Source organism: Bombus fervidus, chromosome 17 (assembly GCF_041682495.2).
Source record: "Bombus fervidus isolate BK054 chromosome 17, iyBomFerv1, whole genome shotgun sequence".
Lineage (NCBI taxonomy): Eukaryota > Metazoa > Arthropoda > Insecta > Hymenoptera > Apidae > Bombus > Bombus fervidus.
In genome coordinates, this window is record NC_091533.1 from 4,192,122 (window position 1) to 4,470,290 (window position 278,169).

Below are 278,169 nucleotides of genomic sequence, written 5' to 3' on the forward strand. Positions count from 1 at the left end.
TAATAATTCTATTTGGTACGGAGATACGATCGATAAACAGAGAATGTTTTTATTAATATTATTATTTCATATCCGTATAAATACAAGATGTATTACGTTAATATACATTGGAAAGATATTTCATTCGAAAAGATTATTAGGAATATTTTTCGACATTTATCACTTAATTGCTATATACAACAAAATAATGTAACGACCTAATAATTTTCTGGATATTCGTGCCTTTTTATCGATTTAATTTGTATATGTACATGCGTGTAATGCTTTGCTTTTTGATTAAGATAAAAGATTAAGAAGAAGAACGTAAAAAGTTTGACGAAACAAAATAAAAAAGCATAAAGTGAAGAACAAATGACTTAAAAATAAATTACGCTACTTTAATCATATATACAAAGTCGAGTATTACGACAAGGACTTACATTTTTCTTGCAAGTGTGTATATACTTAATTTCTTTATTTTTAATATTTTTGTTTTTCTTAAAACTATGATTAAACAATTTGAATAGTTTACAATGTTCGATTTTAAAGATATTGTTCTCTATTAATAATATTAAGAAATTATGCAAAGAAGATAAATATATTAATTCTAAAAATAAATATATTATTTAACATTTATGAGTTAGTGAGGATTTTCTTATTAATAATAACTAAAAACGCATATATATAATTAAAATTAATCAGCCAACCAACGAATTGGACAAATGTACGCGTACTTTGATTGGTTTAGCTCTGCAAGACTTGTCCAAGACACGTGTCCTCTTTTACCAACAGAGGTCCCCGTGTAACAGATGCTGTGTTTGCGAAAAAGAATTCACAGTGAGATCCGAACAACACCGAGGACGGTTGCAAATCCATAGGTTTTCTGAACACGCACCCTAATAGAATCGCTTTCACCCTTGTGTAACTAAGTATTTGATGAAATTTCGGCGCAGAAAGTGCCCAGAATTCAAAGTTGTGGGTTGCTATCGATAAGTATAGTGGTAATTTCACAATTCGTGTTCGCGCACCACGTCTCGATTATATTTCGCGCCGAAATACGTTACGCTAATATAACGTAAAATTGTTGCAGATTAATGTCAGGCATTGCGATTGCTAGGCTCGCCGAAGAGCGAAAAGCATGGAGGAAAGATCATCCTTTTGTAAGATATCCTTCTGATATATTATTTTTTACAACTGCAATCATTAATGTGTATGCTCCTTCTGGACGGTCTGAACATTGAATTATTCGTTTAAACAAAATCGCGTTAGTAAATAAACATCTCTTTATAATATTATTTGTTCGTGAACAACTGTTTCTTATCGAGGTTGAAAATCGTTTTCGATAAAGTAGTTCAACAGTTAAAAATCCTAACCTTACATACAGAAACGCGTGCGTTATTCTGGACGTATATAGTATACATATATATGTGTTGTGGATAAACGTCAATCTTTTTGTATGTAATGTGTTAATTGAGACATAATTTAATTTTTGTATAGGGATTTGTAGCACGACCTGTCAAAAATCAAGATGGGACGCTTAACTTGATGAATTGGGAATGTGCAATACCAGGGAAAAAATCTGTAAGTTGTAACACATAGTATCGGGGTTAACATTCATTTTAATGATATTATTTGAACGTTCAATTTCGTAGACACCATGGGAGGGTGGATTGTACAAATTACGCATGATCTTCAAGGATGACTATCCTTCTAGTCCACCAAAATGTAAATTCGAACCTCCTTTATTTCACCCAAATGTCTACCCTTCTGGAACAGTATGTTTGTCTCTCTTGGACGAAGAAAAAGATTGGAGGCCTGCTATTACAATTAAACAAATTCTCCTTGGTATACAAGATTTATTAAACGAACCAAATGTCAAAGATCCAGCTCAAGCAGAGGCATATACAATATATTGGTATTATATTTATTTTATATAACGTAAGATTCGTGTGTGTGTATGAAATTATGGAAAATGCGAAGTACTTTCTTTTTTATTACAGTCAAAATCGCTTGGAGTATGAAAAACGTGTAAGAGCTCAAGCGAGAGCAATGGCTCCACAGGAATAAAACATTATATTAAGTCTCATTAAATTCAAATATTCCAACTACATAAAGAGGTTATCATATATCTATAAACATATTCTAGTAATCTACATTTCTTATCTTTTTTATAAGTAACACTAGCGTATGATGTAGTTAATTTACAATTATCTGCATTTTTTCCTGTGACAAAATTCCTATATGTTCTCACGTACTCTATAGGCAGTACTAATTAAGACATAGACAAACAAGATACTATCCTACACTGGAAGGATTTTACATATTGTCACGCTAAATTTTTTGTTACCACTTATTTATAAAATCTGGATGGAAGAAGCATTTTTTTTAAGTAAAAAATTTAATTGATAAGGATTAATGACAATTATATTCGTAAGTCTAAAAACTTTGTATGAGATATGTAAAGGAATGAAACAAACGCGACGCAAATTAGAAATATTCGTTCATTCTGCAGGTTATAAGCTGTCAGTATCTCTTAAAAAAAAAGAAAAAAAAAAAAAAAAAAAAAAAATGAATTTAGAATCTTGTAAGGATTGTACAAATCTTAAGAAATAAAGTATTCCAATTGATTCAAATTTTGTTGTTTTCAACCAAAAGTAATCTTAACTGTACAAAAAATCCAATATAATTACATATTCGATTGTATGAATGCGATAATTCGTTGTTTGGATGACTTGACTCGGATCAGATTGTTGCTTTTATCTAAGGATAATTTTGTGGTGGGAGGGAAATTAATCTCATTCGACATTCAGTATACTGAAGAGGATCATCGCCAATCAACGTTCCATATTACATTTCGTTTCACAGTATGATTATCGATCGTCGTATTTGTATTATTTCCTTCCACGAAGAACATTAATTTCTATTCATAGTGCTTAAAAAATTGTCAAGTGTGAATAAATAACTCGATCAGACAATTTTCTTTAAAAATAGTGTATTCAAATTTAATTCAAAATTTTTGTTCGTTATTCATATAATCGTATCATGACTGCAATCAAGAAATCTATACGAAAATTAAACACTGGAATTATCACAACGTGTATCGTAGGTTTTGCTGTTTCTTACTATGCATATTACGTGGAATTAGCAAAGGAAGAAGATGATTTGTACGAAGCAGTGTGCGATATTAGCGAGCATGTTAGTTGCACCAAAGCATTTTCCTCCGAGTGAGTATAGGTTGTTTAGTTTTAAAACATGTATTATACAATTTTGTTGATATAAAACTCATGCGATTTTGTGTACGAAGAAAATCTAGAAAACTTGTCCACAATGTAACTCGTGTTTTAATTGATGCAACTATTTTTTAATATTATAAATAAACGAATCTATTTGCATGTAAACGCATGCATTGTACGTTGTTTTTATATGTTTATTTGTCGGACAGTGTTCTACATAGAAATCAGCCTTCTTTATTCTTGCGCATGCGTTCATATCGAATTTTGAATTAACCTTCTTGCGATACGCAACGAAGATAATTCTTTCTCGTCTACATTTTTCAACTTAAAAATACTTGGTGAATCATCATTCGTTTTTAAAGAGCTGTATATAGCTAATAACTAATTGATTTTATTACAGATATGGGAAAGGTTTTGGAATAATTCCAGAAACATCTCTTTTATATGCGCCGAATTCTATATATGGATTAACGTTTTATCTTTTGGTCGCAATACTAAGTACGTATCGTATTTGCGATTCAATAAATTTTCATCCATTGTAACAATGTCATAACCCTGGGCGGAAAAAAATATCGTTTTTTCTTTTCTAACAACATTTTAATAAATTTTTTAGGTATATCAAATAAGTATGTTACATCAGCCCTTGTCGTAACATTAGGAATCTGTGCGAACCTTGGTACGCTTTACTTGGCTTACATTTTGTACAAATTAAGCAATATTTGTGTAGTTTGTGTTAGTCTGTATGTCGTAAATGCTATTCTTTTAATACTTGCTGTTAAAAAGCAGCGAATACTATATCGAAATAATGGCACAAATAAGAAGAAAAAATCGAAATAAATATGAATCTTTAAAAATCTAATTTTACTAAAATCTTCCGAATATCGTCGCAAAGTCGTTAAGAATGGATTAATCGTGATATTAATACATAGGTATTATTTACTTAATGTCTATATCCTGTGATTTATTAAAAACTTTTCACATTGTATCGAAGGAATCCGTATGTACTACATTTTAATACATTTCATTCGATGATCGTGGAATAAATGCTATAAATGCAACAACAAATCTGGAAAATTGTGATTTCACCTTGTATTAATATGATATAGTAATAAAATATCCCGAAATTGAACGTAACATTCAATCGCATATTCTTAAACACGAATCGCTATCGCTATCGCTATCTCATTCTCCTCCTCTACCAACCTGATATGTAATCTTGGATTGTAATTGAATACGTAAGTGAAAAAAATTAAATAAATCTCGCACGAACTGTGCCGTAATAAGAACCTGTCTGAAAATATCAAAAGAAAACACGCTCTCGTTGATTCATACAAAACGTGTCTATCTCTCGCGATATACATGGACAATATTAATAATATCGCTATACTACACTTTACACTATACAAAAAAAAAAAAAAAAAAAAATCTTAAACAATCATATATGATAATTAATAATCGCATAATAGATTCCACTTCAATTATATCGAAGAAAGCAGTTCGTTACAAAATTATTAAAAAGTTTCCAACTGAACAACTTAAATCGACTTAATGAAAATTATTCAATACTCGTGTCTACTGCTTTTCAACAAATCCCTGTTGCTACGACTGATACTGGCCAAAATGCCGGGACTCTTCAACGGAGGCGTCTCGTCCAATCTATTTAATTGCAAGTTAGATGTGTACGGTATTTTGGGGGGTGCCGTGTCAATGCCGTTTCTGTCAGCTTCGACGTTAAAGCTCTTGCTACGTGACAAGGACGATCTGTAGCTTCGTTCCGGCTTGGCCGGCGGTTGAACGTTGGTCGGTACCGCCACCTTTGGCGACGTAACCGTGTTCTTGATGGAGATATTGATCATGCTTCCGTAGTGACGCGACTGATTCGCCGATGACGGAACGACGGCGTGTGACGTTGCCAATTTGATCGCGTTAGAAACCGGTTGCTGGCGTCTTGCTAGAGTCTGCGACCGTACGTATTGTCCTCCGGTATGCAGGTTCCTCGGCAAGGTTTGAGTGCTCCTAAAATGTTCCTCTCGCTCGTGATCGTTGACTAGCCGACTGGTTGACTTGCTAAACCTGCCAAGTGAACTGGATGCGACGCTGAAACGCGTCGATTCGACAATTGACTGTGGAGCAATCGTTCTCCGAGATGGCTGACGAGCCCATACGAAACTACATAGCGGCATAGAGACATGCTCCCTTTCATGCAGCCTTCACCCAGCATCCGAAGCGATCGACCTTTCGTCGCGAAATATCTTACTTATACGTCTATTCTATTCTATATACATACGTAATTGAACAAGCAACGAAGCACACCGTACTACGGATTCGATCACGCAAATCTCTATCAGCTTACTGAAATGTCTTTCGACGCTCATACGATTACGCCTTTCTTTCGCAGCCAGGCAATACGATACCGCTGCTCTTACTTTTAACGATTAACTTGCAGACATAGCTAACCCATATATGCAACGATTAGCCGTTTTATTTTAGCCGTTTATTCTTTCTTTCTTATAACTTAGTTTAGTTACCTGTACTCGGTTTCAGCGGTAGCTCTACCACGTGGTTTCCCAGATTTTCTCCCATCTCGATATCCTTTTTCGCGGCCGTAGATGCTTCCTCCGAAGGGATCCTCTCCGAGGTAATACCTGTGCAACGGGGGAGTCGATTCGCTGCGTTGCCATTGTTCTTGAACCACTTGGGCGCTAGTTTTCGCTGTTTTCGAGATCTTATTCGAATTATTGTTCACGGTAGCATGGTTCCTAGGTGGTCTTTCAGGAGGCTTCTCCTCCGTATCCCTTTCGTTTATCAGAGGAATGTTTTTGTCGATCACATTGTACTGCATGTAGGTCGGCCCACTGTCGTCGGTCTGAGTCAATTGAGAAATAGAGCTGCCATTAGACCGTTTATTCTTTCTTTCGCTGCTAGCAGAGCGCAATTTTCCTACTAGTTTCCTGAAAGACTCGCCGATCTTATATTTCGAATGTCCCGAACCTTGAACATTTCAAATGTATATAAATATCGTCGTCTTGAAAAAGAACATTCGTTTCAAATGCCTTTGATATTTACTTTTTGCGGGACGAGCAGGAGTCGAAGTGGAAAATTCAGTTGATTTTTTACTGTCGCGTAAATTCAATTCTGGCATGGGCGACGTTGATCGAGATCTCGACGTTGATTTCTTCCAATGATCTCGCTCCACTGCCTGCTCTTGGACATTTCGATTGCGACTTTCCCAGGTTCTTTGTACCACGTGAACTGGGCTGGTAGTGCGACCTGCTATCGAGTCGTTTAAACCGGTTTTTTCTTCGGACTTTGTTATCCACTAAAATTAACAATGTCCTTATAACATATTGCAACTGAATATAATCGATAGACAAACAAAAGATACGGTAGCGGCACTCGACAGTAAACTTTCCAACGGTTTCCGTTTCGTGGCTCGCTACACAAAGAAGACCCTATTCTTCGGATAAGATAATTGTCAGATGTCGATACATACTCGCGGAATATTTTCAGCTAGCCTAAGGACCTGCAATAAATCTTAGGATTTATTTAGTCAAGGTCCTCCAAAGTGACAAACAGTCTTTCTCTTAGCAGTCCCTAAACCTATCACCTCCTACGGAAGATACGAGAAATCTGTTTTTTTCACGCAGGATGCTAGCGATTTTCTTTCAAAGGTAGTTAGCCTCCTTTTCCAACCACCACGACACAAGAATTGGCCAACTAACAACGACGTCCATTTCCCTCGCTTTCCGAACTAAGGCTTTTCTTAACGAATCCGACGATCTCGCATCCTAAGCACAACCCAACATAGTTTTCCTTCGCGGCATCATCGTGGCGGAAAGTCAGTAGTAGTTACATATCGGTCCGAAGCAATCATACGCAGGCAATCATCATCCGAACTTATAGCGCGAATCAAAAACGCATCGACCAGAAGTCGAACTTGTAATCGCGAATCGCGAACCGCTAATTTAATAACCGCGAGTCCTACGTTAAGTGTACACCTCGAATATATTATAATAAATTTCTTTTGTTAAGTATACTCGAGCGTTTCTTCCTCTCGCTATCACGATCCATCACCTCAAATTGGTGAGCCCGACGCGATCGACAGCAAAATACCACCACTCGACACTAACTAGCGTCGGACGACGGTAGCTCAGTGATTAGCGCCTCGGGTTGCGAACGTTCGGAACCCGGGTTGAAATCCCGGCGCCTGTAGTCCGATTTTTCTTATACACGATACATAAACAGCGACGTTCTACACCAGCAACAACAGCACTATATCACGACGACTACTATTGCACCTCAGATATAAAAGATACATACCTGTTCTTTCGACCTTCGTCGAACAGGTGGAGATGGTGGAGTACGTGGTCGATCAAACGATTCTTGGTGTTCGCGACGAAGAACAGATTCGTAAGTTTTTGAGTACGTCGATTCACCTTGGTTCCTTGAGTGATCCTGAGCATATCCGTTTGTATGAACTGCTTCGACGTATTGCGGAGAACTTGTCCTTGCTTGACTTTGTCTCTCTAGATGATATACATAAACGTTTAATAATGCCGAGGTATGTTACAAATTATATAAAATATCGCAAAATTGTAAATGATTCCCCGACGAGATATATTTTTATCCTGTAATACCTTTCCCCTGATATCTCTCAGACCACTCGCTTATCCCGTGAAAATATCCCGAAGGTGACGCTGAATCACGACCAGTACTGCGTCGTTGATGTCGATTAGAGTTCACATTCTGATAATCCCGTTCCTTAGGAGCACAAGACTTCATAGTAATGTTAATGTAACTGGTATTCGCGCTAGTTGGAAGAGGAGAGTCATCGGCATCGATGGATCCATGAGAAGAACGCGACTCGCTACCAAAATGGCTCTCCAACCATTTAGACGTTTCAAATTTTCTCGCTTCATCTTCCTCTTCAAAATCCAGTGGTTTCTTTGTTAAAACATCCTTCCGCGTTGGAAAGCTCTCTCCGGGAAAGCCTGTAATAACGATCGTTGAATTTCTATCGTTTATAAGTAAGTGCATCTTTAAAAGTAAAGTCCATCTCGAAAAGATTAATGGGCCGATTCTCACGGCATGTTAGCGCACATTAACGATAGTTAAATGGCAGAAAATTTTGTAAAGGGCATTTTTTGAACTCGATGCAAATTTATATAAAATTAGAAAAGAAAAGAAGTACCAGAATGTTTATGGAAACGAGTAGTTCGCATGGCTGTAGGCGATGACGTCCAATCTCCGATTCGTTCTCCCTCGGTGGTCTCTGCGACGTAGCGCATTTCACGGGCGACCCTCTCGCCACCCGAGATATAGTCGACCACGTCCTCGTCCCTCTTTTTAACGAACCTATGCGAGCTTTCCTTTTTTTTCTCCGACGCGTCGTCACCATTTACGTCGCTTCCGTCATCGGGAACCTCGTTGTCTTTAATCTACGATTAACATCAATATCGATTATAATTATTATATAATTCAATCATCGTAACTTGTGATTGACAAAGTTTAGGAAAAAATCAAAGAACAACAGGAAAATGTTAGTAATACGAAATTGATTGATAATATTGATTGATAATTTAAAAACTCGTGTAAGAAACGGATGTAACGAATGTAACTGGAGGGTCGGGTGCTCTTCCATCGTACTCTTCGATTATAAAACCATCGAAGATCACAGAAAAAAAAAAAAGCACGATAGCTAGGAACAAGAGAATATTCGAAGAAACAAACCTCCTCATGCTCAACCGTTCGTTTCCTCTCGGTAACGATCAATCCATCGGCCTTAAGCTCCTTCTTTTCCAAGGTTTTCTCAGTGTCGATCACCTTGTTCGACTTGGTCGTGTGCTGAACGACCCTGGGACCCGTTTGAGACGCCAACTGCTTGGAAGATTCGGCAAGGGCCACTCTCAGATCGCCCCGGTTACTTCTTACAGCCTTCTGGTACGCCTGAAACCAGACGAGTCACCGTTTAGCCAGTTAGGTCCGGCCAGTTATTATCCGCTGGAAATCACCTCGCGTTCCGAAATCTCGTCCGCGATAAACCGGATCGTCCGGCTCTCGCACGCGGTCCCTTCGCGAACAAGTGGAAAGAAAGGTGTTTCTAACAGCGAAGGTCACAACACTCGACATCCACGACAATAAATGTAAAGCTACGATCTTGGATCAAATCGAGAAGAAATATATATCAACGTAAAATTTAATCGCTCTTAGGTTCACTAATCGGCCACGGATATCGCTACACCAATTCGTTGTATTTCTTGAAATACTTGAAATACTTCGCTTCATTTTATAACAAAATAGTTAGAAATTAAAAGCAGTGACAAGTGTTCAATTTGTATCGAATATCAGCGAATGCCCCAGTACTTCCATATGACCTGAATGACTAAATATAAAGTTCTGATACAGAGAATTATGTTATGAAAGATGATATTCAAAATAAGAAAGAAAATATTTTAAATATAGATATTACGCAACGAGAGAAACTCGTTTGTTGGTGAAGATATTCGCAACGTTCGAAGGTTGCCATCGATTTAAGCAAAGCAAACAGAATGGCCTGCATTGGTCGAGGTCATTAAAGGTCATTTAAGTAATTAATGTTTTACATATGGAATAGGCTGTTTTTAAGCTCGACGCTTAACCGACATTTATCGCTCGAAAAGCTCTAATTGAAATTAAATGTACGTGATTAACATAGATCGTCGAGTTTATTTTTTGACAGAAATTACACGAATTCAGTTTACACGCGGATCACCTGACGACTCATAAGGATGTCCTTTATCTTTCATATCCAAATAAAGAAGAAGAAAAAAGAAAAAAAAAAAAAAGAGAAAAAGAAAGGCTAAAACAACCTTCGCGCGTTCCACACGCTTATAATAATAAGTATTTATCATAAGAAAGTTATCCTCGTTTTACAACATTTTTATTGAAACGCCTGAAACTTCATGAGGTATCTTTCTATGTTAGAAATAATTAAAAATAAGTGAGAAAAAGATAACCTGTAGTAGTCCCTTGAAATACGATTAGTGTCCTATACGATCCATTTTATAGACACGAATTACCGTTTGTACCACTGTAACACCCAAACGACACCAAACATTTAACAGTTTTAGAAAATACCGGCGAAAGATCCACAAGGAATCATATCTGATCTCGGGTGTTGGTCATCGTATCGGCGCTCTGTCAAAGAAGAAGATAGGGGGATTATCACCGTGTAGAATCACGTAATATCCTGTAATCGCCGGTAAACGGATCAGAAGAAGGAAAGTAATCTGTGAAACGTATGTCGGTCGCGACCAGATAGGAACGTCGAAGATAGTCGAGCACGGAACAGCTGCTGTGACTGCGATCGTGGCATCTCGGCTCGTTCGTCGCCATTCGGTGAAGGGAGAGCAAAGTCGAGGAGAGATCATCGACTTCCACTTCTCGATGAGTCGTGCCTCTTTGTCGCTCTTTCTCCTGTGACCTCTCCTTCCTTGCTTCTCCTTTCTCTTCCTCTCTGCTTCTTCACCCTAGGTATCCCTACTTCGCGTATCAGCCGATACAGCCGATCGGCCTCTCTTTCCTTTCGTTCTTCTTCATCCAGAACAATTCGACCTCTTCGTTTCTGAATCGTTCATGCGCGAACGCGAATACCTGTTGCCTGGCTTTTGCAACGCAGAAGTCAGTCCCCACCAACGAGAGATATTTCCTCTTCTATCGTAACCGCTAGTAACCGGTAAGCCTCGTTGCACGCTCCATCGACTCTAGAGACGATCTCACACTTTCGTCCTAAAGTTCCAACTAGCTTCCATCTTCTTCTCGTGCTGTTCTTTCAAGCTCGCCGCCTTTTAACCATGTTTCCAGTTTTTCATTTTCAAGCGTCAGTACCGTCTCCGTAGAAAAACAATATGCTTTACCTATTATCGATTCGTGTGATTATTTGCACGTTCGTTGAAATTCCACGAGGAAAAGGTTCATCGATCTACTCGATTTGTTAGATAGATCACGATACATTACATAGATTTACGATAAGCAACGTGACAAATACGATTGGCTACACGATACACCTGTTGCACGCCTTCTCTCGATGCACAGCCGCTGCCTTCCGTGTTCGTCTCGTTCCGTTCAGGCTTCATTAATCATCCGCCGACAAGCGTTCACGGATGCCTTTTGACGATGTTTGACAGACCGCCGGAAAGATTACAAATTTCTGGCTTTGTCGATCGCTAGAGGGATTCGCTCTTGAGCGAAGGGTAACGTGGACATTGTTGCGAATAATCGTACGCAAGTGTTAACAAAGGTGTGAAATGAAAATATACAAAGGAATTAGAATCGATACTTACAGAGCATTTGCACGGTATACGAACGAACGTGCGAAGAGAAAAAGAGGATACAACCAGTCTAAGTGTATGTGTATACTTTAAGATAAAGAGTTAGCATTGTCAAATTCAACAAGCTATGAGAAACCTCAGACTTACATGATCTTACTGTATATTTCATTTGAAAAGTGTCCGCGTGTACACGCCTAATCTTCGCATCTCTGTTTGTTTCGTTCGTCACCCGTAAAATTTCTCAATTATGATGTTAAGCAGCACTTCGAATACATTTCTCCTCTCCAGGAGAAAGCTTGTACGGTACACTTTAAAGAAATCGTCATTCGCAAATTTACTAGACCAAATAGAAACGAACGCGTCCCCGGAGTTCCATAATGTACCGTTTTGTCCACGTTGGCCTTGGCCAAGTCAGAAATCGGTGTACTGGATAAATTGGGAACTCGAAATTTTTCCAGACCGGGAAAGGAAGTTGATGAAAAGAGGGCACCGTATTTGTGTTTCACGGGTACCTACCGTAGCGGATACACGTGGGACGAGCCTCGACGAGAGGCGAGCTGACCTTTACGCGGCAAGAAAGAGAAAGAACGTGTACTATACACCAGCGTATCGCGGCACGCGCAGGTGGAATTCAGATGTGGGTGTGTCGCATCGATATATGTACCTCGTCCGAGATATCTCCCAGTTGTTGACGATCTTCTGTCTCCAGCCTCTCCTCGATTTCCTCGCGACTCCTCACTACCGTCTCGTTTAATTCCTTCTGGACGATGCTACCGGCGTCGGCAGAGTTTCTTCCACCTGTTGGCCATTCAACTTCGTGTGGTTGATCACCGGTTGTTCGTCTCTGAAAAGAAAGATCGGTAAAACGGCAGTAATACGAAGGTTTTATTATTATATTTCGGTTATTCGAAATAGCCTTACTTCTTGCGTGGTATGCTCCTGTTGCTCGACGTCTTCGGTAGTATTCGTGGTAACCAGAGGTCCTGAATCGACCACGATCTCGCCATCCTCGAGTACAACCTGTCGCTTCACTCTCGTCTCGATCTGCCTGGTGGTCGTTATTTCTTTTTTCTTTCGAGTCTCCCATTCCTCTGAAAGCGGAAGCGAGTACTCTTACCACTTGGACTATACAATGCCGGCGTTATTGCGAAAAGCCAATCTTTCTAACTGAACGAATAAGAATAGGAGGCGGAGAAAGAGAGAGAGAGAGAGAGAGAGAGAGAGAGAAGGGAGGTAAAAGAAAAAAAAAGAGAAAAGACGAAGAAGAGCTGAGAAGGAGAGAGGCAAAGTGGTGCGAGTAGACGTCGATGATCGCAGTGATCCGTTTGTGCGACGTCGAACAAGAATAAGAGGAACTTGGCCGATGTTAATACGCTTCACGGTAAATGTTTGCCAGACCTCGGTTCGCGCGCGACACGCCTTCCTTCTTATCTTGTATCTAGTTATTTGAATCACGACTCGAACGTCCGCATCACGAACAAACAATGCATGACAATCACGTTCGAGGAATTACCTTCTTTGACCAAAGCCACGGAATTCTCAGGGTCGATCTGAAAAGTAAAAAAAGTAGCCGCGTGGTTAAACTCGTTTCTCCGACTGTACATGTAAAGGGTCGTAGCAATATCTGTTCGTCTGACTGTGAGCACAGGAATAAATGATTTATACCTTTATAAGGTAGGTACAAAGACGAGAAGATCTACTCACGAGAATCGGTGGAACGCTCGCTGACGGTGGACGAGCCTCGTATCGCCGTGTTGAAATCACCTCCATCATTCGATCATGCCTGCTGGTGAATCCTAGTGCTGTTAGAGGCTGTCGTGACAGGAAGCGAAATTATTGGTTCACGGATTCCTCCAACAAAAGTCTGTCTTCTTATCCGATTACTTGACTTTTCTGGAATAATCCAATATAAGAATATGCATATTTCTCTTCCACGGATCATAAATTCATTAAATTACACGAGTTTGTACAGAAGAGATTAGGTGAAAAGAGAAATTATTGTAGTATGGAGGAAACACCGTTGGGGAAAATCCGGGGAATTATAGGTAGAAAGCAATAAAAGTGCTGACAGGCAGGGAATGATGGGGAATCCTGACGGACCAGATGCTCGTGGCCCTTTAGGATATTGGGTAATTAAGAAAGACGTATATGACCATCTTGGGACGATAGCTGTAAAATCCGTGTACATTGTAATAGTACCGAAAACTCTGCTATCAAAAGGATGTCTTGGTGAAGAGAGTGGTCAATAGTCAATATTCAACAGTAAATAGTAAATAGTAAATAGTAAATAGTAAATAGTCAATAGACAATAGTTGGAGTTGCAACTAGTAGGAATTGCGAGGAAGCTGCGAATAATTGCAGGTTAATCGTTACTCGTGAATTGTGAGTTGTAAGTTGTAAGTTGAGTTGTGAACTACCAATTTAGTTGTTCTAATTAAATAGTTATAGTTTTCTGTTTCAGTCACAATAAATAAATAAATCTATATAATAAATAAAGATCACTATGATCCTGATCTCTATATTACGTATAAGATTTTCTTATGGATTCTTGAACCTTGATACATGAATATGTATAATAATTTGTTTAATATTTAGTAGCGTCGATCCCTCTATTAACGTTCGCTCATAGTTTTCCCTTCAATTCGCTTTTCCTCTGAACTTCTCGTACAAAAAGTACATATATTTATTGAAAAATAGAATAGAACAATGAAATAGTTGAAACGAGCTGCAATTTGCCAGTCTCGGGAATCATTGGGGCAATCAGGATGTAAGAAACAACGGGGTCATCTCGATCTGATCGAAGTCATCGAAGATGCAGCCTATTTAACGCTTCTAGCGTAATCGTGACCACGTATGTCTAGTAAGCGTGTATATGTGTATAGGCGGGGCATAATAATTCATCAGGACGCTCTTTCTGCATGGAAGTCGAAGGCCGCTGTGGCGCGCGGGTCTGTGGTCGCGACCACCTCGATATGGGCTGCGATACGATATCGAGATGGTTAAAAGACACGCGTGTGCCACGTACGACCAGTTTCCGACGACAGTGGCGTATTTCTTGTATCGTTTAACCCTTTGCCCCAACAACGTACTAACGAAGATATAGGTAAATATATGCCTATTACAAAATTAGAATCTTCAGAGAAATTCCGTAAATTATTCAAAATATATTGAAAATATACTTGTCGAATTTGTTTTGTTAAGTTGCAGGTGATTTAAGAAATAAAAGCAGATGACGAATTGCAATTCGGATGCTCGATTCTAACTCGTGCAATTCTCCGTATAACTATCTAAAATACGATCGATATAATATTATCGGCGATGAATACCGAAATCATTCATTATATTAATAGAATTATAATTAATGGAGGAAGATTGAACGAAAGCATCGGCCTACGCCATTGAACACTTGCGTCCTTGCGGTTGGAATTACGCACGAGCTCTCCCTGTCCTGGCTGGAACAGGTACGTAAGTATCACGATTTTTTTTCTCCTAGAATCTAGGCTTATAATGTGCCGTCTTAAAGCAAATGACGGCTACCAGAGAAAATAATCGTCGGCCACTTCGAACCGGCACGCATCGACGTTCCGGTCAGCGATAATTAATGTACTTTACAAAGTAGTGAGAAAGAGAGAGAGAGAGAGAGAGAGAACGAAAAGAGATCTCGTAAATGAAGAGACGACGTCGATCGAGACTAAGTAAAAAAGCAGGAGCGATTCGTATTGACATCACGCACCAACGACGATTCTATATACGACCGTGTCGGCCTTTTCTCATTGGATATGCACGTGACGTCAGGCATGTGTCACACTGGTGTGCGGCTGAACAAGTGAAAACTGTCCATCGCGGAGGACGTTTTTCTGCTCTATTGTCACAGCGAACGGAACCAAGTTTCTCGACTTCCATCATGGATGAAGATACTAGTTAATAATATTTTTTAAATATTATTCCAATATCGTTTCTCTTTTACATCCTTTCAAGTGGGACAACTCCGAACTACGTGAACCACGAACCTTCTGAAATTATAATAGCTTTTATCGAAGATCTTTCTCTATCTGTTTTACTAAATTTTTAAGCGAACAATTGGAGATGTCATAATGAGAGTCGAAAGCACAACGGTACACGACGATACAAATGGTAGAAGATCGTGAATTTTAAATTACGTGGATCGTAAATCGAGCAGCGAACGCGATTGTTCGGTGATTGCGTTTAAATCACCGTTCGACGTGTCGCCGGTGATTTAAATGCGTGGCCGAAGAACGAAAAGCGGCGGATAAATAGAACGATTGGAGAACAGGTGGACACTCGTGGGTGGTATGCCTGTAATGCGATGAACACGTGACCTCGACAAGGACGTCGCCATTTTGAGGAAAAATAAGCGCGGCAAGTTTATACGTGACATCTCTCGTATCTCTCAATCGTCCAATTTTCTTCTAAAAAGAAAAAAAAACTATCACTTGTATTGTACATTGTGTAAAAGTTATAAAAGAAAAATAAACGTATTGCTTAAATCAAAATATACTGTTGCAATTCATTTAACCGTAAATAACTTTAATCCAAACGAATAAGCGGTGGAGTAGAGAATTAAATAACTCGATGCGTTTAGAATTTCAAGGAAGAGAATATCTGACCGCTCTTCCGCGAAGTTGAAAAAAGAAAATAAATCGCATTTCTGCTTTCGCGTTAACCGTACTCAAACCGTGACAACTAATCATTGACCAAATCTCGTTATGAAATTAATTCAATCTAACGATCGTATAAAACTGTCGGTTCTAAACATCGGTAATCTAATTGCGAATTAACATGCGAGTGTAAACAAAATCGAATAACGTCGATCTGGTATGGAGAACACGTAATGAGAGGAAAAGGGAGGCGTAGACTAGAAACGTGTCTTTACAGCCGATGCACTGGGAAGATTCCCATCGGTACTCGTGCACGGCAAATTACGTAAGAAGCTGACAATGCTAGTCTCGTAACATCCTCGAGCAAAAAGCGATTCGATGGAGCGGCCAGCCTTCTCTAAGAAAGTACACGCGTTTCAGAATTGCGGCAAGCAACGCGAGAGAATAACGTAGAATAAGATTCGTTTGAATTTAGCGAAGAGCAAGAGTCAGCGGGTGAAAAAGGAAAAAAAGAGCGGTGTTTACATTCACCTGATTCCTATCGATACTCCAATGACCGCTGCTTTTAAAACCGTAGATAGATGGATCAAGCGTAACAATTCTTCGATATCTTGTTCTTTCGATTATAAGTACGAATGCACACGTGACAAGAAGAAGAGAAGTCGTTTAAATCGTCGTTGAACGTCGTCGTCAAGTGACGAGTAAAATGCCACAGCGTGGATAATCGAAAAACGAACGACAAACCAAATTCCCGCGCATGCTGCCGTGGCCAGCGTTCACGATACTGTTCGTCCGTAGAGCGCTTTCTGACGGATCTCCCAGCCGCGGAGTGCTTCCAGTGGGAGACGAAGATCGCCGGAGCAGCACGAAGCACACCCGAACTATCGGTACCGATCGGATCGAGTTGAATCCAATCTGGGGCCAGTAGCCTGTTCCATAGACAAATCGATTGTCCGAATTGATATACCATTACCAAGTTTTGTTTAAAGAAATGGGAAACGATACAAAGTATGAAGAGATATTCGGAAATGTCAAGTTGAAATCTACTTTTTTAATTTACTAATGAACTGTAACGAATCTGTTAATCGATATATTTTTCTAGGCGTGTATCTTAAAAATTATAGGCAAGTATTTATATTTCTAATTTCTTTATCGTAGTAATGAACTATTCCTGTAACGAAACTAATCGTCGCGAAACATGTTAAAAGTAAATTCTGAATAGAACAAGAAGGAGATAGCTTGACTGTATATGGCTAAAGGATCCCTTTGTCGGAGCAAGGACAAAGATCGAATCAGGGACAATACCTGTAAGGGATATTGTAACGAGAGACAAGGACATCCGCGTTTCGACAAAATCGGTCAGCGGGTCACAGATAATTCTCCATGAAGTCTGTAAAACTGACTATAAGAAATCTATCACAGTATCATAAATGTATTCTATTTAGTAATTATCTAACTAAGAGCAATATTATATAACGAAATAATACATAAATAATCCCAATGACTGTATTTCTTTAAGATTTGAACAAAGTACAACTTCCAGTTCAACCTCTGATCAATAATAAATATTAATGGAATAATTGGCATGTACGACATTAATATGTAACACTAGCTTCCAACAATCAACAGAATGTTATGAGATTTTAATTACAAACAAATTGCTGATTTAAATATGAAATTCTCTATTAGACGATCTTTTTTAATCTACGAATATGTAACCGAGATGACTCTCGGTCATTTAAAATTTAACGTCGATTAAGCTGAACAAATTGAAAGGAAAATATAACGTTCCTCCTACACGGGTTATCGAAAAATATATCTGAACAGAAACGCCAAATACATTTTCAGAAGCCTATTCTTAGCACCGGGGGTTAATATGCAAATGCAACGTTCCAAGTGAATACCTTATATTGCGTGCGCGTAAAGTGATTCATCCGTGAACATAATCAAAATATTGTATCTTAATATCTGTGTTCGCGCCTACTTCGTCCGATACCAAAAATGGTTGCTTAACGAAATAATGGAAAGGGAAGAGAACAATATTTACATGTTCCACGAATGTGAAAATGTTGATCGATTCTCCTTCGATGTACTTAAGTAACACTTTCGTCATCGTAGACCAGTTGCGAGAGTGTCGCTATTATAATTATCGTTAACGTTGCCGTCGATCGTTATACCATGACTCAATACCGCATTGATGCGCTCTGTTTACACTCAACAGTGAAACCGTAATAGGTACTACTGGCACGACTGCATAGCTCAAAAGTACTGGCGTTCAGAGAATTTTGCATTTCTTTTACGTAAAACGTAACGAACCGAAAAAAGAGAACAGTTTAAAGAAATGAATACACGCTTAGAAGTACTACGTATATTCATTTTTATCATTTAGTCATAAAATCATTAACGTAGTTTTAAATAGTCGAAAATTTAGCGACTACGACAATGAGGCTAATTCATAAAAGTTAATTCCTTCGAGGATAAAGTATCTCATTTGTATCTACCAATTAAAAAGGCAAACAAAGGTCTATTAAAATTTCACCGTAGAGTCTGAGCCGTATCATTCTCGCTTTGAAGGAAACCTTAAAAGCAACGAATGATTTTGTACTAAAGCTTCCCACGCGCAATTTCATTATTCTAGTTTTCCTTGGCGCTAATCTTATTCTCTATATACAGCTCGCAATCGTAGTATCCTTGGACAGAAGTAGGTACGCGTCACTGGTCTCCGGTATTACAATCGTATCGAGTAATCATGCCAATGTCAATAACAGAAATTGCGAGAATGACAGTGGAACATTAGCGTGTCAAATGGTATAAGCAGTTAGCCAGATGCCGAACATATAAACATGATACATTGTAACTTCGCACGACACGCTAAGTACATAAATCGTCGACCGAAAGTCTGAAACAGAACCATGATAGTATGGAAATCCACCTGATCGACCTCGAATTATTCTTCCGGGAGGACGAGCCGTACGCAACACGACGTACGATGTATGTTTCATGTATGTAGGTAAGCAAGAAGGCGGTCCACGTCGGTTGCGAGTCGGGGCAAGCTTACCTATATGGATTTGGAAACGTGGCCATCGCCAAAAGCGGCCCAACAAAATCAACAGGACATGTTTGTGGAGCGGGCGTAATTGGTCCCGCGAACTGGTTCAAAAGAGGCGCGCCTTTGCAGGCGCGGCCTAATGCGTTGATCCAGCGGTGACTTTTTCCACGAACGGCAATTTCTATCGTTTCCTTCGTTGGATATAATTGTGATATTACTACAAAATACAAATTTTCATTCGACAAAGCTCGTACGAGGATGAAGATGATTATTGATTAAATTAGAGATAAGATGGTTTATTGATTTCAAATATATATCACAGTGAGATAGCGAAAGTCAATGAAAGAATATGAGCAAACTAACTTTTCTCGGTAAGGTGTTAATCGTCCATCGATGATAATTGTCCATCTAAAGAAATCGCATAAAAGCGAGTATCGAATGCTCCAAGATCAGTAATATCTGTTCCAATTTCTTCGTTGTTAAAAACATTCCGAAACGACGTCGTCGTCAACATCTTGACACCGAAGGAAAACAAAGACGGACTACCGATCGTTACTTTTATTACCTCATATTTGTTAGTTTATTCTCTGCTTTCTCGAATATACGATACATTTACAAACAACATGTAAATTGCCATGTTCGATATAAAAACTTCGGAATCGATTCCTTTACCCGCCAACGAAGGTAATACGCAGCGTGTGGCGCCAACGAACGACACATAGATGTACTATCAAATAAAGGATCGTCTTCAATCCGTATAGACGGCGCTACTTGTTGCGGTCTAGTGACAAACCAAAAGTATCTAGAAACAAAGAAGCCAAAGAGGGGGGAATATAATGGTGTAAGAGGCACGACCCCAGGCAACAGAACACATCGAGCGTATTTCTGTTCATATGTTCGTCTTGGAAGCATAGGTACGCCATGTTCTCGGTCGTTGTATTCAGAGAGAAATAGTAGTTAAAGCAGGAAGAAGATAGAGGGAGCAAAAGGTGGTAGAAGTGGAAGGGTGAAAGAAGGAAAGGGGAAGAGTGGGAAAGAAACAGATAGACGAATGACAGAAATGCATAGTCGTGGTGGGTAGCAGCAGCAAGAACAGGCAGCAGCAGCGCACAGAGGATAGATCGCATCGTCCACGCGTAATTCGGGGCGTGTGCTAGGTTGGTCGTTTTCCCTAGCTCTTGTCCGTGGCTGCGTATCGAAGATGTATCTACAGTGGCAGTGCGGGATACGCGTCATCGTCCCGTGACGGCGACGTTAAAGAGTTGCGAGACCGTAGAGCACGGTGTGGGCAGGTCGCGGCCATTTTTACCACACGATGCGGCAACCGTGCGTGCCCGTTCGATCCGCCATTCCAAACAATCGGTGTACTTCGTGCCCTCGCAGGGTACTTCCAGTCACGGCGACTCGTGGAGGCACCATCGGGAACCGATAATACGTGCCATTGAGACGTGAACGTTTCCTTCGGTCGGGCACGACCAGAGACGAAAGCTCGTGAAAGCCGGCAGTGTTACTGGTGGTGTTGGTGCTGGTGTTGGTGGACGTCGTCGACGACGACGTGGAGGAAGAGGAGAAACGAAAGGAAGAAGAATGATACGATGATACGATGATCGTGTGATGATCATGGCGAAAAAGAAACGACTTGAATGGAACGACTCGATACATTGGAATATATATATTAACAAATACATTGGAGCTATTGGAGCATGTCTGTGATTCGTGTTTAATAATTGCACTGTGTTGTTCGTCGATGATAGTGCTCCGTTTAGTGGCCAGTGTGTCTGTCCGTTTCCTTCGGTGTTTCACCTACGGTTTCCGTCGTCGTTGTCCGCCCTGTGCGTGCGTGTTTCGCGTGTACCTCCTCGCCACGCACATCGGAGTCTCTCCTCTTCCTCGGCAACGCGATCGATGTGACACCGTGTGACCGCCTGTGTGAACGTCTTTTACTAACGAAAATTCTCTCTCTCTCTCTCTCTCACTCTCTTCCTTTCTCTCTCTGTCTCTCTCTCTCTTTCTCTCTCTCACTCTCTCTCTCTCTCTCTCTGTCTCTCTCTCTCTCTCTCTTTCTCTCACTGGTTAACTCTCATTCTATAGAACTCTCGCATCTATAGAACTGATTCCTGGAATACGCGAAGAAACGGGGAATCGAACCGAGAGTGTTATAGATGCGTGTGTCCCGTCGGTAAACGTCCTGTCTTGTCTTCTTGGGAGAGTGTGTATCCAAAAGGCAGTGTGTGTTCTCTTACTCGCGCTCTCTCCACTGCCTCTCCGTTTCCCCTCCTTACCCTCTTTCACCATCGTTCCATCAGTGTTCCTCTTACTCGTTTATTCTTGTTTTCTCTGTTTTTCCATCTCTTTACCGTTCCCTTATTATTCTATACTTTCGCCGTCTTTCCTAGTGATCTCTCTTCCTCTCATGGTAAAAGTGCATTAAAGACGACCGTAGATAGAATGCTCGACGACACCACGATAATACAACGGTTGTCATCGTTCACGTCGTCGTCGTCGTCGTCGTCGTCGTCGTTCTCGTCCAGTTCTACTTGTTCATCGTGGTCGTTCACGGATCGTCTCCACTTATATCCCGGCTTGTTCCTCTGTCGAGGAGTCATCGAGCAAGCTGAATCGTCGTCGCCGTCGTGGTTCTGTTCGTTGTCGTTATTAAGGGCACCTCGATCGTGAGGTGTCTTGGTGGACGTGCCGATATTCTCGTATAGCGGGGCGCGACAACGGCCTCTCGTACGAGAACAGGACGTCTGCCTCGAGATGGAGATCGAGGCGAAACAACGGAACCAGAGGAATCGGAGACGAGAACGAGCCCAGCGTATGTTGGCGCAAAGGGAGAGTTTGGCGAGCGCGAAGCAGCAACAGCAACAACAGCAACAACAAACGAGACAACGGCCGAACGACGAGGAGGATAGCCACAGCGGCGAGGACGAGGACCCCGCTGCCGGTCTTGGCCTCGGACTCGCCAGGACCGGTCATCCTCGTGATAGCCATTCGCGACCGCCCAGGCCACCGCGACCCCCGAGGCCTCGTAAGAAGTCTTCCCTCGCGGCTGCCAACCAGAAGGAGCCTCCCTTCGAAGAGGACATTATCGACGGCTTTGCCATACTCGCCTTCCGCACCTACGAAGAACTCGAGGTGAGTTCAACAACATTCCTCTTTTTTTCTTTTTCCTCTTTTCTCTCTCTCTCTCTCTCTCTCTCTCTTTACTTCTTTCTCCATTTATATACTCTCCTTTATATTCGAATTTCTACCTACAGCTTTTAAGTTTATTCATTAAGTCTTTATTAAGTCTTATTGATTACATTGTACCATAATATCTTCGATTAATTTTTCATTTAATATGTAGTAGTTAAAGGTGTTACTGTTCAAACCATTGGGTATTCGAGTTCTTGGAAAATACCTGGAAGAATGAAAAATGTCGGGATTTTACTTGGTTATCTATTTTTTCTCAGTTGTTTATAATGTTGCGAGTAATTTTTATCATTGTGTGAGATAATAAGAGCAGATGACAACTATATACCGTGTAATCTGAAAATTATGATATACATAGGTAGTGATATATACTAGACGAAAATTAAGATAAAGAAAATTGTATTAAAGATTTTGTTTTTCAAGTAAAGGATTTGATTGATCGATATAATGATTTTTTGTACAACATCAGGAAGTACTTGTTACCAATAACTGTAAATACTAATAATGTAACCGATTAATTACCAATAATGTAATTACTAATTAGTTTTTTGAGTTTGGGAATGAACACAGTGGATATCAGTACATGATAGTAGTAAGCTATTTTGATTCCAGTTTAGTTTATTCACTGCATTTATTGTATTTATTACTGCAACGAGCTAACAAGTATCGATAGCAAATATGCCTTGATATTGTACTTTGTACAAAAGGTCATCTATGATAAACGTCAACTATCAATTAGATTCATACGTATTTAATTAATTTTCAAATGCATTTTTTTTCCAAAATGAAGCACAATGTTACTTTAATTCTTAATGGATTTAGATTAAAGCAGGAAGATGACAAATACTTACTCGTATTATAAAATACTCCAAGCACTCGAGTACCTACATCTTTAATAACAACGTTAGTTTCTAATGTATTGGCTTTTACGCTATCTTTTAATAATAAAATACTTTCTTATTTAATGTGTAATATTCACGATCAGTGGGTATACTCTAGTCTCACCTGTGTCACTGATTCACTAGCAATGTTGTCCGCTGATGGATTGTCGTGTTTCTTGCGTGCGCGCGTGCAGACATACGTAAACTTTGCTCGACCTATCGTGCGCAGTATCGTTTTCATTTCTTTCTGTTTTTTCTACATTCTGCATTGCTTATAGCAAGCAATGTTTTTACGCGTGTATGCTATACAACATACGATATACATACATATATGCGGTATCAACGACATTAAACGTTTACATATTCTTAATATTGGAATCGCCAGGATCATCAAATGGACCAAGTCATAATTTTTCATAGCAATATCGTAAACCCAAAGTCGTTGATTTTCATGTATTTGAGTAGTTGTTCGTAAGCTTGTCTATAGCTTGTTTAAAACGATAAAAACTTGTTTTTCTTATATAATTATATTATTTCATCGTTGTATTTTATAATTATAGTATTTCATCATGCGTTTTAATTTCTTTGCTATAAGTCTTATAATACGTTACTTACTTTACATACGTACCTATAATACGTTAATATATTAGTCATCGAGCACATGGTTCTTGCGTCCAATTGTCCAATTTTACTTTATCTTGTTTCCCTTTGGTTTTTGAATGTGATCGTAAGATTATTTTTGTTTACACACTAGCGATGTCTAAGAACGGTTAGGGCAATTTGTAGTTTGTTCGTTTCCACTTATTTGCACAGTTTTATGGCTTCCATTCATTGTGCTTCGCTCGGACAACAACTGTTCTTTTCACTATAACGGTTATGTATGTTGTATAGCCGAAAGTTGTAGGATCACCTTCTTTAATGTGCATAACAAACATGTTCCTTGAAATATTCGTGGGAAAAAGGGAAAGAAAAACATATAAATATGCCATATATACATCGAAATATATAAGGGCAAAATTTTCCTCGCGATATCGAAGCTAAAGAGTTCTCTAAAAATTTCATTATTCCCATTCATCTAGCAGTCGGGGCAATATTGTTCGACGAGCCAAAAAATATTGCTCGAAAAGAGTAATAAAAACCAATTAGAGCAAATTGCCAACTCGTGCAATTAAAGGGTTGAGCGTTTAACTTTGCTACGTTGATTCGACGGGATTAATTTATGAACGTTTTACGTTCCGTACTATGTTGCTTATTTTACCGCTCTGAAGAAAAAAATACTAGATACGTAACAACATATTGTAAGGAACTATTTTACTTATTAGATTGTACCAACAAATTTTACTATCTCTGATACACTTTCTGTTCTATTACACAAGTAAAATAGTATTTAAGCATTCCATCATATCTCTAACGATATAGTATTCAGTAATAAGTTTGACCATCTACCGATATTTACTGCAAATCGAACGAATGCTTCCATTTTCTAGTTATTTTATTACAAAATGTGTGCGTCACCTTTTAAAGTATCTAGTTTATGCTTTAAAATGATAAATTCTTTTGAAAGCTGACAATGATATATAGTTAGAACGTTAGTAAAATCATAGTTGTATTACTTCCTTTTTCGGACAGAATTTGCATCGGACGAATAGGAGACCTTGATGAAAGTAATGCGAAACCCGATGTTGTGGTTTAATATCCGACATCGCGGGAGACACTTCTCTAACTCTTTCCACGGTGCAATTTTCGTTTGAACAACTGCGTGCCGGGCAAAATAATTAGAGGATCGTGTTTCCAATCGATTCAGGAGCGCTAAACAAGCATCGACGACGAAAGAGATACCACGTATACACGATACAAAATAATTACAAGTTCATGGATTATAAATATACACTTGGGAAGACGGTCAGAATAATATTATGATAAAAATATTTTATAATATTCCTTTGTCTTTTTCTTTTTCTTATAGATATTTATATCTATGTGTAATCTGATGTTTGGCTCAATTTTTTAGATCGCGTCCTTAGTTTGAGCAGCGCGCGTTTCTTTGGAATCTTGCAGTGTGCTACTTCGCGAGCAGTTCAAATAAGTACAAGGACCAATTCTCGATTATCAACGCTGTGCAAACTGAAATTTATCTTTGAAAAAAGGAGATTTTTGAAAACAAATTTTCAATTGCAAATCTTATCGCTATGTGGAGTAAATGGATAAGATTCACCCAGTGCCAAATACGTCTAAACAATTCAGAAAACCATTTTCATAATATATTACTCAAATATATATTGTACATAATTAACCCAGAAATATTATACATACAGAGAATCTTTGTTACATTATACTGAGAAATTGAGTATTTCAGTTTAGATTGTTGAACAATATTATTTTATTAACCTATTAAGGGCCAAACTGCGAAACAATGCATAACAATTGTGTAACCATAGTATTACTGAAAATTATAAATAAGATAGTCAACATATATAGTTTTGTTAAAATACAAGGTATTATACTGTTATTAGAATAATAGATGTTTACAGAATCCCGCTGTATAAATTAAAGAGCGCAATAAAATTTCATTATATAAGAAAGTGTAATTTATCATAATGCTATGAGTATTTCAATTTCTTTAAACTTTGTAAAAGGATAGATGTAGATGAAGGAAGAAACTGTGTTAGTTATTTAATTAATATTACGCTAAATAATATTGAACAAATCCTTGGAATTCCTTTTTATAACCGCAATGTTAAAAAATTCAATTCAATGATTTAAATTGGTTGGAAAAGAGATTGCATATGAAATGTAGTCTTAATGCACCACTGGTCTTTAATGGGTTAATGTAATATCCATTTCAAACAAGCTGAAACCTGCTTTGTCCATGTTAGGGGATTATCAAAAAGCACGAATAACGAAGCGCTTACCATCTCTTAGAAGCGATTAGAATAAAAATAAAAGGGGCACGGTATTTCACGATTAAGTAAGAAGTATACAAATATTTTGGCCGAAAATACGATTTGTTTCGCACAATTAGGCGAATATTTGGAACAAGATATATAATGTGGAAAATACGATTGAAATTACTGAAGCATAAACGCCGTTTGAAAACGAGTTCGAGTACGGCGGAAAAGGCTGGTGTACGCCAATCAAGATCATTTCGAAATAGAAGGCTTTAATTACGCAGAGCCTTATCGACGATACATCGAAGTGAACATAAATCGAACTTATTATCTGTAGTCGGCGTGAGCCAAAAAAAGAAGCAACGCTCTAGTGGTGTTACATCGCGTCTACGAGGCAGCGAAAGCTCTTTCACGCCACTACATAGCACCTTTTATCATGATTTATCGCGGGCGCAATCGCTAATCGCTATTTTTACCGTGCACCGCGATACCAACTCGACTGACACGCTCGTCTTCGTTAACGAGCTATAATTTTCATTGATAAATAAAAGCAGCAATGTCAACCGGTCGACTAGTCTATCGCGTTTTGACCATTTTCCTTCGCGCAAATTTGCAAAGCATAACACTGTTTTCCAATGCGAAACAAACAGATATCGTCGATCATTTGCGATGCAGATTGTTCGGAAAAAAAAACTATTATCTCCGCTTCTCTACCGTATCAGTAGATGACCTCCGATTGCTTTCATCGTGAAATCATAATGATGCGATGGTTCTTCCTAAATACGTATTATTCGTTTCATTTTTGAACAGATAATACATGTATGTATAAAAAACCCGTGAAATTGTCGATAAACAATCATGAAATCTGCGTATAAACGAACGAACGTTTGCCATCGTATCAATGAGAATTGGAACGCTGATAAATTAAACCCGATGGTTCTATAAAATGAAACATTATGCCAGTCGCTTTTATAAAAATAATCGTGAAACAATCAAACACAGTCACCGGAAAATAACAGGGTCGTCACATGCAATGTTTCGAAATCGAAGCATAATGTACATTATGATTCGTTGTGTTCTATCCGTCACTTTTAAATGAAAACAACTATTCGTTCAGAAATCGCAGCGAGAGAATTGTATGCAGAGGTCAAATTGTATGCCGCGGTGTCACGTACGAATCGTAGAGACAATAGCGATGGAATATTGTATTCTCTTAGCGAGTTCGTCATGCAAACTACCGTCGAATTATCTAAGTCTATTTTTTACGTTATTAAGGGTATTATTATCGCGTAAAGAAACTCCGACTGGGAGTTGAAAAAGAGATTCCGAAGACGGCCTGTTGATCGTTCTTGGACGAAATACAGATCGCGTAATACGGAGGAAAACTGTTGAAATAGCTTGGATCTTTCGTCTCTCGCTTTCTTCCTACCCGACGACGAGTAAATTTCTTTTCCGCCTGAAAAATAAAAGAAAATGAGACAAAACGAAAAAATATTACTTAACGGTTCTTTATTGCTTGTAAACACGAATCACTAATATTTACCATTTGCTCGGCTGCTCTCACCGTTTACTCGTTTATTACTCATTCGCTTGTTTCATAATAACACGTATCCCAATGTAGTTTGTACGCTGCGTTAGGATCACGAAACGAAGACAACTGGTGGCTCGAACTGAAACATCAACGACACGGGTATAAATCGCCGCAATCGCGAAACGGAAAGGCACGCACAAAGAAGAAAATAAAGAAAAACACGGAAAAAGAAACTCGACGCGTGACGAATGCAAATTTTCTACGCTTGTTATCGTTTCTTACTATAAGCGATTTTAGGCAAAATATGCAATTATTCTTAGCAGAAATAGCACTCGCTTCGCCCATAACAGCTGATAATATTATTATTAACGGGTTGAATGTCACGCAAATTTTACAAGGTTTGGCCTTGGCGCCACGGTGAATTTTTTATTACGCGATACATATAACGTTGAAATATTACCTACAAGAGCTATGTTACGGTATACAATCATCATTAATGAATTTATCTCACCGAGGTCACCGTATTTTTTTGCCATTATTAATTATCTCATATTGCCTCTTCGCAGTTTGGCAGAGGCAGTTTGCCTCTTTGCCAAATAATTGTTCGATGTTGTTTTAAGTCCCGGGACTTACCATAATCCATCCCTCGGTCATACTTATTCGAACCCGCGATAATTCTTAAGAATCGTCGCAAGATTTAGCATTGTCTACTTTACCGTCAAGAACCTTGATTGCTATCGTATATCTTTCAAGTCGAAACGTTCCTTATGGTTATCGTTCGTTAAGGTAAAAGCGGGTTTTTCCATGTTCGACAGGCACTGAGAGCGCACATAATAGATTTATATTTCCTGAATAAATAAAACTAATTTTATGCTTTATACCGCATTTATTTCGACATACCATTGTAGTAACGATGGTAACAATGGACATTTATTCAAATTATGTATTTCTACTAATCTTGGTACGTATTATAGAAAATCCAACTGAGTGCCGGTCACCGACGACCCCCATGGCATTCAACGTGTTAATTTACAGATATGATAATGCTCGAGAAATTTCTAGTAGGATCCGCCGCTATGTCAATTCCTGCCTCGCTTTATCTACTGGAACTACGCTACTGAAAATAAAAGATTTATAGAAAAAATGACATAGTTGTACGCATGACTATAGGTGATATAATCACCTCGTTTGATCGAGTAATTGCTTGATTCGCGTATTTAATAAATTACTTCCTATCTTCGTATTAGAAATCAAACAACGATAAAAAGAAGTTTTCTTTAAATTAATGAAAAAACGCGTGCTTTTCTCTCCTTACATATTTGGTCAGTGTAATTCCATCGCGCAAATCTGGTTCCCGACCCGTGGTAATGTCGCCCGTCTCGAAAGAAAAAGACGTTCACGGAGGCATACTTGTTATTTACTCGTCCATCTTGTGCATTATCAAAGCACAAAGTGCATTGTTATTGTCACGGAGAAAGTAGCCACGATGTAAACCGCTTAAACCGGTCCCTCTTGTTCCTGAACGAGTTCACGCTCCAACCTGAGCTTCTGGACGGTGCAGAACAGCTGTAAGCTGCGCAACGCTTAGCAGGAAATGCTTACCAGATCTTCGCTTACCAATCTTGTCCGACTGCAACGCGATACATGTGTTCGTCTGTATTTATTTTATATATTTTATGTACATCTTTTCTATTCTTTTCTATTCTTTTCTTTTCTTTTCTATCTAATTAGAGGCCAATTTGAGAACGAAATTTTTCTCACTCTATCAGCAAAGCACAATCCTTCGCTAATTAAATGTGAGAAATCGTTACCTGGTAATAAATGAATTATCAGGCTTGGCACTCGCGTTACTAGATACCTTGTTATCTGCTCCCGGGAGCTACGAGTAAGGCGATTTGAAATGTAAACGCCTCGGTAGGATGTTGATTCGGTGTCAAACAATTAGCGGAGAGCGAGATATGCATCGCTATTCCGGCAGACGACGACGACGACGACGACTAATTATGAAAAGCCGTGGGAATAAAAACCAGACCCTTTTTAATGCTCCATTACCAACGCTTTGACCCGAAATGAATCTGAAATATCCGCCAGATTGCTCATAGTTTCTATGATATTCTTCCAACTGCTCATTTCCGATGATAGAACGCCAATTTATTTCTACACGCTGCTTCATTTTACGGTTTTAAAGAATAGTCTAAACGTCGATTTTTCCTCGTCTCTTTAAGCGAGCTTTAAACAATTGGAAAACTTTAGTTTTTGCTATCGAGAACATACAAAACGCTAGACATGGTGCGCGAGACGCGCGAGATCCGCGAGGTTAATTTGAGCGTATAAAATTTCTTCGTCGTAAACACAAAAGCACATGGTTCGGAGGTTCGGTGTAACGTGCATCGCCAGCTTTTGAAAAATCCTCTGAATCGGGAATGCACGCGTCGATGGTTTTCTTTTTCAAATTCCTGGTTGCGCCGCGGGGAAATCCTTTTGGACTTTTTCGTCGTCTCGCAACATACAGGGATCGTTCGACCTCTCCCGGGTGATTGTCCTTACCACAGATTCTTTCTTATCCGACGTGTTTTCTCCCTTCCTTCTCTTGACTGGAGGCTGGCCGCCGCTGTTGTCGTTGTCGTTTCCTCTGATCGTGCCCTTACGTTCTTCGGCTACGAGAGAAGGACAGAGAAAAAGAACCGATGGGTCGGGTCAGGAAAAGAGTGTGTCGACATGTGGCGAGATTATTATCACATACGTAACACCATACCGTAATACTTAATTATCTTGTCCAGCGTCGCGACCGTTTAATTTATCTCCGCAAAAAATGTTTATCCTCCTGTCGAGCAATTAGTGACATATTCAATGATACACATTATCCGGCGCGCATAAATGAAAAATGATCCACTCGACCGTGCATGATGATGATGATGATGATACACAGCTCGCTTCTGAAATGAACGTGTATGCTACACCATTCTCGCCTATCCGTCTCGTGTTCGGTTGCATTGCTCAAAGTAATCTTCCACTGTTGCTCGAATGAGGCGAACGGTATGTATTTTGAGAAACTCTTAAAATCGTATCGACTATCGAGCTTTCGCTAACAGTATCCGTACGTTCGAACACAGGACATTTTTTGCCTGCGCTTAAAATACGAGAATCTCTTAAAATACATCTGAAAATAAAATCCAAAGTGTCGGATAATTTCGGAGTATAATTTAATTAATCTATTCGTTAAGAAAAAATTAAATGGCAAGATGATATCCGTTAAATGGCTTAAATTCGGTTCTGATATTTAAGAGACGTCAAAGTTCTTCGGACGAATATATCCGAATGATATAATCAAAGTAAACGATCGATTAATTATTTTGAGCGGCCTATAATCAACCGCGGCGCCTCGAAAGGTCGCTGTAACGCACACAATCGGGTCACATTCTGTCTACGAGCCAGCAATTAAATATCTGCTAGCTCTAGACCATTACAAAACGGGCACGATGTATTCGTTGTATTTGTGCGTCTGATGCATCATTTAGTTATAAATTCATCTAGACCGTTATGGGAAGGCGAGCCGTTCGTCTCGTTCACGGGACATGGAAGCACGATGGGTGAATGGAATCTGAAAATACACGACGCTCTTAAAAGGAGAACATTTATTTATAATTGATTCGGTTAAAAACGTGCTACACACTGCCGTTGACTTTGTAGACCGTGCACACGATCGCGAGTAATCTTTTTTTTTTTTTCTCCTACTCTCTTCTCTTCTCACTTTTCTCTCTCTCTCTCTCTCTCTCTCTCTCTCTCTCTCTCTCCGCTTTCTATGAATAGCGACGTCGTTCGAATTTGTCGTTACACGTCACATTGTACGACGGACATTAATTACGTTAGGGTAAACTCGTCGTGTTGAAAATCAACCGAGCGTATCCCACATATTGCGATATCGGAGCGAACCGATTAGCAGGCCACTCTGTGTATTGGCTTTTCCCCATCCTCCTTCATCTCACCCTTCTTCGGTTGTGCTCTCATCCTCCATTGGTGAAATCGTTGAAATCGTTGCCAATCGATAATTAACAGCCACTTATGGATTTAGAGTGAGGTCAGTGTCACGTCGAGCTTGCCGAGTTCGTTACGTAAGAACAATCTTTTCACACGACAACATAATTGTACGCACAATGGGTGCGTGTAAATATATATATATGTGTGGCTTTCTATGTATAATGCACGGTTACAATAAAACAAGTTCATTGGTCGCAATGATTTCATGATAATCTCGTTACATATTTACAACGATGAACAAGCGAAATTTCTAATTAGAAATAGACTCATTTCGTATAACTTTTCTTTTCTTACAACGATAGAGAGCATCGAGGTTTGTCGATCAACTACATATTCATTGAAAACAAGTATGTATTGTGTGCACGTACACGTGTCGAGCACTGATTAGGAGTGTGTTGATTATCTTTATACGTAATCAACAATTATTCTTGGACTCGAGATACACAAAGGATACGTCATCGGATCGAGGATGCTCTTTATGTTTAATTTACTACATCGTACAGTGTAGTACGTATATTGTAACATGCGAGTTACTTGACCTTATTTCCAAGTTACAGTTCATTTTTGTGCTCCAATAATCCTTCGACCGGAGCCAGTTACTGTAACTGCCTATTATAAGGATCATTTACAAATAATACTTGACGCATCACCAGTGGCCTTAATGTGACTCTGTGAAACTGCGAACGTTGATTTATAGCGAATCACTTGTCGTACGTTGTTACACGCGCTGATGATCCCTCGAAAAAATAATTTGGAGCTGGAAACAGGTTCGAGCGAGGAACATGTATTCGTTCGATGATCAAAGTAGTTGGACAATCGCTTACTTACATGACTCGATCCTTTATGTAAAACTCTCGAAGTATTCGTTCCTTATGTATGCTCGAAAAATATTCCAGTTGTCCAATACAGTAAAAATTAATTTACTCGATTCAGAATAGTCATACGTATCTTTCGCAAAACTTTCGAGTCCAATTTTCGAACAAAAAATCATCTGTTGCATCGTAATATTCGATTCTTTAACGATCGATGTGACGAAAGAAGCCATTTGTAAATAAATCAAAAAGCCTTTAGGGAAAGAAAAAAATGTTTTAATAGGGAGAGAGAGAGGGAGAGATTCGGTAGCTGAATGAGCTAAATCCGTTGCACGGGCATATAATTTCGACTTGGGTAGATATCGTTGGCATTCGGTAGATTACCAAGAGCTCTCTTAGTGTCGTTAGCCGTAGCGAGAGTGAGGTCAGCAATGCCACGCCACTCAATAAATCAGCTCGGCTGCCGGTGCCAACCGAGATGCCTGAATTCTGCCACGTGATCCGTCAACAGAGAGTTCAACCGGTAATGCTCGGGCCACCCCTCTTCTCACGGATATATTCACTACTGGTGAAAATCGACGGGCGAATTTCAACGATGCGCGCACGACAGACAGATATCAACCGACTTCGATCGAGCGAAACTGACTCGCGACCTAATTTTTCTTTTCTTTTTTACCTCCAAACATTTCTCTCTTTCTTCTTTTTTGTTACCTGTTCGTACAATCTGTTTTTCTTTTTTTTTTTTTATTTTTTCTTTTTTTCCACGTTTATAATCGCTCAGCGATACCGTCGTGTCGTTACCTTGACACTGCGCGAAACAATTGTTTCGCGTATGTATGCATCCATGGGCAGAGTGGGGTCGCCGACGAATTTCATTCATTCTAGGTAACTTCTTCTTTCTCTTCGCTTTATTTTTTCCTTTTCCCCTTCTCGATATATCTAGAACGTTGTTGCTCATGATATACACGCCTCGCTCGTTTTAATCGAATGAACGTTGCATATCGCGCAGGGTAAACAGGGATCTTTGATCGAATTACGGCTACGAAAATCGATATGCGATTTATGGTTGAACCGGTACACAGATTGATTTTAAATGTGCTCGCTGGCAGAAAGATGGCGTAAAGGGATACGTGAAATTTCATTGGATCGCGGATGTGCTTCAGACTATTTTACGTCGCTCGATTTACGGTAATTAATGAAACACTCGAAGGCAATATGTAATTCACTCGATTAGCGACGAAATAATTTCTATCATATACTGTATCACAGGATACACCACAACCCGGTATCAGCCGTCACGTAACGAGGCGGAATATTTTAATAATAAACAGGAAAATACTCGGCCATGTATCGCGTATCCCGGTGTGTAGGTGTTTCGCATGTTTGTGCCGCTTTTTGGTAGATTTCAACATCAATACGAGATTTCGGGCGGTAATGCTCTTAATTAAATAAAACGCTGCCCGGCACAGCGTGAAGATTTGCATTTACATTTTTATCTCGTTCGATTAGCTCGGTTCATTTTCACATACATGTCGGATAGATTAATTTCGAGGCAATTTAAATTGCTCGTTAACCCGTGTAAAATTTACTATTTATGTAGTGGCAACCCTGCGAACACGACACACTGTACATATCCTTTGAGGTTATTTTTTCATTGTTTCCATTTCCAATTATTATTACACGTATTACCCAATAAACTTCTCCTTTGTATTTCATAAATCTCTTATGTTTGGTATAATATTTGTGCCAGCTATATTTTATGTATAAATACTTTCTTGGTGCACAAACAGTAGGAAGAAAAAGGCAAAAAGATGTTGAACATAAAGGGTTCGTGTGCGCTGGCGAATCGATACGGGAACGACAAAAGGGATGTGTATCGATGATGGACGAAACACAGTCGTGCACCTGCACAACGAGTATGACCCAGTTCTTCTCGTTATAATTTGAACACGAAGGAAGGTGAACGCTTTACTTTCAGATCTCTCGCTGTGTCTCGAATTAATCGGTTTTGTTGATCACGCTGCAATTGAAAAAAACCTCAACTTGAAACGTAATCAATATCTGCAATTTCATACTTTTAGAAAAGGAAAGAAAAACATACGATCGAATGGACGTGACTATATATAGTTGTTCGACGTATAACTTGTCCCACATATTTGTCGAATATGTTGAATAAGTTTATCGAATGAAATTTTTGAAAAAGAAACGCAAGGGAGAAAGAGGGAAACGATTAAATACGCGAAGAGATCCGGAATGCAAAAAGTACGAACGAGAAGAAGCGGAAGTGCTTCGTAAAAGCAATCAACCGTTTCTCTATTAATTTGGTACTGGGGAAAGAAAGTTAAGGCGATCTTAAATCCGCAACTGCTTTATCGTGGTAAATTTTTCCATTTGCTTTTCCTTCTTTTTTTCTTTATGTCTAGCTAAACTGTAATTATTTTCACACGGAAGCTATCATGGATGGTATTATCCGTAATAAACGTTGCACATCGGAATAATGCCGGCACTTATTCTCAAATTATCTGAATTACGCGTACCTTCGAAAACTGCGCGTGGAACGTGTCCGTCGAACAAAAATGATGGAAACTATGTAAATCGCGAGAAATATTTGCGTCTGAAAATAATCTTGCAACGTGGCCGAATGATGGCCGCTTTACCGCTGTATTTACACCACTATAAATCTTTTTACTGCCACTAGTTTCTTCTCCCTTTTTTTCTTTCTTTCTTTTTCTCTTTCAACTCGACACCATCCACACCGTTCTCTTTCTGTTCTGTTTTGTTTTCGTAGAAGTGAATTCATTTTATTGGTATGGTAACAACTAGACAAAACATAGACACCCACACTAAACACCGACTGCACTTTTTTGACTCCGCATTCCGTTCGACAGTCTCGCTTACTGGTGTTTAAACATGTACGTATATCATCCACGATAAGAATCTCATCTAACGAGAATTAATCATGTTCTTATTCGTCGAACCATCGTTCGATACCGTCACATTCACGAATCTCCCTATATTGTGAACACGCGCAATGTAATCTTTTAATATCGTAAGAAATACTCAATAGAAATTGTTAAAGATAGAAAATTTTGTTCGTAACTTTTCCTACCTTTTCATAGAATTTGTTAAGATATTAATAAATAATTTTGTTCTTATTATACGTTTCTACAACGTTCCTTTACAACATAATTGTATGGTATGTATCGACTAGAAACGATAGTTTCTATGTGGCGACTAATAATTTAAAAAAAAAAAATTGTTTCGACAGGATTAGCAAATTAACGCGAAAAGAAAACGCGAAGACGGTAACTGAGAATATAAACAATACCGTGCCATGATACATGTTTACTTTCGGATAATTTTTGGACGACGGCCAACATCGTTTCACGCTCAGCACGTCAATTTGGTACTGGCAAGCAGCCGAAATTTTCGTCAAACAGATGTCCGAATGACTGTTATTATCCGCTTGTTACAAACGAGAGCGGAGCAGAATACTTAATCTCACGGCGCTAGCGATGACCGCCAAAAAAGAAACATTGTTGTCAAACGTAAAGGCCAACTCGTGATATATTTGATTGAATTGAAGTTGTGTTTCCCGCGTTGACATTTCATTGAAATGCATCGTAACGTATACTCGGCAAATAACTTATCTCATAAAAACTTGAATATGCATATTTACAAAAAAAATTGACTTTCAAATCACATGTTTTGAATATTTTATATTTTATATCACTGTCACTGCTTCGATTGAAACGAAAGACATTATTCTATTAATAAATTTTCAATGACAGTATGAGAATTTACATGTCATCAATTTTTTCTAATACATGCATAACAAAATACTTACATTATTCCATAGTTCGCAATAATAAACATACTTTTTAAGCTTTTAAAAATGTATCTCAAATGTACTTGGCTCCTATTTTACGTAAATTTCCTTTAACTCGAACCTACTTCAACTACATACTTTGCATGAAAGCAGACATATTTGTTTGACTAGACGCTTCGCTTTTGTTTTCCTAACAATGATCAAACTTCAGGTAGTTGTGTGCATCGGCATTCAAGTTACTTTACTCCTAAAATAAAAATAATAATATATAGATAAAGTAGTATAATAATAAGATAATTAGATACTTCTTTGATAATTTCGCAAAATAAGACGACCACCATAAGTTTAATTTATTCACAAAAAAAAAAAATATTTTTATGTCTTTTTCTATCTGTCATTTATCAGATATACCGCATGGATGAATCGAAATGACATAGCGATTGAGATAACGCGTAGAAGGCAATTCATTTAAAATCATCCATTCGTTGAAATCGCATGTGCATATGAGTCTCGCACATTAACGTCGCGACCGAGTATATGCGAATTGTGAGTAGTAGCCAGTAGCTGAATTAGAGTCCGATCGTGTCAACACCGAACGATAGACGTGGCAACGTTGTACGAACGAGTTTAGTAGCCGGCTAGCCAAAGCACGGAATAGCCGACCGGTGGAACGTCCGTACGTCCGGGAACGACCTTCCTTTACCCATCCCGTGTCGAGGAACCTTGCCTCCCGGACTGCCAAACACTGCTTTACCTCCTTTAAACTAAGAGAACTCGTTATCTAAATACGTATTCACTCCTGTTATGGTTTTCGAATTTTTATATTCCTGTCTCGGTCTCGTTTCAACAAACGAAAAGATTTTTAATGTTATAAATTGGACTTTCAGATAAAATTCGACCTAGAAATCACGCATATTAACAGCGAGTCTTTCATATTTTCTGCAAACTTTAAGAATAGGTTAACAATAAGAAAAACTATATATATTTACATAAAGTTCTTAAAAAACACTTAATCAAAGATCTTTTTCTTACCATATAATTTATATTATGTCTTTTGAACCGAATCGTTACGAAATAATCATTAATAATAATCATTTATTACAGAATTATTAAATACTTATATAATTTTTCATTGCCATGGATATGTATACATGATTATTTTAAAACGTAAATTACCTCACAATAGAGGGGTACAAATTGAAATTTCTTTTTTACCAATTAATGATTAACACTCGGATTAGTTATAGGTATTATAGAAATGCCAAAGTAAACAATATCACAGATTTCTGCGATAAAGCAAGGATTAAAATTTGAAGAATTTTTTTTTCAAATATCACGTTCTATGTGTATCATTTATTGTAATTAATTGAAATAAATGCAAACAGTTCTGTTCTTCCTAGAACTCATTCATCATTGGCTTATCTGGCTATAGTTTAGCCACCAAGAAATGTAATATCATATCAATGGTCATTAACAGCAAAAACAGGAATATTTTGTCATACGTTTTTTCCTATGTATATTTACAAGATAGAGGTTTATTCAATTAATTCGCCTAGCTGCCAGAAGTATACAATATGTAATCTAACCGCAGTACATGTCCTAGGGGGTTTCACTTCGCAGTTGGCACACGTGCGCAGGTGGAGTATGGCTTTTGCTAGGTGGTAGTTTTTTACACTGCGAGTTCTAGTGGCTTTTTCCCATCATGTTTCTTTGGTACCCAACCGTACCAGAGTGAGGGGGGGGAGGGGGTGAGAGAGAAAGAGATAGAAGGAAGAAGAAGGTAGAAGAAAAGATCGTGCGTGAATACACGGTTATCGAAAAAGGAAAGTAATACTCTCTCAGAGCTGAGAAAGAGAAGTCAGGGTTCAGACTTCGTTCCTTCCAGCTGGCCTGGCACGGCAAAGGAGGCCTTGTCGCGCGGCTGCTGCTCGTTCGGTCAATGTCTTCTCTTTCTTCCTCACTCTTCCTCATCTGCCTTCCTCGTCGTTCCCCCTCTCGTCTCTTTTTAACCCCCACTTTCTACTCGATATCTTCCCCCTCTCCCTTACTCTCCCTTCACCAGTACCTCGCTCACTGCCTCTTTCATTCTCCCCACCATTCGTGTGCTGCATCGCGCACACGAGACATGGTGCTGTTTGTGAATCTTGCTGTCATCTTTGCAAACGCCCGTCCGTCTTAGGGAGTTCGAATTTAAACAAAATCAACCGTATCACAAACGAACATCTGACGGATATTATTTTTGTTGTTGTGTGCGACAAGAAAACCGCGTTTATTACGATAACGGTACTTAGGTACACGTAGAGGAAACTGAGAGAGGAAAAAGTCAGAAAGGAGGGGGTAGAGCGCCACCCGTTCAGAAATGTGCACTGACATCGCGGTTTAAAGGCACCGACGGAAAGGCGTTCTCATACGGCTTTTTCTACTGTGCGCGCACCAACATCTTCGCCTTATGCTTTCTTACTCACGAGCCTGACGATCCATCGACGTTCCCAGTGATGAAAATATAAATTATCCAGTTTGCTTTTTACGCCAGTGTAAATCTGTCGCAGAAATCGTGGTATGTTTACCATACGTGTTGAACATATAATCGCTTACTTGGTTAATCAGACTTCGTATGCATGTACATGTTGAGTCCATGCGATACCGAAAGTACACAAAAATATTCCTTTCATAGTTTATTGTAATTATGATTATAGTACAGATCACCAGAAATGGAATTTAACATAAACCGAGCTCGTGTAGTTAGCGATTACACAAACCTATCGTTAGAATTACATTACGTTTATTACGATATCTACTTGCAACATCATCGTTAGTTTTCATGTAAATAAGGACTGCTCTTTGTAATCTGTTAGTAATCTTGTATTCTTAAAAGTGTATTTCTCATATTGTAATTACCAATTGCGCATTATATTCTTTTTCTAATTTTATTGATGTATTTAAAAAATACAAAATTCGACGTAAAAAATTTTTTTACTGGTATATTAAAGTCATATTTTTCATTTTTATTTAATTCTTGAATAACTAGATTTTTGAAATAAAGATATAATTTAAACTTTTTTATGATTGCAGAGTGCAATAAAACTAGCTGGCAAAAATAATGTCAAGAAATTGCATACGTTACTGTCAATAGTGGAAGAGAAACCAAAGGTGGATATAGGACAAAATAATAGACACAACGAGCATCACATCAAAAACCATTTCAAGCACAACCATTATACACACAATTCCATACTGACACCTTCTACAATTAACCAGGTAATTTTTTCATGATCAATGTTTTCAGTATAAGGTAGAAAATGATCTAATTGCGCTTGGATTTTTTTTATAGGGCCTAGATGCAGGTACAAGCGACGATAGTGGTAGAGCATCTGAACAATTGCATGGCCCTGGTATACCTAGGGATTGCCAGGACGCCGACAGTTCCAGGGACCACCTCAGCGATGTAAGTAACGCTATAATTATGAATTGTTTATATTCTATGATGTTTATTCCTTCTAATTGAATGATATTAAACAAATTTGCCATTTGAATCAATTCTCATATTTGTGGAATTTTCATTGGTTCTACAGGCTAGCAGTCATTGCAGTTCGGGTAAAGGTTATATCGTAAGTGTCAGAAATATAACTTAAAATATTATATCTCTCTACATGTCTAGGATTGTTATAATAGCTACCTTGTGTCTTTTTTTTCTTCTCATTACAGTGTGATAGTGAAGGAGAAGACGATAAGGTAAATAATCACATTACAAAGACCATATAGTGGCAAATAAGCAATTGTAAGTTAAAAATTGGCCTTTATTTTAGGGCTCGGATGCTGAATCGATACTCTTTGAATCTTCTACCCCACCACCTCTTGCACGTAAATGTACGCAATACTTGAATCAATAATATACATTTGTTTGATATCAATACGTGGCATTTTTGTAAAATCAACTCTCATGTTGCAGACGAATTGCCGTCATCTTCACCACACGTTTTGCCTCCAGCAAACGGAGCAGGAGGTTCACCTCCAGACACAGGTGGACAAATTTCCAATCCAGCAACGGATGCTCCAGCGCCTATACCACCTCCTGTGCCTGCGTCTGCACCAGTTCCAACAGCGCCAAGTCCTCCCAGTCCTACTCTACCCCCTCACATATCCCAACCACCTGTAAGTAAATGTTTCTAATTTAGAGTTTTGTCACTATGAACGATATACATCAGATTGAATATATTTTCAGATGACTAGTCCATTGGCGGCAAACCCACGTGCAATAGCTCCGCAGCAGCGGCCAGCTTCCCCTGCTCTGCCACCTCCTTCCTTGCCCCAACAGCCTCATACAACAATACCTGCGTTACATCCACCTAATGTACCCCTTGTTTCATCGAGTCATACAACTAGTCCCGCGGTAGCCAGTTTAGGCGTTACTCCAGCAGCACCATCAAACGGAGCTACAACTACCAGCTATCCACCGTCGATACCCATGGCTGCTTATCCTCAGACCCAACCATCTTATCCACCTCTTTATACACCATACACCGCTCTAAATCACAGTCCATACCTCCCACCTGCGGTTCCATCTCCCTCCCATTCTGCTTCTTCACGAGCAGAAGTGGTAAGTTGTATTATCCTTGCATTATACTTGAGAATTTGTTTGAGTTGAATAAATATTATGTATACTTATCGTCATTATATCGATTGTTTTGATGGTAGTTGAATGAAGCGCTAATCCTGATCGTTTTCATTTTTAGAGAGGAAGTAGAGCTTCCCCATGTACTAACATAAGTAAACAACAACCTATAGGAAATAATACCACAAATCATAATACTCCTTTGAGCGCTGCCACCACAACATGTGTGTCTACTATAACTAATACAGTTACTACGGCAAATACCATTGCTCATAGAGACATGGTAGCCTGTAGTTTGACTGGAAGAAACAATAATTCGCCTCGTGGACACAGTCCAAATCGGGAAAGAGATAGCTATAGGTACGATCTTCTAATCATAAATATTCCTATTGGTTTTTGTAACAAATATCTTATAATAATGTTACTTATTATAGCAGTAACGTCAGTAGCCTAAGTCGAGGTAGCATAACGCCTGTAAGTGTGCCAAACACATCATCTCCAGCCAATTCTAGTCTACCTGCTTACACCAAACCACAGGGATGGATTGGGTATGAATGAAATCAGAACCTCTCCTGTAACACCTTTATCTTTTACAAGTGTTTTTACAATTTTTATATATTTTCATATGTAATTTACAGTAGCAGCACAACTTCACAATTGTCTCCGGCAACTGCAACATCAGTTCCAAGGCCAACACCTCCACCAGTACCACTTGGCATGCACACGTTTCCTCCGCCAATGTTCGCGGCACCCTTACCTCCTCCCGTATCCAGTTCCAGTCCACATACGTCACTGCCTTCACTGCCACCACCAACGACCAATCCTAATCCATTCTCTGCCGAGTCACTTTTTCAAACAAGTAAGTTTATAAGCTATATTTCGCTTTTGTTTGGGATTCGAGTAACAAAGAGAGAAAGAAAAAAAAAAAAAAAACAAAGAAGGTAGAATAAAAGTTCGAAACGAATGAGACACTAACCGAAACAAGGGGTGACTCATGTCGCAGGTCAGGCAGACCTGTTAAGGCGAGAGCTTGACAATAGATTCTTGGCATCCCAAGACAGAAACGTTGGAGTCGCAGTTGGGAATCTGGGCCCGCCTCCATACCTTAGGACGGAGATGCATCATCATCAACATCAGCATACTCACGTACATCAACACACCACACCTCTGCTTCCACCGACGGCCGCGACAACTTTGTTTCCGCCTCCTATAGTGCGTAATATAGTTCCTCATCCACTGTGTGAAGAATAACATGTATCGTTTACTATCATATTCATGCATTGTATGTATTTGTTAGTTCAAGGACATCCCGAAATTAGGAGGTGTTGAATCTCCATTTTTTCGTGGAAATCTGAACCTTTCTAGTTATTCTGGCTTTAATACCGGTCTCTTACATCCTGGAATTGGTCCACCTTCAACACCTTTTGTACCTCCCAATCATTTGACATCATTTGCACCAAAGGTAATCTTTTTAATGAACACAAATGATAAAAGTTTATGAATTGCTCGATGTATTTACTACAACTTGTATATTTATTGCAGAAAAGTGGAAAATGGAATGCAATGCATGTTCGTATCGCTTGGGAAATTTATCACCATCAACAAAAACAGCAAGCGGAAGCGAAGGCTGGAAGTGTGGTTAATACTAAAACAGAACTCTTGAGACCACCAGGTCATCTTTACCCAGGAGCCCCAGGAACTGGTCTTGGAATAGGTGCACCTTCAATGGCACCACCATTTCCCACTAATATACCACCAGCGCATCCTGCACCACCTCCACCTCATCCTGTCGGTTTTCTATCCACGCCAGCATCACATTTAGGTAATTTATTGTCGATCAATATATGAAATATTACTTCTTACAAGTAAACTGAATGGAATCGTATGGAAATTATCATAGGAACAGGAATGTCACCATTCGGAAGATATCCATCAACATTTGGTGCACCGAATCCAAATTTCCCTGGTCTTTCTAGTTTTCCTCCTTCGAGGGAAATGCCACCATTGGGTGGTCTAGGTTCTGTACACGATCCATGGAGAGGGTATGTATCTAATTATTTACTTCTACATGAAAAAATGTGTAAATCATTAATTGTTCCTTCCCCTTTTTTGTTTAGATTACAACGAGCCTCTACTGGATTTCCACCAACTACAGCGGTATCGTGGAATCTAAAACCGGAACCAACTGCAATTGACAGACGAGCGGAACTCGAGGAACGAGAGCGAGAGCGGGAGCGCGAACGCGAACGCGAACGAGAACGTGAACGAGAACGCGAACGAGAACGCGAGCGTATAAGACGTGAGAAGGAAAGAGAACGGGAAGAGCAACGTGAAAGGGAGAGACGAGAGCGGGAGAAAGAAGAAAAGAGGAAACAACAGGAAGCTGCGGAACGAGAAAGAGAAAGGAGGGACAAAGAACGTCGAGAAATGGAGAGACGCGAGATGGAACGCGAAAGGTTACTTCATCAAAATCGGCAACACGTGGTTGTAGGTCGGGAACGATCACCTTTAAGAAACGGATCTGCGCCTATAGAAAGCGGGGAAGTACGCGTGAAAGAAGAACCACGAAGTAAAGACGACGAAGTTGTGATGCTTCCAAGGCCACCGGGTCCTGGGCCTGGAGCAGTGTCCGCAACAGGACCTGGACCAAGTCCACTGCCCGAGACAAGGTATCATCACCCTCATCCTCATTCATACCTTGCAAGGCATCCGCATAGCATGCCTGCGCCGCATTCCATGCCACGAAGTATGCTCCCTGGTTTGAGCGCACATCCAATGCAACATTTTCCACCTCCGTCTGCGCCTACTGGTCAACCAGGAGGCCCTTGGCCTGGGGATCCTTTCCGAGATTATCGTTACGATCCTTTACAACAATTACGTTATAATCCATTGATGGCTGCTGCTGCATTTCGAGCAGAAGAAGAAGAAAGAGCTAAACTATACGCCGGCTATCCACCACCACCTGTAAATTCTTTGAGAAGCAAGGATCCAAGTCCTGGTCCGTTAAGTAATTTGCATATGCATCATAGAGCAGGACCTGGACCCGGAGTGCCAACGCGACAACTAGAACCCGCTTTGATGCACGCAGATATACATAAGAAGGAGGATGCATCCCAATCTCGATGATATATCCTCCCCGCGTCCTCAGCTTCTGCAAGTGAACGCACTAAAGGGTCAGCATTCTGAGCATTTCCGTAAAGTTTTCAGACCCCAGTGCTGATATTTTGCTAATGGAGAAGAGGCGTTATTTAAAAGAAATTGTACATAGATTATATAATATTTATAGTTATTGACGAAGTGCGAAGAAACGAAAAACGTATAGAACATTTAAAAATAACAAATAAATACATTCGTGCGGCTCATGAGAAGATCATTGAGAAAAATGCCTTGTTTATGACCATAGAAATTCCATTTGATTACGCGATGGAAGTTAAAGGACGAATCATCGATGCAAATAAACTAAGGCATTTATTGAAATAATGTGGTCACAAAAAGAGAGAAAACAAATTGATGACGTCGTTATGTGATTCTGTATAAGTTTCGGGGATCTGACTGTTCATAGCGATATAAACTTTAATCATTACGATAACTATGCGTATAGTTCACAAAAAAAAAAAGTATCGTGTGTAATATTATAGATATTGTAGAATGCGAGACGATGCTACGTAAAGAAAGAAATCCAAGTTAAAAGCAAACTTAAGCGGATCTCTACCACTACTCAAAGTTATTTAATTATTTATTTATTGCGTCGTATAAACGAATCTCTACTACTGACGTACAGATACGATCGTAAAACAAGTTGCCCTAATTTAATCGATATAATATAACAAAAAAAAAGTTACATGTTTCCTTTTTTTTTTTTTTTTTCATAGAGATTAATTTGTACCGTAGGAATAATACTAAAAAAACACGTACGAGGGGGCAAAAAAAAAAAAAAAAATGATATCTTTGGCTTTTGGCAGCACAAGCTCGCTTTTACTTTTTCATTTGCATGCAAATTAGAATCGCACTCTGGTGCTTCCTGTGATATGTATAAAACGTAAGATTATTTAAAAGTATTGCAGTTATTTTTCGTCGTAATTATAAGGAGAATAACAAACACAAATTGTAAATCAAATTCTTTTTCGAGAAATTATAAGCAGGGATAATCTATCTACTGCAATACATTTTGCAATAAAATAAAATGAAAAAAAATTTATATTTGTCAGGAAAATTATAGGATTTGTGAGAGTAAACAGATACAAAAGCAGTTTGTCCGTGCCAAAGTGCTTTAATCAAAAACACAATTAACGCTATGTAGAGATATTGCAACTTCTGATTTTGTACCTATCAAAATTGAAAAAGAAATATTGTTTTATATCCTTGTTTCATCGTCCTCTCAATTTATCAGCCATATACGTAGTTATGTTACCAGAGAGCTAATTCAAGATCTCTCTTAAGAAGAAAAACAAAATAAAATATTCGTGCCATGGACCAGGCTACATTCGAAAATCTTGGTGCCTCCAAAAATATACTTACTTCTGTTAAATAATCAGGCTCATTAAACTGTTTCGTTCATATTGTAAAGTCACCATAAAAAAAAAATGTGTATTATATAATTAACGACCATACGCAATTTAAAAATTGTAGATATTTTTCATCGATACAAGGTTGCAATGTGATGCAATGATTCTGTTCTTGTAGATATCGAGGAGTATAAAAGAGGAATTTTGTGTGAATAGGTTTTTTCTAAAATTGATTCTTTGTAAAAGGGTCTAATAATCATAGTTTCTATCAAATCTGTCGTTTCTAGTACCTCTACCAAGCCTGAAACATTTAAACAGTTCATAAAGACCTCAGAAAAAAATATCACTAGTTTATAAACAGACACACTGCCACTACACTTTACGACAAAAAAGTTTAAACTATTTATATTTCTTTACGAGATTACGCTTACATATTACGTACTTATATTACTAAATAATATTATATTTAGTAATATTTCTTCTGAAGTCTTCATGTTTTATATTTAATACTATCGTGTATGACAATGTCTCAGAATACATTCTTTTATCCGGGGTCATCGGCCTTCAGGTACCAATCAATAGCAATATACTTATCACGTGTGAAATAGATATATTTCAAAAGCAGAACTTGCGGATCACGGACGGTGTTTTAGTCATTGACAACAACGTAAATTGTCATGAACATCGTCGTGGATAAGTATAGTGTATTTTTGAACGCATAATACACTTTCCCAGTCAATATGATCGAATTAATTAGTAAAAATTGTTTTGCTTAATATATTAAGACGACCAATCAGAATGAACTGACTTTGGTCAAATTCAGCTCTTATTTTATATGTACAAAAAAGGTTGCTATCGAGAACTGCTAGAGCTTGATCTCGTGTAGCGACGGTGCCGATGTCGTGGATTATTTGGGGGACTACGCGAACGAGTTCTTGGTCTACGTCTTGGTGGCCGTGGGCTTCTGCGACGATTAATTGGCGGTGAACGTCTCCGATAACGAGGAGGAGTATTTCTACCTCCACCACCCCATCGTGGAGGCGCTCTTCTTCCCATTAAAGGTGACATCCTCCGCATCGGTAACGGTCGTGGTTTTGGTAATAATACTGGGGCAGCAGTAATTTCCTGACCATCTATTTGTCCTATAGTTATATATAGGAGAAATACTCGTTAAATTAAATTATTGGTATCGATTAACAAGACAATAAGTAAGAAAAAGTTCGAAATTTTGTACTTACCACCATCCATGTGTTTCATTGCATTCTCAGCTTCATCCGCTGTTTCGAATTCCACATAAGCAAAGCCTCGTCCTTGATTTGGATGAAGCTTATCCATTGCAAAATCGACCATTTTTATCTGACCATACGTAGAAAAAATTTCCATAATATGTTCTTTAGTAACATTACGGGTTAGATGTCCAATATGTATTTTTGTTGGTCTAGGAATCGGTGATCTTTCCCTACGTTTTCTGCGTGGTGAAGGTGATCTATAATACAGATTAAATGAAATAAAAAAAGAAGTTACAAGTAAGGCTATTTGTACGCATGATCTCGATTAATATTTTCACCTAGAGCGTCCTTTGGGTTTCGGTTTATCGATTACAGAATTACTGCTCTTCTTTTTATCTTTCTCTCTGTCCCTGTCTCTGTCCCTGTCTCTATCCCTTTCTCTTTCTCTTTCCTTTTCCCTTTCTTTTTCTTTATTATCGTGTCTACGCGAAGCATCTACACTCTTGCTTCTGCTTCGTTTTCTTCCCCTATCCCTAGAACTTCCAGAAGAACTTGCCGAACTGGTAGAGGTAGTACTAGAAGTAGAGCTTGATCTGGAACTGCTTCCACTGCTCGTGGACGACGATCCTGAGCTACTATCGGAAGAACTGTGAAATGCGAATAATAGAGATATATGAGTATAATTTTTCATTTTTAATTATTAATTCTATCAGAAAAATATTTGTCTTCTCACCTACTGCCACTGCTGGACGTTGAGGCAGCCCGCTTTTTTCTATCCCTTTCTCTACCTCTTTCCCTCTTATTTTCTTTATCAGTGACTTCAGAGTCACTTTTACCCGTACTATCTTTACGGCTGCGTGCCCTACGTACACATGAAAACACCCGGTAACGACGAGGTTACGATTAAACTAAAAAAACAAGATCAAAACGGTAAAAAAATAATACGAATTACTCACATCATAGTATGATATAAATCTTCAGGTTATAGGTGTGGCTTCGGCCTTCTAAACGTAAGAAAATCTTGTTGAACGCCGAGCAAATGCCAATAATGGCGGACGGTGCCGCTAAAAGATAGTCGCCAATTCACACAATACGTTCTCGTTGTTAGTATCTAACAGTATAATAACACGTATTTAACAATACTGCATATAAACAATATACAACATCGACGATTAAGAACTTTATTCTATCAACGAAACATAATGGAATAACATACAAGATTTACGAAGCATACGAAACAAAGTTACCAATAAAATGACACGGCGCTCGTGTCGTTATTCCCGCCGGGTTGCGGCCATATTATCTGAAATCATAAAATTCATGAAGATCTAACCAAACGATAAAACGACAATTTTATGTACTATTAAACTAGTTGCAAGATAAATGATACAACTATATTTGTTATTTGAAAAATGTTTTTTTAACACATTAACATAGTTATGTTTCAATTATATCTTGTATCACTCATATTAAATACAACGACAAATGTAAAAATTGCATATCATTTAATATCGAGTCGTTTCAAGATCATGAAACAATTATAAATTTCTCTTATCACGAACTTAAAAAGTAACACAACTCACGTTTTTCCTTGCATATTTGTACAGTTATGTTCAAAAATACATGCATAAAAAGTATTTTACCATTGATAAACCGTGCTTTTTAATACTGTAACTACTTGAAATTAGAAATTATTAAAGATATACGTTATTAGCATCTTTTAATAATTATGTTATCTACGTATCCACGTGTAAATTTCGATCAACATTCATAAATTGATAAGGCTATTTATAATCGTCTTTATGAACACTCGTATAATAAGCCGCGCTTTTCAAATTCGTTCCTTATGAAGAGTATTCATTCTAACTCATAGTTATTCAAACTATAGTTAAGACAGTACAAGATAGACGATGATTTTATTAAGCAAAATTAAGTAGCTCCAATAATACATCACGTGTAGGTACACCTACTCCGGAAATGGAGGCACTACATAGATTTCAAGATCACCTCTACCTTTTTTAATTGAGTTACATGTACCACGTGATACGATCATTGGAAACCATCTAATTTTGATTTAATTTCTGCCCTTTTAAAAATCTGGTTTGACCCAATTACAAGAACGAGACTCCGCAATTAATACTTGCAAAATATAATAATAAATGCGATAAATAATTAAATCAAAGATATTCTAGCACAATTAGAGTACAGTCAGCTTGTATTTCATGAATTTTATTTTTGTAGATTGCTGCAGCGATACGTAAGTACCGAAATGTATATGTATGTACATTTAAGTGATAATAACGAGCAATATTTATGTACAAGTACACCGAATTGTAAACACTAAACATTCGTCACACCTTACGCATAATCCTCTAAAGCAATCCATTTTAACGTTGTACCAATCCTTTGTTTACTTTTATTTACTTCTTTTTTAAATGCTCATTATGTGAAAACTACATAATTGGAGTGAAATATGGAAAATCGTATGTTTCCTTTGTTTTGGCACAGCTCATTGTAAGGAAAAAGAAAAATATATATAATCAGAAAATAAATAGGAAACGAGTAACGCGTTTTATCAGTAGCGCCAGCAATGGAAGAAATATTTCTGATCATTTTTGTGTGTCCGTTGTCCCTTTCTTTTTTTTTTTTTTTTTTTTTTATCAAAGATATCGGATATTCATCGAGGAAATGTTTCTTTAGCCTGAAAATATTCGATGTTTGATAAGCCCTTTAGCAGAACGATATGTGCTATTTAACAATAATAATTCGATTAGCAATTTGTCGCAAGGTAACTGGGCACGCAATATTTCACTATTACCTTACGCATACACGGTTCGCAATTATTCCTTAAGCTTGCATAATCGATAATATTGGTCTCGCATACAAATACATAATACAGAAATCGCCATGCAATTTTTTTTTAAGCAGGGTATATTACAAACTTAACAGTAGCTGTAGATATATCAATAAATTTATGCAATATATATATATTACAAAATTGTATTCCCCTTGTTAACAAAGTCCTTTTATTTTTGTTTAATTTTTTTGTTTTTCTTTCCTTTCTTCTATTATCGAGTAATCATCCACCATTGTAAACGTTTAAAACATACTGGTCTATCACTTGCTTTCTCGCCTAAATATTCTAAATATTCTCAATATTCTCTTGTTATACATCCATTCGTCCATCCATCCGTTTCCTCTTGGCATTCATACAGTTCTCTTTCGTATATCTTTCTAACCATTGTTCTTTCGTTTTATTTCGTAAAAATTAATTGATCATATTAGTGGTCACATCGATAAAATCATCATTTATAACAAACAAATGAAATCATTATAAAGTCTTATATTTTTTTTATTATTTACGTATAAATATTGTTAAATATGTATATTAAAAATTTGCTACACATTTCATTTTACACGATTATTTTACACAGAATTTGTTATTCTATCCGGATAATGACTTAAATCGATTAAGTAACTTTTTGTTAACTGGACACGAACTCTTCTTGCATCAATGAAGATAGGAGACTATAGTAGCAGGTTCGATTTTCATCCTGTTTACAGTGTTGCTCTACTTTCGTATGTATCGTTACACAACGAAAAAAGAACACGACCATGAGTCAAAACCGAGCCTAAAAAAATAGTGCGCAACGATAATCCCTATTTTCTTTGTTACTCGTCTAATTGTGTATTTTGATCGATAAGAGAAAGAAAAAGGAAAATTAATCGATGCTGCATTTCGAGAAATTGAGTCACGACGTCACGGTATCAAAATCTAAACTGACTTTATGCCGAGTACTAAAAAATAGAATCGTGTACGCTGCTAAACGAGGGAAAATTCGTCAGCAGCTGTTCCTGCTTAGCGATTATCGTTAAGCGTTCGGAATTACTTTCGTTGACGCTTTCGTGACTCGATTACTTCGATCGTCAATCGGTCCGAACGCCTCTTTCTCCCTCGGATAAATGAACACGTTTTATTTCGTGTACATATCGAATTGAATGAACACCCCTTAAAAAATGACTAAATCAAAAATTTTCGCTAATAACGAGACAGACAGTCTTATATTAACCGTAGACTCGGCGATGAACACCTCTTTTTTTTTTTTTTTTTCGTTTTTTTTTTTTTTCCTTATCCATTTGACGTTCTTACGAGTTCAACGCGAAACAAAGAATCTAATGCATTTTCCGTTGTTAGTAAATCACAATGGAAATCATTAAACACCGATACCGATTTTTCCCGAAGATTCTTGTCTATCGACTATTATTATTCCACTGAATATATTTTAACATACCATCGTTCATAATACGCATTGTACACTGCGGGTATCACTAATAACATAGATGAACGACGACAGCGTTTGACGTCCTTGTTCCCTCGGGAAAATAATTGGCCTTGCTCAACATTGTTGCAAGTATGTTGGCGATGGATGTGGAGTATGGTAAATGTCAATCAACATTTGGGCCGGAAGAACTTTATAATATCCCGACCGGAATAATATCATTTGATGTAAATTATTTAGCTGCTTCACGACACGAAGATTCAGACGGATATCTCGTAAGCGGCATATGTTCTTTCCTCTTTGGAATAGGAGACGCGTAATGACGGCAATTCTTGTACAATCTCCGTCCAGCCGCAAGATGGTGCGGAGACCGTAAAGCTGGGCTATACGGATATCTCATAGTTCATATCATAAACACTAGCACGATCCGGTGTCGGCGTCGTGGGCCGTTGTGATCTGTTCTCATTAGGCGCTGACACCATTTCCATAGAATCCGTCATTTCCAAAGCTCTAACGAAAGACATTGGTCTGCGTCGAGTATCGCCCGATGTCGGAGTAGTCGGTGTCGCCATCGTGGCCTTTCGCTTCACCTGTGGCGACTGATGCGGTGGGAAGACCGGTACTCCACCCCTCATCGCAGGATGATACGCCGCTCTAGGATTATTCACGTACAATTGTTGAGTAGGACTCGTTGGATTAGAACGGTAATAATCGTACGGTGGTGGAGGTCTTTGCGAGGGTGACTGATGCGTCGTTGCATTTGCCGTACCGGTTGGAGCAGGATAGCTGCCAGGAGAATTATCTTTCCACATATAGACACCACGTTGAGGTGAACCCGCTAATTCTCGGATATTGTCGACAGTATTGTTAGTTCTTGAATATGAATGATCAGTACCTTGACGAACGAGCTCACTTTCTGACAAGAACCGTCGCTGCGGGCTATAACCGGTTACCACGGCACCACTAGCAGCACCAACACCGGTATTATTTCCTTGCTGTACATCGTAATAAGTCGGTGCGTCGTTAACTCCTATAAAATCTGGCCGACGAACCTGCGTCGGCGTACCTGGATTTGATCTGTAACAGAGATACAATATTTTGATCTCCGTGCTTTTAAATACCGCGCTTGGTAATTGAATACTCGACAAATGCACAATAATACAGTGAACCAAGATGAATATGCGAGTGCTGAGCATTGTAGCCATACAAATACGGCTCTGGCGAGACATACAGGAGAGAGAGAGAACAGCGCATCATTCCTGTTATAAAAATTAGCATCTATCCAAGAAAAAGTAAAAACGCAGCGAACCTAGGATATACATATGTACGTGGACATTTACTTGCGTGTTTGTCGACTGATACGTGTATAAATATGTATATAATACTGGATGATATCCCGACAAATATGTCCATCTTAAATGTCTTCATTATTCACATAACAAATGAATATGTCATTCGAAAAAGTTGCATGGTTGTAAAAAATATAACACAATTCTTTTTTCCTAAATGAACGTCCAAATTTGAAATAGAAAACACGTTTACTTGTTCTTTGAATGAAAATTTCATTTATGAATTTTATGATCATAATGAGAGACTATGTCAATATTAAAAAGTTGAAAGTTTAACTATTTATTAGCTACTGTTTATATTCCAAACACATATACTGAACACGTTTCATAATGAAGATAATAGAATAAGAAAAATTATTATACTCAAAAATCAGTATTTCATCGAAATTTACGACAAAAGGTTGAATACTCCGTTTAAAAGATCGATCGTCAAATTTTTATTTTATATCTCCCCCTGGAAAATAATTATTGTCATAATCTGTATTGTTATATCTTTCTTGCAACCATACACATTTGCAAATAATATTTTCACTTATTACTTGAAATAATGAAGATATTTGAGGTGGACAGACTTGATAGGCATCTTTTGTATCTAGACTAAAGTATGCATTTTTCCTTAAAAATATATATATACATATATATCAATATATATATATATAATAGTAATATCTACATATATATGTATGTATATATGTATATATAGATAGATAGATAGATAGATATATGTATGGAATATACGCAAGAAAGCATAACTTTAAACTACGATATGTCCTCGTAGGATGAAGTTCGTGTTTACCTGCAGTAGGTTGCAACGTGATGGTAGAAAGCAGCTCCTTGCAGTTACCACCCCCTGCAGTGGGACACAAACTTATCTATATACCATATATCTTGTAATATGTACATGCAGAGAAACTAATTCTCTACGATATTATTGTGATCTACATCGCGCAACATTTTTTTTTTTCCGTCACGTTCCTTCGTCATTCAGAAGGTGAGAATACTGGTGAGAGACTAAAGGAAAAAAGAATAAGAGCAAGAGTGAGGTGTTCATAGTGAAGGATGGGGAATCTGAAGTAAACAGGCTTCGCATCATGTTGAGAGGTAGCAAACAGGACATTGAAAAAGGAGACTGTTCAATTTGTATTGGTAGCGTGCTCAAGAAATGCAATGTAAACTATTACTAAATGTGGCGCTTCCCTCTTGCTCTCTACAACGAGATAAATTTTTGTGCAATGTGAAAACGCCGCGACGTACAGTTAAGAAAAAAGAAGAAGAAAAAAAAAAAAAAAAAAAAAAAGAAAAATATACATCTAAAAGTTAAATATTCCAAAAGTACTTTATATATATATATATATATATATATGTCCACGGAATAGAACAAATATTCAATAACTTTTTATATCACGCAAGATGGTATCATACAATATACACTTGCACATATTTTTTCTTTCTTTCGAGGTATGTTTAATTTGAATTTGTAATTGTTCTATTTTCGTTTCAAAAGCAACAGACAAGCATAGTATACCTGCGAATAGGACTGGAAATTGCAAGTGGAGTTGGTACTCCAATAGCTTTAATCCGTTGCGTTGTTGGACTAGCGCCTCCTTGACCTTGGCCTCTTTGAGAAGCCGTGGCCGGTGAACCACTTGCTTCTGGCGATAAAGGATCAGGCGTATGGCTCCGAGAACCGTTCATTCCCCTATAGGTATTGACAACGTACCTTATGTATATTAGAAAAACAATTAGCAAACGATGTATCATTTGCTGTCATTTTTTATTTTACCTTGGCCTTGGGTGAGGGCTGCCTCTAGTGTGATGCATTGGATGACGATGTTGCGATGGTGGAGGGTGCCTGGGAGATTCGCTATTCTCCACAGGTGGCAGGAAGAAATTGCTTTTGGAACCATGTCTTTGTACTGGAGGTGTGGGTTCGCAATCCGCAGATTGCGACGCGGTAGGTTCCATGTCTGTATCTGACCCATCTCGTCCAGGAGACAACTGGAAGTAATAATCCAACTTGATGCTATCTTTATTGCAATAAAAAATTAATGTTCATTACCAAATTATCATAGCACACTTTTGTACACAAATGATGCACATTTCTTAGGGATATTGGCGTTCAACCAGGATGAGTAAGGAATAGGGAACTGAACAGAAAATAACTGCTGCATCTTTTTCCAACGTTGAAAATAAAATATTATGTAGAGGAAGAATCGTCACTGGAAATTGTACACTAAAGGAGAAAACTTGGAATTAACGAACAAAAATTTGTAAAACTTGAAAAATCGTGCAACATCTTCTTAAATGTGTTTATATGCACTACATTTGCGAGCAGCGATATACATTTTATTGAAGCTCTGAAGCGCGGGAAAGAATAGATTAGCACGAACCTGAAACATCCTAAAGCGGAGTGAATCGCATATCTATAACAAAACTACGTACAACTGGTGTGTTAAACATCGAAAAAGCGTTAAAGTTGCATGCTAGAAAGGAAGAGCTATTTACATTTGTAAAATCTTCTTGTATGTAGTATCAGAAGTATCAAGCAAAGTTGCACTAGCTCTTACCTTATTGTAAGCATTTGAACTGGCATTTCTAACACCATTGCTGCTATCCATGTAGGTTTTTACCTGGTTCTCACTGCCTATAGTCGATATCTCAGATGTAGAAACTCCGCACCGTTTTCCTGAATACTTTTCAGGCTTAATCAAACTGAAATGTTATAAATTCGTAATTACTTATTTAATCCGTATAACATTTTGAATAAAAAATTAACTAGTACATTACCTGGGGTATTGCGGTCCAAATTGCGTATAACAGCAATTGTGTAAGCAACCATGAGAAAAAGGATTGTAGCCTCCGTTAAATTTACCCGTTACCTGTTCATTTGTTGTACGTCCTCTGGAAACAAGTACTACGTGAAAGCCAGTCAGTCCAAAGATTGGAATGAACAGAAGTATAACCACTCCCATAAGTACGAGTCTATTTTAAATTTAAGGATTATAAGATACAGTCGTGTTTACAGCAAAGAGATTTATCATTTAAAAATTAATGTCAAACATAAATCGCAGCATCTCGTAAGATCGCGATTATTAATTTAGGAAAAAAGGATACGCCACGATAGTATCCACTTCGCCCAACTGTTGCTTACGTTCCAATACAAAATATAGGCAAAGTCCAAATATACTGAGCATATGAAAACTAAGTGACAGGAGAAAGAAAAAAAAGAACCTGTAATTCCTCCTACCAATACAATTATTTACCCATGGGCAGTGATGATCGAATGTCTGAAAATATAAAAAGAAAATTAGACTTTCATACAACAGAATCATTCGAATTACATTAAGCGTATACCTCGATACAGTGATTGCACACGCTGCAATGCGAACAACGTGGAGGTCTATAAAACTTGCATGTAACACACCATTTCATACGAACTGTAATGCCATTGATTTCTACATTTTTGTATAATGGAGCATGGAAATCATCTTCTCTATCCTCGTCAGGAGGTGCTTTAAAAGAAAATCACGCTACTTCAGGAGCCATATTTTTGTAAATTGTATTTGTAAAACTTGCACTTCACGTATAAACATACCTTTTGGAATAACACCTGGATCCATAAACGTTGCTAGTGTAAAATTTGCCAAAACAAAAAAGGTAATGACTCCTTGAAGAGCAGGTACCCATGTCCCCCATCGAAACACGTAATATTGACAGCTAGAAAGTCCAAGTAATACATAGTGAACACACGTCTTAACAAAAAATTGGTATATTCTTAAGAACGAAAACAGGAGCGCAAACACTGCGGCCACTCACGAGAAGGTAGACATGTGTGCGGAACTTACGGAAAACAGAAGAAGAGTGTCGTGGTGCTTAATAGGGCTGTCCAGGCAAACGTAGCTGGTAGATACCTTGTCTTTACATCGCATTTCGGCATTCTGTACACTCCACTTCGTGGTCGACGATTAACGAATTATTAATGGGTAAGATTTCTGCTACCAGAAAACATGGCCGCGTCCATCGGCACTGCTTATTTGCAAATTGCGCGATCCGTATTTAGCACGGATTTCCATTCGCGCTATGCCTGTACATCCGTGGCATTTCGATAGTCTATCCGTCTATTACATGCGCGTCACTTCAGTAAAAACATCCGTAACGTGATTAATATTTAAGCACTTTTGCATACACGATCCGCGAACACACTACCTTGCTGACATAGATATATATGTATATACATATATATATAATATACATATATACATATATATATTTTGTGGCCGGACAGCGAGCCGTGCCCCCTCTAATACAAGCGTTCCACAATATGATCCATCGAGACCTTACGGTTCACTTTCACGATTCCCCATTCTTCGATGTCTATAGAAGCGTAATCTCAGCTTAATGTAGTCATATGTAGCTTAACGTCGTTACATGCGATATTTCCAAACCTTCGCAATTTCGAATTTCGTATTTACCGACAGAAAATATGAATTCTTTTTAAAAGAAACTTTCTTACCGACGATTCTACGGAGATTCTCTAAACGCTAAAGGAAATCATTTCCACCCACCCATTTCCTTTCAAATGACCCATTTTTTTTCAAATCGTTATAGCAAATTCATTCAAATCTTGATTGAGTACATATTCTAACAGTAGTATTAATACATAAATTGATCTTCTTACACACTTTTTTCTAGTAAACTGTCTACATAAAGTCACATCATGTTTCATAAATCTTATTTCAAAATATAATAATTGATCGGGTTTTTCTTCTGAACATAGGTATTAATTTTTTAATTTTTTCGTTCGATACGTATGTACATTTGTTAATGAATTTATCAAATTTTTAATCAATGTTATTGAATCACCAAATTGATTTGAATATTTAAGTTGTTCAAATCTCAGGAAATTGGAAGATATTTTTAAAAGTATGGAGAGGAGAATTCTACTTATGGAATAGGAATAAATTAAATAGATTTTCTTTTAATAAGTTTCATGTTACGAAATAATTAAATATACGTATTAACTTTAATTGTACTATTCATATATGTGTTGTATGCACATAGACTATACCGTGTAGAATTTATGTATATTGGAATAGAAAGTATTCCCATAAAAATCCTTTTCTAGAGTATCGTGTGAAAACGAGAATTAGCTTAAATTTCATAATAGCGAGCGAAAAACTGTCAAGGAAGGACCGTTGCGACGGCACTATATTAGGAAGTATGGCAGGAGGCCAACCAGATGACGAACTACAAAATAGCGAGAAGAATCCCATCGATACGAATCATCTAGAATGGACAACATGTTTCACATACACCCGTTCCATACATTCGACATGTTTCGCTAATTTGTATCGATACAGTTTAAGTTAAGTTATCATGTCCATGCGTTAAATGCTTATTGCTAAATTCATGGCTTTCGGATTCAAATACAGTCTACTATTAACGATGCTTTACCACCCACGTCGTACATTTAAGAATTAGAACAGAATTATGCCACATACCAGAGAACTTTGTTATATAAACTCGGTTATTATTTAACTTTTACAATCAAGAATCCATTTTCAAATGAATTTCGCTACTTCGTAGGATATTTCTTTAAGAAATTTATTTCTCTTTTGCTTGTTAAAAACACAGCATTTTATAATCCGCGAACACTATTATAAGAAATTGTATCAGAGCAATAATGGATACCTTATGTAAGACCATTACTCAAATTAGAGACGCGCAAAAATTTCAAGAAACATAGTTTATCATAGCGCTATAAATATTTCAATCTTTTGAAATTTAAAAAATATATGTGGAATCTAATAGACAGAGGGAATAGACCTAAAAAGTTCTTTTGTAATTATGCAATTATAACGTTAAAAAACAGAATTCGACGTATAGATTGACTAAACTGCAAGAAAGATTGCTGATAATGTGCTATTGCGTTAACGCAACGTTGGTCCTCAATGACTTTTTTGATATCAGTGACACGAAATAATCTGTTATCTTCGTTGCTCTCCTAATCGTTACTTATCGTAACGTGCTCTTCTTAAGTTGAACAGCGATAGAAGTTATCCTCGGCTGAAGTTTGCAAGCGACTTGCAATAACGATCCAACGCTATACAGACTATATGGAAGATTTTACATTTTAATAATTTCAAGCGAAGCTCGATCTGTATGTACCGATGTACTGTATGAGATAAAAATGGAAGAGACGTTATTATTAGGAGAATTGATTTTTCTAAGAATTAATTTCAAGACGATGCTGGATCACCGAGGGCAGTATCCGCATGCCTCTTTAACAAGTCGGCTTCCGAGGAACGGCCTCGTGCCAAGGGGACGATGATTTTCAGAACTTGGCACCGAAACGTAATTGCTTTTGCACGCTCGAAACGCCGTTGTCACTCCTCGGTGAGCATTGATGAGAGGTACGCGTGGTAACATCACCTACGGTGGTGACCACGACAACCACGACGACGATGGTAATGACGATGATGCGCTGGCAACCGAAAATATTTCTAATGAGACAAATTTACGTATAACGTATCTGTTGGCCGATCTTCGTATGCGCCCACGGCATTTTCAAACGAGCATCGACTGAATGAAAATGGGTTCGGTACAAACGTTTTACATTCCACTGACATCCAAAGCGAAGATCTTGTATACACACGTCTATCGTGTCTGATTAATCACCTGGTACATATTATTTATAGCCGTAAACTTATCTTTTGAGAATAGCCACTTCTCGCTTGAGCATCGATTCCTTTCCGATCTCCAAAGCACTGTTCAATTCTTCATCCATGCGTAGAAGAATATAGATTTGCATAAACATTCGCAGTTTATTTATAAGTTAACGATACGATACGAAGCGGATTTATTTTATTTCGTTAGTTAGAGATCAGAAAACAAAATAGCCTTCGTCTTGTTACCTTATTTGTTCTCATATTCTTTCATCGTTAAAAATGTTTTTATGTACGAGAAAAATATTCAGGCTGTAGGATTATCGATCAATCATACGATGATCGATCGTTTCGATTCTAGACTGAGATCTTTCTTAAAAGTTAGTAAGAAACTTTACACTTTTTGAAACAAGACCAAGATTAGAATATAAAAATTGCAAAAATGATTTGCCTTGTAAATCATACGAAGAAAATATTATAAATGGACAGCTTGAATATTAATAGAAATTAAGGTAAACGATGCTTTGCCATTGTTTATATGATTAACGGTACGTTGATACGACTAAACAGAGTTAGTACAGACAGTTTTGGAATGTTTATGGAGTCAGGTAGAATAATATCCACGGAACAGCCGTATTCTGTTCGCATTTGCAGAAAATGGCCACCGACCTATTTTCTCGAATCTGGAAAATGCGTGAGAATCGTTGATGAATCGTCTTGAAAGAGTCCGAAGGCTCGTTATATTTTTGTTGTTAGAGCAAACCAGGTGGAAGGTGGGTGTTGTAATGGTTTGCAATGCGTGGGCAGCCGAATCTAAGAACAGCGACGTGTCTGAAAATTGCATGTAGATGTACTTTTTTATCGCATAGGAATTATTTGCTCGAAGATAGATACTCGCGGGGAGAAGATTTGCGTAATCAACGCCCGTTTGATGACATTGGATCGTATCCGCGATAATGAAATTTTTACTCTGTAAACTATCGAATGTTAATATATTTGTTAAGATAAATAATATCCAATTTTTTTTTTTCTTTACACTCTCTAGCATTTCACGAATGAACATGATATTTGCATGATACCCGGTTTTCTCACCTTTTATATTTCCTCCTACATTTTCTTCTTAATCGGAAATCCGAAACGTAACGTCTATGTTATTGGAATCTTTAAATATACCGGAGGAAACGGCGATTGTTGCTGTAACGAGTGAAAATAATCCACGATCCAGTAATACACCAACGACCACCGCGTTCCGATGATATAATTTAAGATGTGTGATCAATGTGTACAGGTGATCATGCAATTCGAATTGCAATCTCGTGTGATTTAGCGTCGGCCTTCCGACATCACGGAGGACCCACTTATAACATATTTCATTTTTCGTCGCGTCGCTCTATTTTTGCGCCCACCAGTTTTCTAGCTGGTTTACCAGACGCTGTGGATGTCTTTATACCGGGACGGAAAAGCCGCGGCACTTCAGGTATCCGTCGTCCGCCGTGCGAGATATCCGTCACCATGGTAAGAGTCGCGTAAACGTTTGCCCTCACTTTGTGTTCGATTCGACGTTTACTCGCCTTCGCACAAAAATCATTGCCTTATTAGTGATTTTCTTTTATAAAAGTGAATAAAAAAAAAAAAAAAAAAAACGAAATTTACATGTACACAGTAAATAATTGTGAGAAGGAATAGTTGCCGAAGATTAATAATAAATAAAAAGAGGAGATTGATTATACGTACGATTTTTTTTTTTTTTTTTTTAATGAAAAAACGTGATGCAAATTGAATTGTTGCTTTACAGGAGGAAGATGAGCAAAAAATGGCTGTGATGCGAAAAGCGTTCCAAATGTTCGATACGACGAAAAGCGGCTTCATCGACACGCTGAAGATTTCAACGATATTGAACACGATGGGTCAACTGTTCGATGATGCAGATTTGAACGCTATCATCGCGGAGAACGATCCAGAAGGGACTGGTAAGGTGAACTTCGATACCTTCTGCAAAATCGCTGGTCGATTCTTAGAAGAAGAAGATGCCGAGGCGATGCAGGAAGAATTGAAAGAGGCCTTCCGTTTGTACGATCGCGAAGGAAACGGATACATCACGACGGCTACGTTAAAGGAAATTCTTGCTGCTCTGGATGACAAGCTCACTAGCGCGGATTTAGACGGTATAATTGCTGAAATTGATACTGATGGATCGGGCACAGTTGATTTCGATGGTATGTGTTTGCTTCTTTTCTTCATTTTCCTTGCAAAATTCTCAAATTAAATTATTATTGCCTCGAGTAATTAGATTCTACGTGATTATTATATTTTTAGAATTCATGGAGATGATGACCGGAGAATAATCATGGTTTGCAAACAATTGGCAGAGCGACATCGAAGACAATACGTTTAAAATATTATTTTAATATTTTTGTTGGCACTAGAGTATCTTGAAACTTGTTTAATAAAACGGTGATATACATTTTTCATTTGTTATTTATTAAAAATCCTACTCCACTTAAATACTCTGTAATTCGAAAGAGTAAGTCGTTGTATTTGCAAGAAGCGAATAAAGTGTACACGCAGAAGACCAGATTTTATAATAAACATTTGCTCTTGACGGCAATTTATTCATTACAATTGATACATTAATAAATCTTTTCTTTAATTATTAACATTAATAACATCTCGTGCGCGATAAGTCCGTCGTATAAACCATCTTCACACGACTTCTAACAAGGCGCGCTTCGCCGTAGGAACATTTATGGCTGAGTGATGTCGTTGGTGGGTTGACCTTGGTGGAAGACGAGAACGTCTTGCACGAAGATGTTGGAAACGCTGAGAGCACCAGGAGCCAACGGTCTTTCCAGAGGGAAGCCGAGAGGTTTGCCATCGAGGGAGATGGCACCACCGATGATTTCAGAGATTGGTTTGTTCTGGTAGTATTCGCTGACAGATGGGTCCTGAACAGTTTGCGCTTGTGCGTAGATTCCTTGGAAGCCACCAGCGTGTTGTTGTCCGCTAGCGACGATGCCACTTCCTGAGATTCCACCTTGGACTTGAGAGTTTGGCCAAGATCGAACTCCTCCGATACCTTGGGCTCCATGCATGCCATACGGAACATTCACTCCTTGTAAACCTTGTCCGATTCCCCAACTTTGCGACGATACTCCTCCTTGCAGAACAGCAGACAGGCCTTGTACTCCGCCTTGAATTCCGCCTTGTTGCGTACCCTGGACTCCTTGAACACCTTGGACGCCAGCTACACCTTGAACGCCAGCTGCACTTTGGACTCCTTGAACACCTTGGACGCCAGCTACACCTTGGACGCCAGCTACACCTTGAACGCCAGCTACACCTTGAACGCCAGCTACACCTTGAACGCCAGCTACACCTTGGACGCCAGCTACACCTTGGACACCAGCTATACCTTTGACGCCAGAGACACCTTGAACACCTTGAGCACCCTGCGCACCCTGCAGACCTTGTGCACCAGCCAGACCAGATAGTGCTTGCAGTCCTTGTGATGCAGATTGGACGACAGATTGAGCAATGTGAGATGGAGACCACCTGTTAATATGTTGTCCGTGATGCAATTGTTGTTGTTGTTGTTGTTGTTGTTGTTGTTGTTGTTGTGCATTCCAAATCATTCGAGCACCCTGGCCCTGATGTTGTCCCTGTTGTCCTTGTTGAGCTGCTGCTGTTGCCGCTTGTATTTGTTGTTGGATCTGTTGAGCTTGTTGTACTATTTGTTGTTGGCTTTGAACTGCGATATGTTGTCCGTGTAATCCTAAGGATTTTGAACCACCAACACCAGCAGCGTTAACAACTCCAACTCCTTGGATACTGTATGTCATGTCTTGTCCTTGACCAACAGGGTTCTGGATTTGAGTATTGGGATACTGTCCGTGGTATCTGGTGTAGACATTAGCATACTGATTCCTGACAGCTGTAAAAAAAGAAATTACATATATGCTTAGTAATATTATATAATGATCGCCGAGTTTTTATTATTATTGATAGACCACCATCTATTTGTTGCTGAGCATTGGCCAAGTTCTCAGGAAGAACCTCAACGTTTTGTTGAACTCCACCGCCCATTTGCCAAAGTTGTCCTTGTTGTTTCAATTGTTGGTATTGGTTGGCATTCACGATTTGGTATTGTTGGGCTTGGTACGACAAGTTTTGTTCGGGGATTACTGGTCCGTATGGCATATTAAGTGGATTTGGCGAAGAGATTACAACGAGAAACTGAAGTGGGAAACCTTGTGGTTGACCTTTGGGAAGAGACAACCTAGCAGGGAAACTGAAGATTTGGTGTGGCTATAAAAATACGATTAATTATGATTAATTACAATTTCATTAAAACCTTTCTTTCTTCAGAAAAGTCGATGTAGAGACGATTTACAAACCTCAGTAATGAAGAATGGTTCCTGAGATCGGATAGCAGCATTAACACCTTGTTGAATTTCAGAAGTAGATGGCCAGTCAGGGCTCTGTCCAGGAGCTTGCTGGGAGTTCCTAATAATGATGTTCTGACCAGAGTGAACTAAACACGAAATATATTAAATATTAGAAATAAATTGATTATAAAGAAATAATTCATAATTAGGAGAAATATTGAAACTTACGGTTTTGGATGAATTGGTCAAGTTGAACAAAGAGATGTCGACTCTGAGAGATACTAATTGGTTTGCCTTGGTAGTCGTATTTGGGTCCAAGGAAGACACGAACAACCGCGCTTGGTACATTTTGTTCACTGTGAACCGTGACTTTGTATTGGTAGGGTTGATGGTCTAATCTTTTGAGATAAGCCTTAACGTTTTGCTGTTGTTCCTGTTGTTGATCTTGCTGCTGCTGCTGCTGTTGCTGTTGTTGTTGCTGCTGCTGTTGTTGTTGTTGTTGTTGTTGTTGTTGGTTAGATTGTCCAGTAACGCCGTTGAGGTCGATGTAATAGTCGCTGAAAAGAGTGACCAGCTGGCTAACATCGACGTTCTGGATGGTAACACCAGGAAGGACAAGATCGTTGTACTGGTAGGCAGGCAAAGACTGTTGATATTGTTGGTAAAGGTTCATGACCTTTTTGAACAGTTGGTAGAAGGCTGGATCGTGAACAGCAGTTTGTCCAAGTTCAAGAGCCGACGGTGTGTAATCCCAAATGTTCTGAACTTCAGGAGCATTTCCAAGGAGTTTGCGAGCAGCAGCCTGGAGGCTTCCATAGTACCTTGGGTTGACGCTTTTACCAGTTCCTTCGATCAAGTCACCAAGAATGTTCATACCCTGTGGTTGGTACAAAGAAAGGAAGACGCCTTGTGGGGTGATCACATTGCCAGAGTCAATGGCATCCATCAGTCTTTGTTCTAGAGTAATAACACTTTGAATGAGCTTATTCTTGTGAGGTTGGAGTTGAAGATTCTCTGGACGACCAACAAATTCAAGTCCATTGAGACCGCGAAGATGTGGTTGGTAAAGAGCTTGTACATTTTCGTAGTTAATTTCAGAGATTGGACCAAGCCCGTTCGAAAGACGGTTAAGTTCGTAGTGAGCCAAAAGTTGTTGATGAAGATACAGATATTGAGCTCCATGAGCGATGGTGCTTTGTTGGTCCTGTTGTCCTCCTTGTTGCAAGTATTTCCCTACAATCTGTTCTTGATACTGTTGTTGAGTCAGAGGCTGTTGTTGCTGTTGTTGTTGTTGGTCCTGCTGTTTCAAGACAGATATTGATTATATTAACTTTATAGTGCTTCTTTAAATATTTAACTATAATTTTTAAATTATTTACTTCTTCCAAAATGTATCCAGCAAGGTTGATATAGGAGTAGTATGCTGCAAGACCAACATCTTGAGTGAAGTAAGACAGTTGATGTTCATCTTGAGACAAGAGCGCAGAGTAATTAACAGGGATGAGAATATTCTGAATGTCTCCTTCCTGGACTTTTTGAATGGCAATGTTTTGGGCTTCTTGGACGATTCTAGCATCCAAATGATACTGGGGCAAGATTTCATAAACAGGTGGGAGGATGACTCCTTGGGTGTCTGGGCGAGTCAATACAGCACCAGCTAAAGCCTATTGGATGAACAAGAAAATGATTTAATGGAATACGTGTGCAAAATTAGGGGCAATACAAAACATCTTCAATTCAATTCAATGCGCTAATAAATTTCTCTTCCTGTAGCTTCTACATACCTTAACAAATTGTCCTTCGTTAACATGAACACGGGCCCATACAGCAGTCTTGAGAAAAGTCTGGTAGTCCTTGGCACCCAATAAAATCCTGTAGAGTAGGGAAACTTCTTTCCGAAGCTGGCTGATTGAATTAGTGAACACCGTACCCTGAGGTTGAACCAAACCAGCTTTCACAGCACCCGCATAGTACATTACTATGATTGGGTTGTTGTACTGGTGAGCATTGCTCTCAATTTCATAAGTTTCACCAAGGTTCTGAAGTTCTTGGTTCGGGATTGGCTGTGAGATCTTCTGCAGCAGTTGGATGATGTCTTGCTGTTTGTTAAGGAGATTCTGGTCAGCTGAAATAAATGAAAGTATTTCTTTGGTACGAAAGAGGAATATAATGTTGTGGAATTTGTTATATTACACATATGCCTTTAACTGAATATGTTACCATTATAGAAATATAATAAAACAAATCAAACAGTTCAATTAGAATCAAAGCGTCAATTATAAAATGTTACTATAGAATCAATTATACTTTCAGAAGAAAGACAAGCAGAAGATGATTTTGAGTAAACCAGCGGTCCAGAATTATTCCCATGATACTATTACCAAAAGTTTCAAAATTACAATTATCAGGATAGTGATTTGAAATAGTAACTTACCAGCATGTTGTTGTTTGACATTTCCACAGGCCCCTAAGGCCACCAGAGCCAACAGGACAATTAAGCACCTCATTGTATTATTCAATGATGCAATGCGATGCTGTCTGCCTCTTCGACCAGTCTTTTATACCCGAATCCTATCAAAGAAGGGATTTATCGGCGACCTGTCGACCCACCTCCCTCAAGATTTCGCAGTCTACCCGCGATATCCTTAACTATTTCGAATGTATTCGACGCATTCGATCGAAGGTTAAATGATGAATATGTATATATACATATATTATCATGAATAGATTATGCATTATTCTTCTACCAAAAATTCGGGGGTCTCTTTATCTTTGACTGTTTATCCAAACATTCTTGAGAACTTTTGCTTTCTACTCTAGTAAAATATTGCTATTTAACGAAGTTGCATTTACTTTATATTCATCCAAATAGTATTCAAATGAAAATAATTGAATTAGAAGTACATGCATGCATTACTTAATTATATTACTTTCACGATAGTTACTTCATAATCGTAGCTTAACTTAAGAAATACGAAAACATATCTAAAACAGAAATGTACAATATATACATAGGAAATTATAATGTCATATTAGTAAGTACATAAAGTGAAGTAAAATAAAATAAGCTTCATTAAATACCTATATTTAATAGATCTTATTATGTTTGCATCTTACTTATACTTGCATCATCCACATATTTCTATGAAATATATTTCTCTTGAAATATTTAATATACATATATTTGAATAAACTTATTTTTTTATTCAAATATGTAATTAATGATAATTATAGAAAAAAAAAAATAGAGAGAGATAATAAATAATATTTCAACATGAAATCTTTATTTTAAACAATAAATTTTTGTTTACAATATTATTTTGTAATTAATAAAAAAACATTGAATCAACATTTTTAATACAATCCCAAAAAAATCACAGTGTTGAGGGTCATCAATATCTTCACGCGCGGGATAATGTACGGAGATAATATGTAATATGTCTTGAACTCTCAGGTGACTATATGCGCAAAGGCTATCACTCTGTTTATCCCTTAAATGTTTTTACTATATTTTTATATCCCTGGGGGGTACAAAGAAAAAAGTGCGCAAAATTATATTGACTATACAATTTTCCAGTACGGCAGACAAAGCAGAGATAATAGGATACATTTGTTCTTGCTTTGTCATCGGAAAAAGTGTTCGTTTTCTCATTCATACATATTCACATAAAATTCACATAAAATTTGCAGTAACAAATATAAAATATAAAATTGAATAAATGTATTACATATGTTCAAACATTTATGCATATATAAAATACTCTTTAATCTTTTTAATCTGTTACCATATTATTTCATCCGATTAAATTTCATATAATTTTACAAAATACAAAATTTTCGAAATACTTAATTATATCATTAAATAATATTATTTGAAATATTTTTGTAGTAACAAATAAGTTTTTTATTCCTCGATAATATGATAATATGTTTAACATTACATATAGTTGCATATGAAAAAAAGAAAGAAAAGAATCATGTACAAGAATGATAACATAAAAAAACAAAAATATATTTTCGTTTTAGATAGTAGCAGCGCAATCAATCGTAATTTTTTTTTTTTCTTTCATTTCACAATATCGTTTTACTTTTCGTTTTATTACATTGATGCAATAATTTTGTATAACTGACTAATAAATTTAAAAAAGTTCAAGATGAAATTTTTTAATCAAGAAAGATATATTTTGACATACAATTTTTTGTCTATTCTCTCTAAAAATTACAAAATTAAAGAGGCGCACATGTTTTTTTTATTTTGTTATTATTCACGAATTTTATGAAGTAGCTGTATGCTTAAAACTTATCAAAATTAATATCGATTATAATGGCCTATTATAGTTTCAATATTTTATAATGTTTTTCTATTAAGATAGAACTGGGAACATAAATAAAGTGACATAAATTTATATTTGATATTTGAAAACTGACTTAGAGGTCAATTTTAAACACCAAAATATTTGAACACTATCGATTTCTACGCAGTTTGCGTATAACAAGTATAGTATATAATTTAAATGTGGGCGCTACGGATCCATGAAATTCATTCCACAAATAGATTCATTTTCTGTCCAGCTTGTTTCTTATAGCAATTTATCGAAAACGGGACGATTATTCGGGCCATTAATTTCGATCCAATTGTCCTTCCATTTCTGTTAACCGCTTCTGTACATTTACGTTTGCACGTGTACATGTTTTATATGTGTATACTGTCATTCGTAGTACTGAACGTAACCTTGAAAAGCCCACCCTCGGAGCATAGGTTCAATTGTAGCGGGTGAAGTAACGCTTTGTTACTATCTATGCTGAATTAAGAAATCATATTGTGACTTCCAATCGGAAACCGTAATCTTTGATAAAACGTATTCATGAAAAATCGAGAAATTATCGAGAAGTGACGTTCGGTTGTTGGTGTAGTAAGGTGCAAGGTTAGGAAAGAATACGAAAGTTCCATTGGAAAAGCAGAAAGATGTTCTTAAGAATTTAAGCGGTAAATGCCGCTGTTACGTGTCACAATTGTTTTGTTGAAATCAGTATGGTGCAACGCTCAGTCGCGCTTAGGCGCAACGTCAGGATTCTATTAATTGGTGATCGTGGAGTCGGCAAGACTTCTTTGATCTTATCATTAGTCAGTGAAGAATACGCCGAGGATGTGCCCTGTAAAGCGGAAGAAATCACTATCCCAGCTGACGTTACGCCGGAACAAGTACCAACGAACATTGTAGATTATTCAGGTATATCAAAAATGTGTTTTTTTATATTATTTTCATAAACATTAATTGTCTACTGCATCAATACTATTTCATTCATAACTTTTGATTTATTGCAGCCGCTGAACAAACTGAAGATCAATTAACCGATGAAATTCAGAAAGCACATGTAATTTGTGTTGTTTATTCCGTGGTAGACGAGGATACTTTAGACAGAGCAGTTACGTATTGGTTACCATTGATTAGACGATGTTTAACAGATCATCGTTGTCCAGTTGTTCTTGTGGGAAATAAGATTGATCTTGTTGACTATTCTACTATCGAGGTTCAGTAAATCAAATTAAACGACATATTACAATGTTTATTTTTCTTTTTTCATTATTAATTTTATTTTTTTGTCTTTAGGCTGTATATTCTATAATGAAAGAATTCACTGAAATTGAAAGTTGTATAGAGGTAAAAGGAAACTATGATTAGTATGAATAGTATATGTTAAATAAGTCATAATAAAAAAATTTTAATTCATATTGTATTTGTTCTAGTGTTCCGCCAAAACATTACAGAACGTTTCAGAAACTTTTTATTATGCACAAAAAGCTGTTTTACATCCTACCACACCACTTTATAATTATGATACCCATGAGGTAACACTCATTATAAAGTGTATATGTATAATCTAACACATTTATGAACAACTTATTAATATAATATTATAAATTTAGCTTACAGAAGAATGTAAAATTGCGTTACAAAGAATTTTCAAAGTAAGTGTATATGATTATAATAAGTATAAACTATAATCCTTAGAAAAATACTCTTTCTGTACATGTTTTACATTCATATTGTTTCATTTTGTACAGATATGTGATTTAGACAATGATGGCTTGCTAAATGATATGGAACTAAATACATTTCAACAATGGTGCTTTAATATTCCCTTACAACCACAAGTTTTAGAGGATGTGAAGGCTGTATTATCAAAAAATATTCAGGATGGCATTTGTGCTGGATGTGTTACTCTGAAAGGTATTTTGCACATTGTATTTTCTAACAATCGGCATAGAAATACATTTTTGTCATTTATAGGTTTTATGTATCTTCAGTGTTTATTTATACAAAGAGGAAGAAATGAGACTACTTGGGCTGTGTTAAGAAAATTCGGTTATGATAATGAGTTACAGATGTCTAAAGAATACATATATCCACTGTTAGTACATAATTAATTAATAATATTATAAATGCTTATTTTACTTATTATTATAATTATTTTCGATATGTTATACAGATTAAAAGTTCCTGTTGGATGTACGACTGAATTATCACATAAAGGACAGGAATTTTTAACATTGTTATTTCTACAACATGATCGAGATCGGGATGGTGCTCTTTCTCCATCGGAAATGGAATCGTTATTTTCACGATGTCTAATACCACCTTGGGGAGATGAATATAAATATACTGTACCCACTAATGAAAGAGTATGCTTTCTTTTTTCATTGTTATCATCTTATAATATCTTTTACTTACTTCACCATTGCTTTTCGTAATAGGGATGGATTACACTTCAAGGGTATATGTGTCAATGGACGCTATTGACTCTTACAAATGTGCGAAAAGCATTAGAATATATGGCATATCTAGGTTATAACATGTATAATAATGAATGTCAGACAAATGCGATTCTAGTTACACGTGAGAAAAAGTTAGATTTGGCAAAAAAGCAATCTAGCAGAAATGTTTATAGTTGTCATGTAATTGGCCCAAAAAGTAGTGGAAAGACAACATTATGTAGAACGTTTATTGACCCTAAACTCGAGGTATACGTGCTTGTTCGTACACACATATTTGTATACGTGTATCACAATATACCTTCAACGATATTTATGTAACACCTGACATGATTGCAGAAATTGACCAATGAAATGGTACCACCGAGTTCACATACTACTGTAAATACGGTACATGTGTATGGCCAGGAAAAGACAATAATTCTGCGAGATATAAACATACTAAATGTTCAGGATGCTTTAACTCCAGCACAAATTCAATGTGATGTGGCAGCTCTTGTTTACGATGCTAGTAATCCTAAATCGTTTGAATATATTGCACGGATTTACATTGTAAGCATTTCTTTTGCATTTCTGTTGTATAAAGACATTAGAATTGTTTTTCCTGATATTTGCAATTAAATTCAGCATCTTTTCCAGAAATATTTTGCAGATAGTAAGATCCCTGTTCTCATAATAGCAAATAAGAGTGATCTATCTGAAGTAAAGCAAGATTACTTGCTACAGCCAATAAGTTTTTGCAATAAGTACAAACTGATGCCACCGCAACCATACAGCATCTCCCGTACAGTACGACGTGAAATCTTCGTTAAACTAGCGACAATGGCAGCTTTCCCGTAAGTTCAGTTTTTTAAAACATCAATTAAGTAGAAATACTTTGTATAATAAACGCTCCTAAAAAGTTGTTGTTTTAAAAAATAATTTTGTTTATTTGGAATCGTAAAGAAAATATCGTAAAACTGTGACACATTTGTTTGATAGTATTCGGTATCTTTTATTTAGTATACCTTATTTTAGTATATCCTGAATTATTATTAAACACTAACAAAAAGATTTCATGTTTAGCCGCTTTCAAGGAGCATGGGTATTATTTTACAGAGACAGGTTGGTCTGAATTTTTGCAACACCGTAAGCATTGTAAGCTTGAGCAAATCGTGAATCACATTTCTTTTTTCATTTATATGTCATTGCACGTATACACAAACATATATTCATCAAATGTGCTAGGCGATTTGCTCACATTAAAGGATGTCGCATGTTTAAGACTATCATAACAAGGTCTTAAATCTTTTCAGTCCTTTGAGGCGAATGGTCCACATGTTGCTTGTCAAACCCTCACCCACTCAGTGGTGGAGTTCTTTTACAAGGTTTTTGTTTGTATTATAAGTTTCTGTTAATTTCACGGAGTGCTCACGACTTACAATACAAAATGATATCGATATTATTCTTTTGCATGAGCATGAGACATGATTGATCTTCATATCTTGTTTTGATTGTTTACATTATACACATATCTACAGATTCAAATTTATTTTTTTTTTTTTTTTTTTTTTTTTTTAATTATGTGTCAAATTGTGATAAAATTCAAATATAAAGATCTAGCAGTTTTATTGTAGGATAGTATGTTATGTCTACATTGTGAACTAATGTATATATACAAACATTGTGAAATAATGCATATATATGAATTTTTTCATACTGGATAATTCATAGAATTTTAAATGATTATTATGATAAATAATTCTTGATTTTTCAGACATATAAATCAATTTGGATTATTACAAGGGGATTCGATCGTCTGGTGGAAAGCCGGTCTTGGAATTGCGGTTGCTACCGTCGCCGGTTTTGTGGTGATGCGCGTCTTAAATACAGAGAAAAGATAGTCTACCATATTCCTTTTCTTGCACATTTAACTGCCTCTTTTGGTCGAATATAAAGCCGTCTTTGAGAAACGCGTTAAGTTAATAAACAATGTTCTTAAATCATTAATTTCTTATATGTCCTTGATTACTTCATTACGAGAATCAGAGCTTCTTATTTATAATTTTATTCTCCTTAATGTATCATTTCATTTGATCAATTAATTTTGTTGTTTATATACATTCTGACATTTCATCCATGTATCATGATAAGCTTTGCACGTATCCAGACCTTCACTTCTTGAAGCGCATTCAAAAAATTCTCGTATTTCGGAAATACATAATTCTTGCGTGTTTGTAGAATTATTGTCAGGGTCGGCTTTAGCAGAAGATTCATGTGCTACATTGCTAGGATGCGCGCTTTCGATTGCTTGACCCTTGTATGAATCATTAATTTAACTTGAAGTGATTGATCATTAATTTCTAAAGGAAAAAAGCAAGCAATAATATTAGTACTTACCATAACAGAGCCAGCTGCAACTTCAGCTGCTGTACTAGCAGCAGATTGGAAAGCGAAGGATTGATTATTGTTATTTGTCCATAATTGGGATGATGAAGTTTTTGCCTTAAATCTATATATATATATATAATTTAAATTACAAAAATCAAAAGAAAAGTATTTTCTAATATAATTGTGTTATATGTACATCATGTAAAAATTAATGTTTTATTTTACATTTTTTGTCTTATATGTAAAATTATTACTTTATCACATATATATACAGGAAAAAAAGGTTCAATCAAAATGAATAACACTCGTATAAACAGGAATCAAATTTATTTTAATTTATTTCACTTGCATACATATACATATTTTATCTAATTTATATAAGCAGTGATTAAAATAATTCTAGTTCATGGTGAATACAGAACCCAAATTTTTATGAGATCTACTAAATTCATTCATACTGCCTGCCCATCTTCCTGCTATCTTCTCGAATGCCTTGTTTAAATTAAATCTGAAATTAAAAACAAATTTAATGGTTGGCAATTGACTCATGCTATATTATGAAACATATATAGAAAAATGTTATTTAAAGCTTACTGTTAGATGCCTTGCACTGACGAAGAGCCTCATTAAAGCCTTCGCACAATGAAAGATCTGATTGATTTTGGGCACATTCTAAGAATTGTTTGACTTCCCAAGCGCAAACACCACCAGCAGGTGCAGAAACTGGTGCACTTGGTGCCGCAGCAGGTGCTACACCTGCTGGTGCAGCAGCGGCCTCGCTGGAACCACCACTGAAGAGACCAGTCACTGCGTGTCCAATAGTATGACCAACAGCAGAACCAATTGCCACACCTCCAGCAGTAGCAGCCATTTGTCCCATGAGAGATGGCTGCTGAGGTTGAGCTACCATTGGTGTTGATGCAGGATGATGTGCTGGAGTGGTTGCAACTGGAGCTGAAGCTCGCCTAACCCTAAATTATAAATAAAATTACTTTCATTGTATGGTTGCACATGCTTACGAAAGTAATTCAAGAACCACGTAACTTCATTATGACAAACGCGATTCCGTTACATTCGACGAATCATTAAACATTCAAAGACAGTTTAGGAAAAATTACACGTACGAATATGATTAAAAAAGGAAAAATACTTACGTCCTCGGAGGAGGATTTGCTGCTCGTCCACGTCGTGGCATGTTTTTGCGTTTTTGCACACTAAATTTCGTATAACACAATACACGTTCGTACTCTTAAGAGCTTAATCTGATACTGCAATGAAATCTTTAATGCTTTTATAAGTTACGCAAGCTAGTGAAATTGCGCAGGCTCAAGTGTAGCTATCGAGCTTTCCAGAAATAAAACAGGAAGTACACTATCAGAAATGTAACGAACTTCAGTTCGTTTCGAAATTAACAAGAAATGTATAATAAATCCTAAATGATAAGTCCGAATAACATTTTAATAAAACAGTTTACATATTTTATATATTTGTATATTAATTGTACACAAACATTATTGTATCATATATTACAAGCTAATATTTTACAATATGATATTCAAACTATGATGTTGGCTATAATGTTTAATATATATAGTTATTGAGTAGACCATATTCATAGGATTCACATATATACACATACATATGAATTAAAAATTGAATATTAATTAAAGAAATATTAATCTTGTATTGTAAAATGTAAAAATGGCTTTTTATTTTTTAAAATACTTCTACTTAAAAATAAAAGACTAATGAATTTCCGTGCAAGTATATTACAATTTTATGAAGTACTATTACATGATTTTATGTAAAATGTCCTACTTATAGCTTTTTCATCGAATGAATATACATATAAGTATATATAATTATGTTTATCACTGAAATATATGCAGTAAAATGAATCAGTAATTACTAATAGAATATCTATTTCTCTAAATTGCCTATTTCCGGAGTTATGTAAATCAAATATGTATTATATAATTCGGACGATGGATATTTTTCTCAAATACAAGACTGACCTTTTTTGCTGTATCGGTGAAATTGGAGACGGCGAAACTCGACTTCGTCTTTCATTTCTCTGGGTAGTTTTTCTTCTACCATACATAATTTTGCTTTTTAATTTATTCGAGATATATTATTTTTAAATGGACTAAATTAAACGATAAAAATGATTAAATCATCTTGATATAGTTAGTTTTTAATAGTATATTGGAAATCAGCCATCATTGTTTTTAATTACATTCTGAAGTATGCAGAAAATTATATATATTATCATGTATAAATAGTAACTTAATGATTTATAATTACAAAACTTACTGAGTGTATACGTATTTTCTTTCGTTTGTTTGCTCATTTCAATCCTTTGAAATTGCTTGACAAAGCAATCGTATTCTACAAGAATTCTGCTAGAGTGCGCCATAATCTCGATTGTCGCAATGTATACAAAAAATCAAAAATGTATAAAAACAATGTCTCTGCAGTAAACTTACATTATTGCATGAAATCGATCTATTTTCGTACAATTAAACAACTTGCGCTGATAAACAGTAATTTGTATTCTTTGTAAAATACTAAGCCAACAAAGAGTATAAATGAGATTCAATAAGTAACTGTTAAACAACGAGACTTAAAGGTTGATCGAATATGCGTTTCGTGTCTTGAATACAAATTTAAAATCATAGTAATCTTCTTAATTATTTTTCTTGATTTATTAGGTTATTATTAATTCTTTTAGTGATTTTGTATTGTATTCAAATTTTGTATTCAAATCTTTTTACTTAATTCTCAAATGAATTAGACGTTTATAGTATTTATAGAAATTAATTGTCGTGTACATTACCGTTATCAGAAAATTTAATTCATTTTTAGTTTTAGAACAAAAATATTATTACAACAAGTACGTATGTATGCCAATATTTGCGCAATTGTAACTTAAGTAACTATATACATATATCCTAATACACATTTACGTATATTAGAGAAATTTGTAAGATTATATTTAGAAACATCTATTTAACACAAAATAACCATTGTGTGTGGACACAAATTCAATTCTAATAAGAAACAAAGATAAACGGAGAAAATTTTTCCAAAACTGAAATGACAATAAATTCATTTCATTTCTTAATTTTTAATTTTTGATCGCCATTAATATAAACGGTTTACATTAGCAAAAGATGTAATACTATATTTACAATAATGTTTAGTATTTGCAAATATATTTAATATCAAATATTTTATTAAAAAACTCAAAACATTTAAAACTGTGTTAGTTATTAAGAATTATCAATTTTGTCAATAATTTTTAGGAGTGCTGGTACGTATTCCGAACAAAGCTAGCAGATCTTATCGCTATGCAAACAAGGAAGAACGAAAATGACTCGGTAAAAATTTCATAGAAAGAAACTAAGTTAGTTTAAACGTGGGAAAGGAGTTTCGAACGGAGCGCGATGATCTTGGCCAGTTTCTGCGTCTGTGGTACAGTGTTATCGGGTTGTTATCGTCGTGCAACACGTGTCAATATAGGCGCGCGTTGGCTGCAACTGTCGAGTGCATTCACCGACACATGCGCACATCAGCTGAACGAAACTCTTCATAAACCGGCGGGAATACGTTACACATGACTCAGTGTACACGATGCCACGAGTTGGCCGGGATAGATTACGCACCACGTATATACGCCCTTCCCTTTTTTCAGTTTTCTGCGGTGCTACTACGACCGTTTTTGTCATTGCGTTTTCTTGACACATAGATCTCACACATGTGACCTTTCCTGCTTGTTTACGGTACGATATCCGACTCAGTGTTCAGACAAAGAAGCGCGACCGATGCCTCGATTCAATAACATCCTCCCCCACCGAGACAAACGACCGTTTTTGATAAAAAGACTGAAGCAACGAATAAAAGAAACGGCGTAAAATATTTTCCGGGAAGGAATGACCATCTGTTTTGTCACAGAAGATTCACAAAAAATTAAGGAAGATCGTCTATCGAGCAAGCGTGGTGAGTGATTGTTTTTGTTTTGATTGTTGTGAAACACGTGCGTGACGAAAAGTGTCAAAGTAGACCAAAACAAAATGTCATGTGATAGCCATAGCGACAATCTTCCTGTACAGTAGAACACCGCTTGGTCAAATATATCGGAGGACACGATAGTTATAGATATAGATAGCAATAGAGGTTCACTAGCTCCACCTGTTTTTATTGGTTCTAATAATAGAAGTAAACGTTTAGAAAACTTAAATCGACATGCCTGTGCGTTTAGTTAAGTCACCCTCTACATCTCGTATTCTGAACACAAACAAACGGCTCTGTACGTATATATGTTTATGCTACAAGAATACGCGTTCGTGTATGCTGTTCGATTAAAGATAAAACAATAAAAGCTCAGCTATGAGATTGTATATTTGAGATTGAACATTAACTTCTTCAACGAATTACAGATAAACGGAATTCTATTGTATATGAGTAAATTAAATCTTAAAATTTACTCAGAGAAAGCTGACGTAATATCTGTTGGTGACAATGAAATATCAAGCTGGTCTAATGCGACAGCGATAACGAGAGAGACTGGTAACAAACATTAGCTTTGTGATTCGCAATTTGCGTGATGAAAAGAGAGAGAGAGAGAGAGAGAGAGAGAGAGAGAGAGAAGAAAAGAACGAAGTTAAATAAAGAGTCGATGAGAAGAAAATGGGCGCCGCGCCGTGTCGTATCGTATCTGATTCGTACGAGGGATATGGAATTTAAATCGCACACGTCAAACGACGTGTTTGGGTCACTCGTGCCGGTCGTTTGATGTTGATAGACGGGATTATAGTTGCGTCTTCTCAATGAAACGCTCGGAAACGTTTCCAGTTGCTTATATTTTTTGTCGGAGACTTTTGTTTCCTTTGTTACTGTCTATACTTTTTGTTTTTATTTCTTCGAAATTTGTTTGACGCAGCATCGCCCTTGCGTCGCAACGGACCAAAATTATTCTTCCCGGTAACGCATACGCGTGGCAATCCCGTCGCGGAATTGCGCACTTCTTTCATGGCGTTGTGCCAATTTCAAAGTTCAGGTACTAGAGATCATGGCGTGCATACAGGGTGTTACTTTATTACTGATAATTAGTTTGTACATATGTTAGTTTATTAGAAGAGTGATACAATTAGAAAAAGTATATTTTTTCAGGAAATCGGTTTAAAATAGAAATTGTGAACGTATATAGTTAATTATTCGGCTATTTATCGATGGAAATATTTTTCTTCTTTTATAATTTAAGCTTTTATTTACTTGGCAGTCTTTAAATCTTGGAAATCTTTAATAAATCAAACAGGTAAGAAATTTCTAATAAATGTGAATAAATGTATTATTCTATTTTGCATTGTGATATTATCCTTCCGACGATGTAACTAGCAAAAACAAGAATATATAACTTACTTGATCTTTATGATTGCCATTTATATAGATTTATGTATTTTTCTCATTCCTAAGGTAATAGAGTACAAATTAATTATCAGGAATAATAATCGAGTCAATTACGTAAGAATGAAATGAAATGACAAGTTTTTATAAGAAAAGTGGGTCAAACAGGTCACACGTTTGTATGCACTTTCTTCCATTTCCTTCAACAACAGAAATGAGTCTGGTCTCATTGATAAAAAAAGACGCGTATGTTACGAAGCTTCGAAGCGAACATTTTTCTACTTTTCTACTTTTCTACTTTACACATTTTCCCAGAACACTGATAACGTAAATCAGATTCGTCATCTTAACATTTAGACAACGATCACTGATTATCATTGTTATATATTAAAAACTCATTGTGTGCTAGATCATTGATAGGTAAAAAATTCGACGGTCGATTGACAGTAAAGTGAAAAGTCGAAATATCGAAAAATTTCAGATAAACGATCCATACCGCAGATCAGATAATATAAGTTTTTAATAGAAGCTTCTTTTGAAATAAGACTCTCCTTCATTAGCTAGCGGTTAAATTAAGCGCGTCATTCAATAAAATAATACTATCGTTTGCCGATTGCTATTTACTTTAAGCCATGCTGACGATCGTGTTGGAGCAGGCAATTCATTCAACTACTACGCATAACAGCAAACGAACAGGAAAATATTACGTTACGTATCGATCAAGCACGGAATTCCATTTTCCAATCGATGTTCGCGCGAAAATTCATTCGAAGCGCAAATACACGCTTAACAGGAAAATCCACCGAGTCAGCGAAAGCGTAATAACTTCGACGAAGATATCTGCATTTAAAATCCTCGCGTTCGATTCACAGAAAGACGCATTTCATTTTTATTTCATATTCGAATTAACTGTGGAACACGTTTCTACTTGGAAACGAATATTAATTAACTTCGGTACGTTGGAACCGATACCCTTAAATAGAAACGCGTAGATACTGCTGGTAGTGATTTCGTTATGTAATTTTAGCGTCTGTACAGCCGAAGATCCATATACACCGAATTTATCTGAGGAACAAGCGTCAACATGGATAATATACCGTACGCGCGGGACGCGCATGTGACGAACGTTATCGGTGCTAATAAGAAGCGTACCTAACGTAATACGTAGATCGCAATTGTTTCATCGATGCGCAACGTATATTCAAAATTTATCGATTCCTCCAACGAACTCGCTGTATTTTTAATAAAAACAGAGACAGATGATAGCTACGAGTCGATTAATCATTTCTAACCTGTTTCCTGTTTCGATGGTGTACATATTTTCGTCAACGTTTATTTTGCCAGACTGCCTTCGATGGATAAAAATGATTTATTATTAACGAATTTGATAAAATATTGATCTCATGCAATTTTTATCAATCGAGAAACATCCATCCTTGATGTTTAATTTTAATCGATCCGTGCTTCCAAATCATGTTCGACCTTTCCGCTGATCCTTAGATAAACATGTTATCAAACACTTGGTTGTCTTCACAAAGTACGTAACATGACTAACCAAGGAAGTAATGGAACGAAAATTCCGTAACAGCATCGATCTCGCGATACCCACTTGTAACAGGAAAATGTTTGTATTTTGTCGATTCCTCAATTCCTCCGATACACGTGCTTTTCCCTTTTCCCTCGATAAGCGTATTGTACCAGAAATAGTTCGTTACGTTCCATTGTTAGCTCCAATTTTCCTTAATTAATCGCAGTTTATTCGAATCAAGCAAATTCTTTAGGGCAAACGATTTTTAAACTTTTAAACTACTAAAATATGTATTCGTGAAGCGATACACAAGAAGATGGAGAATCGACGCGGGAAACGAAGTGGAGGAAGTGGCGTAGATAGAGCGCGTGCGCGAGAAAAATTTCAACCGATTCGAGTTTATGCCACTCTCTTCATTTATCAAGCGAACAACAAAACATTCGTTGATTACTGCGCAGCAGTTCAATATCAAAGGTTCTAAAAGAATAAAAATGTGGAATCGTTGTTAAGACCAGAATCTTGAAACGTATTAACGATGTGAATTTTTTCAAATTTGACATGTATTTGATAAAATATAACAACAAGTAGGATAGAAACTTTATATACGTGACGATTCCTACATCATATAGAATCTTTTTTAATCGCAGAAAAGTACTGAAAAGTAAATAAAGTAAGGTAATTTAAATTTTATCTCTTTCTTGAAAATGCAACGTTTCTTAGAAAATCTATAAACGCGTATTTTTCTTGTTAGTTTCAGTATCGTTGTTATTTTCTTAAATATACAAATAGATTGATAAAAATGAACACCTTGTATATGATTGGAGGTTCTGTTTATACACGAAGCATGATGGCGAGGCTTGCACGTGAGAGAGTCAAATCGAGGACGAAGACGATTGAAACGAGGAAAAGTAACGGGGCGAATAACGGGTTGAATTTAACGCATCTTGCCGTTACGAGCACATTTGTAAGCCTAGTTGTTAGATTACAGTGGATCATGTAACTTCACAATCGAATGCATACTAAAAATATACACTTGTCTCGGTGTTCACATCTATTACCGGTTTGCAGACGGGCAGACGATTTACATGAGATCGTAAACAAGATAAATATCGATTTGTTCCACAATATTTTCATTTTTGTTTGGTGAATTTTTAGTGGCCTTGCTGTCGATAAACAAGCTTGACGCTATCTTTCCTCGGTATCGTTAGCGATGACGTTGTACGTCTTCTCTAGAATCTTAAATACGTCTATGCCAGAGAAAATGAAGTAGTCATCGAGTTTCCAAGAACACTGTTACTTTATTCCAAGAAATTTGTGACACTACGATCTGTATGAACGAGTTGATGTAATAGGATTTAGATAAGATACATTTTTATTACGACCTTTGATTATTTTCTTAAAAGAAGAAAAAGAACTGAACTCGGAACTTAATTTACAACATTGTTTCTAAATCTAATCCGAAGGAGTGAAAACAATATTAATAAACAGGAACATTAGCAAAAGTTGAAATATTCACGTTTGTTACAAATATCTTCCTGCAACATTATACCTTTTGTTGTTTTACTAAAATATAAAAATGGATAAAATTTTTGTTCTCTCATTTTCATCTATATCAATTACATTATATCAATGTTAATAAGTGTTTATGCTTTAATGTTTTCTCTGTTTATGATAATGTGACGATTAAAACTTTTAAATAAAATTATAAACTATTACAATTTCAATACTAAAAGATTTACACATATAACTAGAAGTCATATCGATCGATTATATAAATTAGAAAATAAAACAAAATTATGTTACAAACACCATCTTTGTTAATCTTCCTTGAAATTTATTGTTATTTATAATATTTCTTTGTGATAAGCGAATGTGTGGAAATAAACCATTTGTTTCTTGAAACTGCAGGTTAATTATATTTACTGGGTAATGCAATTGAGAAATTTGAGAAAAGTGAAGTTATTAATTTGATTTCGGACTTTATATATCATTGATACGATGAATCGTATCGATCACTCGAATGTTAATCGGCGGAGCGCGGTTCCTTACCCGCCAGACATCGAAGTATTCGATCGCGCAAGTGCAACTTCCGTTTCGGTGGGAGAACACAAGTACCTTCGTGGGGGTTTGAAATGGTGGGGAATCTTCGAAGAGAGCGAGTTAAACGCGAGGCAGCTAGGTTACCATCGCGTATATACCGGTACTATTGACATGTTCCGGCAAACACGCGCTTCGAGCTCTTACGAGCATTACGTTCACTGATCAAACTCCTAACGTGTCTCCTTCGCGATGATTCCATCTGATTTACGAGTGTACCGCCAGAACAAGCGATCACCTAAATGGCTTACATAAGTTGCGCGGTAACATTAATTACTTCGGGTAAACCGCATGCACATCTTATTCGATAACGTCGTGAGTATTACTTGAAGAAATCCAAATTGGCGACAACCTATTAAAACTGCGTAGTAAACACAGTTCGCGAAAGACACCTTCACGGAAGTTTCGGCACTCTTTCGTTTCTTCTTACGAATACGAAATAGAGTAGCCGCCGGCGGTTCTTGGGTCACTCGATCACCAGTTACGTGTTCTATTCCCATTTTAAATCAATGACATAAACTGCGGGCAGTGCTGGATAATTATTAAATATTAAGTTCATCAAGCGATAATTCTTATAGAAGCAACATTGACAAGAACGAAATTTAAATGATACACCGTGTCACGCATATAATACGAGCTTAGCGAGGAACGCGACGGTGACCTAGAAACGATTTGAAGTGGTAACTTATCATCTAAATAGACGAAGCTCGCAACGGTGCCAAGAAAAAAAAATCGAAGTGGGGGATCAAGGAATGCGGACGTTATTCTTTCAAGTTGCTGTCTGTCTCTACGAGTCATGTTCTACCTACGATTATAAAATTTGCACTACGAAACGAGATCTTTCTAAGCTGTTGTGGATGTAGAAAATCATTTTTTGTTTCGTTTCGACGAATTTTATTCGCTTATAATATATACTTCATACGGAAAATACAAAAGAAAACCACGTAAACGTAAGATAGAAAGATGATCGATGTCGATAATAAGAAATAGAGACCGTTGGAAATATCTGGCGAAGTATCGTTTCTACGATACCTCTGGTTCGTGGTTAAAGACGTGCCAATGATCGAGCTCGAGCATTCCATCTATAAAGCGAGTATTTCAGGTTTGCCGTGGAGTTGACGCACTGGCCGCGATCGTTGCATGATATCTCGTGTTTTTTGGAACACGCGGTCGTGTGTGTGTTCCAGTCTCGCGTCTCGTGCTCGTATTTTACGTTGATTTTTAACGGACCTATATTGAATCAAGCGTGCGTCGAAAGTGCGGTGAAATAAAAAACAAAGTGCTGTGGCTTAATTAAACGGTGAAGATGGAGGATACAGAAGGGAAAATCACGCCGAGAATCAGCATGTCCGTGATCGTGCTCGTGAGCACACTGTTTCTTGGCGGTGTGCTGTTTGTAATCGGTTACATCGTTAGCCGGTTGTCACGGTCCAATAAACCTTCAGATTCGATAAAAAGTAAGCATTGCCATAAAGAAATTTTACTAGCAATATTTCCCCTACGACTCCTCGCCGAAAAAAACCACGCTTGCGTGTTCGCGAACCACTCACGCCGTCAAGTACGATTCTCTTTTCTTTTTGCGTTTTCACTTGCAGACCGCGATAAAAAAGAAATTTCACAAGACGAAGCAAAACGACGAATAAACATATTACATAGCTGGACGGGTTACACGTCTAAGGTCATGTCTAAATTCCATAAACAAGAAACAAGAAAGTTTTCTACACTTTGTTTTATCTATAATTTCGCGAGAACTTACATCGATAATCATCGTCTTTTTCTATACTCACGCTACATTTTTAATAATTTTAATCGTCTGTTGTAAACGAATTACATGTTTGGGAATGTTAATTGACATCAGGCGCGAAATCCAGTCGAACGTGCGTTCTTTATGATCTTGAAGGAAAATCTGCGGTGGAAATGTTAGTTGGAAATAAATTTATCGAAATAAATGAAACGAGGCTGAGTGCGATGTAATAATAGCAGTAACGAAGCGCGTCGCGCACACGCTTTGCAACACTCTTCGATCCGTCCCCATGTTAATACGCGAAGAATTGGCGGGAAATTACTCCTTTCCTATGAATAGAGTTTCATCGACTATTTGTTATCTATAATTTGTTACAATGCAAACGATATCCGCGTGAACGCGCTAATGTATCAGCGAGAATATTATACCTACAGGAATTTTTCGTTACCTCGTTTTAGATGTTTCATTGTAATTATCACCACTATCTATTTCAATTATCGCGCACATTTTAGATAATACGTTCTAGCCTAGTCTGACAGATACCTAAGTCTTCGTATCGCGTTTGCTAAACACACGTCTGAACGATAATGAATTATTACAATTAGAAAGATACGCATCGACGGAAGCTGGAAAGATTAAATCGTTTTATTAGGAAGGCGCAACATCTTGATAAGCTTCTCGATATTTACTCGCTTGTTGAAATTAAGAATAGCGCATCAGCGGGTGGCGAGTAACTACTCTTTGCTGCAGAAAAGAAATAGACAGACAAAATGGTGGGGGTAAATCAAAGAAGGGAAGCGCAGCTGCGTCAGCACGCAATACATATTTCGTGCTGGAACACACTTTTGCGTACTCTGCGAACAAAGTGGACCAAACTGCATGCATTATTATACTGTTTCCATGTTTTCAAGATATTTAAGAGATATTATTTTTTTTTTTTTTTTGGAGATTAGGTTCAAATTGTATTTCTTTTTTCTATTTATTGATTTTCGTACTATTTATCGTGATATAATCGATTATATCCATTTACTAACGATTGAAACACAAAACTTGTATCAAAGAAATCAAAATTGTTGTTAAATTCACAATGTAGTAGTTGCGAGGCGAAATTTAACGATATTCGAGTGACGTTGAGAGCGCGATCTTGAAACCTGGTTTTAAGCGCGTGTACGAAGATCCGCACTTCTCGCGGCACGATTATCAAAGCATGTCGCGATCACTGATGCCGGCTATAAGCCAGCGTGTGTCATTCCTTCGAGCCATCGCTGTTATATCTTTGTCGCCATGACAATGAATTTATCGTAGGAAAGAAACAAAACGTGTTTTGTTGTTTAGTTTAGTTTTTTGTGCGTTGTTCGACATCAAGCGAATTGAAGAGAGCATCGAGGGGGGAGGGCAGAGAGAGAGAGAGAGGGAGGCAATGGGCACCCTTGCGTATAAATAAACCGACATCGCGCCTGTGTATTTATACGCGCGCCTAGCGTGCGTACACGTGTACTTACGAGGAGAAACGTTCAGGGCCGTACGGACAAATACGCCCGACGAATGGACAATTGATACTGGCCTGTAGGGATTTTTTTCGAGGACTTTTTATTTATGGCAACCGGAAGCACCTGTTAGACACGTTTCTGTCGTTCATCCTTAATTTCTTCATTGCCCTCGATCGATACAAAACGTCAACGAATTCGGAATTAGATGGATTTTCCGAGGACGCGGTGTATTTTGTTGATCTATTTCCCTAAACGTATTACATGTTTAATTATTATAGAGATTATCGAGGACAAGCAAGCCAGTTAGCTACATAATTATTTAAGACAAATTTTTATACGATGGGTAGGTTTAGTTTTTGAATAATTTTAATTAAATAGTTAATATAAAAAGATAATTGATATTATTGGAATAACTTTAAGTAATAAAAGTTCATTACGGATAGTCTGACGTGTTGAAAATTACGATCAAGTTGATATTAAAAACGAGAAATCTCGCGGCACGCGATTTCTGTCCTGTCGTAGCGGGGAATATAAATTTGTCGCAATGCGCTACATTTTCCGGGCCAGTGCGGCACCACACGTCCCTGAAAACTAGCAACACGCGTTGCGATTAGTGCACTGACCGTAGGCAACTACATATTTCTATTTGTCGATCGGTTTTGCTTTCTCCATTCAATAAAATATTACATACGCGTAAGTATGTACTTACATATGTATGCATATGCTGCGCGATTAATCCAGCAACATATTCGTCGAACGAACAAATTATTTAAATAAATATTACATATTTCGGAGAAGTTGCGTATAATATACTTCCCAGCAGATACAATTTTTTAATCAAAAACCGAAAATTATATTTCTCGTTATACGCGTATGTAGTCTGATATTACTGGAATAATAGTATTCTATATAAAATACTAAATCATGATTTCTCAATATGCTATCAAGTATTGTAAAATACGTAATTGCAAGATCGTCGATTCAAGGATTTTTTCTAAAAATAAGCGAATGCTTTATATAATACACATATATGTAAGCGTTATAACTCATAATTAAGAATTCTTTGCATTTTTTTTTTTTTACACGCAAAATATATTACTACATTCCTTTATATTTCTCGTTTTACGTGGACAAAACAGAAAGTTATTTTCGCTCAAAAATTGGTATCTGTACGTTGAAGATACGAATATATTTGAATAAACATAAATAGAAACTTGCATTTTATCTATTGCGTTATGATACTGGGAGACGTAGAACTGTCGCGATAAAATAACCATTGTCACGTAAAATTTACGCATTGCCTCCGTTCCGAACCATTTAATCGAAATATATCGTTCTTGGAACATCGTTATTTGAGAAATTTTGCTATTCGTTGTTTCAAATTTTAGAGAACAGTTAACAGAGAAGAGTAATCGAAATTAAATAGAAACGTTAAATCCTACGTAATTTCATAGAGTTCAAAAGTCTGGAGTTGGTATTCTTTGATCGATAAATCTTTTCCTTCGCAATGATTAATGTCACTCTTTTCGAAAACGTATAACATTATCTTTTTTTCAATAATTGTGGCGTCACGTTAGAACAGCGATAACGTATCATTACATGTTCTTACCAACCAGGCAGGGAATTTCATATTGTTTCGTACGATCTTTCAGTTATTATACGCCACGATGAGCGATTCGAAATTTGATTATCGCTTTCGAGTACATATTTTTTATTTCAACTAATTTAACGGTTATTTCACAAAAAGCTCCTGATTTATACGCATATGCAGAGAAGAAGCGGAACGCTTAAAAATCCTAGCCTCTGTGAATTTTTGTTGTTTGCAAAAGATTTCTGTATATTCGTTTGTCGCAAGAAGATGAAATAGATAATAGTATATTGAGTAATTATTTAGAAAACAACTGTCGTCATCTTGGATTTCGATGACTTTTTTACTATGTCATAGGAATCAACATTTTGGAACAAGCTTTTCCTTTGCGTGTATCGTCGCTTGGTCTTACAAGGGAACGCACCGAAGAAGCGTCAATCGTCGATCTTGACGAAATTTATGTACGATGTAGTCCTTATAAAAAAATATTTGACACCGTATTCCTTTTCTATCGTCGAACGTCCATGTTAAAGAGATGAAAAACATCCGCAAAGTTGAGGCTGAAAAATTTGTTTCGACGAAACTCGGAAACTAGTACAAACAGAAATCGATGATTGATCGAGTATTTTTCAATGACGAATAAGAATACGATGATGTAAATTATTTTGTAAAGAATCCATTTGTCTTAATAACGTGTTAAAAATAGCTTATTTTTAATCGTTTTTCCAAGTAAATGTTAACAAATTGTCTTAAATATTTGTTTACAATATATCCTATATGCATATGTACAAACTAAATATAAATTTGAATCTTGATTTTTCCATTACAAAGTATTTATTATATTTGAAATTTTATCGTTCGATGTGCGAATCAATATTTTGCTTGTTCCTTGTTCGTATATATATGCTAAACAACGAAAAGAACCGATTTGATCGTCGGACACTCATTCGTGTTTAAAAAAAAATTGATACTATAGAAACAATTACCGTCGATTGTACATTATAGTTTTCGTAATAATGGTCACCCTCGAAGAAGCGATTAAAGCATAAATGTATTTTATACAACGCACGTTTTATCGTTATAGCAACTATATTATGATAATTTGAATGGTTCGTTGGAAATTTGTAAAAAAAATTTCATGAAATTTTCCAACTCCTTTGACCAGTTATCTATGTAACCACATCGGTACCATATGCATATTTAAACATTTGTTCATATCTAAGATAGGACAATGGATGACGCATCAACGATTGCAACTTTATTATGTTATTCCGATGATATAAATCGATATCGAGATTTAAGTTAATCGTCAAGTCTGAAAGCTTTCTTACGAAATTTTTTAAAATATGGAATCCATAAATATCTAATGGTTGTATAAGTTCTGTTGCACTTTTTGATATTTCTAAAAATTTTAACGTTCTTCTTCCCGGAATTGTATTCTTTATCGATTCTTCGTCATATCCGTACGTTTTAGGAAGAGATACACTTCCAAACCAAGTCCTTAAAAATTCTTTATTTTACTGCACGCGCGGTCTTTACTATCAGCATTGTAATTTGCAATACAAATGACAATTTTCTATCGGCTGATGTCGTTGGTTGATTCGTACAGCTGTGAATAATTACCGATGTTAACATCTTAGAGAAATACGGCTATCTTGAAAATCAATAAATTAATTATAATCAATCGTTTTGTTAGAATTCGTCCAAGGACAAGAACGAGTGTACGACGATAAAATCAGCTGTTTTCAGAACTATCACATATTTAATAACTGTAAGATAACCTAAAAATAACTGTAAATATTAAAAGAAATTTGTTAACATTTACCTGGAAAAACTACTAAAATTACGCTATTTTTAAATATATTATTTTACAAAATAATTTACATCATCTAATTCGTTATTGAAAAACACTAATTTCATACGATCATTTATACGATCAACTCTATTAGTAGTAATTTTCAAGAAATTCGTCGAAACAGATTTTCCAGGCCAGGCTTTGGGCTTGGTTCGCGATATGCACGATTGCCGATAAAAAAGAAACGGGTCAAATATTTTTCTGACACCTACGTCATATATAAATTTCATTAAGATCGCCGGTAGACACTGCGATACGATGATCTTTTGTTAATTTCCAAGATATTTGCAGCGTATATGTTAGTTTGGTAGTCTGCCGCTTCATCACCGTGCTACCAAGATAAAATGACAAAAGATAGAAAAATTAAATTTGTGTTAGACATCATTTTACCTGTTCGCCGCTGTGGCGAGGCAGTCGGCAACGAATACTAACGCATACACTGCCACGGACGCACAATTATAGGCAGAATTCTCTGTAGTTGTACCCACAGTTTGAGAATATGTCGGAAAGTAAGACCGAGCCACGGTTACACGCGACAAAACTTTTCTTTCGTAGATAATATCCGAAGAACTATTCGAAATTCCCTTTGCAGTACCTCCAGGTTTTGCAAAGCTGAGGGAAAAATCGAATAGATATGTATTCCACGATAACGCCACCGACGACTAATTCGGCTTTAATCTAGTCATCGGTTAATAGATCGGGAATTTCATCATCGGTAACTTTGATTACATCAAGTTCGTTCACTGGAGCACATATTCTTAATTTCCAAACGCTGTACCTATCGCCATCAAAAGGTTATATATTTCTCTTCACTTTTAAACCTTCCATCGTCTTTTGCGTTAAAGTACTTCGCAAAATATATATAATTATTACAGTTTAATCACGCGGAATTATTACAAAAAGGAATACAGAGTTATATCTTATATACCTTATATATATTATAGTCGCCTTTTACATGTCATTTAAACCTTTGAGATACCTCGGTACCCGTTTTAAATTTTCCCAAAATTCTTCGTTACTTGTATTCATATATCTGTTTTAAATATTTATTGCTGTACTTAAATCAAGTGTTTATATATACGTTAATAATACTTAAATAATGCAGTTTGCTTGGAAGAGGTATACTAACAGCTCTACTATCCTGTATATTAATTTTCTCCAAAACAGTCCTTACGTAACCACTTTGATTTAACCTTTTTTTCTTCTTGCTGTTTACTAACTTTTAAGCAAAAGAAAAAATATAACTCCTTTCAAATCTGTCGTGCTAAATTTATTCGTTAAATAACTTTTAGAATAATTCATTGTCTCACTGTTAACTTTAGCAATCACAAAAAAATCTTCTACATAAAGTACTGCATATAATATTTCTAGATATATTTCGTTTGTCAGTTGACGTAGATACAACGATCAACGGATGAATTTCGAAAATCTTTTTCTATAAGGCTTCTTCAAATATTTCAAACCGATACCTTATTGTCAGTTTTGGACCATAAAAGAAGAGATCGAGCACACACGAGATCATATTGTATCTCTCTCGTCATACGAGATGGGAGGAAGCTGTTTAATCCTATCGCTCCTTCGAGGCTCAAATTGCTTTCTTATTTCACTTCTTATCTATTTCGATCACAGGCTTATTAACTTTGTCTCGCAATTTTACTTCGGAATTTACTTTTATCTTCTTTTATTCTATTTTATTATTTTATTTTATTCTTCGTGAAGGAAATCCGCACGGACACCCGCCGCTTCTAGGGGGGAAGAGCGGCGTGGTCCACGATGACCGTCGTCCCTCTTACGATCGAGGGGTGCCCGCGAACCGCTGAGGCGACACACGAGCCCTCCCCCCTCGCGCGGAAAATGTGGAACGCTTCGCGATTTTGTGTGTCATCCATGAGGACAGGGGCCATGCTAATCTTCTCTGTATCGTTCCAATTTTAATACATGTACTGCCGAAGCAAGTTGATTTATGTTATGTTATGTATTTATTACATGTTTGATTTACCGCTGTCAGACTTACAATCCTTTAAGTAATTTGTTTCACCTACAATCATGTTTCCAACTATAGCAATTTTTCCTAGTTTTATCGTATACATAAACGGTAGTACTGACATTTTCTAAATATCTTACTCGAGGCTTTCTACCACGCCACGATTCATATGTTGTTTTAAAGCTTTAAAGTTTCGGAATCAAATCGATTGGAATTATAGTAGTAAGGATTGATTCTTAAGAAAACACGTTTTTCTAAACTAACACCGCTTATCATTGCGCGTGCCTTGTCGTTAATCGGTTATTTCATAATTCCGTTATCGTTCTAACCATACGTTTCCAAACACTATTCAATGGAAAGGATCGAAGGAGTGATTCGACCACAAACATCGGAACGAATAATAAAAAACGTGGCCTTTTATCTGTTGTTTTTTCAAACGATAGTCGTGCTTGTTTACCATTTATACAAGCATCATATAAATTATCATTAGGTGTCAATATCCTTTATATCATCGATCATTTGCTTACTCTTCGATTCTAAAAATTTAGATTTTCCTACGTGCCCTAAACGTTTTGATACCATAAATCAATTATTTATAATTTAGAGCATCATACGCTTGACAATTATTAGAGTTTGCCTCTTTTCTATTAGTTTCAAAATTAATAACTGTTACCGTTTCGACTGTTGGCGGAGAGACGCGATCTCGAAGAGGCGCGTGAACGGGAGTCGTAAATAATCGGCGCCATCAATAGATCGATCCCCTATTTCGATTAGGATAATAGTGGTCGTTGAATGAGTATTTAAAAGGTTATAATATTATACTATTTCCAACAATTCAATAACTTCAATATTTGATGATAGAATTGTGAGGACGTCGACTGTCAAACTACTGGCGAGTAGTTGGCGACTGTTTAAACCGTTATCGAGCTGAGATTACGATTTGACTTTTGTCGATCGACCGACTGCCTGCTCTCGTGTTATTACGCAAGAAAACTCGGCATGGATGGGTTTTAAGTACGAAGAAAGTCGATTTGTTGCTCGCACTTTTCGTTAGGAAAGTGAGGGTAACGATCCGCGATGCCCATCGGTTATGACCAACGTCAATGAATGAGAATAGTTGGTTTTATTGATTTATAAAATAATAAATTTAGTAATTAAATTTATAGTAAAATAAATATAATAATATTATTGATAATTTAAAAAAAGAAATTAAAATTAAAAACTAATTTAATTTAATAATAATATTATCAAAAATTTATTTGCAATTTAATTTAATATCAAATTAAATATTAAAAATTAATTAAATCTTATTTTTCAAAAATTAAAAAAAAATAAAATTAATAATAGAATATTTTTATATTTATAATATTATTAATTTTAAAATTTTTATTTATTAATGAATATTTAATTTAGATATTTTAAATAAAACAAATTTAATAATATTATTAGATAATAAATACTTATATAAGATAATTATAGAAATAAACAAAATTCATTAATAATTTTTTTTTAAATGTTAAATTAAAAATTTTTAATAAATATTCTAATTTATTATATTGTAATTATATTTTATTTTGATCGCTTAATAAATTTAATATTTATTATACTAATAATTTTATTAAATTTATTAAATTTTATTTTATTTCTTTAAATATTATTTTTAATAGAAAATTAATAATATTTATATTTATATATAAATAATATTAATTTCATAATTATTTTTTATTTGATCAAAAAAATATTTAAAACTTTAAATAAAATTTGTTTGATTTATTATTTGGGTTTTAAAAAAATATTCGTTATTTAGCAAATTTAATGTTATTAATTTTAACAAATAAAAACTTTGTAAATTAATTAGATTATTGAACTCGAATAAAGGAGGTATGTTGCAGCTTAGTCAGGTATTAGCTAATTTTCAGAGAATTAAAATTTATTGGCTTCCATTTTTATTGGCCACAAAAATTTAAGTTTAACGAATAAAAATAAATTAATTAAATAAATTAATAAAATATTTACAATTGGAGGAAGCGTTCTACCAACGTGGCTCGTGGATGACATTGTTCACGGGAAAACCCCGCTTTTACTGTTAGGTAACTACTTGCTTTCTCCGTAATTTATAAGAGCGCACGATAAATCTTAAGGATTGTTCTAAGAATCATTCATAAAGCAAAACACTTACAGGATTAGAGATTCGTTTATTATATACCGACGTACATCGGTTATTTTTTTATCCTCAAAATGTTTAGTAAACAGCGTGAAAATATATTTGAAAGCGAGCAGAATATCATGCGATATAGAATAATGTAATATATTATCCAGAATATAAATTAATAAATACTATGGTATAATGTGTTTTTAATATTTTTATGTTGTATATCCTGTATATAATATCGTATATTTAATTAATTAACTCGAACAAGAAGAGCGTCACCATAACTTTTTTTTTCTTTTTTTTCAACCCCGCTGGGGGTAACCATCCACATGCTATATTTTTATTCTTTAAGATATAATATTTTACCAAATGTCCTTCTGGACAAATTCTAAAAATTTAAACAAATAGTCAATAAAAAAAAAAAAACCATAACTTTTTGTTGAAGCGATCGACACCTCTAGGAAAACTCTACATCTGGTCTTCGGTTTTCTCAAGCGCCGAGGTCATCGATAGCGCATAGACAAAAGAATGCCTCGACGACAGACCATAAGCGGCACACGCGCGACGTTGGCTTCAGCGTTCTTTTAGTCTCAGGCTAACATTGCTAGCGTGCGGATCTGGACCAGTTTACATTGTATTCCACAAATTGTACTTTATATTCACAATACATATATGCTTACAATACCTTACAATTTACTCACGCGTTTCTTTCATTTCCACATACGTCGAATAACCTTAACACTTTTAAAAGGATTACGTTAAAAAAGGATTACGTCGAAGTGTTTACGTTTTATGGGGTGGGTCCTTAGGTTTTGCGAGGGTCTAAATCACAGACAATGAGGGATAGCGTGTGGATTATCTCCCTCGACATAACGGTTACATCGCTTAACACTAAACCTATCGACATTTCACGTATACCTATTCAATTGAGATCAAAATTCTTCCCTCGAAATTCCTTGTTCCGTGCTCTTGTCAAGTCTAAGATATTGAAAAATATTTGTAGGGCCATCTTCGAGATTTTGATTTTACAGTTTTGAATTTCTATTTTTGCGCCATTTCATTGGTCCCATCTACGTCGAATTTAGTACTATTATATAATCTAATTGTCTCTGGTATACACGCGTCATTCCTTTTCAATTTCTACGGATGTATGCACTGAACTAAGAAATAGTACCTTTCTATTTAGTTTAGTTTTGTAAATTGTCAGTACAATGATTTGAACGATGTGATTTTGTTGAGAAACGTGTCATATTCTTCTTTGTCTGTTTTGCCAATTTTGTTTAACTCTCTTCTATTTGCGCGAATTGTTTTTTTGTGCGTGTTAAAGGTTTAGTCACTTTCGACACACTTGTAAAAAAAAAGAAAAAAAAAAAAAAAAAAATTCTCCATGATTATATTTCCTCCGTGCTCTGCATGCGATTCTACTAATTTCAGTGACAAATTCCCCAAGCAGAACCGAAGAGGTTCTCTCCCTTCATCTTTTCCCAAATATAAAAAGCCGTTTATAATATACTTGCTATTTACATCGAATGCTGAATCAGAATTTGATACCAAATTTGCCCAGTTTATTGGATAAATGTACCGAGTAAATTCTACAGCTTGATTTTGTTGGAAACGATTGTTCATCGATAGTAATATATGGATTTTGCGTCAAACTTTAGAAATCAAAGCGAATATATCAGTTTGTAAGCGATGGCTTCGATGATTTCTGTTATCAAACCGAATAAACCTTTCCGTTCACGATAGATCATTTCTTATTTCTGTTTATAGCGTTTGAGAAAAATTGCGAATCCTATTTTTTGTTCCATAGAATCGACCTTTTTTTATTTTAATTTCTGCTTTAAAATTTGTCCAGCTGGACATTTGGTAAATCAAAAGTGATATGTCTACAATTTTTAACCTCAAAAAAAGCCGCGTGCTTACAGAAATGCAATAAATGCATATAATTTTGCAGTAGATAAATCGCATTTAGTTCCCAACACTCGAAACGCCTCTGCTTCCGTGCACTTTCAGCTTTAGAATCGAGTTTCCGACAGACTACTATTATAAAAAAAATACAAATCTTTCAACCGGTCAAATGATCGATCGTGGTTGGTAAGACAGACAACGTATTCTTTTCAGAAAACAAACAATAAAAAGAGAGTTGAATATTAAGAAATTCATTGTACGTATATTATAAGAAAAATCGTGAAGTTAAATGGCGATATAATATTGTATGTAAGAAATTCTAAATGAAATTAAAAAAGAAAAAAATAAAGTAGGTTTAGCGTCAGAGCATACCTTTCATCGTATTTTTACCTCCTTTGCTTATCTCGTCTCCTTTCTCATTGAAAGTAATGGTGGTCATTTCTGCATGTTGAATTTTTTGTACAGAAAATATGGAGTTTCTGGATTATAAAGAAAATCCTCGAGAACACCTTGAATACTCTGGTGTTACCGGTGACATGGATTTTCCTTTCCTTCGTTGCTGTTATAAAAACCTGCTTTTCTCGCTAGGAAAAATTTTTCTCAACAAATTCAACCTCTTCGTTCAGATTCAAATTCTTGAAAATGAATCTTTCTTCAAAAATTATTCAATGTTTCACCAGTGACGTATCACCGCGTAGTTTTAATCCCAACAATTTCTTTCTTCTTTTGCGAAACCGGCAAAAGAATCGATCACTTTGATCATATCAATTTCATTCACTAAAGCACATTCTTAATTTCCACACGCTATATCTATCACTATCAAGAGGTTTTATATCTCTTTTCGCTTTGAAACCTTCCATTGTCATTTGTATTTCACAAAATATATAATTACTACAATTTAATCATGCGAAATTATTACAAAAAGGAATACAAAGTTAGTAAACAATGCATTCTGAACCTGTGACTTGTTAATTAAAAGCAACAAACTAAATGATAATTATTTAATTTAGTTCACTCCTCGTCGAGGAACGCGCGTCTGCGTGTTCAGTTTTCTTCACAAATTAACTGCAACTGAACGAACCGAACGAACGAACGAACGAACGAACGAAGAAACGAAATGTTCGACCGTTCGTAATATGTAAATAGTTGCCGTTATGTCCTTCCCTTACTTAGATCAAAATCTATGTTTACCAGATGTACAAGATTAGGTCCTTGCAACAATTCATTGCAGACACGCACACATACTCCGAGAGTAATCCAACATTATTCACAAACAAAACAGCGTTTTTAACATTACGTTTCAGTGATTCTCAGTTTATGAACAACTCATTTTTGTTGTTGTTGTTATTATCAGTTATCGTTTACCTGGAATTGTTCGCAATTAATTGCGCCACTTTTTCTGCTTTTATAACGTAGTGTATAGCGTTAAAATTAATTAAGAAGTTACACTATCAGTTATTTCTAAATAAAGTTATAATTGAACGATATCACGCTGTAAAAATATATTTAAATGCATTATGAATTTTTACTTTCACGTTCAAGATATTTATCTTTAGTCATCTTTAATGTTTTTAATTTTATTACCTATATTTTTTAATATACTTTTAATATATACTTTTAATTTGATGTTTTGTATAAACAATATGTGAAATCGTTAAACGAAATTATTACCACAAAATATAATTGACCACTTAAATAATTTGTAGACCTGTTTGCTTTTTAAGTAGTAAACATTGGTCTTCGATACTTGGAAAAATGCGCGGTACACGGCGTATAGCTCGCTGTGGCGCGCGCGGTTGGCTAAGTATTAACACGTTAGGGGAATTAGGCGATCGTGTTTCATCTTTGCATAGAGCGACTCGAAACATCATCGTAAAACCGTCTTAGCGACTGGGCTTATGATTCACAATCTTCTAGTATATCGTTGTTGTAATTGACTAGTAATAGTGGAGGAGTAACACTTTAGGCTTTTCTTTCAGGTAGAATCCTTTTTTAGCTAATTCATGGTTACTAATAATCGTATAACATGTAAATTGCGGTATTAGTAGTAAACGACCGTCGTTAATGCATAGATTAAATATTTTTTTTTTAGCACAACTGTTCAAATTCCTTTTAACATAGATTAAAGTACGAATATAACGTAGAAGGTGGTAAAAAATGGAAATTCGTGTTAGGTTTTCTCAAAATTCGAGCGAAAGCAATCGACATAATTTTCACGACGAGAGAAAGAGAGGGACGAATCAATGTCAAAGTTCTGTTGTACAATAATTTACTAAATAAATAATATTCGTAAATCGATAGGTTACAAATTAGATATCGCTTGTAGATTTCTTTCTTATGATTTCAAAATTTGTTACGAGATGGAATACTTCAACCTTTTGCATTTCCAGCGATTCTTAACACGATCTGGTAGAAATTTTGAATCATTTTTACCATCGGCTACCAGCTGTTCCGAAAATACTTATAATCGTGTTCACAGTGTTGCCGCAGCTCTGACAATAGTGTTGTTAATCCCATTTGCAATGTTGCAACGTCGACGACAACCGAGTGCAAAAGGTTAATAATTTTTCAAACGAATAGATAATAAAATAAAAAGTAATAAATAAATAATTTGTAAAATTTAATTTGCTTTATTAGCAAACTTATTACCGTTATTCTAAAGATAATTATTAATTTATGAACGTTTAATTCACGACTTCTGAAATTTTACTGCTAGTATTAGATCAATCTCGTGCAGGAAGGTCTATGATTATTAACTGAATTTTTAAAACAATTTTATGTTCAGTCGCGCTTAGTACGTAATGCTATCTTTTGATACGCGTCGTTACATCATTCCTTATTTTTATTACAGGCTGATATTTTTCTAAATGATATTCTGATTGATTTTTTGCCCCTTTTATACGTATACGTATTATATTATATATAAACATGTAATCACGGTGATTTATGCATTTTTTCTGCCTATATGAAAACACAAACTTGTAACGTTAGATAACCGAGTTCTCTTTTATTTATGGTAAAACGACGAAAGAATCGATTGTACATCTGCCATGTCTCCTTATAAACTTATAAGCGTTTCATTGCGATTTATCGCTAAATCGCAATGGTTACCACCACTATGTAATTACATGCAACGCTTGCGATTTTTCCGCCACTTTTTCGATATTAATGGTACTTACTTTATGATTACACAAAAGGACAAAATATCGTAAAGCGAGATATTTAATATTTCATAACTTAATTACGCGAGAATAAATGACAAAAAGAAAAAAAAAGAATAATCGTACTATTTCAAATTTCTTCAGGAATCCGCGTAAAGAGATTTGTTAGTAAAACACCGTGTACACGATGACTCTTTCTGCAAATTATTTTCCATTTGAATATTTATACACTAACGTACCACTTATGTTATTTGCGATATAAATTTTCTTATCTTAAACATATTTAGTAACCAGACTGTAACACGTGAACACCTCGTATAATCTCTTAGTAACCACCAAGGCTGTTCAGCGAAATAAGGATAATAAAAAACCGTTCAGAAAAACGAGGATAATAAAAAATTGAAGATATTTTTTTACAAGTCTTCCTAAGGAAACAATGATGAAGTACGATATCAAATTAGAGTATCTGTCAATTAAATAAAGAAAAATATATAAATATGGGTTATCATCCATTGTATGTGTATGTATATATATATATACATTTTAATATATATATATGTATACTTAACATACTTTAATATATGTACTATAATATATACTATAATATATATCTAATGTTTAATATAATATATATTTAATATATAATTTATAATTTAATATATATATATATATGTTATAAAAAATGTATATATATTTAAAAAAAATATACATACAATGGACGATGACTCATATTTATATATTTTTCTTTATTTAATTGATAGATATTTTGTTTGTTATTTTCTTCCCTTGTTAACTACGTTCAAGGAATATATTTTTAGTGTATTACACACCCCGTACATTTAGTTAAATACCTATACCTGTACCTATACCTGTACCTATACCTGTATACTTTCTTACCCATTAATTCAATACGAAACATCCCTCGATGATCTCTGTTCGTCATGTAACGGTATTGGACAACTCAAAGTCGGTAATGACGGGGAGTGTCCGTAATGAGCGTGAAGAAGGACCAGGATAGGACAACACAGGTAAACAGTTATCTGTCGGGATTAAGCACTATGAATCATTTACCCTCGGAACGGATTCCTACAATGTACAGTTTTAAGCCGACGCTATAAAAGCAGCTAAGGGTTGCATTACTTAGTGCATTACATACGAAGTGCTTGGACAGTGCATACCTCGGTGCTCCCTACTCTCAAGTAGTACTACTAGTGTATACCAGAAGTTCTCGGTATGTTTCGACAGTTTTCTTATTTTTTCACGGTTACAGAGTTTGATTTCTATCCACGTGCGCGAACGTCGGCTTCCGATTTGTTTTGTTTTGCTCTTCGTCGACCAAGATAAAACGCGAATCGACTTGTCCGTTGGCTGTTGACTAGTTATATCTCAAGAAAGAACGCTACTTTGAATCGAGGAAAATATGCAAGTAAACATATAGTAATGCGGTAGTAAGAATATTTGTCACGTTCCGTAGCATATTTTGAAAGACTTCCTACGAGCGACGAGATATGACACGAACAGAATTTCGCGTGTGCCCCACGTGGTGCGGTTCTATCGCGTGACGGCGACGAAATATTATAATCGTTTTACTCGAGTCAAATTTTTCAACGGTAATCTTATTGAATATTTTAAATGAAATTGTAATTTTTTTCTACAAATTTCTTGGCATTCTTCCGATACGATTTTAACGTGTATATGATCTATTAGTTTACTATTGGATAGAAACGTAACTGAATTAAGGATACGATATTCTTTTTAATAGATAGATAGATAGATAGATAGATAGATAGATAGATAGATAGAAGTAGGAAGCTGATGAGAATTTCAACTTACTATATTAATAAACATTGAAAACTAAATTTAGTTCCGGATAAATAATTTATCGTGAACTCGAAACAAGTAAAGTCGAGTTTATACTGTTCATTTTGGTGGATCACTGCAGCTGAAACGACGTATGAAAGCGTCGTTTTTCGATGAATCGACAATGTGAATTCGGCTTTACTTGCTACACGACTAAACTGTTGGCCGTGTCCGAACCAGCTTAATCGGGCCTACTATCGAACCAACGAAGGTTTAAAGATTCGGTTTCACGACCTCCTCCTCCTCCTCCGTCGTGGTTTCCTATTACTCGGCAGAGCCGTGTCTTTTTTTTCTCTCTCGAAACTTTTGACCTTTTCTTCGTGTCCTACTCGGAACAAGCTTACAACGATGCAGAAATTAACAAACATTTTATTTATCGTTATAGATGGTACAGAATCGGAAAAAGTAAAGTTCGAAGGTTCGAGAGACTTGACGAGCGGATCGACCGGAACGACCGGTAGCAGCAGCAACAAACGCGCCAAGAAAAAGAGACGCGAAGTGCAACAAGAGTTCACGCATTCGTGGATGGTTGGTGTGCTGAAAGGACACACAGGCCAAGTTTTGAATATGAATTTTTCAAGTAACGGCAGATATCTGGCAAGCTGTGCCGAAGGTATGTACCGATATAGTTTAAGAAAATTTGTCCTACCAGAAGTCATTATCAGTCGCATCTCTCTTATCGCTTTATCGTCACGTATCTCTTACGCTTTAAACTGCCCTATATGGGACATTTATAGGGTAAGAGCAGAGATTAACCTTGCAATATAATTTATGAATTAATAATATTTTGTTGGAATTGATAATAAATAATTAGTAAAGTGGAAATTTATAGGCAAGTTGAAAGGCCTCGAAGGGGGCGCATTAAATTATAAATCAAACGAACGAGATTTCATTCAAAAGCGATAAAAAAAGTTATGTCTTTGATAAAGTCATCCAAAGGACTATCTTTTTTCTTTTTCCACCTCTGTTTTTCTTCTCCACGTTTCTTTCGATTATTTCGATATACACGGCATATAACTTCGTTGTAGCAGAACGATATTTTCCTTTTATTCAAGAAAATGCCACCTATATCTTCATCGGTGACGCGGCGAACCTTTTTAATTTGCATGTATCTCTGTTACCTTGTTATTGTGCCAGTATCAATAGCCGATGTCTCTGTCTCTGCTTGTACCGTTTCTACAATTAAAACCTATGTACTTACATGTCTCTTGCCGTTTTCTTCCACTCGCTTCATGCGCAACGCGTGGCATATAAACGTAACCGCGATAAAAATTATACGCACCTTCCTCAACTTGCAATATTAAATATAGAAGATGTATTTTAATACGAATCATAATCTTTAGAAGAAAAACACTTTCTTATTTGACAAATGACGGTATATATCACTGCACCGCGGATCTTCGTACATTTATAGAAAACTTCAATGCGCGCGAATTATTCAAAGTAGGTAAAACAATATTCAGAGGATTATTTAGCTTTTACATTGACTCACCAAAGTACTCGAATACACTTGCCATTCAACATTTTTATCAATCTGTTATGCGCGTTGCATAGAATTTTTGGAAATTTCATTATCAATTTTAAAACGTCGAAACATAATAATCAAACTAACCCAATATTAAACTAATATTATTCGTTTCTTACAAAGTATCCTGGCTTTCTTATTTTTTTTTTTTTTATTTTAATATTTCTATTTCTTTTTTTTCCTTTCTAATTTTCCTATTTTGTTGATCTTACATCTTCGAATTTATCAGATTATTCCCTTTCTCGACTCTTTCGTATTAAAATACCTTCTTTCTAATCGCACGGTCAACGAAACCGTGGATTTGCCGATATGATTATCATATATGGTCATATATATCATATATATCTTTTCTATAAAATTCGCAGAAAGGTTTTTTATCCTCTTAGTTTTATTCGTATAAATTTGAATTTTCATAAATATCCACGGTCTGCTTTTGTTATTATTAAATATTCGCGTTATTCGTTACTACAGCTTCTTCGTCTAGCTATACAAACACAGAAGTAGACGGGTAAAATGTAGGTCGTTTGAGTGAAATCAAGCTGTTCGGTTGCAAACTCCTTCGTTTCTTGAAACACATTATCCTGTCCCGATCGCTTTTTGCTTTTACATCTCACCAATCTGGATTTATATATGTATTACCGTTTGTTTGTATTATACTTCCTTGTGTTCGGAAAGGGGGAATGGATAACTCTCATGCGCTATGATTAAAAGCTATTTGCCCTTTTTTTTTTTTCTTCTTCGTGAATCGATCCAATTATCTAAAGAAGGACGAACATAGAGAAAGTATGAAAACGATGGAAACGCATCGAACGACTACTTTCACTATATTTCATCTTTGAAATTGGAACAGGATTAAACGCCTGTATTTCTCATTATCACCAACTTATACGGCGTATCATCGATATAATCGTCGCCAGCTAATCGATATTCAATTTGTACAACCGTAAAGTATGTTAAAGTACTTATGTTAGATGGATTTCGTAACGTGCCATGTAAGGATTAAAATATTTAAACAGTTCGTTGTGTCGTATCCTTTCATGGTTTACACGATGACAATCGTGGGTGACCCGTTGACCATGAAAGATTTTCGTAAAGCGGCGTCCACTTCTCTTACCGGTGAGTTTCTCTTCTCTCGCTTCTCTCCGCCGCGTTTAACCTCGAATCCAAAGACGGTGCGCATCGTGTGCCACGTGCGTACATGCATGCTCTCACGAGACATACCGAGAAACGCGAGTAACAAAAGAACTTTGGCTCTGGGCTGCTGTGCTTCGTGGGAAAGACGCCTTTTAACCGGAATGTTCACGATCATAGTTTTAATACCTTTCGCCATCGTGTCGCTTGCAATTCTTCTTCTGCTCAATTTGTATCTTCCCTGCGTGTACTTTCGATTCTTTACTTTTTCTCCTCTCTCTCTCTCTCTCTCTCTCTTTTTTCTTTTATATTTATGATTTCTTTTCTAACACTATGACTTAGTTTCGAGAATAACATTTTACGACTCGTACAATGTAACATTTTATGGATACATCGTGTGTATTATACGAAACATTTTGAAATTTCGTTAGCATCGTAATGAGACGCAACTATTACGATTATATTAGTAAAATTTCATTCATACGGTAGAAGAATTTTTATTCACTGATTTATTCGTGATAAATATTTGACAGCTTTTATGGACATCTCACGATTCGATAATCGTAGTAACCGTGTGTTAATTGGTCCAATCGCGGGGAGACGGTCGCGTTATAGCGACGTAACACCGTGTCTCGTTGCAGTGCCAACGAAATTATTTAAAAGTTGTTTAACGCTACTTTCGATCATTAAATTCTGAATGATTTTACGCATTTATGAAATCGGTCACTTCATACGTAGTAATCTAATGGTACTTGCGCTATCTCTAAACAAAAAATGATGCATACATAAAATTAGAAATATTTATATAGCAATAAGATCCGGTCACGTTCGTTGGATTACTTCCAGCAAAATAATATGCTTAATTCCTCGCGAAATATTTGCGATTCTATTATCGTTGAATAACATTCAGCAATTAATGTGAGTTATCAGTTACGGCCGCCTTAACCACGAAATCGTGTACCGTCGATCATTCCCTCCTTTACGCGCAACGGTAATCGCCAATGATCGTGAAATACACGATTGTATGTAGCGCTGGTAGAAAGTCACGGTGTTATTCTTTAAACGTTCTTCCGTTTCCGATCGACGATTTGGGATACATAGTCTCGAAATACGAGTCGCGATCAAAAATAATCTCGGAAATGTTCGTGGGTTGGCACATAAATTTAGAAAACGGCTAGTGAACTTGCGCCGTTTCTCAAATCATCTCTTTCGTTGCACTATGATTATCTTGCTAACGCATTTCGATGAATTTCCTATCGTTTCGGTATTCTTCGTATCGATATAATTTCAAAGTTCTCCGAATCATTCGTAGCCTTTGATATATTACGTTTTCCGTTTTATTTTACCTGCGAAGCGTTTACGTGATATAGCTATTATCAAATGGGCTAACAATCTGTTCGACTTAAAGCTTAGAAGATTGAAAAAAAAAAAAAAAAAAAAAAAAAAAAATTTTTTTCCCGTATCTTTCTATTACTACAACTTTTGCAAAATTGAAGTAAAAATATTTTTTTAAGTAACCATTTTCAGCATTATATTACACAAACTATAGCAGTGTTAGAAAGAAGCTCAAATCGAGCGAAGAAAAATGATAATTTCATGTTCCTTCGTTTTCGAAATAAAATAAATAATAGATAAGACACTTTAATTAAGTAAAATCATCGATATACAAACAGCGATATCGATCGATCGATCGATCGATCGATTATCCCGAATTTAATTCCACGAAATGATATATAGAATTCGGGGCCACTGGCTGGTTGCTGCGTTCGCTATTACCTTTCTGATGCGCGAACGTAACAAGCGTAGTTGTAACAACCTAATAATAGCGCGACGTGGGAAATTCTCTGGCCTTAAATCAAGCCCACACCGAAGCAACAGACAGTTTATGGTTACGCTACGGACTCGATGAAACGACTCGTCGTAAGCCGATGATTCGACGTACGATATTAGCGGATCAACGATCATCGAAATCACTGCTTCTCTTTCTCAAGCTTCTGATCCGTACACTTTCCATTATTTGTCGATATCGCGTCGATCGCGCTTAAATTCGAGTGCTGATTTTAAAAATCAAAATACCGTATTGAAAGGTACGAGGTTTCGAAGGTCGAGGATTTATCGGCTGCTTCTAAGATTTTTTATTCAAGTTAGAGACGAATATAAACGAACGCAAACAAAGTAATAGAAAATGCGTTTTTTTTTTTTTTAATGTTTTCCGAATGCTAATCCAAGTTAGCTTTACCTCGTAATTATTTCAGTAAATCAATCGACATATCAAGCTCTGAATTTTGTTATCAAACGTTGGGAAAATTACCTCGTAGCAGTTTTTCTTTTCCATCTCTCACCTTGGCCGCAGCTAGCACTCGCTACCGGATACCGGGATTTGCTCGAACAATCAAACTATGCGAGGAGCAACGCGTGGCAGCCGATGATTTCATTAAATGACGCAACGGTACATATCGACGCCGGTCATTCCTGCGAACGGGGATACCGTTTTCCGTTATCCGAGTCACCGCTCAGATCTCCTCGTCTCTCCTTCGTCCTTCGTTCCATTTTTCGCTTGCCATCGCTCGAAAGCGCGGGTAAATCCCTACTGATCGCGTCCATCTCTCTCCAGAAACCGGATTACTTGTTTATCGTTATTAAATTATTTCTATGCAATGCTTATTCAACGTCTTCTTCGTAGAAATCACCGAGAAACCGATAAAATTATCGCAAAGTCCGGTAGTAATCCTACTTTTCTCTCTGACAATTTCTCGATACCGTTTGCAGTAGCGTTCTGAGACGTCACTGCTGACGTAATATTATTCATATTGATTTCGTTTATAGGGTGATTTTGATAAAGGACGTATCAACGTTGTTGCGATTTATACATTTTTATTGGGTTAGTGGGCAAGCGACGCGGCCTTTGTGCATGTAAAAATCAGTGAACATGCACGTATGCCGTATTTAATCGATTATGTTACAGTGGCCCTGTAAACAATCTTTTTTTTTTATTCGTTCAATGGTATTTTCAGTCGATTGCTCAAAGGAACCAAAGTATTTGAACGCTATTTTGTATTATTCTACATTTGTTGCATATATTCTGTATGTGTTATTTGAAAGATTTGTATACTTTGTACAAATCTACATGTAGTTTCCATTCCTCTTAATCATGTTTACCAAATATATATACATAAAATAGGAAATTGTATAAAAATCCACGAAATACTAAGAACTTTTTTATATTTTGCTCAAATTTCTGATAATTTTTAACGCTCAAAAAATGCAATCGAGTGGAAAATGACCGAAAGAACGCAGCAATATTAACAAGTTCAATTCAGTTTCTCGTTTCTGTGTGTTCTATTAGTAATCCTGAGAAATGCAGAAACACGGTAAAATATACCACGTGTAAATACTAGAACATGCCAAGAAATGTATAGGCGATACGAAAATATGTAGTATTTATTATTTGATAGACGTAAAAGTACTGAAATTGAAATTTCTAATATTTAAGGCATATGATAATTAGGATTGGATTTAAAAGCAATCTTGTCATTTTCTAAGAAAGTACCAAAGAGATATATATTAGATATTTCGTTTTAAATCTAACTATAATCGTCTTAAAATGATCATCTTATACGTACATAATACAGCATGATTGACCAAACAAATAAACTTTATAGTTTCACAGCTGTTTCTGTCGAGATCGTAAGCCAATTTCCTCAAGTTCTTTGTCACATGACTCGCTCTAAATAAACGTTTCCCCAAATTATACGCAATCGTATACAGCAGACGTGCCGTCTCTTCGTGCCGGATACATTTTCTTCCATATTCGATTAATATAAAAAAAAAACCTTTCGATTTTTAAACAATCGCACACTCAGGGTCCGTTAAAAGATTTCTTTTTCAGGCGCATTCATCGAAACGCAACTACGAAGCGTTGTTTCTCCATATTCTTCTCCCTCTTTTTTCTTCGTTCGCCGTGGATATTATACGCGATCGATTTAAACTTAACAATAAAATCATGAAAATTTTATAGAATCTTCCTGACTTGGTTTGTACCACAAATTTAGACGCGCACGGTATACGTATTCGGTATTCGTTCGAAAGAAAGGAACGGGAACATTTCTGCCCGTAAAAACGTAGAAAAGAAAGCGACCCTTTCCGTGACGCATTCGGCGAAAGTTGCGTATTGCTGAATAAACAAGAGGCGTTAAAACGGTTCACCTTTTATTGGCCGGCTGTTTTTTTTTTTTTTTTTCTGCTTCGGTCCGTAACGAGAGCGTAACGCCACTCGATCGTGCTTTTTATTTGCCGTGATTAACACGAACGAGGATTCTATCTGGTTAGCTGGGAACGGCTCGTAAACCAGTCGAATTTTTCCAAAGTTTTATATGGATCTTGTTTCAAAGAAAATCAAAGAACCGACTTGCATCGAATTGCTTTTTTCCTCGAATATCGTTTAGGAGGACAAAGTTTCGACGAAAATTTCTAATTTTCAATTTCCTTTTCAAACCTTTTCGTTTATTTCTTCTAAGAATGTTTGAAACATACTTTTAACGAGTATTAACGTTGGTGCATATGAAATGTCATTTCACCGAAGTTTGAATTTTGCGGATAATACCACCAACTACTTAGCCTATTCGTCAATTAGCAGTCGTGTTAAAGAAAAAGTAATTTACTATAAATTAGATATCCATTTCTAACTCTATAATTTCTGTAAGTGAGGTATATTTAAGAAAATTTAAATAAATCCTTTTAGAATTTAATTATCTCGACACGATTAATTCGTAATTGTACATGTAACATTTACATTTGTAAGCTAAGAAATTTTTCACTAGACTATTTTTTAACTCATAAGAATTGTGCATTAAAAGGAAATGTAATTGAAATGAAATTCTTACAAGTCTAGAAGTTACACGTCGAGTAAAATGCATTCAATCGTGTGAAAATTACTTTGATCGTATTTATGTTTTAGAAACTACGCAAAGATAAAAGTTTTATCTGAAAGAACATTTCGTATGCAGCAACCTATTCAACATCGATATTAAAGAAGGGAGTACCATCTTTGTTTTAAATTAGAAAATTTAAAATCCGAAGATATTCGTCGACATAAAGGTGCTTCATCAAAGTCAATACCGTATAATCGTCGATGTGGACGCCTATACAACGATACGTTGACATCGTGTCTTCTTTATGAACAGACAAAAATCCATATATATGTTTTTTCATACGTCCGTGGCAAGCCTCCACTTTCTTATTTTCTTCTTTCGAGGGAAATTAATCGCGCGGCACTCTCGACACGATCTTTCCGTGTAGCCGTGTTCGCTACTCTATTTCGCGAAGAAGTATTCGCGAATTATATTCGAATTTTGTACGATTTCGTAGATATCGGTGTTCAAGGCAGAGATACGACGGTCTCTAGTTCAAAAGCGATCGATGTGACCACGAGTATTAGATATATTCTTGATCGCATCGACGAAAAAAAAAAAAAAAGAAAAAAAAAATTTATAAAACGAGAGAAGAAAAAGTATAAATATTAAAGTTCATTTTACTCTTCTCGTATCTGACTAGATAGTCGGAGGAGCAATTTACCATACTAAGAGACTATCCGATTTAATTAATAAAGTAAAGAAAAATATCGCGACGATCTAATATGAAATTTAATTTGAAAAGTTTAATCGCGCGCGTTCGTGCGTCTTTACATACATACATATATATATATTGTAAAGATTGTAGAATTTATCCTAAGCAACATAATAAGTAAATCGCGTAGAGATATTTAAAAGCACTAAAGAGATGTTAGAAATGGAACAAAGATACATGCGCGTGGTGTGTGGCAAATTCTTAACGGTATAACGTAGGTGATTTTGAAATCTTGCTGCCGGACGATGAACTGACGTATAATTGTTTTTGTATGTGACATAAAGATTGCGGCCTGGGGCCGGAAGAGGAGGTGCTGGATCTCGGGCAGACCGATCGATACAACAACTGTCAGGCGAATCATGAGACACCAGGTTCAACGAAGGGGACGCTATCAGGGAGCAACAGCGAGTCGTCTTCCTCGACCGGCGCGTTGGACACGAGTACCGGATCCGATGGCTCATCTGCAACCTCGGACGAAGCAAATTCGACGACGACATCGTCGCCGACGAAAGAAGATCGAGCCAGCCTAAGTAGAAGGCAACGAAAAAATCGTACCAGAACTCAACAACAAGTTCGGGACGACGAGCACGAAGACGAGCAGTCGAATCAACAGCAACAACGACATCGTCGACACGTCCATTGTCGAGACTCGGAGACCCCCGTGACAAAATCCACGCCGAGAAACAATTCGTGTTCCAGGAGAATCGAAATTCAGAATGATTCTCACGACGAGGAAAACAAGGACGACAGGGAGCCTGGGACAAGCGCGAGTGGCAGCTCGAGGAAGTCTCGTACTTTTTCGAGCATTCAGAGAAAGGAACTGCAGCATTTGAGCGACGCGGCTCTCGCTTCGATGCTTCGCAAGTACACGCTCAACGGGGAGCAGCTAACTCATCTTGGCTATCCCATGGAGTACAATTATCCCATGGATCTGCCTGGCTACGCGGTGATCATCAACCATTCTCAGCAACCGATGAATCATCGAGCTCGTGACTATCATCATTTGGACGCGAACGCGCAGGAATTCGTACCTGGCGGCAACTGTGCTACGACAGAGAACGAGGGGGACAGTGGACATTGCACCGGAAGTTCGGTGGAGAATTCCGATCTGGAGCAAGAGAGTACTTCGGATAGCGATAAGAATTCGGACATCAGCGACTCGTCATCGTGTTCGTCCGAAGAGCAATTGACAAGCAACTCGATTCAGAGTTTTTACATACCGTTGCTGGTGATCGATGCAAGAAAATGTGCCAGATGTCACAAAGTCTTTTACCAGAATCGCGACACCGGTGAATACCTTTCGCAAGAAGCATGCATTTACCATTGGGGCAAGCTGCGTAAGCGTCTCGTAGGAGGCGCTCGCTGTGATACGTGGGAGTGTTGTCGAGGACGAGATAACGCTGAAGGCTGCACCGTAACTCGAATGCATGTGTGGACGGGATTGATGCCAGGTTATAACGGCCCGTTCGGTGGCTTCGTCCGTACCAAATTGGCGACAAATACGCCCGCAGATGGCAATTACGGTGTTTACGCTTTGGACTGCGAGATGTGCTTTACGCGGCACGGTTTCCAACTGGCCAAGGTCACCGTGGTTGGCATCGACGGCAAGGTCGTTTACGACGCTTTTGTGAAGCCGCAGAACGATGTGATCGATTACAATACCAGATTCAGCGGCATCACCGCGGAACATCTGGCAAGAGCGACGAAAACACTCGAGGACGTTCAGAGAGACCTGACCAGTTTCATCCACGCGGAGACCATACTCATAGGACACGGGCTAGAGAACGATCTGCGTGCGCTCAAGTTAATCCACACGACGGTGATCGACACGTGCGTCGCGTTTCCGCATTTCCTCGGTTATCCTTACCGTAACAGTCTAAAGACGTTAGCGAGAACGGTGCTATATAGAGAAATTCAAGTAAAGACGCACGATTCCGTGGAGGATGCTAGGATCGTGATGGATCTCATGTTGAGGAAGCTGCAGCACGACAACTCGTAGGACCGTCAATGACCAAGGAAAAAGGGAGGAACATAGAAGAGGGGAAAAGGAGTACAATGAACGAACCGCTGGAGGACTTTTTTTTCGCGAGATGTTCGAACAGACTGTGCCGTGAAAATCGAATTTCTACTTCGTCGTCGAGTAATTTGAAATTCGCACGTTCGGACGTTTCGTAATCTCGCCGCGTAAAATTCCATCGAGAGAAGTTTTAGAATACGTAAACGTCGTCGATGGTTTCACGATCTTCGTCTTCTCGACTCGATAAGTTGGATTTATTATAAAAACGTTGATTGCGTCGACCTGTACGAGTAACTTCCGTCAGTGTTCAGTTCCAAGTGAAGTCTGTGATACTTAATAAAAATGAAAAATAAAAAGTCAAAAAAAAAAAAAAAAAAAAAAAAAAATAAAGAAAAAAAAAGAAAGAAAAAAGAACTACATACATAATGCGGTCCCCGACGCGTTTAGGCAGTGTTCGATAATACACGGGACTCGCGTTTTTCGCTCGCACAGATGAACATATACGTACACACGCATACACAATTCATACATTCAGTATCAAGAATAGGCTATAGCCAACTGTTTGTACGATGCACATCGTTGCCGAGGAAAAAATTTGACTCTACTTTTTTCTCTCTCTCTCTCTCTTTCTTTTTTATATATTATATAGATTAATATAGAATTTTCCCTCTTAACGAATCTCTATCGCGACCCTGACGAAACACGTTAATTTCCTTTAGCCGATTTCTATTTTTCTGACAAATTTCTGCTTTTTTTAAAATCCAAGAAAAATAGAAACCACATATGGATCGGAAGAGTCGAAAATTAGTTCTGTTTTTAACGCTCTTTCCTCTATACATTAAAAAGTGCAGAAAATGTAACAAAAATTGAAAAGTCGAATCTTTTTACCCTCGGATTAGAATATTGCGTATTGCGACTCGACACGCTATGCATCTGAAATATAATATTTTCAAGAGTAAGTAAGTACCAATCGTACACGAGTTCTTCTCACAGTCGCAAGAAAAATTCTTCGTCCTTTATTGTTCGATGTGAATTATATAAATTTCGTTAGCGATGACAATAGCAATAATAAAGATTATCACTCGATGATCCACCTAGCTCGAGTTCCTGCTGTCTGGTAGAGAGACTTTATTATACAACGATATTTCTTATTCACGAGACAATTTCCTCGGCAAGCGATGTTACTGGTGATATACATTTACACACATTGTTTCTCATATGTAGTAATATGTTTCGAGTTTCTCACACTTTGTGTATCATGTAAAAAAAGTACATTTGGCATCTATGTGTATACACGTGTATACATATATATGTATATATGTACGTTTATGCATACATGCATATGCTCTGTGTGCGTGCGTGCGTGCGTGCGTGTGTGTGCGTGTGCGTGTGCGTGTGTGTGTGTGTAGATATAAGTATATGCATATGTATATATGCTTATACACGTATATACATAGTATGCATATACATACACGTATACACGTATATGTATGCGTTTCTTATACTTTGCGATTTGCGACTTCTTCTCATACATATTTCATGCCGCGTTATTTTTTCGTACACGTACGGCGAGAGGAGGACACGCGGTGTCATTGATACTCGTAAGTGTCTCGGGCTTCCACAATGGCTTGCATTTAAATTCTCCTCGAAAACGTCTAGAAAATGCCGCTAAACGAGGACACACACACAAAGATGGAGATATTACTTCGAATCAACTTGCTCTTTATTTTCTTTCTTTTCCCTTTTAATTGCGATTCTCTTTCCCTTTTTCTTCTTCTTCTTCTTCTTCTTCTTCTTCTTCTTCTTTAAATTATATTCTTCGGCAATTTTTTTTTCTTTCTTCTCGAATCGGCAAGAGATAAGGATTTTCTTACGATAAAATGCGCCCGCTCTGTCCTCTTCGTGTTCGTCGAGCAAAACAGAAACGAACGTACCTTATCGCCGCGTGCGTGCGTGCCACTCCGCTCGTTCTTCGTCCATAATCGGTTATCGAATTTCTTCCCCAAGACAAAAGTGGCGAACGTGAGGCGAATCGCGCGACATTTTTATAATTGACCACAATAATCCATTATCTCGCGTTCGTATGACACAACGTTTTCGTTTTATACGTGTCGTCGCATGTAAACGATCGGGAATACTCGATTCGAATCGGGATCGAATCCCTGAGAACTGTACGTCCGATTTCGCCTCACGCTATACGAATTAAGACAGTGGATAATGTTCCGTGATTTTATACTTTATTACCGACATTAACCGATGCCCTATGCGTGCCCATTCGTCTATCAAACGTATAGTAGATATAGAACGTACATAGCAATATTGTCCCAAACGCACGTGGTTATCTGTACAAAGTATTCCGCGATAGAATTGTGCATTTTCCTCCTTCCGAGAGCAGGGAGAACCGGGTTTTCACGATGAAAAGCAATAAATCATCCTTGGAAACCGGTGCTTTACACCAGTTGAAATTATTTTACTTAATTTTAGCTCTGCCATCTTATGTTCATCCCGACGTTTCTTTTTCTTATTGTTGTTGTTCTTTTTTTCTTTTTTTCTTTTTTTCTTTTTTTTTTTTTTTTTTACCGTTTAATTTATGTATATTACGATTCGCGTCAAAACACCAGAAAAACGTTTTCGAGCTCGCCGCATCGGTACATCGATCTCAGCTTCTTGTACATATATTATCATCCGACATTCTTTCATTACGATATTCAAACATTTATTGAAAACATTTTGAAGAACATTAATAACACGTGCGAATCTGTTAATCGCGCATTGGAGCGCGATATATTCATAAGGATTGTTTCGTTACGCCCATGGTACCGTCTTCATGCTAGAAAGTCACGTGGTACGAATACAGCAATATTATTCATCGCTTTGTAAATAGCATAATATTTATTTTAGCGCATCGAGAGGCAAAGTACCTGTGCATCCTGTATGAAGAATGTTCCTCCGATTTTCTCAGCCATTACTTGTAAAAGTACAACGGGGATCATCACGGGGATTCGTTCACGATCGATTAATTTTTGTTATATTTTCATGCATCTTTTTGTATACCGAGAACAACTGATTTATTTTTCATTTGTACCGTTTGAATGACGTCCAAATACTGGAAAATACATTTATTATATAAAGAATAACGTTTACTCTCGATCTTTTATTTTACTGCGTACAATTCCAAAAACTACCCTATTTTCCCCACTAACAAATAACACGGAAGAAAGTATCCATTGGAGGTATAAAAAGAAAATGATGAAACAGAAACGACAAATAAAAAATACCCGAATACCTTTAAAGAATTGTCGAGATCGTCGAGATCGTCGAGATCGTCTAGAAAGAAAAGTGCATCGGATGTATCGTAATTCGAAGCTCCGATCGAAAGAGTAAACCGACAGATTTTACCGAGCATCGCAATTTGACTATTTTTCTCAAATAATTTTCAAATTACTTTAAACCACTTGTCACGCGGAAATATTTTTCTCAGACATGTTACACAAGCAACCCTTGCCATTTTCCTATAAATAGTTCATTAATCATTTCGATCCGATTCAATCGACAATGACATAGTAATTTCGCTGATCTTACAAACAGCGTGTAACTCGGAAAGAATATCATCGACCATCTTGCCGGAACGATCGATCAGATTACACATCGATCGATGGACGATCTTTCTTATTGAGAAATTTATAAAGCTATCATTGCCGGAGGATCTCGTTCCTTTTTCAGATTATTACATCCGATGAAGTTTCACGATGAATCATCAGCCTTGAAGCGATCTCGTTCGGTGCGCGTCTGTCCCGCGTTCCGAATAAAATTCGAATCGTCGAAGCATCGCGATGTAAAGAACGTTGTCTCGTTTCTTTGTTGTTCGCATTATTACGACTCATTAAAAAAAAGAAAACGAAGAAAAGAAACGAAAGAAATTGTTCGTCGAAAGTCTGCCGAGAATAAAACAAGAGGAACGAGAGATACGAGAGAAAAGGTGGTCGCGAACAAATCCTCGCGAGGAAACGTGTCCTCGAGAGGAAACAATGGAAATGCTGCGACACTGCAAAGCATATAACGAACTCCTCTGTTTCGCGTTTCCCTCCCACCCGATCTTCCATTCCCCTTTCTTTTCATTTTGTTGCACCGAAATAACCAGAAACTCCTTATCTTCGTTTAACGTCGTATATAACGTAGTAGGTAAATGTGCGCGTATTAAACGCACGGATAAAAATGATTAATGTAAACTAACCACGAAGAGGCGCGAAGGAAAAAGAAGAAACGATCGAAACGATTCTTTTTTGCTCGACGATCGACCGACATACGTATACATTTGTATACCGTACGCATCGTGCATCTGTAAAGATGTTGTTGGAAAGAAAAAAAAAAGAGTATTTTCACCGATCGTGTCCCCTCTGGCAACCTCGAACTTTGCCTTCTATCGTAGATGGACGTCTCTCTCTCTCTCTCTCTCTCTTTCTCGACACAAGACACACGACACAAGACACACGACACACGACACACGACACACCCGAGCCCCTCGTCCGCTAGACTTTCAAAACGCTTTTTGTTATTTCCGTCGCTTGAAAGCAACCCACGTGTATTAAGCATACATACATGTGTGTAGAAGGTAGCTGCTCGATTACGTAAGCTTAACCTCGGATGATCGATGAATAGAAGGAGGTCGTACCGAATATATACCGATCGTTTTCTTTCTTGAATCATCAGTCGTGTTTCGGCAGAGACACTCTTCTTAAGGTCACCATTTATACACGCATGTACATACGTATATAGTAAAACACGCGTTATATTCGTTTGCAGCTCGATCAATGGCAACGTACTCGTCGATTAACTTTGTCGATGACCGCATCCGTTAGTATAGCGCAGTCCACGTATACACACGCAACGTTAATAGTGTCCAATGCTGAGAATCGAAGTGGACGCATCGGTCAGATACTCTTATCTCGAAGAATCATCGATCGAAACGATTATCTATCTACTCGTTAAGCGTTAGACGATATAGGCGAGAAAAGAATAATAATGACAAAAAGAAAGGCATTGCGTGAATGGAAGAAGATTGTGCGCAACTAAGAAACGATGGAGAGAGAGAGAGAGAGAGAGAGAGACGCAAAGACAAACCGTTCAATCCTTGTAAATAATTGTACGAATAACGGAGGTTTGATCGGTGCTGAAAAAAGATTTAACCTTCTGTCCTCTAATTTATACAATCGTGATCATGTAAAGTGATCATATAAATGTTATTTTCGACGTGGAGAATTTAAGACTTTTGTTAATTCTGAAATATAATTCAAGTATCGTTAGGGTGAGTTTGACGAAGGTACGAAGTGCAATAACGTTTGAAACTATTTTGTTCAGTTTTTTCCTATATCTTTGCCTGACTGCTCCTCCGTGTTTTAAAGATCGTTTTTCCTGTTATCGTCGAAAATCAGCGCTAGCCAATCTATTCGGCATGTTGAAAACGACGGAACACGTTCGTTCGATCGATCGAACGATCTCTCTGGTGATTTTCCTTTTTTTCTTCGTAATACGTAGAGAATGCTGGAATGCGAAGAATCGATGAGAATTATATATCTTGTACGAACAATTTATCGATATTTACGATTAGCGAGTTTTTATTTAATAAATCTTTTAGGCGTCAGCACCGCACCGTCCTATGCTTTTGATCGTATGAAAAACTTTACGATGCGACAATATCATTCACGCGATGTTAAGGAAATTTCATTCCATGGAGAAAGAAGTGGTGTGTGTGGCGGACTAGGACCATGATAGTTGTTGTAGTTGGCTGTAGAGATACCGCGCTGCTGGTGGTCTATCGTATTTACTTTCAAATTATTGTATCGTAGAAGAAAAATATCGGAAAACTACGGGCACCTAGATTTGAGAACCTGTGACCCGAACGTTCGTAACCAAAGGCGCTAACCACTGCGCTATCGTCGTCCGGTCGTAGTCGATGTCTAGTGGCGGTATTTATTGTCGAATGCCGCCACAAAAGTAACGAAAAATGAGATAAAAGAGATACGAGACGTATTTTTCATGCTATATCATGGTATATCGTGTTGTTTCGTTGTATCCTAAATTATAAATCAACTAGGGAAACCAGTTTTAACGTCAATGATTAAAATCGATTAAAAATATAAACGGAGCTCGCGAAGAACGATCAAGGACGATGAGAAAAATGCCAATAACAATCGTGTGCCACGCGATATAGATCGAAGAAGCAATATTTTACTGCCCTTACTGTAACATGACGCCGATAATGCCTAAACGGATATACTTGTCGATACACGATTTTCTGTAATCTGAGCGTGCAAAAATTCGCAGAATTTCTCGATTCCTAACTAAACTAGATATCGATGCTAAGCTAATTTCGGGCAAATTTAGACCGTAAGAATTGTAATTAACTGTTCTTTAGACTATGTAACGACCAACCATTAACGATGACATATACAAGCATCCAACGCGAACGTAATTACAGCCTTACAACGATTTCCGGGTTCTTTACCGCTTGGTTTCGCGCAACACGATCGCGCAAAACCCGCAAACCGAAAGATTTTGAAAGCTTCGATCAGTTCGCATACGTGTTACCGATAAAAATGTAAACATATGTATCATACTACAGAGAAGAACAGTTTTGTTTTAATAGAATATATACATAGGCTAGTTGTTATTACATTTTTAGATGATTTCGTGCGATTTTAAGACGCTTCGTGTTGCGGGAAAATTGAAAGTTTCGACAGAACGTTAGGAGAAAGTTGAATACCTACGTTAGAATATTTCATTAAAATCTCAGTGTACTGAATTTTTGCTTTTTAAACGTACAGTGATTCGGGAAAGTCTTTGAACGCTTCGTACGGAAAACTTTGATGGATAATGTATTACACGTATATTATACTTTTTGAAATTTCATCGACACGGTAATGAGACACGACCGTTATGACTTTGTTGATAAAGCCTGAAATAATCGCGAAAGAATATAGAAAACTTGGAGCACACAAACGAAATGTTTACGGTGTTAATGAAATTTCAAAATACATATTTTGCATAACACACGTGATAAACGTTTAAATACCTATATGGTTTCGTGAATCATCCTAACTAATTGGATAAACTGATTAAAAGGTGTCTTGTTTGCCGAGAGAAAGTTTTATCTTCAATGTTGATCGCCATTTCGTCGTTAGCTTGCGCACCACCCAACGCCTTAATAAACAGCAATAAAATAAAATAAAATTCCACGTGGAATCAGCCTACGATTGTCTCGTGCGGCGTATTTGAAACGTACGTTACGTACAAAGTCCAAATCGAAGAGATCGAAGCGATCTTGCGCGAACGTTCTCTCAACCATTGTATCACGTCGATGCCAATTCTTCAGATAGAGAGATAGATAGATAGATAGAGAGAGAGAGAGAGAGAGAGATTTCGCATGAAAATCTCGCGAAGAAAGTTCGATCGTGCCTTCTAGTGTTCGCAGTGACATGGTTACGCCTCTGTTTCGGCGAACGAGATCCCGCGACGATCGCCGTTCCATCAGATGCAAAGGTCACACGTTACGTAATTTTGTTCCAGAAGATTGCGGACATTTGCTTCCGCGATTTCATACTTTCTCTTTCTCTTTCTCTCTCCCACACTCTCTTTTTCTTCTCTGTTATACAGCCGAGAAATTAGCGAGTCGTTATCTGTTTTACAAGGATTACAAAACGATTTTTCCTTGACGTCGTAAACGCGATACGAAGCTTTTCGATTCGAGAGACAAAATGTTGCAACGATCGTGGAACATCTGTCCGTTTTAAGCCATTCGCGCGATAGAATGGACCGACGTGTTTCTTACGTTACAACAATGGAATATTCCGTCAAAATACACTAAATACATAAATTATCACGGTTTCGTTTCGAACACTTCGCTTCGAGCGCTTCGACTCGAATGAATCCTAAAAGATTTATACATTCGCTTCGTAACAATATAACGTATAGTTGCATTTTTTGATAAGAATCATTCGTTCGTTGATTGCGAATGGTTTAAAATAAATAAGAGATACGTATATATGGAAGACGGTGTGAACTATGTGAGAACAGTGTACGATTCCTTTTTTTTCTTTTTCTTTTTTTTTTTTTTCTTTCTTTTTTTTGGAAAGATAATATCGCGATTGTGACTGGAACGAAGAAGGACGATTAAAGTGTAAATATTTGTTAAGCGACTGAGTGTTCTTTTTTTCGCACTCGTTCGAAACAGCAATGAGAAACATATCATTGTCAAGAGACATTTAAGAATGCGTGTTGCGAAGAAGCATCGCGAAACGCGCTATAAATTTCCTGAAAATAATAAAACCAAGAATCTCGACTTTAGCCTTTTCGTCGAACATCTGCTTTTTTTCAGAACTTGGCCGAAAAAAGTTAATTGTTTGCATTGTCGGAGCTGTTTAAAAATCGAAAGATAAACAATCCGCGCTTCGTTATCCTCGACATTGGTACCTTATTTTATCGATTCCTCTGCTTCGTTTTCCTTTTTTACTTTCTCTTTCTGTAAATCGTCCTTGAAGCTTAATTTCGTTTAACTTGAAAAGATGTTAACTAAAACCGCAAACTTCTATCCTTTATTTATTCCAAAACGAGGATTGTAAATCATTCATATATACCTATACAAGCGTACTCTTTATTAAACTCAAAGTCACGTATTTGTAAATTAAGATGCTAATTTTTATTTCCACGAAAGAATTATTTTATAGCATAAGAAATTGTTTACTGCATATATTTGCGTCATTTATACGTGACGACGTTATATCGCGACTGGAGTTTTTCTCACTATCACACGTATCGAAGATAAATCGAAGACCTTTCCTAATCGGAAAGTTCGCCAATGGCATTATGAGTCTCCTCGTGCAGGCCTGCCAACGAAACTGCACGTTTCCTCGTTACGATCAGCCAGAGAGTTAAAAGATAACTGTAACCGGATTTACGTACAAAGCGAAAGTATATGGAAGACCGGATATGGATATACAATCCTTCGCAGTGTCTAGTTACGACTTGTTATCAAGGCACGTATGTAATATATCTAAACGTATTTCCGTCCGATGGTGGTGTCACTACGTCGATGTACGTAAATACGTATAATACGAATACGTTTAGAAAACTAATTTCGGCAAGCAGTTACACAGAGTGTCTCGTTTTAATTTCGCCGGACGAACGTCTCGAAAGATACGAGAAATATAAAAAAATGTTTCAAACGAAAGTTATAGCACATTGAAGGAAACGGATACTTTTGGTGACGTTGGAAAAATCTTTCAGCAACCAACTTCGAAAGATCTTTAAATTAGAACCTATATTTTTAAACGTGTCTCGAACTACTTTAATCTAATAACTATTACTTTATTTACCCTTAATATTTTATGTTAATGTACAATGCCGTACACAAACCATTTCCGAGATATAATTGCTCGAATTTAACACGTCGCCCCAACATTAACGTCACCCGATGTATGTTGCTTGTAAAAAGAGCCGATTTTGTTCCTACGTGTATATTTACTGTAACTGCAGTGAACTATGGATTCAACTGCCGGAGTTTACCGCTGTAAGCGATAGATTCCAACGCGTATGGACAATTCTGCGTACGATAGCTTCGAGCGTTACTGATTTAACTTGATAAACGTTATTCTTTAAATAGCTTCACGTAGAAAAATTTGTCGATAACATTTGAAAATATGAAACGTAGGATTGCTCGTACGTGTTCGAATCTATTGGCTACCAGGCTGAACAAGGTTTACATTTCGTTTATAAGGGAAAATATATGCGTATTTACAAATAAAGTCGGCTCTTTTTCGAGCTAGCACGATGTACAAAGTCCGACTGTACAACCTTCGTACAAGCGTACGGTGGATTACGTTAATGCCAGCGACATATCAAATTTGAACAGTTGTAAATTGGGAACAGCCTATGCAAAAAATATGTTTTGGTAGAGTTTCGAAGACATCTTTCTCGATGCGAGCTAAAACCATATACATAAAGATATATAGGTTCGAATTAAAAAATTCAAAGTTGACCATCTGTAAAAGATTTTTTAACGTCTCCACAACGTCAAATATGCTACGACTTTCGTTTGAAATATTTTTTTTTTTTTTTTATACTTCTCGTATCTTTCGAGATATTCGAGTATAGAGGAATTGAAATGGGATAACCCGCATAGTTGGTCGATCGATCGTCTAAAAATATCTGAAAAGAAAATGAGAATCTTTTTGTTTACATTTTTTATTAATATATTTTAGATAAAAATTTGTTTAAGTAAAATTTGCGAAGGTTTAATAGTTTGGAAGAAACGTTACGAGGTATGTTTAATAGCTCGGCAAGAAACCGGCCGCCAAACGATCAAACCTCGAGAATACAAACGTGCGCCGAATTTCCGTTCAAAGATCTTCCCTTGTTCCTCGAAGAAACATTCTTTCCTCGAATGCTCAACGATTGTCGTAACACTTGTAATATCTAGTGATACTTGTGCAAAAACAAAACGACGATAAAATTACGACTTTTAATATCGGTATCTTTGGAATCTCAAGATAAGGAATCGCACGATCATAAACGATCTACTATGACGCATTTGTTTGTTTTGTTTTCCGGTGAACATTTCTCAAATATTTCTGCACGATCAAACAGATCTAGGAGGTTAAAAAAAAAAAGTACGGAATTATTTCGTGTGTCATACGTGGAGGTTACAGTGACAAACGTTCATCCAGATATTCGTCGGCCTTTATACACCACGTTAAAATAAATTTCGTGACCTCCTAGGGGGACGACCGTGAGTTTTCAACGTCTCGGACATTCCGCCGTAGTATCGAAACGTTTTGCATACGATTATAAAAAGATTCATGGCGTTTCTTTCGAGTTCTCTCTCGACCAGCTTGCTTCGTTCGCGATATCGACGATCTCTCTGGTCGATATCGTTCGCTCTACGATACTCTTCGAATCGATCTTTCCGATAAGATATTTTCTTACTCGATCGCCGTGAAATCTAAACCCTGTAATTACCAGATAACAATCACATCGCTAATGATTATATTCATGATTCTACGTATTACGATGCTAATGAAATTTCAACAAATGTTGTTGAATACTTTTGCGAGTCGCTACGGTCCAAGTATATACGATACGTAAGTATTCGTTGCTTTTTTCTTCTTATCAGCGAATGTTTTGAACGAATTTTTGGACGATAGAACAAGAGAAGAAGAGATATTCGGTAAAAAGCTAGTTTATCCGTACGAAGACGATAGTGGATGTTCCGTTGCTTAGCACCTTACGAAATTTCCATCTGGATCTTTGTAATCTTTCGAGTGACATTCTGGAAACTTTTTTTTTTTTTTTTTTTTTTTTAACCATTGGACGATCTAACGAACCACATGGGGAAAAATTCGATTCTCGATGTACCAATTGTAGGCGCTACGCGATTGTTACGCAACGAACGATTATTACATTTCTCTATCATATTATTGCGTAAATCCTATCGATTTCGTTGAAAATAGACGCAACGTACGAGTTTCCTTCGTCTCTTCGTCTCTTCGTCTCTTCGATAAGCTTTTCCTTCGAAATCATTCCCCTGTCTCAAAACGTCAAGGTCTTTTTTCTCTCACAGTCTTTATGAAATCCCGACCAGTTTCTCGTAATTCGCGCGATAACTGAGAATCATGATTATATCGACTGCTAGTTTTCATAAGACGATTGCTTTTTCTATTGTAAGAAATTAATTATATTTTGATGAAAACGTATCATAGAAAAGAATACAGATAGAAACTAAGAGAACGATAATATTACAAGTTGAAACATCTTCAGATATCGTACGGTAATGTTCGCAAAAAAATTCATTTTTTAAAAATATCATTGTCGTCGTCGTCGTCGTGGTCGTGATCATTAACGTAGGTGATCTAGAAGACTCTTGCACGGCACCGTATGTATAGCTATCGAAGCAGAGGAATTATGGTAAACGCGTGCTCGTGCCCTCGTGCTGGACACTGGGAAGGTTTTTACGCGGGTCAGGGACATTTTCGGAGGCGTTGCCGCTCTTTTAAATTTATCCTTCGCGACAGCATCGAACCGCTGCCTCTTATTAACGGCAGCGATGTAAGTACGTTGCCGCCCGGTTGTTGAACCTGCCAATTTTGCCTCGAAGAAACGGACATTCGAGGTGAACGATCGGCCGACCGATCTCCCTGCTGGAGATTTAACGCGTAAACATGTTAGAAGCTTCCAAGGTCGAATTATACAGCGCATGAGATAGCCGAAGTAACGCTAGCTGGCATCGTTCGACGATTTATTTGATTTTTTATTCTGGCAAACGTCACCAAGGACGCGAAAATCGATCAACTATACCGTTACAATTATTTCGCTTTACATTGGAAATCGTAAAGTTAAGTAAAGGATTGTGAACGATCGCACGGCAAGAATCTCGAGGGGGTAAAGTCTTTATAAAAAAGTTATCTGATAAATCAGCAGGTAGGTTCTTGAGTTAGGCGAGCGGTTGGCATAATCGAGCTTTGGAAGCTCCTCAATTTGTGTGTCGTACGAGCTATGTTGCTTCTGCGTTGACGCGCACTGTATTCGTAGCATATTTTCTTTTATTTGGTAAATCTTTATGATTCGTTAAGCTTTTTAGTTCAAATAGATGTCACTTACAATTAATTTCGATTATTTAATTTCACTAATTTTAACGCGACCGTTATCACAACCAACTCATACCCGATATTAGAAATATACATATTGAGGACAATTGTTATTCTTTATCCATATTACTCGTTTTACTCGTTTCCCTTATCCAACTACGTTCTCCATATGCCAGTCACGAAACAACAAATTTCATATTTCGTTATCATCTATCTGACAAGTAGCTATATATGTATTTGGCAAGATTCTCTCGTTATCGCTATACCGAACATTTTCTATCGTCAAGAGGTAAACCGTTCTTCGAATCCTTTAATAATAGCTCGGTATTAAATATAATAGATGCCGCGCGATTACCATTCGAAGACGCGACGCGTCCGTCTTTTTCTTGCACCGGGTAACTCGTGACTAGTCCAGGCTTCCAATCATATTCGAAGTGAATTCAAATCTTTCGTTGTACATATGGATTCGAAGAAATTCCAAGTGTTTCGAGTCTCGTCACTAGTCGTGGCTCCTGCGCAAAGTCGAAAATCCTCGTCTGTAAAAATAGAATAACAAACTATTGGCGCGATCGCGCTTCCGACCGTCGAATCGAGGTGTCTGCTCGTGCGAGAAGATGGTGTCGAACGAACGAGCTTCGCGAAGTGCGAAGGAAGAGAGAAAAGAGAGGATGCTGCTTTAATCAGGGCATGTCGGCGGAGATAGGAGCCAGGTTACGGAGAGAAAATGTGCGGGTTTCGTGCGGCGCAACAACTTTCTTTCTTCGGATAAGGCGCGTGGGTTGCCGAACCGGGGCCTCGAGGAAGCGTTTCCTACGGTAGAAATGGCAACAGCGACGCGGAGACGCGAGAGAGGACAGGAACTTTCTCCGCCTTCGTCGCTCGCGACATACCGCTTTGGAAATTATGGCTCTTTTCACGATAGACGATAGGAAAGTTGCGTTAAAATTTCGTCTAATCCGCGTATGTTTTCGTTGCTTTGATAACGATATAAAAGTTTCACACGAACGAAAACAAAGGAAATGGGTAGACAATAACAGGACGACGAATTGTAACCGTCTAGATAACGATTAGATTCGAATAATTACCATCACCGTTGGTATCCTATAGGCTAAGAAAACACGGTGTACTCGTTTTAATATCTCATCGATGTCTAATCATCTCTTCTTAGTTAAAATGTCCCGTCTAGCATTTTTTTCATAATTAGAGAAACAAGCATCGGACAAAGAAAACGATAAAACGTGTTCTCTGCAGTTTCGAAATCGTGGACGGGACACATTTTGATTAAAGGCCGAGCGATAAAAGTGCAAATAAAGCAACGCGCAAAAGCCTAAAATCTTATTATTTTCGACAAATAAAGCTTTTTAGCATATTATTATTTGGATTATTAATCGGAAACGAGATCAACGTCTACTTTTATTAAATCTTTATAAATATCGTGATTTCAGTGCATCGTTCAATTTTCCGAGCTACTAATTATTCTCATTAGCCAAAAAATAACTTTGTTAGCCTGTTGGACGCGCTCGATCATGAAGCATTATACCATCGCATGATTCATCGTTAGCACGATTTTATCGACTTTCTTCGAAATTTCTCCTTCTAGAAAAGAACAAAATCAAGCGTGTCGTCAACATAATTCACCGTGTAGATTACCTTTAAATTAATTTATTTCTTTTTCCAATAATAAGAGCGGTAACCAAATTTTACAGATTTTACACGTTGACTAGAATCCACCGTCAAAAACGCTCGATATCGATCGATCAACATCAGAAGTATTTCTGTTTATAAAATCCTCCTTGATTCGTCTTATAAATCCGAAAAAGTAACGAGTTTGTCAAGTGGCAAAACAATTTTATAAGATCTGATAATTGCGAATGCCCGATTTTATTATTTATCACGCATTGACTTCTGAAAAGCAATCTAATCGCATACGCGAACATTGGTGATCGTAAAGAACAAAATTATTACAGTCTGATCCGTTTTTAATCTTGTAATTAAAGTTCATTTTATCGAAGCCAGTTCATTCGATAAGCCAGTGTTTAAGAATGTTTTTGAACGATAATGGTAATACACGTGGAAATGTCCGGAAGTGATCTTGTTAGAGGACAACGTAAAATTTCATTCGAATAGAGACGAACAGAGACACTTCTTACTTACGATCGAGCGTAGTGTTGTACGTAAGATGAAGTTCTTTGATCTTTGCGAAATCGAAAAATATTCCGTTTGTTCGTCGTATCAGCAAGGTTTTAAACATTTGCACGTTAAAGGCAATTTCTCGCTATTGACAAAGCGATTACCGTTGATGTCCTACTTTTTCAAATTTCACAAAGTCCTTGCGATTGTCAACGACGAAGAATATCCTTGTGGTTCGTTTACAGTAGCGGACGGAGGGACATGAAATGCCGAATAAAGAAGAAACTTTGGATTTTTGTTGACTGTCGATAGAAAGAAAAACGTTGTCACCATAGACTCGCTAGAGACGAGAACATTAAATATGCCGTAGGTAGGTTAGGCCATTGTCGATTGAGAAATCAAACGGAAGACACGAACGTGGCTCGTCGTTTGTTCGTGAATTGCGAAATGTAGGATCCGACGTTACATCAATTCCTGACTTGCTCTATGACAGAATACATACTATATGTTCGATGAACAGAGTTTCTTCTCTTGCAGGATATATAGTTTTCAACAACGTTGCGATATTTCATTGCATTTTTCTTAAAATGCCATAAGTATCTCTGTATAATATCTTTGTATATCGCAGAATTTTCCATGGAACGATGCTAGCTCGGTTATTCTATGGATAAACGTAAGAGAAACACGTTATATAAACGTAAACTTGCGAATGCCTTAAAAGTTTTCTCTCGGATGAAAAATAGAAACAGATTGGCGATACTTACTTACATGTATTAATACCATTTCAAAATATGTGAAAATTAAATTGGCGAGATTTTAAATTTCTTGTTGATTTCCCCTAATTTCGATTAACGAGTTACGAATTTTTGCATCAATTCTTAACACGTATCGACCCTTATCATTAGTAAATTTTTTTTTCGTCTAACATTCCCCAGAAATAAACATCCTCCAACGGCATAATATCCAACGATCTTGAGGGCCAAAAACTAGTCTTTGTTGCTGGTCTAGTCTAGATGTTCTTGTCACGCTCTTCAATATTTAAACAGTATTAATAACGATAACTATATATATATACATATATATATATATATATATATATATATATATATAGAGAGAGAGACTAATATTATAAAGTAGTATGAAATTAACACGATAAGAAATATTATTCGCTTCTGTATAAAAAAAGATTACGGATTCATGATCTATTTGCAACAGTTCTATCTATTTGCATAACGTCAAACCTATTAAATAAATTATTCCTTTCTTCGACCATTTCACGTTGAAATACTTTCTTTCAGCCACGAAAATACCAAAGCCAGAAAATCAACGAAAACGAATTCATGCTTTTTCCCGTGTAGTCTTTATAATCTTCATTAAAGAAAAAATTAATCCGTTATTAATTCGTAATTCACAAGTCTACGTTTATATGATTTCTTCTCTCATTTTTACTTATAGAATATAGTGTATGGCTTTGTTTCGCGAAAACCACTACTATATTCGTTATATATTGTATAAAAATGTCCGTGCTGTTCTAAGAAAAATGCAATTGATATTACAATATCGTTGAAATTATTGATTTGCATCTAGAAATTATTACGGTAATCGAGAGATTCGAGATCGTTGACAGAAAAGTTCACGTTTCATCACTGACGCAATTCCAAAACCTAACCCCAACCTAACCCCAATTGTTGATTTTCCGTCTTTATTAAACGATATATCGATCGAATGAAAACACATGTCGAATGTCGAAGGTTACGTTAATTTTATATTAAATTACCAGTCGTGACTAAATTGAAAATTGATAAATTATAAAGATGTATTGATCACTCGTGTTACGATGTTGAGAAAGGTTACGTTGAGCTGGTAAAAATTTACCCACCTATCAAAATCGAACGCATAGCGTGGGTGAACCACGAGGGAACGACTTATATTTAGCTACTCGTATATTAACGTCGAGTAACGTTTTATTGCAATGTGCTACTCTCGTTCACCCCGGTCACGCTTTCTCCGAGAAACTCGAGACAGGGCTCTGCATTTCCATTTGTACAATCTAAAGCAATTATATTTTAGATCTTCGAGAAAGTAACACATACTCGTATTTCATATTCTATCGATTTGCAATTGATACGTATACGTAGACACAATGTTTATACGTACCTTGTGATATTCCATTTCAAGATCAATTTCAACTTTGTTTTCATATTAGACATAGATTTTCCATGCTTCTGTAATACACGAGTATTATTCAAACTAATGATCAAAAGCAATACTTACCTATTATCTTCTTGTGAAATGAATAAATATATACATTCTTTATTTCAGGATCTATTACGCGAGAGTATATTAAAATTAGATAGGATGGGGCGATTGATCGAAATATCGACTTATCGAGATATCATTGATAGAATTACATAATCACGATAGACTTACTATTAATTACGAAGAATCAAACGAATTGAGGATGACGAATTCCTTAAAAATCAAAAACTGTCTCAAAAAGATAAAAAGTTGTCACTTACAGATGACAATTTTTCTTTGATCGCATATTAATTTCTAAAAGTAGATCTTATCATATCACGATTTATTATATTTCACGATAACTTTAACGGCGGGAGAGAGAGAGAGAGAGAGAGAGAGAGAGAGAAAGAAAAAAAAAGAAAGAAAGAAAAATCGTCTTGAATGTATTTATAACCTTACAACTAATACTAATAGCTTTGTAACTATAATTGTTACACGCCGTTAAATATAAAGAAAGTATCTACATATTTTTGCGCGATAATACACGTATTTAACGAAATGAAAAATAAGAATTTATAGGTGATTATATATCAGTATATTAATTCACTGGTTAATATATTTTTTAATGATCTTACAAGTTTCTCATCGTTGAAAATATAATTAATAGTACCGAGCATCTAAGTTTTTGTATTTAACGTTGGGCAATGTACTAGATATTTGACCGTGGAATCAGTGATACGTTAAACATCAAGGACGAATTATTCGTTTCCTATGAGCATAATTTCCCCAACAGTTCGCTGTTTGAGCGAGGGACCTCGCCTTGCTCTTCACCTTCGTGCTTATACTTTAGTTGATTTAACCAACGATAACCTCGAATAACGTTTCTAACCGCGGATACAGGTGTAAGAAGAAAGAATTAATTTAAACATATTTGGAGTTATTTGTCAAGGTAACTTGGAATAAAATAAAATTGTTACTTTTAATCAATAATGTTATTTATACCATTGCATATGATGATCCTACAATAAAAAAAAATGTCAACATAATATTCATTTACATGTGTGAGCGTCTACGTCACAGCAATATCAATTCAAGAATAGTATTGATTATATGGCAAAATTTTAAAGTTCGCAATATCTGAAACTTAATTTTAGATCGAAATTTAAAAATGCAGATCTTTAAATTTAAATGTCTAAATTCAAATTAAAACATGCAAATTTATAAATTTAAATTTCGGAAAGTCAAGTCGATTCTATCGAATATCGATACGTTTCATCGACTTTTATCGTAAAGTTGGCTACAAATCGAAATTGTGAGAGCCTGTAATGGCGGTCAGCGGACGCTAGCAACAGCTGTTCCGTTGTTTGAAACGTATTTGGAAGCAAAATTTGCGTATCTTATTGACAAATTAATTGAATATCTACTTTGTGATGTTAATAGCATAAATGGCAAGTTTGAAAAAACTAACCTATTACATGTGTACGAGAAAATAGAGAAACGAACGTGCTTGGAAAAGTAAATATAAATATAAGGTTATAGTACTGTATTTTGTCATACATATAGTACTGTATTTTGTCATACATATAGTACTGTATTTCCATGTTGTTAAAAATGATATTCAGTGTTTCGCATTTATAAAAATTGATTAATAGACTAGAAATTATAGAAAATTAACTTTATAAGAAAGAAAAACGCGACAAAATGTCAAGTAGGAGTGAAAGCAAAGGGCCAATTCCGCCCCGATGGCTTCATTGTCCACGGAAAGCAGTAAAACTAATACAGAATAAATTTCTCGCTTTCAAGACTCCGCTATCGTCTGCATTTGATAGCCAAGTGCCAGAAGAATGTCGTTTCACAGTGGATATGTTATTCGCATCGTTAAAGAGTCAGAAAATAAAGTTAGGTCTATGGATTGACCTAACCAACACTACGAGATTTTATGACAAAGAAAGTTTAGAAGCGTATGGTTGCAAATATTTAAAGTTGCAGTGCAGAGGTCACGGTGAAACTCCCTCTGAAGAACAAACAAGAATTTTCGTGCAAATTTGCAGAAATTTTATATCGTTTAACCCGTTGGAAGTTATCGGTGTTCATTGCACGCATGGTTTCAATAGAACTGGCTTCCTTATAATTAGTTATTTAGTAGAGACCGATGGTACTAGCGTCGATGCCGGTTTGGCAGAATTTGCCAATGCCAGACCACCAGGCATATATAAAGCTGATTATATTCAAGAGCTATTTAGGAGATACGACGACGTCGAGGATGCTCCCGATCCTGCTCCTAGACCAGCTTGGTGCTTAGAATATGATGATTCCAATGTAGAAGATACAGACGAAGGCACTAGTGCGAATAGTAATAATTATAACGAAGACGTACCCAATAAGAAAAGGAGGCGTGAGTTTAATAACAAAAATCCAATATTCATGGCTGGTGTGCCTGGAGTAACTCCTATTTTAGAGGATAGAAAATTAAGCGGAATACAGAGACGTGTTCAAGGTATTTGTTCTTGGAAATCAACTGGATTTCCAGGTTCTCAACCAGTTTCTATGGATGAAGATAATATTAGATTGCTACATGAAAAACCATATAGAGTTTCGTGGAAAGCCGATGGGACCAGGTTAGATAGCAATATATTTGAAACATATATATATATATATATTAAAACATTTGAAGGCAACTTTAAAATATATTGACTATATTTATTTAGGTACATGATGATGATCCAAGCAGATGGAGAAATATATTTTGTAGATAGAGATAATAGTGTATTTCAAGTTAACGGAATGACTTTCCCGCATCCGAGAGACATATCTAGAACTCTTAAAGATACATTATTGGATGGTGTAAGTAATCGTTTACAAGGTTTGTAAGTTTTGAAATTATCGAACTGATATTATTGATAGGAATACCTTTATAGGAAATGGTGATTGACAAGGCAAATGGTAAAGAATATCCAAGATACTTGGTTTACGATGTAGTGATGTACGATGGCAAAGATATTAGCAAACTACCGTTCCATCCTGATCGTTCTTGCATCATTGAGCGAGAAATTATAGGTGGCAGACATAGAGCAATGAAGGAAGGGAAATTGAAAAAAGAAATGGAACCGTTTTCAGTACGATTGAAACATTTTTGGGACGTGACGCAAGCTGCTAATTTATTAAGTGAAAAATTTGCCAAACAACTAGGCCATGAACCTGATGGTTTAATATTTCAACCTGCTAAGGAACCCTATTGTCCAGGGCTTTCGCCAGATGTTTTAAAATGGAAACCCTTGTCACAGAATTCTGTTGATTTTAGATTAAAAATAATTACAGAATCTGGAGAAGGAATTCTTCCAAAGAAAATTGGCTATCTCTATGTAGGTGGTATGAGAGAACCGTTTGACAAGATGAAAGTTACTAAACAAATAAAAGATTTAAATAATGCAATTATTGAATGTAAATTTGAAAATGGCCAATGGGTTTTCATGCGTGAAAGAACTGATAAATCATTTCCTAATTCATATAATACAGCTCAGTCTGTGTGCAAAAGCATTATAAAACCCATAACAACTGAAAGACTTTTAGATTATATTAATAGGCACCGATTTCTAATAGATGATTCTGATCTTATGCCACCTCCGAATAAAAAACGTAACATATAACCGACTACACGTAGTTTTAATTATACTGTAATGTATTTTAGATTTAAGAAATGGTAGGATTATTGTGAGATTTTAATTAGTCTATAAGCATGAAATTACATGTATCTAGCCTATTGTACTTGTATTGTATTGAAACCTGTTTAAATTGCTGTAAAATTCAACTTTAACAATTTTAAATTGTTTGCTCAATAAAGAGATACTCTGTAATAAGTTGAATGTTTTTTCTTTTTTTTCTTTTTTTTCTTTTTTTCCCTCGCATAAGATACTTATCACCTAATCCTTTCCTTGTCAGAATTATTTTACGTCTTTTATTAGAATAGTTTTGTAAGACTGTGATCTCTAATTTTTCAGATAGGACTGTTTTGTTATGGTGCACAAAAGAATTGACAATAAAAGAGAAAAGATCGCTACGTGTTAATATAGAATTCGATCATGCGACATTAGTACGCTGGTCACCTGATGGTAAAGCTTTTCTCATCCATAAAGCTGTAGCAAATACTATCGAAGTTTATAAAATTTCCAAGAAACCAGATGGTACCTTAGCCTCTGCGATTAAAGCTCTAGAATTTCCAAAGGTATGTATTAAATGTCATCTTTATTATATTATTTTTTATCCATAAATTTCATATCTTTCATTATTCATTTTTTAGCGGCATACAGAAGATGTTGTTGGCATGGATATTGCATGTACAGGAAAATATATTATTACATGCAGTAAAATGAACGATCTTGTAGTATGGGACCTTAAAGGACAAGTTCTTGCAACTATAGAATCGCATCTTGGATCGACCTATCGAGCACGAATATCACCTTGTGGACGTTTCGTCGGTACATCCGGTAATTCTTTAGAATATTTTATCTTAGCTCTAATTAACACTTACCACCATGTCTCAATAATGATATTTTATTATTTAGGGTTCACCCCAGATGCAAACATATGGGAAGTAGTATTTAGTAAATCAGGAGAATTCAAACAAGTAGTAAAGGCTTTCGATCTTGCTGGTCACTCATCTGGAATACTTGATTTTACTTTCAGTGCTGATAGTAGTTGTGTGGCTACTGTATCAAAAGATGAAACTTATCGTTTATACAATATAAGAAGTAATAAATTGACGTATTCTTTTCGTAAATTATTTTTCTGTCAAATTTTCTTACATTTGCCGATTTATATGTATATAGTTGAATTCGAAAAAGGAGAGGATCCCCATGTAATTCAAACTGGACCATGGGAAAGTACAACAACAGCTAATATTGCGTTATCTCCTAATACTGAAGTTTTAGCGATAGCTCATGGATCCTCGTTAAGTTTTTATTCTACAATTACTGGCTTGTTGGATACTACCATAGAAGATATTTTTCTGGGTATTTTTTCATTATAATATATAAATACTGCACTTTTTATATTTATATACATATAATATTACATTACAGGACCTATTACGAGCCTAGCTTTTGATGCTGTGGGAGAATATGTTTTAGTTGCTGGAGATAGACATATAAAAGTTTTCCGCAATGTTGCTGGTTATCGAGTGGCAATTGAATCTGCAAGACGTAAACTTACCCAAAAGCAAACTTCAGCTACAAAGGAACGTTTGGAGAAACTTATTCAAAATAACAGAAAGTTTCTTCAAGCAATGGAAGAGAAGCATCCCTAATGAATTAAACATAAACGTTTTTTTTTTTTTTTAAAGACAAATAATTTTAAAATTGCATTTTATGAATTGTTTGCAATATAATTTTCTAATGTATTTGAATAAAGAGATTCATACTACGTGAATTCATTTGTTTATAATAATAAATTAAAAACATTTGATACGTTTAAAGAACTTTATTGTTTTTGTAACGTAAATTACGTCATCTACGTAGAAGTTATAGTTTCGAATAATGCGGGAAGAAACCGATATGTGAACTTTTTTTGACCTTGAGCAAATAAATATTTGTTTCTGACAACATCATTTCGTTTATTCATATTGTCAGTGATAGATGTGGAGAACGTTATGCCAGCAACAGAAGAGGTTTGTCATTAATGAAAATATCATTTATATCACATTTTCTTCTATAATACACATATTACATTTTACAGCAACCAATTTCCCAAGCCGGATGGGATTTCATTAACGATTTAGGTACTTTACCAGAAGATGAAAATATTAGTATGTATGCATACGCTATTTCTGTATAAAAGCCTTAAATACTTTTTATCAGATAATAAAATAACAAAAAGCATTTTACAAATAATGTTTCTTTCTCAGTTATAGATTTTCTTTTACAAAGATTGCAACGTGGTCAAATTTATACATGGGTTGGTTCGCTACTCCTGACATTAAATCCTAACAATGAAGTATCAACATCTCATTTGTATAATTCTTCAGAATTTAATAAACATATTGATACATCTCATACTACATACGAAGCAAATCCTCACATATTTGCCGTTGCTGCTAAGGCACATTACAATCTTATCAAAGAACACGGACGAAATGCTCAGGTAGAACATTTAGAAGAGATAGATCATCATAAAGGAGGACATTGATTTTCTTTTAAAACTTATCAGTATATCATATATCAAGGTGATTGTTATAAGTGGAGAAACTGGAACAGGAAAAACATTCAATGCTTGCAAATGTCTAGAGTTTCTTAGTAATATTAACAAATGGTCGGTACAATTATCTCAAGGTGATTGTGCACACAATATTATGCTAAGAATTACAGACGCTTGTCGTTTGATATCTACTTTTACAACTGCCTGTACTGAAAGAAATGAAATAAGTTCAAGACATGGACAACTTGTAAAACTTCATTATAAAAGTGGAATTATTTCTGGCGCAACTATTAACTCGTTTCTCTTAGAAAGAAATAGAGTAACAAGAGGTTCGAGCAATTTTCAAATTTTTTATCAGGTTTGATTTATTACATATTCTTACGCAGCTGAAAGTGTCTGTAAGAAGTACTAAAAAAATATATTTCAGATGATATTCGGAATGTCACCTACAGAACTTGAAATTTTTCATTTATCTAAAGATAAATATTATGATATATTAAATGTTATAGATTGCAATAAGAAGAAATATTTTCAAGAAAGTTTCCAAGATACTCTGAACGCATTGGATATATTGGATTTCAAATCTGATCAAAAAAAGAACATTTTTCAAGTTCTTGCCTTATTGATTCATATGGGAAATATTAAATTTAGAGAAGATGGTGAAATATGCGCAATTGATTTTAGTAATAATAGTATGTTGCACCACTTATCCTATACGTATCCACACAGGAATGAGAAATTTTATGTAACCGTATTTTGTAGAATCAAAGGAAGCTCTAAAAAGTACTTGTGTTCTTAGTTCTTTAACTGAAGATACTATCATGGAATTACTTACTACTATTCTCATAAATCCACAAAGTACTTGGCGGAAACATACCTCGTATCATCGACACCTTGTTACTGTTGATGCGTGTCGCAACAGATTACACAGTATAATTAGATATATGTACGATCTTCTTTTTCATTGGATCTTAAATCATGCAAATAAAACTTTGTCTTTAAAACAACAATATTCACAATGGCTTGGTATGCTGTAACACTGAATTTTATATTGTAGTTTTATCAAATTATGTACACATATATGTATATATCCTTTTTAGGCATACTGGATATCTTTGGTTTCGAATCGTTTACTAAAAACGGAATAGAACAACTTTGTGTAAATTATGCTAATGAGAAAATGCAACAGTATTACATAGAAACTTGTGTGGAGAATAATCGTAATGATTTACAAGAGGAAGGTTTTATTAAAATTTGCAATCCTTCACATACTATCAATTTATACAAAGAACGTCTAAACGTTATTGAAGAAAATTTATTTTTGACTTTGAATGATGTATGTAAAATATGTATATTTAACTGTATATAAAAAAGTTATCATTGCACTGACACTGTGGTTATTATATTATACAGGCTTGTCAATCACCAGTAGTGATTGATATATTAACGATAATTCAATCAGTATGTAAAAATTTGCACAATAAACAAAAAAAATTTTTAAGTGAGAAAGAAGAAAACTTCATTATAGAACATTACTCTGGTCCTGTTACATATTCTATAGGAGATTTACTGTCTAAAAATACAGACAAGGTATTAAATATATTTTACGATTCGGAATAAAAATTATTAATAATTTTAAAAATTTATTATAGGTTCCAAATGAAATATCTCTAATTTTCAGTACAAGTAAGAATAAATTTCTTCGTTCCTTAATCAATTTTGGAGAGGAACAATATTTGCATATTGTAAAGGGATCTATTACAAAAAGAACTATGTTAGCTAAATTAAAGTATAATATGGATACACTTATTAAGGAGCTTAGAAAATGTGACTTGCATTACGTACGATGTGTTAAACCAAAGTAATATATGTTTTTCTACAATCACTTTTCTATGATATCCTTGTATTTAATAATTAATTTTTTTTCAGTCGATCGATAAATAATGAATGGGATCGTAAAAACTTTCAAAAACAATTGGCATGTATTGGTATTTTTGATGCTTTACCTTTAGCTAAATGTAAATATCCTATTCGTTTACGTCATCAGGATTTTTATGTTCGTTACTCCAGAAAGCCTATGGGTAGGTAGTGCAGATACTTGTTTATTTATTTAGGTATAGAAATGGAAATAATTGTTAGCAGGAATGATTGATCTCGACAAATGTAAACTGATTTTGGAGTCAATTGTACCTAAGAAAGATCTACAAACACAGGTTCATTTTGGAAAGCAGTTGATATTTTTAACAGAGCCTATTTTTCTTAAATTAGAATCCTATAGAAGGAATTATCGTATAAAATATGCTAATAAAATAAAAACGTTTTGGATAAGGCATAGTAAGTATAACGTCTTACATATACCTTTTTGTTCTTTTCTCAAAATTCTTTTCACAGGACGTAAAATAATACCAGCTATCTCAAAATATTTGGGAACTAACTTTCCAATACAGAATATATACAACATAAACAAAGACAATACAGCTGTCAAAATTATGCTTGAAAGTGAATTGAAAACATCAAATTCTTTGGAGGAAGCTCCAGTCGCTCGGAACAATAAGGAAACAAGTCATCTAAATCTTCTAATGGAAAACGAGGAAGATAAAGATAAGAATATAAATAAAAGTCTGAATGAAACTTATTCAGAATATAAGAATGAAAATAAGAATAACTGGCCGGAGATGCTAAGTATTTTTGGAAAAGTATATGTCCTTAAGAATTGGCCAAAAATAATTAACCTTAGATACCAACTCAGTGATACACAAACTAAAACTTACTTTGAAAATAATACTATAAAATTTTTAAAAACGATCAATTCTGATTATTTTCCAAAACTTAAACATGGTAAAGACTTTCATATGTACAACGATATGGTAGATGATAATTGTAATGACGATAACAATAATTTATTGAAACAGCGTTTAGCATTACATAGTTCCTTAATGAATATAGACTCTGTAAAGAATATCAATGAAAGAAGATATTCTATGTATTGCGAGAAGGTATTCGTATTTTTGATATCTTAGTATAATTTTAATGTGCTAAAAATGTATTGTTTTCAGGACAAAATTGTTACTATTGAAATAGATTCCTGTTTACTTTTCTATAAGAATCGAATTTTAAGTCGACGACAGCTTGCTGCAGTATGTATTTTAAAATTCTGATGATGATGATGATGATGATGATGTTGAAAAACAACACCGATGGTAAAAATATTTATTTCAGATACCGATAAGGATGCATACTCGGGCTACATGTTTGATTAATTCGCATATATTACCACGTAGTGTATTACCGCAAGGGTTACAAGACTGTCTTTAACAGAGAGAGTCGATCTTTTCGGTGAGGTCATGGCTTCGGTCTTTATCTTATTACTAATTTAATAAATATATGTTATAGTTTTCAGCAATATACAGAAGACATTGTTATAAAAGCGTGCTACTATAGGTAGGGTCATAAATAATAAACCTTAAACTTTATGTATAAATGCGAAATAATGTTTTCTCCCTTTAACGAGAAAATATTACGATGTTTATATATGTATTTTGAAACCAATAATGAAATCTTTTAAAAAATAATATTCGTTTGTATCATCAAAGGCTATTCGAATGTAAACATAAAATTATTATTTAAATCATACACACTGAGACATACAAATTTATAAATAACCGTATAACAGATTATAAATATCGAATGATCTCTTTCTTTTATCTTTAAGTACTAATAACCTTCGTGATGCTACTAGAGCAAGCGTAGCTTGTAGTTCACTTCTTAGAATCTGATAATTTGCTCTCAAACTGACACGCCTTAAATTACTAGATGGTACCGGTCGTCCACCAGCGAAGGCAAATCTAAAATTGTATTGCAATATATATATAAAAAAAAAAAAAAATACATACGAAAATACTTACTCTATCTAATTGATAAATGTAATATAATCGCACACCTTATTTCTCGTCGTGGACCTCGTAATGTAGAATCAGGAAATGCTGTTTGTCGATCCCATAACAGCCGATTACTTATTACCGGCCTAACTTTAACATATTTTATTTTACTTTTGACAGTAATAGGAAGAGAAATAGGCTTTTTATAACCATTTACCGTGCTTTTATAACGAAATGGTAAATATGGTAGTAAAGAATCTCCATAATGTTCCATGAAGGCTTCAATATCTAAAGTATGAGCTTGTGATTTTATAAGAGCACAAATACTAAGCTATAATTCAAAAGATACATTAGCAATGGAAAGAGATAATATAAGAAAATATATTTTAAAGTTAGCTTACAGCTATCTTTTGCCACAGGATAGAACCAGGTAAGGCAAATTTTAAAACAGTATGTACTGAGAGTGGAGAGCCTATCTCTTGTTGGAAAAGCATCAAAGGCTGAATACTAGCTAGTAGCTCCATAACCAAAATGTTCTTCTTATTACCATTTATATCTACCTTTTCTTCCTTTAAGAGTACGTTCTCCAACATAGGGATATATCTTTGAACAATAAATATAGATTTTATAACAGGATAATCATTACTGAATGACGTCTAAGTGTATAATAATTTATTTACTTATCGGCAATAGATGGCCAACGAAGCATTAATTTTAGCGTGCAATCTTTAAAGAGTGCTTCAAGGTTTGGATTTATGAAACTCTGTCCTAAAAGTAATTCCAATAACAATTCAGTTAACTTATCAACCTGTAATAAAAAAAAAAAAATTAGAGGTCTTAAAATATCTGTTTATCCATAAATCAATTAGTATAATTCGTATGATCTTACTGTAGAATATTACCGAAGTTAAGTGATATGGATAAACAGCTTCACTGTTGCTTGCAATTGCGATAATAAGTTGGCATGTTCTTGTTGATACTCTTGTGTATTGCACATTATTCGAAATTATCATAGATCTGGCAATAGACATTAATTTATCAATTACTCCTTCGCCACTCAAATGAACATTAGTGGCACAATCATTAATTAGAACCTATAAGTTGTGTATGTTATAATATCTATAACAGATCACATAGTTGAATTTATCATACCTGAAATGTTTTCTGAGATCCATTAAATAATGTTTTTAATGCGCGTTTTGCATAATTATTTCTTGCTTCTGTTAGTCTGGTATCACATATTTCCGATTCTGTTGAATGTTTTATTGATAAATTGTAAATAATGTTAGAATGTAATTAAATTAATAAATAAGTAAAGTATACCTTGAATGAAGGGTACGCTAGTTTGCGATATGTTAAGTGGATCATTTACTTTTTGTACTAGATTAACAATACGTTCGTTAGGAACAAAGACTTTTGCTTCTGTATGGTATTCTGGTAGAGATTCTGGTGCTCCTAATACCGGATCTACATCGCATAAATTGGTAATCACAGCGTTTACATCTGTAGACGTTAGACGTTTTCTTTTGCTATGTTTTAATCTTGTTACACATTTCTAAAAATGAATTTCTATCAGCTTCATTCTAACGATAAATATGTATTATGTGTGTATATATATATATATATATTTTTTTTAAGAGTAAATTTAATAAGAATTCTAGATATAATAATATATGTATAAAACTAATGTACATGTAGAACTTCTCTCAGTCGATACGAGGCATCTTCTGCGAGTCTTTTTAATAAAGAATCTGGTAAAGGATGCATTCCCAGTTCTTCTCCAATTGCAGATATCCAGTCTGTACTAAGAACAGCGTATCTCCTTGTATTATTATCGTTTGTATTGTTGCTGTTGCTGTCTCCATTATTATTAACGAAAGGGTTACTATATCCTGAACTAGTTTGATTTGTTAACATCTCTTTCATGATTTGAGATTATACAAAATATAAATATTTCGTCTACAATGATTTTAAAACAATATGGCTGACGAAATGGAAATTGTATCATATATTATAATTTCTTTTAATTTTTTTACAAGATATATGTTTTAATAGCGTTTAATAAAAGGCGATAATCAATTGATTCAATATAAAAGAATCGATTTCCTTTATTAAATTTCATCAAAATCCTATTACAAACAAAACAATAAACGTAAATTTGTTACATATATACATATTGTCAGACAGACGGACGTTATTTACACACAACATAGCAACTATAAAACCTAAAAATTAAAATTTCGTCCTAAAGATGTCGCCATTACTCGCCAGAAGTTTTCTTCTTTTCTTGTCTATTTTACGAAATAATACATCGTCCATCATTGTCACGTGAAAGCTGACGTTTCATAAAATTTCGAGAGGCACGTCGACCAATCGGAAGTGTCGACAAAATTTACGCACAGAAATATCACTGACGTGTCCACGGAGCGGAGTCTACTTCAGGGGTTTATGATTATTCTCGATTTGTACAAGTACATTAGCGTTCAACGGAAAACAACAGCGTTCAACGAATTGTGTTTTATTACGGTATATTTGTAAAGCAACGAAATTATGGCTGCAGTATTGAACACATTTGTGAACTCTTTCACTAAGAAATTGTACGTATATCTTTTCTGTTGAATATTTTTTTGTCGAATTATGAACATTTTTATCGAGAAGATATTTTTCTCAGATTTACTTTCCTATAATTTTTACTTTAATATTTTGCTTCCTATTGATTTCTCATTATTATTACATTTATATCGCGATTTCTAAAATACAATGATTTACGATGATGTAACTAGGAAGTCGTTAAAGAAACGTTTCGTTTTGTAAAAGTCGACTGTATCTTTTTTGCGACGCACCTTTGAATAAAATTATTTATCGTGATATGCGTTTTCCTCTTATCTGCGTTACTGGTATGTTGTGTGACCTTCAAACATGTATGTATATTCGAGAACTTCATTAATGTGAATATTTCATGTAGTGAAACTTTTTTTTTGCGAGCATAGTATGTATGACGTGTTACGAGTAAGTAAGTACATCGAGCGTAAATGCTTTGTAAAGTTATAATTATACTGTTCTTTAGGAATCGTCTTGAACCTTATCTATTTTCTCTTACACCTTTTATTCGGTTTTTAAATCTCATTTAAACTATTAAATTTTAGCTATTGTTATAATCTTAATACCACACCCTATCACCTAAGCCCAAAGTCTAAGACTATACTTGATGTATTTGTAAAATTTTTCATTTTCCTTGCAAAGGATTCCTAAATATGTAGAAAATGTGATAAAGATTTATGATTGCAGGGAACCCCCAGTTAGGCAACACTTGAAAAATGTCTACGGATGTCTGTCCATGTCTATGCTATCAGCTGCTGCAGGAGTTTACATTCACATGTTCTCAGAGCTCTTGCGAGCCAATTTGTTAACGACCCTTGGTACATTGGGTCTGCTTTTTACTTTAATTAATACACCAGACAATGGAAAAAATCAAAAGTTACGACTTAGCTATCTCCTGGGATTTGCATTCTTTTCTGGGCTTGGTCTGGGTCCTTTACTTCAATTGGTCATGAGCGTCAATCCAACTGTTATAGTAACTGCACTGATTGGTAAGTTATTGTTATTTGAATTTACCTTTGAAAATGTATCTATTATTATTATTATTATTATTATTATTATTATTATTATTATTATTATTATTATTATTACATATTGTGATATCGTGTTATGGTTATTGGATTACCATTGAACTATATCAATTTTTAACGTGATTATCTTTTCAGGAACAATTGTTATATTTGTATCATTCAGTATTTCCTCCCTTTTGGCTGAAAGGGGACGCTGGCTGTATCTTGGTGGTACCTTAATTAGCTTGCTGAATATTATGGTTTTGTTTTCATTTGTCAATCTATTTTTACGTTGGACCATTTTCTACCAAGCCTATTTATATATTGGACTATTTTTAATGTGTGGTTTTGTTATTTATGATACACAATTGATCATTGAAAAATACCACATGGGTAGCAAAGATTTCATTCTACATTCTCTAGATCTATTTGTAGATTTCGTCAACATTTTCCGCCACCTCCTCATAATCCTTACACAGAAGGTAAAAATTAGAAACAATATATACAAATGTTATTCTATATGTCCTAATTCTTAACTGTTCTAATTCCATTTTGCAAAAAATATAATTAACCAATCCACATATATCTTACTGGTACAAAGAATATATAAATTTATGAAAATTCTACTTAGAAAGCAACAAATATTCAATTCTTTTAAGTCCTAACTCATTACGATCATATTAATCTTCATAAACTTTGAACTCAGTTTTCTCAATATACAAACTAAATAGAGATAGAATAGTTAAGAACTAGAATGACGATGTACAATGTAGATTTCCTAGTATGTGATAAGTGTGGGTTGCTGTGAATGAAATGAATGTGAACTAATACTTGTTATTCTTTAACTCCATTATAGGAAATATTAAAAGATCAACGTAAACGCAGAGATTAAATGAGAGCAAAGGAAGCTGTAAGATATCATACCATTCAAGTAAATCCATGAACTAGACGTCTTCATTCTATCTATCCATATGTGAAACGTATATTTACTATGATAATATGAATTAAAATAATATAGCTTATTCATTACATCGGAAAATTTTTAGGCATATGTTTGCCATAAAAAACGCAATGTATTTGTTTCAAATTACTTAGTTATCATTTCTTTTTCCAATTATTTATTAGATTTATATACATGTATACATAAATAGACATAAATTTATTGTACTATATTTTTATCTTTCAATAAACAAAATTTCCCAGCGTTCCTAGTCTTTTTTTTTTTGTCTAAATTATGATGGTATTTGTAAATACAAAAAATAATATATAAGATTTAGTGTTAGAGAATTGAAGTCTTATTTATTAAAATGTAACTTTACACATATGACGATCATTTACATACGTATATAAAACACAAAAATTACACGTCACGCATCGATTGTTGTAAATATATAAAAAATGTACGAGAAAACAAATCGATGATAATGAAGTGTAACACATGATTTGTGTTATGACAAATGTACATACATTAAGATTGTGTACAAACTGTGTACAATACGTCAATAAGTGATTTATTTATCAATCACTTTAAATTACATCTAATAAGGGCGCTGACGATCCCTATCTCTGTCTCCTCGACTGAAATGACACAAGAAATATTAATGACAATTTGTTATTTTCAATGATACATTTAGTACAACTAAATAATTATAGGAACCAACCCTCCACCGCCTCTCATTGGACCACCTCGTCCGCCTCTTCCACCCCTATCTCCACCGCGGAAGCCTCCTCGGCCACCCCTATCTCCACCTCGACCACCCCTGTCACTTCTGAAGCCTCCTCGACCACCTCGATCGCCGCCGCGATTTCCTCTTCCACCGCCACTACTACTACCAGCACCTTCTGGTTTTAGACTTTTGCAGAGGTTACACTGGTCCCTCCAAGCAAAGTTTGTATTACCACATTCTGGATTGGGACACCTGTTTAAACCGTATGAAACAAATTTATAAAATATTTAACTTATAGTAGGACTATATATATATGTATATATAGATAAAGTGAAATAGTACCTCCAATCTCCTCCACGACCACCTCCATCGCGTCGATCATCACCACCACCACCACGATGATGATCATCTCTGTCACCGCCACCACCGCGGCTCCCAAAACCACCGCTTCCACGACCTCGACCACCTCCGCCACGACTTCCACCACTACGATTACCTTGCCAACTGCTTTTGTGCTGGGCAATTTGTACTTTTATAGTTCGACCTTTGAATTCTTTTCCATCAAACCAGTCTATGGCAGAACGCGCAGCATTCTGATCATCGTAAGTCACAGTAGCTTCGCCCTTCGATTTACCAGTATTTTTATCTTTGTACATCCACACTTTGGGTTTTCCTGTCCGCTTGTCATGCTGTACACATTGCAAGATATTAAGGTTAAATGTTTATTTACATAATATACTTTGTGATTACTATCATATTATTTGTATATAGTGAAGTAACTTACCTTGATGATACCAATGGCTCCGAAGTGTTGACAAATTTCTTCTTCTGAAATTGATGGATCCATACCAGATACAAAAATAGTATCTTCTTGTGTAACCATTCCATCGTTGCCACCACCACGGTCACCGTAGCCCCCTGTAATTTGATAGGAGTTAACATTTCACCTAGCATAGTACTCCTTGAAGTAAGGAATAATACTTGCAAATCTACTGTCCCTAAACCTACTCAAGTCTAAGCTAACAAATGGAAAACTTTTGTATCGGGTTAAAAACAACTAATAACACAGTACACCTTGGAGGAATGAAATTTTGCAAACCATTTGGAATTTTACTCTAGTATGCTTTTTTTATATTATAAGAAAATCCCATATAAATACCTCTCCCTAATGTATCCACATTTCATATTTAAGATAATTTTAAAATGGTAAGTAAACTTAAGCACTATTATTTTAAGCAATTAAATACTTTGTTCCTCTCTCTTCTTGTAAGTATTACCAATATATTTAGAAGTTATTACTTATTGTAACAATGAAAATGTAATAACTCTTACTTTCTTTAATGACCATTACCCACAAATAGTGTTTCCAAGTGAAAAGAAACTTCTTTTCTATTATTATACACCAAAAATTTTGTAATTTATGTATGTTTAAAAACATACAATTACTTTGACATTAGTTTTAGTTTCAGGATACATAAATTTTGTCTTGCCTATTAATGAGTGTGATATCCCATGACAACACTTAAGCTTTCTTAATTTGTTCATTTATTACACCTCTATTATTTGATATACATATTATTATGTCTTCAATACCTTGTATAAAATTATCAATTCAAAGGCTTTTTTTTCTGTTCGACCCGTGCAGTAACAAAAGTATTAGTACTCATTGGCCTAACATTCTTAGTAGCGTATAACAATATGTAGAGAACACAAGGTTGCAGCTTAACATACAAAAGGGCTGCAACATTATTTTTATTCTTACCATTTCCCTATATTGTATTTTTGGGAAGCCTTGATTAATTAGGGATAGGTAGATATTTAATTCACCAGCTGCCTTTTATATTTGCTTAATATTATCCTGAGTTATATTTTACAATATTAAGATATTGGAGTGTAAGCAGCACAAGTGCTGATTAAGGGTAAAGATTTTATACCTCTAAATGTTTCTTTTTATATAAAACAGCTCGTACATAAACATGGTCGTTTTCATACATAGACAAATGTAACTTAAGCGCATAGCGCATTTGTATTTCAGATTAGTACAATTAAATGTGTGTAACCTTTTAAATAAAAAATAACGTTACCTGCTCTTGTTATAAATATTATAACATGTAGAAGCGCATAAAAAATTAACACATATTTACTGAAAAAGCAATTGGTGATCAACGCAGCCTTTATGATGCTGCAGTAAAAAATATCATCACGTATTTTTACACCTTTTTTAAAACTAGATTGCTAAATTCTGGCAGAGTGTTAATTACCAGAGAAAATGAATCCCTAACAATGTTGCATAGCAGCCCTTTCATATAATACGAGTAACCGAGTATTTAGATTTTAAATATTAGAGTGAAAGCTTGAATAGCACCAGACCAGTACAGACAGTCTGGTGCATTTACCTTTGTTATAACCACCACGGCCACCGCCACTGCTAAAACACAGAAGCAGATATACCAATGAGTTGACTCATGGACAGACTGATCGATCGATCGATGCATGGCGAATCAAATGCTGCTCGCCACCTCTCTTCTTGATGTACCTACTGTCTAAATGTCTGTGGTCACTATATTACTTAAAGCTACAGATAAGTCCCGTATATCGTCATGTTAGTCCGTTACGTCCGGCATGCAAAAATCATGTTCTTTTTCTGCATACCTGTTATTAATAACTTTACGAGAAATAAAGTGGTCAAGACAATCCTGCGTAGGAGATTATCCTATTTGCGTCAAATGTACATGAATCTTCTATCTGAGTATTGACAGAGATTACTAGGTATTAATTAATATTTGAAGCATATATATATATATATATATAATAAAATCAGTAGAGTAAAGATGAGAATAAAAAATTATGAATTATATTTGGTAAACAACTGTGATGTTAGTACAACATTAATATCCTATTACGAAAAATAGACAAAATATATTAAAGAAACACCAATATATTTAATAAAACTCCAACTTATATAATAATACTATTTCTATTATATAAACTGCAATCTCTCTGTTATATGAAACTTTAGGCGTCTTTTGATTGTCTAGTCGATAACCCTAAGTAGTACTATTCAGACAACAGTGGCCCCAGTGGCAGTATAAACCGCTTTACAGGTATAATCAATACAAAACCATTATGTATACACATCATATTATCACTTAATTTAATATAAATCAGTATGTACCAGACATTATTACCATCTTACGTCATTTGTCATATACAACCTGTTTATACCTTTACCAGTTATACCTGTGTTAAACCTGTAGGCACACTTCAAACATATTAACGCCCAATGGGCATAAAACCATTTGCAAAGAGACAACAAGTTTTCATTACTGTCATAAGAATTTCATTTCATACCTTGTTAACTTCAATGAATATATTTACCTCTTCATTGATTAATATTGTTGATATATAATTCAACTTTCTTTTTATTGGCCTTATATTTTTTTTCGCTTCATTATATACGTATATATAAATAATACAAGAAATAAACTTACTTGTAGCTACCGCCAGAGCGGTCACTGTATCCCCCGCGATCTCCATATCTACTGCCACCACCTCCTCCTTGACCTACATACATAAACATTTATACATACATACATACATACATATATATATATATATATATATAACAAATCATATCTTCAAAGTGAAAGTTACATTACATTTAAATTAGTCATAATATTTAAAATACCTCCACCATAGCCTCCACCAGAACTATTACGATTATAGCCTCCACTGCCTCCACCTCCATGACCATAACTGCCACTATAATTGCTACTGCTACCATTTCCAGAACCACTTCCGCTACCGTAACTATTTGGGTAACTGTTTTGATTTTGTGATTGATTGTAGTCTTGGCCACCGCTGGAATTGTAACTGTTGTAACCGCTGCCATAGTTGCTTCCACTACTTGGTGGTGGTTGACTATATTGATTGTAGCCACCACCGCCACCACTGCTAGAAGGTGGTGGATACGAAGTATCCTGACCACCAGAAGGTGGTGGCTGACTGTACTGATTGTACCCCTGTTGTTGGTAATTCGAATACTCTAGGACACATAAAAAAGATATTAAGCGTCATTATAGAATTTGATAAAAAAAACTTTAATTGTTGTATTAAACTTTAATTAATATGACGCGAAAAATTTAAATGAAAAATTATATTTCAAAGTTCAGATTTATTTTCATCATGTACCATTTCATTAGTTAAATTCTTTGATATTTGACATTTTTCTATTCCTAAATATGTGCTTTGAAACAAATGTAGTTCTTATTCCTATAACTTAAAAATATAATTATAATTATAGCATGAACGAAAATTTATTCATGGTACTAGCGGTGTAAATCATACTTCATTATGAACAAAAAATGCGCAGGATAATGCAAATTGTGATGAAATATTACAAAAATTTAACTATTATACATAAGATATATATATTATAAGAATAGCATTTAAATATCAAATTATACAAAATGGAGTAAAAAAAGTAGGACGAGACGCTTGTAATGCCGATCGATAAGTTTACGCGAAAATGTACGGAGTCAGAAAATCAGGGTCGTTAAAATTTATATCCTAGCCCATCATTTTACATAATTGTATACAATTACACATATTTAAATATAGTTTCGAATAATAGTTTAATAACGCATTATAAATTAGATAAAATAGTAGAAGGAGCTTTAAACGTGGCAATATAACAAATTATAGTAGCACACACTATTCAAGAAATTTCTTATTGAAAAGTATTCTCCTAGGTTGATAAAAAATCAATTTTCTGCTATTGTAAAGAGAATTACAGGTTTTACTGTAAAAATTTGAGGTTTTTTTACTTACGGGTGTCCGTCATTGTGCCTTCCTCCGGCGATCAAATTGCTAGACGGTACAAAAAGCGCGTAATGGCGGGAATGAAGCGATTTTCCAACAACGAATGTGAACGGTATTCGCTCAATGGTAGAACGGTAGAATTTAGCGTTCCACTACCGGATATTGGCTATACCAACCGAAAATCTTCTGTAATAGATGGCGTTGCTACTGAGTTGAATTTTAAACTGTTAGTTGATTATAGTAGTAATATTTACAAATTCTTTAAAATTATGTACTGTTATGTAGCAAATAATATTTAATTATCAATATGATATTTTGCAAAACTAATTTGTGAAAGATGTTTCACAAATAGTTTTAATATTTTTCCAAAAAATTTCATAAGGGAAAGAAGATAAAGAATAGACATCTTTATATTTCACGATTTTTTTATTAATTTCGTATCATAATGCTACATATGTCTTAAATTCTCAATACAATGCATGATTTTAGTTTTGCCTTTGAACTTGATAGCATTTTAAGAATCATTATAAAAAACATATTTAATACAGTAACATTACTGCTGTCTTCTTTAATATATATATATATATATATCAACAGTAATACACCAATATTTCCATACTACTAATTCGTCCACGTTTATACCTTATAATTTATTAATAAACTAGATTTATTAATATTTATAAGGATCTGCAATTTTTTTTATCAAAATTTTTTATTGCTGAAATTAAATTTTGCTTGTGAAAAATTGATAGATTCAATGAATCGAATAGTATATGTTGCAACATGTATGTCTCGTACCTATTTATGTAAATATAAATACATAATTGATTCTATGGTACATACTAATAGTATACAATCTTCTAAGGAAAAAAATTTTACATCTTTAAACACGGTAAAAGAAAGACTAAAGTTTTATTATCAAAAATTAAATATATTTTGAAAAGCACGAATAATGGAAATAGATTTTATAGTATGTATAAATTCATAATAATCGAATAATTCCTTGATCAAAAATAATATGTTCATAACTTATATTCTATATAATAATTACCTATACACGTATGTTATTCTTAATGAAAAAGATAAATTTAATTGTTTCTACAAAAATTGTGATGTTAAATCAAATGTTAGATATAAACAGAAAAGGTGAAATTGAAGATCACGAATTGGAATGCTGAGATGGTGTTAAACCACCACTATATTCAGGGCTGTGTTTTTGTTTTTTTCTCTTTTTCTCTTTCTTACGCTTTTTTCTAGCTTCTTTCTCTTCATCGTGTCGTTTTTGTTTTTTATGCTTTTTCTCATGGGTATCTGAACCGCCAATATCTGTTGCTGTTGCCTCTTGACCACTAGGTACTTCTCCTGGTTTATGTTTATGCTTTTTATGTTTATTTTTGTGTTTTCTTTGTGGAGCTTGATTAACATAACGATATTGCTCCGGTAGCTACAAAAATATATAAGCTTTTTATGCTTGTTACTTGAACATTTTAATTACTTAATCAACTTTTTTGTTATAATATAATTGTATTTACTTACAGGACCAGGATGTAAACGAAAACCAGCTAACTGAACACTAGTTAGTGGTATTAAATCTTTTCCTCCTATTGGAGGCTTTTCAATTACAGATCTTAATGAACTGAAATACGAAGTTATAACAATGATTATAGAGTATCTGAAATATATTGTCCAATATGATACATAAAAAATTATATCGATGTACCTATTATCCAAATGACCAGGTCTATCTATAATTCCAGGTAAATTTGGAAGAAACGATGAAAGTTGTTCTTTTAGTTTTTTCCCACTAAATTTGCTATAAGAATGTTCTAGCCCGTAATAGGTCATTAAATTTGTTGCCCCAGTGAGTTCACTTTCTCCTAGAAAATTTTAATAACAAATTATATATTTGTTTACGATTATAATTGTTATGATTTATAATTGTTTAAAACATATCGAAACAAAATGTTGATGTACCTGGGGGTTCCTTCATCAAGTAAAATGGCCCACTGTGTACAATGGAAGGATTTTTACCCAGGGAAATGGTTGTCTTAAGAGTCCCTGTTGAATCTTGACGTGAAACAACAGGGGATCGTGCACCCCTGGGTGATGACTTTGGTGAGTATTGCTCCACTTTGCTACGAAACTGATCGCCCATCATCATCCTTTAATTTTACTTCATGACAGCTTCACTATAATTAATAGGCCCTAGTAGGGAGCATTAATGATAGTTAAAACTTGCTTTGGTGAACCGATATATGTTTACACTGTGTACTTAAAGGTTTAAACAACTGATTACTATCATAAAATGTACAATAAACACATACTAAAAATCACATACTAAGTCTACAATATGTTTAATGTTCTTCTAATTTCCTTTAACTCAATTGTACAAAATACGTGTAATAATATTACACGTTTAAATTATCACCGCAATCTACTCTTCCATAAACTAAATAAGACGCTAAGTGATAGTTTTATTAGCATCTTGTCTCATTACTTATTTGGTTTCTTACCATTGACTAAGGAAAGAATAGACGTGATATCGTATGAAACTACAAGACTCCATGTCTCATGTTCTGAAATACCGATCATGTAAAAAATTAGAAGTTTTAGTATTCTATCGTATATATTATTTAGAATTTCATATTAAAATTTCGTTTAAATGTTCGATTATAAATGTGATTGAATTGATACATTGAATTGATAACGCCGAATATTACATTCGAACGATGAGATGGTCCTAAACCCCTGAAGCATGCAACACAAAAATGAATCGGGTGTTAAGTCTATTTTATTCCTAGTTTATGTTCTTACACAGTATGTATAGAACAGAATTATTATCATTTGTAATGAAGATCCATATTTTTAGTTTTCAAAGAGAAAGTTAATCAAGGTTTTATGTTATTACAATATTTAATTATGCATATACCGATGTAAACATTACAGATAAACTTATGTGTGCTAATTTGTCTAAATTCATCATTTGTCCAGGTATCCTTGCTAACCTTAATAAACTATTTCTCACATCTTCATTTATTATCGAAGCACTGTTCTGTTCAAAAATTTTTTATTTTTTATTTTCATGATATAATACACCCGAAAATCTATACTCTGTACATAGTTGTTCCTAGATTAAGACATATACAGAATATTTATGTATATAGATAAGAAACTATAAGCAAAGGAAACTTATCATAAATTACATGATTAAGAAGTTCGACAAAGTTAAAGTACTATATAATTAAACTTTAGTAAAAAAGAATTATAAATTTATATGTTTTATTTGTACTTATTTTTGTCCTTTTCGTATAACTTTTACTCAAAGAAATAATATCTTTTTATTCATGTCACTTTGATTCTTAAAGAAATATTTGAAGAGTATATTCATGTAAAACATTTTCTTTCGATATATTTTTTCAGTATATTTCTGATTGGTATCTTTTCTTTTTCTATAATTGTGAAAAATAAAAATGTATGTTATGTAATGTATGTTATGTAGTGCAGAATTTATTTCATATTTTACTCACATAAGTTTATTTAAATTACTATTGTATATAAGTGAACCGTAGTAAGGTTAATATGTTACATAATCATCTATAGATAAATTTAATTGTTCATAAAATTCTTTATAAAATTGATGGTTAGTATCCTGTGTATTTTTAATATTTCTGAAAGTAAGTTTTGTATTAATTGTACACTATTAATATTACGATACATTAAAGTTACATCCATTGGTATATAACCGGCTCTGTTTTTCCGATTTAGATTTGCTTATTTCTCAATAAGATAACCGTATAATCTCAAGATTTAAAGCATAATTTAAAAATGTTATATAAATATTTTATTTTCACAGTTACTAACGTAATCAATTTCAAATTTTTTGTCATAGCTGATATATACAACGGCTTGTGTAAACCCATAAAATCTGTCGTATCTGCACTTTTTTGAAATACGAAAAACCAAGTATTTCTATATCCTATACCTTCTGTGTACACAAAATAGCTTTAAGAAATAAACCTAATGAAATTTGATTTGATTTGGCATGAATGAAACAGTAGCCCTGCGAAGAAATTTGATTCCATCAATTTTATGAATACTTTTAAATCGAGTGTACTCATTTATACCTAATTTACTCATTGTACTCGTCTTCGTATGACACTAATATACAAGGGACTTTCATAAAAGACATCATAAATATTTAAAAGTGCACGATTTCTTAATAATAGGGAAGCATTTTTAATATCCTTTCGCAGAGCAGCTTAATGCAAAGGATATCTACCTAAATTATGTTACTGCATTATTTTGAAATAACTTTTCAATTGCATTTTTATATCTGAGGAAAGTAGCTCTATAAAGGGATGTTAATCCTGTATAGAAATATATACATATATATGTGTATATGTAATTTTTTTTTATCCAATTTTAGATTGTTAATTTAGATTAGTAGTGTATCAATCAATGCATAAATTTGCGTAAATTTTAGAAAAAATAGAATAAGAAAAATCTGGATAGTTTTTTTTTCTTTTATCTATACAATTTTTAGAATAGTAGTTTAGTAATTTCCAATAATTATAAAGGGAAATATATGAAGAATATCACACGATGATGTGGATATTTTCTGGATAGTTTTACAATTTATCGTGAATGTATGAGTTAAAAAAACGAGAAGTGAATGTGTAAAATGAGATTTGGAGAAGTGAGAATTTGAAGTAAAATATGAATATTAAAAATATAATTTTATGAAGATTTAACTCTTCAAAGAAAGATTCGGCCCTTCTCAACCTCAAGATTCAAAAGATTCAGCTTAAAAGTGATATATCTTTTTATGCTTCCGTGAAGAAGGCATAATGTACCAAGATTTAAGACTAATTTTGCTAAAAACCAATATATTTATCATTTAGTTAATTAATAACTTAATTAGTTAATTAATAATAATGAAACATTGAGGAAGAATGGGTTAAATAAAGAAAGGCAGATAAAGCAATATTCTATGATGAATGCGCTTATAAGTAGAATATAGTTATTTATTTGTTTTTTTTTTTTGTTATTTTTTCATTAATTTAATTTAATTACAATAATGCGTTATTGTTCAATCAAAAGTACCACGGGTTTGAAAAATACTTACGACGCCAAATGATATAACTTTTTGATTTAAAAATGCACACGTAGGTACATATAATTGAATGTTGATATGAAGTTTTACGATATAGGTAATACGTATATAATATCCATTTTAAAGTAACATAGTTGACACACAGTTTCGTTTTATTCAGTTACAATAATTTGCATAGTCGATTAGCAATCGGTGGCATATCGTTAACGTTGAAAAAATCTTACATAAAATTTCGCGACTGTTTCCGAAATACACGCTGCTACAATTTACTCGAATGTTATCATTATCATCTTTCTATAGATCACCATGTCCAATTTTATAATAAATTTGTTACAAGCAAAAATATTTTTTATAATTTTTTGTTTTTTAAACGTTAATATTATAGTTGAAGATGCTAGAATATATTTCTATAAGATTGACAACAAGAAGTTCAGTAGATCTCGACAATTTTCTTAATTTGCCATTAAAATATCGCTTCTTTATTTCTTCTTCTTATGCGTTAGATCTGAATATGCATTAAAAATAGTTTAAATAGAAGAAAAATTTTAGGAATGATCATCATTTTGATACCGCACAGTAATAATTGAACGGGTCGTTTGGCCGATATTAAATCGTTTTATCTTTTTATTCCGTCGACTTTAAAAGCCACTTGAGAAATGATTCCGTGTTCAGTGTAATAATACTATCGATACTATTCTAGCGTCGACGTTTAACAACAGTTCATCATTCTTATTGTAAAAAGATATGATGTCAGAAGATTAATTTGTAGTAAGAATATAGTATCATTACACGATTCAGTATAGGCATCCCAAAAATAAAACGAAATTTCCCTTTTTCTTTTTTTTTTTTTTTTTTTTTTTTCTTAATTTGTCAAGGTAGCAGTCACACTACAAAGTAAATAATTCTAATTTTATTTCCTCTTTTTTTTTTATTACGAAAAATCTCGCGACTGCAATGTTTTACAGTTTAATAGAGTTTCGAGATAATAAATTTGTTTCAACAAGAGAAGAAAAGTTGTAGCTGTAAAATAGCCACAGAATACAGTATCTGGAGATATTTTTCAAACAATTATCCGTTAAAATGTTTAATTTCTCAAGTAAATACCTTGTTCGATTGCGAAACATTACGGCGTATCAATGAAACCCAAACCCAAACCCGATTGATTGACATTCCTTTTTATCATACACAGTATATAATCGATACTTTTCATTATCTATAACATTAATTACATGTTAATAAGTAGTAAATACTGAATCATTTCCTCTTGGTATTACTTAGTCTACGTAATTCTAATTACATGCTAAACGATCGTCAAAAATATATAGCACAAAAGATTTTCTTCGTGCCGATCGTCACGCGTCCAATTGATCGGTCAGTCATCCGCTAGATTTTCCTTTTTCCTATCATATGTTATACAATATCATACGTTATATTATTATATACGCGTTTCAAGCATATACTGATCAAACAACAAGGAACGAAAAGGAAAAATTACTCAGTCTCCTCGGAACGTTTGCTCTATGGAAGGCCGTGTTTGGTTCGATCGACAAGAACATTAAATGTCACTCGGTGTAGTTCGTATAGATACATTTATATACTTTTTTCTTTCTCTTTTCTTTTCTTTTCTTTTCTTTTTTTTTTTTTTTTTTACCTTTCTGTATTTTTGTTTTTTTATTTTTTCTGACAATGGTAAGACGATGGATTATCGGTATAACGGTGCTTTACTCTTTACAGTCGCAGCAGACGAGACGAGAATCAAAAATTTCACGTACTCGATAAATCTCATAATTTTCTTTTCTTTTAATTTTTGTTGAATTTGCAAATACTTTCACGATAAGACATTGTTAACGTGATGCGACATTATTAGTTGCTTTCTATTAATGGCAAATCGTAATAGAAATTATTAGTATCATTGAACAATAATGTTTATCAAACAACCGGAATAATGAATAATCATCGAGGATTACAATCGAGTTGTGAAATTTTTATTTTCGAAAGTTATTTAGTTAGCCATAGAAGTGAATATCATTGAAATATGCATTGACACTCATCGATACTCCATTGACTATAAATGTTGCGATTATGTATTTTGTACACGGTTAGAAAAATTAATTGACGATCATGTTTAAAGTAAGGGGGGCTTGAGAATTATCGGTCATGTCGGCACGTTGAATACAAGGTATGAATCCAGTAGAAGATACGTTGTTATAACTCTAAATACCGACGATTTCATTGGATTCAAATTGATATTTGCAGTACTCAATATACACCGTGCTTCAATATTTCATGTATTTGTGTACCTTTAACATTTATCGCTTGCCTTTTGCAAAGTAAATTAAGGGGTTGAAATATATAATAGTGGTATAAAGAAGCTTGATCGAACTTTTACTTTGTTCATTTTTTCTCAACATGTTATAGGTATATGTATATGTATATTTATAACAAGATATACATATCCGTAGATGTGAAACGTAATGAGAAAGTTATAAAATATTTTCAGCATCATCTTTCGCTCTAAATTTTGCTAAGAAATCATCTACCTTTCTCTAGGTCACCGAATTAGAAGTATCGTTTCATCTTTTCATTTCACATTAATCATTTTCTCATACCTACTATGTTTATCTATCAGATCTTGTGCTACGCCTATCTTCGAGCTAATTCATGGAAAAAACTATTCGTCGTCTTTCTCTCTTTTTAATCAGTCAGAAAAGTTATGAACCAAGTTCGAGGGTAATTTGATTCGAGTAACTACGATTGTTTTCAACGATTTCAGTCATCGCGCGGGCTGTGCCTTTTTCTTGCGCCTTAAAGTTTCGTCGCTTTCTGCGGAAAAATACAAGAGTACACTGAAATCAAAGACGCTTCTATATCCATCGGTTTCTCTTAATACTTTTGAAGGATTTCGAAAGATGTTGAAAAAATATTACGCAAATTTTTCCTCGTTACTCGTTTCGATGATCGATGACCACACGATTAAGAAGTTAATCAAAAGAACTATTGTCTCTTCAGCAGACTCTTGTAAACTATGTAAATAGTCTTTCTGAGCACCGTATTTGTTAAAATAAGTGTAGTCTTTCTCAAGCACATACCACCGCTATGTTCATAACAAAGTCAGAATAGTCAAATGAAGAAGACGTCAGAGAGGGAACATTCGCCAAGAAAGCCCAAAATTTTTGTCTGGTTCCTCTTTGCGTATACACGAGTCCGAAAACATCAGTTCGTTACCCTCTTTCCGTGTTACATCGATAGGATCTTTCACTTTCTTCAAATACATTTTCGATATACAGTTTCGTGCTAATTTTGTTGCTGTTCGTCGAGTTGATATCGATTTAGTAGATGAGATGGTGTTGGTATGGATATCCCCGTGATTGGGGATTTATTTGAAACTGAGCCGCGCTAGAGTAAGGATCGTACGTCTGTAAAACGAACGAAATACCAATACGATTCTAAATAGAAGAATTTTAGAAATTTTATTACAAGTATAAATATACTTTATATTTCTCAGGATCATTTATTTGTAGATTAATGAATTGTTTCTAGAGTTCATCGGATGTATTACCTGCGAGCGTTTCCTGGAGACCATAAACCTTTTCTCGGGGGTATTATAGTAAGTCTGTTGAGGATAAACCAAACCAAACTGAGGACTGCCGTATTGAGAAGTCGCATCATATTGTTGCCCGTACTGATTCTCGTATTGTTCGTAATAACTGGATGGATGGGTACGAACGATTCCAATATCTGCCGGTGATAAAGACTCTACGCTGTAATGTCGAGGGGGGTACGCCGAAGAATCCATCCAAGGAATGACTTTGCAAAGTTATAATTTAGAATGTTAAACATATCAAAACAATATCAATACATTCAATTTTAAAATATTTTTCACTTACTGTTTCGTGGATCTTCTTCCTCAACAAGGTTGTCTTCATCGTCTACATTTTCATATTCATCGTTCATATATTTATGCCAGTTCCTATGAAGATATTTTAATTGAATTAAAACCCAGGATACTTATATTGTTTACAGTTAATGGCACACATATATATATATATATTATTATTATTATTATTATTATTATTATTATTACCGCTTGTGGCGTTCATTTTCCCAGAGGGAGAGAAGTGTTAAAACATCTTGCGGATCAATATCCAATTCTCTCTTAAATCGTGGTTCCTGATAAATCGGGACGCTGAAAATCCAACATTTATGTTTGAAACATATTTAAATAAAAAAAATTAATTTGTAAAATCATATAAATATAAATATATATATATATATATATATTCGGATAGAGTTCTCATTGATATCGGATAATCTGACAGTCATTCGAGGTTCGTATTTCTGAACAATATCGATTTTCTATCGAGGTTGAGTTTAAAGCGCATTTATTGCATGTAATGCAATCATGCGTGCACGGTATCATTGAGCATCAGTACGCGAGGTACGTTGAATGGAAAAAGCTGGCAAGCAAAAGGACGACACTGAGCGGCCAATACGACGCGACGAGGAGATCGCACTGCACGCGTTTGCGCTGATAGGATTTGTCCTAGGTCAGGTCCGCCGAGCATGCTTGGTACATCCTCTGTTGTGGATGATCGATATGACGAAACCGGCTAATATCATCAGCTGATTGGTTGGCCAAATGCCAAAACGATTTGAATCGTCAGGTGGTTTCATTCAGTTTTTCCACTAACTTCTTTGGTATTGTACATTCATGTAAGATAAACAAAGAACAGGGAAACTGTTGGAAATGTATCGTGAATACCTTTTTTAACATGGCGGGAAATTGAACAGAAAAAGATACAGATCAAACAAACCATAACGTCAAAAAATAATCGATTTCGACTAATTAATTCGAAATTTTAATTGATCTATGGAAAAGGACGAAAGAAATAAAATGATTCGTGGACATCCGGTCGAAAGTTAATGATTCTAAGTTCCATATTTTGCATATCCAAAACCTGAACTTCTATTTTTCGAGTTTCCGATAACAATAGTATCTGTTGTTAAGTTGAATCTAGTTTGAATTCAGTTGGTTGAATATAAATTCCGGACAAACTCCGTGAATTACTGCACCTCATGGAGTCAGCGCTAACTAGGAGCCTATTCTCGTCAGCTGATTGGCTAGCGATATGTCAAGTAATAGTCAAGTCTGACCTAGTTTTACTGGCTGGCTCCATTCAACTTTTCGTGAACCCAACCCTTGGAAAGCTACCCTATTGCGTCACAAGTATCGAACGTCTGGATGACTGCGCCAAACTGTGCATATAATACGTGTTCGTACATCGCTGTGAGAGAATTCGCACGTTCTCGTGAACGTGAGCAGTTTATTGGAAAATTTTTCAGCTGACGCGATCACTTTGTGGGACATGTAAAACATTTTTCGAAGATAACTTTTTCTTCGTACTACATGTACATACTACGTTATTAGTTCTTGCAACCATTAAGTTCGTTACTTCGATTATAGATTGCAAATTTTAATTAATTCAATTATACCATAGGGATATATAAAATTCGCTAACGATATAATCTTTATACTTTACTAATTTTTTCCCTTATTAATGTGAATATAAATTAATTAATATTTAATATCGAATTTTTGTATCTTTTTCTATTGCTGAAATGTAACTCAAGTACGATATTTCAAATGTGCTATATCCAATAGAGTGAAAATTGCTGCGATCTGTCACATTGATTTCGCAATATTCCTTATCCCAATATTCCTTCTTTTTCCTTTGATGTCCTGATAACCAAGGAAATTGATATAGAATTACTAAGCCCGATAACAAAATCTTATTACCAAAAGCCAATTGGTCGTAAAAGCCATCTTTTATACTAAAAAGTAGAAAAACAACTTATAATCAAATATTTGAATTACGCGCAACCTACAGAATTGCCTACATTTAAATCATTTTTTCTATGTAATGGAAATTAGCTCGTCCATAAATGTATTAGCGTACATGTGCACAAAGTGACCTGTGACATTTATTTACAGGTCAGGCGATTCACACTTGTAACTACGTTTGAGAGTAAAAATAAAAGTTTGACGTAAGGAACTTCAAAGTAATTGATCATTCTATGACGTATCGTACAGCGTCGTCGTCTACGTCACTTACTTAACGATGACGATTCTATGTAAACGCTATAAATACCATCGATAGCCTTCGTTACGAAACTATCGACTTCTGATTTGAATCGGAACATCTAGAGGTTTCTTGTACTATCGAATGTGTATATATATATATATATATATATACACACACACACACGCGCGCGCGCGCACACACACACACACACACACACACATATTAACAACAAACTATATATATATAGTTTGTTGTTGAAGAGAAGAAAAGTACAAAATAGAAATGAAAATATGGTGTTTATATTTTACAATTATTCTATATTATTTTATGTGTATATATATTGTTTTTCGTTATAACCTAAAAATTATTATAAATCAAGGCAGGAGAAAACCAATCCCATATACTCTGCAGATCAACTTCGATAACGACAGCTTCTCGAAGTCGTATTGAACCGGCTTGGTCGTCAAGTCCACCGCCGTTTCTACCGAGGGCAACGCCCTCGCCAGCCCTCTCATCCCCATTCAGAAGAAACGTCGAAGAAAAAGAGGGATGTTCCGAGCAAGAGGGCGGGAAGGGTGAGTTCTCACAGGGGTGGGAATTACAGACTTGTTACCGAGTCGATTTACTCTGCCCAAGGCAGCTTGTTCTACAGGTCAATTCGCCCTAACACATCCTAATCTCATCTGCGTAGAACGCAATCGTCAGACAATAGAAGCAATATGATATAAATGTCTCGTAAACGATATTCACAACTTGACGAAATTCTAAGCTGACTGAAGGAAGTAGATAGTATGACAATTGATCGAACAATTGATGAATCAGATTTAAATTGTTTAGTAAATTCCTTTTATAATTTTCTACTTTTTCTTTTATTTTCTTTGTTTTTTTTTTCGTTTTTTTTTTTCGTTTAATAATAATAGTCAAAAAATTAATACGATCGACTCACCTTCTCTTTACTTGCACCTGCATAGATTGCTGAGTAGATGTTGGAGACTGGAAGGAGGTGGTCGTGGACGGTTTCATGGTGGTAGATCCGGTGACTGTTGATTTCTCGGATCTCTTCCGACGATCATCGTTCAAGTAGTAACGAGAGTACGACGGAACATCCCATTGAGGCATATCATATCCAAATTCGTTCATCAGGATTTTTCCATATCCGCTGAAACAGAAACAGAAATAAGTTATACATTAGTTAATACTCGCCTTGATGTGAAATTTAAAAAATGAACTATTTTAATTTATTGCGAATACGTACTCGTAGTTTCTATCAAATGGTGAAAAGGAATCACGGTCGTAGAGAGCGTTGTTAAGTGCATTAGAATGAGATGGTTTTTCTTTCTCGGTAAGGGCTGCTTTCAATCCACCTAATCCTGATGCAGCTAGAGTTCCTTATATTAAAAGATTAATTATAAATTAAAATAGTTACAAGGTATTAAAATAGTTACAAGTTGTTAAAAATAATTGAAAATGATTACTCATTACTTATACTTACTCTTTTCCACGGCAGACGAATAAGATGAGCTTGGTTTATTCTCCGGCTGACGATTCTGTTGGTTGCCGTACATCAACATTTCCTGTGCCCGTTTAGCTGAAACCGAAACGTTTTATTAGTGAACAAAGCATTCATCGTGTTGTAAATTACAGAAAACATAGTATGCTTTACGTTTTGGTCTCATTGTTTGTTCAGTCTTCTTTGGATCCTCTGCCAGATTCGTTGGCAAAGATTGTGCTACCACGAAGAGGGAATATAGAGTTAGTAACCACACCCAGTCACACATGATCTGAAAAAATTGATTGGTCCATTATTGACCTAAACTTTGGTTAACTTATTAATCTGTGAGATTTATTAAAAAGATGAAAGTAAAGATTTCTTTATCGATTATGCGCAAAAGTTTATTCACCCTTTAATCAAATGTGAAATTGATTAAGGGTGCAGTTAGAAGAAGTATGGTTGCTATAAAGTGTTCTCTTCTTGTACAGATCGAAGTTTACACCCCTTACAAGCGGAGGTAAATGAAGATAGCAGGTCACTATGAAAGAAGCTTAAATGTCACATAATGCGAAATGTCAGGAATCTATTTCCATTGCATGTAAAAAATTAACGGACATACATGTCGGAAGTTCGATAGGAAATTGTAAATGTTTTGTACGATTTCGTGAAGATTTAAATCCATAAAGATGATAAGTCTTTCTCTTGAAGAATAGTCGATGATTCAATATTTTATCCGCTAAAGTAACAATTTAAATTACATTCTACTGCAAATAATAGTATCTAATTTTTCGCAATTTTGAGAAAATAATAAATTTCTTAATAGCGAAAAATAAATTAAATTTAACAGCAGCCTGAAGAACAAACATGAATCAGTTGCGTGAGGTAGAATTAATTGTAGTTTATCGTTTATTAGTGTGTTTCATGGGAAGTGAACTGGAATCTCACTCCAAAACAGATTCTGGAATCTCTATAGTCTTAACAAATAACACTGATAATTCAATTACATGTGCCTTCCAACATACACGCAATCAGCTTACGTCGATACACGAGAGTTTTCGCTAATTAGATATGCAATTAACTAAATCTCATCAAAGGCAGTGGTAGCTTCGAAGCTCATGACCCATAATTAACTACTCGTTATAGACGTTCCATTAGTTTGAAATGTCAAAGTTCAGAAGAATATTTTAATCATATATATATATATATATATGCACATAGGTAATGTAAACATTACACGAAAAATTCACACGTTTGTATTATCTTTCCATTTCATCTTTGCTATCTTCATTTTAAAAAATATCATATATTCTGTGATAATTATTCTCTAAGCTTAATAAATGCAAAAAGGAGTTTGTGATACGATGCTAGTGATAGCATTGAGCAATTAAATCTGGCCAGGAAATAAAGTTAAACCGGATATAGTAGACCCAGAAATCGCACACTTGTTGCGTCTAGAAATACTATAGTCATTTATCGCGTTTGTATACGCGTCTATGCAACTCGCAATTAAAAATACATTTCATTGACTGTGCTTTCATTGACAAATCCAGACGTATGTATGGTATTAATATTACTTGCCTCGATAAAATATGTTTTAACAATTTTCACGAATCTTTAACAAACGATCCAACGCTTTAAAAGTTATAGACCCGTTTCGAACATATTATAATTTAAAGATATCTTCAAATTAAAACTATTAAATGTAGGCGTGTATGAAACAAAATTCTAATGAAACTTTAAATCAGATTAATTTTCTGTCTTTAGAACTAAAGTTCGAGGATATATAGTTATATCGCTGATAAGAAATCGTCGTGATCGAACAATCTCTATTCTTACCCTCCTATTTATACCCGTACAATTTTAGCGGGTCTTTATCTTACGAAAGTTGGCCAATTAAATCGATCGAATTAAAGGATCACTGTCGTAATTCGAATTTCAAGCAAAAATATTAGTATTCGAAAGAGCCAGATGTAACAATTGAAAGATAGGTTCCTTCACCTTACTTAACGTCGACTATTATCTTCGTTCTAGGTCTCTGGTCAGTCTTCCAAGATTTCTTCTTACGGGAGCGTTTCTCCAAAAGATGCAGAGAACTAGTGAGTTCGGCTGATCAACGTAGAATGAACGTCGAGGCTGAGCAGGACGACTAGAAAACTGGCAGAGGGTACGGTCGATCAACCACCCCCACCTTGGTGGGCGAGCACCCCTACCCTGAAAGCAACCCCTACCGCGTCTCTACGAAGTGATATGACGTGCACACGCGCACGGTTATATGGACATTCTACGCGGAACATGTACACACTCCCATTGTGCCACAAAATACGTCTGCCCACGCGATGACCCGACCAGATCCTCAGGCTATCCTTGAAATCGTCTCTTATGTCACATCTTGGCCGCGTATTATCTTCCGAATTAGCCATTTAAAGAGGAGAAGTCTTCTAGTAATTTTTCAGTGACATCTTGTTTCGATTAAGCCTAATTCTACTTAATAAAACCGGCATCGTATAATGTCTTCTAGATTTTAAGGAAGTTTTATTTAGGGAACTTTTATGATTGGATGATTTAGTAGAATTTTTTACATTGTTTATAGCAGTACATAAACAAGTAAAGATAGTTTTACACAATAGGGATATTTAGCTTTTATTGAGGAAAGCAGGATGAGGGATAATCCTTCTTAATTAGAACGTGTCCTCTCAAAGTCAATGTTGTGACCGAAATTCATTCGATCTTTGAAGGAAGAATATTTTCCGAGCAATATCGTGGATCGTTTTTTCTTGGTCCTCGTCGCAAATCCGTACTTTCTTTTGTCTCTCGAACGCAAGCGGTGGAGTGGTGGGCTGTACAGGAGGAATTGTAGCACCGTTTTCCGTATTCAGTCCCCGGCCACTTTTCTTCAGCCCCCGCAACAGGCCAAACGCCTACGCCATCGTATAACGCCCACGAGCGCCCAACGCCCACACATATTTTCCATGGCGTATGAGAGAAAGAGGGAAGGTTGGGAAGGAGAAGAGAGATCAACCGAAGTGCGAAATTTTCTTTTCTTCTCCTCAACGTCATGCTGACGTTCGCATGTTCTTGCGACGAAGTATTTATCATCGATGAAGATTTTAAAAATATTTACTATGTCATATCCTTGATCAAGGCGCTCTTGGATTCTGTCATGTTTTCTTCATCCTGTCAAGATATAATTCTCTCATGAATAATCAAGAATTTGACGTGTCCGACGAGGAGGAAGAAATTACTCTTTACTCTAGAAGAAAATGGAAATCCATTCAAGTTAAGTGCATAATATTTTAATCTGTTATCTTTTAATTTGTTTGTTGCTATCGTTTCAGAAAACAGATAGCAACAACAAGTGGACAAAGAAGAGAGCAGCAGCACGGAATTATGTACTTAGCCGTAACTCTCCAAAAAGAGTCGGCAAATTCTCGGAAACAACCGCTTTAGCAAAGTATTTAACTTGAAATACGACGCATCCTAGCGCACTACGTACCCCAGTAATTGACCTATTTCCAAAGAATCGGCTGCACGCTTGCGCGAATTAATGTAGTTGCACAAAAACAAGTATAACTCACCTGGTCGGATTTCTGGCCAACTAACAACGTTTGCGGTGATACAATTACGGGGGCGTGTATGACAGATGTTCGAAGGCAGCCATCTCTAATAGATATCAATAGATTTATTACTTAACGGTGACAAAGAAAAAGAAGATATCTTTAATCTCAATTTTTCTACTTTTTTGATTCAGAAGGATGTTAATCATATTGTTCACTCAATATTCAAAAAGTAGTATAAAATATTCCTTTATTGTATTTCATTATAAAGGGACACAAAATACGAAAGGTCAGGAAGAATAGAAGCACGCGACCGTCGTTAATTTTTGCCGAAGTATCGAGAAAAATTAATGCCACACCCCCAACTATTGCCGAGGGAGATATTTTTTCTTTGAACTTCAGAACGAATTTGCGGGACGCAATTTATGCATTTGGGAGGCGAAGAGAAAGGTTTATTTTCGTAAATTTGTCAGAAGTTTGAGTATTCCGTGGAGGATAGATACATTCAAACAAGATAGGATCCGATGCCATCATTGTAATTACGGGGTGAGTTCTGTGAAATAATACTATTCGACGTGCTCGATCCGAAGGTTTGTTCCCATTGACGTCAGCCGTTGATTCTGGAAACGACGAATCCCCGCGCTTCGAAAACTTAGTGGGGGGATGGGGGTGGGGTGGGGGGTGGGGGGGCATACGCGTCGCGAGGAAATGATTCGTGGGAGGGGAACATGGATGTATTCAGGGACGTTGTACGAATATCAGGATCAAAATAATTTATTCGTAGATAATAATTGTAGGTAATAAATTACTACTATATCTGTTACCTGCTTTTATTAGCAATAATAAGTTGAGCTTTAAGTCATTGTCATTATATTTTAATTCTCGTACGAATAATTATTGAAATCCTTAACTTATTAAGCTTTGAGCTATTGTTACATGTATTTGTGGAGACTTACAACTTGCAGGAGATTATTCCGTTTCATCTTAAGACAGGAATTAAAATTGTAAAATATTAAAACAGAAATTTACTATTTTTAATATCAAGAAATGAACTTAGATGTTTTTCGTATTATTTGCTATGAAGATAATTGTTAGAGATTGAAGAAATTTAAAGAGTTTTAATAAAATAATAAATTTCAACTACATGATAGATGAATGTGTGACACTGGATACAATAGTATAAATCCATGATGGGACAGGTATTTCAGATTGTTGATACTACCCTGTGAGGTGGAAACTGTAACCAGCAGCTTGAAGGGGGGTATCCCGAAGGAATAGATCGATGTTTCACTCTGTGTAGTAAGAGATGCCTGTTGCTGTAAAAGAGACATAGTTTCATTCATGAACATGGTAAAATGTATACGCATTATACCATTTTAGATCTTTGCGATAATTAAAAATTATTTTAATTGCTGATTAATTTAAAAAATCAATATGATGTTATTATATTTTTATTGAAAGATTTCTGTATTTTTAATGAGTGATAGTTATACAATAATTATTTATTAATTTACTAGAAATAATCATATTATTTGTGTTTTCCAATATTAGTATTCTAGCTTCTCAATTATTTCCACGTCGAGTTATTAACTTTCAAGCTTTATTTTATTATAAATACAGTTACATTAGAAGATACATATGCGTAATATTTATCCTAAATTGTATCTTGCAATTTTATATTTATAGATACTAGGTACTAAAGGGTGAATTTTTTTTTAAAGGGTGAATTTAAGTTTATACAACACATTTTTATTGATTTCACATTCAAGAACATTTGAATGAGAAATATAAACAGAGGAAATATTTCATTTCACATTGCAAAGTTTGCATTTCAATAACATTATTCAAAAATGACAAGATGGCTGTGACAATACCGCTTTCTGTTTAGTAGATTGGGTTTTTAAATACGTGATGGTGTCAATTTTATTAATATAAATATATATGTTGAGTAATAAATAAGTGGATTGCACGATCTTTGTTGATAATTAATTCATCGTAATCAATGCAATAATAAAACGAGTGAATAAAGAGCAAAATATGGCAAGACAATCGTACAGTATTGTTGAGTATTATGGTGAACAGGACGGATATAAATGTGGTTATTGTAAAAGCCCAAACACAAATTTCAGTCATGGCAAGTATCAAAGCATACAGCAAATATCAATTATGAATTTTTATTTTAAATTATTTTACTTATATATACAGAATTTCATACTTTTATTAATAGGTTATGTAGTCTCAATGATTATTTCATACATGTATAATTTTTGTTCTTGTCGTGCTAAGTTTCATTTATTAATGCGTCAATGTTATTTGAATAATATGTCTTGTATTGCATCTTTATCTTAATTGTAGTACACTTTAGGTATGGGCACACATAGATTGACTGTTCAAGATTACCAAGCTCTAGTAGATAGAGGTTGGAGAAGGTGTGGTTCTTATTGTTACAAATCTACTATGGATCAAACATGTTGCCCAATGTATACAATTAAGTAAGATTAAAACTTCTAAAATGTTTTAAAAACGAATTTCCTATCTATTAAAAAATATGTACATGTGTATATTATTACAAATTATATTACAAATTTTTCATATATCTAAATATTTATAATAGATGTGAAGCATTACAATTTAAAATTTCTAAATCACAAAAAAAGGTTTTGAAAAGAATGGCAAAGTTTTTAAGAAATGAATTACATAAAGATGATACTATGGATACGTACAATGGAGATTTTCGTGATAACATTGGTAAAGATTTAATATGTTAAATTATTATTTAATATGCACTTTAACATGTGATTTTATGAAATCATTTTTCATAGATATTGAAGAAATTCCTAATCACAGTAAGCACTTTTTAAAAGTTGACAAAGATATTTCTGATATGAATGTGAAATTTATTAATGATGAAGTTAATGTAAGGTTACATCCTAGCACATCAAATAAAGAACAGAAAAAGCGTCATCTAGAAAATAAAAAACATAATTCTGAAAGTGTACCTGCTGCATCAAGTTATAACAATGATTCTCATAGTGCACCTCAAAGTCTACAATCCGTAGAAATGAATCCTACTCGGATACCTTGTATGAAAGCAAAGCTTTTACGTAAACAACGAAAACAAAACAAATTAATGACACAAGGAAAAACACAGGAAGAAATAGAAGCTATTTTCAAAGAAAATAAACAAGAAAACCAGGCTAAAAGTTTAGAGCAAATATTTGATGAAGTTTATAATGGAACCAACAGATTAGAGGTAGATACACATTTATTCCATCAAGTTCAGTAAATGTTGCATGCAAATGGTTTCTATAAATGTTGGTCCTCTTTTCTCCAATTTATTGAATATTTAAAAAGTAGGTAGGGGAATATTGAAAAATACTCGAATGATGTTTTTACTATCTCATACTTTTTTAACTGTTCAGTTTAGTTACAGTTATTTCCTTGTTAGTTCATTGTTAGTTCAATTTTGTAATTATTTTGATAAAGTTTTGTAAAATTTACGACTTTTATTAGCTGAAACTAGTTAGAACTTCACCAATGTGCTCTGGATATTTAAGTACCTCGAAACAATCTTATGAGGTATATAAAAAATATCAAACAACAATACATGGAGTTCTAGCAGAAAAGGTTACAGAGATGCAATATATGGGATTTCTTGTGAACTCACCTTTACAGGTAATTTTGCAATTTCTATAATTTCCTGCTGAGCTATCTTAGAGCTTTACTTGTTAAAGAAGGATTATTATAATTTTTTTATTTTCATTTACATAATATCGTACATAATTATTGTTAAAGTAGATAGTTATACAACAGTATTACAGGTTAGATATTAGATATTAATTAAGAAATATGTGTATAAAATACTGTTTTGAAAATTGAATAATTGAAACAATGCTTAATTGGAGCAAAGTGGACCACCTTTAAATGTGTATTCTATACATAGTGTTCATCGAATATTATTCGCATGTTTAAATTTATCAGATGAAATTGGTGAGAACAATGTCGGATGAGTTTATTAAAACGCTTAAAATAAGCGCAAACCTGTTTAAAAAATATCAAATGACTATTCATGGTGAAACAGAAAAGGAGTCAGATGATAAATCATTCTTCAACTTTCTTGTAAAAAGCTCTTTACAGGTATACTTCGTATTCAGGTTGCTATCTCAATCTGATTTTATAATCTAATCTTATATGACATAAAAAGAAATATTTGTTCATGTTGTTCGTTAATATATTAAAATGTTTAACAAAATTATGTATGATATTTTTACAATCCTTTTTATTAAATATTGCTTAAAAATTTCATTGCTTTGGCTAAAGAATATATACAAATAAGGAGTTTATAATTTTGAAGCCATGGACACCGGATGATGGACCACCAAGTGGATATGGTTCTTTTCATGAACAATATTGGTTAGATAATGAATTAATTGCAGTTGGTGTGATAGATATTTTACCATCTTGCGTTTCAAGTGTTTACTTTTTCTATGATCCGGCTTATTCTCATCTTTCACTTGGCACATTTAGGTTGGTACATTTGGCACATTTTGATATTTAAATTATCTCCAATAAGTTGTTAACTTTCTGTATTCTATTTAGTTCACTTCGAGAAGTTTATTTAACAAGACAATTAAATAAAGTTGCAAAAGATCTGAAATATTACTACATGGGATTCTACATACATTCATGTCCTAAAATGCGATACAAGGCACGAATGAGGCCATCAAAACTATTATGTCCTGAAACTTACGCGTGGTTTGATATTGAACCGTGTTTATTAAAATTAGATAAAGAAAAATATAGCAGACTGAATGATGATATTGATGCTATTAACGAGGATAATATAGTTGATATTCGTAAGGTAACAAACGACGTTGTTTTCATATTTATTTTATTTAAACTGTTTAATTTATTGCAATTAGTAAATGTCATTTGTCTCCAGGTATTAATTTTGTACCAGCAAATTGCGATGCCGTATGAAATCTATAAAAAGCAAGCTCAAACCATCACGCAAGATGAAGAAGACGAGATTAAAGAATATACTAGTTTAGTTGGCATGAAGTGTGCACAGAGATTGTTGCTTTATCGCTGTTAAAGTATGCAAAAAGTTTTAACTTATTTATGAAAACAATCGTGTATTTTATCAAAAGACGAATTGGAATCTTATTATGGATATTAGTAAGTGAAATTAATAAAATTAATAGCTTCAAATAAAGTATTTGTGATGATAAGTATGTAGTAAATTAATAAATTCTTATCAAATAAAAGCGATTCTTTTCATGCTATGCATACGCTCTACAATATTTACTTCCTTTTCCTCTTATTTTGCAATATCAAATAAAAAATGAATTACTCTTATTCTCTCTCTTAGCTAATGTACAAAGCACTAAGACACTAAATTGAATATAAATATTGTAAGTTTCGTATGCAGTCCTTCAATTTCATGCATAAATACTTTATTTTTATGTGTAAATATAGTCGTTTCATTATATTGATATGAAATATTTTTCATTGAGATGGCAGAAGTGAATAATAAGAAATATCGTACGAATTTATTTAATAACGAAACATTTAATAACAATTCTTATATCATATAAAAAATGAAGTTTCACTTGGTATATAAAATTCGTCAGTTGAAATTCTAATAAAAATTTTGCATTATAGCTATATCATTGACCAATTTATAAAATATTTACAATATTCTTCGGCCCACGATAATTTGTTCTAGTTGTTAACGTTTCATAAATATCGTAAAATGGAATTCTAGTTTTTATAGATGTGAAGTTGAAAATACATCTTAATACTTGTTTTTGATCACATTCGCGTTCACATCAAGACATTCAATATTAATAAAAATGTAAAAGTCAGAATTTAATTAGTTTCTGCCGCGCTCCGCATCCGGTTGAGTTCGAATCTCGTTCCAGCTTTGGATATTTCCACTTCCTCCCAACAGAAAGATAATCATACAAATTATGCACACGCCCGAACCAATCCAGAATAACGTTTGCCATCTGTCAATAGGATTCTAAAAGAAAAAGGCAATTGTGTATAAAATCAAGATAATTCTCTACAGGATGAAAACATTCATAAATTAATAAAAATAACAGATATTATATAGACAAATTTATATAAGCGTAAGCGTTAACATATACTATATGTAGTGTACATAAATTTGGAATACACATACCGATACACCTGCACATCTTTGTTAAGAGTGATGAAAATAGCAAAATGTTATACTGCAGTATGGATGAATCAGCTAGCGATGCGTCTTATAGGTACTTTTCGTACTATAAATTCGAAAATATAGAGACGACTAGTACCTACGAGGCGACATCACGAGTATTTGGATGCATGTGAGGATTAGTTTGGCAAAGCCTTCTGGTTTGACTTATGCAATTTCCTACACTGTATATCTTACTGATATTGACACATTAATTAATACTTTATGCACATGTATGATGCGAAAATTACAGAATATGTACTTGGAATTATATGTTACATATCTAATAACATGTTAATTATTTAAACGGTAGAGAAATGAATTGCAAAAGTAGGATAAGGTAAGAATAAAGCTTGTTTTAGCTAAGAGAAATCCTAAATCGATCATAGTAAAATTTTATGTATTGTTAAAGTGTTTCATTTTGAATGCATCGCAGACACGATTCCTCAGTACTGCCCGTACTATGAATTACGCAACATAGTACATGGTTGGACTGAGGTTTCGAATATGCCAAGAGCACCTGTTGCCCGTCAACAACTCGGCTGTAACAAGATATTCATCGCTCTATTATGACGACACACGAGCAAATAAAATTTATGTAATATATACAAATAATTCAACGTGTAATTTCTCAGGAAAATCGTCAACTGCTGCGAAAAAGCGACAAGCAGATGCAAAGTAAAGCTAGCAAAAAATACATACCAAGCCACAGTAAGTGACATAGAAAGCTACTTACTCCGTATTTTCCAGCTATTTCCTCTACCATAGGAGAAATAATCATGCCAGAAGCGCAACCAACTGTGTTCATGATACCGTATATAAAGCCGGCGAAATTCGGCGATAGATCTTGATTGTTGGACAAATTAGAGATACTCGCTGCTCCATTGAAACCTAATGCCAGCACGAGAAAAACGTTCGCGAGAACCAAGTCACATCCAACGTAGCCGACTAGAATGAGGAAGATGCCTGGCAAAAAATGGGCTGCAGCAAAAGAAAAGGAACTGTCATATCTGTTCTTGATGAAAATCGAAATTAGATTACTTACAGAAGAACGTGGCGCCTTTACGTATTATGGTAACAGAGACTATTTCCTTCCGCTTGAGCGTATCACCGGCCCAGCTGAAGAAAAATCCGAACAACATCCTGCAAGCCCAAGGCAGACTAGCAGCGATACCTCCTTTCGTCAATTCGAATCCTAGAGCTTTCGTTAGGTAAAGCATCATGGCATTCTGGTAGAAGAATAAAAGAAACAAATTCCCGAAGTGGCAGCAGACTAAACTGAGGAAAGGTATCGAGGTAAATATTTCCTTGACTGGAGTTTCCTTCAGTGAAGGTTTTTCTTTCCTCACTGTGCCTGCTTGCGAACTGAAAAATTTACAGAACAATTTATATATATATATATATACACACACATAACAATAAGTTATGTAATCAACCAATGGCAAACTTTTTATCAACAAATAAAAACAAATAACAAAAAGAATATTATTCAAATGGTATTAGTTCAACTATACTTACCTTTGAATGTATTCCTTTTCTTCGTCTGAGATACCAGGATGCTCTGTAGGAGTATCGTATGTAACTATAGCCCAGAAGAATATCCAAATCATCATTAGTAGCGATGGAATGTACCATCCGTTCTCCCAGTGTATATTTTCTGCAATACCAGCTATCATAGGATACGTTAAGATGGTACCGAATGTACCGCCGAGTAAAGACCAAACGAAACGGGCCTTCTCGTTCGGCGGTGCCCATTGTGCAACCAAACTATGACAGGCTGGAAAAGTTACTCCACCAGTAACACCGATGATTATTCTTGAGAAAAGAAGAACTCCCCAGTGAAACTGTGCAAGAATCGGGCTAATCAGCGACACTACAGCGGCTACTATGGATGTCCACAAGATCGACTGCTTAGGACCCCATTTGACAGCCATCAAGCCACCGATGAAGTTACCAGGAACATTTCCGTAACTGTATGCAGCAATCAGTTGACCGCGAATCTCAGGCTTCCAGTCGAAAGGTAGGCCATTGAATAGTTCTATGGGACTGTCTATCGGGCGAACATTTCGTTCGTCATTATTCCTGCGTACACGAATATTGTGTGCCATAGGATCCACTGCATTTTGTGTAGCTTCTATCCTCTCTGATAGGATGTAGTCTTCCAGATAGGCGCCCGGATCCAACCAAAATATCGCGCGGCGAACTCGAGACTGCTCGGCTCTGCAGACACCCTCGGTTACGTTACCCGGTAGAGCTTTGATCATTGGTACGGCGAGGATCGGCATTTGCAGACGGCACATGTAATTGGTCCAACAGGCCGTGAACATCATTATGCAGATCAGAACTCGTGTCGGAATCCATTCTGCAACAAATACGAAGGTCGGTGATGATAGGTTTCAAGTATTTGGATTTTGAAAAGTCTTTCCAAGTCCAAAACTGCTATAATTCCTATTTCTTAGTTATTTCGTTTAGGAAAATGATTATTTCCGACAAAATGTTTGCAATCTACGCAATAATTTATTAGGTTCAAATAATCTTTCTCGCCTTCGCGATTTTTCACTCACTTAAAGAGGTCCAAAATGCAGAGTCAGGATTATTAAAAAATCCGGGTATACCGGCTACCCTTTCTTGGATAGATCTGATGATAAACATTTGGATTCGAAGAAAATTGAAAAAAAAAAATGTAGCAATATATCTTATGATTGATTAATGAAGTGAATTAATGAAGAGAATTTGACGGATTGCCATGCCAACTATCTATGATTGCTCGATGTTTAGCAATGAATTTGACATTTGTTTTTTAATAAAAAAAAAAACTGCTTATTTCGCGTGTACGTAACTTTAATATGTTCAATCATATTGCTACATTGATCTTGTATTTACTTTATATTTGTGTATTATCAAGATCTAAAGGAAATTAATTTGATATAAAAATATAAATTAGAAACATTCTAATTTTAAAATGGAATTTTTAAATTAAAAAATTTTAATCCAGCATAGATCAATCGATCGAAGTTTTTACGCGGAGAATGGACACAATATTGCGTTCTATTAAAAACTTCTCCAAGTAATTGTCGTTACTGCTAGTTAGTACATACATATAGTCGTATTTCAAAGAAAGTTCTCGACCACTTTCTAAACATTCCGCCGAGTATTTACAAACTATCGTTACCGTATGCTGTTATTTACAAAATTGAAACTGCTCCTGTTACAGATTCTACTTCCGTTTCGTGTACTATTCCGATGAAAGTTTCCTTTGGATGCTCGAATCAGCTTACCAATCGATTTCCATGTGAAATCAGTATCCAATGATAATGAGAAAAAAAAAAAAAAAACGAAAAGAAAAGAAAAGAAAAGAAAAAGAAAAAGAAATAATACTGAACAATATCGATGATCTTTATACACTATTAATCTTTTCGACGTTCGATGATCCAGAGATCGATCGATATGGAGTTTAAAATTAAAAAAAAAAAAAATGTTTGATTAAATGGATAGTGTTACAACAAACGATGGAGATTTTTCAAAGGAAAATTAAGTGTCCTAAGTAAGCAATCTAAGTGATTGTAAGAAGGTTAAATAACGGACATGATTCGAAAACTGTGCCGACAAGAGTGGAATTTGTGTTGAACACGTACAAGAAGTTTCGACATTCGTCGAATATCAAACTTCGTACTGCCGGTAGTAACATAGTTTGAAAACGGAAAACCGCCTTTCATCGAAGACTGAGAAAAATAAAGAAGAGGAAACCGATTGCCGATCGAACTATCTGATCGTTTCTCGAAATTTAGTTTAAATTGGAAAGTAAATAGACGAATGAAATAGGAAAATACGTGTTTTACTCACGTGGGAAAAACTTCTCGTAATACTGTTTGTACATTCTGCGACTTCAGCAGAGGAATTTACGACACGCACCAACTAACGCGATACTCGAGACACGCTTCCTCAGGACATCGTTTGTGAAAGACGTGGAAGCAAAACAGAGGACAAAACGATGCTTACGAAAACTAGCATTCAAACACGACACACATCGGAAACTGCCGAAGGAGTAACTGGATGACATCGGTTATCCAGCCAGCTTATTTAAGTAGTCAGCAGGTAAAAGTAAGTGGGGGAGCCAGGTATATACATCCCTTCCATAGAAAGATAGGAAAGGGCACCGAAATTTGGGGATCGACCCTCGCCACCCCTGCAGACCTGCAACTGACCATTCTGTCACATTACACAGGCACCCAAAAGCTTTGAAGAATATTTTTAACTGAAAATTTTTCAAATATTTCTTATTTCAACATCCTTTTTTTTCTTTTTTTTAAATTAGTTTCCGTTAAAACTACCTTATATTTGTAACGAATGATTGTTACGTTCAATTGTATTGAATTGTAAAAATCGGCCAGTTATCCTATTGCGGTTTGTGCCGTTGCAGCAAAATTCTAATTTAACGTATTTTTACTTGTGTTAAAACAATCTGATAAAAATTTACGAAATAAGCGTTCTTTGTTTGGATTATAAATATTTTGCATTTACATAAACAAGACCGAACAAAACGTAAATGCTCATTCGTTTTTTTTCGTCGCGTGTTCCTCGCGCGACTCTGATTTGACATCATGAAACAAGGCTTCCTTAATTTTCAATAATTTACCATTTTACGTAATTCCGCGGTCTGCAGATTGCACCACGAATTTGTGCGCTGGCTACGGAATTTCTGTGTCGGTTTCTTTTCTAATATAGCGTTACCGCATTTTTTCACCGGACGAACGAATAAAGGTTGATTTATACTATACGGCACAAACCGTCACGTAACAGCAACGTCACGTATCGGTTAGTGACGGATAGCGTGTGCAGTTTTGTTTAAAACACATGTTTCAATGTTTTGTCGTACCGGTGCCGATCCTATTTCGTACGTAACGAAATTGGAACAAATCCGCTACGATAAACAGTCTTATCTTAATATTCACGATGTCGTTGTCGGTGTCGTAATCGTGCCGTTTCTATTTGCCAAAATGTTAAACGGCGATTTATTTTGTTGATGATACATTTTGTTTTACAGGAATGTCACGGTCGAATTTCATCGTTGTTCCAAATGAAACACGTCGATTCGAATTACCGCGCGTGCTTAAAATATTCGCGGCACGTTAACTCGACTGGTGTTATGCAAAAGATCATTGTGTTGGATAGCCACCGATAAACTTTCGCCCATCGGTAGCGGGCTATTGATAACACGCCCTGTTGCTACCGTTTTAAACTGCGATTTTTATTGAAAGAAGATGCTATGAATGAGTAGCATAGTCTGATAAAAAGGAAGGAGGAAATTGAAAATATTAAATCGAATAAAAGCTGATTGTTGATTGGTAGACAGGTTGATCTTAAATTTATAGAAAAAATTAAAATAAGACGTTGTGGGAATGGAGAGTACGAATACTTTTTTTTTTTTTTTTTTAGACTAAATTCTTTGTTTAACGTAAATATTTGTAATCATGTTATATTTTTAATTACGAGTATAATTAAAATGTGCTTCTGCTTATATCACGGTAAACAGCGGAAACAATTAAACTATATGCTCGTATATTGCATCGATTAATGGTAGTTGTTCGGTTTTAAATAAAATTTGATCTTAAATTTAGATAAAAAAATATGTGATGTTCTGGTAGGATCATTACGTAATCCACGTGGGAAATTTCCATTTATTGCTATTGAAATGAACACTAGAGCTCCATCTCTCCTTTTTTTTAATTTTAGTTAATCATCCGTATAAATTTAAACATTTATAGAAAAGGTTTTAACTGTAAATTAAATAATCATACAATGTACCGTAGTTCCAGAGAAGAAACATGATTTATTCATTAAAATATTCCACGCTTAAAATATACAAAGCGTCTTTGGTAGGACGCAAACTACTTTCTAAAAATCGCATGGACAACTCTGTTCTATAAAAAATAAGTATACATTTTAACCGTTAATTTACCGAATGTCCAGCTGGACAAATTGTAAAGTACAAATTAAATAATAAAAGAAAAAAAAGAAAAAAAAGGAAAAAAGGAAAAAAAGAAAAAAAAGGAAAAAAAAGAAAAAAAAGGAAAAAAAGCATTTTAACCGGTAGGTCGTATTATCCGCTGGGACTATTCTGTACCCTTTGACATATTGTGTATTTCTTAGCAAAATTCTTCGACTCAAGTAAATCTACGGTTCCGTGTACAGAAGTGTTCAATGGACCTATGTTACCTGTAGGATAATTTCAAGGTTCAGATAAGGTTAACAGTAGGTAAAATATTCGTCGTTTCTAAAATGGTGACTATAGACAAGATTTTTAGTCGATATTTCTACTATACCTAAATAAATTTTTCACGCAATATTCAAAATTAATTTTTAAATTTTATATAAAAATAAGAGTCCATATAATGCATAGTTATATCTGGAATCGCCTGTGGACGAAGATGTTAGTAACTCGCGACACAATACCGTAACAAATCATGGATTTTCGTTACAGTACATTTTTCAAGGGCTAGGCATTGACAATAAGGCAACTCGGAAATAAAGGAAACGGTGAAAGTTTTTGAATAGGAAAACGTCTTGCAGACCTTGAACGGTCGTGTTTCAGGTACCCTGCAAGAGATAATTTGGAGACCCGTTATCCTTTTCGCACTAAGCTCCGTTCAAGATACGTGCTTTTAAATAAAGAGACAGCAGTCCGAGAAACGAGCAGTGCCGCCCAAACAACGGCGTACATTCAATGTTACAGTAAAATTAACTTTCCTTTTGTTTAATAAAAAAAATCCAGTTTTCTAACTTTTTATTTATTTTTATTTATTTATTTTAATTTTATTACTTTTTCTAAAATTCATATTTGGATAAATAGATAAGTGTTAATTCATATCAATTCTGTCGTTTATAAAAAACAAGTTTGTTATTTTTCTTGAAGGACGCGTGCGACTTTAAAACTAACGGCCATGACCTTGAACCCATTAGCAATTAAAGGAAATGATTGCTAGGAATGATTATAGGCGTTCCGTTTTTCAAACAATCTCTACATGGTAAATTTAATGTTTAAGTATATAAATACTTACAAACAGACTGATGGTAATTTCGAAATTATTCTTATCAAAAAAAATTGACACTGACGTGGTGTTTATAAGTTAACAATATAAGTGCCGAATAGGTACCCAGAAAATTGTCTACCGAAGGTTCGTTAAAATTAAAAATTAAAATAAAAGAAAATTGAATTTTATCTTCTTTTTAATAGTTATAAAATTCATCGACGTGTCGATAATGGGTACAAAGTACATCGCCGGATTTGTCAGTTGCTTGGAATTGTGGTAACGAATAACATCGTATTGTGCGAATTATATCGATAGAATCGATTTGAAAATGAAGAACGGAAATCAAATAACCGCGGAAGCTTTAAAAGAACAAGTATGTAATCAGATTTCCTTTATGTTTCTCTTGTCCCTTCTGCTTTTCTCTTTCTTTCTTTTTTTTTTTTTTCTTTTTTTAAGTTGTTGTCATAATGACATTTAAGGTTATGAAATGTATTCATATACTAGTGTTATAAACATTATCCTTATAGTCACCTAGACAAATTGTATTTGCAATATCATAATTAGAATTATGATCGAGTTGCGAATTAGTCGTCATAAATTACAAACCAGATTTATAAAAATTCCATTGCAACATTCATATCAGATGATAAAACGATCATCACTTATGACATATATGAATGCAATAAACTGACAAATGACATTATCGTGTAACATTATCAGACTGTTTTTCTTTAAAAATCTTTTTTTTAATAAATGCAATCAGTTGGTCGAATTTTAATTAGAAAATTCAAGGGAAGTGTACTTTAATTAAAAAGTCTCTTAAAATATGTTTCTGTTAAAATATGTTAAAAATTTTGATTTTAATTAAAATTAAAAAGTTTCTTAAAGTATGTCTTCTTTTTGTTTTGTTTTGTTTTGTTTTGTTTTGTTTTGTTTTGAAGATTAAACTAATTAAGTTCAATTGGAAATTTCCCAGAGGCCTATGACTTGTACCTCACAAAATGTACTATGACCTTTTTAAATTGTACAATCTAAATACATATAACTTATGTTACAGGCAACGTTTACGAATAATCTATTTCTGAAGATATTTTATATTTATTTCGTAACATAAACTTACAAAGTTGATCAAATTTTGTCTTATAAATCATTATGATTGTTACGACTTCATAAATAGCTACTTACGTTTCTTCACTCGTGATATAAGCGGAACTCGCTCTTCACCATGACAGAACATTTCCCTTCCGTTCCAATTAACTTTTAATTTAATTGTATTCCAATTACTTTCCCAATTGATTGTTGTATAATAAAAAAAAATATATATATATATATATAATGCAGTAAAATACAAATTACGTTGTTTTTAAAGAATCATGAACAAAATTCGAACCTTTATTTCAACAAAACACTTATACAAGAAATTTATCATTCCGCTGCAACGCGCAAAACATTCTTGATAACGAATACACATACAAGCAAAACACTTATGTAAAAACTTCCGAACCTTTGAATTTGTACTCGCTTTACCATTTAAATTTGTATAACTAGTCATCATCAAGATAACTATTTATCATCCTTGTTCTTAGTATACAAAGTACAAAAAGTGTAATTAACTTATCCATTGTACTCTTAGTTTCTTCAGGAAAGCTTATCGTCTTTTAGCTGATTTCTGATTCATCGTGTATCAACCTGATAACGTTGTCAGAAGTATACACATATTATACATACATATTCTAAAATGACATCATACTAATTACTCTATACAATATATTAAAACTATAAAAAGTATTTTATTAAATTTTTCATTTTGGAAATACTACGCACTTTCCTTTTTTCTTTTGTTTTTTTTTTTTTTTTTTTGTTTAACAGGGTGTCGAGTATGCTTTCGGTATAATGGGACATCCTGTAATTGAGCTAGCACTATCCATACAGATGGCGGGTATTCAATATCTTGGATTTAGAAATGAACAAGCTGCATGCTATGCTGCGCAAGCTTACGGATATTTAACGAGTAAGCGCGAAAAAATGTGAATAATTAGTATAAAATAGAAACAGAGCATAACATAAAATGTAAACCCCAGCATAGGAATCGAAAGATGTAATTAAAATTCATTATAGCCTATAACAATCTTTTTTTATACTTGCATGAATATCGCGAGGTCCTTGTATTAATTAGATTAGTCTGATTAGGGAAACCAGCCGTCGTACTGTGCGTTTCTGGACCAGGATTGCTTCATGTTATCGGTGGTATGGCGAACGCTCAAATAAATTGCTGGTGAGTCTTACTCAAGTTTTCTTTATTGCATATAATGTAACATGGTTCGTATTATAAAAATTTGTAATCAAAAGTGCGTGTCCTAGCTGAAGGCAATCACAGAGTTAATATATCTTCTGTAGGAAATTCATTAGCGCAATATGTTGCAACGATTTAGAACTTTATATTGTTGTCAGATTACAACTAATGCATTTCTGTGATATACAAATCTTTCATTTCGTAAAAAAAAATACTAATCTTACATGAAATGTCTATAGTCGATTACGTAACCAGTTTCGCATTAATTGTGCAATATTATTAAAGAAAACACATACTATATAAGTTAGATTATGATTATGTAAAGCGTGCCGTATAAGAACCATGTTAAAAGGTGCAAAAACGTTGGAAAATAATTTTTAATTTTTTGCTATGCTACTATTAGTACATATTATCGTAATTTACACGTTATAAATTCTTAAACAGGCCGCTCATAGTACTTGCTGGATCATGTGCTCAAGATCATGAGGGCGTCGGGGGTTTTCAGGAATGGCCACAGGTAGAATCCAGTAAACCCTATTGTAAATATGCTGGCCGGCCGCCGTCTGCAGCGTTAATACCGCTTCACGTGGAAAAGGCCGTCCGACTTTCTACCTACGGTCGACCAGGTACATTCACTGCATACTATTTTTAGCAAACATATAAAATATTGCACGGCCCTACGTTATGAATATTTGTAGGTGCTACGTACCTGGATTTACCAGCTACTTTATTAATTCAATCAATCGACGAAGAAAACATTTATAAAGTTGCATCATGTCCACCACCGCCACTAGTATTTCCCGATCAACGATTAATCCAACAAGCAGCTAATTTGCTTATGAGAGCAAGGAAACCATTGTTGATTATAGGAAAAGGTAATTGATAATACAATATTATTAAAAGAGCTATTAATCCTAAGAGAATACACAAATATAAAATTTCCGATGAATATATAATTGCAAAATTGTATTGTAGGAGCAGCCTATGGAAGAGCAGAGAATGAAGTCCGTAGTATGGTATATTTAACCGGTATTCCTTTCCTTCCGATGCCGATGGGAAAAGGAGTCGTTCCAGACACGAATGAACGATGCGTTTCTAGTGCTAGAACATTTGCATTGCAACAAAGCGATGTCATTTTATTACTAGGTGCTAGATTAAATTGGATGTTACACTTTGGCAAGCCACCTCGTTTCCAGCCTGATGTTAAAGTGATACAGGTATTGCAATTTTTGTTTTTATGAAATAATTCTTGTGAACAAAAATTCAGTGTTCATATTTTAGGTCGATTTGTGTCCAGAGGAACTGCACAATTCTGTTCCTTCCGCAATCGCAATTCAATCTGATATATCTACAGCTGTAGATAGTCTTGTTACCATTTTGAAAGAACGTAAATGGTTTGTTGAAGAAAATAATCCATGGTGGAAAGATTTACTAGCCAAATCAAATAAAAATAGAGCAATGATTCAAGTAAGCATCATGTATTAACACGTTCGTCGCCCAGCGTGATTCGGCTAAGTTTCCTGCGGGGCCCAGAAATCCGACCGCCGATACGCAGAACGTAAATACAGCGACAAGTAGGAATTCATCGTTTATGACTTTCGATTCGGTTGTTTATCGCCTTCGATTCATTGTAAAGAAAAGATTATTTATTTCTGAAATGGAGAAAGCGACAAGCTTTCCAGCTAGAGTATTCCGAGGGATCTCGTGGCAGATATCTCGGATCTTTCATTTAGTCGAGAAGCATACTTGTGAGACGGACATCGGTGATTTTTTCCTCCTCAAAATGTTCGGTAAACAACGTGAAAATATATTTGAAAGTGAGGAGAATAGCGATGACGGAGTCTATAACTATTTTTCAAAGTGCCCAAAATCACCCCAAATGTGTTTGGAATGTTTTAACAAATACCATACGATATAGGATAATATATAATATATTATCTAGAATATAAATTAATAAAAAGTATGGTATAATGTGTTTTTAATATTTTTATGTTGTATATCCTATATATAATATCGTATATTTAATTAACTCGAATAAGAAGAGCGTCACCATACTTTGGTGACGGGGCCCCCACGGAAGTATACCCGTCGCATAGATATGTGCGACGTGACCACGAACCTGTTAATATTAGTTTGAGAAATAACATATTTTCTTTTTATTATTAATATTTCTTGCTTATTTTACAGAAAATGTCAATGGATGTTTCGGTACCGTTAAATTATTATGCCGTTTTTAAACATATTCAAGATATAATTCCATCTGGTTAGTAACATTTCTCATTTAAACGATATTTTATAATGATAATTATGGAAATAAATAATACAAATATTTAGTTTCTTCTTGTAGATTGTATTATTTGCTCAGAAGGAGCTAATACAATGGACATAGGAAAAACGATTTTATTAAATAATCAACCCCGTCACAGACTAGATGCTGCCACCTTTGGTACAATGGGCGTCGGTTTGGGGTTTGCTATAGCAGCCGCCCTTTACTGTAAAAAAAATGCTCCCACAAAAAGAGTTATTTGTGTAGAAGGAGACAGTGCATTTGGGTTTTCTGGCATGGAAATTGAAACAATGTTTAGGTAGATAACTGAGATTACCAAATATTAAGATTATAAAAGTTAATTTTCTTAGTAATTTTCAATATTTTAGATATAAACTACCTATTATTGTCATCATTATAAATAATAATGGTATTTATAATGGTCTGGATAATGAAACATTTAGACAAATACAAGCTTCGGGAGAACCAACACAGGTGTAAGTCCTTTTTTTTTTGGTATTGCAGATGCATTCATAAAAATTGACAAAATTACCCATATATTTACATATATGACTTTTAGAATACCGCCAAATTCTTTAACATCAGAAACACATTATGAAAAAATGTTAGAGATGTTTGGTCGCAAAGGTCATTTCTGCACCACTGTACAAGATATACAACGTACACTCAGAATATGCCTTCAAGTAAATATAATTTGTATTTTTCATTTAATTCTTATAACAGTCAGTAGCTTTAATGAATAAATTTCTTATAGGTCAATGATTCTCCTAGCTTGATAAACATTATGATTAATCCCCAGGCTGATCGTAAACAACAAAAGTTCAATTGGTTGACAGAATCAAAGCTCTAACAATGAAAAGCAGGTAAAGGTAAAAAAAATATGGATTTTGTACTTGTTTCTATACTCTTTGTATAAGACAATTTGTAAATATAAATATACAAAGTGTTTACTAAAAATAATAAAGATCACATATTATTTAAACATGCAAATATTTTTTCTTGGAAAGCAGCAGAAGATATAATATCCCTTAAGTTAAATTGAGATTCATTTTCACTTTTCTCATTACTTAAAATATTCTCAACATTTATGCCCATATCTTGGGCTACTACAGTTAATGTTTTATTTGCATCAACCACAGCTGTGTGAAGTTGTCCGTCTTTTTTTACGAGGTCATTAATTATGTTCAACTCATTTTTTCTGAAAAACAAAAGAAAACTGTATCATTTATTTTTGTTTATTGAATGAATGAGATTATTTTCTAGAATATCTTTGCATGCCAATTTTTTGCTAATTACAGACATAATTTATAACAGGATATAAAAAAAAAAAAACTAAATTTCATATTTATTTGAAGCTTACATTTTTAATGTTATTTCGTTAAGAGATATCAGAGTCTTTTGAATTTCAACTTTAGTATCAATATCACCACTATCCATTTGAACACATCAAAATTGTATACAAATTTAAAACAACTGATTTATGATATAAATTCCAATGTAACAAAATAATGGATTATAAGATATAATACATTATGGAAATTTTAAACATATGTATATAGAGTATACAATAAATAGTACAATATAACCAGTGATTATCAATTCTGATAGTCAAATATAACTGACTTAAAATTTAACTTTAAGACCACGCTTAAGACATAAGAAACGCGTTCAAGATCTTGTCGAGTACTACTTCTTCATTGGTTATCTTTGTACTTTAGATATACGTTAAGAAACTTTAATTTGTCAACAATACATGGATAGATGTTTATATAAAAAATTACATTAGAATATATTAAATTATTATTATTAATATTTTTGCAAAATATACGATAAGTTAATTACGGTACACAGTATTGGTTGCTAGCTGAAATAACACTCTACCAATGGTAACACAGAAAGAGTGTTGACTGTCGTTTCACCAATGCATGCAGCTGACGTCACTTAAAATCGTGTCGCATGAAATAGAACCTTGAAACTGTAAATTATCGTAAAAAAAAAGTCATGACACCGAAAACATTGAGTATAGAACAGAGCGACGAGACAAAACGTGTCGTAATGATAATGAATAGAGGTCCATAAACTGGAGACCGTGTACACTAGAGGTTAATCTTTCTCGGTATCACACTCCAAATGCTTGCGCAGTTTGATCGTAATTTTGTTCGAGTGTCTGGTTTTTCTATTAGCTGATGAATTTAGAATCATTCTGTGGAATCGCATAGCTGAACGATCGTCAAGGATTTTCTAGTCTTTTGAGGACAAAATAACATTGATATGGCAGATTTCGCTTTAAACGGATTTAGTAGTGATCAGACTGAGAAGATCCTGCAGTTTCAGGTGATTCATTGTATTACATGCTGCACCATACAATTTTAAATTCATTTTCTGCTATCATTATAGAGTAACAACATTGAGATGATTTCAGGATTTGACAGGTATCGAGGATCTATCAATTTGCAGAGACGTCTTACAGAGGCATAATTGGAATTTAGAGGTTGCAGTTCAGGTGAATTTATGTTGCTGTGTATTCTTTAAATATCTTTGACTGCAGCAAAAAGTTTTATACTTTTATAAATATAAGATTGCATAAAGAAATTGACACATAAATTCGATTGTTTTGTAAAAATTACAAAGAAACTGTATTCTTATATCACATATGGGTCAATTGTGTAATAGAAGTATTTATGATATCTTAAGGATTGATGAAAATCCTTAAATAATTTTATATATTTATCTTGTTCATCTGAATATTTTGATGTTTATTAATTATTCTCTTAATTATTGACACAAATAGATTTAAGCATAAATTGTGTTATAACTAAAATGTTCTTGTTCTTTTTATTTAGGAACAACTAAATTTGTATGAAGGAAGACCATCAATGTATGCACAGGATTCAAGATCAAGACCACCACAAGTTGTTGATGATAGCAGTTCTAGAATATATTTTCATTATTCTGGAAGTCCTAATGGCAGGGGTAGTTATTTATGGTATATCTTTTCATTGTGTTATCAAAGGGTCATTAGCATCCTACAACTACTTCTGTCAATATTTAGAAGAAATGTCAGACCTGGTACGTTGTATTTTTATAATAATTAATTTTAAAAAAAGATTCTACAAGAAAAATTAACATATTGATTGCATTTCAAGTATCTTCTGATCCTGTGGAAGATGTGATTAATTTCATTCGATCTTATGAGGAATCTTATGGTAACAGTCATCCTGTTTTTTATCAAGGCTCTTACAGCCAAGCTCTTTCCGATGCAAAACAAGAATTAAGGTTTTTGTTAGTATATTTGCATAAAGATGAAGCACAAAATGTTGATCAGTGGTGCAGGTAATTTTATAAATCATACACTAATTGCTGAAAATTTTGTAGAAAAGTAAATAACAGAATTAAATCTTTAACAGGAACACATTAGGTAATGTAGAAGTTGTTCAATACGTAAATACACACACCTTATTTTGGGCATGTAATGTGAAATCAGGTGAAGGTTATAAAGTAGCAGAAGCTCTTAAATCTGGCTCTTATCCTTTCCTGGCTATTATTGTTTTAAGAGATAATAGAATGACGATAGTTGGTCGGTATGTAAAATAATTTGCATATGTATATATCTTAATCTTTCATGTATAATTCTTAAAATAATGAATGTAACAATGCCGAAAATTATATTTATTTTACAGGATGGAAGGTACACCATCACCTTCTGAATTAATATCTCGATTACAAACATTTATAGATCACAACGAAATTAATTTAATACAAGCTCGTCAAGAAAGGTAGAAAAAATATAAATATCTGTAAAATTAAGCTAAAATTTTAATTTTATTTAGGTGAAACATTGTTTAATCTATCTTACTATAGGGCGGAGCGTAGTGCGGCGCAATCTTTACGTCAACAACAAGATCAAGCATATGAGGAATCGCTACGTGCGGATCAAGAGAAGGATCGGAGGAGAGAAGAGGAACGAAGAGCACGCGAGGAACGAGAGGCTAGAGAAAAAGAACAACTAAATGCACAAGAAATGGAAATTCAACGTATTCGCCGCGAGAAAGAACTTACAGTTTGTAAAGTGCCCCTCGAGCCAGAGCCTACTGATCCTAATGCATGTCATCTTCAAATTAAGCTTGGAGAAAGGACAATGAAAAGACGTTTTCTAATGTCCGACACGTTAGAAGTGTGTTATTTATTTTTTAACTTTTTCTTTGTTGCCTAATTTCAATGTTTTAAACAAATTATTTTCTTTTCTAGGATGTATATCATTGGATATTTAGTCAGCCGGATTCTCCAGTGAGTTTTGAAATAACTACTAGTTTCCCGAAGAGAATTTTATATCCGTGTAGAGAAATTTTAACATTATCAGACGCTGAATTAACACACAGAGAAGTTCTCCATGTTAATGATTTAGATGATTAACCTCTATTGATATTTCAGTACTGCATTCTTTGTGTTTAAGTATCATTCCAAGGAAAAAATGATACTGTCGTAAGAGACATTTATCAAAAGATAATTATATATATATATAATGTGCGTGTGTGTATGTGTGTGTGTATGTATATATATATATATATATATATATATATATATATATATATATATATACACATTTGATACATTTGAGTATTTTATGTGAAGCGTACACTTGTATCAGGAATGCAGTTTTACAGCAGACTTAAAAAATATATTGGAAAAAAAATCAAAGAATGGTTAATTATGCTGTATTTTCTGCATAGAACTATCGTATCAACTATGAGTACATTTATCATGTACTACGAACAAATACGCTCCCTAAAGTACACATTGAATTGAAAACAACAGATCTTGTTGTAAAAGCTAAAAAAGCAATTTATATATATATATCTACGGTATAGATATATACGGTATATATATATAATATGACACTTCACAAAAGCTGTACACCAAACATTTATTATATTTGTCTTAATACATTTTAGCTTAAATCTTTTAATAAGCTGACTAAGAAATGTAAGTAATTTATAAAATAAAAGAACAAACCATGTAAATATTATAGTTAAAGCGCAGATTTAATACATATGTATATATACTTCACAATTTTATGAAAGTTGAAGTTACATTATTATAATATTGCATTGTTTTAAATCTGTACTTTAAGTATAATTGATAAAACAGTTTCTAGCAAGTGTGGTTCCTTTTGCATTTTACCGTCTCCGCAATTTTGGTCAGTCTTATTAAAAATGCTATTAGATACGATGAAAAAACGCAATAGATTTATTGATCACATTAAATTCTACTCAATACAAGTTTCTGTATCAGAAAAAAGAAAAGAAGTTAAGGGAAAATAGTTTATCTTAGATTAGAAAGTAACCGTATTCTCTTTTTCATCACAATTTTATGAGTGTACACGCAACGGTAGCTTTTTTTTCTTCGTATTAAGAGATGTCTTTCTCTCTTCTATGACTAAAGACTAAATTAAATGTTATTTTACATATTTTAAAGAATATCTTAAGAAAAATTGCTTGTTATCGTAAGTTCAAATACTTTTGTTGCTTTACTTGTGGGTTGTAAGGAAATTGTTTAGCATGTGTTATTGGTTTATAAATGTTGGGATATTGGAAATCAAATATCTATAATTTTTAAAGTATTCGTTTGAAATGTTCGCGAATTAATTATTTTTTATGCTGTGCTTTTTTCTGTAAAGAAACAACCGAACAAAAACAAACATACGACTTTGTATTGCTCCTTCTAAATGTTCTATAAAAGAATATACAATATTCAAGAGCAATCTATAGCATTTACACATACATAAATATACACACATATATATATACATATGCATATATAAATCATTTGATAAAATGAATACAACAATTTGTGCAATGCATCAGATTGTTAATCATTAAATGTAAACTTTTGTATACACATTTTGTGATCTAGTTTTGATACGTCTTTATTTTCCTTTAGATACTCTTCTGTATATACGTAAATGACAGACCATATAATCCCAGCTAGTGTCTGATGCTGGATATTGCTGTTTCTTTGTTACTATGCAATGCTTAAATAAACATGTTTGAGAATATATATTTTTCGTTTGTGGACATTTTATTACGTAGTTTATTGCATTTTTAATATTATTATTAAGTATTTAAAACACCCCAACTATTTTAATTGAATATTATGTATTTGTATAATATACCTATTTATGTCAATATCAAGCATCAGATGTAGATACATTTGCTGAATAAAATGTAATTGAGTGGTTACTTGGAACAAATAATTAAAATAAATATGTTGCAAATAGCTTCATAATAAAATAAAAAAATTTTTACAGTATGAAAAGATACAAGGGCTAAGACTGTATAAGAAAATATGTAATTATATATAAGTTTACAAATACTAATTTCCAACGTATTTGAATGTATCTACATATGTATATGATAGTATACAAAAATATTTCGTTATCTTTAATATATTTTCGAACATATTAAATTCTAATTTCATTGTTGTTTTTTCTAAGATAAATACTTCGAAAATGGTTGATAATACAGTTGAACAATTTGCTAGACAATTTTTATAGATACCAGAACTTCCATATCATTATTTTGCATAAAATATGGAATAATCGTATCATGAAAAAGGGACAAAAAATAAAAAATAGGAATGATGTCTTTATGAATACGATATTTCAGAGGAGTTTCTTCATTTGTGAATATTGTGAATTTTGAATGTGAATAAATTTAACTATGATAAAATGCGAATTCGTTAAATATCCTAAGGATTTAGATGATTTTTGGATTAAATTTCCTGCTGAATCACATCCTGTAATTAAAAACAATTAATTAACAGGTAAATTCATTTGGCATCTATAGAAACTTTTTGCGTTGCTTCTTCATTGCTACAATACTAGGAAGAAATAATGTAACTTTTGCTTTGTTATCTTGTTTTGGATTCATGCAATAGATCTTAGTAGGCTAAATCGAGCGTCTTTTGCCGAAAACTATAGTCAATTGACAAAATGATCCACTGAAGCGTCACACTTCTTATAAACATATTAAAAATGTTTATTTATTTAGTAGCTCCAGTGGCTACGTTAGTTTTTATTTTTGGACTCTTGTACATCAAGCGCTTGTAAGTGAAATTACTGTGAATTGCATTTCAAGTAACTTTTTCTAATCAAATGTGTTTCTAATTTAGAGATAATTGGTTTCGATCATCGATACGATGTTCGTTGACCTCGTATAATGGATTGATATACAGAACCGCGATCCAAGCGTCATTAAATAATAGAGATTCGGAAAGCAATTTGACAAGTGAAAGTCCTATGGCTGTAGTTAGTGATAGAGATGGAGTAGAGTATGACGAATTATTGGCACAGAAAACAGTAGTTAACAATAATGAAAGATTACCGGATGCCTTTTTGGAAGAAGTTGGAAACAGGTCGAAGAACTTGAATCCACCACGGTATTCTTTTGAAGATATAGTATCAGAGGAAAGGAACAAAGATCTTGGATTACCTGGTATAACGAATATTGAATTCTTTATATATATATATATATATATAATAAATAAATAAATAAAGAGAGAAAAAAGTAATTGACAGAATTATTCATATTTTATAGTCAAAACACATCAATTAGAAGTAACGTATAATAATATTACACGAACGAGCAAACAAGAAGGGAAGGAGAATATATTAGAAACGTTGAAGAGTTCCGTTGAAAAGTCCAACTATCCGTCTTCTCGGTTAAATAAACAAATATATAATCTGATCTTGAAAGAAGGTCAGAAGGAGTATGAAGCGAGACAGAAATTACTCAACAGCGATAATAACAAGTTCAATGAACCGTTACCGACTGAAATGTGAGATATTCATATTAATACAGTTGCGATTTATTATTTAGTGTGTTAATGACGAAGTCATTAATAAACGAATTTTCACAATTTTGTTCATAGAAAGGAATACCTTCCATCGTCGTCGGAAAAAAAAGCTGGATTGAAAGATAACATCGATAAATGATCTAAATTTAACAATTAAATGTTAAAATGTAATACGCGTCAAAAATAAAATTATGCCATAGAAAAATATGCAATTTTATTACTATTTTTATAAAAAAATTAATATTTTCATTTGTTTCCCGGTTTTGAGCATAATTGGCGTAAATCGGGAAAAAGAATCTGTCACAATCATTTGTGAATCGATCAAGGTTCCCAAATAAAACAGGAACACAGAATAATAAGAAAGAGCCAAGTTTAGTAACAGGAACGTAGGGTAATGAAGGTCATAGACAACAGACTTAAAATAAAAAATTAGCAATTAATAAGTTTATTTATTTACTCTTTTTGTACCTTTGTATTACAATATAGTAATATTGATATCATTACAACATTTAATAAAGTGTTTAATGTCAAAAATAATTACGTTTTAAATATTTCTAAGACCAATCCATTTCTGATATAATTAAGCAGTACGCGTTTGCACATAACGAGAGAAAGCCTGTACAATAATAAATAGTATCGTGAATTCAAATTTAAATATATTATTATAATATATTTACACTTACAAGATATATAGTTAGTTTATTTTGTATGTGGTCGCGCTTTTGCTTTCTGTCTTGAAGATTGAGCATGACTATGAGCTCTTAAACTATTGAACACTTTATTGTTTAATTTGACATCAAATCCTCCTGTGTCCCCTGTATGAATACCCGGTGGGAATTGTAAAACTCTGCAGGCATTTATTCTTGATGACATTAATATATCATGTTTTGTTACAATTTGGGATCCTTCACCACCCATTTTTCTATATCCACAACGTGGTATAGAAGCATATTCTTTTTCTATGCTCTATTAAACAGTAGATATGTATTAAATATTCAACTTTTGAATAAAGAATTTTGTATAGAACATAATGTTACAAAATATTTACCACAAATCTATCAAAATCTCTAGTTGTATCTTCAATGTCTGTATCTGTCTCATCCCGGTCCTCACATAGAGAAGTTCGATAGTTCGTATAAGTTATATTAACTATAAAATATATGGTGACAAAAATAAAAAAATTTTAGATAAGATTTATTAAAAAGAATATCTTACCTTTAGAATCACGATTTAATTTTTCCTCTGTACGTTTTAATATTAGATCATGTTCTTTATTATATTGATCTTGCAACATATGTGCAATTACTGCATCATTTTCTGTATCATTTGTTTCACACATTGTATAATTCTCAATGTTTACATTATCTACTGTCTGAATGTGACTCTTTTTCAATTCTCTATTAGAAGAAAAATGCATATTTTTATACTTTTACTGACAAACCATAATAAAAATATAAGAAATTACTTATTACTTACTTTTCTTGCAAGCTCTTTGCAAGTTGTTCCGAAGTAATCTCTAATAAATTGACAGGGCCTTCTACTGGCTGAATTTTCGCCCATGGAGTTGACATTCTTATAAATAATAAATTAAATTACAAATAATGAAAAATAAATGTATCACGGATATAATTTTATAATCTATGTTTTTACTGATATAACGTAAACAATGGTTAAGTTATCTGATATGAAAAATTGGACTAATACAAAAGAAAAAATATATCTAATTTCATTATTCAAATAAATTTTGTGATTATTCGATTCCGCTGTGATTCATACGTACAGATAGCCATTTCGTAGAAGAGTCTTTCTCAATATTTTGCAATACTTTGACAAATCGTACAATATCATAAAATAATTTCGATTGTTTTAACATAAAATTAAGAATATTTGTTACACAAGAATGTTAAAAAGAGAGTGCCTACTTACCTTAAAATTAGAATAAATAAAAATATGGAAGACGATGAAAAATAAACGAATGAAGAATTAGAAACGCCTAGTACACTAAAATATATCGCGTGAAGTTAAGCCAAAGTGAATCGATAAGGGTGTTTGAAATAGATTACAGTTAAAGTGGGAATTTAAGTTAGCGATATATTCAATAAAAAATTTGTTTAAAAATAACTTTATATATAGTTACATTTCTTTTTATTTTTGAAATTTTTTATTTACTGACTAAAATATTTTTTTGAATACTTTCTTTTGATAAACAAGTATACACAGAAAGGTATAAAATGGGAATACAAAATGATCTATACATGTAATATTATTATACATTTTATTTTATACAGATATCTAAATTTAAAGATTAAGTGAAAATCAATTTTAATTTCCTTATTGTGTAGTTTCAATTTCTCCCAGATATATTTGTTTATCACTGGACCCAGAGCAAACTAAAAGTAAGAAAAAGATACTTAAAATTATTATGATAGACTAATCACTACAGCATTTTATAATTATATATGTATTACCAATTGGTTCTTTTGGATGAAAATCAATATCATTGACAGAACCATTATGACCAGGTAATTTGTATAATATCCTACGACTTGTAGTATCCCAAATATAATGAAATCTATCTGATGATCCAGCTGATACTTTACTACCATCTGGAGACCATGCACATCTCAGAAGATTCTGCAATCATTTAAATAAATAGAATCATAAAATCTTAATAATACATGTATCAGAAATTAAAAACCCACCTTTTCAAAATTATGCTGATGTCCAGAAATAATTTTTACACAACGTTCATAAGGAGCAAATGGTCTTACATCCCAAATTCTTAATGTGTTATCCACAGCATTTGATAATATATAAGAACCATCCGGACTAAGACTTAATCCAGTTATAGTATCAGAATGTCCTTTTAGTTTATAAAGAATAGAATTTTTTCTTAAATCCCATACTTTTATATCATTATCTATTCCTCCACTTATTACTTGTTCCGCTGTATCATTAAATGTTACGGCAGTAACCTACATTAAAATAAAAAAAAAAAAAAAAAAAAAGAGAAAGAGAATGAAAAATTTCAAAGCCTGATAAATAATGAATTCATAAAATCAAAAATCATTATGAAAAAGGTATTACCTGATATGTATTATTTAGGGTATAACATTGTCCTCTTTTTCTGGGATCCCAAACACGTATTGTGCTATCATCGCTACCTGAACAAAGTTGTGTAAGGCCTCTCCTTGCTCCAGACACAGAGTTTACAAAGGAAGTATGACCTTTGAGTTTTTTTATTCTAGTTCCAGCAGCTATGTCCCATAAACCTAATGTCATGTCTGTACTAGCTGTATATAAATGATTGCCATCAGGACTAAAGTGTAATTCCATAATCGCTCCACTATGTCCACTTAATACAGAAATATTTCCACATTCACCGTAGACATTCCAAATAACTGTAAGTATATATATATTATATTCACATCTACTATAAAGTATATGTAATGCATTCACAGCTTTTTAAATCATTGATAACATACAAATTTGTCTATCAAAGCCTGTGGAAGCAAGATATTGACCCTCTGGATGAAATTCAAGAGAAAATATATCTCCTTGATGTCCCTCAAGGAGCATAATAGGTGCAAATAGAGAAGATGTTCTAGGTGGACCCTGAAGAAAAAAATAAATTCTTATTCCAAAGCTTTACTTAACAATTATAAAATGAATAACGTTAGGTTAACTTACATTTTGTACAACTGCTTTTTCTCTACTACTAAAGACTACCTCATTTTTGGTACGTTTTGAGGCAGGAACTAGTGCTAAGATATCATCTCCTTTACGTTTATCCAAAATTGGCATAATGAATAATTTTAATTATTAATTACAATCACGATACTTTACAAATATGTTTATTACAGATAAAAACATAAACCAGGTAGCTGACAGCAACGAGGAAATGGGACTACTTACGCCCGTAGTTCTGGTTGTTTCACAGAACAGGTGCTGCACCATACGGCTAAATGCTGAAGTTAACTAAAGGTAGCATATACAAGAACCTATTGAGTTCCACGTTATAAGAACCAATTTGTCCTAGAACCTGTTGTACAGTACTACGGAAATGTTCATATCTACTTTTCTATCCGAGATAGACAAGTATGAGAATGACAAAATCGCGCAATAATGATTTACGTTCTCAAACTTCAAAACTCAAACTTTCTTATTTTTGCTTTGTGATCAATGAAACATTTACCAACACATTGTTAAAGTTTGATATTTTTTTATTAAATTATCTAGCTTATTTCACATGACTCTTTTTTTGTTATATGTTGCTCGCCTTTGCTGGTACTATGAGTGTAACTGAATATTGTCTTATAAGGATAGAAAAATACAAGTAATATTAGTTGCGCCACGTATATAACCATTATTCAAAATGTTATTTGACAAATCGATTTATATATTGATGATAAAGCGATATTATGTTATTCTGAACGCAATATATGTTTAAATAAATAATAAAATTTACTGTTTAAATAGCTGTCACGTTAAAGTAAGCTATGCAGTAGTCTAAAAGTACCAAACTTTAAAAACGCAAGACTTTTGAACCAATGGATTCCTAAATTAGAAACTTCTATATGTCATCTCTATTCTTCTCCATTCATGAGAGCTATCAGAAAATGCTAAAAAAGCATTATAACATTTTACAACAACAAATGACCTCATATGCAAGGTCGTTTAATTCATCTCAACAAGCACTATCGTACTAAAGAAAAATATATGATTTTGTGCGACGATGAAAAATATTCATGCCAGTACAATTAACGCGCCAAGTGTCAAGAATTAATGTTAAATCTAAATGGTGTATTAAATATAAGTAATGGTGTATTAAAATTATTGCATCGTTCCACTAATCCATAATCGTTTGAAAGGAAATATCCTCTTATCTTCTTCTTCTTCTTCAAAAAAAAAAAAAAAAAAAAAAAAAAAAAATGTAGTAAACTATTAATTTCTCTTTCTTAGTTAAATTCAGCACTTGGTCGTATGGTGCAGCACTAGTCCGGGAACAACTAGGTCCATAAGCGTGAGCATTCTCATTTCCTCTCTGATCACGCATGTGGAGAATACATTTTTCACAACTAGTCATGACTTAATTTTCGAACGGTTTTCCCTAGCGAGTCTGGAGATCTATTTCAGACAGTTTTCCCTAGGTTTTGCTATATGAATATCAAGACCTTTATATATAATCTTGACTACGATCTATATTCTCACGTCCATAATAATTATATATTCATTTTTTTGCACCGATTAATTCATGTCTCATCAATTCAACAAGGACCAAATTCAAGACGGTAATACCAACTATAACTTCGCCAGTGTGTGGGCTAGGATTGGCTCGTAGAAATGGATCAATGCAAAGTCCGAAGCTATAGTTGGGCGATCGCAACGCCATTCTCTGCCAATTATTACGAATCCAACCACGCAAAAAGGTAGTTATATATTCGTATGTGTAGTCAAATTTAGCGGGAGTTTCTCAGCACATGAGATATTCATATATTTTGTTAAATTCGTTTTCTCCTTGATTTGAAGTTGTTTTTTTATCAAATAAATATTAAAAGTTACTTTTTATCACTTCTCGAAATGGAAAGTAATAATTGTGGCACAAAAATTCTTATTTCTAGCAATACGAGTTTAGTTACAGGTAAAACTCTCTTATTAAAATTATTCAAATTGTTATGAAAATAAAAGAAGGTTGTCACATACATCACTATTTCTTTCAATAACAAGATTTACATCAACTTTTCAATATTTCTAATATAAATTTTATTTATGTGAAACAATTAGCGATCTCATTTTAAACGCAACATGTAATATAAATTTAATATTTCTTTCTATTGAAAAGTCAAATATTTAAAATTATTCTGTTATGTTTTATTGTTGGTTTACTCTTTACTTTTTTTCACTTATTACTTATTTTATAATAAAATAATGAAGTTGAAATTTTGTTAAGTAATTGTGAAAAATAATATTTTTCTCTAAAACAAGAATTTAATCAATATGTATCATAATCCTTATGATATTAAAAAAAGCGGATATTAATTTTGTATGTTTACTTAATATTTTTGTCATATATTTATATTATTCTTATTTCTTATATATGGAAAGGCAATTCGAGAAGCATTGTAGATAATGTCAAATTTAACAATGAACCACTGGAAGAATCTAAAATAAATCAAAAGAAAAGAAAACGACAGGAAAAAGCGGAAAACAAACAATTAGCCGAAGAAGAATATAATCAACAAATTCAAGAACAACAATATAAACGATTAATGCATTTGTTAAGTAGAAGTAAATTTTATGCTTCATTTATTGTTAGTAAAATTGACAAAAGTTTGGAGAAAAATGTCAGTAAACCTAACAAATCCACAAAAAAGGATGTAAAGAAAATAGAGTATGCAAATGAAAACATAGCGCCACATGACAAAGGAAAAAAAAAAAATAATAATGCACAAAAATCTAAAGATGTAAATAAACATAGTAGTACTTATAATTATATGATAATTATAATTTTTATACACATTATTTTATGATTTGTTAATGTTTTCTTTACTGTTATATATGCAATTTCTAGGTACAAAAGAAAATACATATGAATAAAAACAAGTTGAATTTAAGTGAAGATGAAATTGAAAATGAATTAAAAAATGATTTTAAGGGTGAAACAGAGAATAGCAACAATGTTATTATTGAAACACCAAAATATTTTAAAGGAGAGTTACGAGACTATCAGAAGGAAGGACTCCAATGGCTGAAAGTTCTTTATGAAAATGGCATAAATGGAATTTTAGCTGATGAAATGGGACTTGGGAAAACAGTTCAAGTCATAGCCTTACTGTGTCATCTCATTGAAAAACAACAAGGTGGACCGTATTTATTAGTTGCTCCTCTCTCAACTCTACCAAATTGGATGTTAGAATTTGAAAAATTTGCACCAAACTTGCCCATTGTGTTATTTCATGGAACACCAGAGGAAAAATTAATACTAAGGAGCAAAATTAAACGTAAATATAAGATTACAGAAACTTATAGTACATTCCCAATTGTACTTACATCTTTCGAAGTGCCATTAATTGAAAGCAGTTTTATTAAATCTTTAAGCTGGAGATATATAATCATAGATGAAGGACACAGAATTAAAAATCATGAATGTCAACTTATAAAGTATGCTGTTAAAATTTAACTACTTATTTATATCACAAACATTGAATTGTAAATAATATAATTCATTATTATTTTATAGGATTTTAAGGGCTTGTAAATCCATGAACAGACTTTTATTAACAGGCACACCACTACAAAATAATTTGGCAGAACTGTGGTCATTGTTAAATTTTTTGTTACCAGAAATTTTTGACGATTTAGCTGTTTTTGAATCATGGTTTGATGCAAAAAAACATCAGGGTGATGAAGGAACAAAAAAATTCTTAAAGTTAGAAGAAGAAAAACGAGTACTGTCATCATTACGTGAGATATTACAACCATTTCTGTTGAGACGTGAAAAGAGCGAGGTTTGTTTGGACGTACCGCCAAAAAAGGAATTAGTTGTTTATGCCCCTCTGACCGAATTACAGCATAATTTATATAAAGCAGTATTAAATCATGATATAGATCAATTAAGTAAGATTGAAGAAGAACCAATTATATACACGGAAGATGGTAAAAGACCAAAAAGAAAATGTGTCTCCAGAAATATGAATAACATTATGAGTACATATCTTGATAATGACGTCTCATCAAATAGTTCACTTCAAGAAATTGATGATAGCAGAGAAAGTAAAACTTGGATAAATGTAAAATCTGGAAATGAAGAAAATTTATTAATGTGGAAAAAATACACTGATGTTACAGAGCGTAATAGAGACTTCTTAATTAATGTTCAGACTAGACATAGTAAGTTATTATTTAGTGTAGAATATATATTAACCATTCAAATATTTTATTCTTATGCTTATCTCTTCATTGTTTCAGTTAGTTTGTACAAAAAGATTGTAAATCACCCATATTTAATACATTGCCCATTAGGTCCAGATTTCTTGCCACAAATAAATGAAGAATTAGTTAGATCATCTGGTAAACTTTTAGTATTAGATGCAATGCTTGCAAGACTTAAAAAGCATGGGCACAAAGTTTTATTATTTTCCACCATGACAATGATATTGGATGTTATAGAAGATTATCTTTCATTACGTGATTACAAATATGTCAGATTAGATGGCTCTACTAAGCTTGTGGATCGAAAGGAAAATATTCACAATTTCAATACAAATCCTGAAATATTTCTATTCCTTATATCTACAAGAGCAGGTGGCATTGGATTAAATCTTGTTGGGGCAGATACTGTTATCATATATGATTGTGATTGGGTACATTGTTGTTTATTTTATCACTTTTATTATAGAAATTGTAACTTCTAATACTAACTAATACTAATTTCTTATTATTGTTACCTATGATGATAAGTATAAAGATCCTGATATCACATTGTTAATTAAAAGCAATTTGATACATTTACAGAATCCTCAAGTGGATATACAAGCTATGGCACGTTGCCATAGAATAGGTCAAACACGTCCAGTAGTAATATATAAATTATGTACCAAAGGAACTATTGATGAAGCGATTATTAATCGCGCTGATGCAAAACGTCTTCTAGAGAAAGTAGTAATCTCCAAACACATTCAGTCGATAAATGTGAATAACAAAGCAGATTTACTGAAGTTACAAAAACTTTTAGGATCAAAAGAATGTCAAATAGTTGCATCTGAAAATGAAGGTAAATTATTGAAATGTACATGATCTTAATAGCCACATTTCATAATTTTTATAATCATAAGTAATATTGTATAATTTTTGATCATTTTTAATGATTTTCAGTCTTTACGGAGGAAGAACTTAACAACCTATTAGATAGGAGTGACTTATACAGAAAACAAGGAGAAACTTAAGTACCTCAACTTCTTCCTTGAAATGGATAATTCAGTATACATATATAAGTTTACTTTAGTTTCATATTATTTTTAGTTACTATATAATATTTATTTTTGTATCATTTGTCATATAATACTAAGGTTTATTTAATGATGTTTAAACAAAAAGTAAAGAAATATTTTATTTTACGAAAGAGTTCAACATACAAAACAGTCAGTAACAGTTATACTAGTCTGATATACTTATGATTTATTTAATTTCGTACGTAGAAAATACTTCCCAGTTATATTTTTATTTTTATAAGATTGATTTAGTTGATCACGAAGTTCTGCTTCCAATCTTGTATAAATTCCTCCTGCTTTGAAGAATATTATTTATAAAAACTGTATATTTTCTAAAAATATAATATGTGATAAATGTACCATTTAATTGTTTTTTTATCCGATTGTGTTTAGTAGATGATTTTAATAGCGAAGAAGAATCTACAGATACTCTCTTTGTTAGTAGCGTTATCATTTGTAAAGCTGCATTCTCTTCAAAATCTCTTTGATTATCTTGATTGTGTCTTACATTTAAATTACCACTCCACGAGCGACCATTATTTCTAAAATTATTTTATATCAGTAATTACGAATAATTTTGTCACTTTAAAACAATATCATAATATAAATTTCTTTCATTTGACATTAATCACCTCCACATGATGTCATTTCTTGATTTCTTTTTTATTTTATTTTTTAATTTTAATGAAGACCGTGCATGAGATTCTTCACTATGATTTGATTCTTCATCAATACTACTATATTCATAAGTTGTAATACCATCATCTATATCGCTATCTGTTGTCGAAGATGTAATCGATGAAGTATCAGTTGTAATAGAAACTTGCTGACGAACCTTTTGTGATGATTTCTGTAAATCATGAATTTGAGATATTCGTCGGAATCCTGACCCGCTCCAAATTTTTCCTAAATATTTAGAAAATATACTGTTATTATCATTACTTATAGGCATTAAAATATGTTAATTCACCTAAAAGTCCAAGTCTTGGTCGCTGTGGTGTAAGTTCTATACCAAGCCACCACATTACATCTTTACATATTAATTTTCCTGGTTGAAGCGATGCATCACGAGCTACTAATCTAGTAATCTTTTCTGGGAAAAACAATTGTGGTGGTTTTATAACTATTACTTCCCTATGTACTGTAAAAATATTCAATACACTAATGTCTGTTTGAGTCTTAATATCTGGAATGTGTTCCTAAAGAAGAAAGAACACAGTAGTTACGAAGTTCATATTTTTGAAAACTTTTAAAATTCAGAAATGATATCAACAAATGCGTACCCTATATCTACAACCCTCATGATTTGGTAATACTCCAAACTTATATGCTCGTTGACTACAACATGGATATCTGCCCAGAGGAAATGGTATAGGCCGTTGTTGTTCATTAATAAAAAACTGTGGAAATTCTGTATGATAGCAGCACCACTCAAAGTGATGGATTGGAAAATATATATTACACTGTGTACAAAATAAAAAGTGACAATCTCCCCATAGCCTCCAATAAACTTTACGCCAGGAATGTAACTCTGTTCGAAGACTAATAATGTAATCATTTAAAGTCCATGTTAAATCTCTGTAATATAGATTTTATTACAATTATACATCTCTTGATACTAAGTTTGAATACTAAAATCCTACCTTATGTGTTTGCTGTGAATATTCCCATGGTTGTCAATTTTCATTGCACTTGAAATACATGGTACATAATTAGAAACTGATTGAATAATATTTTTCCCACATTTACTGCACTTAAATAAAGTAGCTAAAGAACTATAGTGTCCTCTCTTATTATCTGGCATTACCTCAGCAAGAGACATAATCAACTTACAAAATAATTTACTTTGAATTTTATCCTTTTTGTCTTTTAATGCTTCAACATCTTCATTTGTAAATTGTTCTACTAATCTGAAAAGAGATATTAACTGGATTTGATATATTATTAATCAATTAAGAATAAATGGTATAAATTTTGCAAATATTGAATAAATAAATATTTTTTTCTATACATTTTGCTGCAATAATAAAGAAATAATTTTTTTTGCTTAATGAGCATTTAAAATATTTAAAACTGTATAAAAGTAAAACACCTTATTAAAAGATTATCATCTAAACCAGTTAAAACTGTTGATGTTTTTAATATATCAGATATGTTTTCACGACAATATTGTAAGCAGCTTTCTAGTAGTGGTTCCATTTGTAAAAATGATGCAGACACCATTATTGGAATAACATTATTAATTTCCAAAACTGGCCATTCAGATTTTTTTATAATATCTTTTTTCACCCATCTCATTAGCCAATCAAATATTGTAACATCACAATGAACTGATATATCTATTTCCTCTAATTTTTGACCTGCTGTCACATCAGCAAAATAACGCATTTTTTGAATAAGAAGCTTTTGAGGACAATGGAAATTTTTTTTAATGTTCTTTTCTTCATCACAGACGTGAATTTCCACTTCATTGCTGTACAAGCGTAGAATAAACTGTTATTAATTCTATAAAAAATTATTTTCAATGTCAATATTAAATTTAATTTCGATTGATATTAATTATTGATACACTTACTCAGTTGATCTCTTACTTGATTTAATTTTATCTTTTTCCTTCTCTTTATGCATGACATTCGTAAGTACCTTGGTTTCAATATTATTAGTCAATGAATTACATTTCTTCACCTCGGTGCTTATAATAGATTTTTTAATAATAGGCTGTGAAATAGTAGGTTTTGGAATCATATATGGCAATATTGAATCTAATAAACCTTCATGCAGTACATCACTTAGATTTGTTTTCATTAAGGTAAATAAAAAATTTTCTGTTGTATCTACAGATCTTCCAATGTTCATATCCTCTATTCGTAATGAACTTTGCATAATTTGATTGCATCTTTCAAAATCAGATATTACATTTTGATCATAAGTATGTGTTTGGTTATTTTTAAGTTGCATATTTGGAGGCACAATGCAATGTAGAGAGTATTTAATATTGTTATCATCTGTATCAGATGAAATTTCTTCTGCTGTATGAATACTTTTATGTTTCTGCATGACATTACTATTAATGTACTTTTCATCAGTATTATTATAATTCCGTATTTTACAATGTATATCAATTTTTGCTAACTTGCTCCAATCAAGCTTCTTTTCTGTGGTTAATATCGCAGTTAAACTTCCACAATTGTCATTAACTTGGTATGCAAGTTTTATGAATTCAAAAAACATTCCAATTGTCAACTTTGATTGATTGCAATCGTCAAGTTTATAAAATATTTCTGACAAATCTGAAGCAAATATTTCTTGTTATTTTATGTTAAAAAGGCAGTATGATAAATTTATAAATGATAATTTCAATTTCTTCTTTCAACTATATTGATTAAATAAAGCTTAGATAAATATTTATTGTGAAAATTAGACAACAAAGATAAAATGAAAAGTAATAAATACCAAATACAACGATCTGAAGTTGTGCAATATATGAATTAGTTCATCAATACCTTCTTTAGTTGTTGAACCGCACATCGCTAATAATTTGTGTATATTCTCTTTCAAAGATAAATTGTTAATCTGATTTATTTCCATTTCTTTTAATTAATAAATTCTATTTAATAAATTCAGATTTCAATTACTACAATTACAATTTATATGTTAATTAAATGTAATTTTTAATTATTACTGTATTTGACAATTGCCACATGCAAATTAGTCATTTGTATATGAACTTTTAATTTCAATATAATTCTTAATTTAATGAAAAAATTCATATTTGTAGCTTGAAAACTAGTGTAGATTCGACAATATTGACAAAACAGTAGTATCTCCATATAAATTTGTTTATTTGGAAAATTTACAGTAGATATCTCCAATAATTTGAATTTAAACATAACTCATAATTAACATTGTATCTTAAATTATATATATTTATCCACCACATTTATTATTATATATATAATAAATTATATTATATTATATTAGCATATATTATATATATGCTAGCTGATATATATGATGATAGTGTATACATATGCATATATATATACTACATATGTATACATACTTGTTTGATGTCAAATTTTCTTTTTGATGTAAATAATATTATTGAAATATTACCAAAAAAATAGTTACATTAACTTACATATAAAGTTACAGTTATAGCTAATATCTTTCCTAAAAGTTAAATCTGTTAATTATTTTATCTTTATCTGTTGTTAGTTATTTTTGCTAAAAGCCATTAATATTTATATCTATTGTTTAAATAATGTTTGAATATTTGACATTATATCATGATTTTATTCAAAATATATTTAAAATGTAAACCTATAAAAATGTATCTTTTTATATTTTTATTTTACATATACTTAATATAACTAGATTAAATCTGGGGAATGAGCTTTATCGAAACGTTGATATAATAGTCCCATGAATTTGTATAACATCGTTCATTATTGTGTTATGAACTATGATTTAATAGATTCATGCACCGAATAGAATCTAAAAGGTGGCTATAATTAACATAATATAAGAAATTTGTCCGTATGTAATACTACTATTGTTATGATCGAAACTAACGAAAGAGAGATTTCTACTTTTTTGTAGTTTAAATTGTATAGGAATTTTTTCTGTCTTTCAAAAGTGTGGCTACATTTTCTTCAGAAAGGAAAATATGTATGTGAATTACAAATGTAATGAATACTGTACGTGGGCGTAGAATACGTGTTAGAATCTTATTAATATATGTTTTTAGCGTAAACGAAACATCGACACTATTTTCCGATATCTCCCGTAGGAACTTTTGATCATTATTATCTATTTTTTATCATTGTCACGTAGAACAGATTACATTGAACAAATATGAACTAACGTAAAAAGCCGGACATGCAATAACTTTCATACTACGTTTAAGAAGAGTAAAAATAATTGCTCATAATAATTATGGGTAAGTTCAAAATGTTTATTTACGTTTTATAGACTATTTTACACTTCGTGCATTTCAGAAGATTCTACAGAAGCTCAAAAATGGCAACAGCATCTATCTTTATTAAGGGAGCAGTATGTTAATTTATACAATACAAATACGGAACTTCAACGTGAATATGCAATTGTTACTGCAAATAAACAAGATACAGGATTTATTGGTAGACTTTTGACAACCATTGGATCTCTATATAGTCAACAACGTTATAGGTTTATAACTTCTTCAAATCATAATTTATTATATAAGCTTTGTCACTAATAAACATATATCTTTTAGCGATGTGATCATCAAATTGAAAAATCAGGAAATACCAGCACATAAATTTATATTGTCTGCTAGAACAGATTTTTTCAGTGAATCAACACTATCAGAAGTGACCATTTTAGGTAAAGCATTAAAATATAAACAGAAATGTATGAAGAAAAATTACATGTATATAGATATAATAAGAAACACCTTCTGTAGATTGGACTTATTTGGAGCCTAAGATTGGATTAATATTGTTGAAATGGATATACACAGGGAAGGTGCCTCAAGAGAATTTAACTTTAGAATTAATGAAAGCAGCATCTAATTTTCAGCTGACAGAATTAGTTGAACAATGTGAAAAATATTTAATTGGAATTGTAGGATTCAAAGATTGTGTTCAGTTGTACGCAGCTGCTGAGGAATTAGGTGCACAGAAATTAAAAGAGCATTGCAGTTCTTTGATTTCTGCACATTGGGTAAGAGAGATAGAAACATATATTGAATTGCATAATTTCAATTTCTTAACTGATCAAAATTTCATGTTGTTAGGAAGATTTAACAGGAGAAGACTTTAAAGAAATGCCTGGATCTCTATTATACAAATTATTACAGACTAAAAGTAAATACCCATTGCATGCCGCTGTTCGACTAATGAGGGAAGATGTGGTTTTTTTATATTTAGTGGAAAATAATTCAGGGGTAAGTTGCATATTTTAAATTATTACAAATGTTTATTTATTTATATATAATAGGTCTTACTTGTAAGTGTAATATACTTACAAGATTTTATAATAACAATCATGTTTTGGTGTTTCCATATTATTCCTTTAATTTTTATAAATAGTAAAGTAATATTTATGTAGTAAATTAAAGACATTCACAGCTTATGTTATTGTTTCACAAATATTAATAGTAACAAACTTTATTGGAATTAATTTTTGGAATTATTATGTGGTATATATAATTATCATATATAATTATAATTGGAATATATAATTATTACAGAAAATTATTACAGTAAATTACTAAATATAGTTCAATAGTTATAGATGATACAGAAAAATTATTTCTTTTTATTTAGATGTGTTTATTGATTTACAATCTCATAATTTATAAGGATTAATATCAAAAAGTAAAGCGAAGATTGATTTTTATAACATTTTTTATACCATTTTTATATATATATATATATTAAAAAATTTTCTTACCATAATAAGTACTTAGAGAAAGAATATCATAATAGTGTTGCAAACAGTAATACTGTTATTAGTATAAAAATATAAGATATATTGATGGTTTTGGTTGGTTCTGATGAATTGCATAAATGGTGACCACAAAAGCAATATTCTGATGGACCTGCTGGTGCTCCCCTATCTTCACCAATAAAGCAACCTTCTTTGTAAGCTGATGTTACAATTTCCTCTCTGTTTTGCCACTTATTATCGCTATAGGTTAATACTGTACGTTTTTGAGGTGCACAGTCCCTTTCTACAGTTGTGATCATAGGTGCTGGTGAAGATGATAAATTAATTAACACGTTTTTTCAATTTATATACAGCAGCACTTTACTTACTTTTGAATTTAGAATAAATCGTTCTTTTTCCACAAAGTGTGGACGAAGGACAATGCACTTGAAACCTAGGACTTCCATCAAAATGAGAACATAATAAATCAGTTTTTTCATGTCCTGATTGTGATGCATAACATTTGAAGCATGCAATACCTTCTGCAGTTATTTGCATTATTAATGTAACTAAAAATATTGAATATTCCAGACATACAATATGATTAAAAATATTTATTAAGCAGTAAAGAATAAATGCTTTCAATGTGAATATAAATTATTTTATATAAAGATAAAATATATAAGTTAAATGTAAACATACATAGAAAAATTATAGCAATTAATAAGATTTTTTTTGACTGTATTTGGGAAGTCATCTCATTTATAATTAAACAAAATATGGTTAGAATACAATAATACTATTTACACCAATTTTAGCGCAATTTTTATTTATATTTATTTATTTCATAGTTCAATTTATCATCATCATTACGCAAACCTGAAAAAATTTTATTTATCAACAGTAAGTTTAGTTACTATTAGAAATGACATTTAAAAATAAAAATGATTTAATATAAAGATTCCAAATTAACTGTATTTTTTATTATCATAATAATTATTATATTTATTTGGATGCATATAGCTGTATATTTTTGTTAGATATAATATAAAATAATTATTTTTGTATCTGAATTTCCATAAAAAAATCATTCATTAAAATTAGTTTAAGTGAGTCACTTTTGATGTAGAGAATGAGTGTTTAGTTTATAAAAATAGATTTAATGAAATTTAGTTCTATATATTTTCATCTTTCTGTTAAAAAATAATATTTGCATAAGCATAACCTTAATAACTTATTTAAAGGAAAACAATAATGTTTTGTATACACTCTTTGCTCTAAACAAAAAACTTTTAAAGTGATTTATAAAAATCTAAAAGGTTACAAATAACTTTTATATCAATTTGTAATTAATATAATGAAACCATATGTTGCACTAATCTTCGATATATTGTAATATTATTTTTATACAATGAGAAATACATTTTTTAAATTTAATTTATTAATTAATTAGATCAGTACAAAATAAGAGGTACTTATTAATTTCTTTTATGAAAAAGACTGATTTATATGAATTTAAACAAATATTAATTGAAAAATGTAAACAAAAATCTGCACTTAATTCGTACTTAAATGTTTTAAACTTCAAAATATCATAAGAAATTCAATATTTACGTTCGATTCCATCAGAGATCATTTCAACTATATTCTACTAAACACTGTCACTCATTCTTAAACAGCACCCTTTATTAATATTCACTAAATGCCATAGAGCAATCGTAGGATTTTGATTAACTGTTTTTCGTTCTGCTACGAAGAAATATGCTCCTTTAATCGGAAGCTGACTGTTAGATGAGCCTATCACACGCCACATCATGGCTTTTCTATCCTTTACAAACGACTGTTTCTGTTGAATCAGTACATCTTCATATTCCTTCCCGTTTTAATCGTTCACATTGTTTATGCAATCTTTAATACTAACTATGTATGTATGTAACTAGCACTAATGCGTGCATGAACAAACATCCGTTTCGTTGGGCGTACCGCATCGTATATCTTTTACATAAAATCAAGACAGTGGTTCTCAGTCAATTACATATCACGAACCTTCTAAATTACAATTTCATTAAATAAAACTGTATTATTTTAATCTTATTAGATACAATCATGAATTAAATAAATTAAACTTTCAACTAAAAATGTCTTTCTTTATGAATTATTGGTTTAGAACAATATATATGTATAAGAAATATTTTATACAATATTGAATGAAAAAATTATATATATTTTATAAATATCATTGTATAATTAAAAGTTTTATTGTCTTAGTTAACGAAAGCCATTAATGCTTTGGATCATAAAGGAGAAATGCCTTTGGAAGTTGCTTTAAAAACTCGTCAACCATCACTGGCGCGCACTTTAGTTGAACACGGGGCCGATTTAAGCGCAAAAGATTCAAGAGGTCTTTCTTTACTCCAAGCTGCTATTTTTAAAGGAGATTCTTATTCGGCTGAATTTATAATAGAACAGCTAGAAAATAATGGAAATATGAAAGAATTATGCGAGCCCATGAAACTTACCCGAAATGTGAAGGATATAAAAAATCCCGAAGAACTTGAAGGATGTACTGCGTTACATTTAATAACAAAACATGATTCAGAAAATATGTTAGCTGTCGCATTGAGGTTACTTCATGCTGGTATTGACCCTAATTTACAAAATCACAGAGGATGGTATAATTATTTAATTATTTTTACTTAATTATCTCATTGGAAGTCACTGTAAAAATTAAAATTAAAATTGGTTCAAAAGTAGTAATTTATAGTTAGAACTTTGATAGAATTTTTAAAAAACTGTATTAGTTTTACAGATTATCTCATAATTAGATTGCAGAAATTTATGAAAATTGAAGTAGAACCCACACAAAGATTTACTTTATCTACTAGATATAATAAGTACTATACTTTGGATATTTCACATATATAGATAGATATATTTTTTATTTCAGTCTTACCAACAATATTAGCCAAGAAATTTAGACTTGATTTACATTTGTCCTAACTTTACAATATTAACTTAACTTACGCATTCTTTTATTTATTCTCTCTTTTCATTCTTTTTCCATCTTAAATATTAACTTGTTTGTTATTATTTACTTCCTATTACCCTCTCCTTCCACTTTCCTTTCCTATTTTAAATTCCTAAGCCAATTCTCTATTCTCTTGTCCTTCCTTCCACTCACCACATCCTCTATGCTAATACCCCTTCCTATTTTCTTACAGTTTCTTATTAGATGTTCCACCAATCCAAATCTATCCCTGTAAATATTTTACATATACTTACATATTATGCGTAACCTGTGTAATTTTATAGCTTAAAAGTTCCCATAAGTGCATAAACATCTGCAATCTACTTATAATAAGGTGTCAAAAACATTAAACTTATAATTAAAGTTAGACACCTTCTATAAATGTTATTGTTGATTCTTATTCTTGCAGGACTGCCTTACATAATTGTATTCAGGAGAGAAATGAACCACTTTTTGATGTCTTATTAGAATGTCAAAGTATAGACTTGGACAAAAGCACTAATGAAAATGATACTCCATTGTGTATCGCAATGAAAACAGATCCATTTAGTGGATTTTTTGCTAAGAAACTTTTAATCAAAGGTGCAACTCCGAATCCTGTATATAAGAATACAGGGGACACTCTACTACACGTTTTGATAAGAGAATATAAAGAAGAAGCTGCATTATTTTTAATCGATTATTGTAAGGATAACTTAATGCAAAAGAATAATGAAGGATATTTGGTTTTACACGAAGCTTGTAAAGTTGGTTCGAAAAATTTAACGCGAGCTTTATTGAAAACTGGTTTGCCAGTTGACGAAGTTGCATTGTCTACTGGCGATGCACCGATACATATTGCTGTTTCCAATTTGTATTTTGATATTGTAATAGAATTGTTACATGCACCTAATTCAAATTTCCAATTGAATTTAAAAAATAACGCGAATGAAACACCTTTAAGTTTGGCTATTAAGGCTCCATTTAAGAAGGGCAAAGATATAGTTTTGGCTTTAATAAAAGCTGGAGCAAATATCAATCAGTGCAGTAATGATGGTTTAACATTGTTGCATCAAGCGATATTAAAAGAGGATTCGGCGACAGCGATTTTTTTATTAGAAAATGGTGCCGATATGAATACTAGGTAAATAGCATGGATATTAAACATTTTAGAAACAATTGTATTTTATTTATTTCATTTTTAACTTAATGGCATTTATCTCTTTGACATTAGATATTGCAAGAAATTTCAGGTTGAGATAAATTTTATCAAAGTAATTTTATAACTATCTATGTTGCTTCGTTAGTATAAATAAAACGAAACCTAAAATCACTAAATAATCTGTTGTCAAATGGTTTTATTAATTATGTGATATTCAGTAAATACTTTATTTCATTCAGAACTGCAGATGGAGAAACTCCACTGCAACTTTCCATACACTGTAGACTGGGTGAAGTTGTAGAAGCACTTTGTAAAAGAGGAGTAGATACTTCTATAGGATGTCCATTATGGGATGCACTGGATTCAGATCAAGAGGATGTAGCATCTATTCTAGTTAAATATGGAGCAGACACTGACTGTTGGGGTCCTGGTCCAGATGATTGCCAACAAACACTGTTACACAGAGCAATTGACCACAACAAAGAAGATATTGCACAGTTCCTTATAAGAAGGTATATTACATATTAAGATATGTAATTATTAAAAATATATAAGAATTTGACATCAGGATATTTAATATTTGGTTTGGTCCAGTTAGAATTTTGAAAATATCTAGTTATATAAGAATATCGAAAATATAATAAAATATTTCGAAATTCTAATTTAATTCGACGCAATCAGATTTCTATATAATTATTATTAAAGATTGTAAAGATACCTTTTCTCATTATTTATTATTATTAAAAATCGTAATAATTAAATTCTAAAATTATGTATGTTACAGTGGCTGTGATTTAAACACACCTAGAAAACCTGGCCCAGGTGGTATTGGAGGTGATGAAGCAAGGGATGAATGTACTCCATTACATTTATGTTGTCAGTGGGGTTTAGAACAAGTTGTACAGACACTTATTGAACATGGTGCTGATGTGAATGCTCGAGATGTTGAGGGCAAAACTCCAGTGCATGTTGCCATACAAAATCAACATTCACAAATTATTTCTCTTTTACTTTGTCATCCTAATATAGATTTAAATAAACGAGATAAAAAAGGTTTAACACCATTTGCAACAGCTTTAACATTTCGAAACAACAAAGCTGCTCAAGCAATATTGGAACGACTACCTAAAGCTGCTGAACAATATGACAATAAAGGCAGAAATTTTTTACATACTGCTATTCAAAAGAATGACATGGAAAGCATATTATTTCTATTATCTATACAGGTAAATATTGTATTTGTAGTAATTAAAATGCATTTGAATTTATATTTATTTCATAAAAATTTTGACGCATTTAAAAAACTGATCAAACAAAATACATATGCAATAAAATGATTCATGATTTTTATTTTATAGGTAGACGTAAATTCCAGAGTTCATGATGTTACACAAACTCCACCTTTACATCTTGCTGCGGTTTCTGGAAATGAAATGTTAGTGAGAAGTTTAATATTGGCTGGTGCACGTGTTAATGATACAGATGCAAATAGAAATACTGCATTGCATGCTGCTGCAAAAGCTGGTCATGCAGCAATTGTATCTGCTTTATTGCAGGTGAATACCATAACTTATCTATATGTTTGATCTAAACGGTATTATAAAATAAACTATTTCAGAAATCTTATTAAATGAAATATATGTATCTTCAGTTATAAGTTGAGTATAACAGAAAATAATTGAATATGTTTACTTTCTTATTATAGAACAATATAAACTTCGATGCAGTAAATGCAGATGGTGACAATGCATTGCATGTAGCTGTAAGAGAAGGTCATGTATCAGTGGTGAGAGCACTTTTGACGGAATGTACATTAGATGCAGAGGCTGTAAATCTTAAAGGAAGAAATCCCTTACACGAATTAGCTAGATGTGGAAAAGATAATGCTGCAACTATATGTGAACTTTTCTTGGAATGTATGTCACAATATCCAGTAAATAATGCAGGTAAAGATACATCATACTACTCCAAAATATTAATATGTTCATATTAGAAGTATTTACATTAGAATATTTAACCGCTTGAGTCCCAAGCAGCGTGATCAAGCGGTTTAGATTTTGTGTCAAAAAGTCCCAGTACATTTGAACGCCATGGACGACTGACGATATTTTGTATTTCATTGTTATCTTCTCAATAATTTTTATTGAACAAAACTTGAAATATTTATAAACTAATAGTACGCATATATAATAATATAGATATATTTCATAAAATAACAAATATGACAAGCGCTATTGTGCCGCTTATTTCTCTTCGCTATCGCGCTGCTTGGGACTTTTCGACCGTGTTTTTTCAAAAACCCCTGGGACTCAAACGGTTAATTAAAAAAAAGTAGTACTTCTGCTGAATTTCTGATATATTTTTGTACATATATGTATATATATATGTGATTGTTTATATTTGAACAATGTAGTAATAATTGATTTTATCCATATGATACAGAAAGTATTATATATATTAAATTATAAGATTATTTTTAAATAGAACTGCAATATTATTTTATTATAAGCTAAATAAAACGATATTTATTTTATCCAAGATTTGGATGGCAATACTCCATTACTGATAGCTTATATGAAAGGAAATGGTCAACTTTGTCGTACTCTAGTAAAGGCTGGTGCATGCCTAGGTTCTATGAATAAAGAAGGCATTACAATTTTTAATTATCAAGTAGCAACAAAACAATTACTATACAGATTACTAGATTCCTTGACACAAGAAGCACCATGGGCAGATAAAGATCTTTGTCTGGAATGTGGTACAAAATTTTCCCTTACAATGCGAAAACATCACTGGTACATAATCTTTGAACTTACATAAATTTATAAATCAGTGTATTTAAGATTTACCTAAAATGAATTATTTTTAATATTTTTAGCCGCCATTGTGGTCGAATTTTATGTAATAAATGCTCCGATCAAGACGTTCCAATCGTAAAATTTGGATTAAATAAACCTGTGCGTGTTTGTGCAGTATGTTTTGATGTATTGCAACTAGGTGCTGAATGAACAAAGAAATAAATAAAAAAATACATATTCATATGTAAATAAAATAAATATCATTCCATATGCATTTTTTATAAAAAAGTATACCAAAAATTTATATTATTTCGTGTGAATCACACTATATATATTTTGCTGTATTATATGATTATTCTTGTTGAAAGTTTGTTAAATTTATAGTTACTAAATTTTAAATACAGATGAAAGGAGAGTCGATGAAAGTTAATATTTATTGATATATTATCATTTATTCCTAGCATTACTTATTCATCTACAATGCATTGAATTAATTTGTAACATATTTTATAATAAAGATCACACATTTTTAAATAACATAATCTTATTTAAGTTTACTAAAAAGTGTTTTTGCTACGCAATGATCTACACACTCTACATAATCAATTAATTCTTCCATACAGGTTTCCTCTGTGTTACTCCTTGAATTAACACGCTGATTGCAAGTGTCCAGTTTTTCTTGCAAACTGGTACATTTAGGTTGTTTTGAGCATCTTTCCTAAGAAGAAAATAATCATGTATTCTAACATTGAATTTACGTTTTAATTATAACTAATATTTTATAAATATAATCTAATTGATATATTATATGTGTACATTATATTAACTATTTTGACAAACAGATTTTAATTGTAAAAGAAAGATGACTATAAATGAATATACACCAAATTTTTTGTTACTTAATTTTTGTCACAATTGATTACATATCAACAAAAATTCTTTCAATAGTTTTATACAAATAAATTTTGACTTATATATGATAGAATGATCATATTTAAAAGAACAGAATGAAACAGTAATTGCAATAACGAATAATAATTACGAACGTTAAAACTTGAGATATGAAATTCTTAATTATTGGGAACAAATATTATATAACAATTTTTACTTACACGAAGTATTTTTTGAGGATCAATCAACTCTTCTTCTTCTGCTTTTACAGTCGGCATATAACGTTGGAGAAAACTTTGTAAGAAAGACATTTTTTTAAGGTAATATTTATTTGAACCTACTCGGTTACTGTCAGCTAATTTATATAGGCACCAAATTTTCCGACTTGTTCTATAAAATTTAATAGATCTGTAGAAAATGTTGGTCAGGGTTGCATGTCTTACAGATGGACCATAATTGACGGCAGTGTAAGAAGCTTAGGTGCGATTTCTATAAATCTTCATGAATTTAACCAATTGCAACAATACAATACCCGAATAAAATTTCAAAAACATTTAAATTATATCTTGGACGAATAAAATCATTTTCATTGAGAATGAATGAATTAATTTATTAAAATTTAATTATTAACTGTATAACTTTTTATTTATATTTCGTTTATAAACTGTTATACAAATTATAGCGTGATCGCTGACGAATCGATTCTATGTGTAAAAAATTAAAAAACGTAGAGTAAAATTTTTTTGTACGCATATTTGATAAATTTTCAAATTTCGTTTCCTCGGACGCAAAGCGTCACACAAAAAATATTTGATTTTACATTTTCGATTTATTTCCACGTGCAAAATAATCTCTTATCGATTATACACTCTTGTCCAATTTAGAATTGGTCAAATTCAAGCATACTTAACAAATTTTCAAATTAGATCTTTTTGAAAAAGAAGCGGCATATGAAAAAATTTTATTCTACATTTTCAACTTGCTTTTTTACATAAGATCGTCCCTTTGCCGATTGTACTATGATTATTGGGACACCCTATATATTGTAATAATGAATATAGAAATAAGTACATTTGTAATTTGCTTATTAATATATTTATTTTATGATATTAAGTCCTTTTATTTTTAAGTTTATATCGGTGAAGAAAATATGTTATATTAAAAAATTGAGTTTGTGTGAAGTAAAGCATTCTTATGTATATGTATATTCGTGTGCGCATTATAATGCGCAATTTTCTTTAAAAGCAGAAAGTTGATTTGCTAATAGGTAGCCAGAAAATTCTCTTAGATCAAGGTTGACCAATACGTGGATTAAATACTACACATTGTATGGGAAGAAGATTTTCAGCAATTATTTTGCAATACTGTCGTTAAGCATTTAATTACCTTTGCAAATTATTGGTAAATATACAGAATGCCAGCGGTAGACGAGATTTTCGACTATCTTTTCAACTATACGAAAATTTGTGAATCAAGACAGAGTAGGAAACGAAAAAAAATGTTGAATATTTTGGCTCCGTTATCCGTTTACTTTGGACTTTCATTTTGGATACTTTAACGTAACAATTTTCATCGAGGAATGTTAGAAACGTTATTTCACGGATAACACAAAAATATCTATTCTCGTAGAAAATGTTAATATGATTTGTTTAGTAAAATGATTAAAAGAACCGTCATGTTCTTTATAACAAGGATGGCGTCATCTGAATCTCTGTTCGCGTAGTTTTGTTAAAGCTATGATTTCGTTGAATAACCATAAATGCATCCTAAAGATTATGTTCAAGTGGAATAAGTTTCACTGAATTAGGTAATTTGCATACCGTTGTTTGTAGTACTGATTGTTAGTTGTGAAAATTTAGGAAAATCAGGGCGCAGTGCGTTGTGCTTAACAGTCAAACATTGAGGTAGTTTTGCGCTGCTGTGTCGGAGAGGTAGTATCAATAAATCCGTATATTTTTCACTAAGAAAAATCAACGAAGAATAAAGAAAAGACAAGTATCAAGGCCGATGCATAAATCACGTCCATATAGTAAATACGACACTATACGAGCAAGTTGAAAAATTACAAGTTTTTGAAAAAACCGGAACATACCTCTGTAAAATTTAAGGGCTGTGTTTTTCTACAAAAAAGTCTTGACTCGATCGAAATTTATACAAGAAAATCAATTTGAAGGACATGATAGAAAGAATTCTTTTCACGAAATGATTGTCATATTGTTTCTTCGCACTAAACTCCAACCTAAAAACTTCGAAATGTTTAAGGTTATGTTTTATTGAAACATGAATTTCTTGCATTAACTAGCAAAGCAATTCACCTGACAAACAAAAACAAACTGGACGTAAGTTAAAAGTAAGAGTAAATTTTGTTAATATACGTTAATTTTCATATTAATAGGTAATATTATTTGTATTAACTTAAATTCATATATTTTATTTTAAGAATGATGAATGTGTATCTAATTTTGTTTAATTTTTTGTTTACTTGTAATTTTAATTTTTTAAGTGTTTAATACTTTCACAATTTTATATATTAAAAAATATATATATTAGAGTTTTCAATCTTTATTTAATAATATGATTTTTAAACTTACATGTAATAATATGACATTTTATGTTAATATTCTGCATGTATAATGTCAAATTATAATTAGTTACGTATTTAATTAAATTACTTAAGATCCACTATTCTGTGTATTTAATTACTATACGTATGCATTTTTATACTCCATTATATTACATTACATATTTATAAACAATTCAAGAAAGCTTATATATTTTATATTGGAAACTTTGATATATATAATGTGCTTTTTATATAATACAACTTTTATCAATAACTTTTATTTACAGCAATTTATATGAGTGGATAATGCTTGGAGGCAATGAACGGAATGGAGAGACATGGGCATGGACACGGACATTCACATGCACATTCGCATCGTCATCGTCACTCACATGGAAATTTACAAAATGTATCTCAAAACTCCAGTCAATCATCAAAACATAGCCATATCCATACGCTACATTTGCAAAAAGATACATCTGTGGTTCAAACACCTCAGAAACCAAGGAATTATAAGTTATTAGTTGATCCATTCTTGGTAAAGGGTGCAACAAAGTTATATAGATACGATGGCATGGTTCCAGGAGATCCAACCTATCCTGAAGTTCAACCTCGGGACCCTAGATCTCAGTTAACAAGAATTTGGACACGTTTAGAACAACTTGACTTACCTGTACCTAGATTTAAGATTGACTCTAATTACTGCGGTGAACCTCCTCCGCTTGAAGTAACATTCTGTCATTTAAATGATAATATTGATAAAACTTTTTTATCGGATATGGTTCAAAAATTTGGAGCTGTAGAAGAACTTATTGTTTATTATCATCCTGTAACTAACAAGCATCTTGGAATTGCAAGAGTGGTGTTTGAAACTACGAAAGCTTCAAAAGCTTGTGTAGAAAAATTAAATAACACATCTGTGATGGGTAAAGTTTTAAAAGTATTTCTTGATGCATTTGGAGAGGAGTGTAAAAAGATCTATGATGAATTAACTATGGAAAAAAAACCAGAAAAGAAAATTGAGAAAGAAATAAAGTGTGAAAATGATCAAGGGAAGCAAACTCCAATTGAAAAAATTATTAGCGAAGAAAGAGATGATTTCAGAAGTAATAAAAAGATATCCAATATAGAAAAATCAAGAGATATGTATATAGAAAATTCAAGATACAACAAATATAGAGATTATCCTACTCCTAGTGGCAGTGCAGGAAGTGATTTAGGATATGGTACTGCGCCTAGTGAATTAAATTATTCTAGTAATTATTCTCAAAATTCTACTCCAGCTACAAATTATGATTTTTATTATAGTAGTTATCATCATCAACCTCCAAATAATTATTTAGCAAATATGCCACAAAATGTATCGCAAAATCTTTCAATGCAGCAAAATTCGGGTATATGGTGGGGAAATAATACAGGGGCGGCAAGTTATGCATCATCTTCTATGTGGCCTGTTCAACATGGGACAAATTTAGATAATTCTAATTCTAATCCAGTTTCAGTTTCTAAGGCTTCTAATGTAAAGGTACATCATACACCTAAGAAAGAAAAAGAAAATCAAAATATAACAAAAAATTCATCACGAGATTCACCAATAGAGACTCGTAAAACATTAGATTTGGATACTAGAATTGCTATGTTATTGAAAGACAAAGCAGGAGGAATGGCACCACCTTTCCTCCAGTTTGGCAGCGATTCTGAGGATGAAAAAAAGTCTATCACTGCAGATAATGAGATGCTCTCAGAACCACCAAGCCCTTTTCTCTCTCATGAAACATACAAATCATGTTTTGAAAAAATGAGAGAAAGGAATAAAGAACGATGGAAAGTACATGAAAATAGCATCAATCAAATTTCTGTTGATGAAGATTTAGGTAGCGTCATAAGTTCGAGCGAAGATGAAGCGTTATTGGGAAGTTATAGTCCTGCACCAGATGAAATCGAACCAGAACCACCAAAGGAGCCGCCACCTCCACCTCCACCAGATGATGATAGAATGTCATTAAGTCCACTAAGTTCAGGAGATGAAAAAATTGAAGAGGTAATATTTAACACTATGAGCATTAAATAGTGAATATAAATATTTGTTCATATATCTTATTATTTAAATATACAGGTTATAGCTCAAACAGAACCTACAAGTCAGTTATATCCAGGAGCTGGCTATCCTGGACATTTAACTCATTATTCTACCAGTGATATGTACCATTGGCCAAGACCAGCACAATATCCATACCCTTATGGAACAACATATTTACAAAGTCATTATCAACCAAATACTACATCATTTTCTGGCACAGTAGGGAATCATCAAGGAGCTAATTATTATCCATCTTTTCAATCGAGACTTCACGCTATGGCAAATCATAATATTACGAAAGATAATCCACAAGTACATATATACTTCTTAAGTGCAAATATGATATAATATCAATTTTGACCTATTTGAATATTATTTAATTATAACTTAATTTCTAAACATTTAGGGTCCTACTATTAATGGTGTATTAAACAGAGTTGTAAATGAATTAAAACAAATTCTAAAAAGGGATTTTAACAAAAAGATGATTGAAAATACTGCGTTCAAACTGTTCGAAGTATGGTGGGACGAAAAGAAGTCAGAGAAAATTCAAAATCAAGGAGGCGAGAACACCATTGTTAATAACAGCAATAAGGAAGAAGGACAGAAACCTCAAGGATTATCATTACTTTTAGAACAAGGAACTCCACTTGGATTTAATTATGATGGATTTGGTCTGGGCATTAGAGCCAGCATGCCAAAGATGCCTTCTTTCAGGGTATTTATTTTCATTATATGAAAGTTTTTCTTTAGTGATATTATGTATAGTAAATATTTAATAATATATAAAATAATGATAAAGTACTTATTTAAAGTAATAATACACTTTATTTAACATATTACTTAAAATTTATGCTATTAGCGCAAAATCAAAGCTCCAAGCCCATTACCACAGGACGAAGATAGTCGTCAGTCTGATCATGGTGACACAGAACTTATAGGAAGCGATAGCGACCTTGATCTAGCATCAGTGCAAAAAGTTAAAAGGCCAGTTACTTCTCTTCCAAGCGTTTCTTCGTCATCTTCCTCATCATCTTCGTCGAGTGAGAGTAGTAGTGAAGAAATGAGTTGCAGTGAATCTTCCAGTAGTTCGAGTGATAGTTCCGATGAAGAAGTATGTTCTGGAAACTTTGAAGATGAGGTATATAATTTATTAAAAGTACAAATAACTATTTTATTAAAAGTACAAATAACTAATTGTATAATTATGTAAAATATATAGTAACTAAATAACTTGTAACTATTTTCCTAAATATTCATGTGTGATACTTTTTCATATCTTTTCATAGAAATAATTATTATTTTTAGCAAGATACAGACAGTCGTTTGTCAGATCATCGTCCACTGGCCTGTAACAGTGAAGATCCTGATATTCTAATGGAACTCGCAATTCAGAGATCGTTAGATTGTCCAACCCCTACTGGTAGAGAGACACCAGTACCTAATATTGAAATAAAAGATGTAAATTCGAATGAATTCCCACAGTGTGATAATGAAGCTAGCCCTGTACCATCTCCATTGAAATATGAAAGTGATAAAGATGACATTGAGAAGACAAATGAGATATCTATCAATGAGGATTATCTTGAAAAGGTTCGAACAGTGCATGAAGAGATGGACACAAAGAATGTGGAAGATGAGATACAAAGAAAAGTAAAGAGTACTTTAGTGGCACCAGGTAAACAAGAACCATGTGATATACAAAAAATGGAAAATTCTGCAGCAGAAGCTTTGATAACATTAGCTGGCCAAGATAATATTATAAGGCATAGAAGTCCGGGACCTGTACAACCAAATATTATTAGAGCTCTTCAAACTATGTCTGCTAAGTACATTAACGATGAACCTATATTAAAAGAATCAGAAAAGATCGAAATGTTTAGTGAAATACCTACCACCGATTCAGAGGAAGAAAGCTTAGAAATTAGAAGATTAAGGTATGTAAAATTACTTACTATAAATCTAAACTTGATTAAAATAAAAATATATTCCCTAAAAGTATTGTTTTATACTACATAAACTAATGTAAAATATAATGTTGTATTGTTTTCAATTAATTAGGTACCAAGCTGAAGCTGACCTCCGACTTAATGGTCAACAGAGTCCTAAAAATTCTCAAGCTTCGCAAGTGTTTATGGAGCATTCGTATTCATTACCACCAACACAATCAGAAATTACAAAGTCCGTAATTCGTACACCTTCGACACCAATGAAACCGGTGAAACTTAAATCCTCAAAGATTATAAAATTATCGAAGAGTAAAGACAAGATACACAAAGTAGAGAAACGAAAATACAATAAATACACAAAGATACATGCTCATCAAAATCATGAAGGAGAGAAAGAGAATATCGAAAATGAATATGTTTATGAGAAATATCCAAAGAAAGTTGAGGAGCCACTTGTTACATATAAAGAACGCGACCTTATGTCGGAGATGGCTATTTTGTATGAATTTTTAACCAGAGGAATAGATGCAGAGGATGTAGAATATTTAAGACGAAGTTACGAGGCTTTATTGGCCGATGATAGTCAAGGTTATTGGTTAAATGACACGCATTGGGTTGACCATCCTCCAACTGATATTCCAAGTCCTGCCAAACGCAGAAAGAGAGATGAACTTAGATTACATACGAGTGGAAGTGCAAGAACAGAAGGATATTATAAGGTTGATGTACGAGAAAAAGCTAAACATAAGGTATGTGTTACTGACCTTTTAATATAAGAATTAACATACAGTGGCGTACGAAAATATTTGAATACTTAACATAGATAACTTTTATGTATGTATATGTTATAAAACATTTCGAAATTTCATTAACATTATAATAAGATATGATAATATTGGCAAAATTTGAGACTAATTAAAGTAACAAGAAAGAGTCTTAAACATTTTTTACAATTCATTACATTTAATTTTATTTTATTATGCTGTACTAGTATAACAAATAATTGGCTGCTCAAATACTTTGGTGATCTTTGCAAAGTATAATGTAACTTACTTCCGTTTATGTATATTTCCAAATTCGTTTCACATTTTACCTAGTCAGCTAATGAAATTTCAAAATGTTTTGTATAACATACATAATATGTTCATAAAAAGTTTTTAATATTTTTATAACCCACTACATTAATATCTTTCTTACTATAAAATTATTTTTTTTATAGCATCACTATGCGCAAAGTATACAACGAAGTAACGACGTTGAGGATAGCAATGGTCCTTATGCTAGTGGTGATGGAACAATGAATGGTCCAAAGAACAATACTAAAGCTTTAACTGGTAAAATGCAAGCTCTGTCTCGTGAGGCCCGAAGTAATCAACGTCGATTATTAACAGCTTTCGGTATCGATACTGATAGCGATCTTCTTAAATTTAATCAATTGAAAGTAAGATTTCAATTGCTTTATTTGATCATTGGCTCCAAATTATTTTCAGCTACTGTAAAGTTAATTGATATCAAATGCGTTTATTTCATTTTACAGTTTAGGAAAAAACAATTGAAATTTGCTAAATCTGGTATACATGACTGGGGTCTATTTGCTATGGAGCCAATCGCAGCTGATGAAATGGTTATTGAATATGTTGGACAAATGATCAGGCCAGTTGTTGCTGATTTACGAGAGTCTCAGTACGAAGCTACCGGTATCGGTAGCTCCTACCTTTTCCGTATTGATTTAGACACGATTATCGATGCAACAAAGTGCGGAAATTTAGCACGGTTCATTAATCATAGCTGCAATGTGAGTATTGTAGTAGTGTTTGTGTATAGTGTCCCAATAATCATGGTAAAATCGACAGAGTGGACGATTCTTTATGAAAAAACAAAAGAATTTATTTTTTTTACATAGAATCACTTCCTTACCAATTGTATCACGATTATCGAGACACCCTGTGGAATAAATTTTTATAACGATATAGGTCGTACTATTAATTTTCTTTTATGTTTCAGCCGAATTGTTATGCAAAAGTAATTACGATCGAAAGCCAAAAGAAAATTGTAATCTATAGTAAACAGCCGATAGGAGTTAACGAGGAAATCACGTACGACTATAAATTTCCATTGGAAGATGATAAAATCCCTTGCCTATGTGGAGCTCCTCAATGTCGGGGTACTCTCAATTGAATCGTTCATAAGACTATATTGTTCATCCCTTTTCCTGTCTTCTACACTTCATCATACCCTACTCATATTTTTGTAAATATTTCCCCATGTAAACATTTTATAAAATGCAATGGAAAAATGCTAAATTATGTTAATATGAAACTCCTCTTTTTTAACATCCTCCTCATAATTACGATAATTGCATTAAGTACCTAAAATGAATTTCAAGAACGTTATAAAATATTTATGATTTACGATTGTTTTTGTATATACATAACTTAAGGTTTTATTCCTATTATGTTTCTGTTAAAAATAAAATAAGAATTTTTAAAAGCGCTCGTGTCAAACGACAATAAAAACAATTTCCATTCTTTTTAACAAAGTTAGTTTAATCGAGTTAAAATATAATACTTTTTAATAATTTTTATATATTTATGTTTCTTATAAATAAAATATATGTCGATATTTTGTGTGTGTGTGTGTGTGTGTGCGTGTGTGTGTGCGCGCGCGCGCGTGTGTGTGTGCAAATATATATTAAGTTTAGGGACTTTCTTTTTATGTCACTTGTATGTCCAGTAAGTAAGTAGGAACTGAGAACTAGGAACTATTATATCGTCTCTATGTGTTTCTTTCATATTCATAACTTCTAACTGCTTCTAATAAAGGATATTTTTAAGAAAAGCATTTAAATAACACATAATTAATTAAAATATAAAAACGATATATATATATAAAATTGACAAAAGTTTTTTTGTAATATTCTGTTTTGTTTTTAACAAAATGTTTCGATACTTTATATTTAAAAAAGAATTATATACTTAAATGCGTTATAAACATCTAAAAAATTATATAATAATGCTATATCAAAAATAATACAATTCAAGTGACTTGATTCATAACAACACATATCATAACAATTTTATTAATCAGAATATTTTAATATTAATAATATATAATTACATGCATATTTTAATGTCTTTATCTCAAAAATGGAATATATCAGTCAGAGTAACTATTTTATTAATATTTACTTTTATAACTTTCTATTTCTTCCTCTTTAAGATTTTTCTTATAAATTTAAACTTATCTGTAATACTTAAGCTTTTCCTAAAGACCGTCATTAAAATAAAATAACCTCCCATAAAATTGAGATAAAATTTTTGTTTTTCTAATTTATTACAAGGAATAAAATTTGTTAATGAAGTTGTGAATATGTTTTTCATATTGAAAACGCAAGATATCTCGTATACAAACTATCCCCAGAACTCAAAATATCCCTCTGTAACGGCATGTTCGCCAACATTCCAAACCTAACAACCAAATTTTAAGATTGGAATTGAACGCAGCATAAAGGTTAATTTCTTAGAGTGAGAAACTTCACAATCGCATTTCTTAGTAAAAAATTGAATATTATAGTTGATTACAGTGATGTTATACGTAGAATAACATTATTGATTATATTATAGGAATAATATAATTTTAAGGGTTATATTTTTAAAATATGGCAGATCGTTTAACACAATTGCAAGATACTATAAACCAGGTAATTGATTGTGTAAATTGTGTAAATAAATATAATATGTAACAATCTAATTTTTATGTTATTCCAGCAAGCAGAACATTTTTGTAACAGCGTAGGTATTTTACAACAATATTCAACACCTAGTAAATTTCCTGGTTTTGATCGTGTTGGAACACCTCAACCGCATCAACCTCAAGAAGGTACTTCTATATATAATTTATTTCATTAAATTTCATATTAGCGGACTTATATATGAATTATACTTATATTTTAGATTATGCAGCCTTGTTTGCAACGCTTATAGCAAGGTGTGCAAAAGATATTGACACCTTGATAGAAAGTTTACCGAGTGAAGAGTCATCACAAGAACTACAAGTCGCAAGTCTTAGCCGTCTTGAACAAGAAAACCAAGAAGCTGGTGAACAACTAGAGGAAGTTGTAAAACAAGGAGAAGCACTTTTGCAAAGGATTCAAGCTGCTCTGCAAGATATTGCTCAAAGTCAGTTAGATATGCAGGATCCAGCATCTACGTCTATAATTAATATTAATCTTAATACTAACTCAACTTTTAAACAAGAAAATGTAAGCTCTGTAAATACTGTATCTTCGAATAGCACACATCAATTGTCAGATCCTTCACCTAATTCTGTAAATCAATGATATATTTGTACTATAATTTGATTTTTTGACAAATTTATAAAGAAAATAAATTTTTCTAATAGTGTAAACATTGTCAAAATATTAAAATTATTAAATAAATCTTAAAAACTGTTTTATATTTATAGATAGCAAAAAGTTAGTTATATGAAAATATATTTAATAATTTATTTTGACATGATATATATCTATAGTTACATTAAACATAAAAGAAAATGATAATAATTTTTATATTTATACTATTTCTTCAAAAGATCTATGAATGTTTCTCGCGGTATAGATATTTTTCCAATCATCTTCATTTTCTTCTTTCCCTGTGCTTGTTGAGCCAATAATTTCATTTTTCTAGTGATATCACCACCGTACTGAAATAAAAAAGATTAATGACAGAAATATATAACAATATACAAAGTATGATATAAAAAAATTATTTACCAGTTTCGCAGTTACATCTTTCCTATATGGTTTTAAAGTTTCTCTTGCAATTACTTTTCCATTCACTATTGCTTGAATTACTATTTCAAACAATTGACGTGGAAGAATATCTAGCAATCTTTCACATACTTGTCTACCTGTTGTACGAGCCTTGCTAATATGTACAATAGTACTGAATTCATCCACTACATTACCATTTAAAGCAATATTTAACTATAACAAGCAGTTATTAATATAGTGGAAGTGAACTATAAAATATTTTAATACAAAATTATTGCATTTATATATATTAAAATAACTATAATTACCTTTATAATATTTGTAGGCTGATAATTATGGTCTTCATAATCAAAAGTACCATACCCCGAAGTTGCTCGTTTTAATGTATCATGGAAGTCAACAATAATTTCGTTCAGTGGCAGTAAAAATTGAAACAGTGTTCTATTATGACCAATATCTTTTGCTGTTTGTTGCACTCCACGTCTTTCAAAGCATAAACTTAAAACAGTACCTACATATTCAGCTAGTACCAAAATTATAAGTTGATTAGTGTTTTTTTAATTAACTATATTATATGTAAAATTTAATTAATAATATATTAAATATACTTGGTGCTATAATAGATCCTAATACCATAGGTTCATAAAATTCTTTTACAATGTTAGGATCAGGAAACTTTGCAGGATTGTTAAATGAAATCATATCAGTTTTGTATTCTTTAATATTCTTTTTGCCAAAAATTTTTGCTTTATATGTAACGCTAGGTGTTGTCACAATTGAACATGTACCATATTCTTGCTCAAGTCGTTGCATAAATACTTCCATATGTAGTAAACCTAAAAATCCAAGTCTCCAACCATATCCAAGAGCTACACTAAAAAAACGAAGATATAAAGTGCTTAGACAAAGTAAGTAGATATAAAATATGTCTATTATTTTGTATCTGTATGTCTTCTGTTTTATTTAACTGATTTAATAGGCTTAAAATATATTAGAAAAAAATACCTAGTTTCCATTTCAATAGTAACGCTACTATCATTCAATGTTAATTTTTCAATAGCAGTTCTCATAACTTCAAATTGCGATTTTTCAATTGGATAGACGCCTGAAAAAACCATTGGTTTTGGAGTTTGAAATCCTAATAAAGGTTCAGCAACATGATCTTTTAAATGTAATGTATCTCCAATAATCATTTCCTTAGAAGATCTCATGTTGCATGAAATACATCCTATTTGACCTGCGAACCTAAAATATACTATTATGTTATTATATTATGTTATATTATTATATAATTAATAATGTAATATTTTTATAAAATTCATATTTACAATTTATTTACATTTTCTTCAGAAGGTCTCAATAGTGACATATTTTTAACTTCGTACGACTTCTTAGTATACATTGAAACAACATGTAGTTTAAGGGATAAAGATCCTTCCTTAATATATATCAATAAAATTGTTCCTTTATATTTATCATACCAACTGTCAAATATCAAAGCTCTGAAAGGTTTGTCTCTACATACATCAGGTGGTGGGATTCTTTCTACTATGGCATCTAAGACTTTAAGCACTCCAGTACCTAATTTAGCAGATACCTTTAAAACATCCGACTCTGTCATATCAAATAATGTTTTTAACTGATTTACAACTCTCTCGGGTTTGGCAAATTTTAAATCTATTTTATTAATTACTGGTATTATAACTAGATTATTTTTCATGGCTAAGTGAAAGTTAGCCACAGTTTGTGCTTGTACACCATCATTAGCATCTACTACCAGAACTACTCCTTGGCAAGGAGCTAATGAACGATGTACTTCAGCAGAGAAATCAACATGACCAGGTGTATCTATTAAATTAAGAAGATATTTAATTCCTTTATATGTATAATTAAGTGATGCTGTTTGTGCTTTAACTGTGATTCCACGTTCTTTCTCAACTTGTAGTTTATCTAATATTTGTTTACCAGAATTAATTTTCACTGCACCTGTTATTTCCAAAAGTCTATCAGCAAGTGTGCTTTTGCCATGATCAACATGTGCCACAATGCTAAAGTTTCGAATATTTTCTATTGGTAAATCATATTCTTTGATAACTTCTGAGTTTGTAGAATAAAATTTATTAAAATAATATAAATGTTGCCTACAAACCAAACACATGATTAATATCAGTTTCAAACAATATTTTATTTCTTCATTTAAAATATTTAGAATTTTAAACATAAAAAGTACAGAATATTTGAAAAAGGGATATAATACTTACCTAATGAGTATTTGGTTAAAGTTATAATTTCTGTGAAATGACCATACATGATAAATAAATTTGTTTATCTTCATAATAAAATGATACAGTCGTTATTTAAGCACCAAAACCGCGTAAATAGAAATTCAAATACAATAAGTTGTCTTTATTAACGTATTATTTTCGGTCCTATTCATACATATGATTTGCTCATACATACAGTTATAATATAATGATTAAATCATTATTTTGTACATTATTAAAATTTTAAATTATATCGTCAACAATATTTACGAGTAACTAAGAAAATTAAAAATTAAATTCATACTAGACTTTTCATTAATCAATCAACGATAACATCAACAAAATTGTTATCTTAGTGTACAAATAATGAGGTTATGCAGATTATGCTTATATATAGTGACTATCCATCGAGATGAGGCAGTAAACGTGAATATTATTTGGCTGCTAAAGCTTCAATATACAGATTATACATACTTTATCTATAATCTACATATGTATCTCTGTATATATTATTCGAAATGGAAGAGTTAGGTTCATTACAGAAAATCAAATAGGATATGGAATATATTGTGATGTCTTTATATAAAAAATGTATGTGGAATTAAAACAAAAAGTATCAGACAAAAGATTATTTTACTATAAACATGGAGTAAAAAGTTCTACTGAATTTAATAAATTTAGAATCTGCTAGAACTAAACTTTAGTATAATGTTAAGAAATTAAATTCGATATTCATCTTAAACTAAAAATAATTTTAAAATTACCATTAATTTTGCTAAACACTATAACTTGGCCTAAATCATTTCAGAATCTTTAAAAATTATTAGTTAATTAAAATGATAAGCCACTACCTTACGTATATGCTAAATAAGTTTAAATGAGTATAATAGTGAGTAAATGAATATTACAAATATGGAACATATAAATAAGGCCAACAAAGTATTACAACATATTTATACACAATTTATTAGTTTCATATTTTATTAGACCATACATTACAGTCTATTACTTTTGAATGGTAGGTGCAGATTGACTGGATGACTTAGAATCTCGCATAGAAGCGCTACGTCTTCGTTTTAGTTCTTCTTGACGCCTATTCTTAGCTTCCTTTTGCCGTTGTGCTAATAGCTTCGCATACTCTGCTGCTTGTTGCTTGCGAGCCAAAGAACGCCTCCTCTTTAGAGCCAGTCTATGTCTCTTTCTCTATATAAAAATATTTTTATTTTATTATAAACTCCATACTCTTGGAAAAGTTTTAACCAAAACAAAACAATAATATAATACAGATACATATATGTACAAACCTGGAGTGTAAGTGGGGTAATAAGACGTTGAATTTTAGGGGCTTTTGACCGCTGTGGTTTGCCTTCTTTTTGAATTGGTCGTTTCACAACAAATCGACGGACATCATCTTCCTTGGATAAATTAAATAGCTTGCGAATTTTGCTCGCCCTCTTGGGTCCTAAACGACGTGGGACTTCTTTGTCGGTCAAATCCGGGATATCCTGTAAGAATTTAATCAACTTATACATTAAATGTTTCGCTGTACACTGAGAAAAAGTGCAAATTATGTAACACAGTTTATCAAATCAAGAGACAATATTTAATCTTTCTTGTTCACGATAGTATCGTACGATAATAAGTCAGTTCTAAGATACATCCTGAAACATGGATAATAGATAGAAAGTACAGGCAAATTAATACCTTTTCTCCTTTCTTGACAATGACGAGAGCGAGTACTGAAAGGTTGGAATCGACAATGCATCCACGGACAGATTTACGTTTACGCTCACCATCACGTCTAGGTCTATAGCATGAATGTCCTTTTGAGAGCAGTAAACGTACGCGTCCTAGATACAGAAATTTAAAAAAAAATTAAAATCAATGCATTGTACCAAATCTATAAAATCCATAAACACATGAAGCTGTTACAAATGAAATTGAAATAGAAAATGCTTGTGTTACCATTAGTCAGAACACCCTGTTTCATAGGAAATCCTTGTTTATCATTGCCGCCCGAGATACGAACGACATATCCTTTCCATTCGTTACCGAGAGCATCAGCTTCTACTTCTGCACCCATACGCTTTTCATAAAAAATTCTCAGCTTATGCTCATCGGAGATTTCAAACAGTTTTTGACATCCTGTTGCAGGATATGATACGTTTAACTAGAAAACACATAAATATCATACAGAATATGCAAAGATTTAACAGCCTTTGTCAGTTTATTCAATGTACATAATCAAACAAAAAATGTTATATATACATAGCCAAATAAAGCTTTATTAAAAAGTTAGAACAAAAATTCAAAATACAAGGGAAATAGTAAGAAACTCGTAATTACAATGCTATAAAATAACAGTAGATACATCACCTTGTAATAAGGCTTCAACTGACTTATATTTATAAAGTATATTTTGTTTGATAATAACCATAAAACATATTCACAAAGGACGGCCATTTATATTTCTACAGTGAAATATAGGTTAAACGTCTAAGACATTTTAATGAGGTTATGCTTACTTTCATAGTATAATAATGAAAATTGTAAATCTTAATGCTCTATAAGAACGACATTTGACTATTCCTCGTTTGAATATGACCTGTTATATGTTTTTTATAACGACAAAGTTAAATAAAATGAGTCATATTTTAATATTGGTTAAACATACAGACAACGAATGTTTCATAAATTAGATATATCTAAAATTATTCATAACATTTCAATAGATAAATTTGCATAGAAATAGTTGGCAGTATTTGTTAGATTTTGAAATTTACACTGGATACGTACTTTCATTGTGACAAATATCAAGCAATGCAACGAGCTATAAACAGAAAGACCGTATAACACATTAACGAACACTGAGTACGCAGTAGAGTACGTACACCGGATATCCGATTTAAGTCCAATGAAATATTAGTGAAAATAACAATAAACAAAATCCTTACAAATCTGTATACAAATCATATTAATATTTATGTTTATATAGTAATTACAACTTAAATTTTTAGTGCTAAATTAGTTAATCAACGAGTTATATTTCTCTGACAGACAGATGTGAAGAAAATTAATAACATTTCTTTTAAATATTTAAAACCACTAATGGATACGTAGATATTCTATTACATAGAAAATATATAAATGCAAGAAGAAACGTTATTGTTTCTTTATGTTTAAAAGATAAGTTAATATCCAAATATTTTCTCAAAACTATTATTTATATTGTTGTCTATTAGAAGGAATTAGTATTTAGCTCCGGGATAGTTCTTATGAAAAATTGGAATATCTGCTTCAGTACATGAGTAAATAATATTATTATAATAGATTGATCGTACCTCATGACGATATACGAATAATGGATAAATAAATCGAGAGTAAAATCGAGTTTTACGCGTAATAAGGTGGTTTACATTATGACAATAACTGACATTTTGTAGAAAGATAAAGGAGCGCAACAAGTTGTCTTTATTAACAATTATTTTCAGTCCTATTTATATATGGTTTATAAATATTCATATGGTTATAATATAATGATTAAATCATTATTTTGTACATTATTAAAATTTTAAATTATATCGTCAACAATATTTACGAGTAACTAAGAAAATTAAAAATTAAATTCATACTAGACTTTTCATTAATCAATCAACGATAACATCAATAAAATTGTTATCTTAGTGTACAAATAATGAGGTTATGTAGATTATGCTTATATATAGTGACTATCCAATGAGATGAAGCAGTAAACATAAATATTATTTGGCTGCTAAAGCTTCAATATACAGATTATACATACTTTATCTATAATCTACATATGTATCTCTGTATATATTATTCGAAATGGAAGAGTTAGGTTCATTACAGAAAATCAAATAGGATATGGAATATATTGTGATGTCTTTATATAAAAAATGTATGTGGAATTAAAACAAAAAGTATCAGACAAAAGATTATTTTACTATAAACATGGAGTTAAAAAGTTCTACTGAATTTAATAAATTTAGAATCTGCTAGAACTAAACTTTAGTATAATGTTAAGAAATTAAATTCGATATTCATCTTAAACTAAAAATAATTTTAAAATTACCATTAATTTTGCTAAACACTATAACTTGGCCTAAATCATTTCAGAATCTTTAAAAATTATTAGTTAATTAAAATGATAAGCCACTACCTTACGTATATGCTAAATAAGTTTAAATGAGTATAATAGTGAGTAAATGAATATTACAAATATGGAACATATAAATAAGGCCAACAAAGTATTACAACATATTTATACACAATTTATTAGTTTCATATTTTATTAGACCATACATTACAGTCTATTACTTTTGAATGGTAGGTGCAGATTGACTGGATGACTTAGAATCTCGCATAGAAGCGCTACGTCTTCGTTTTAGTTCTTCTTGACGCCTATTCTTAGCTTCCTTTTGCCGTTGTGCTAATAGCTTCGCATACTCTGCTGCTTGTTGCTTGCGAGCCAAAGAACGCCTCCTCTTTAGAGCCAGTCTATGTCTCTTTCTCTATATAAAAATATTTTTATTTTATTATAAACTCCATACTCTTGGAAAAGTTTTAACCAAAACAAAACAATAATATAATACAGATACATATATGTACAAACCTGGAGTGTAAGTGGGGTAATAAGACGTTGAATTTTAGGGGCTTTTGACCGCTGTGGTTTGCCTTCTTTTTGAATTGGTCGTTTCACAACAAATCGACGGACATCATCTTCCTTGGATAAATTAAATAGCTTGCGAATTTTGCTCGCCCTCTTGGGTCCTAAACGACGTGGGACTTCTTTGTCGGTCAAATCCGGGATATCCTGTAAGAATTTAATCAACTTATACATTAAATGTTTCGCTGTACACTGAGAAAAAGTGCAAATTATGTAACACAGTTTATCAAATCAAGAGACAATATTTAATCTTTCTTGTTCACGATAGTATCGTACGATAATAAGTCAGTTCTAAGATACATCCTGAAACATGGATAATAGATAGAAAGTACAGGCAAATTAATACCTTTTCTCCTTTCTTGACAATGACGAGAGCGAGTACTGAAAGGTTGGAATCGACAATGCATCCACGGACAGATTTACGTTTACGCTCACCATCACGTCTAGGTCTATAGCATGAATGTCCTTTTGAGAGCAGTAAACGTACGCGTCCTAGATACAGAAATTTAAAAAAAAATTAAAATCAATGCATTGTACCAAATCTATAAAATCCATAAACACATGAAGCTGTTACAAATGAAATTGAAATAGAAAATGCTTGTGTTACCATTAGTCAGAACACCCTGTTTCATAGGAAATCCTTGTTTATCATTGCCGCCCGAGATACGAACGACATATCCTTTCCATTCGTTACCGAGAGCATCAGCTTCTACTTCTGCACCCATACGCTTTTCATAAAAAATTCTCAGCTTATGCTCATCGGAGATTTCAAACAGTTTTTGACATCCTGTTGCAGGATATGATACGTTTAACTAGAAAACACATAAATATCATACAGAATATGCAAAGATTTAACAGCCTTTGTCAGTTTATTCAATGTACATAATCAAACAAAAAATGTTATATATACATAGCCAAATAAAGCTTTATTAAAAAGTTAGAACAAAAATTCAAAATACAAGGGAAATAGTAAGAAACTCGTAATTACAATGCTATAAAATAACAGTAGATACATCACCTTGTAATAAGGCTTCAACTGACTTATATTTATAAAGTATATTTTGTTTGATAATAACCATAAAACATATTCACAAAGGACGGCCATTTATATTTCTACAGTGAAATATAGGTTAAACGTCTAAGACATTTTAATGAGGTTATGCTTACTTTCATAGTATAATAATGAAAATTGTAAATCTTAATGCTCTATAAGAACGACATTTGACTATTCCTCGTTTGAATATGACCTGTTATATGTTTTTTATAACGACAAAGTTAAATAAAATGAGTCATATTTTAATATTGGTTAAACATACAGACAACGAATGTTTCATAAATTAGATATATCTAAAATTATTCATAACATTTCAATAGATAAATTTGCATAGAAATAGTTGGCAGTATTTGTTAGATTTTGAAATTTACACTGGATACGTACTTTCATTGTGACAAATATCAAGCAATGCAACGAGCTATAAACAGAAAGACCGTATAACACATTAACGAACACTGAGTACGCAGTAGAGTACGTACACCGGATATCCGATTTAAGTCCAATGAAATATTAGTGAAAATAACAATAAACAAAATCCTTACAAATCTGTATACAAATCATATTGATATATATCGTAAAGTATTACGTTATATGGTATTACGTTATATAGTATTACATTGTAACGTATAACATTATATAGCACTACGTATAACGTATAACGTTATATAGTAATACGGTATGACGTATAATGTCTTATAGTATTCCAGTATAAAGTATAACGATTTATAGTATTCCAGTATAACGTATAACGTTATATAGTATTACGTTATAACGTATAACGTTATGTTTAACCTCTTCCGTATTCAATGCCAGGATCTCACCCACATGCTCAAGTGCTACTTGGGTGAGAGAAAGGCAATGAGTATGGCGACCATTGATTTTATAATAATTTGTAAGCTACTGACGATGAGTTAGCGTGTCATGCACGACGTACATTCCACACAGTGTGTGTGGTTAGACTGTAAAATTGCGTCGTTTAGTATTCATTCCATTTACTATAACTCTAAATAATAAAAAATAAATTTAAACAAATATCATTTCAATCGCAACCCGTAAAAACAAAGATTCGTTATAGAATACAGGGAGTCAAAGATATTAGTGTCATTAATTTTATTGTTAAATTATAATAAATGATACCATGTTTCGTAACATCTACAATCATTTCTTTGAAAAATAAACACACTCTCTGAATTATGAATATTTGTAATTACAATTGAGATTAACTTTTATCGCGTTGTAAGCAATGGTCGCTAGCCTTCGATAGTCGATTTCAGGAAAATGGTACGTAACATTAGACTGTGCATTTTGTATGCCAAACTCCGGTGTCGGAGACGTCCCGGGACGTCCTTTCTAGTGTAGGACCTTTGCGCCCGTGCGATTGTGTGAGAACCGTGGAGCGAGTGTGTTGGTGTGCCTGTTTTCCCATTTTTAAATACAGGGCTAGGTAGGATAGGTAGTATACCTTCTTGTGTATCTGTTAATTATAAGTAGGTAGGGCCGGGTAGGTTGGCACATCTCTGGTCGGGTAGGTGCGTTTTCGTGTGACCAACCTGTTTCTGGAAATCTAATTTGAAAAATGGACGGTGAAACTGGCATGAGTAGAGCATGCTCTCGTCTCTGGTTTTGCCTCTCGATTTTTCGAATTTCGCGGTCGCGGTCGCGAGTGGACTCGAAACGAACGTTTATTGCTCGAGCACGCACATGCGAGTGAGCAACGATCACCGCTGTGATCGTTGGTCAGTCCATGTGCACTTCAATGAGCTTCCGCGGTTTATATTTTTATTTTATAAGTTTTTTTTTTTTGTTTTCGATTTAGAAGACTCGAGCTTAAATTTAAGTTTCAGCGGGCATTGCGCCCGAAGAAAGAAGAGGCTATAAGCCGAAGAGGTCCGGCAAACTGCCACTCAAGAGGGCAACTACTAATGGCTCCCCATTCTCTGGGTCATTCAGAGCATGGGAAGTCATTATTGTTACTACTTTGTCACTATGCTCGCTTTTAGTATTTGTAGTAGTAGTAGTAGTAGTAGTAGTAGTAGTAGTAGTAGTAGTAGTAGTAGTAGTAGTGATAGTAGTAGTTTTTGCTTTTGGCCGATGTATATATCGGTCCATCGTCCCATTTGGCAAATCGCGATTTTTCTTATTAGTATTGCGACAAGTTAATTACGGGTTGTATTACAGTTGCGAAATAACATCGCGGCTTTTCATTAGTGTGGCGCGAAAATGATTACGGTTTGAATTAGACTTGCGATAAAATGATAATCGCGTTTGATTTAGAGTTGCGAATTACGATATCGTGATTGCCTTTTGGAATTTTTAGAATTTTTCCTGTTTTGTATTGTCTAAAATTAGATTATAAAAGTGTTGAATTAATTTTATAGTATTGCAAGTAGCAATACCAGAATATTTAAAGTAGCTTTTTCATATAGTAAATAATAATTTTCATTCCAACCCTGTAGAAAGCATTCCAACCCTGTAGTAAGCATTCCAACCCTGTAGAAAGCATTACAACTCTGTACAAAGGTATACCAACTCTGTAGAATTCATTCCAACCCTGTAGAAAGCTTTCCAACCCTGTAGAAAGCACTCCAACTCTGTACATAACATTCTAACTCTGTACAAAGGTATTCCAACTCTGCCGAAGGCATTCCAACCCTGTAGAAAGCATTCCAACCATGTACATAAAATTCTAACTCTGTACAAAGGTATTCCAACACTGTCGAAAGCATTCCAACTCTGTCGAAAGCATTCCAACTCTGTCGAAAGCATTCCAACTCTGTAGAAAGCATTCCAACCCTGTAGAAAGGTAATCCAAACTCTGTAGAAAGCATTCCAACCCTGTAGAAAGCATGCCAACCCTGTAGAAAGCATTCCAACCCTGTACATAACATTCTAACTCTGCACAAACGTATTCCAACTCTGTCGAATGCATTCCAACTCCGTCGAAAGCATTCCGACACCGTACAAAACATTCCAACCCTGTAGAAAGCATCCCAACCCTGTAAAAAGTATTCCAACCCTGTAGAAAGCTTTCCAACTCTGAACAAAGGAATTCCAACTCGGTACAAAGGTATTCCAACTCTATCGAAAGAATTCCAACACTGTACAAAGCTTTCCAACTCTGTACAAAGGTATTCCAATTCTGTCGAAAGAATTCCAACCCTGTAGGAAGCATTCCCACCCTGTAGAAAGCATTCCAACACCGTACAAAACATTCCAACCCTGTAGAAAGCATTCCAACCCTGTAGTAAGCATTCCAACCCTGTAGAAAGCATTACAACTCTGTACAAAGGTATACCAACTCTGTCGAATGCATTCCATCCCTGTAGAAAGCGTTCCAACTCTGTCGAAAGCATTCCAACTCTGTCGAAAGCATTCCAACTCTGTCGAAAGCATTTCAACCCTGTACAAAGGAATTCCAACTCTGTACAAAGGTATTCCAACTCTGTCCAAATGTATTCCACCTCTGTCGAAAGCATTCCATCCCTGTAGAAAGCACTCCAACTCTGTACGAAGGTATTCCAACTCTGTCGAAAGCATTCCAATCCCGTCGAAAGCATTCCAATCCCGTCGAAGGCATTCCAATCCTGTAGAAAGCATTCCAACCCTGTACAATGGTATTCCAACTCTGTCGAAAGCATTCGAACCCTGTACAAAGGTATTCCAACCCAGTACAAAGGTATTCCAACACTGTCGAAAGCATTCCAACCCTGTAGAAAGCATTCCAACCCTGTAAAAAGGTATTCTAACTCCCTCGAAAGCATTCCAACCCTATAGAAAGCATTCCAACCCTGTACAAAGGTATTCCACCTCTGTCGAAAGCATTCCAACCCTATAGAAAGCATTCCAACCCTATAGAAAGCATTCCAACCCTGTACAAAGCATTCCCACTCTGTCCAAATGTATTCCACCTCTGTCGAAAGCATTCCATCCCTGTAGAAAGCACTCCAACTCTGTACAAAGGTATTCCAACTCTGTCGAAATCATTCCAATCCCGTCGAAAGCATTCCTATCCCGTCGAAAGCATTCCAATCCTGTGGAAAGCATTCCAACCCTGTACAAAGCATTCCCACTCTGTCCAAATGTATTCGACCTCTGTCGAAAGCATTCCATCCCTGCAGAAAGCACTCCAACTCTGTACAACGGTATTCCAACTCTGTCGAAAGCATTCCAATCCTGTAGAAAGCATTCCAATCTTGTACAATGGTATTCCAACTCTGTCGAAAGCATTCCAACCCTGTACAAAGCATTCCCACTCTGTCCAAAGGCATTCCACCTCTGTCGAAAGCATTCCAACCCTGTAGAAAGCCTTCCAACCCTGTATAAAGGTATTCCAACTGTGTCGAAAGCATTCCAACCGTATAGAAAGCATTCCAACTCTGTACAAAGGTATTCCACCTCTGTCGAAAGCATTCCAACCCTGTAGAAAGCATTCCAACCATGTACGAAGGTATTCCAACTCTGTCGAAAGCATTCCAATCCTGTAGAAAGCATTACAACCCTGTACAAATGTATTCCAACACTGTAGGAAGCATTCCAACCCCGTAGAAAGCATTCCAACCCTGTACATAACATTCTAACTCTGTACAAATGTATTCCAACTCTGTCCAAAGCATTCCAACTCTGTCCTAAGCATTCCAACCCTGTAGAAAGCATTCCAACTCTGTACAAAGGTATTCCAACTCTGTCCAAATGTATTCCACCTCTGTCGAAAGCGTTCCATCCCTGTAGAAAGCATTCCAACTCTGTACGAAGGTATTCCAACTCTGTCGAAAGCATTCCAATCCCGTCGATAGCATTCCAATCCCGTCGAAAGCTTTCCAATCCTGTAGAAAGCATTCCAACCCTGTACAATGGTATTCCAACTCTGTCGAAAGCATTCCAATCCCGTCGAAAGCATTCCAATCCCGTCGAAAGCATTCCAATCCTGTAGAAAGCATTCCAACCCTGTACAATGGTATTCCAACTCTGTCGAAAGCATTCCAACCCTGTACAAAGCATTCCCACTCTGTCCAAAGGTATTCCAATTCTGTCGAAAGAATTCCAACCCTGTAGGAAGCATTCCCACCCTGTAGAAAGCATTCCAACACCGTACAAAACATTCCAACCCTGTAGAAAGCATTCCAACCCTGTAGTAAGCATTCCAACCCTGTAGAAAACATTACAACTCTGTACAAAGGTATACCAACTCTGCAGAATGCATTCCATCCCTGTAGAAAGCGTTCCAACTCTGTCGAAAGCATTCCAACTCTGTCGAAAGCATTCCAACTCTGTCGAAAGCATTCCAACTCTGTGGAAAGCATTTCAAACCTGTACAAAGGTATTCCAACTCTGTACAAAGGTATTCCAACTCTGTCCAAATGTATTCCACCTCTGTCGAAAGCGTTCCATCCCTGTAGAAAGCACTCCAACTCTGTACGAAGGTATTCCAACTCTGACGAAAGCATTCCAATCCCGTCGAAAGCATTCCAATCCCGTCGAAAGCTTTCCAATCCTGTAGAAAGCATTCCAACCCTGTACAATGGTATTCCAACTCTGTCGAAAGCATTCCAATCCCGTCGAAAGCATTCCAATCCCGTCGAAAGCATTCCAATCCTGTAGAAAGCATTCCAACCCTGTACAATGGTATTCCAACTCTGTCGAAAGCATTCCAACCCTGTACAAAGCATTCCCACTCTGTCCAAAGGTATTCCAATTCTGTCGAAAGAATTCCAACCCTGTAGGAAGCATTCCCACCCTGTAGAAAGCATTCCAACACCGTACAAAACATTCCAACCCTGTAGAAAGCATTCCAACCCTGTAGTAAGCATTCCAACCCTGTAGAAAGCATTACAACTCTGTACAAAGGTATACCAACTCTGTAGAATGCATTCCATCCCTGTAGAAAGCGTTCCAACTCTGTCGAAAGCATTCCAACTCTGTCGAAAGCATTCCAACTCTGTCGAAAGCATTTCAACCCTGTACAAAGGAATTCCAACTCTGTACAAAGGTATTCCAACTCTGTCCAAATGTATTCCACCTCTGTCGAAAGCATTCCATCCCTGTAGAAAGCACTCCAACTCTGTACGAAGGTATTCCAACTCTGTCGAAAGCATTCCAATCCCGTCGAGAGCATTCAAATCCCGTCGAAGGCATTCCAATCCTGTAGAAAGCATTCCAACCCTGTACAATGGTATTCCAACTCTGTCGAAAGCATTCGAACCCTGTACAAAGGTATTCCAACCCAGTACAAAGGTATTCCAACACTGTCGAAAGCATTCCAACCCTGTAGAAAGCATTCCAACCCTGTAAAAAGGTATTCTAACTCCCTCGAAAGCATTCCAACCCTATAGAAAGCATTCCAACCCTGTACAAAGGTATTCCACCTCTGTCGAAAGCATTCCAACCCTATAGAAAGCATTCCAACCCTATAGAAAGCATTCCAACCCTGTACAAAGCATTCCCACTCTGTCCAAATGTATTCCACCTCTGTCGAAAGCATTCCATCCCTGTAGAAAGCACTCCAACTCTGTACAAAGGTATTCCAACTCTGTCGAAATCATTCCAATCCCGTCGAAAGCATTCCTATCACGTCGAAAGCATTCCTATCACGTCGAAAGCATTCCAATCCTGTGGAAAGCATTCCAACCCTGTACAAAGCATTCCCACTCTGTCCAAATGTATTCGACCTCTGTCGAAAGCATTCCATCCCTGCAGAAAGCACTCGAACGCTGTATAAAGGTATTCCAACTGTGTCGAAAGCATTCCAACCCTATAGAAAGCATTCCAACTCTGTTCAAAGGTATTCCACCTCTGTCGAAAGCATTCCAACCTTGTAGAAAGCATTCCAACCATGTACGAAGGTATTCCAACTCTGTCAAAAGCATTCCAATCCTGTAGAAAGCATTACAACCCTGTACAAATGTATTCCAACACTGTAGGAAGCATTCCAACCCCGTAGAAAGCATTCCAACCCTGTACATAACATGCTAACTCTGTACAAATGTATTCCAACTCTGTCCAAAGCATTCCAACTCTGTCGAAAGCATTCCAACTATGTCGAAAGCATTCCAACTCTGTGGAAAGCATTTCAACCCTGTACAAAGGTATTCCAACTCTGTACAAAGGTATTCCAACTCTGTCCAAATGTATTCCACCTCTGTCGAAAGCGTTCCATCCCTGTAGAAAGCACTCCAACTCTGTACGAAGGTAGTCCAACTCTGTCGAAAGCATTCCAATCCCGTCGAAAGCTTTCCAATCCTGTAGAAAGCATTCCAACCCTGTACTATGGTATTCCAACTCTGTCGAAAGCATTCCAATCCCGTCGAAAGCATTCCAATCCCGTCGAAAGCATTCCAATCCTGTAGAAAGCATTCCAACCCTGTACAATGGTATTCCAACTCTGTCGAAAGCATTCCAACCCTGTACAAAGGTATTCCAACCCAGTACAAAGGTATTCCAACTCTGTCGAAAGCATTCCAACACTATAGAATGCATTCCAACCCTGTACAAGGGTATTCCAACTCTGTCGAAAGCATTCCAACCCTATAGAAAGCATTCCAACCCTGTAGAAAGCATTCCAACTCCGTACAAAGCTATTCCACCTCTGTCGAAAGCATTCCAACCCTGTAGAAAGCATTCCAATCCCGTCGAAAGCATTCCAATCCTGTAGAAAGCATTCCAACCCTGTACAATGGTATTCCAACTCTGTCGAAAGCATTCCAACCCTGTACAAAGGTATTCCAACCCAGTACAAAGGTATTCTAACTCCGTCGAAAGCATTCCAACCCTATAGAAAGCATTCCAACCCTGTACAAAGGTATTCCAACTCTGTCGAAAGCATTCCAACCCTGTACAAAGCATTCCCACTCTGTCCAAAGGTATTCCACCTCTGTCGAAAGCATTCCAATCCTGTAGAAAGCATTCCAACCCTGTACAATGGTATTCCAACTCTGTCGAAAGCATTGCAACCCTGTACAAAGGTATTCCAACCCAGTACAAAGGTATTCCAACTCTGTAGAAAGCATTCCAACCCTATAGAAAGCATTCCAACCCTGTACAAGGGTGTTCCAACTCTGTCGAACGCATTCCAACCCTATAGAAAGCATTTCAACCCTGTAGAAAGCATTCCAACTCCGTGCAAAGGTATTCCACCTCTGTCGAAAGCATTCCAACCCTGTAGAAAGCATTCCAACCCTGTACAAAGGTATTCTAACTCCGTCGAAAGCATTCCAACCCTATAGAAAGCATTCCAACCCTGTACAAAGGTATTCCACCTCTGTCGAAAGCATTCCAACCCTGTAGAAATCATTCCAACCATGTACAAAGGTATTCCAACTGTGTCGAAAGCATTCCAACCCTATAGAAAGCATTCCAACCCTATAGAAAGCATTCCAACCCTGTACAAAGCATTCCCACTCTGTCCAAATGTATTCCACCTCTGTCGAAAGCATTCCATCCCTGTAGAAAACACTCCAACTCTGTACAAAGGTATTCCAACTCTGTCGAAAGCATTCCAATCCCGTTGAAAGCATTAAAAATCCAGTCGAAAGCATTCCAATCCTGTAGAAAGCATTCCAACCCTGTACAATGGTATTCCAACTCTGTCGAAAGCATTCCAACCCTGTACAAAGCATTCCCACTCTGTCCAAAGGTATTCCACCTCTGTCGAATGCATTCCAACCCTGTAGAAAGCCTTCCAACCCTGTATAAAGGTATTCCAACTCTGTCGAAAGCAGTCCAACTCTGTACAAAGTTATTCCAACTCTGTACAAAGGTATTCCAAACCTGTAGAAAGCATTCCAACACTGTAGAATGCATCCCAACTCTGTAGAATGCATTCCAACCCCGTAAAAAGCATTCCAACCCTGTACATAACATTCTAACTCTGCTCAAAGGTATTCCAACTCTGTCCAAATAATTCCAACCCTGTAGAATGCATTCCAACTCTGTAAAAAGGTACTCCAACTCTGTCGAAAGTATTCCAACTCTGTAGAAAGCATTCCAACTCTGTAGAAAGCATTCCAACTCTGTAGAAAGCATTCCAACCCTGTACAAAGGTATTCCAACTCTATCGAAAGCATTCCAACTCTGTAGGAAGCATTCCAACCCTGTAGAAAGCATTCCAACTCTGTACAATGGTATCCCAACTCTGTACAAAGGCATTCCAACTCTGTACAAAGGTATTCCAACCCTGTACAAAGGTTTTCCAACTCTGTCGAAAGCATTCCAACTCTGTCGAAAGCATTCCAACTCTGTCGAAAGCATTCCAATCCTGTTGAAAGCATTACAACCCTGTACAAATGTATTCCAACTCTGTCGAAAGCATTCCAACTCTGTCGAAAGCATTCCAACTCTGTCGAAAGCATTCCTACTCTGTCGAAAGCATTCCAACCCTGTACAAAGCTGTTCCAACTCTGTACGGAGGTATTCCAACTCTGTCGAAAGCATTCCAATCCCGTCGATAGAATTCCAATACCGTCGAAGGCATTCCAATCCTGTAGAAAGCATTCCAACCCTGTACAATGGTATTCCAACTCTGTCGAAAGCATTCCAACCCTGTACAAAGGTATTCCAACTCAGTACAAAGGTATTCCAACTCTATCGAAAGCATGCCAACCTTGTAGGACGCATTCCAACACTGTAGGAAGCATTCCAACCCCGTAGAAAGAATTCCAACCCTGTACATAACATTCTAACTCTGTTCAAATGTATTCCAACTCTGTCCAAAGCATTCCAACTCTGTCCTAAGCATTCCAACCCTGTAGAATGCATTCCAACGCTGTACAAAAGTATTCCAACTCTATCGAAAGCATTCCAATCCTGTAGAAAGCATTACAACCCTGTACAAATGTATTCCAACACTGTAGGAAGCATTCCAACCCCGTAGTAAGCATTCCAACCCTGTAGAAAGCATTACAACTCTGTACAAAGGTATACCAACTCTGTAGAATGCATTCCATCCCTGTAGAAAGCGTTCCAACTCTGTCGAAAGCATTCCAACTCTGTCGAAAGCATTCCAACTCTGTCGAAAGCATTTCAACCCTGTACAAAGGAATTCCAACTCTGTACAAAGGTATTCCAACTCTGTCCAAATGTATTCCACCTCTGTCGAAAGCATTCCATCCCTGTAGAAAGCACTCCAACTCTGTACGAAGGTATTCCAACTCTGTCGAAAGCATTCCAATCCCGTCGAGAGCATTCAAATCCCGTCGAAGGCATTCCAATCCTGTAGAAAGCATTCCAACCCTGTACAATGGTATTCCAACTCTGTCGAAAGCATTCGAACCCTGTACAAAGGTATTCCAACCCAGTACAAAGGTATTCCAACACTGTCGAAAGCATTCCAACCCTGTAGAAAGCATTCCAACCCTGTAAAAAGGTATTCTAACTCCCTCGAAAGCATTCCAACCCTATAGAAAGCATTCCAACCCTGTACAAAGGTATTCCACCTCTGTCGAAAGCATTCCAACCCTATAGAAAGCATTCCAACCCTATAGAAAGCATTCCAACCCTGTACAAAGCATTCCCACTCTGTCCAAATGTATTCCACCTCTGTCGAAAGCATTCCATCCCTGTAGAAAGCACTCCAACTCTGTACAAAGGTATTCCAACTCTGTCGAAATCATTCCAATCCCGTCGAAAGCATTCCTATCACGTCGAAAGCATTCCTATCACGTCGAAAGCATTCCAATCCTGTGGAAAGCATTCCAACCCTGTACAAAGCATTCCCACTCTGTCCAAATGTATTCGACCTCTGTCGAAAGCATTCCATCCCTGCAGAAAGCACTCGAACGCTGTATAAAGGTATTCCAACTGTGTCGAAAGCATTCCAACCCTATAGAAAGCATTCCAACTCTGTTCAAAGGTATTCCACCTCTGTCGAAAGCATTCCAACCTTGTAGAAAGCATTCCAACCATGTACGAAGGTATTCCAACTCTGTCAAAAGCATTCCAATCCTGTAGAAAGCATTACAACCCTGTACAAATGTATTCCAACACTGTAGGAAGCATTCCAACCCCGTAGAAAGCATTCCAACCCTGTACATAACATGCTAACTCTGTACAAATGTATTCCAACTCTGTCCAAAGCATTCCAACTCTGTCGAAAGCATTCCAACTATGTCGAAAGCATTCCAACTCTGTGGAAAGCATTTCAACCCTGTACAAAGGTATTCCAACTCTGTACAAAGGTATTCCAACTCTGTCCAAATGTATTCCACCTCTGTCGAAAGCGTTCCATCCCTGTAGAAAGCACTCCAACTCTGTACGAAGGTAGTCCAACTCTGTCGAAAGCATTCCAATCCCGTCGAAAGCTTTCCAATCCTGTAGAAAGCATTCCAACCCTGTACTATGGTATTCCAACTCTGTCGAAAGCATTCCAATCCCGTCGAAAGCATTCCAATCCCGTCGAAAGCATTCCAATCCTGTAGAAAGCATTCCAACCCTGTACAATGGTATTCCAACTCTGTCGAAAGCATTCCAACCCTGTACAAAGGTATTCCAACCCAGTACAAAGGTATTCCAACTCTGTCGAAAGCATTCCAACCCTATAGAATGCATTCCAACCCTGTACAAGGGTATTCCAACTCTGTCGAAAGCATTCCAACCCTATAGAAAGCATTCCAACCCTGTAGAAAGCATTCCAACTCCGTACAAAGCTATTCCACCTCTGTCGAAAGCATTCCAACCCTGTAGAAAGCATTCCAATCCCGTCGAAAGCATTCCAATCCTGTAGAAAGCATTCCAACCCTGTACAATGGTATTCCAACTCTGTCGAAAGCATTCCAACCCTGTACAAAGGTATTCCAACCCAGTACAAAGGTATTCTAACTCCGTCGAAAGCATTCCAACCCTATAGAAAGCATTCCAACCCTGTACAAAGGTATTCCAACTCTGTCGAAAGCATTCCAACCCTGTACAAAGCATTCCCACTCTGTCCAAAGGTATTCCACCTCTGTCGAAAGCATTCCAATCCTGTAGAAAGCATTCCAACCCTGTACAATGGTATTCCAACTCTGTCGAAAGCATTGCAACCCTGTACAAAGGTATTCCAACCCAGTACAAAGGTATTCCAACTCTGTAGAAAGCATTCCAACCCTATAGAAAGCATTCCAACCCTGTACAAGGGTGTTCCAACTCTGTCGAACGCATTCCAACCCTATAGAAAGCATTTCAACCCTGTAGAAAGCATTCCAACTCCGTGCAAAGGTATTCCACCTCTGTCGAAAGCATTCCAACCCTGTAGAAAGCATTCCAACCCTGTACAAAGGTATTCTAACTCCGTCGAAAGCATTCCAACCCTATAGAAAGCATTCCAACCCTGTACAAAGGTATTCCACCTCTGTCGAAAGCATTCCAACCCTGTAGAAATCATTCCAACCATGTACAAAGGTATTCCAACTGTGTCGAAAGCATTCCAACCCTATAGAAAGCATTCCAACCCTATAGAAAGCATTCCAACCCTGTACAAAGCATTCCCACTCTGTCCAAATGTATTCCACCTCTGTCGAAAGCATTCCATCCCTGTAGAAAACACTCCAACTCTGTACAAAGGTATTCCAACTCTGTCGAAAGCATTCCAATCCCGTCGAAAGCATTAAAAATCCAGTCGAAAGCATTCCAATCCTGTAGAAAGCATTCCAACCCTGTACAATGGTATTCCAACTCTGTCGAAAGCATTCCAACCCTGTACAAAGCATTCCCACTCTGTCCAAAGGTATTCCACCTCTGTCGAATGCATTCCAACCCTGTAGAAAGCCTTCCAACCCTGTATAAAGGTATTCCAACTCTGTCGAAAGCAGTCCAACTCTGTACAAAGTTATTCCAACTCTGTACAAAGGTATTCCAAACCTGTAGAAAGCATTCCAACACTGTAGAATGCATCCCAACTCTGTAGAATGCATTCCAACCCCGTAAAAAGCATTCCAACCCTGTACATAACATTCTAACTCTGCTCAAAGGTATTCCAACTCTGTCCAAATAATTCCAACCCTGTGGAATGCATTCCAACTCTGTAAAAAGGTACTCCAACTCTGTCGAAAGTATTCCAACTCTGTAGAAAGCATTCCAACTCTGTAGAAAGCATTCCAACTCTGTAGAAAGCATTCCAACCCTGTACAAAGGTATTCCAACTCTATCGAAAGCATTCCAACTCTGTAGGAAGCATTCCAACCCTGTAGAAAGCATTCCAACTCTGTACAATGGTATCCCAACTCTGTACAAAGGCATTCCAACTCTGTACAAAGGTATTCCAACCCTGTACAAAGGTTTTCCAACTCTGTCGAAAGCATTCCAACTCTGTCGAAAGCATTCCAACTCTGTCGAAAGCATTCCAATCCTGTTGAAAGCATTACAACCCTGTACAAATGTATTCCAACTCTGTCGAAAGCATTCCAACTCTGTCGAAAGCATTCCAACTCTGTCGAAAGCATTCCTACTCTGTCGAAAGCATTCCAACCCTGTACAACGCTGTTCCAACTCTGTACGGAGGTATTCCAACTCTGTCGAAAGCATTCCAATCCCGTCGATAGAATTCCAATACCGTCGATGGCATTCCAATCCTGTAGAAAGCATTCCAACCCTGTACAATGGTATTCCAACTCTGTCGAAAGCATTCCAACCCTGTACAAAGGTATTCCAACTCAGTACAAAGGTATTCCAACTCTATCGAAAGCATGCCAACCTTGTAGGACGCATTCCAACACTGTAGGAAGCATTCCAACCCCGTAGAAAGAATTCCAACCCTGTACATAACATTCTAACTCTGTTCAAATGTATTCCAACTCTGTCCAAAGCATTCCAACTCTGTCCTAAGCATTCCAACCCTGTAGAATGCATTCCAACGCTGTACAAAAGTATTCCAACTCTATCGAAAGCATTCCAACCCTATAGGACGCATTCCAACACTGTAGGAAGCATTCCAACCCCGTAGAAAGCATTCCAACCCTGTACATAACATTCTAACTCTGTTCAAATGTATTCCAACTCTGTCCAAATCATTCCAACTCTGTCCTAAGCATTCCAACCCTGTAGAATGCATTCCAACGCTGTACAAAAGTATTCCAACTCTATCGAAAGCATTCCAACCCTGTAGAAAGCATTCCAACGCTGTACAAAGGTATTCCACCTCTGTCGAAAGCATTCCAACCCTGTAGAAAGCATTCCAACCCTGTACAAAGGTATTCTAACTCCGTCGAAAGCATTCCAACCCTGTAGAAAGCATTCTAACCATGTACAAAGGTATTCCAACTCTGTCGAAAGCATTCCAACCCTATAGAAAGCATTCCAACCCTATAGAAACCATTCCAACCCTGTACAAAGCATTCCCACTCTGTCCAAATGTATTCCACCTCTGTCGAAAGCATTCTATCCCTGTAGAAAGCACTCCAACTCTGTACAAAGGTATTCCAACTCTGTCGAAAGCATTCCAACCCTGTACAAAGGTATTCCAACCCAGTACAAAGGTATTCCAACTCTATCGAAAGCATTCCAACCCTGTAGGACGCATTCCAACACTGTAGGAAGCATTCCAACCCCGTAGAAAGCATTCCAACCCTGTACATAACATTCTAACTCTGTTCAAATGTATTCCAAATCTGTCCAAAGCATTCCAACTCTGCCGAAAGCATTCCAACCCTGTACAAAGCATTCCCACTCTGTCCAAAGGAATTCCACCTCTGTCGAAAGCATTCCAACCCTGTAGAAAGCCTTCCAACCCTGTATAAAGGTATTCCAACTGTGTTGAAAGCATGCCAACCCTATAGAAAGCATTCCAACTCTGTACAAAGGTATTCCACCTCTGTCGAAAGCATTCCAACCCTGTAGAAAGCATTCCAACCATGTACGAAGGTATGCCAACTCTGTCGAAAGCATTCCAATCCTGTAGAAAGCATTACAACCCTGTACAAATGTATTCCAACACTGTAGGAAGCATTCCAACCCCGTAGAAAGCATTCCAACCCTGTACATAACATTCTAACTCTGTACAAATGTATTCCAACTCTGTCCAAAGCATTCCAACTCTGTCCTAAGCATTCCAACCCTGTAGAATGCATTCCAACGCTGTACAAAAGTATTCCAACTCTATCGAAAGCATTCCAACCCTGTCGAAAGCATTCCAACTCTGTCGAAAGCATTCCAACTCTGTGGAAAGCATTTCAACCCTGTACAAAGGTATTCCAACTCTGTAGAAAGGTATTCCAACCCAGTACTAAGGTATTCTAACTCCGTCGAAAGCATTCCAACCCTATAGAAAGCATTACAACCCTGTACAAATGTATTCCAACTCTGTCGAAAGCATTCCAACTCTGTCGAAAGCATTCCAACTCTGTCGAAAGCATTCCAACTCTGTGGAAAGCATTTCAACCCTGTACAAAGGTATTCCAACTCTGTAGAAAGGTATTCCAACCCAGTACTAAGGTATTCTAACTCCGTCGAAAGCATTCCAACCCTATAGAAAGCATTCCAACCCTGTACAAAGGTATTCCAACTCTGTCGAAAGCATTCCAACCCTGTACATAACATTCTAACTCTGTTCAAATATATTCCAACTCTGTCCAAAGCATTCCAACTCTGTCCAAAGCATTCCAACTCTGTCCTAAGCATTCCAACCCTGTAGAATGCATTCCAACGCTGTACAAAAGTATTCCAACTCTATCGAAAGCATTCCAACCCTGTAGAAAGCATTCCAACGCTGTACAAAGGTATTCCAACTCTGTCGAAAGCATTCCAACTCTGTCGAAAGCATTCCAATCCTGTAGAAAGCATTACAACCCTGCACAAATGTATTCCAACTCTGTCGAAAGCATTCCAACTCTGTCGAAAGCATTCCAACTCTGTACAAAGGTATTCCAACCCAGTACAAAGGTATTCCAACTCTGTCGAAAGCATTCCAACCCTATAGAATGCATTCCAACCCTGTACAAGGGTATTCCAACTCTGTCGAAAGCATTCCAACCCTATAGAAAGCATTCCAACCCTGTAGAAAGCATTCCAACTCCGTACAAAGCTATTCCACCTGTGTCGAAAGCATTCCAACCCTGTAGAAAGCATTCCAATCCAGTCGAAAGCATTCCAATCCTGTAGAAAGCATTCCAACCCTGTACAATGGTATTCCAACTCTGTCGAAAGCATTCCAACCCTGTACAAAGCATTCCCACTCTGTCCAAAGGTATTCCACCTCTGTCGAATGCATTCCAACCCTGTAGAAAGCCTTCCAACCCTGTATAAAGGTATTCCAACTCTGTCGAAAGCAGTCCAACTCTGTACAAAGTTATTCCAACTCTGTAGAAAGCATTCCAACCCTGTACAAAGGTATTCCAACTCTATCGAAAGCATTCCAACTCTGTAGGAAGCATTCCAACCCTGTAGAAAGCATTCCAACTCTGTACAATGGTATTCCAACTCTGTACAAAGGCATTCCAACTCTGTACAAAGGTATTCCAACCCTGTACAAAGGTTTTCCAACTCTGTCGAAAGCATTCCAACTCTGTCGAAAGCATTCCAACTCTGTCGAAAGCATTCCAATCCTGTTGAAAGCATTACAACCCTGTACAATTGTATTCCAACTCTGTCGAAAGCATTCCAACTCTGTCGAAAACATTCCAACTCTGTCGAAAGCATTCCTACTCTGTCGAAAGCATTCCAACCCTGTACAAAGCTGTTCGAACTCTGTACGGAGGTATTCCAACTCTGTCGAAAGCATTCCAATCCCGTCGATAGCATTCCAATACCGTCGAAGGCATTCCAATCCTGTAGAAAGCATTCCAACCCTGTACAATGGTATTCCAACTCTGTCGAAAGCATTCCAACCCTGTACAAAGGTATTCCAACCCAGTACAAAGGTATTCCAACTCTATCGAAAGCATGCCAACCCTGTAGGACGCATTCCAACACTGTAGGAAGCATTCCAACCCCGTAGAAAGAATTCCAACCCTGTACATAACATTCTAACTCTGTTCAAATGTATTCTAACTCTGTCCAAAGCATTCCAACTCTGTCCTAAGCATTCCAACCCTGTAGAATGCATTCCAACGCTGTACAAAAGTATTCCAACTCTCTCGAAAGCATTCCAACCCTATAGGACGCATTCCAACACTGTAGGAAGCATTCCAACCCCGTAGAAAGCATTCCAACCCTGTACATAACATTCTAACTCTGTTCAAATGTATTCCAACTCTGTCCAAATCATTCCAACTCTGTCCTAAGCATTCCAACCCAGTAGAATGCATTCCAACGCTGTACAAAAGTATTCCAACTCTATCGAAAGCATTCCAACCCTGTAGAAAGCATTCCAACGCTGTACAAAGGTATTCCACCTCTGTCGAAAGCATTCCAACCCTGTAGAAAGCATTCCAACCCTGTACAAAGGTATTCTAACTCCGTCGAAAGCATTCCAACCCTATAGAAAGCATTCCAACCCTGTACAAAGGTATTCCACCTCTGTCGAAAGCATTCCAACCCTGTAGAAAGCATTCTAACCATGTACAAAGGTATTCCAACTCTGTCGAAAGCATTCCAACCCTATAGAAAGCATTCCAACCCTATAGAAACCATTCCAACCCTGTACAACGCATTCCCACTCTGTCCAAATGTATTCCACCTCTGTCGAAAGCATTCCATCCCTGTAGAAAGCACTCCAACTCTGTACAAAGGTATTCCAACTCTGTCGAAAGCATTCCAACCCTGTACAAAGGTATTCCAACCCAGTACAAAGGTATTCCAACTCTATCGAAAGCATTCCAACCCTGTAGGACGCATTCCAACACTGTAGGAAGCATTCCAACCCCGTAGAAAGCATTCCAACCCTGTACAATGGTATTCCAACTCTGTCGAAAGCATTCCAACCCTGTACAAAGCATTCCCACTCTGTCCAAAGGTATTCCACCTCTGTCGAATGCATTCCAACCCTGTAGAAAGCCTTCCAACCCTGTATAAAGGTATTCCAACTCTGTCGAAAGCAGTCCAACTCTGTACAAAGTTATTCCAACTCTGTAGAAAGCATTCCAACCCTGTACAAAGGTATTCCAACTCTATCGAAAGCATTCCAACTCTGTAGGAAGCATTCCAACCCTGTAGAAAGCATTCCAACTCTGTACAATGGTATTCCAACTCTGTACAAAGGCATTCCAATTGTGTACAAAGGTATTCCAACCCTGTACAAAGGTTTTCCAACTCTGTCGAAAGCATTCCAACTCTGTCGAAAGCATTCCAACTCTGTCGAAAGCATTCCAATCCTGTTGAAAGCATTACAACCCTGTACAAATGTATTCCAACTCTGTCGAAAGCATTCCAACTCTGTCGAAAGCATTCCAACTCTGTCGAAAGCATTCCTACTCTGTCGAAAGCATTCCAACCCTGTACAAAGCTGTTCCAACTCTGTACGGAGGTATTCCAACTCTGTCGAAAGCATTCCAATCCCGTCGATAGCATTCCAATACCGTCGAAGGCATTCCAATCCTGTAGAAAGCATTCCAACCCTGTACAATGGTATTCCAACTCTGTCGAAAGCATTCCAACCCTGTACAAAGGTATTCCAACCCAGTACAAAGGTATTCCAACTCTATCGAAAGCATGCCAACCCTGTAGGACGCATTCCAACACTGTAGGAAGCATTCCAACCCCGTAGAAAGAATTCCGACCCTGTACATAACATTCTAACTCTGTTCAAATGTATTCCAACTCTGTCCAAAGCATTCTAACTCTGTCCTAAGCATTCCAACCCTGTAGAATGCATTCCAACGCTGTACAAAAGTATTCCAACTCTATCGAAAGCATTCCAACCCTATAGGACGCATTCCAACACTGTAGGAAGCATTCCAACCCCGTAGAAAGCATTCCAACCCTGTACATAACATTCTAACTCTGTTCAAATATATTCCAACTCTGTCCAAATCATTCCAACTCTGTCCTAAGCATTCCAACCCTGTAGAATGCATTCCAACGCTGTAGAAAAGTATTCCAAATCTATCGAAAGCATTCCAACCCTGTAGAAAGCATTCCAACGCTGTACAAAGGTATTCCACCTCTGTCGAAAGCATTCCAACCCTGTAGAAAGCATTCCAACCCTGTACAAAGGTATTCTAACTCCGTCGAAAGCATTCCAACCCTATAGAAAGCATTCCAACCCTGTACAAAGGTATTCCACCTCTGTCGAAAGCATTCCAACCCTGTAGAAAGCATTCTAACCATGTACAAAGGTATTCCAACTCTGTCGAAAGCATTCCAACCCTATAGAAAGCATTCCAACCCTATAGAAACCATTCCAACCCTGTACAAAGCATTCCCACTCTGTCCAAATGTATTCCACCTCTGTCGAAAGCATTCCATCTCTGTAGAAAGCACTCCAACTCTGTACAAAGGTATTCCAACTCTGTCGAAAGCATTCCAACCCTGTACAAAGTTATTCCAACCCAGTACAAAGGTATTCCAACTCTATCGAAAGCATTTCAACCCTGTAGGACGCATTCCAACACTGTAGGAAGCATTCCAACCCCGTAGAAAGCATTCCAACCCTGTACATAACATTCTAACTCTGTTCAAATGTATTCCAACTCTGTCCAAAGCATTCCAACTCTGCCGAAAGCATTCCAACCCTGTACAAAGCATTCCCACTCTGTTTAAAGGAATTCCACCTCTGTCGAAAGCATTCCAACCCTGTAGAAAGCCTTCCAACCCTGTATAAAGGTATTCCAACTGTGTTGAAAGCATGCCAACCCTATAGAAAGCATTCCAACTCTGTACAAAGGTATTCCACCTCTGTCGAAAGCATTCCAACCCTGTAGAAAGCATTCCAACCATGTACGAAGGTATTCCAACTCTGTCGAAAGCATTCCAATCCTGTAGAAAGCATTACAACCCTGTACAAATGTATTCCAACACTGTAGGAAGCATTCCAACCCCGTAGAAAGCATTCCAACCCTGTACATAACATTCTAACTCTGTACAAATGTATTCCAACTCTGTCCAAAGCATTCCAACTCTGTCCTAAGCATTCCAACCCTGTAGAATGCATTCCAACGCTGTACAAAAGTATTCCAACTCTATCGAAAGCATTCCAACCCTGTAGAAAGCATTCCAACGCTGTACAAAGGTATTCCAACGCTGTCGAAAGCATTCCAACTCTGTCGAAAGCATTCCAATCCTGTAGAAAGCATTACAACCCTGTACAAATGTATTCCAACTCTGTCGAAAGCATTCCAACTCTGTCGAAAGCATTCCAACTCTGTCGAAAGCATTCCAACTCTGTCGAAAGCATTCCAACTCTGTGGAAAGCATTTCAACCCTGTACAAAGGTATTCCAACTCTGTAGAAAGGTATTCCAACCCAGTACTAAGGTATTCTAACTCCGTCGAAAGCATTCCAACCCTATAGAAAGCATTCCAACCCTGTACAAAGGTATTCCAACTCTGTCGAAAGCATTCCAACCCTGTACATAACATTCTAACTCTGTTCAAATGTATTCCAACTCTGTCCACAGCATTCCAACTCTGTCCAAAGCATTCCAACTCTGTCCTAAGCATTCCAACCCTGTAGAATGCATTCCAACGCTGTACAAAAGTATTCCAACTCTATCGAAAGCATTCCAACCCTGTAGAAAGCATTCCAACGCTGTACAAAGGTATTCCAACTCTGTCGAAAGCATTCCAACTCTGTCGAAAGCATTCCAATCCTGTAGAAAGCATTACAACCCTGCACAAATGTATTCCAACTCTGTCGAAAGCATTCCAACTCTGTCGAAAGCATTCCAACTCTGTCGAAAGCATTCCAACTCTGTGGAAAGCATTTCAACCCTGTACAAAGGTATTCCAACCCTGTACAAAGGTATTCCAACTCTGTCGAAAGCGTTCCATCCCTGTAGAAAGCACTCCAACTCTGTACGAAGGTATTCCAACTCTGTCGAAAGCATTCCAATCCCGTCGAAAGCATTCCAATCCCGTCGAAAGCTTTCCAATCCTGTAGAAAGCATTCCAACCCTGTACAATGGTATTCCAACTCTGTCGAAAGCATTCCAATCCCGTCGAAAGCATTCCAATACTGTAGAAAGCATTCCAACCCTGTACAATGGTATTCCAACTCTGTCGAAAGCATTCCAACCCTGTACAAAGGTATTCCAACCCAGTACAAAGGTATTCCAACTCTGTCGAAAGCATTCCAACCCTATAGAATGCATTCCAACCCTGTACAAGGGTATTCCAACTCTGTCGAAAGCATTCCAACCCTATAGAAAGCATTCCAACCCTGTAGAAAGCATTCCAACTCCGTACAAAGCTATTCCACCTCTGTCGAAAGCATTCCAACCCTGTAGAAAGCATTCCAATCCAGTCGAAAGCATTCCAATCCTGTAGAAAGCATTCCAACCCTGTACAATGGTATTCCAACTCTGTCGAAAGCATTCCAACCCTGTACAAAGCATTCCCACTCTGTCCAAAGGTATTCCACCTCTGTCGAATGCATTCCAACCCTGTAGAAAGCCTTCCAACCCTGTATAAAGGTATTCCAACTCTGTCGAAAGCAGTCCAACTCTCTACAAAGTTATTCCAACTCTGTACAAAGGTATTCCAAACCTGTAGAAAGCATTCCAACACTGTAGAATGCATCCCAACTCTGTAGAATGCATTCCAACCCCGTAGAAAGCATTCCAACCCTGTACATAACATTCTAACTCTGCTCAAAGGTATTCCAACTCTGTCCAAATAATTCCAACCCTGTAGAATGCATTCCAACTCTGTAAAAAGGTACTCCAACTCTGTCGAAAGTATTCCAACTCTGTAGAAAGCATTCCAACTCTGTAGAAAGCATTCCAACTCTGTAGAAAGCATTCCAGCCCTGTACAAAGGTATTCCAACTCTATCGAAAGCATTCCAACTCTGCAGGAAGCATTCCAACCCTGTAGAAAGCATTGCAACTCTGTACAATGGTATTCCAACTCTGTACAAAGGTATTCAAACTCTGTACAAAGGTATTCCAACCCTGTACAAAGGTTTTCCAACTCTGTCGAAAGCATTCCAAATCTGTCGAAAGCATTCCAACTCTGTCGAAAGCATTCCAATCCTGTTGAAAGCATTACAACCCTGTACAAATGTATTCCAACTCTCTCGAAAGCATTCCAACTCTGTCGAAAGCATTCCAACTCTGTCGAAAGCATTCCAACTCTGTCGAAAGAATTCCAACTCTGTCGAACGCATTCCAACCCTGTACAAAGCTGTTCCAACTCTGTACGAAGGTATTCCAACTCTGTCGAAAGCATTCCAATCCCGTCGATAGCATTCCAATACCGTCGAAGGCATTCCAATCCCGTAGAAAGCATTCCAACCCTGTACAATGGTATTCCAACTCTGTCGAAAGCATTCCAACCCTGTACAAAGGTATTCCAACCCAGTACAAAGGTATTCCAACTCTATCGAAAGCATTCCAACCCTGTAGGACGCATTCCAACACTGTAGGAAGCATTCCAACCCCGTAGAAAGCATTCCAACCCTGTACATAACATTCTAACTCTGTTCAAATGTATTCCAACTCTGTCCTAAGCATTCCAACCCTGTAGAATGCATTCCAACGCTGTACAAAAGTATTCCAACTCTATCGAAAGCATTCCAACCCTATAGGACGCATTCCAACACTGTAGGAAGCATTCCAACCCCGTAGAAAGCATTCCAACCCTGTACATAACATTATAACTCTGTTCAAATGTGTTCCAACTCTGTCCAAATCATTCCAACTCTGTCCTAAGCATTCCAACCCTGTAGAATGCATTCCAACGCTGTACATAAGTATTCCAACTCTATCGAAAGCATTCCAACCCTGTAGGAAGCATTCCAACGCTGTACAAAGGTGTTCCACCTCTGTCGAAAGCATTCCAACCCTGTAGAAAGCATTCCAACCGTGTACAAAGGTATTCTAACTCCGTCGAAAGCATTCCAACCCTATAGAAAGCATTCCAACCCTGTACAAAGGTATTCCACCTCTGTCGAAAGCATTCCAACCCTGTAGAAAGCATTCTAACCATGTACAAAGGTATTCCAACTCTGTCGAAAGCATTCCAACCCTATAGAAAGCATTCCAACCCTATAGAAAGCATTCCAGCCCTGTACAAAGCATTCCCACTCTGTCCAAATGTATTCCACCTCTGTCGAAAGCATTCCATCCCTGTAGAAAGCACTCCAACTCTGTACAAAGGTATTCCAACTCTGTCGAAAGCATTCCAGTCCCGTCGAAAGCATTAAAAATCCAGTCGAAAGCATTCCAATCCTGTAGAAAGCATTCCAACCCTGTACAATGGTATTCCAACTCTGTCGAAAGCATTCCAACCCTGTACAAAGCATTCCCACTCTGTCCAAAGGTATTCCACCTCTGTCGAATGCATTCCAACCCTGTAGAAAGCATTCCAACCCTGTACAATGGTATTCCAACTCTGTCGAAAGCATTCCAACCCTGTACAAAGCATTCCCACTCTGTCCAAAGGTATTCCACCTCTGTCGAATGCATTCCAACCCTGTAGAAAGCCTTCCAACCCTGTATAAAGGTATTCCAACTGTGTCGAAAGCATTCCAACCCTATAGAAAGCATTCCAACTCTGTACAAAGGTATTCCACCTCTGTCGAAAGCATTCCAACCCTGTAGAAAGCATTCCAACCATGTACAAAGGTATTCCAACTCTGTCGAAAGCATTCCAACCCTATAGAAAGCATTCCAACCCTGTAGAAAGCATTCCAACCCTGTACAAAGCATTCCCACTCTGTCCAAATGTATTCCACCTCTGTTGAAAGCATTCCATCCCTGTAGAAAGCATTCCAACACTGTAGAAAGCATTGCAACCCTGTAGAATGCATTCCAACTCTGTACAAAAGTATTCCATCTCTATCGAAAGCATTCCAATCCCGTCGATAGCATTCCAATACCGTCGAAGGCATTCCAATCCCGTAGAAAGCATTCCAACCCTGTACAATGGTATTCCAACTCTGTCGAAAGCATTCCAACCCTGTACAAAGGTATTCCAACCCAGTACAAAGGTATTCCAACTCTATCGAAAGCATTCCAACCCTGTAGGACGCATTCCAACACTGTAGGAAGCATTCCAACCCCGTAGAAAGCATTCCAACCCTGTACATAACATTCTAACTCTGTTCAAATGTATTCCAACTCTGTCCTAAGCATTCCAACCCTGTAGAATGCATTCCAACGCTGTACAAAAGTATTCCAACTCTATCGAAAGCATTCCAACCCTATAGGACGCATTCCAACACTGTAGGAAGCATTCCAACTCTGTCGAAAGCATTCCAACTCTGTCGAAAGCATTCCAACTCTGTCGAAAGAATTCCAACTCTGTCGAACGCATTCCAACCCTGTACAAAGCTGTTCCAACTCTGTACGAAGGTATTCCAACTCTGTCGAAAGCATTCCAATCCCGTCGATAGCATTCCAATACCGTCGAAGGCATTCAAATCCCGTAGAAAGCATTCCAACCCTGTACAATGGTATTCCAACTCTGTCGAAAGCATTCCAACCCTGTACAAAGGTATTCCAACCCAGTACAAAGGTATTCCAACTCTATCGAAAGCATTCCAACCCTGTAGGACGCATTCCAACACTGTAGGAAGCATTCCAACCCCGTAGAAAGCATTCCAACCCTGTACATAACATTCTAACTCTGTTCAAATGTATTCCAACTCTGTCCTAAGCATTCCAACCCTGTAGAATGCATTCCAACGCTGTACAAAAGTATTCCAACTCTATCGAAAGCATTCCAACCCTATAGGACGCATTCCAACACTGTAGGAAGCATTCCAACCCCGTAGAAAGCATTCCAACCCTGTACATAACATTATAACTCTGTTCAAATGTGTTCCAACTCTGTCCAAATCATTCCAACTCTGTCCTAAGCATTCCAACCCTGTAGAATGCATTCCAACGCTGTACAAAAGTATTCCAACTCTATCGAAAGCATTCCAACCCTGTAGGAAGCATTCCAACGCTGTACAAAGGTGTTCCACCTCTGTCGAAAGCATTCCAACCCTGTAGAAAGCATTCCAACCGTGTACAAAGGTATTCTAACTCCGTCGAAAGCATTCCAACCCTATAGAAAGCATTCCAACCCTGTACAAAGGTATTCCACCTCTGTCGAAAGCATTCCAACCCTGTAGAAAGCATTCTAACCATGTACAAAGGTATTCCAACTCTGTCGAAAGCATTCCAACCCTATAGAAAGCATTCCAACCCTATAGAAAGCATTCCAGCCCTGTACAAAGCATTCCCACTCTGTCCAAATGTATTCCACCTCTGTCGAAAGCATTCCATCCCTGTAGAAAGCACTCCAACTCTGTACAAAGGTATTCCAACTCTGTCGAAAGCATTCCAGTCCCGTCGAAAGCATTAAAAATCCAGTCGAAAGCATTCCAATCCTGTAGAAAGCATTCCAACCCTGTACAATGGTATTCCAACTCTGTCGAAAGCATTCCAACCCTGTACAAAGCATTCCCACTCTGTCCAAAGGTATTCCACCTCTGTCGAATGCATTCCAACCCTGTAGAAAGCATTCCAACCCTGTACAATGGTATTCCAACTCTGTCGAAAGCATTCCAACCCTGTACAAAGCATTCCCACTCTGTCCAAAGGTATTCCACCTCTGTCGAATGCATTCCAACCCTGTAGAAAGCCTTCCAACCCTGTATAAAGGTATTCCAACTGTGTCGAAAGCATTCCAACCCTATAGAAAGCATTCCAACTCTGTACAAAGGTATTCCACCTCTGTCGAAAGCATTCCAACCCTGTAGAAAGCATTCCAACCATGTACAAAGGTATTCCAACTCTGTCGAAAGCATTCCAACCCTATAGAAAGCATTCCAACCCTGTAGAAAGCATTCCAACCCTGTACAAAGCATTCCCACTCTGTCCAAATGTATTCCACCTCTGTCGAAAGCATTCCATCCCTGTAGAAAGCATTCCAACACTGTAGAAAGCATTGCAATCCTGTAGAATGCATTCCAACTCTGTACAAAAGTATTCCATCTCTATCGAAAGCATTCCAACCCTGTAGAAAGCATTCCAACCCTGTACAAAGGTATTCCAACGCTGTCGAAAGCATTCCAACTCTGTCGAAAGCATTCCAACCCTGTAGAAAGCATTACAACCCTGTACAAATGTATTCCAAAACTGTCGAAAGCATTCCACCTCTGTCGAAAGCATTCCAACCCTGTAGAAAGCATTCCAACCATGTACAAAGGTATTCCAACTCTGTCGAAAGCATTCCAACCCTATAGAAAGCATTCCAACCCTGTAGAAAGCATTCCAACCCTGTACAAAGCATTCCCACTCTGTCCAAATGTATTCCACCTCTTTCGAAAGCATTTCAACCCTGTACAAAGGTATTCCAACTCTCTACAAAGGTATTCCAACTCTGTCGAAAGCATTCCATCCCTGTAGAAAGCACTCCAACTCTGTACGAAGGTATTCCAACTCTGTCGAAAGCATTCCAACTCTGGCGAAAGCATTCCAATCCTGTAGAAAGCATTCCAACCCTGTACAATGGTATTCCAACTCTGTCGAAAGCATTCCAACCCTGTACAAAGGTATTCCAACCCAGTACAAAGGTATTCCAACTCTGTCGGAAGCATTCCAACCCTATAGAAAGCATTCCAACCCTGTACAAGGGTATTCCAACTCTGTCGAAAGCACTCCAACCCTATAGAAAGCATTACAACCCTGTAGAAAGCATTCCAACTCCGTACAAAGGTATTCCACCTCTGTCGATAGCATCTCAACCCTGTAGAAAGCATTCCAACCCTGTACAAAGGTATTCCAACTCCGTCGAAAGCATTCCAACCCTATAGAAGGGATTCCAACCCTGTACAAAGGTATTCCACCTCTGTCGAAAGCATTCCAACCCTGTAGAAAGCATTCCAACCATGTACAAAGGTATTCCAACTCTGTCGAAAGCATTCCAACCCTATAGAAAGCATTCCAACCCTATAGAAATCATTCCAACCCTGTACAAAGAATTCCCACTCTGTCCATATGTATTCCACCTCTGTCGAAAGCATTCCATCCCTTTAGAAAGCACTCCAACTCTGCACAAAGGTATTCCAATCCCGTCGAAAGCATTCCAACCCTGTAGATTGCATTCCAACTCTGTACAAAAGTATTCCATCTCTATCGAAAGCATTCCAACCCTGTACATATCATTCCAACTCTGCGCAAAGGTATTCCAACTCTGTCGAAAGCATTCCAACTCTGTAGGAAGCATTCCAACCCTGTAGAAAGCATTCCAACTCTGTACAAAGGTATTCCACCTCTGTCGAAAGCATTGCAACCCTGTAGAAAGAATTCCAACCCTGTACAAAGGTATTCCAACTCTGTCGAAAGCATTCCAACCCTATAGAAAGCATTCCAACCCTGTACAAAGGTATTCAACTTCTGTCGAAAGCATTCCAACCCTGTAGAACGCATTTCAACCATGTACAAATGTATTCCAACTCTGTCGAAAGCATTCCAACCCTATAGAAAGCATTCCAACCATATAGAAAGCATTCCAACCCTGTACAAAGCATTCCCACTCTGTCCAAATGTATTCCACCTCTGTCGAAAGCATTCCATCCCTGTAGAAAGCATTCCAACCCTGTAGAAAGCATTGCAACCCTGTAGAATGCATTCCAACTCTGTACAAAAGTATTCCATCTCTATCGAAAGCATTCCAACCCTGTAGAAAGCATTCCAAACCTGTACAAAGGTATTCCAACTCTGTCGAAAGCATTCCAACTCTGTCGAAAGCATTCCAACTCTGTCGAAAGCATTCCAACCCTGTAGAAAGCATTACAACCCTGTACAAATGTATTACAAATCTGTCGAAAGCATCTCAACCCTGTAGAAAGCATTCCAACCCTGTACAAAGGTATTCCAACTCCGTCGAAAGCATTCCAACCCTATAGAAAGGATTCCAACCCTGTACAAAGGTATTCCACCTCTGTCGAAAGCATTCCAGCCCTGTAGAAAGCATTCCAACCATGTACAAAGGTATTCCAACTCTGTCGAAAGCATTCCAACCCTTTAGAAAGCATTCCAACCCTATAGAAATCATTCCAACCCTGTACAAAGCATTCCCACTCTGTCCAAATGTATTCCACCTCTGTCGAAAGCATTCCAACTCTGTCGAAAGCATTCCAACTCTGTCGAAAGCATTCCAACTCTGTCGAAAGCATTCCAACTCTGTGGAAAGCATTTCAACCCTGTACAAAGGTATTCCAACTCTGTAGAAAGGTATTCCAACCCAGTACTAAGGTATTCTAACTCCGTCGAAAGCATTCCAACCCTATAGAAAGCATTCCAACCCTGTACAAAGGTATTCCAACTCTGTCGAAAGCATTCCAACCCTGTACATAACATTCTAACTCTGTTCAAATGTATGCCAACTCTGTCCAAAGCATTCCAACTCTGTCCTAAGCATTCCAACCCTGTAGAATGCATTCCAACGCTGTACAAAAGTATTCCAACTCTATCGAAAGCATTCCAACCCTGTAGATAGCATTCCAACGCTGTACAAAGGTATTCCAACTCTGTCGAAAGCATTCCAACTCTGTCGAAAGCATTCCAATCCTGTAGAAAGCATTACAACCCTGCACAAATGTATTCCAACTCTGTCGAAAGCATTCCAACTCTGTCGAAAGCATTCCAACTCTGTCGAAAGCATTCCAACTCTGTGGAAAGCATTTCAACCCTGTACAAAGGTATTCCAACTCTGTACAAAGGTATTCCAACTCTGTCGAAAGCGTTCCATCCCTGTAGAAAGCACTCCAATTCTGTACGAAGGTATTCCAACTCTGTCGAAAGCATTCCAATCCCGTCGAAAGCATTCCAATCCCGTCGAAAGCTTTCCAATCCTGTAGAAAGCATTCCAACCCTGTACAATGGTATTCCAACTCTGTCGAAAGCATTCCAACCCTGTAGAAAGCATTCTAACCATGTACAAAGGTATTCCAACTCTGTCGAAAGCATTCCAACCCTATAGAAAGCATTCCAACCCTATAGAAAGCATTCCAGCCCTGTACAAAGCATTCCCACTCTGTCCAAATGTATTCCACCTCTGTCGAAAGCATTCCATCCCTGTAGAAAGCACTCCAACTCTGTACAAAGGTATTCCAACTCTGTCGAAAGCATTCCAGTCCCGTCGAAAGCATTAAAAATCCAGTCGAAAGCATTCCAATCCTGTAGAAAGCATTCCAACCCTGTACAATGGTGTTCCAACTCTGTCGAAAGCATTCCAACCCTGTACAAGGCATTCCCACTCTGTCCAAAGGTATTCCACCTCTGTCGAATGCATTCCAACCCTGTAGAAAGCATTCCAACCCTGTACAATGGTATTCCAACTCTGTCGAAAGCATTCCAACCCTGTACAAAGCATTCCCACTCTGTCCAAAGGTATTCCACCTCTGTCGAATGCATTCCAACCCTGTAGAAAGCCTTCCAACCCTGTATAAAGGTATTCCAACTGTATCGAAAGCATTCCAACCCTATAGAAAGCATTCCAACTCTGTACAAAGGTATTCCACCTCTGTCGAAAGCATTCCAACCCTGTAGAAAGCATTCCAACCATGTACAAAGGTATTCCAACTCTGTCGAAAGCATTCCAATCCCGTCGAAAGCATTAAAAATCCAGTCGAAAGCATTCCAACCCTGTAGGACGCATTCCAACACTGTAGGAAGCATTCCAACCCAGTAGAAAGAATTCCAACCCTGTACATAACATTCTAACTCTGTACAAAGGTATTCCAACCCTGTCGAAAGCATTCCAACTCTGTAGGAAGCATTCCAACCCTGTAGAAAGCATTCCAACTCTGTACAAAGTTATTCCAACTCTGTCGAAAGCATTCCAACCCTGTAGGACGCATTCCAACACTGTAGGAAGCATTCCAACCCTGTAGAAAGCATTCCACACCTGTACAAAGGTATTCCAACTCTGTCGAAAGCATTCCAACTCTGTCGAAAGCATTCCAACTCTGTAGGAAGCATTCCAACCCTGTAGAAAGCAGTCCAACTCTGTACAAAGTTATTCCAACTCTGTACAAAGGTATTCCAAAGCTGTAGAAAGCATTCCAACCCTGTAGAATGCATCCCAACTCTGTAGAATGCATTCCAACCCCGTAGAAAGCATTCCAACCCTGTACATAACATTCTAACTCTGTTCAAAGGTATTCCAACTCTGTCCAAATAATTCCAACCCTGTAGAATGCATTCCAACTCTGTAAAAAGGTACTCCAACTCTGTCGAAAGTATTCCAACTCTGTAGAAAGCATTCCAACCCTGTACAAGGGTATTCCAACTCTGTCGAAAGCATTCCAACCCTATAGAAAGCATTCCAACCCTGTAGAAAGCATTCCAATCCCGTCGAAAGCATTCCAATCCTGTAGAAAGCATTCCAACCCTGTACAATGGTATTCCAACTCTGTCGAAAGCATTCCAACCCTGTACAAAGGTATTCCATCCCAGTACAAAGGTATTCTAACTCCGTCGAAAGCATTCCAACCCTATAGAAAGCATTCCAACCCTGTACAAAGGTATTTCAACTCTGTCGAAAGAATTCCAACCCTGTACAAAGCATTCCCACTCTGTCCAAAGGTATTCCACCTCTGTCGAAAGCATTCCAACCCTGTAGAAAGCCCTCCAACCCTGTATAAAGGTATTCCAACTGTGCCGAAAGCATTCCAACTCTATAGAAAGCATTCCAACTCTGTACAAAGGTATTTCACCTCTGTCGAAAGCATTCCAACCCTGTAGAAAGCATTCCAACCCTGTAGGACGCATTCCAACACTGTAGGAAGCATTCCAACCCCGTAGAAAGCATTCCAACCCTGTACATTACATTCTAACTCTGTACAAATGTATTCCAACTCTGTCCAAATCATTCCAACTCTGTCCTAAGCATTCCAACCCTGTAGAATGCATTCCAACGCTGTACAAAAGTATTCCAACTCTATCGAAAGCATTCCAACCCTGAAGAACGCATTCCAACGCTGTACAAAGGTATTCCAACTCTGTCGAAAGCATTCCAACTCTGTCGAAAGCATTCCAATCCTGTAGAAAGCATTACAACCCTGTAGAACGCATTCCAACGCTGTACAAAGGTATTCTAACTCCGTCGAAAGCATTCCAACCCTATAGAAAGCATTCCAACCCTGTACAAAGGTATTTCAACTCTGTCGAAAGCATTCCAACCCTGTACAAAGCATTCCCACTCTGTCCAAAGGTATTCCACCTCTCTCGAAAGCATTCCAACCCTGTAGAAAGCCTTCCAACCCTGTATAAAGGTATTCCAACTGTGTCGAAAGCATTCCAACTCTATAGAAAGCATTCCAACTCTGTACAAAGGTATTTCACCTCTGTCGAAAGCATTCCAACCCTGTAGAAAGCATTCCAACCATGTACAAAGGTATTCCAACTCTGTCGAAAGCATTCCAACCCTGTAGGACGCATTCCAACACTGTAGGAAGCATTCCAACCCCGTAGAAAGCATCCCAACCCTGTACATAACATTCTAACTGTGTACAAATGTATTCCAACTCTGTCCAAATCATTCCAACTCTGTCCTAAGCATTCCAACCCTGTAGAATGCATTCCAACGCTGTACAAAAGTATTCCAACTCTATCGAAAGCATTCCAACTCTGGCGAAAGCATTCCAATCCTGTAGAAAGCATTCCAACCCTGTACAATGGTATTCCAACTCTGTCGAAAGCATTCCAACTCTGTACAAAGGTATTCCAACCCAGTACAAAGGTATTCCAACCCAGTACAAAGGTATTCCAACTCTGTCGGAAGCATTCCAACCCTATAGAAAGCATTCCAACCCTGTAGAAAGCATTCCAACTCCGTACAAAGGTATTCCACCTCTGTCGATAGCATCTCAACCCTGTAGAAAGCATTCCAACCCTGTACAAAGGTATTCCAACTCCGTCGAAAGCATTCCAACCTTATAGAAGGGATTCCAACCCTGTACAAAGGTATTCCACCTCTGTCGAAAGCATTCCAACCCTGTAGAAAGCATTCCAACCATGTACAAAGGTATTCCAACTCTGTCGAAAGCATTCCAACCCTATAGAAAGCATTCCAACCCTATAGAAATCATTCCAACCCTGTACAAAGAATTCGCACTCTGTCCAAATGTATTCCACCTCTGTCGAAAGCATTCCATCCCTTTAGAAAGCACTCCAACACTGCACAAAGGTATTCCAATCCCGTCGAAAGCATTCCAACCCTGTAGATTGCATTCCAACTCTGTACAAAAGTATTCCATCTCTATCGAAAGCATTCCAACCCTGTACATATCATTCCAACTCTGCGCAAAGGTATTCCAACTCTGTCGAAAGCATTCCAACTCTGTAGGAAGCATTCCAACCCTGTAGAAAGCATTCCAACTCTGTACAAAGGTATTCCACCTCTGTCGAAAGCATTCCAACCCTGTAGAAAGAATTCCAACCCTGTACAAAGGTATTCCAACTCTGTCGAAAGCATTCCAACCATATAGAAAGCATTCCAACCCTGTACAAAGGTATTCAACTTCTGTCGAAAGCATTCCAACCCTGTAGAACGCATTTCAACCATGTACAAATGTATTCCAACTCTGTCGAAAGCATTCCAACCCTATAGAAAGCATTCCAACCATATAGAAAGCATTCCAACCCTGTACAAAGCATTCCCACTCTGTCCAAATGTATTCCACCTCTGTCGAAAGCATTCCATCCCTGTAGAAAGCATTCCAACCCTGTAGAAAGCATTGCAACCCTGTAGAATGCATTCCAACTCTGTACAAAAGTATTCCATCTCTATCGAAAGCATTCCAACCCTGTAGAAAGCATTCCAAACCTGTACAAAGGTATTCCAACTCTGTCGAAAGCATTCCAACTCTGTCGAAAGCATTCCAACTCTGTCGAAAGCATTCCAACCCTATAGAAAGGATTCCAACCCTGTACAAAGGTATTCCACCTCTGTCGAAAGCATTCCAGCCCTGTAGAAAGCATTCCAACCATGTACAAAGGTATTCCAACTCTGTCGAAAGCATTCCAACCCTATAGAAAGCATTCCAACCCTATAGAAATCATTCCAACCCTGTACAAAGCATTCCCACTCTGTCCAAATGTATTCCACCTCTGTCGAAAGCATTCCATCCCTGTAGAAAGCACTCCAACTCTGCACAAAGGTGTTCCAATCCCGTCGAAAGCATTCCAACCCTGTAGATTGCATTCCAACTCTGTAAAAAAGTATTCCATCTCTATCGAAAGCATTCCAACCCTGTACATATCATTCCAACTCTGCGCAAAGGTATTCCAACTCTGTCGAAAGCATTCCAACTCTGTAGGAAGCATTCCAACCCTGTAGAAAGCATTCCAACTCTGTACAAAGGTATTCCACCTCTGTCGAAAGCATTCCAACTCTGTCGAAAGCATTCCAACTCTGTCGAAAGCATTCCAACCCTGTAGAAAGCATTACAACCCTGTACAAATGTATTACAAATCTGTCGAAAGCATCTCAACCCTGTACAAAGCATTCCCACTCTGTCCAAATGTATTCCACCTCTGTCGAAAGCATTCCATCCCTGTAGAAAGCATTCCAACCCTGTAGAAAGCATTGGAACCCTGTAGAATGCATTCCAACTCTGTACAAAAGTATTCCATCTCTATCGAAAGCATTCCAACCCTGTAGAAAGCATTCCAACCCTGTACAAAGGTATTCCAACGCTGTCGAAAGCATTCCAACTCTGTCGAAAGCATTCCAACCCTGTAGAAAGCATTACAACCCTGTACAAATGTATTCCAAAACTGTCGAAAGCATTCCAACTCTGTCGAAAGCATTCCAAATCTGTCGAAAGCATTCCAACTCTGTCGAAAGCATTCCAACTCTGTCGAAAGCATTCGAACTCTGTCGAAAGCATTTCAACCCTGTACAAAGGTATTCCAACTCTCTACAAAGGTATTCCAACTCTGTCGAAAGCATTCCATCCCTGTAGAAAGCACTCCAACTCTGTACGAAGGTATTCCAACTCTGGCGAAAGCATTCCAATCCTGTAGAAAGCATTCCAACCCTGTACAATGGTATTCCAACTCTGTCGAAAGCATTCCAACCCTGTACAAAGGTATTCCAACCCAGTACAAAGGTATTCCCACTCTGTCGGAAGCATTCCAACCCTATAGAAAGCATTCCAACCCTGTACAAGGGTATTCCAACTCTGTCGAAAGCACTCCAACCCTATAGAAAGCATTACAACCCTGTAGAAAGCATTCCAACTCCGTACAAAGGTATTCCACCTCTGTCGATAGCATCTCAACCCTGTAGAAAGCATTCCAACCCTGTACAAAGGTATTCCAACTCCGTCGATAGCATTCCAACCCTATAGAAGGGATTCCAACCCTGTACAAAGGTATTCCACCTCTGTCGAAAGCATTCCAACCCTGTAGAAAGCATTCCAACCATGTACAAAGGTATTCCAACTCTGTCGAAAGCATTCCAACCCTATAGAAAGCATTCCAACCCTATAGAAATCATTCCAACCCTGTACAAAGAATTCCCACTCTGTTCAAATGTATTCCACCTCTGTCGAAAGCATTCCATCCCTTTAGAAAGCACTCCAACTCTGCACAAAGGTATTCCAATCCCGTCGAAAGCATTCCAACCCTGTAGATTGCATTCCAGCTCTGTACAAAAGTATTCCATCTCTATCGAAAGCATTCCAACCCTGTACATATCATTCCAACTCTGCGCAAAGGTATTCCAACACTGTCGAAACCATTCCAACTCTGTAGGAAGCATTCCAACCCTGTAGAAAGCATTCCAACTCTGTACAAAGGTATTCCACCTCTGTCGAAAGCATTCCAACCCTGTAGAAAGAATTCCAACCCTGTACAAAGGTATTCCAACTCTGTCGAAAGCATTCCAACCCTATAGAAAGCATTCCAACCCTGTACAAAGGTATTCAACTTCTGTCGAAAGCATTCCAACCCTATAGAAAGCATTCCAACCATATAGAAAGCATTCCAACCCTGTACAAAGCATTCCCACTCTGTCCAAATGTATCCCACCTCTGTCGAAAGCATTCCATCCCTGTAGAAAGCATTCCAACCCTGTAGAAAGCATTGCAACCCTGTAGAATGCATTCCAACTCTGTACAAAAGTATTCCATCTCTATCGAAAGCATTCCAACCCAGTAGAAAGCATTCCAAACCTGTACAAAGGTATTCCAACTCTGTCGAAAGCATTCCAACTCTGTCGAAAGCATTCCAACTCTGTCGAAAGCATTCCAACCTTGTAGAAAGCATTACAACCCTGTACAAATGTATTACAAATCTGTCGAAAGCATCTCAACCCTGTAGAAAGCATTCCAACCCTGTACAAAGGTATTCCAACTCCGTCGAAAGCATTCCAACCCTATAGAAAGGATTCCAACCCTGTACAAAGGTATTCCACCTCTGTCGAAAGCATTCCAGCCCTGTAGAAAGCATTCCAACCATGTACAAAGGTATTCCAACTCTGTCGAAAGCATTCCAACCCTATAGAAAGCATTCCAACCCTATAGAAATCATTCCAACCCTGTACAAAGCATTCCCACTCTGTCCAAATGTATTCCACCTCTGTCGAAAGCATTCCATCCTTGTAGAAAGCACTCCAACTCTGCACAAAGGTGTTCCAATCCCGTCGAAAGCATTCCAACCCTGTAGATTGCATTCCAACTCTGTAAAAAAGTATTCCATCTCTATCGAAAGCATTCCAACCCTGTACATATCATTCCAACTCTGCGCAAAGGTATTCCAACTCTGTCGAAAGCATTCCAACTCTGTAGGAGGCATTCCAACCCTGTAGAAAGCATTCCAACTCTGTACAAAGGTCTTCCACCTCTGTCGAAAGCATTCCAACCCTGTAGAAAGAATTCCAACTCTGTACAATGGTATTCCAACTCTGTACAAAGGTATTCCAACTCTGTACAAAGGTATTCCAACCCTGTACAAAGGTATTCCAACTCTGTCGAAAGCATTCCAACCCTATAGAAAGCCTTCCAACCCTGTAGAAAGAATTCCAACCCTGTACAAAGGTATTCCAACTCTGTCGAAAGCATTCCAACCCTGTAGAACGCATTTCAACCATGTACAAAGGTATTCCAACTCTGTCGAAAGCATTCCTACCCTATAGAAAGCATTCCAACCATATAGAAAGCATTCCAACCCTGTACAAAGCATTCCCACTCTGTCCAAATGTATTCCACCTCTGTCGAAAGCATTCCATCCCTGTAGAAAGCATTCCAACCCTGTAGAAAGCATTGCAACCCTGTAGAATGCATTCCAACTCTGTACAAAAGTATTCCATCTCTATCGAAAGCATTCCAACCCTGTAGAAAGCATTCCAAACCTGTACAAAGGTATTCCAACTCTGTCGAAAGCATTCCAACTCTGTCGAAAGCATTCCAACCCTGTCGAAAGCATTCCAACCCTGTAGAAAGCATTACAACCCTGTACAAATGTATTACAAATCTGTCGAAAGCATTCCAACACTGTCGAAAGCATTCCAACCCTGTACAAAGGTATTCCAACTCAGTAGAAAGCATTCCAACCCTATAGAAAGCATTCCAACTCTGTACAAAGGTATTCCAACTCTGTACAAAGGTATTCGAACTCTGTCCAAATGTATTCCACCTCTGTCGAAAGCATTCCATCCCTGTAGAAAGCACTCCAACTCTGTACGAAGGTATTCCAACTCTGTCGAAAGCATTCCAATCCCGACGAAAGCATTCCAATCCTGTAGAAAGCATTCCAACCCTGCACAATGGTATTCCAACTCTGTCGATAGCATTCCAACCCTGTACAAAGGTATTCCAACCCAGTACAAAGGTATTCCAACTCTGTCAAAAGCATTCCAACCCTATAGAAAGCATTCCAACCCTGTACAAGGGTATTCCAACTCTGTCGAAAGCATTCCAACACTATAGAAAGCATTACAACCCTGTAGAAAGCATTCCAACTCCGTACAAAGGTATTCCACCTCTGTCGATAGCATCTCAACCCTGTAGAAAGCATTCCAACTCTGTACAAAGGTATTCCAACTCCGTCGAAAGCATTCCAACCCTATAGAAAGCATTCCAACCCTGTACAAGGGTATTCCAACTCTGTCGAAAGCATTCCAACCCTGTCGAAAGCATTCCAACCCTATAGAAAGCATTCCAACTCTTTGCAATGGTATTCCACCTCTGTCGAAAGCATTCCAACCCTGTAGAAAGCATTCCAACCATGTACAAAGGTATTCCAACTCTGTCGAAAGCATTCCAACCCTGTAGGACGCATTCCAACACTGTAGGAAGCATTCCAACCCTGTAGAAAGCATTCCACACCTGTACAAAGGTATTCCAACGCTGTCGAAAGCATTCCAACTCTGTCGAAAGCATTCCAACTCTGTAGGAAGCATTCCAACCCTGTAGAAAGCAGTCCAACTCTGTACAAAGTTATTCCCACTCTGTACAAAGGTATTCCAAACCTGTAGAAAGCATTCCACACCTGTACAAAGGTATTCCAACGCTGTCGAAAGCATTCCAACTCTGTCGAAAGCATTCCAACTCTGTAGGAAGCATTCCAACCCTGTAGAAAGCAGTCCAACTCTGTACAAAGTTATTCCAACTCTGTACAAAGGTATTCCAAACCTGTAGAAAGCATTCCAACACTGTAGAAAGCATTCCAACACTGTAGAATGCATTCCAACCCCTTAGAAAGCATTCCAACCCTGTACATAACATTCTAACTCTGTTCAATGGTATTCCAACTCTGTCCAAATAATTCCAACCCTGTAGAATGCATTCCAACTCTGTAAAAAGGTACTCCAACTCTGTCGAAAGTATTCCAAATCTGTAGGAAGCATTCCAACTCTGTAGAAAGCATTCCAACTCTGTAGAAAGCATTCCAACCCTGTACAAAGGTATTCCAACTCTCTCGAAAGCATTCCAACCCTGTAGAAAGCATTCCAACCCTGTACAAAGGTATTCTAACTCCGTCGAAAGCATTCCAACCCTATAGAAAGCATTCCAACCATGTACAAAGGTATTCCACCTCTGTCGAAAGCATTCCAACCCTGTAGAAAGCATTCCAACCATGTACAAAGGTATTCCAACTCTGTCGAAAGCATTCCAACCCTATAGAAAGCATTCCAACCCTGTAGAAAGAATTCCAACCCTGTACAAAGCATTCCCACTCTGTCCAAATGTATTCCACCTCTGTCGAAAGCATTCCATCCCTGTAGAAAGCACTCCAACTCTGTACAAAGGTATTCCAACTCTGTCGAAAGCATTCCAACCCTATAGAAAGCATTCCAACCATATAGAAAACATTCCAACGCTGTACAAAGCATTCCCACTCTGTCCAAATGTATTCCACCTCTGTCGAAAGCATTCCATCCCTGTAGAAAGCATTCCAACCCTGTAGAAAGCATTGCAACCCTGTAGAATGCATTCCAACTCTGTACAAAAGTATTCCATCTCTATCGAAAGCATTCCAACCCTGTAGAAAGCATTCCAACCCTGTACAAAGGTATTCCAACGCTGTCGAAAGCATTCCAACTCTGTCGAAAGCATTCCAACCCTGTAGAAAGCATTACAACCCTGTACAAATGTATTCCAAAACTGTCGAAAGCATTCCAACTCTGTCGAAAGCATTCCAACTCTGTCGAAAGCATTCCAACTCTGTCGAAAGCATTCCAACTCTGTCGAAAGCATTCGAACTCTGTCGAAAGCATTTCAACCCTGTACAAAGGTATTCCAACTCTCTACAAAGGTATTCCAACTCTGTCGAAAGCATTCCATCCCTGTAGAAAGCACTCCAACTCTGTACGAAGGTATTCCAACTCTGTCGAAAGCATTCCAACCCTATAGAAAGCATTCCAACCCTATAGAAATCATTCCAACCCTGTACAAAGAATTCCCACTCTGTCCAAATGTATTCCACCTCTGTCGAAAGCATTCCATCCCTTTAGAAAGCATTCCAACCCTGTACAATGGTATTCCAACTCTGTCGAAAGCATTCCAACCCTGTACAAAGGTATTCCAACCCAGTACAAAGGTATTCCAACTCTGTCGGAAGCATTCCAACCCTATAGAAAGCATTCCAACCCTGTACAAGGGTATTCCAACTCTGTCGAAAGCACTCCAACCCTATAGAAAGCATTACAACCCTGTAGAAAGCATTCCAACTCCGTACAAAGGTATTCCATCTCTGTCGATAGCATCTCAACCCTGTAGAACGCATTCCAACCCTGTACAAAGGTATTCCAACTCCATCGAAAGCATTCCAACCCTATAGAAGGGATTCCAACCCTGTACAAAGGTATTCCACCTCTGTCGAAAGCATTCCAACCCTGTAGAAAGCATTCCAACCATGTACAAAGGTATTCCAACTCTGTCGAAAGCATTCCAACCCTATAGAAAGCATTCCAACCCTATAGAAATCATTCCAACCCTGTACAAAGAATTCCCACTCTGTCCAAATGTATTCCACCTCTGTCGAAAGCATTCCATCCCTTTAGAAAGCACTCCAACTCTGCACAAAGGTATTCCAATCCCGTCGAAAGCATTCCAACCCTGTAGATTGCATTCCAACTCTGTACAAAAGTATTCCATCTCTATCGAAAGCATTCCAACCCTGTACATATCATTCCAACTCTGCGCAAAGGTATTCCAACTCTGCCGAAAGCATTCCAAGTCTGTAGGAAGCATTCCAACCCTGTAGAATGCATTCCAACTCTGTACAAAGGTATTCCACCTCTGTCGAAAGCATTCAAACCCTGTAGAAAGAATTCCAACCCTGTACAAAGGTATTCCAACTCTGTCGAAAGCATTCCAACCCTATAGAAAGCATTCCAACCCTGTACAAAGGTATTCAACTTCTGTCGAAAGCATGCCAACCCTGTAGAACGCATTTCAACCATGTACAAATGTATTCCAACTCTGTCGAAAGCATTCCAACCCTATAGAAAGCATTCCAACCATATAGAAAGCTTTCCAACCCTGTACAAAGCATTCCCACTCTGTCCAAATGTATTCCACCTCTGTCGAAAGCATACCATCCCTGTAGAAAGCATTCCAACCCTGTAGAAAGCATTGCAACCCTGTAGAATGCATTCCAACTCTGTACAAAAGTATTCCATCTCTATCGAAAGCATTCCAACCCTGTAGAAAGCATTCCAACCCTGTACAAAGGTATTCTAACTCCGTCGAAAGCATTCCAACCGTATAGAAAGCATTCCAACCCTGTACAAAGGTATTCCACCTCTGTCGAAAGCATTCCAACCCTGTAGAAAGCATTCCAACCATGTACAAAGGTATTCCAACTCTGTCGAATGCATTCCAACCCTGTACAATGGTATTCCAACTCTGTCGAAAGCATTCCAACCCTGTACAAAGGTATTCCAACCCAGTACAAAGGTATTCCAACTCTGTCGGAAGCATTCCAACCCTATAGAAAGCATTCCAACCCTGTACAAGGGTATTCCAACTCTGTCGAAAGCACTCCAAACCTATAGAAAGCATTACAACCCTGTAGAAAGCATTCCAACTCCGTACAAAGGTATTCCACCTCTGTCGATAGCATCTCAACCCTGTAGAAAGCATTCCAACCCTGTACAAAGGTATTCCAACTCCGTCGAAAGCATTCCAACCCTATAGAAAGGATTCCAACCCTGTACAAAGGTATTCCACCTCTGTCGAAAGCATTCCAACCCTATAGAAAGCTTTCCAACCCTGTACAAAGGTATTCCACCTCTGTCGAAAGCATTTCAACCCTGTACAAAGGTATTTCAACTCTGTACAAAGGTATTCGAACTCTGTCCAAATGTATTCCACCTCTGTCGAAAGCATTCCATCCCTGTAGAAAGCACTCCAACTCTGTACGAAGGTATTCCAACTCTGTCGAAAGCATTCCAATCCCGTCGAAAGCATTCCAATCCTGTAGAAAGCATTCCAACCCTGTACAATGGTATTCCAACTCTGTCGAAAGCATTCCAACCCTGTACAAAGGTATTCCAACCCAGTACAAAGGTATTCCAACTCTGTCGAAAGCATTCCAACCCTATAGAAAGCATTCCAACCCTATAGAAATCATTCCAACCCTGTACAAAGCATTCCCACTCTGTCCAAATGTATTCCACCTCTGTCGAAAGCATTCCATCCCTGTAGAAAGCACTCCAACTCTGCACAAAGGTATTCCAATCCCGTCGAAAGCATTCCAACCCTGTAGATTGCATTCCAACTCTGTACAAAAGTATTCCATCTCTATCGAAAGCATTCCAACCCTGTACATATCATTCCAACTCTGCGCAAAGGTATTCCAACTCTGTCGAAAGCATTTCAACTCTGTAGGAAGCATTCCAACCCTGTAGAAAGCATTCCAACTCTGTACAAAGGTATTCCAGCTCTGTCGAAAGCATTCAAACCCTGTAGAAAGAATTCCAACCCTGTACAAAGGTATTCCAACTCTGTCGAAAGCATTCCAACCCTATAGAAAGCATTCCAACCCTGTACAAAGGTATTCAACTTCTGTCGAAAGCATTCCAACCATGTAGAACGCATTTCAACCATGTACAAATGTATTCCAACTCTGTCGAAAGCATTCCAACCCTATAGAAAGCATTCCAACCATATAGAAAGCATTCCAACCCTGTACAAAGCATTCCCACTCTGTCCAAATGTATTCCACCTCTGTCGAAAGCATTCCATCCCTGTAGAAAGCATTCCAACCCTGTAGAAAGCATTGCAACCCTGTAGAATGCATTCCAACTCTGTACAAAAGTATTCCATCTCTATCGAAAGCATTCCAACCCTGTAGAAAGCATTCCAACTCTGTACAAAGGTATTCTAACTCCGTCGAAAGCATTCCAACCCTATAGAAAGCATTCCAACCCTGTACAAAGGTATTCCACCTCTGTCGAAAGCATTCCAACCCTGTAGAAAGCATTCCAACCATGTACAAAGGTATTCCAACTCTGTCGAATGCATTCCAACCCTGTACAATGGTATTCCAACTCTGTCGAAAGCATTCCAACCCTGTACAAAGGTATTCCAACCCTGTACAAAGGTATTCCAACTCTGTCGGAAGCATTCCAACCCCATAGAAAGCATTCCAACCCTGTACAAGGGTATTCCAACTCTGTCGAAAGCACTCCAAACCTATAGAAAGCATTACAACCCTGTAGAAAGCATTCTGTTACGCCACGAGGCTTTTTAGAGATCGTATTTCCAACCGTCGCTCGCGGCCCTCCAGCGTCGCAGATACATCCTCTTATCTGCCCGACGAAAAATATACATCGTATCGATGAGCGCATATTTATCACCAAATAACGAGTTCTGGAACCGTCGATCTCGGACCGTTATTTTATAACGAAGAAGTCGGCCTGTGTGATCATCGGCGCGTGCGGTGGCGTGATCCGAGCATATGGGGGGGTCGTCTCCCCGAAAGACAAAGAATCGAAATCTGTAACCGATCAGTCTCAATCGAACACTCAAACCGATCAGTCTCATTCGAAATCTGTAACCGAGGAGTCCATTTTCGTCGTCCGAACAGTCAATAAGTCTACCACGGTTCTATCTTCAAATCAATCCGTTTGTAAAGTCTAACTATCTCATCGAGAGATATCGTCAAATCGGGTCACATTTTCTGTAACGCATAAGCTGTACTCATCGTCAAATACTTGTGACGCTCATAATATTGTGTAATCCATTGTTGAATATATACATCATATTAACCTGTTAACACAGTGTTAATTTCAATTAACCACCCCTGTTATCCTAACCGAAACACGGGGAACGACTAATTCGCGGCGTCGATTAGCCGAATCGTAGCGAGAATTTACGCCTCTCGCTGACGCGTTTTCCTCGCGACCGCGTCTCTCCGCGAACGGTCGTAACATTTGGTCCTTCGAGCCGGATTCAGTGGTAAGTGAAAAGTGCACACCAGTGACACCCACTACCATACAGTGCCACATGAATTCAACATAACCAGCAGCGGAAGCGTTACCACTCCAGCGAAGTCAGTAACGTCAAGGGACCGTCACCTTGGAAGAGGCATAATTTAATGGTTGAAGACGCAACCAGGCAGCCTCCCGCCGCAACTGGACAATCGTAAACATAACGATATTCAACAACTTCGATCACACGAGAAAACACGTCATTTTCGGGAAGAATCGCCTTCCTCACGAAACGTACGTCAACGACATTCCACTGCGCAGGGACAAGCTACAACCTGCAGTCGGAACAACTTCAGTTTCACTACAACACGAGTGATCTTCGGGAAGAACGCCTTCCTCGCGAACATCACGATATCCCGCTGCACAGTGACGAGCGAGCACTGCAGCCGGAACAATTCTGCATCGGGACACACCGATCGCACATCACAAGTACCACCTTCGTTAACGAAGCATCTTCGGCACAAAACATGGCAAACGAAGCAAGACTCATCGCCTTGAAACAAGAGTACGACGATATAAGCGAAGCATTCAAGACCATACGGAGACTACTCGACCAATACGAACAGTCCGGACAGCGCAACAAGGGCAGCTTAAAATTTTATCAAACACTGGTCGACGACAATTGGAAACAATTCAACATTGTCGTTAACGAATTGCTCGACATCGACGACAACGAACCTGAGGACTTATTGGATGTCTATACAGACCTGAAGATACGATTGGTTAGACTCAACAACATTGATTCTTCCTCAACGGATGCCTCCAACGCAGCGGCGAATCCAAAACTATCGGAATGCAACAGCAATACTTCCAGCAGTTACCAGAGACGTAAGAATAATCTAAATAATAACAGTAACAATGATCATACTCCGCCGATGGAGAATCTCGTATCGAGTCTAGCGCCGATTCCGTCGCATGACACGCGAAGTTCATTGCATAATACTCGCAGCGCGCCAACACGCGACTCGACGACGATCAAGTTCGCGTCCTCATTATCCGAAAAATCTGATTCAACACTACCAAACGCCGTGAATCAGACAACCTCGAACATTCGCTGCTCATCGCCAGCACGCGACTTGGCGACGGCCAGGCTCGCGCCATCGTCTGAACAATCTGATTCAACAATGCCGATCGTCTTGAATCAGACAACTTCTCACGTCCGCAGCTCATCGCCTGCATGCGACTCGACGACGACCAAGTTCGCGTCCTCATTATCTGAAAAATCTGATTCAACGCTACCAATCGGCTTGAATCAGACAATCTCTAACGTTCGCAACTCAGAGCCAAAACGCGACTCGACGACAAACAATTTCGCATTATCATTATCTGAACAATCCGATTCAACGCCAGCAAGCGCCTTGAATCAGACAACCTCTGACACTCGCAACTCTTCGCCAACACGCGACTTGAAGACAACCTCTCACGATCCTCTGGACCGGAAAAAACTGAATCCCGTTCATGACAACAGAGTCAATTTCGAATCAAAACCTACAGCAGGGGTTTCGAAATCCACGATAAGATTCTCTAGGAACATTTCCTCCTCAATCAACATCTCAATGTTCAGTCTGTCTTACAGCACGTTACCTGTATCATCTGAGAGCAGGAGTATCATATCGGAGAGTCATTCTCCTGGACATAACACGAAGATGCTACCTTCGCCATTTCCGAACGGGGCCACATCTGCAAATTTCCCGAAGCGGAATAATCATCACGTTGTCACCACCGTAACGAATTCCTCAAATGAGATTATTAGTTGTCAAACCACACCATCAGTTTTCAATACTTATCCACTGAGCCCACAGATTGCTGCATCGGACAAGTCTCAGGAAAAAACCACGAAGATCTCACTGGAGTCACCCCTGGCTCCAATAACGCCGACATATTTTCCAATGCCAAGGCAAGTCACAGTTACGACGTCCAGCGTCGCGACGCCCAACGCTCATTCTCCGCCAAGGATCATCACTAAGAGAGCGCGATTCGGGCGGATCATCGGGGGGAGCCCAACCTCCCAATCAACTCCAAAACTCCGCATCGTGTTGGACGAATCAACATCAGGCAACACAAGAATTCCGTTCAACGACACCTCATGGGCAGAGGTGTTCCAAGACACTTCCTGGGTCGAGGTACTACACGACACCTCCATGATCGAGACATTCCACGACACTTCATGGGCAGAGGTGTTCCATGATACTTCCTGGGCCGAGCTGCTACCTAACACCTCCAGGATCGAAGCATTCAACGACACCTCATGGGCAGAGGTGTTCTACGACACTTCATGGGCAGAGGTGTTCCATGACACTTCCTGGACAGAGGTGCTTCACAATACCTCCAGGATCAAGGCACAAAACGACACTTTCTGGGCCCAAAAACACAACCGCAAATTCCTAAAACGACGAGAACCACAGCAATCGAAACTACAAGGAGTTTCCGAACAGGACATAAACAACAAACTTGTCAAATCACTATAATTTAGTAATTTTCAGATGTAATCCGTACTCTACGAAGGGAATCTCGCCCATTCATCAACCTCAGAATCACCTATTGCAAATCATTTACGTCAAAGAGCGAGAGGATCGCAACCACCGCAGAATCCAGGTATTCGTATCCAACTTATACGTCTTGCAGTTAATGCAGTCCACATCGAGCTGGTCAACGATCTCATAAACGAGGCCTTCGTCGCGTCTCTGGGAAGATTCATCGCTCATCGAAGGGTCAGTCTTTCTAGCCGGCCGATGGATCGAATGGCACTTCACACTCTCAACTCGCCTCACTTCAACGGATTGTGGAAGCTAGCAGCAATTCTTCAAACGACATCTCAGACGTGTCGTCATTAACAAGCTTCATACAATTAAAACGCGAAACACACTCCCTATCAGAATCAAAACCAACCCTCAACTCCAGACCGCCAACTTCGATATCTCCAGATCGAAACGATCTCTTAATCCTTACTCCCAGTCACCTCCTCATCGGAGACTAACAAGTTTGCGAGATTGAGTTTTCAGGGATACTCCAACCAACCTTCTCCAGCTAGCATCAAGAATATCCACACGAGCTGAACATACGAACCAAAGGGAGCAAGGGCAGTTACGGCATGCTAGAAGACATCATCGTCCTCCTCATAGAAGACAACGTTCTCCCAATGCGATGACCATTGGGCAGAATCATCAAGGTCCAGCCCGGCGCAGACGGCATCATACGGACGGCTACCGTACGAACGGCAACAAGCACACTGGATCGGAGCGTCAAGCGGATGGTACCACTACCGAGCAGATCGCCGACAGATGACTCCGAAACACCCAACAGCTACGAAGTCTAACGAGAGATCCACCTCACAGTATTACCCATAGTACTTGATCGGTACCCTCTCAACGGGGGGAGTATGTTACGCCACGAGGCTTTTTAGAGATCGTATTTCCAACCGTCGCTCGCGGCCCTCCAGCGTCGCAGATACATCCTCTTATCTGCCCGACGAAAAATATACATCGTATCGATGAGCGCATATTTATCACCAAATAACGAGTTCTGGAACCGTCGATCTCGGACCGTTATTTTATAACGAAGAAGTCGGCCTGTGTGATCATCGGCGCGTGCGGTGGCGTGATCCGAGCATATGGGGGGGTCGTCTCCCCGAAAGACAAAGAATCGAAATCTGTAACCGATCAGTCTCAATCGAACACTCAAACCGATCAGTCTCATTCGAAATCTGTAACCGAGGAGTCCATTTTCGTCGTCCGAACAGTCAATAAGTCTACCACGGTTCTATCTTCAAATCAATCCGTTTGTAAAGTCTAACTATCTCATCGAGAGATATCGTCAAATCGGGTCACATTTTCTGTAACGCATAAGCTGTACTCATCGTCAAATACTTGTGACGCTCATAATATTGTGTAATC

General features: G+C 35.5%; 37 protein-coding genes, 3 long non-coding RNA genes and 1 other non-coding gene across 87 annotated transcripts; 19 read left to right on the forward strand and 22 right to left on the reverse strand.

Annotated features, from left to right (window-relative positions):
* Positions 1–787: 787 nt before the first annotated feature.
* Positions 788–2,606, forward strand: Lwr (ubiquitin conjugating enzyme lesswright). The gene is made up of 5 exons (XM_072020304.1): positions 788–980; positions 1,070–1,139; positions 1,477–1,560; positions 1,632–1,894; positions 1,980–2,606. The coding sequence occupies exons 2-5, from the start codon at positions 1,074–1,076 to the stop codon at positions 2,044–2,046; spliced, it is 480 nt and encodes a 159-aa protein (XP_071876405.1). The 5' UTR covers positions 788–980; positions 1,070–1,073; the 3' UTR covers positions 2,047–2,606.
* A 415-nt stretch (positions 2,607–3,021) lies between these two features.
* Vkor (Vitamin-K epoxide reductase) lies at positions 3,022–4,156 on the forward strand. Its single transcript, XM_072020303.1, has 3 exons — positions 3,022–3,203; positions 3,613–3,710; positions 3,826–4,156. The coding sequence occupies exons 1-3, from the start codon at positions 3,022–3,024 to the stop codon at positions 4,047–4,049; spliced, it is 504 nt and encodes a 167-aa protein (XP_071876404.1). The 3' UTR covers positions 4,050–4,156.
* Positions 4,157–4,279: 123 nt separating this feature from the next.
* Chas (chascon) lies at positions 4,280–16,901 on the reverse strand. Its single transcript, XM_072020268.1, has 12 exons — positions 16,672–16,901; positions 13,226–13,414; positions 13,035–13,071; positions 12,443–12,612; positions 12,186–12,365; positions 8,943–9,158; positions 8,404–8,650; positions 7,850–8,203; positions 7,533–7,738; positions 6,279–6,531; positions 5,741–6,203; positions 4,280–5,309 (listed from the first exon to the last, which is right to left on the reverse strand). The coding sequence occupies exons 2-12, from the start codon at positions 13,292–13,294 to the stop codon at positions 4,772–4,774; spliced, it is 2,733 nt and encodes a 910-aa protein (XP_071876369.1). The 5' UTR covers positions 13,295–13,414; positions 16,672–16,901; the 3' UTR covers positions 4,280–4,771.
* Positions 14,270–16,035, forward strand: LOC139996147 (uncharacterized). Its single transcript, XR_011802147.1, has 2 exons — positions 14,270–14,624; positions 14,723–16,035. It is a non-coding gene; the product is annotated as an uncharacterized lncRNA (long non-coding RNA).
* A 3,179-nt stretch (positions 16,902–20,080) lies between the features above and the next one.
* Tay (tay bridge kinase) lies at positions 20,081–45,753 on the forward strand. 5 transcript variants are annotated; one of them, XM_072020389.1, is made up of 16 exons: positions 20,081–22,327; positions 39,436–39,621; positions 39,695–39,808; positions 39,936–39,971; positions 40,069–40,095; positions 40,170–40,230; positions 40,313–40,515; positions 40,586–40,960; positions 41,097–41,335; positions 41,413–41,523; positions 41,614–41,834; positions 41,979–42,187; positions 42,273–42,437; positions 42,518–42,797; positions 42,876–43,017; positions 43,093–45,753. In XM_072020389.1, exons 1-16 carry the CDS (start codon positions 21,950–21,952, stop codon positions 44,099–44,101), a joined length of 3,756 nt encoding a protein of 1,251 aa, XP_071876490.1. In that variant the 5' UTR covers positions 20,081–21,949; the 3' UTR covers positions 44,102–45,753. The 5 variants fall into 5 exon arrangements, with proteins under 5 accessions (XP_071876490.1, XP_071876485.1, XP_071876487.1 ...); XM_072020384.1 differs by having other exon boundaries at positions 20,082–22,327; positions 41,410–41,523; positions 41,614–41,846; positions 41,961–42,187; XM_072020386.1 differs by having other exon boundaries at positions 20,082–22,327; positions 41,410–41,523; positions 41,961–42,187.
* Positions 37,183–73,844, reverse strand: Chchd2 (Coiled-coil-helix-coiled-coil-helix domain containing 2). Of its 2 annotated transcripts, none has more exons than XM_072020399.1 (3): positions 73,688–73,844; positions 73,098–73,504; positions 37,183–37,194 (listed from the first exon to the last, which is right to left on the reverse strand). In XM_072020399.1, exons 1-2 carry the CDS (start codon positions 73,726–73,728, stop codon positions 73,117–73,119), a joined length of 429 nt encoding a protein of 142 aa, XP_071876500.1. In that variant the 5' UTR covers positions 73,729–73,844; the 3' UTR covers positions 37,183–37,194; positions 73,098–73,116. The 2 variants fall into 2 exon arrangements, with proteins under 2 accessions (XP_071876500.1, XP_071876501.1); XM_072020400.1 differs by lacking the exon at positions 37,183–37,194 and adding an exon at positions 72,844–73,041 and having other exon boundaries at positions 73,128–73,504.
* LOC139996200 (uncharacterized) lies at positions 46,071–48,052 on the reverse strand. 2 transcript variants are annotated; one of them, XM_072020398.1, is made up of 6 exons: positions 47,949–48,052; positions 47,666–47,703; positions 47,443–47,571; positions 47,048–47,356; positions 46,719–46,966; positions 46,071–46,622 (listed from the first exon to the last, which is right to left on the reverse strand). In XM_072020398.1, exons 2-6 carry the CDS (start codon positions 47,668–47,670, stop codon positions 46,333–46,335), a joined length of 981 nt encoding a protein of 326 aa, XP_071876499.1. In that variant the 5' UTR covers positions 47,671–47,703; positions 47,949–48,052; the 3' UTR covers positions 46,071–46,332. The 2 variants fall into 2 exon arrangements, with proteins under 2 accessions (XP_071876499.1, XP_071876498.1); XM_072020397.1 differs by lacking the exon at positions 47,949–48,052 and having other exon boundaries at positions 47,666–47,947.
* Zdhhc8 (zinc finger DHHC-type containing 8) lies at positions 48,923–56,325 on the reverse strand. Of its 3 annotated transcripts, XM_072020606.1 has the most exons (10): positions 56,184–56,325; positions 55,934–56,055; positions 55,693–55,850; positions 55,453–55,625; positions 55,126–55,320; positions 54,906–55,050; positions 54,122–54,336; positions 53,864–54,058; positions 51,885–52,066; positions 48,923–51,791 (listed from the first exon to the last, which is right to left on the reverse strand). In XM_072020606.1, exons 1-10 carry the CDS (start codon positions 56,273–56,275, stop codon positions 51,373–51,375), a joined length of 1,896 nt encoding a protein of 631 aa, XP_071876707.1. In that variant the 5' UTR covers positions 56,276–56,325; the 3' UTR covers positions 48,923–51,372. The 3 variants fall into 3 exon arrangements, with proteins under 3 accessions (XP_071876707.1, XP_071876706.1, XP_071876705.1); XM_072020605.1 differs by having other exon boundaries at positions 48,923–52,066; positions 53,864–54,037; XM_072020604.1 differs by having other exon boundaries at positions 48,923–52,066.
* Tpnc25d (Troponin C at 25D) lies at positions 56,182–61,470 on the forward strand. 2 transcript variants are annotated; one of them, XM_072020608.1, is made up of 3 exons: positions 56,182–56,321; positions 60,799–61,219; positions 61,320–61,470. In XM_072020608.1, exons 2-3 carry the CDS (start codon positions 60,817–60,819, stop codon positions 61,346–61,348), a joined length of 432 nt encoding a protein of 143 aa, XP_071876709.1. In that variant the 5' UTR covers positions 56,182–56,321; positions 60,799–60,816; the 3' UTR covers positions 61,349–61,470. The 2 variants fall into 2 exon arrangements, with proteins under 2 accessions (XP_071876709.1, XP_071876708.1); XM_072020607.1 differs by lacking the exon at positions 56,182–56,321 and adding an exon at positions 60,362–60,518.
* Hex110 (hexamerin 110) lies at positions 61,581–65,980 on the reverse strand. Of its 4 annotated transcripts, none has more exons than XM_072020603.1 (8): positions 65,823–65,980; positions 65,173–65,513; positions 64,768–65,052; positions 63,617–64,688; positions 63,398–63,534; positions 63,014–63,308; positions 62,362–62,934; positions 61,581–62,307 (listed from the first exon to the last, which is right to left on the reverse strand). In XM_072020603.1, exons 1-8 carry the CDS (start codon positions 65,893–65,895, stop codon positions 61,748–61,750), a joined length of 3,336 nt encoding a protein of 1,111 aa, XP_071876704.1. In that variant the 5' UTR covers positions 65,896–65,980; the 3' UTR covers positions 61,581–61,747. The 4 variants fall into 4 exon arrangements, with proteins under 4 accessions (XP_071876704.1, XP_071876703.1, XP_071876702.1 ...); XM_072020602.1 differs by having other exon boundaries at positions 62,344–62,934; XM_072020601.1 differs by having other exon boundaries at positions 61,581–62,934; positions 63,617–64,685.
* Positions 67,899–72,152, forward strand: Miro (mitochondrial Rho GTPase). Of its 6 annotated transcripts, none has more exons than XM_072020390.1 (14): positions 67,899–68,619; positions 68,715–68,920; positions 69,001–69,051; positions 69,138–69,239; positions 69,318–69,359; positions 69,456–69,621; positions 69,682–69,802; positions 69,881–70,073; positions 70,146–70,412; positions 70,503–70,715; positions 70,791–70,999; positions 71,229–71,267; positions 71,459–71,530; positions 71,920–72,152. In XM_072020390.1, the coding sequence occupies exons 1-14, from the start codon at positions 68,421–68,423 to the stop codon at positions 72,044–72,046; spliced, it is 2,007 nt and encodes a 668-aa protein (XP_071876491.1). In that variant the 5' UTR covers positions 67,899–68,420; the 3' UTR covers positions 72,047–72,152. The 6 variants fall into 6 exon arrangements, with proteins under 6 accessions (XP_071876491.1, XP_071876493.1, XP_071876495.1 ...); XM_072020391.1 differs by having other exon boundaries at positions 67,903–68,619; positions 70,803–70,999; XM_072020392.1 differs by lacking the exon at positions 71,459–71,530 and having other exon boundaries at positions 67,901–68,619.
* On the reverse strand, positions 71,691–75,187 carry LOC139996202 (uncharacterized). Its single transcript, XM_072020401.1, is given in 3 exon segments — positions 71,691–72,654; positions 74,549–74,772; positions 74,847–75,187. Coding segments are annotated over 2 exon segments (465 nt in total). The 5' UTR covers positions 74,635–74,772; positions 74,847–75,187; the 3' UTR covers positions 71,691–72,275.
* An 800-nt stretch (positions 75,188–75,987) lies between these two features.
* On the forward strand, positions 75,988–132,205 carry LOC139996041 (transducin beta-like protein 2). Of its 6 annotated transcripts, XM_072020075.1 has the most exons (7): positions 81,615–83,021; positions 99,692–99,919; positions 130,609–130,832; positions 130,908–131,094; positions 131,173–131,358; positions 131,437–131,619; positions 131,689–132,205. In XM_072020075.1, the coding sequence occupies exons 1-7, from the start codon at positions 82,871–82,873 to the stop codon at positions 131,910–131,912; spliced, it is 1,383 nt and encodes a 460-aa protein (XP_071876176.1). In that variant the 5' UTR covers positions 81,615–82,870; the 3' UTR covers positions 131,913–132,205. The 6 variants fall into 6 exon arrangements, with proteins under 6 accessions (XP_071876175.1, XP_071876172.1, XP_071876174.1 ...); XM_072020071.1 differs by lacking the exons at positions 130,609–130,832; positions 130,908–131,094; positions 131,173–131,358; positions 131,437–131,619; positions 131,689–132,205 and adding exons at positions 76,015–76,532; positions 78,967–80,128; positions 107,872–109,626 and having other exon boundaries at positions 80,225–83,021; XM_072020073.1 differs by lacking the exons at positions 130,609–130,832; positions 130,908–131,094; positions 131,173–131,358; positions 131,437–131,619; positions 131,689–132,205 and adding exons at positions 78,268–80,128; positions 80,225–80,431; positions 107,872–109,626 and having other exon boundaries at positions 80,536–83,021.
* Positions 77,646–78,205, reverse strand: LOC139996057 (uncharacterized). Its single transcript, XR_011802122.1, has 2 exons — positions 78,127–78,205; positions 77,646–78,003 (listed from the first exon to the last, which is right to left on the reverse strand). It is a non-coding gene; the product is annotated as an uncharacterized lncRNA (long non-coding RNA).
* Positions 90,092–90,196, reverse strand: LOC139996349 (U6 spliceosomal RNA). Its single transcript, XR_011802210.1, has one exon. It is a non-coding gene; the product is annotated as a U6 spliceosomal RNA (small nuclear RNA).
* On the forward strand, positions 128,199–130,379 carry LOC139996008 (mRNA-capping enzyme-like). The gene is made up of 3 exons (XM_072019976.1): positions 128,199–129,228; positions 129,319–129,454; positions 129,529–130,379. Exons 1-3 carry the CDS (start codon positions 128,312–128,314, stop codon positions 130,255–130,257), a joined length of 1,782 nt encoding a protein of 593 aa, XP_071876077.1. The 5' UTR covers positions 128,199–128,311; the 3' UTR covers positions 130,258–130,379.
* On the forward strand, positions 132,169–139,277 carry LOC139996036 (unconventional myosin-XIX). 4 transcript variants are annotated; one of them, XM_072020062.1, is made up of 14 exons: positions 132,169–132,272; positions 132,341–132,410; positions 132,510–132,745; positions 132,828–133,157; positions 133,227–133,491; positions 133,562–133,825; positions 133,900–134,135; positions 134,213–134,389; positions 134,452–134,660; positions 134,729–134,880; positions 134,942–135,795; positions 135,856–135,936; positions 136,019–136,135; positions 136,193–139,277. In XM_072020062.1, exons 1-13 carry the CDS (start codon positions 132,255–132,257, stop codon positions 136,112–136,114), a joined length of 2,988 nt encoding a protein of 995 aa, XP_071876163.1. In that variant the 5' UTR covers positions 132,169–132,254; the 3' UTR covers positions 136,115–136,135; positions 136,193–139,277. The 4 variants fall into 4 exon arrangements, with proteins under 4 accessions (XP_071876163.1, XP_071876164.1, XP_071876162.1 ...); XM_072020063.1 differs by having other exon boundaries at positions 134,942–135,133; positions 135,191–135,795; positions 136,019–136,196; XM_072020061.1 differs by having other exon boundaries at positions 136,019–136,196.
* LOC139996044 (uncharacterized) lies at positions 135,996–138,603 on the reverse strand. Its single transcript, XM_072020082.1, has 8 exons — positions 138,370–138,603; positions 138,001–138,232; positions 137,830–137,927; positions 137,580–137,771; positions 137,358–137,485; positions 137,079–137,280; positions 136,740–137,008; positions 135,996–136,644 (listed from the first exon to the last, which is right to left on the reverse strand). Exons 1-8 carry the CDS (start codon positions 138,601–138,603, stop codon positions 136,452–136,454), a joined length of 1,548 nt encoding a protein of 515 aa, XP_071876183.1. The 3' UTR covers positions 135,996–136,451.
* On the forward strand, positions 139,076–141,492 carry Bi-1 (Bax Inhibitor-1). The gene is made up of 4 exons (XM_072020092.1): positions 139,076–139,274; positions 139,966–140,267; positions 140,442–140,767; positions 141,142–141,492. The coding sequence occupies exons 1-4, from the start codon at positions 139,228–139,230 to the stop codon at positions 141,175–141,177; spliced, it is 711 nt and encodes a 236-aa protein (XP_071876193.1). The 5' UTR covers positions 139,076–139,227; the 3' UTR covers positions 141,178–141,492.
* Positions 141,493–141,557: 65 nt separating this feature from the next.
* Positions 141,558–146,915, reverse strand: LOC139996047 (RNA-binding protein cabeza). Of its 3 annotated transcripts, none has more exons than XM_072020088.1 (8): positions 146,783–146,915; positions 145,641–145,997; positions 145,444–145,516; positions 144,349–144,377; positions 142,737–142,870; positions 142,295–142,641; positions 141,947–142,204; positions 141,558–141,863 (listed from the first exon to the last, which is right to left on the reverse strand). In XM_072020088.1, exons 1-8 carry the CDS (start codon positions 146,793–146,795, stop codon positions 141,824–141,826), a joined length of 1,251 nt encoding a protein of 416 aa, XP_071876189.1. In that variant the 5' UTR covers positions 146,796–146,915; the 3' UTR covers positions 141,558–141,823. The 3 variants fall into 3 exon arrangements, with proteins under 3 accessions (XP_071876189.1, XP_071876188.1, XP_071876190.1); XM_072020087.1 differs by having other exon boundaries at positions 144,349–144,380; positions 146,783–146,914; XM_072020089.1 differs by lacking the exons at positions 144,349–144,377; positions 146,783–146,915 and having other exon boundaries at positions 145,641–145,977.
* Positions 146,916–147,180: 265 nt separating this feature from the next.
* Positions 147,181–149,280, reverse strand: Med19 (mediator complex subunit 19). 2 transcript variants are annotated; one of them, XM_072019989.1, is made up of 5 exons: positions 149,112–149,280; positions 148,748–148,978; positions 148,494–148,650; positions 148,310–148,409; positions 147,181–148,217 (listed from the first exon to the last, which is right to left on the reverse strand). In XM_072019989.1, exons 2-5 carry the CDS (start codon positions 148,932–148,934, stop codon positions 147,933–147,935), a joined length of 729 nt encoding a protein of 242 aa, XP_071876090.1. In that variant the 5' UTR covers positions 148,935–148,978; positions 149,112–149,280; the 3' UTR covers positions 147,181–147,932. The 2 variants fall into 2 exon arrangements, with proteins under 2 accessions (XP_071876090.1, XP_071876089.1); XM_072019988.1 differs by having other exon boundaries at positions 148,748–149,280.
* Positions 149,281–152,717: 3,437 nt separating this feature from the next.
* Positions 152,718–161,613, reverse strand: LOC139996048 (prohormone-2). The gene is made up of 9 exons (XM_072020090.1): positions 161,460–161,613; positions 159,633–159,750; positions 159,462–159,557; positions 159,225–159,357; positions 158,916–159,128; positions 155,971–156,072; positions 155,774–155,856; positions 155,446–155,693; positions 152,718–155,302 (listed from the first exon to the last, which is right to left on the reverse strand). The coding sequence occupies exons 2-9, from the start codon at positions 159,745–159,747 to the stop codon at positions 155,216–155,218; spliced, it is 1,077 nt and encodes a 358-aa protein (XP_071876191.1). The 5' UTR covers positions 159,748–159,750; positions 161,460–161,613; the 3' UTR covers positions 152,718–155,215.
* A 3,238-nt stretch (positions 161,614–164,851) lies between these two features.
* Positions 164,852–168,300, forward strand: Ate1 (arginyltransferase 1). 2 transcript variants are annotated; one of them, XM_072020083.1, is made up of 8 exons: positions 164,852–165,149; positions 165,381–165,507; positions 165,630–165,763; positions 165,838–166,268; positions 166,529–166,690; positions 167,370–167,542; positions 167,615–167,876; positions 167,958–168,300. In XM_072020083.1, the coding sequence occupies exons 1-8, from the start codon at positions 165,053–165,055 to the stop codon at positions 168,108–168,110; spliced, it is 1,539 nt and encodes a 512-aa protein (XP_071876184.1). In that variant the 5' UTR covers positions 164,852–165,052; the 3' UTR covers positions 168,111–168,300. The 2 variants fall into 2 exon arrangements, with proteins under 2 accessions (XP_071876184.1, XP_071876185.1); XM_072020084.1 differs by lacking the exon at positions 166,529–166,690 and adding an exon at positions 166,997–167,152 and having other exon boundaries at positions 164,854–165,149.
* A 275-nt stretch (positions 168,301–168,575) lies between these two features.
* LOC139996043 (sialin) lies at positions 168,576–177,933 on the reverse strand. Of its 3 annotated transcripts, none has more exons than XM_072020080.1 (5): positions 177,455–177,933; positions 170,757–171,600; positions 170,284–170,603; positions 169,975–170,219; positions 168,576–169,040 (listed from the first exon to the last, which is right to left on the reverse strand). In XM_072020080.1, exons 1-5 carry the CDS (start codon positions 177,504–177,506, stop codon positions 168,891–168,893), a joined length of 1,611 nt encoding a protein of 536 aa, XP_071876181.1. In that variant the 5' UTR covers positions 177,507–177,933; the 3' UTR covers positions 168,576–168,890. The 3 variants fall into 3 exon arrangements, with proteins under 3 accessions (XP_071876181.1, XP_071876182.1, XP_071876180.1); XM_072020081.1 differs by lacking the exon at positions 177,455–177,933 and adding an exon at positions 173,082–173,285; XM_072020079.1 differs by lacking the exon at positions 177,455–177,933 and adding an exon at positions 171,803–171,905.
* Hacl (2-hydroxyacyl-CoA lyase) lies at positions 176,480–181,831 on the forward strand. Of its 2 annotated transcripts, XM_072020076.1 has the most exons (12): positions 176,480–176,642; positions 178,139–178,280; positions 178,460–178,544; positions 179,007–179,188; positions 179,261–179,437; positions 179,538–179,779; positions 179,844–180,029; positions 180,750–180,825; positions 180,910–181,147; positions 181,218–181,325; positions 181,409–181,532; positions 181,604–181,831. In XM_072020076.1, exons 1-12 carry the CDS (start codon positions 176,598–176,600, stop codon positions 181,697–181,699), a joined length of 1,701 nt encoding a protein of 566 aa, XP_071876177.1. In that variant the 5' UTR covers positions 176,480–176,597; the 3' UTR covers positions 181,700–181,831. The 2 variants fall into 2 exon arrangements, with proteins under 2 accessions (XP_071876177.1, XP_071876179.1); XM_072020078.1 differs by lacking the exon at positions 178,460–178,544 and having other exon boundaries at positions 176,483–176,642.
* LOC141445923 (uncharacterized) lies at positions 181,534–182,686 on the reverse strand. Its single transcript, XM_074112126.1, has 2 exons — positions 182,210–182,686; positions 181,534–182,047 (listed from the first exon to the last, which is right to left on the reverse strand). Exons 1-2 carry the CDS (start codon positions 182,284–182,286, stop codon positions 181,816–181,818), a joined length of 309 nt encoding a protein of 102 aa, XP_073968227.1. The 5' UTR covers positions 182,287–182,686; the 3' UTR covers positions 181,534–181,815.
* A 130-nt stretch (positions 182,687–182,816) lies between these two features.
* Faf2 (Fas-associated factor 2) lies at positions 182,817–186,906 on the forward strand. The gene is made up of 8 exons (XM_072020085.2): positions 182,817–183,183; positions 183,272–183,352; positions 183,693–183,918; positions 183,996–184,182; positions 184,257–184,430; positions 184,530–184,625; positions 184,711–185,023; positions 185,098–186,906. Exons 1-8 carry the CDS (start codon positions 183,121–183,123, stop codon positions 185,260–185,262), a joined length of 1,305 nt encoding a protein of 434 aa, XP_071876186.1. The 5' UTR covers positions 182,817–183,120; the 3' UTR covers positions 185,263–186,906.
* Positions 186,907–187,059: 153 nt separating this feature from the next.
* LOC139996051 (uncharacterized) lies at positions 187,060–188,910 on the forward strand. Its single transcript, XM_072020093.1, has 4 exons — positions 187,060–187,953; positions 188,020–188,342; positions 188,445–188,685; positions 188,779–188,910. The coding sequence occupies exons 1-4, from the start codon at positions 187,883–187,885 to the stop codon at positions 188,840–188,842; spliced, it is 699 nt and encodes a 232-aa protein (XP_071876194.1). The 5' UTR covers positions 187,060–187,882; the 3' UTR covers positions 188,843–188,910.
* Positions 188,911–189,132: 222 nt separating this feature from the next.
* On the reverse strand, positions 189,133–190,786 carry LOC139996052 (serine/threonine-protein kinase RIO3). Its single transcript, XM_072020095.1, has 6 exons — positions 190,630–190,786; positions 190,180–190,275; positions 189,919–190,100; positions 189,752–189,852; positions 189,387–189,669; positions 189,133–189,319 (listed from the first exon to the last, which is right to left on the reverse strand). The coding sequence occupies exons 2-5, from the start codon at positions 190,272–190,274 to the stop codon at positions 189,403–189,405; spliced, it is 645 nt and encodes a 214-aa protein (XP_071876196.1). The 5' UTR covers position 190,275; positions 190,630–190,786; the 3' UTR covers positions 189,133–189,319; positions 189,387–189,402.
* A 162-nt stretch (positions 190,787–190,948) lies between these two features.
* LOC139996049 (U5 small nuclear ribonucleoprotein 40 kDa protein) lies at positions 190,949–192,821 on the reverse strand. Its single transcript, XM_072020091.1, has 6 exons — positions 192,394–192,821; positions 192,189–192,318; positions 191,791–192,104; positions 191,406–191,678; positions 191,172–191,337; positions 190,949–191,093 (listed from the first exon to the last, which is right to left on the reverse strand). Exons 1-6 carry the CDS (start codon positions 192,505–192,507, stop codon positions 191,035–191,037), a joined length of 1,056 nt encoding a protein of 351 aa, XP_071876192.1. The 5' UTR covers positions 192,508–192,821; the 3' UTR covers positions 190,949–191,034.
* Positions 192,822–194,122: 1,301 nt separating this feature from the next.
* LOC139996039 (lymphoid-specific helicase) lies at positions 194,123–197,717 on the forward strand. 2 transcript variants are annotated; one of them, XM_072020069.1, is made up of 7 exons: positions 194,123–194,344; positions 194,809–195,167; positions 195,275–195,864; positions 195,944–196,593; positions 196,726–197,066; positions 197,218–197,476; positions 197,578–197,717. In XM_072020069.1, the coding sequence occupies exons 1-7, from the start codon at positions 194,284–194,286 to the stop codon at positions 197,646–197,648; spliced, it is 2,331 nt and encodes a 776-aa protein (XP_071876170.1). In that variant the 5' UTR covers positions 194,123–194,283; the 3' UTR covers positions 197,649–197,717. The 2 variants fall into 2 exon arrangements, with proteins under 2 accessions (XP_071876170.1, XP_071876169.1); XM_072020068.1 differs by having other exon boundaries at positions 194,124–194,344; positions 196,672–197,066.
* A 77-nt stretch (positions 197,718–197,794) lies between these two features.
* Positions 197,795–201,527, reverse strand: LOC139996038 (uncharacterized). 2 transcript variants are annotated; one of them, XM_072020066.1, is made up of 9 exons: positions 201,197–201,527; positions 200,269–200,983; positions 199,786–200,166; positions 199,337–199,603; positions 198,977–199,271; positions 198,664–198,892; positions 198,326–198,599; positions 198,054–198,235; positions 197,795–197,986 (listed from the first exon to the last, which is right to left on the reverse strand). In XM_072020066.1, exons 1-9 carry the CDS (start codon positions 201,279–201,281, stop codon positions 197,874–197,876), a joined length of 2,541 nt encoding a protein of 846 aa, XP_071876167.1. In that variant the 5' UTR covers positions 201,282–201,527; the 3' UTR covers positions 197,795–197,873. The 2 variants fall into 2 exon arrangements, with proteins under 2 accessions (XP_071876167.1, XP_071876166.1); XM_072020065.1 differs by having other exon boundaries at positions 197,795–197,989; positions 201,197–201,526.
* A 453-nt stretch (positions 201,528–201,980) lies between these two features.
* Positions 201,981–211,504, forward strand: LOC139996035 (rabankyrin-5). Of its 6 annotated transcripts, none has more exons than XM_072020059.1 (14): positions 201,981–202,197; positions 202,530–202,635; positions 202,697–202,883; positions 202,951–203,060; positions 203,140–203,399; positions 203,473–203,622; positions 206,376–206,779; positions 207,545–208,258; positions 208,516–208,788; positions 209,061–209,502; positions 209,635–209,832; positions 209,982–210,222; positions 210,816–211,071; positions 211,155–211,504. In XM_072020059.1, the coding sequence occupies exons 2-14, from the start codon at positions 202,632–202,634 to the stop codon at positions 211,282–211,284; spliced, it is 3,369 nt and encodes a 1,122-aa protein (XP_071876160.1). In that variant the 5' UTR covers positions 201,981–202,197; positions 202,530–202,631; the 3' UTR covers positions 211,285–211,504. The 6 variants fall into 6 exon arrangements, with proteins under 6 accessions (XP_071876160.1, XP_071876157.1, XP_071876158.1 ...); XM_072020056.1 differs by having other exon boundaries at positions 201,983–202,197; positions 202,694–202,883; XM_072020057.1 differs by having other exon boundaries at positions 201,983–202,197; positions 202,535–202,635; positions 202,694–202,883.
* LOC139996054 (uncharacterized) lies at positions 203,830–206,155 on the reverse strand. Of its 3 annotated transcripts, XM_072020097.1 has the most exons (4): positions 205,722–206,155; positions 204,810–204,986; positions 204,497–204,676; positions 203,830–204,432 (listed from the first exon to the last, which is right to left on the reverse strand). In XM_072020097.1, exons 2-4 carry the CDS (start codon positions 204,862–204,864, stop codon positions 204,158–204,160), a joined length of 510 nt encoding a protein of 169 aa, XP_071876198.1. In that variant the 5' UTR covers positions 204,865–204,986; positions 205,722–206,155; the 3' UTR covers positions 203,830–204,157. The 3 variants fall into 3 exon arrangements, with proteins under 3 accessions (XP_071876198.1, XP_071876200.1, XP_071876199.1); XM_072020099.1 differs by lacking the exon at positions 204,810–204,986 and having other exon boundaries at positions 204,497–204,649; positions 205,722–206,154; XM_072020098.1 differs by lacking the exon at positions 204,810–204,986 and having other exon boundaries at positions 205,722–206,154.
* Positions 211,501–212,450, reverse strand: Uqcr-11 (Ubiquinol-cytochrome c reductase 11 kDa subunit). Its single transcript, XM_072020100.1, has 2 exons — positions 212,187–212,450; positions 211,501–211,792 (listed from the first exon to the last, which is right to left on the reverse strand). Exons 1-2 carry the CDS (start codon positions 212,274–212,276, stop codon positions 211,619–211,621), a joined length of 264 nt encoding a protein of 87 aa, XP_071876201.1. The 5' UTR covers positions 212,277–212,450; the 3' UTR covers positions 211,501–211,618.
* An 836-nt stretch (positions 212,451–213,286) lies between these two features.
* On the forward strand, positions 213,287–220,860 carry Set1 (SET domain containing 1). 3 transcript variants are annotated; one of them, XM_072020051.1, is made up of 10 exons: positions 213,287–214,315; positions 214,816–216,569; positions 216,645–216,920; positions 217,015–217,326; positions 217,471–217,749; positions 217,917–218,545; positions 218,670–219,306; positions 219,777–219,998; positions 220,095–220,352; positions 220,562–220,860. In XM_072020051.1, exons 2-10 carry the CDS (start codon positions 214,848–214,850, stop codon positions 220,733–220,735), a joined length of 4,509 nt encoding a protein of 1,502 aa, XP_071876152.1. In that variant the 5' UTR covers positions 213,287–214,315; positions 214,816–214,847; the 3' UTR covers positions 220,736–220,860. The 3 variants fall into 3 exon arrangements, with proteins under 3 accessions (XP_071876152.1, XP_071876153.1, XP_071876155.1); XM_072020052.1 differs by having other exon boundaries at positions 213,287–214,304; XM_072020054.1 differs by having other exon boundaries at positions 213,287–213,772.
* A 348-nt stretch (positions 220,861–221,208) lies between these two features.
* LOC139996056 (uncharacterized) lies at positions 221,209–222,055 on the forward strand. The gene is made up of 2 exons (XR_011802121.1): positions 221,209–221,722; positions 221,952–222,055. It is a non-coding gene; the product is annotated as an uncharacterized lncRNA (long non-coding RNA).
* A 111-nt stretch (positions 222,056–222,166) lies between these two features.
* On the forward strand, positions 222,167–223,004 carry Med21 (mediator complex subunit 21). Its single transcript, XM_072020096.1, has 3 exons — positions 222,167–222,257; positions 222,325–222,436; positions 222,511–223,004. The coding sequence occupies exons 1-3, from the start codon at positions 222,216–222,218 to the stop codon at positions 222,894–222,896; spliced, it is 540 nt and encodes a 179-aa protein (XP_071876197.1). The 5' UTR covers positions 222,167–222,215; the 3' UTR covers positions 222,897–223,004.
* A 43-nt stretch (positions 223,005–223,047) lies between these two features.
* Positions 223,048–226,447, reverse strand: Waw (Translation factor waclaw). 3 transcript variants are annotated; one of them, XM_072019960.1, is made up of 7 exons: positions 225,590–226,447; positions 224,657–225,469; positions 224,334–224,573; positions 223,937–224,202; positions 223,637–223,851; positions 223,329–223,541; positions 223,048–223,258 (listed from the first exon to the last, which is right to left on the reverse strand). In XM_072019960.1, exons 1-7 carry the CDS (start codon positions 225,661–225,663, stop codon positions 223,133–223,135), a joined length of 1,947 nt encoding a protein of 648 aa, XP_071876061.1. In that variant the 5' UTR covers positions 225,664–226,447; the 3' UTR covers positions 223,048–223,132. The 3 variants fall into 3 exon arrangements, with proteins under 3 accessions (XP_071876061.1, XP_071876063.1, XP_071876060.1); XM_072019962.1 differs by having other exon boundaries at positions 224,657–225,176; positions 225,315–226,447; XM_072019959.1 differs by having other exon boundaries at positions 224,657–226,447.
* Positions 226,448–226,542: 95 nt separating this feature from the next.
* Positions 226,543–228,495, reverse strand: LOC139996000 (small ribosomal subunit protein eS6-like). Its single transcript, XM_072019963.1, has 5 exons — positions 228,389–228,495; positions 227,558–227,762; positions 227,297–227,442; positions 226,897–227,097; positions 226,543–226,795 (listed from the first exon to the last, which is right to left on the reverse strand). The coding sequence occupies exons 1-5, from the start codon at positions 228,392–228,394 to the stop codon at positions 226,598–226,600; spliced, it is 756 nt and encodes a 251-aa protein (XP_071876064.1). The 5' UTR covers positions 228,395–228,495; the 3' UTR covers positions 226,543–226,597.
* Positions 228,496–229,871: 1,376 nt separating this feature from the next.
* On the reverse strand, positions 229,872–231,823 carry LOC139996011 (small ribosomal subunit protein eS6-like). 2 transcript variants are annotated; one of them, XM_072019981.1, is made up of 5 exons: positions 231,718–231,823; positions 230,887–231,091; positions 230,626–230,771; positions 230,226–230,426; positions 229,872–230,124 (listed from the first exon to the last, which is right to left on the reverse strand). In XM_072019981.1, the coding sequence occupies exons 1-5, from the start codon at positions 231,721–231,723 to the stop codon at positions 229,927–229,929; spliced, it is 756 nt and encodes a 251-aa protein (XP_071876082.1). In that variant the 5' UTR covers positions 231,724–231,823; the 3' UTR covers positions 229,872–229,926. The 2 variants fall into 2 exon arrangements, with proteins under 2 accessions (XP_071876082.1, XP_071876083.1); XM_072019982.1 differs by lacking the exon at positions 231,718–231,823 and adding an exon at positions 231,447–231,468.
* Between the last annotated feature and the right edge of the window lie 46,346 nt (positions 231,824–278,169).

Excerpts from the sequence above, each read along its gene's own strand:
- Lwr (XM_072020304.1), top strand. The coding sequence starts at position 1,074 with ATGTCAGGCATTGCGATTGCTAGGCTCGCCGAAGAGCGAAAAGCATGG. Across the intron at positions 1,140-1,476 it reads GGAGGAAAGATCATCCTTTT|GGATTTGTAGCACGACCTGT; the intron begins GTAAGATATCCT and ends ATTTTTGTATAG. Across the intron at positions 1,561-1,631 it reads CAATACCAGGGAAAAAATCT|ACACCATGGGAGGGTGGATT; the intron begins GTAAGTTGTAAC and ends TCAATTTCGTAG.
- Vkor (XM_072020303.1), top strand. The coding sequence starts at position 3,022 with ATGACTGCAATCAAGAAATCTATACGAAAATTAAACACTGGAATTATC. Across the intron at positions 3,204-3,612 it reads ACCAAAGCATTTTCCTCCGA|ATATGGGAAAGGTTTTGGAA; the intron begins GTGAGTATAGGT and ends ATTTTATTACAG. Across the intron at positions 3,711-3,825 it reads TCTTTTGGTCGCAATACTAA|GTATATCAAATAAGTATGTT; the intron begins GTACGTATCGTA and ends TAAATTTTTTAG.
- Chas (XM_072020268.1), bottom strand. The coding sequence starts at position 13,294 with ATGATGGAGGTGATTTCAACACGGCGATACGAGGCTCGTCCACCGTCA. Across the intron at positions 12,366-12,442 it reads AGGAGCATACCACGCAAGAA|AGACGAACAACCGGTGATCA; the intron begins GTAAGGCTATTT and ends CTTTCTTTTCAG. Across the intron at positions 5,310-5,740 it reads ACCGCTGAAACCGAGTACAG|CGTCGCATCCAGTTCACTTG; the intron begins GTAACTAAACTA and ends GACGCGTTTCAG.
- Tay (XM_072020384.1), top strand. The coding sequence starts at position 21,950 with ATGGAGATCGAGGCGAAACAACGGAACCAGAGGAATCGGAGACGAGAA. Across the intron at positions 39,972-40,068 it reads GTTCGGGTAAAGGTTATATC|TGTGATAGTGAAGGAGAAGA; the intron begins GTAAGTGTCAGA and ends TTCTCATTACAG. Across the intron at positions 40,096-40,169 it reads GTGAAGGAGAAGACGATAAG|GGCTCGGATGCTGAATCGAT; the intron begins GTAAATAATCAC and ends CCTTTATTTTAG.
- LOC139996200 (XM_072020398.1), bottom strand. Across the intron at positions 46,967-47,047 it reads AAACCCAAAGGACGCTCTAG|ATCACCTTCACCACGCAGAA; the intron begins GTGAAAATATTA and ends TCTGTATTATAG. Across the intron at positions 46,623-46,718 it reads AATGAAACACATGGATGGTG|GACAAATAGATGGTCAGGAA; the intron begins GTAAGTACAAAA and ends ATATAACTATAG.
- Zdhhc8 (XM_072020604.1), bottom strand. The coding sequence starts at position 56,275 with ATGCCGAAATGCGATGTAAAGACAAGGTATCTACCAGCTACGTTTGCC. Across the intron at positions 56,056-56,183 it reads ACACTCTTCTTCTGTTTTCC|CTGTCAATATTACGTGTTTC; the intron begins GTAAGTTCCGCA and ends TGGACTTTCTAG. Across the intron at positions 55,851-55,933 it reads TCCAGGTGTTATTCCAAAAG|CACCTCCTGACGAGGATAGA; the intron begins GTATGTTTATAC and ends TTTCTTTTAAAG.
- Tpnc25d (XM_072020607.1), top strand. Across the intron at positions 61,220-61,319 it reads GGGCACAGTTGATTTCGATG|AATTCATGGAGATGATGACC; the intron begins GTATGTGTTTGC and ends TTATATTTTTAG.
- Hex110 (XM_072020600.1), bottom strand. The coding sequence starts at position 65,895 with ATGAGGTGCTTAATTGTCCTGTTGGCTCTGGTGGCCTTAGGGGCCTGT. Across the intron at positions 64,689-64,767 it reads CTGGATACATTTTGGAAGAA|CAGGACCAACAACAACAACA; the intron begins GTAAATAATTTA and ends GTCTTGAAACAG. Across the intron at positions 63,309-63,397 it reads AACCATTCTTCATTACTGAG|CCACACCAAATCTTCAGTTT; the intron begins GTTTGTAAATCG and ends GTATTTTTATAG.
- Miro (XM_072020390.1), top strand. The coding sequence starts at position 68,421 with ATGGTGCAACGCTCAGTCGCGCTTAGGCGCAACGTCAGGATTCTATTA. Across the intron at positions 70,716-70,790 it reads ATATTGCACGGATTTACATT|CATCTTTTCCAGAAATATTT; the intron begins GTAAGCATTTCT and ends AATTAAATTCAG. Across the intron at positions 71,000-71,228 it reads GCGACAATGGCAGCTTTCCC|CCGCTTTCAAGGAGCATGGG; the intron begins GTAAGTTCAGTT and ends TTTCATGTTTAG.
- Chchd2 (XM_072020399.1), bottom strand. The coding sequence starts at position 73,728 with ATGCCACGACGTGGACGAGCAGCAAATCCTCCTCCGAGGAC. Across the intron at positions 73,505-73,687 it reads GCAAATCCTCCTCCGAGGAC|GGTTAGGCGAGCTTCAGCTC; the intron begins GTAAGTATTTTT and ends TTTATAATTTAG.
- LOC139996041 (XM_072020071.1), top strand. The coding sequence starts at position 82,871 with ATGGAGGATACAGAAGGGAAAATCACGCCGAGAATCAGCATGTCCGTG. Across the intron at positions 83,022-99,691 it reads ACCTTCAGATTCGATAAAAA|ATGGTACAGAATCGGAAAAA; the intron begins GTAAGCATTGCC and ends TTATCGTTATAG. Across the intron at positions 99,920-107,871 it reads TCTGGCAAGCTGTGCCGAAG|ATTGCGGCCTGGGGCCGGAA; the intron begins GTATGTACCGAT and ends TGTGACATAAAG.
- LOC139996008 (XM_072019976.1), top strand. The coding sequence starts at position 128,312 with ATGTCAAGTAGGAGTGAAAGCAAAGGGCCAATTCCGCCCCGATGGCTT. Across the intron at positions 129,229-129,318 it reads TGGAAAGCCGATGGGACCAG|GTACATGATGATGATCCAAG; the intron begins GTTAGATAGCAA and ends ATATTTATTTAG. Across the intron at positions 129,455-129,528 it reads AAGATACATTATTGGATGGT|GAAATGGTGATTGACAAGGC; the intron begins GTAAGTAATCGT and ends ATACCTTTATAG.
- LOC139996036 (XM_072020062.1), top strand. Across the intron at positions 133,826-133,899 it reads ACAATATTCACAATGGCTTG|GCATACTGGATATCTTTGGT; the intron begins GTATGCTGTAAC and ends TATCCTTTTTAG. Across the intron at positions 134,136-134,212 it reads TATTTTTGACTTTGAATGAT|GCTTGTCAATCACCAGTAGT; the intron begins GTATGTAAAATA and ends TATATTATACAG.
- LOC139996044 (XM_072020082.1), bottom strand. The coding sequence starts at position 138,603 with ATGAAAGAGATGTTAACAAATCAAACTAGTTCAGGATATAGTAACCCT. Across the intron at positions 137,928-138,000 it reads TAGCGTACCCTTCATTCAAG|AATCGGAAATATGTGATACC; the intron begins GTATACTTTACT and ends AACATTCAACAG. Across the intron at positions 136,645-136,739 it reads GGTCCACGACGAGAAATAAG|ATTTGCCTTCGCTGGTGGAC; the intron begins GTGTGCGATTAT and ends ATACAATTTTAG.
- Bi-1 (XM_072020092.1), top strand. The coding sequence starts at position 139,228 with ATGGCTGCAGTATTGAACACATTTGTGAACTCTTTCACTAAGAAATT. Across the intron at positions 140,268-140,441 it reads TATAGTAACTGCACTGATTG|GAACAATTGTTATATTTGTA; the intron begins GTAAGTTATTGT and ends TTATCTTTTCAG. Across the intron at positions 140,768-141,141 it reads TCATAATCCTTACACAGAAG|GAAATATTAAAAGATCAACG; the intron begins GTAAAAATTAGA and ends ACTCCATTATAG.
- LOC139996047 (XM_072020087.1), bottom strand. Across the intron at positions 144,381-145,443 it reads CGCTCTGGCGGTAGCTACAA|CAGTGGCGGTGGCCGTGGTG; the intron begins GTAAGTTTATTT and ends TCTGTGTTTTAG. Across the intron at positions 142,871-144,348 it reads CCGTGGTGGTTATAACAAAG|GGGGCTACGGTGACCGTGGT; the intron begins GTAAATGCACCA and ends ATCAAATTACAG.
- Med19 (XM_072019989.1), bottom strand. The coding sequence starts at position 148,934 with ATGATGATGGGCGATCAGTTTCGTAGCAAAGTGGAGCAATACTCACCA. Across the intron at positions 148,410-148,493 it reads CCTGGTCATTTGGATAATAG|TTCATTAAGATCTGTAATTG; the intron begins GTACATCGATAT and ends TTCGTATTTCAG. Across the intron at positions 148,218-148,309 it reads TTCGTTTACATCCTGGTCCT|CTACCGGAGCAATATCGTTA; the intron begins GTAAGTAAATAC and ends ATATTTTTGTAG.
- LOC139996048 (XM_072020090.1), bottom strand. The coding sequence starts at position 159,747 with ATGTGTGACTGGGTGTGGTTACTAACTCTATATTCCCTCTTCGTGGTA. Across the intron at positions 156,073-158,915 it reads CAGGTGCAAGTAAAGAGAAG|CGTCCCGATTTATCAGGAAC; the intron begins GTGAGTCGATCG and ends TTGGATTTTCAG. Across the intron at positions 155,694-155,773 it reads GGAAGAAGATCCACGAAACA|TCATTCCTTGGATGGATTCT; the intron begins GTAAGTGAAAAA and ends AACTTTGCAAAG.
- Ate1 (XM_072020083.1), top strand. The coding sequence starts at position 165,053 with ATGGCAAGACAATCGTACAGTATTGTTGAGTATTATGGTGAACAGGAC. Across the intron at positions 165,150-165,380 it reads AAACACAAATTTCAGTCATG|GTATGGGCACACATAGATTG; the intron begins GCAAGTATCAAA and ends AGTACACTTTAG. Across the intron at positions 165,764-165,837 it reads AGATTTTCGTGATAACATTG|ATATTGAAGAAATTCCTAAT; the intron begins GTAAAGATTTAA and ends CATTTTTCATAG.
- LOC139996043 (XM_072020079.1), bottom strand. The coding sequence starts at position 171,890 with ATGTTTATCATCAGATCTATCCAAGAAAGGGTAGCCGGTATACCCGGA. Across the intron at positions 170,604-170,756 it reads GAAAAGGAATACATTCAAAG|TTCGCAAGCAGGCACAGTGA; the intron begins GTAAGTATAGTT and ends TAAATTTTTCAG. Across the intron at positions 170,220-170,283 it reads TAAAGGCGCCACGTTCTTCT|CCCATTTTTTGCCAGGCATC; the intron begins GTAAGTAATCTA and ends CTTTTGCTGCAG.
- Hacl (XM_072020076.1), top strand. The coding sequence starts at position 176,598 with ATGAAGAACGGAAATCAAATAACCGCGGAAGCTTTAAAAGAACAA. Across the intron at positions 179,189-179,260 it reads TTCTACCTACGGTCGACCAG|GTGCTACGTACCTGGATTTA; the intron begins GTACATTCACTG and ends GAATATTTGTAG. Across the intron at positions 181,148-181,217 it reads GAAATTGAAACAATGTTTAG|ATATAAACTACCTATTATTG; the intron begins GTAGATAACTGA and ends TCAATATTTTAG.
- LOC141445923 (XM_074112126.1), bottom strand. The coding sequence starts at position 182,286 with ATGGATAGTGGTGATATTGATACTAAAGTTGAAATTCAAAAGACTCTG. Across the intron at positions 182,048-182,209 it reads AACGAAATAACATTAAAAAT|AAAAAATGAGTTGAACATAA; the intron begins GTAAGCTTCAAA and ends TTTGTTTTTCAG.
- Faf2 (XM_072020085.2), top strand. The coding sequence starts at position 183,121 with ATGGCAGATTTCGCTTTAAACGGATTTAGTAGTGATCAGACTGAGAAG. Across the intron at positions 184,183-184,256 it reads AATGTTGATCAGTGGTGCAG|GAACACATTAGGTAATGTAG; the intron begins GTAATTTTATAA and ends AATCTTTAACAG. Across the intron at positions 184,431-184,529 it reads AGAATGACGATAGTTGGTCG|GATGGAAGGTACACCATCAC; the intron begins GTATGTAAAATA and ends TTTATTTTACAG.
- LOC139996051 (XM_072020093.1), top strand. The coding sequence starts at position 187,883 with ATGTTTATTTATTTAGTAGCTCCAGTGGCTACGTTAGTTTTTATTTTT. Across the intron at positions 187,954-188,019 it reads CTCTTGTACATCAAGCGCTT|AGATAATTGGTTTCGATCAT; the intron begins GTAAGTGAAATT and ends TTTCTAATTTAG. Across the intron at positions 188,343-188,444 it reads CAAAGATCTTGGATTACCTG|TCAAAACACATCAATTAGAA; the intron begins GTATAACGAATA and ends CATATTTTATAG.
- LOC139996052 (XM_072020095.1), bottom strand. The coding sequence starts at position 190,274 with ATGTCAACTCCATGGGCGAAAATTCAGCCAGTAGAAGGCCCTGTCAAT. Across the intron at positions 190,101-190,179 it reads GCAAAGAGCTTGCAAGAAAA|AGAATTGAAAAAGAGTCACA; the intron begins GTAAGTAATAAG and ends TTCTTCTAATAG. Across the intron at positions 189,670-189,751 it reads GAGATTTTGATAGATTTGTG|AGCATAGAAAAAGAATATGC; the intron begins GTAAATATTTTG and ends ACTGTTTAATAG.
- LOC139996049 (XM_072020091.1), bottom strand. The coding sequence starts at position 192,507 with ATGCCAATTTTGGATAAACGTAAAGGAGATGATATCTTAGCACTAGTT. Across the intron at positions 192,319-192,393 it reads AAAAAGCAGTTGTACAAAAT|GGTCCACCTAGAACATCTTC; the intron begins GTAAGTTAACCT and ends TTTTTTCTTCAG. Across the intron at positions 191,338-191,405 it reads ATCAGCATAATTTTGAAAAG|AATCTTCTGAGATGTGCATG; the intron begins GTGGGTTTTTAA and ends AAATGATTGCAG.
- LOC139996039 (XM_072020068.1), top strand. The coding sequence starts at position 194,284 with ATGGAAAGTAATAATTGTGGCACAAAAATTCTTATTTCTAGCAATACG. Across the intron at positions 195,865-195,943 it reads CATGAATGTCAACTTATAAA|GATTTTAAGGGCTTGTAAAT; the intron begins GTATGCTGTTAA and ends ATTATTTTATAG. Across the intron at positions 197,477-197,577 it reads AGTTGCATCTGAAAATGAAG|TCTTTACGGAGGAAGAACTT; the intron begins GTAAATTATTGA and ends AATGATTTTCAG.
- LOC139996038 (XM_072020065.1), bottom strand. The coding sequence starts at position 201,281 with ATGGAAATAAATCAGATTAACAATTTATCTTTGAAAGAGAATATACAC. Across the intron at positions 200,984-201,196 it reads CGGTTCAACAACTAAAGAAG|ATTTGTCAGAAATATTTTAT; the intron begins GTATTGATGAAC and ends TATTTGCTTCAG. Across the intron at positions 198,236-198,325 it reads AGAAATGACATCATGTGGAG|AAATAATGGTCGCTCGTGGA; the intron begins GTGATTAATGTC and ends AAATAATTTTAG.
- LOC139996035 (XM_072020056.1), top strand. Across the intron at positions 209,503-209,634 it reads TATTTCTATTATCTATACAG|GTAGACGTAAATTCCAGAGT; the intron begins GTAAATATTGTA and ends TTTATTTTATAG. Across the intron at positions 211,072-211,154 it reads ACAATGCGAAAACATCACTG|CCGCCATTGTGGTCGAATTT; the intron begins GTACATAATCTT and ends TAATATTTTTAG.
- LOC139996054 (XM_072020097.1), bottom strand. The coding sequence starts at position 204,864 with ATGACTTCCCAAATACAGTCAAAAAAAATCTTATTAATTGCTATAATT. Across the intron at positions 204,677-204,809 it reads AATTGCTATAATTTTTCTAT|TTACATTAATAATGCAAATA; the intron begins GTATGTTTACAT and ends CAATATTTTTAG. Across the intron at positions 204,433-204,496 it reads GATTTATTCTAAATTCAAAA|CACCTATGATCACAACTGTA; the intron begins GTAAGTAAAGTG and ends CATCTTCACCAG.
- Uqcr-11 (XM_072020100.1), bottom strand. The coding sequence starts at position 212,276 with ATGTCTTTCTTACAAAGTTTTCTCCAACGTTATATGCCGACTGTAAAA. Across the intron at positions 211,793-212,186 it reads ATCCTCAAAAAATACTTCGT|GAAAGATGCTCAAAACAACC; the intron begins GTAAGTAAAAAT and ends TTTTCTTCTTAG.
- Set1 (XM_072020051.1), top strand. The coding sequence starts at position 214,848 with ATGAACGGAATGGAGAGACATGGGCATGGACACGGACATTCACATGCA. Across the intron at positions 217,327-217,470 it reads CAAAGATGCCTTCTTTCAGG|CGCAAAATCAAAGCTCCAAG; the intron begins GTATTTATTTTC and ends TTATGCTATTAG. Across the intron at positions 219,307-219,776 it reads GAGAAAAAGCTAAACATAAG|CATCACTATGCGCAAAGTAT; the intron begins GTATGTGTTACT and ends TTTTTTTTATAG.
- Med21 (XM_072020096.1), top strand. The coding sequence starts at position 222,216 with ATGGCAGATCGTTTAACACAATTGCAAGATACTATAAACCAG. Across the intron at positions 222,258-222,324 it reads TGCAAGATACTATAAACCAG|CAAGCAGAACATTTTTGTAA; the intron begins GTAATTGATTGT and ends ATGTTATTCCAG. Across the intron at positions 222,437-222,510 it reads ACCGCATCAACCTCAAGAAG|ATTATGCAGCCTTGTTTGCA; the intron begins GTACTTCTATAT and ends CTTATATTTTAG.
- Waw (XM_072019959.1), bottom strand. The coding sequence starts at position 225,549 with ATGTTTAAAATTCTAAATATTTTAAATGAAGAAATAAAATATTGTTTG. Across the intron at positions 224,574-224,656 it reads GAAGAAAATGTAAATAAATT|GTTCGCAGGTCAAATAGGAT; the intron begins GTAAATATGAAT and ends AGTATATTTTAG. Across the intron at positions 223,852-223,936 it reads AGGATCTATTATAGCACCAA|CTGAATATGTAGGTACTGTT; the intron begins GTATATTTAATA and ends TTTTGGTACTAG.
- LOC139996000 (XM_072019963.1), bottom strand. Across the intron at positions 227,098-227,296 it reads TTGTCAAGAAAGGAGAAAAG|GATATCCCGGATTTGACCGA; the intron begins GTATTAATTTGC and ends AAATTCTTACAG. Across the intron at positions 226,796-226,896 it reads TTACCCCACTTACACTCCAG|AGAAAGAGACATAGACTGGC; the intron begins GTTTGTACATAT and ends ATTTTTATATAG.
- LOC139996011 (XM_072019981.1), bottom strand. Across the intron at positions 230,772-230,886 it reads ACAGGGTGTTCTGACTAATG|GACGCGTACGTTTACTGCTC; the intron begins GTAACACAAGCA and ends TTCTGTATCTAG. Across the intron at positions 230,427-230,625 it reads TTGTCAAGAAAGGAGAAAAG|GATATCCCGGATTTGACCGA; the intron begins GTATTAATTTGC and ends AAATTCTTACAG.